Genomic DNA, 284,618 nt, shown 5'->3' on the forward strand with positions numbered 1-284,618 from the left:
TCTAAAAGGTCCCTATTGATATTTTCTCATGGTATTTTTCATTGAAGGGAAACTAATTACTTTTTTTCCTCATTGGAGAGCTCATCTGAGGACCATTTTGGTCAAAACATTCATGATGCCAACGCTAACCAAAACAAAAATTTTATTGTGCCCTTTATTTTGCAAATCCACTTGAAATGCAACAACAGAAGAGTAGAGCATTGAATAAAAGGTCAAGAAGTTTGCTTTATAAAACTATTTGCATATAACTTGTTCGGCAGACACGATGAGTTCTTTGCCAATAAATACTTCAGATTTCAAGCATAGAAAGAGCTTCAAACATTGAAAAAGAAAATATCAACCCATCCTGGTGTTTGTCTAAAGCGACCTGCTCTACAACAACAGCTCTACTCTTCTGTCCACCCAGAGAAAGGCATCTTGATGAGGCATTTTAAGACTGGTAATATTAGTCTCTGTCAGGTGATTTACCACAAAATGGAAAGAACAAATTAAACAGGCAAATGACAGAATTCTCTATAAATATCTGTTCCAAAGCCGCTGTTATATCAGGAGCACGCCGAGATGGAATGATAACGCACAGACGCCTAATCTTAGCAGGCTAATGCCATAAGCTGAAAATAACTCACCTAAGAATAGCTGACCCACAGAATAAGCAAGGAGCCCGTATTCAGGCGCTCACTATATCTGTTGTTTGGCTCACAAGCTGCTTAGAGAAAAGAACCAAGCCTGATCTAATTGTCTAATTGTCAAATAACTTACTCTATTGACAGACATGCTATGTGTCATCCCTTTTTCAACCTGCCCTCGCATTTCTACATCGTTTCATGTTCAGCCCACAGCCTGTGGATGTGTTCATTTTCTCATTTTGATAACCTGAAGTCAGACTTCAGGCATATTTTAAAATGTACTTAAGTGGTGGTTTTTTTTTCTTATCTTTGAAAATTAAAAACACTGAGTTGACCCACAATGCAAAATAGCCAAATGTACATGCAACAGTTTGATAAGGTGAGTCTCCATCCCATTGTTCCTAATTTGGGTTACGACTTAATCGAGTCAGCGTCATCAATGTGACCACATCGGATATGCTTTCAAGAAACTCACATCACAAAATAAGCAACGCTTCAACTTTCAGCTCATTTCTACTGAGTATTAATCAATAGCCTCGTGTTATAAAAGAACGAAAAAAGCAAACGAGGTGTGACTCATCTCGAGTCAATTCAGTGAATAGACGTTACTCATACTGATGTCAGCCGTGTACTCGTCAATTCTATTCTCAGGGCGAAAATAGAACAGCCAGTGTCTGTGGTAAATATCCAGAGAGAAACCTTTCAAAAGTCCCCTCAGTATTTCTGTAACAGCTCTTCCTGTTCCCTGAAAAGTGCACCATGACATGGAAGCTCGCAAAACACAACATCCCTGTCGTGTTCACAGTGACTCATTTCAGGGTACGGGGTTGAAACACTTCCTCATTTTAGCCGAGCTGGATAAAAAGATCTTCTCATGACGCTGGGTATGTCAACACAAAAGTAAATACCTTGATTCAGGAAGAAGTGCCTGGTCCTACCACGTCGCTGTGCAGACAGGATTTGAGTTCTCTTTTCACACAGAATGAGAGACCGGGTGAGCGCAAAGAGTTGAGAGTATGCAGGAGTGAGAGGGAGGAACAGAGTGAATGGGTGCACAGAGGCACAGAGGATGGAAGACAGATAGATAGATAGATAGATAGATAGATAGGGGTGAAGTAGCAGCGGATTTAGAGATAGAGGAGAGGCTCACTTTGGAATGCAGAGACAAAAATAGAAAAGTAAAAAATAAAAAGGGAGATTCCTCAGTGGGAGAAGAAACACAGGACTGTGTGATCACCTGAGTTGTTCACGTTGTGCATCTTGCTCTGGCCGGGGAGCTGCTGGTGTCCAACGCGCCCTTCTGTTGTGGAGAAACTTGACTCGCCCTCGTAAATCGTCTGCAGCATACTCCACTCAGCGCTCAGGTCTCATCGCAAGCCCTGCGTTTCCTGTCACCAAAGAGCCACCCCTCAGCCACTCAGGGAAGAGACCACGACAACAGGCAACTCTCTCCTTTCCTCTGAGAAACTACTCTCCCTCACAAACTGCACACACTCTCTGCAGGGCTGCTGCTCTCCAGGGTGTCCGGCTTCGGTCTGGTCCAAACACTAACGCGATGTTTGTTTGGACGAGATGGCAAATCCAGCTTCTTTTTCTTACTTGCTTCTCTCCTTTTCCGTCTCCAGCCTGTACTTTCTTTCTCCCCCACCCTCTTCTATCCTCCTCTGCACAGAGTCTGAGCAGCAACTGAGAGAAATGGAAAGCTGAGTTGCTACGAAAGCCGTGCGCTGTGTACTGAGCACCTCGCAGAGGCAGCAACGCAAGCCAGGGAGGGAGCAAGCTTCATTTGCATGTGAATCAACAACTGCGTGGCCCACAGGTGACAGAAATAGAACAATGGCCAGCCCTGGCTAAAAATAGGTCAGGCGAGGCGCAGGGATTGGAGCAGCATTGATGCGTTTAAAAATACCACACCAAACACAGCTGTCTTCTTCAGCTCCTGCCAGAAGGCATGTCTCCTGACTCCCTCTCTGCAGATGGAGGCTTGATTCCTCCCTCTCTCTCTCTCACTCTCTCTCTCTCTCTCTCTCTCCCCCTCTCTCTCTCTGTCTTAGTTTTGTTCTCCTATGTACACGGATACAACGTTCCATTTTAGTTCAGATACACATGAAAGACTCACACAAACATCACATTTTTAGTCCAGGTCAAAGGTTTTGTAAAGCAACTGCATGTCTTTTACATAACACAAAAATACTGTGAAGTATTCTCTCTCTCAAAAAAAAAACAGAGGAAAGATTGAAAAAATAGATTTTTCACAGGGATACATTTCCAGAACAACTAAACTCTGAGTGCAAAAAAGCATTTGGACATAATCTGCATGTGTGACAAAAACCCAACAGGATGTGTGAGGATAAGTGAGACACCAAATGGACACAGTGTCCACTTAAGATGCAGAGTGTAACCTCACTGCATTAGCTCAGTATATATATATGTGAGGTTCAGTGTGTATCCAGGCCAGTGCTGCTACTCAGGAAGCATGCTTTCAGCAAACCGAGGAAGCCAACTGTAAGATGCCATAACAGCATGATAGCAATTACATAAACCTCTCAAACTGTGTCAAGAACACTTCTCCAGGACTACAAACCCTGTTCTCTTAAAATATCTTTTGTACTGGAGAATTTAAGGAATGCCAAAATACAAAAAAAAATGCTATAGTTGTCATTAACAAATGTACCTTTTTGATCAAATTGAACATTTTCTCACCAAACACTAATAGTAGGATTTATCAAATCAAAATAACAAGACCAGGATCTGCTGTTCACATAATCAGACTGGAGCCTATAAAAGCAAAATCAAATGTTCTATCTGACCAATGATGCGGGGCTGGGTTTATAGACAAGCAGCCTGTGCCTTTAAATTTTTCATCTTCCTTCATAATTTGACCTGTCCCCCAGCCAGGGGCGTGGAGCCAGCAAGGCTATTTTTAGGTCCTGAGCTCTGACGACTGGGCTACAGAGACACAGAGAAGGAGTTTTACTGTGTTGTTTCAGCTGGACAAACATTTAACCCCTCAATCCTTTTATCACAGCACAGCCAAGGAGTCGAGAAAGAAATGCAGCGCTTATAGGCTCACCCCAAAGACAAGATGCAAACCATGCTAATGCATGACAAACTCCATGTTATGTAACTAGATCACTAACTTTTTTCTTTTTTTTTGCTACGATAACTGCAAGATTATAACAAGTCACACATTAAAGACATTTTTTTTTTAAACTTTTTTTTTAAATGTACTCCATCTATTTTTTTGAAGTGATAAAACATATAGGGGGAAAAAAACATGACAGGTTCGTTTAGAGGAGTGACAGATTACAGACTCTGTAGATTTAAGACCTTCTTGAATTAGTTTTGGCATCCATGTACTATAAGATGGTGTGAGTGATAACAAGCCTTCAAGTCCAAGGTAATGATGCTAAAGACTCAGAGTTCCATCTGTCACCGAACCTGTCAGACCAGGTGCTTTGACCCGGCAGTCTGGCCTATCAGAGCTTAATTGATCAAAAGAGAAAGTAAAGCCGTCACATGAGTAACATTTATTATAAAAAAAACTCAAAAGGGATTCTCTACTTCTTATAGCGTGATAATTGTTGTTTTTTCCAAATTGAAAAATTCTCAAATGAAAAAGGTACACGACGAAACTGTCATATCAAACTGTTACCAAGACAATTTATATTATGGTGCAAACTTGAAATGATGTTTGCATTTCAATGTTGATGATTCATAACTTATTTTGTCTTTTTTTTCTGGCTTATTTTGGATTATTTTATTGTTTACTTTCAAGTGTTTCGGTTGTGCATTCATTTGTGCCACGGTTTTACAGTAAGCATCAATTAGACAACATTATCGTCTAAATATAATTTGATTGGCTTGCCCTACTTTTACAAAAAATAGAGAGAGACGGAGATGCTTCAGCAGGACATGTTAGCGGCGATTAACCTACACTTTATTTATGACTAACTTCCTGAGGCTGATGAGAGATTGCGAGATTGGAAATAGCTCTGTCTAATAGGCAGGGTCCAGTAAACCTGCAATGTGGCAAGCCCATTATAGCTCCGACTGCGTCACTGGCGGCCTTTGTCTACTTTAGTCCTATTAAAGCATTTAAGTGTGAACGTCAGCGTCCCTGCTGGAGAGCCACTCCGCTCTGCTCTCCAGGGCCAGTGCTCGACTGTCTGTCACCTCCCGCACATCAAACACAAACTTGTGTGTCTCCCTATGTGTGTGTGTGTGTGTGTGTGTTTTGTCACCAGAGCTCAGACATGGAGTGGGGGGAATATTACAAATGAGGGAACAGAGAGCTAAACCAGCGGAGCGCCTTTAGCATTTTACAAAATCAAAGACTACTTTAGCTTGTTTTTAAAGCTGAAGAAAAATCTGACAAATCATCATGATGTTGTTTCAAACAGACTCCAACTGAATCAATTGAAAGTACCTATTGGGATTAGAGTGTCAACAAAGAAAAACTTGCTGCCATTGAGCTTCAGCTTCTTCTGCTCTATTTTGAGAAACCCTGGTCATAACCTGGGGATTGGGGTTTTTTGTTTTTTTTTCCCTTCCTGCCAAATGAGCCTACTCACATTACCACAATTACTGTACCAGGTCCAAATCAACTCCCAAAGTTCTCTGGCTTAATCACCATAACACTGCTGCCTTGTGACACACTGTGCATGATGAAACCCAGCAGGGAGTCAGACTGGAGACGGAAGAGAGAAGGACTTAAGTGTTGCAACAGATATGAGAGGTGGACCAGCGCCACTCCTCGGGACCAATTTGATCTGGATAGAAAATGTTTTGTTCCCCTTTAATAGTGGATGACCCGTGTGTGGGAGGGAGTGAGTCAGGGATGTTTTGTTGCTCAATGTTCTCTGAACTTCAAAGCCTGCGTCCATTTCAGAGGGGCACGGGAGGGGGGGGGTTAAATGGTAAAATATCATGATCACAGAATAAGTCTTCAAACCCTAATTGATAAGCTCGTTTAATAGCATGTGCTTTGACGCAATTCACTGAATCAACTGCTCTGCCGTCCTTCCCGCAATAATACATATTTCATCATTCCACCTCGGGAGGACTGAGGCGGATGTGTTCGTTGTCAGGTGCTGATTTTGCCCCTCAGAAGGGACGTTCCTCCCTTGGGTGGAGAAATACACTAACAGCAACTACGCATGTTACCATGCACCCCAATCACGCCATTTGCGTCCCCCGAGCTCCGTCTCTCCCTCTAGTGGCCGCCCCGCCACTCTGAGGGCAGCCCTGGCGCAGAAGGGAAATTACCTCTCCACACTGATTACCTCAGCGCCCACCACCTTTCTTACATCAGCCCCTGATGAGTCACCAGTGCCAACTGCTGAACCGATCCCGGTTCAATTTACAGAACCAAGCCAGTCTCTGCATGGTGAGTGCAGCGTACCGAGCTGGCAGCTAAGCACAGCCGTCCTCCCCGCTACACAACCGAAGTTTTGTCACTTCAAACGCTCCATTTTGTATTTTACCCGACGGCCAGTCTCATAAAAGCACTACAACTGTTGATTTGATAGTAAAATCCAATTAGGCCGTACATCTGGGTGAGCGACGCCAGCATGTTTCTCCACTAACGATTTGGGTGCTCTTGCTTTTATTGGGTTATTCTGTCTGGCATCCTGTGGAATTTCCTGTCGGACTCTCAGGGTGATATAGCTTTGCACTTAACAGGTTGGCTCACATAACATGAAAAGCATTAAAACATCGTCATGTTTTGCACTTAATCCCGAAGCAAGTTCTGCTCGCAAAGTTTTGCGTCGAGGCTTGGTGCAGACTTAGACACGGTTCACGCAGCACTTCATGTGATGGCACTATTCAAACAGAAAGATGAATACAACTTGGTCTGAAAAACATGAGCCTTCTATCTGAGATGTGAGAGGCAGGCTGAACAATGCCAGAGTTCGACTCAGGCAAAAACACAATTTCAAAGCATCCACTTACTGTGAGACGACCTTGAGGTCACTTTACTTTCTAACTTTGAATAGGTCCTTGATGCCATGCCTTCATCTGCTGCCATAGGCTTTCTAAAAATAGTTATGTGGCACAAAGGCACGCTGGAAACAGAGGACAGCTCTCAGTATTTTTACTGATCAATGTGCTCATCTCTGCTGGAAACCATTGATCCACTGCTTTTATCAGATTGACCATGTTGTTGTACAACGTCCACCCTACATTGACTCATGACAAGCCCACTTTATATTCTACTTTGTCCTTGTTGCTCAGCAGCTTCCCTCAAAGTAATACAAAGCATTGATCGTCGAACAATATTCTAACAGCAAAAGGCTAAGCATTGACTACAGCCTTTGAAAGATCCTTCTTGGAGTGTCACTGGCATTTAGTGAGCTAATAACCAAGGCACATGAGAATATAATGTTTTGCCTGAAACCACAGTGAGCACAGTCATTGCATCAGAGGCTCTGAGACATACATCATTGAAAAGCCTGCTGGAGTCAAATGTGGCATCCACATCATACAAACACATGGTCCAAGTAGTCACATGCAACTTAAATAGAATCTATCCAAGCTCAGTTGACCTTAGAAAATACCTCAGGGATTATTAAAAACAAAGGTTGCCTGTTCAGAGGCATCCTTCCAATCCACATCCGGCTAGTCAGACCAATTTATGAGTGGATTACCACAGTGTTGGGGGGGGGGGGGGGGGGGGGATGTTTTATCAGATTTGATTTCCATTTCAGGCACAGGAAAAAGTATAGTGCAGTTTTCACCCGGTTCCCAGACTTTAATGTCAAGGGACAAAACATTGAGCACACTCATCAAAGCAAAAACAAAAGGAAAACTGTTGTCGTTAAATAACAAGCTGCCCTCGACTGGATTTATCAATGACACTTTGCTATTCAAACAAAGCTTCATTCATAGGTTTTTCAAAGGCCCACCTCCGAAAAAGCAGCAGGAAATCGAATTTACAATGGGAAGGGTGTTCTGACGCTTATTGTCCGAGCCACTTCCACCTACGCCATCACTCCTTCGCTTGACCACAGAATAGTTGCACTGCTCTCCTCCTGTGGTGTCTCAAAGGTCTGAGACACAACAATACCTCAGAAAAATAGCTCTTCCTCTGATTATTAAGGTAGTGCTACGCATAGCAGGAAATGCCCCACTGTGCACCCGTCACCTCTCCTGCAATGTTAATGTCTGGGCCGCTCCATATGCATAAAGCTGAAGGGCTTCCAGATGTATTTTTAAACACATCGCCAGGGTGACCTTGGGTTTCTGTATCTTTTTATGGCTCCGTATTCATATACATATTTCCACCACATACAAATTCACACTTACAAGCTCATGTATTTTTATGCAGTTGAAGATACAGACGTATGTCCCAAACTGCAAAGGACACAGTATCTGTGTGCCATCTTGCAATATGAGAGTGCCTTTGGCATGACAGGCAAAGCGATAGTTCAGGGTTAATTTTACTTGTTCGCGAGAAAAACAACTGTGATAAAAACAATGTCTTAAATGTGCTCTCTTCTAATCCAATATATCTTGTTTATCTCATATTTTATAGCAGATTGTCACACATCTTACATAATGGAGACAGTAAAAACGTATTTAATTTGCCCCTACGATTAGCTCTGGTATTTGTAGGTTTCATAGGCCTATTTGTGAGTGGAAAATGTAAGGCAGCGGGACTTGTAATTGTGGGACACTGTCCAAGCATGGTAAATCCTCGGGTGGATCCTTCAACAACAGTGCACCCTGCAGGTAGGTAAAGAGCAGGAACTAGACATTTCAAAACTAAAAGGAAAAAAAAGAAACTGTTAAGAAGTTATAGAAGCGCCAACAAGAACAAAGTTCAGATGTTGCAAAACGACAAGACGCTTCTTCCACAAATGAATATTTATACATAAAACAACTGCCAACTATCACACATATACAAGGATACACACTTAGAAAGTTTCACAGAGCAATGCCATCCTGCTGGGAGGGACTGACCTCTGTCTTTCATCTCAGATCCAGTAACCAAACCGACTTTTCAACCCAGCCGCTCCAATAACATCGGGCCTAACAAGCCTTGGCTGCCTCTTATAGGAATCATGCAGAATCCACTACAAACGCAACAAAAAAAAATATTAATTTGTGACCTTGTTGGCACTGTGTGAAAACTCGAAAGCCACAAAGTTGTTGCAAAATGTGGATGTTTCCAGCTGAACTACAAAGTGGGAACATTTGTAGCACGAAAGGACAAAAACAGTCACAGAGAGAGAGAGAGAGAGAGAGAGAGAGAGAGAGAGAGAGAGAGAGAGAGAGAGCTTCCTGGCATCCAGCTTCATTCATTGTCTGATCTGCTTCATAACACAATATGCTTTTCATTGATGTTTTTTTTTCTTTTTCCCTGAGCCTCACAACACAGCTGAAGGATTCTCCATTTCTTTGTTGTAAATACAATTTAATGTTGCTTTTAAGCCTCCCCCTTTTAGAAGTCTTAAATTCTGTCAGCAGCTAAGATGTGATAATGCTCCTCAAAGCTAAAAGGGTAAATTTTAAAGTATGCTCCAAGGTTGTCAACCCAAAAGGAGGGGGAAAAAATATTGGCGTTCAAAACAGATGGGCTGGTAACCCTTTAACACCTATTGGGCCACCAAGACCTTTTTACCCAGGCTCTGCTCTTAGATATACGGCCACTGTGTCCAATCTCTGTGTAAATCCTGGATCCGTTTGTTCTGCATATTTCACGCCAAGTGGGGAGGAGTTTTGGCCATGACCTCCTGCAGTCCCATAACTCCCAGGATGGGTTGAGAGAAGAGGCAAGCACCCGAAGATGAAAGGCAACAACAAAGAGATGTTTAGCGTGACGCGTGACAGCGCAGTCTGGGTCCCGGAGGATGACGGGCTTGGCAAGGAGTGACAACTAATGGGCCTGTGAAGTCTGAGGTTCGTCTGTTTCTGCCATCAAGGTAAAAGGCCCCACCCTGTGACAAGCAAGTGACAATCCTTCCATCAGTCTGGGCAAACCAAGGACTCCGAAGTGCGTCTCATTTATCACTTTCACCGATTTCACCTCGCAGGTTTGACAGACCTGAAGCGAGTCGGGGCAAGGGCACTCTCCATGGCGCCTGTCAGCGGGCATATACTGCCAGACAGGCAAGCAGATGGGTGCAAGTAAACAAGCAAAACAACACACACACACACACACGCACACACGCACACACGCACACACACACACACGCACAAAATATAAACAGTGGAAGATGCAAAGCCTTAAAATTAATCTCTTGAACGATAAGATATAAGTGTATACCTCAGAAAAGCAGCACTTATTAATCTTGTTTAAAAACACGAAAACATTTAACAAGTCTCAACTCTCCCCATTTCTCATCTGCACAGGCGGCCTTTCAAACACATGAATGATTCATATCTCTGACTCCATTTGGACAGGAAGTGAAAATAAATGGAAGCGGGATCCTCCAGAGAGCCCGGGGGTCGACGTCGGGGCTGGATGAACAACACCGAGAACACCAGACGGAACCCAGCAAGCTCTGTGTCTTAGCTGCAACAGGAGCAAAGTCTCCCCCAGGGCCACAGCTCTCCTCTAAATATCTATAAAGAGAGGGGAATATTCCTCTCTCTCTCTCTCTCTCTCTCTCTCTCTCTCTCTCTCACAGACACACACACACACACCCCAGCAGCTATCACAATACCCACCAACAGTCAGTTTGCACGCAGACTTTTTTCACCACGCAGGAAAGCTGCAAGTTTGGCTCAACTCAGTAAGAATTTGTTATATACGAGACGTCGTCATGTTGACTTTTGGTTGATTCAGAGGGTTTCTGTGTGCGCAATGTTTCAACCACTGAACAGAGTTAGCGTGAAGAATAGAAACAACAAACACGCGGACTGTAAGTGGGGAAAAACATATTTCAGTTCGAATGGATTTGTGGCACCTGGACCAAATTCAGCTCTTCTGCACAATGTCTGCAGTGCAGCCACACGCTTGCCTCCAATGGAGCAATAGCCAAGAGCAGCAAAATAAATAAAGGTGTGAACAAGACTCTCCATTTCATTTTCATGACAACACATTGAGATAAAGTCCAGGGCTGCCTGCTGCACGATGCTGTTTAACCTCAAGACACTGAGCTCACTCTCACACACGAGAGGCTAATCAAAAACAGAATGTTGCTACATTGAAATGTACAATGCAATATTGTATAATGCTAAATATGCTCACATTGTCGAGAAAGGAATATCGCCTTGCTCCAAATATACAAATGACCATTCAGTTAAGATGCCTCAAGTAACCTAAGAAAACAAAAGCTCCTCAGCATGACCCATAAGAATGAAAAAATTTGAATTGAAATAATTCATCTGTTCTATCTAAATCAATAATTAGCAGTACATGACAGGCGAGGAAAATGAGATTGAATATTTGCACTAAATGTTTAAATAGGTGCTGTCATAATTTGACCGTTTAATTGGAAATCATAATAAAAAGGAAATGATTCAATAAAATCAGCATTTTTTCAGAGCTGAACACAATATTAAGAAGACAAAGACTAAATAAAAAGAATTAAATCAAGTAAAATACAAAATCACAAGTGAAACCGTTGTTGTTGCAGGTACCCACTTCATTTTTCAGAAAAGAGCCTTTAAATAACACATGTAAGCTTTTAAATGCTTTTATTCACTTAAGGATCCCAACAGCTATTGACAACAATTAGCCGCCATCTTTTATCTATGACGTAATGTAAACCTGAAGATAGAAAAGATCTAAATACCCCTCCTTCCCCATTACCTGGTTCTGCAGGAATAACAAAACATCTGCTGAAGAATGGCAGTCAAGTGGCTTTTGTTTGGTTTCATATGGTTGCTTTGACAGGTAAAATGTCCTCACTGACAACTACATCCTTGTCTAAAGCATTGTATGTTTGTCAGAATCTGAAAACACAAAGAAAGAATAGATGGTGAAAAACTCTTATTGCTACCTTATATGAATCCCGGCAACATTAATCTGTTGGCAAACAGTCACAACCACCTTTCTGTGCAATGAAAACCGAATTGCGTTTCAACAATGAGCCACTGCAGCACAGAAACCAGCACCTTCCTCTGGGCATCAACAACACCCCTCCTCCCTCAAAAACTCACTGACCCAAACCCATTTTTTCCAGTCTAAGAGAAATGTCAACTCCAGACCTAAAACTCGTCTCTTTGAAGGGAACATAGCAGCCAAATATAGCCTGGTAGCCTCTACGCCTCCTGACATATATCAGGCTCTCGGGTTCTGCTAACAGTGGGTAATTTTGGCCGCCTGCCATGCAGTCACTTACTATTAAACATCATAACTATACAAAGAAAATTATAAGCGAGCAGTGGAGTGTACACTGTTGCCTGGTAACCTAATGCCATGTTGGGGATTCATCTTGTTATGGAACAGAAAACACTTACAGCCAGAGCCAATAATAGATCCAGGACCAACACAGAAAATAGTTGAAGGGTGTCAACAAGCACAGCCAAAGTGAAGCTGAAAAACATAACATGGGAGATGTATGTTTAGGAAACAAGTCTCATTTCAAAGTGAGTGCCTTTCTGTGGAAGTGTTTCTTTAACACGGTTCAAATTATATAATTATTATTCATCTGTCATTATACAAGGGACATGATGGATCGACTGAGAGCTTATTTCGAAGTGTGAAATGCAGCTAAAGAAGACATTATACTGGCTGGCTCAGGCTGCTGCTGAGTGTTAATTACCAAATGCTGGCTTTAAGTCCTTTGGATCAGGGACAATAACAGAAATTGCGCTTCCTCCAGACTTGTGTCAATCAAGGCTGCAACATTTAATAAACAGATTTTTATATATGCGAGCATCTCATCGGGCTGCATCCTTCAGTGCTTCATGAACAGGGTTGCTTTTATTAAATAACTTCAGCATGAGAACATTAAACTAGGATATAAATCTTATCTTTACAGACTACAGCGCCGTACAGTATGAGCTGCTGTTGGGTTTTTTTTATTTGAAAAACAATATATGTACAGCTAGTGTAACTGCTCCATGCAATATATTTGGTTAAGTGTAGTCATTTCTGAGGTTGGAACTCATTTTACAGCCATCTATCATCTATTATGAATGATCTCCATTTTCGACATCGGCTCAAGGGAATTGTAGTAAATAAACAATAACATATGTGATAAGAAATATTTCTCTGTCTCCATCCAAAGACCGTCAGCCAAAAGAGACACAAAAGCACAATGTCCTCATAATATTTACTGCAATATTTAAAACAAATCATCTGAATAAAATGTTCTGTACAAAAATTAGTATCTGTTTGTTTTCATGCCTTGATATTTTAACAATTTATTTGTACACTTATTGATCTTATGATGCACATGGGGGTTGGTACTTTTCATAATTTACTGGTGATAATAACAATAAGGATTCTATTCTATTCTATTCTGTAGTGAGCGATCAGTGTCATAACTGCTGTTGTACCAAAAAAAGCCAGAAGTTTGTAAGAAAAGCAATAAGTTGGTTATTAGACAACTAGGTAGAAAGAGTTTTACTTATATTGTACTAAATTACAAGAAAAAGTAGTTCGTAAAAACTATTAAAGTATAAATTACATGTTAGGTTCTCAGAACATGTTAGGAATTACAAATGTAGATAAAATCAGTCTGTTAAAAGAGAAAAAGTTATTGGCTACAAAAAGCTGATCAAAAGGTTTGAATGTATGATCACATTTCAGTCACGCAAGAGAAACAAAGTCATTATTATTTATTCTGTTCTGCTATTTTTAATACTGTTTGTTGCTATTTCTAATGACTGTTAGTATGAATACTACAATTTTGCTGTATGCACTGTTTTACAATGAAAATAAAGGCTTTCAACTTCAATTTTCAACTTTCAACTGTCAAAGCAGAAAATATAAATTGTAATTCGATGTAAGAAAAATTACATACCTAGAAAAAAAAAAAATATATATAATGTACAAACATCCCACAAAAATACTTATATTGTATTGTACATCAATAAAAACTGTCTATACTAAACAGCATGAGCTGAAATAGAAACCATTATTGTTCATGGTTTTATGAAACAATTATGAACTAAACAGTTTTGTTTCGAGACAAGATCTTCTTACTTAAGGTTTTTGGAGATATTCCATCTTCACTCACTTTCGAAAGAACTTCCAGTGTCGAGCTTCTACATCGCTTTACATAACTTAGGGTCGAGGGTGTTTTGGAGCCGATCCCAGCCGGCTGTGACGAAGCGCAGAGTTCAACCTGGACAGTCCATCACTGAGCAAACACACACACACACACACAGTCACACATATTCACGCTTATGTGCAATGTAGAACCACCACTGAATCTCAAATTAATGTTTTCAGACAGTGGGAGGAAGGCGGATTGCTGGGCGAACATGTAAACTCCACACAGAAATATTCTTGAGCCTTGAACTGAACGAAGGTGATTAATCAAATCCTATCATGCATTAGGTAGCAAATATCCTAAACGTATTATACAGATGTTCTTCCTGTCATGCACTGAGGGTTTGACTGTGTTGTACCAGTGTGGCAGCATTCAGACACCTGAGTACACACACACACACACACACACACGCGCGCACACAGGCTTTGAAATGTTTTTCTCGACACACTCGCTTCCAATTGTGTTTTCCTACAATTCCTTTGTGCTCAATTGAGGCAGCAGATTGGCACAATCATTTTGTCATGTCATACTTTTTCGGCTCCCGGCACAAAACAGCACAGCGCTTCTCTTCCTCTCTATTGGAAACTGTGATTTCTGCTGCGCGACACGAAGGCTGCCTTCACACTGTCACGGTCAGTCAAGGATGGCACTCAAACACAGGAAATAAATCCGCAGTGACAAAGCGCAATTTCATCACTTTCGTCACTTTAGTTGTGAAAAAAGAGAGAGAAAAAAAACCTGGGGGGGGGGGAAAGAAAAAAGGAAAAAAGGCATTGTATTAATGCCACTTTGACAAACAGGCTTACTCCCACTTCGTGTGTCATCTCTGCTCGTAGATGACAGATTATTCTGTCGTGTACTCAGAATATTTTTACAGATACAAATCTTCCCGACGCCAACTTTAGGACAATAAAGATGATTCAGAATCCACTATATATCACATGAATTACACAGTAAGGATATCATGCAACACGCTGCTCATCCAAACACGTCTTGCCGGCTGAATAGCTGAACATGATAACTTATCAGGTCCGGTGAATAATTCACAGATGCCTGCCAAAATTTGTTCCATCGAAAAACATTTTGTCTCATTAACACATTCATTGGTACTATGAAATTATGTGTGAGGCTAAGTGTAAGGTGCTGTTGAAATGACTTTCTCTCTCTGACACTGCTCAGATGGTACCTGCCCCCTCAAGCCATCTGAGCAGTGTAGACATCTGTGAGCATTAACCTGCCAAGAACAAGGCTAATGTAAGAATATCATAAATATTCTGGAATGGAAAGACAGCTGAAGGGTCATTTGGGCAGGCTGTGAAAGGCCGTCATGTCAAGTCTGAGCAGTGTTTTTCTTGTGTCGGTGTCTAAAGTGAAAATGTTTGCTGTACACTGCAGGGTCTGTGGTTCTGGTGTTTTCCCATTACCTTACTGTGCAACGATTGAAATGCTTGTCACCGCGTGGCACCTGTTGGAAAGATCCCTGCTTTTACCAGAGCCGTTCGTATGAGGGCCACGTCAAGCGAAACAAACCGACGTTTCAATGTGACACTATGTGAAAACAGGTGTGCTGCCTATTTTTCATTTAGTTGTTTTCATCTAAAGTAAGCACCTTAGCTTTAAACTCGTGGCTTTATCCACAATTGTTCTGTTTCGATAAGTAGAAAAGAAGTTCTAGGAGATAGACTCAAAATTGCAGTTGTTACACATACAATTGACCAATAATATATCTGGGGAATGCTTATATCTACAGGTTTTGCTCATTTCCTATACATAACATTTGAGAAAACTACATTTTTCAGCCACACATATTCTATAAAAGTTCTCGTCGCAGGGCCTGATGCAGACCACAGCTTACTCAACGTAGAGTACGCCTCGCACAAGGATCGATCCCGTTGTAAACGTTGATACAGCCTCTGTCATATCATGTCACATGTTCACATATATGGCCAATTTATGGTCACTACCTTTTAAGACTGTGACAGGAAGCCAAATATACCTGGAAAAGCACACACAGGCTCCAAACTATTCATCATTTCTGCAACGTGACAGAGCCTCACTGGAAGTCCACTTACAACTGTGCTTATTTTCATGTAGTTATTGTGACTTCTATAAGAAATATTCACAACAAAATAAGCTTGTAACCTCAGGTTCAACACAGATACACTTGTGGCTTTATCAGCGTCTGTTCCAGTTTTAGTTCCTTGGTAATAAAACTTGGAAAAAAACAACAAAAGAAAAAAATGCAAGGTATTTCATCCAATCAGCCATGTATCTCAGTTCAGCAAAACACACATTTCAGAGGCGCTGATTCACTTAAGACAGGAATCTTTGAGATTCATGCTTATGTTAATCATGACAGGAAAATGGAATCTACTATACTGGGAGAAAATGTAACTATCACAGAAATGCACCAAAGCATTGCCACCATTTTCAGCCACCATTTTAAAATGAAACACTTTGGAACATTGCTTTTCACCTTTGTCACATCTTAGATACACTAAGGCTAAATGAGCTCAGTTATCACCAGTCATAATATTAAATTAACGTTTTTACATGAATGTATCACTTCATAAGCCAAGAGTATTCTTTAACAGTGGATATGATCATATCACGTCTAAATCACTACATATAATATACATCGTTGTAATACATCACCTGCTCACTATCGATGTAATGTAATGTAAAGTAGCCCTGAACTGCATGTAAATAGAGTTTGAGCAATTTGACAAGTCTTTATGGCTGTAATTTGCAGAGCCCCTATAGCCCACGGACAAGCTATAATTTACGAGCTATATTTAAATGTCAGGCCTTTTGAGTCATCGCTGTCTTGTTGTGACAGAGGGTGATGCAGCCGTGTTAATTGTCGACTCTTTTTTCCCCACTTTCAATAAGGACTTTCACACTCTAACCTCGTCTGATGACCTCATACAGTCGCAAGCAAATCTAAATATGGGCACTACAATACCCCACATCTTCAACAACCTAACAACCGTTTGTGAAGCCACTAATGATGAGGTCAGTACTTTAAAAAAAGAAAAAAGAAAAAAAGAAAAAAAAACATTACCAGGTTTGTGGTTGTGTGAGAGAAAGCCTGGAGAGAAGACCATTCCGTTTTCACCGGTGGAGTCACAAACGCAATTAAGAAACCAACCACCTGTGACCGCAGAACCTCAAATATTAATGCGCACGGCTTATTATCCTGAATCAAATCACAGCTTTAAGATGGAGAAAACAAAAAAGCTTTTAGTGGTTGAATAGTTTCAGAAAAGCATTTATATGATCTCAAATATACACTCAGTAAGATTACAAAAAAGAAAAAGAAAAAAAACAGCCTGACGAGGAGTGGTTCTGTGTACCTGGAGGGCAGGTTAGGTCTTTGACGCGCTGGATGTTATCTCTGCCTGTCGGCGGTATGAGGCTATAAATAGCATCACGGGTCAGGAAAAAAACCAAAAAACCCTGCGTAAGGTAGCGACAGAGAGTGGGCACTGTCTGTTCCCGGTGTCCTCTGATAATCGCTGTGACGGAGAGAGACGGGGGGAGACGGGGGGAGACGGGGGCAGCTCCGGCCGCTGACTGTCCTCAGCAGGTGCGCCTCCAAACTCCATCAATCATCCGCCCTCAGACTCTACAACATCACTTTGTACTACTTTCATCTTCTCATTTTCTCAGATTCAAATCACCACCACGTTCAGCATCATGACGTCACGTGAATGGGGTTGTAATAACAACCCTTGTTATTGTGAAGAACCTATTATTACTTTTTTTTCTTTCTTTGTTATTGCATAACCTGAAATTCCAAGTGTGAGTGTTTTGACAGCTGCGTACAGTTTCAGGGCGATGCACTGCCTAAAAATAGGTTCTGTACCTTCTGCAGGGCCACAAGTAATCATTAGAATGGAAGCAGCGCCATCTACTGGCTTTTGGAGTTGCTGGGCGCCAGAGATCACAGATCAGACCTGAAGATGACAGGATGAGATTTACACATGTCGAATAAGGAATAAATAAATAAATAAATAAAAATAAAAAAATAAAAATATATATATGTATATACAATTTTTAGATCCTAGAGTACACTCGGGGAACTACCCAATGGTTTGAGTTGTATATATTTGTGAGAATGGGAGTGTGGGTCAGTGGTTGACTGTAACGTTTTGGAATCAGCAGAGTGACTGGGTAGAAGGTTAGGAACTGCCGACTCATCAAACAACTGGGACTGAAACAAACTGCTCTGCAGTTAAAGGTCAAAGCTAACAATGGCCGAAGGCAGGTTGCACCCTGGACAGGTCACCGGTCCGTCACGGTGCAAACAGAGGCAGGAAAGGGCAAACTGACATTCTCACAATTAACCAGACTTGAATGGGGGTTTTTTTCTGTTCGCGTATTCTCGGCGAAAGCGCAGCTAAAACCTGTCAGGCAGTGTCATTTCATGGACTCAGTGCTAATGTAGATTGTATTCACCTTGGTACTACAAAAAGTGCAGCGCGCACCATATTTGACCGTAGAATTCACACTGAGTGACCATCCAATCATCAAAGACCAGGGCAGAAAGAAAAATGTATTTGAGGGTGTGATCAAGAGTGTTTGACCAATTCATTTTTATTTTTTTATCATATAATTTTTTTCAAAAGGTTGCTCAGGAAATGCTGTGATTTGCACTTCACCTCACGACCAGATCAGTCTCAGTTCAAGCTTGAGCTGAGGGAACTTTTGGTGTGTTGAGTTTGCACATTCTCTCTTTGCATAGGTTTGTTTATACAGCGGTTTCCTCCCACCAACCAAAGACATGCATTTTAATTTATTCAGTGTATCTAAATGGATGGTATTTCATATATTGGGGGTGGGCGCTCATAAGCTTCTTGCTTCAGCCCACTCCTTTTGAGCAGAATGTGTACTGCTCAAATAAATAAATAAATAAATATATAACCCTCCAAATGCATTACATCTAAAAGCTCAACACCAAAAGTCCAACCTCCAGAATTTATATTAAAAACTCATTTGTCGATTTGCGGAAAAAATTTACATGTTTGCTAAAGTCAGCAGTCGACAACTTTTACAATCAAAAGAGTCCCTCCATCTGAAGGAAAGTTATTTGGAGCCACAAAACATTAAAAATTCAACAAATAAGATAATACTGCATTTAAACTTTTTTATATATAATGTTAATGTAAAATCCAAAACTGAGGGTTAACATTGGATTTATGATTTTTTTTTTAGGGAACTACAACTGTTATAATATGATAAACTATTTGTGTTTTTAGTAGTTAAAAGACAAAATGCAAAGTTCACAAATCTTATATATCCGATTGTCAGACAGGATTTAAAATTCTTTGCTAAAAGGAAAATGGCCAATGTCTGTTCATGCACCAGTGCAGTTCAACATTAAGAAGGAACAATGGAGCCGTGAAGCTTCCACTTTCCCACTATCATTCTTACCCACTAAAAATGGGTGGTTTTTTTTGTTTTGTTTTTTTATGAAAACAGAGGAGAAGCTTTTGTTTCCCAACTGGGAGTAATGCCTGACTGATTATGTGATTAGCAGAATTGTTATGCAGATTTGTCAACGTTGTAAATCTACAGCTGTCCACGGACTCACATTTTTATTTGTCACTTCAAAGCATTCTTCTTGTTTTGCTGTCTGGAGCAGTGGACAAATGTCTTTCTCTTAAAAACAGGGTAAAAAAAAAGCACATATTACTTCTCACCTATCTCCTATATTGCTGCTCAGCAAGCTTTTCCTTACTCAAAATTATTTATTTAATTCAGGTTCATCTTTTTTTTTTTTTTTAGAGATTATTTCCCTTCTTTTTTTTTTTATCAATGAGTTTATACCACAGAAAGACCGTAATGCCTTCACAACTGGTGTGGTAACAGATATTTCTTTCTATTCCCATCTTGCCTCCGCAGCCCCACAGCTGCTGTGACTGACACAGTGGGTGACACCCGTTTTATCTGAGATTCCCGACTGTCCAGCTGTGTGCCATCTCTCATCCTGACATCTGGACAGACAGGGCCACAGCGAAACATCGGCGCATCCGAGGCGATGATCTGCATGCACATCACTCTGGCTGTCTCATCCTTTCCCAGGTGCACACAGCTGAGTTCTAGACACCAGGCTCCGTTCTCGGTAAAAAATCTGCAGTGACGAACGCAGAGGCTTTCGTCTTTACACATTTCTGACGTGTAGTAAGAAAAAAATCATTGTGTTGTAATGACGACTAATGTACAACAATCTTGAATCCATAATAGATGTGCGTGTTGATATTCTGTCCCGTCTTTGATTGATCTAATAATGAGTGTAAATCATTTATTTGCCTCTCTCTGACACACAAAAGGTCATGCAAACAAGAAAGCTGTAAACACAGGGTCAGGGTGCATTTTAAAGCGGAGTGGAAATTGTGGCGGTGTGTGTGTGTGTGTGTGTGTGTGTGTGTGTGTGTGTGTGTGTGTGTGTGTGTGTGTGTGTGTGTGTGTGTGTGTGTGTGTGTGTGTGTGTGTGTGTGTGTGTGTGTGTGTGTGAGGGAGCATCTGTTTTCTCCATTAATGTATGTGCTCTACTGTTTCTTCTCCTTTTAATTTGTGGGAACCCCGCTCCACCGCAGCCTCCCCAGTGAGAAAGTATTTTTGCTGGGGTTACTTTGGCCTTTATGGGGCTTTGGGACAGATCAAGGAGGATTTACCCCCCCAGCAAAGGTGACCAGTGCCCACAAGGCTTCCGCAGCTCTTTTCCCACTCCCTGCTCTTTCTGTCCACTGAAATGTGAGACCGCCTTGGAAAGTTGGTGAACATATAACCCACATTCTTTAGTAACTGCCCTGCTCTGTTGCTTTCCAGTGGCACACAGACGCCACTTTACTGCATGTGACTTGACTTTAACCGCTGGGATGATTTCCCTCCCCACCTCTGCACCCCGGGAAGGAGCCGGAAAATAGAAACCACTGATAGTGAGGCGTAATTAATATTTTACCGAACAGACAACCACTTTTTTGAAAAGGTTGAGAGGTATATTTTGCAGTTCTCAATATCACATTTCATTAACGGATAAAGTATTGAAAGTGAAGCTAATTATTTTTATTTTATTTCATTAAAGCATGACTTATTTTGTAATGTAATCAAAAGTCTCTACTCAGTACGAACACCATTTAAATGAACATCCACTTCTTTTAATCTGCCAGACAAACCAGCAAACTACATTTCCTGCTTTTGTTTCTATGTTTGTGTATGAAAATGAACTTCCTGTTGTGTGATTCTCATATGCTTTGTATGTGTACAAGCAAAGATATGTCATACTCGTGGAATTCATGACCTGATTTAAAATTACAATGAGTGCTCTTTTGAAGTAAATTTAAGTAGAGTAACAAGTTCTCTATGTTCTTTGTTCTGTCAGTGACTCATATATAATTAGTTTTAGTCATAATATCTTGTTTCAACAATTACAACTTAACAGGACTTGTAAATGCTGAATTGTCATTGTATTTTTACAACAGCACAATTACTTGTAATTCAGGTAGTGACACAAGAGTTGTTCTTGAGAACATATTGTCAGTACACAGTGCCAACACTCAACAATTCAGAAATCTAGAAACATCTATATGTGTTGGGCAAAAGGTCAGTATTGCATGTATAATAATCCTGCAAGTTTCTCTCAAGCAAAATTCTAAATGCATTTGGTTAAAATCTCCCCTGAATCTTGAACAGGCACTGCAGAACAGGAAAAAACATCCCATGTCAAGCCCATACCGTATTAGCTTTGCACTTGTTGAACTTTTGATTCTAAATGTATTAATCCCATGTCTGACAGGACTATTGAGTCACTGAAAACTCAGTTAACAGACAGCTTAGTGTCCAACACTTTTGGCACACTTCCATCATGTCATCCAGTCCAGTTTGTGGTATTTTCACAGTACAGAGGGCATCACTGTACACATCACCGTCTGCTGCTGAACTCGTAATTCTTCAGGAATGATTCATCTTTCCACAATAGATACCTTCATTTTCAGGATCATAAAGGCAAAAACTTCTCCGTTTGTGCAAGTTGTGGAATAAAATTTTAGATTTTTTTTGATGCTGCAATGCTGATCTGGCTTTGTTTTTCACAATATACATAATATTATCACATAAGATGCAAACAGTTACAAAACCATCAACTCACATGTTCTCCTAAATTCCCAAAGAATCTATACGTCGAAATAATATGGACTCACTCAATCCTAAAATCACGTGCAGTTAAAAAAAAAAAAAGGTTCGCCACTAGGAGGAGATGTTTTACCATATTGGCATCATGTTACAGGCTCAGTACTGCAAATCCACACATACAAGCAAAAAAATAAATAAATAATTAGATAATAATAATCAATTATTTTGAGATATATATATATATATATTTAAAAAAATTACAAAATAGTTCTGAGCTGTTAGAGTTATGTTCGGATTGTTTGAGTGAGTCACTGATCATCCAGCCTGTCCTCAGGAGGGAGCCTTTCTGCCATCAACACTTTAATCCTCATGGTACAATGAGAGTTTCGATCCTGACAAGTTCAAGATGAGTCACCGTGTTCAAATAGAAGAATAACCGGCTGCTACTAAACCCAACCATAAATCACCATGATTCCTATTTCATAGTTAAAAATGTTCAAGTGTATTGTTTTTGTGAACATGGAATAATGTAATATCAAATAACTTTTGTTGTTGGAGGTTTGCCTCCATCTATACAAAAACAATCCGATAGTGTAATCATTAGGATGTAAGAAACAATGTCCATATCAAACGTTTTCTGTTTTGGATTTTGGGAAAAGCTCTGTGTTTTGTTTTTGCAGATTTAAATTCGTTGCCATACACGTCACATTTAAAACAAAATATTTGCATAACATAATGAGAGTGAAATACAATAAGATGAAACTTTTAATTGTTTTAAATGTTATACATTTAAAACAATTAAATGTACCCTACAAAAGGGAAAATACAGAGCAAACAACAATTCTTACACAAGATGCTAGCAGCTCATGAAAACGGATATCTCTTTTAAAAAAGAGCAGTAAAGCATTGAATTAAACGATGACACACATAACAGTTGTTGAATATTTTACATTTTTGTAGAAAAGCAATGTTTACCTCGTCACTGCTGCCACGGGATCTTTTCGAAAGATGCATTAAACAACGTGGATGACATAAATACTTGATGTTCTCAATAGAAATTATCTACATGTGACATATATAGTTTAAAGCTGTTTGCAAAGGGCCATGACACCACGTTCAGCACAGTGCGTCTGTCACCCAGAGATGGTCTCAGCAGCCAATCATGAAGGCCGATACTAACGCGGTGCGTGCTGACAACCAATCAGGTTGCGGCTTTTGGCGAAGTGAAATATGGTGGCGGCAATGTTATGGAGTTTCCGCTGCTCGTCTGCTTCCATGCCATCAGGTTAGACAGCTGCTAGCAGAGCGAGCTAAGCGAGAGCCACGCCAGGCCTCCGGCAGACCAGCGCAGTGGGAGCTACTGACACGGACATCCTGTATGAATCTGCATGAGAACAGTTAAAATCCCAGAAATATGGTGGTTCTCAAAATTCGAGACCAGGTGAGTGATTATTGAGCCGAGAGTGGAGATGGAAGTTCGAGCAGTGCTAACGCTAAGCTAGCTGGCTAGCTCCGCCATCGGAATGTAATCCGAGTCTTTTTTGGCTACTTTCTGAAATCAACCCCTCTCTTTAGAGTGGAAAATAAACTGGCACCCACGGGTGGGAAAGGGGGGGGCGCTGGGTGAGGTGGCGCGGTTCGAGCCGCCTTTTGTACTCGCGTCGGGATAACGTTTACATGAAGACGCAGACTGAGTTGTGACCACGTTAGCTTCGCACTGTTTATCTCCAGCAATTAGCCGCAGCCTGCGTGACATGCTACGAGCTGCTCATCTGGGAAGTGATCTATTAGCACAAGGAGACAAGACGCCACTAAAACCGGGCTGAAGATCCGCTTACAGATCTAATAATTACCAATAAATCTGCGCAGTGTGGTGTGAAATGATTGCCACAGCGGCATTACGCGATCTGTTGATTTTAGTGAATGTGACACATCAATATGTTAGCACCCGTTACTGGGAGCGTTGGAGTCAGCTGTGAAACATGTGAACACAACCAGGAGTTTTTATTGTTAAAGATGTGCAGGACCGAAGTCGGGATCTGACAGAAGATCTGTGGTTTATTCTCATTGGGTTTTTTTTTTTTTTTTTATATATATAGATCTGTGGTTTGTGTGTCAATTTAAAACAGATTTCGGATGACTCAATGAATAAGTTATGTCCTTTGTGTGAGTCCTCGTTTATGAAGTCCAATTTTAACAGTTTTAAGTGCTAATCTAAAACGTAAATTTATCTTGGTGGTTGGCACCGATGCTAATGTTAAATGCATGAGACGACATTAGACACGTGTCTTTTATTTTAATTTGCTATATTGAACTCCTGACACCGACTTGTGGGAAACAAGAATAGCTCCCTGTTATCATTCAATGATTTTGTTTTGCACATGCCTGCTATTCTTGTCACATAAGTACGCGCATGTGTCGTTTATTGTCTGTGTGGCTGAATGATCGTGTGCCCTGGCTCCTGTGAGCTCCTGTGAGCCGCTGTCTCCATGGTGATTGTATTAACCAGCCTGGCTTGCATGAGGAGTGGAGAGTGGAGAGAGGAGAGGAGGTGCACAGTGGAGCCTCGCAAATCTCCTACAACACTCACACAACCCAAAAGCAAAAATGCACATTTGCCCTTCCCTTTTTATTCTAATGGGAGATGCAGACGGCGTCGGTACAAGCAGCACTAGTGATTCCTTGTGAATGCGTCGTCTATCCTTCATTGTACCCTGCAGACATTCATGGGCTCTATAACGGCTAAATGAGAGACTTGTCCATTGGGGTTTTTTCCGTTTGTTTGTTTTTCTCTGAAAAGCAACCGTTTGGCAGTGCTTTCTTGATGGCAATGGTACAGTTTGTCTTGCCGTTTATCATCGATCAGACTGCTGAATTGCCTCGTGTGACCTCATTACCTTGTTTTCAAGATTTTAACACTTCTTTACTCCAGTTGCTCTTCATGTTGCGTCATTGGTTTCAGCATTCGTCTTGAGTGTGTCTAATTTATTACTAGCAGCTATTGGAAAGTTTTGGGTTTCCCGTTAAATCTTTTTTCTTTTTTTTGTTTTGTTTTTTAATTTTCCATTTGGAGTTGTAATCCATAAAAGTAATTTTGAAAGTGGTGCATTAGGTTGCAAGAGGTTGATTCATAGCTGGTCTTGTCAGAAGAATGTGGCTCAACATATACCGTGTAAACTATTAATCGTTACTTGCAAAGCTGTTCAAACTGCACCCTGCATGCTGTGTCATCTGGCAACGAGTTACCTTTTAAACGTCAAAGATGTGGTCTGAAGGTGAAAACTTTTTGGCGTCTTTTTACTCCTCGCTAATTTTGTTAATAATAAATGTGTGCTGGGTTTTTTTTTTGTTGTTATTTTTTTTTCCAATCAGAAATTTATGGAAAACAGGGGCAATGCAGTGGTATGGTGGTTAGCACTCTCACCTCACAGTGATAAGATCCCCCGGTACGAGTCTGTTGGGCTTCGAGGCCTTTCTTGGTTGCGTATGCATCTTCTCCCTGTTTAAGTGGGTACTCTGGTTGTCCCCACAGCCTGAAAACATGCGTTCGAGTTTAATTGGTGAGTAGGACATTGCACATACGTGTGAATATAAGTGTAGCCTCTCTTCGCTGCTGGGATCAGCTCCAAGCCGCTTCCACCATGACCTGAATTAAGTAAATAATCTTCAACGCACTGCAGCTTTCATTCATGAGCAGGCAATTTTAAAACCTGTTGTCCTTTTGCACAGTGTGTAACCGGATCTTCCAGGTTCTTCATGTGATGCTTTGTTTTGGATACGCGGCTGCACGATGCTCATTCAGAGGGTTCGGTTGCTCTGTTGACATGAGTGCAACGTCGCAGCTCAACTCGCGACCCTATCGAAACGATTCACAGCCGCAACTCAGAAACTACTTTTGATTGTGGCTGCAACTGCAAGACCCCCTGAAAAAAAAAAAACTTGTCCAAAGTGAGGGAAGAGTTAAGTTTTGAGGAAAGCCAGGAATGTTCCATCTGGAAGGGATCCCCTCCACTCGCTGTTTTCCCCGGCCAAACCAGCCTCTCCCCACAGGCCGGTGGAAAACGGCCAGATCAAAGGCTCCATGCTGGTGTTGTGGTGTTGGATGAGGCAGGGGAGTGCAGCAGCCTTGAGCTTTCCAATGTGACACACGGAGGCCAGTTATTACTCTTAATTACACATTTCCTGGGTTTTTATAGGGAGATTGATCTCGGCACAGTTTCCACACGAAGTTGATGAGAGATACAAAAGTGGTGCAAAGGTTTGAAGAGAAGGGTTGTACAGTAAATTTAAAAAAAAAAAGGAGTTTGCATGTTTTCATACACTGGTCTTATAGTGGGGCTTCTTACCAGCACGATTAAGCTAGCAACGTTTTAGCTAGAATTTGCATTATTGCTGACAGCTATCTACTGTTCAGTTCTGTTTATAGCGTAGTGTTCCCTGTGCCAGTGACGCACCATAAAAACTACATTGTTTTCAGCATTTCTGCCATTTCAGTGTAAATGGGCAAAAAGGTCCTGGAAACGATGCTGAAACGATGCATTTTCACTTTGTTGTGAATTGTGTGAACGAGGCCCGAGTGTTTGAATCGAACAGCTCCCATCATCTGCTCTGCAGGGATGCGACGAGTGTTTCACGTCAAAAGGAAATTTATGCCAAGTTCTCCAGTATTGCAGTTTCAGTAAATCCAAGTTAACACGGTTTCAGTTCCATGTCCTGAAACCACAATTAGTCAGAGAATCTCAGCTAGTGATACCGCCATGCGCAGCCTGTTCGACACATCGGCTCATTTCACTGTTCTTGCACCCCAAAGGAGGGAGGGGCTAAATTTAACTGGTCTTGAAGAATCCCAGGCAGGATTGACATGAGTCAGACTTCACACGGGACGTCAACTGTTATCACTTTCACTTCGCTTTTATCTTGAAAGCGTTTTGTGGATTTGCTGGAGAAGCTGAAGGCATCTTTTCTCTCTGAAGATTCAAAGGAGCTCTAACTTGTTAAACTCTGCCTCAAGCCACAGAGAAGATGGGCAGCACCTGTTTAGATTGGAGGTCTCAGCCAGACTTGTGTTCATTTAAAGATGTAATATTTGGCTCTGTGTTTGAGATTGTTGCCAACAGACTGTTCAACCCAGAGCCATCATCACACTGTGACATGTGGCACAGGTCCATAGTTTCCTCAGACAAACCTTAAACTTGCAAGTTTGTGCTTTGTTTTTTTTATTTGTTTGTTTTTTTAATTATTTCATCAAAGAATATTTGATGTCTGAAGAAATGAGTCGTGTGTGTATTGTGGTACTTGATGATGAATATCCGGAAGTTTTTCCATCTCCACAGGTCTGAATGTTTTCTCTATTTTGACCTTATTATTTGCACTGAAACCATTTTGTCACATTGAAAATGATATGTAAACGTGGTAAATGTAAGCGTGAGATAGTCTCACTCACATCAGCCAGATACATACTGAATTGTACTTTTGTCTTTCTTTTTCTTTCCTTTCTTTCACAGCCTGCTTTGCTGAAAGCTATCTTCAATGTGGACCCGGATGAAGTACGCTCACTCATATTCAAAAAGGAGGACGTAAATGCACAGGTAAAACCAAACAGTTGTTCATCTTCATTTCTTTCCGCATACCGCTCATGCATAACCACAGAAAGTTAAATACCAGTGTCCTTGAAAGGCCCCGTGCAGCTCTTTCAGTTTGTAGATGCCGAGTACAAAACAGAGGCACATGGTTGGTTTTTACAGTTCCACTGCATGATCTGGCTCTGTTTATTTTATTGCATTCCACACTGTTACTGCTGTGGGGGGGGGGGGGGGGGGGGGTGAAGATAAGGCCGCTTTGTACTTGCGTAAATTTCACTGGAAGGCTTTACTGAGTTTGTTGTTTGACCCACTTTGTGTGGTGATTGTCGACACTGTGTCACTGTATACGTGGTAAAATTCAAAAGCCGGTATTTTCCTGTAAAACCTGGAGAACGAGTGGAAGATAAACAGAGCTATGCAAATGTTGGCCCGGAGGGGAAAAACTGCTTTAAAAATGGCATTTTTGCTGATCAATAATGTTAATTGCAAAGTGAATCAGGAAAGAAATCAACATTTTGTGTGACCGTCGTCGCCTCTTCTTGGCTGAGTATTTGAATGAACTTGCATGGAGAAGATATAAATGTCTTGTGGATGAAATGTGCTTCATCATGTGTAGATCGGGGCTCTGTGGGGGCCACACCATCACTTCCAGGACCCTTTAATTCTTCTTCCTGAAGCTTGTTCTTAGTAGACACTTGCTGGTGTTTTCGGTTGTTTTCCTCTTCTTCAGAGTAAGGTCTTATTGGCGCAACAACATTTTTAGGAGAAAATGGAAGACGGAGTGCTCAGAGCCATAGAAAATAGATGAGTGGCATTATGTTACACCAGCCCAAAACCTTTGTTAAGTACTGTAATTGCAAGCTGAGTCGTTTCTTTGCACAGCAATGTATGTTTGTGTTATTCCAGGACAATGAGAAGAGAACTCCATTACATGCTGCCGCCTATCTCGGGGATGCAGAAATCATCGAGCTGCTGATTCTTTCAGGTTGGATTTTTAAAAGATTTTTTTTTTTCCCCTGTTGAGAAATAAGACCCAACACCCAGACATCCGTCTGAAAGCAAAGTGCTTGAAGTTGCAAGCACTGGCTGCATTTTCCAGACGAGAAATGCTGAGTGTTTTCGTGCCACTGGAGAGCTTATGTGTGAAAGTTACTTGTTCATTTGTTCAGTCACATGAATGAGCATAAAATGATGTGGTTACTGTTTAGGGAAGTTCTTCATGATGTTCACATTGGTAATCGCCACTGGCAAAATGTTCCCCCTTTTCCTCAGTATTGAATGTCTGAAAGCATAACGACACCTTTGAAATCAATGAGTTGAAATGTCTCCAGACAGTCCACGTCTTTGTGTCCGCCCACAAAGTTACATGCACTCTTTTCTAAATGTTGGAATCTGTGACTTTCAATAGTCTTGACAGCCGGTGTCCTCTGTCTTGTAGGTGCAAGGGTAAACGCCAAAGATAACAAGTGGCTCACTCCTCTGCACCGGGCCGTGGCCTCATGCAGCGAGGTACGGTTCTCTGGTTGTTCCTCTCTCTCTCACACACACACACACACTTCCCCATACCGTTTTACACACCTGTGTGACGTGGAGCTTGAAATAACACGTTCCATTTTCTCTCAGGAGGCCGTCCAGGTGTTGCTGAAACACTCGGCTGACGTAAACGCCCGAGACAAGAACTGGCAGACGCCGCTCCATATCGCCGCAGCCAATAAGGCAGTCCGCTGTGCCGAAGCCCTGGTCCCGCTGCTTAGTAATGTGAACGTGTCGGACAGAGCCGGCCGGACCGCGCTGCACCACGCAGCCTTCAGTGGTCATTTGGAGGTACTTGGTTTATGTTTCCTCCACTTACAGGAGCAAATCCTTCGATGTGAGTTGTCTTCATGGAACATGTTTTTTTACTCAGAATGAGGATCTTCCCACCCAGACTGCACCACATGTATTGTTTTCATTAGCAGCTTCTCACGTTCGGCTCGAGCTTGTGCATTCCCGTTCAAATTCCTGTTCTTCTCTTACGAACAGGAAGTCCCAGCTTGCCTTGTAATAATGGCCATTGTTCCGTGTGCAACTGTTGCAACAATTGCATTTTTGCCCGTTTATGCATGAAGCCCGTGCTGACAGTGAATTACCTCAGAGTTCTGCTGAGAGGTTTCGTATCCGGGAATCCGGTCCTGGCCAAACATCAACAAAAATAGCCTTTGTTTATGTAATCTACACTGAGTATTTAAAAACGTCTTTTAATTTTACATCCATATTTCACTAACACTCAGTATGGTGTTGAGTCGAAGAGTCCAGAAGTGTTCATCTTACCTGTATTTGCTGAGTAATTACAGGAAATGAGCTGTATTATTTCTGTAATGGGCTTTAATCAAGCTTGGCACCATGACGTGTTCAGTCGGCAATCTTGCCCACTGGCTCCAGTATTGAGGCATTGAGCACAATGTTTACAGTGTATTGAAAGGCTGCAGGCTGACATCAATAGTGTTCAGTTTTTGAAATTCCCTTATTTTTTCTCTCATTCCTTTTTTTGCTTTCGTGCCAGATGGTGAGGCTCTTATTGTCCAGAGGAGCCAACATCAATGCTTTTGACAAGAAGGATCGCCGTGCGATCCACTGGGCAGCTTATATGGGTAAAGTTCCTCCTGTTTGTGGTCCACAAGCTACAAGAATTTAGATTAAAAAGGAGTTTAAATGTTGATAGTTGCATTGTGGCTGTGGCTGTAATGAAATCAATGTATTTCGGGTTTCAGGTCACATAGAGGTCGTGAAGCTTCTGGCTTCTCATGGAGCTGAGGTGGCCTGCAAAGATAAGAAATCGTACACTCCCCTTCATGCAGCCGCATCGAGTGGCATGATCAGTGTTGTCAAGTACCTCCTGGACTTGGGGGTGGATGTAAGTTACCCTCAAAACTTATCGTCTTTCCACACTACAAACTCTGCTCGCTCTTATGACCAGAGGTATTTAAAAAAGATCGCTCTGTATTGACTGTCGGTCGTCCTTTGTTTTGATCCCAATAGCTGTGTCATGGCCGCGTTGTTCCCTCTGCCGTTTAGATCAATGAGCCCAACGCTTATGGCAACACGCCTCTGCACGTGGCCTGCTACAACGGGCAGGACGTGGTCGTGAACGAGCTCATCGAGTGCGGCGCCAACGTCAACCAGGTCAACGAGAAGGGCTTCGCGCCGCTGCATTTCACTGCAGCGTCACGTCATGGAGCGCTGTGCCTGGAGCTGCTGGTGTGCAACGGGGCCGACGTCAACATCAAGGTCGGTTGAAAAGGAGTTGAGGAAATTCAGTTTCAGTTCAGGCACTCGCATATTTTCTCACTACTTGGATGTGAAAGGGCTTTTGTGTCATATTGTAGACCGTTGAAATAAAGATGCATGTTTGATGTTCATCATTTACCAGCAAACGTGAAAAATATAACTGATCTAGAATGTCTCATCTAAAATTGTAGGTCTGTTTACCAAAAATGTACTTTTTCCATCCGATTTTGTGGACGTCGGTTGATACACTGGAGATGTTGGCCTGCCGTGTTGAGATATCACTTAATTTCTTATGTCACTTCAGAGTAAAGATGGTAAGACTCCCCTCCACATGACGGCCATCCACGGGAGGTTTTCAAGATCCCAAGCAATCATTGAGAACGGTGAGCTCTTTATTAAAACACAAAAGCTGCCTCAGACTTTATTTGTCTTGCTGAACTGTAACGCCACACTGCTTTTTAGTGTAGCAGCAGCAGCAAAGGGCTTACTTCAGTTTTTTTGTTTGTCTCCCCCTCCCCACTCTGAAGGTGCTGAGATTGACTGTGAAGACAAAAACGGAAACACACCACTGCACATCGCAGCTCGATACGGACACGAGCTCCTCATCAACACCCTCATCACCAACAAAGCCGACACGGCAAAGTAAGTGAACCGTCCCGCTGGTGCCTTCCACGCCGTACGCCATGAAGCAAAAGGTATCGTCGGGTGATTGCTGTGCATGACGTCAAGCTGACCGGTGGTGTGTTTCAGGCGGGGGGTTCACGGCATGTTTCCACTGCATCTGGCTGCTCTCAGCGGATTCTCCGACTGCTGCCGCAAGCTCCTGTCTTCAGGTGAGGAAAAGCTCTCTTTCTTTAGGGAAATGGTTTGCAGCATTCCAGGCAAGTTGATGTTGCAAGCAGCATAACGACTATAAAATGATTACTGTGCGACTTGTCACTCGAATGGGTTGAAGTATATCAGGTCAAATTAAATTGCTGAAGACGTCCGTCAGTAAAAAGTTTTAGGGCTTTGATACGAAAGACGTTCACTGGCAAGTCTCGATGTAAAGTCGGTTTGAAAATCTCACAAAAAGGACCTATTGATCTTCAACCACTGGTCTTGATGAGCTGCTGATCAAATTAAATCAAGTGTGTTAATACATTTAAATTGGCTTAGAAATTGGAGATTGGAGATTAAAAATTTGTGGGACGATTTAAATCTTTTGAAATTTTCAATTCTCTTCTGACTAAACCCTGGAGCCAGCGTGAGGACGCTGGTTATGTGTGCATGAGAGGATTTGACCACTTCCTGACTAAAGTGCAGCAGTCTGAAGGAGAACATTACGATAAGAAAAGTGCGACAAAAACATCAAAATACGGTCACTGTGCGTTGAAAATACAACTTGGTGTCATTAACTCTATCTTAATATTAAACCTGGAAGACTTTTTTGACCTTCTGCTCTTCAATTCTCAAACAGCACAAACATTTCAAGTATCAAGAACAACTACAACTCTTTTATTATTTTTCAAACTGAATATACTCGCACAGCAACTCCCCAGTCTCTGATAATGTTTTCTGTTTTTAAGTCCAAAAGGTCGCAGTACATCAGTATTGTAAAATCTCACACACTATGAGGGCGTGCTCATGCTTGTCACATTTGCTCCAGTTGAAATGACATTTTTCTTCTGTTGTTGTTGTTGTTGACCACACAAGCGGATCAAGTCCACTTGATAAGTTCTTAATATGCTTGGCAGTGCATTCTAGTGCAGTTTGAAGCTGTAAGCGGACAAATCGTAGAACATGACAGAATGTTCGGAGCGCTGTTCTCTTGTGTATCTTAATTAAGTAGCATAACGTAGACTGTTTTTGGTTTTTTTTTACAATTTCTGAACAGTTTGAGTCCTCGGCTGGTGAGCAGCCAACTTTACCCCAAGTGTGAACACTACACAGTCATGTGTGCATTATTTTGCTGACATTCCTTTCCTCTGGGCAGGTTTTGATATTGACACTCCGGATGACTTTGGGAGGACGTGTTTACACGCTGCAGCGGCAGGAGGGTCAGTACAGGACAGATTCATGACATTACTGACATGGGTTGCGATGTAGATGCTGAGCCGGTTAATGATTTCTTTGCCGTAATAAATCCCCCGTCGCCTCCTCAGCAACCTGGAATGTCTCAATCTTCTCCTCAACACTGGGGCGGACTTCAACAGAAAGGACAGCTTTGGCAGGTTTGTACCATTTTAAAGCTTTAATTTGCATCAAGAGTGAAATTTGAACAAGGACCCAAGCCGTGTTTGCTTTTCCAGGACCCCGCTGCACTACGCTGCTGCCAATTGTAACTACCAGTGCCTGTTTGCTCTGGTGGGCTCGGGGGCCAGCGTCAACGACCTGGACGAGCGGGGCTGCACGCCTCTCCACTACGCCGCCGCCTCCGACACAGATGGAAAGTTAGTAGCCCGTTGAAATATCAAGTTTTCCTCAAGGGGGCGGTTGCTGTGGGGGTGTGGGCTGATGTTTTTGTGGATGAAAGATCATGAACGATCCGTTTTTTGCCGACTTAACGGGGAGCCAGCGTGTCGTTCCCTTGACAAGGTCTCGTTTGTTGTCGTCTTAAGGTGCCTGGAATATTTACTGAGAAACGATGCGCATCCAGGGATCCGGGACAGTCAGGGCTACAACGCAGTGCACTACGCCTCGGCGTACGGCCACCGCCTGTGTCTTGAGCTGGTGAGCGCTTCAGTCCCCAACATATGCCGTAGCAACATTCAGCTGCTTCTGTCCAAGTCACGTTTAACGCTTTGACCTTTCCCCCGCGTTCTGTCACAGATTGCAAGTGAAACCCCCCTGGATGTGGTGAGTGGATTCATACTGGATTTCACTGAACACGTTCGCACCAGCGCACGTATATTCATTATGGAGCGGTGTCAGAGTTATAGCATTTCCATATATATATATATATATATATATTGAAATTCCAGTAAAAGCGCTTACTTTAAGGGCTGTTTTCCCCAAATCTAATCGTATGCTGTTAGGATGTCTTGTGATCTGAACACAGCAGTGCAGTTGATGCAGTTAAGTTGCATGTCATCCATCTTAATGGATGAAGCATTACCAAAACGCCTGCGAGCGCGGGATGAGTCATTAAAAAATTTCACAAGGCTTAACAGGGAGAAAAATGTTCTTTATCTTTGATATGTTTTGTTTTACAGCTCATGGAAACCTCGGGGACGGACCTCTTGAATGACTCTGACGTCCGAGCGCCGGTCAGCCCCCTGCACCTCGCCGTGAGTAACGCCTCGCTCTCTTTACCCGCCTGCAAATACACGTGAGCGCCACTAATCTCGCCTTCCTCGCGGGGAATTCACCTTCTAGGCGTACCACGGTCACCATCAGGCGATGGAGGTCCTGGTGCAGTCTCTGCTGGATCTAGACGTGAGGAACGGCCAAGGACGTACGCCTCTGGACTTGGCTGCTTTCAAAGGTCACGTGGAGTGTGTGGACGTCCTGATCAACCAGGGAGCCTCCATACTAGTCAAAGATTTCTCCTTGAAGCGAACGCCTATTCACGCTGCAGGTGGAGGCTCATAAACATCAACATATCTGCAATTTATAATTCAAATGTAATACACAATGAGTAACACAGAGGGTCTGTTTCCTCCTGCAGCTACAAATGGTCATTCGGAATGTTTGCGTTTGCTTATTGGGAATGCTGATCTACAAAGTGCAGTAGATATTCAAGATGGAAATGGACAGTAAGTAAAAAGGAATGAGTTGGGGTTTTTTTTCCCCTCTGCTGTTCAACAGTAAATGCTGATGTTGTCACCTGTTGTCTTGTAGGACCCCTCTGATGCTGTCGGTCCTGAGTGGACACACAGATTGTGTGTATTCCCTGCTGAATAAAGGAGCCAGTGTTGAAGCCAAAGACAAGTGGGGCAGGACGGCCCTGCATAGAGGAGTAAGGAGACGCCACTATTCTCATGCACCAGATGTTTCTATTAGTTTTCTGCACCATTGATTTGATTTTGACCTCATTGAAATTCTTCACATTGATTTTGGATGTTTTAAATTAATCGTAAGTGGCTGGTGCAAATTACTGACTTTCACAATAGAGATTTCTGTTCATCTAAACCAAAAAGTATTTACTGCAAGTTGCAGCTAGCCTCCATCAAAATCCTTTTTAGTTTTTATTTTGGATGGCGTTCAACAGTTGCCAGTTGTACTTTTTTATCTGTCTTCAAACTTTCAACTTCATGAACTTAAAATCCTGTCACATTGAACAACCAATTTCAGATTCTGTGAGCTTTGCTTGTCTGGTTCCTCATCTGGAGGAAATAGTTCTGTAAAGAGGCGAACACTGCCACCTAGCAGCTGGAGGGTGAAGTGCTCCTCTAGTTACAGAGTACTGTGTGTGTGGTGGTATATATTTATTTTTTGAACAGATTCCTTCATCATACAAGTTCCTGAAAGATGAATTCATGTCCTTGCTTCCAGTTGTGTAATATATGCTGATGTAAAGAAAGTTTAAACCTTGTAATGTGGGTTATATCGCCTGCCTGGATCTGTGTCTACACAAGCTCTGAAAACAGGTTTTGTTTTTTTTTACTGGGGAGTCATCAGAAATGTAATGTGACCACACAGCATGTAATATGCAGCTGTTTGAGGATATATAGAAAACGGATGAAGTTGGGACAAAGATTTAACATCCGATTAATACGTAATGGCGTTTTCTTTTTTCCTATTTAATAGTCTCGGAGTTAATGCTTTTCACTTTGTCAAAGCCGGGCGTTTGCTTGGTGGTTTGGTCAGATTGGAGCCTTTTGCAGGGGCGATTTTTGGTCCATTCGCCTTTTGTTTGACACGATTTGGACTGAAGCGTTTTCTGTCCGCAGGCTGTGACCGGTCATGAAGAATGTGTGGAGGCCTTGCTTCAACACAACGCCAACTTCCTGGTGCGAGACTGTAAAGGGCGCACGCCAATCCACCTGGCGGCGGCGTTCGGACACTTAGGGGTACTGGGAGGCCTTCTGCATGCTGCCCAATCTGTGGAAACACTCCCCGTCTTAACAGACAACCAAGGCTACACCCCACTGCACTGGGCCTGCTACAATGGTACAGAGAAGAGCGTCAAACGCCTCTTAAGACAATCAATACTGTTACTGAAATGCATATTTTGTGTGTCGTCGTATATTGAGCATGATGCCATGAGTATGATGAGGCACTCAAGTAAACCTATTTAGAGTGGTCATGCACAATTATTTGGTTTTTATGTTTTTCTTTTCGCACCTTGATGGGAAATGATTAAATAATTTGATAAAATATGTTAATAGAGTTGAGATTTTTGACACCTTTTTTTCTTTCTTTCTTTCTCACCACAGGTCACGATACATGTGTGGAGGTTTTGCTGGAACAAGAGGTTTTTCACAAGGCCGAAGGCAATTCTTTCAGCCCCCTCCATTGTGCTGTGTAAGATCCTGAGCTGTCTTCTGTACCAATCGATGCATGCGAGGACGAAACCAGGAAGCAATTATACAACTTCTTCTCCCACCCCCCTCCTCCAGGATCCACGATAATGAAGGTGCTGCCGAGATGCTGATAGACACCCTCGGCCCCGCCATCGTCAGTGCGAAGGACGGCAAAAACAGGTGAGCACAGTCCTAAAACGACAAGCGCAACGAGTTCGGGCCTCTTGGCCTTTTGTAAAGGGTTATCATCTTCTCTCACGCAATTTCTTGAAGGACTCCCCTGCACGCCGCTGCGTTCACCGACCACGTGGAGTGCCTCCAGCTGCTGCTGAGCCACAACGCTCAGGTCAACTGTGTGGACGCCGCAGGGAAGACTCCGCTCATGATGGCCGCCGAGAACGGCCAGACCAACGCTGTGGGTGCGTACGCTCCTCCGCACGTCGACGAGGGACGCACTGATCAGTGTTTGCTCAAATAACCCGTGCTGGACTGAAATAATAGGTTCGTCTTTCCTGCGTTTGCCCGTCTCAGAGTTGCTGGTGAGCAGCGCTAAAGCAGATCTGACGCTACAGGATGCTGTGAAGAACACTGCGCTTCATCTGGCCTGCAGTAAGGTGGGTATCCAGGTGGTGGCACTGTTGCATACTTGCATTTGCTAATGATAAAACAATTTCATTATTCATCTGCAGTAACATCTAGTTTTATTGGGTCTTTTTAATGTTTTGCCTTTGTGTCAAAACTGAGGAAATACTTAGATATTTCTGATCCTATTTGGGTTCAACTTCAAGTGTGATCAGATGCTCCATTTCCTGCTGATTATACCATCAAATCTGCTCCAGAGTGTCATGATAATCACACATAATTCATCATTTCTTGCTTTAGAAATTTGCCAAAGGGCTTTACCTCGCTCCCACCCGGCATGTTATTCACAAACGAGAAATAAGAACCTCTGAACACAAGTTCCTAGACATATTGAGCGTTTGAAAATGGATCACGTTTCTTTATATTTTCTAGATGAATAAATCAATCAGGTCCACTTGCTGGGCCAACCACTGTGGAATCTATGCTATTGAAAGAAATGCAAAAATAACCCATATGTCATTAATTAGCAGAAAAAAAGAATTTCTGCCCATGTTCTCATATTTACTGGTTGGTTTAGAAAAATAAAAAACAGAGATGCACGAATTACAAAATACGGTCACTTGCTATACCAGCGTTTAACGTGACATGTTGTCAAAGTGATCATACTATTATTTTATTGACTAATCTACTCCATTCTTTAAGAAGCAGGTTCACAAAACTAAAGCATGGCAACCAATCGCATTAATTTTAAGTTATAAAATATTATTTATGTAAACCCATTATGTTCAAAACATGTTTTTGTAGGGTTGTGACTTGTTAATTTAGAAAATCACATCCTTAAAACAGGCTTCTGTGGTTGAACAATGTTAAATGACACCATATTTGTTTTCCAAAAGCATCATGCACATGTTTGTGACTCTGTTTCCTGCACTTTCTTCCTTCAGGGACATGAAACCAGTGCCTTGTTGATATTGGAGAAGATTACAGACAGAAACCTCATAAATGCCACAAACGCCGCCTTACAGACGTACGTATCACTCTTGTCACATTAGCGCCTCCCTGCTGCCGTTCGACTGATGGATCCGAGTGTCAGTGTTGTTGCATTAATGTGTAGATTTGCGTTACTGAAGAACGGGTCGACCTGTCGGCACATCTGAGATGCACCTTTCTTTTCAAGGCCTCTTCACGTGGCTGCGAGAAACGGCCTCACTGTGGTGGTACAAGAGCTGCTGGCCAAGGGAGCCAGCGTCCTCGCAGTTGACGAAAACGGTAAATTCTTGAGAGAGCACAAACCCACACCCACAGTTTTGGTCGTCTAAATTGGATCAACTTTGTCTTTTGAGAGTTTTCCCAGACCTGCAAATCTGACTTTAAACTCCACAGCATCAAAAGCTCCCGTAGCGACCAGTCGCGTAATCATTTTTGCTATTTTAAATGTAATAAAGCCGATTATTAAGAACCTGCCGAAAATGTAATAAAATGGTAAAAAAAAATGTACAATCATACAATGACAACTAACCCGCCCACAAACTGGACAAAATCAGCAAAAAAGATTTGATTTCCAAGAAATTAAGTTATTTTTACTACTACTTAAATCATGTGATGATTGCAGTATTCGCAAAGTGTTATTATGATAATGGATCAAATCTATTAGCTGGTTTTGTGTTATTGGTCATTATTAGACTTTTAGTTGTATATTCATGTTTAAAGTTGTAAAGAAAATGTTTCATTGTTTTTCAATATTGTTTGTTGCAGTGAGTGGTTATAATGAGATTTAAGAAGTAAAAGTTGATTTTTTTTTTTTATTATTAAGACATTGACAAATGTATCAGGCATTCAAAAGCTACTTCTACCTCTTCTTTGAACATTTGTTTGATATTTTTCAGTTTTCTGACTATTTATGTTTGAAGTAAAAGCTTTTATTTGATCAAATTCCAGTCCTACGTCTCTACAATTGAAGAGTTGCTTTGACGATCCTGAAGCTGTGCCCTTGGTCTCTGGTTGTATGTGACACTTAACGTGACGCCTCGTCCGCAGGTTACACGCCCGCCTTGGCTTGTGCCCCCAACAAAGACGTCGCCGACTGCCTCGCCCTCATCCTGGCCACCATGATGCCTGTGTCCCCCTGCACCCCGACGCCCCCCACCCTCCCGTTCAGTGCCATTAACCACTACACCGCCAGCCCCTCCAAGAGCGTCACCTTCGACAGCCTCCCGACGCTGCGCGGCGAGCACAGCTCCTACTGCAGCTTCAACAACATCAGCCACCACGACGGCTTCTACAAAGACGAGGAGCTCAATGACTCGGACTCGGAGACGTACTGAGACACAGGGAGGACGTGAACCAATGCAGAAATACACACACCCACACTGTGTCTTAAATGAAATCACCCACCGCAAGCTTGGGAGGGCAGAGTGAGACACGAGCCCCCACAGAAGCCTTAAGAGTTTCCCCCCCCCCCACCCCCTCGTCTTCCTCGTCTTCCTCATCTTCAGCGAGTGAGGGACGAGGTGCAGCAGGCTGGCCCACATTCATCCCGACCTCATCCAGCACTGCGTGTCCTCCAGCTCATCCGGGAAACCTCTGTAACCACTGCGTCACCCGACAGAGACTTCTTGAAACTTGTTGGGGAGACGAGGAAAAACCATGTTCGCAGCAATAACATGCTGAAGAGGGGCGGTCGCACTTTACGGAGAGCTGAGCCAGCAGGGACCAAAAACAAACAAACAAACAAAAAAAAAAAGACGACAACCATCTTGGGTTGCACTGACTCTCGCTGAGGTGTTTCAATTCATCAGTGAGTGGAGATTAAAGGGCGGGTGGTTCAGTTTTCATTGGCTGATACTCGCACACTCCATTCGTCAGAATGCACTTGTTCTTCAAGTCTGTCAGTCATACAGGGGCAAAAACATTTATTTTTTTAAATCTAAATTTTAATATACCCATTTACATGTCTTAAAAAAAAAGAAGAAGAAGAATAAAACCTGACTTACTGGCCTGAGTAAGTTCCAAACATTTGATATGTGCACCGGGTTATTTAGTCGATCCAGCCCACCTTTGTATATTGACCTGTCCATTGCGGTTTAGTCTTTGAAGAATAAATTATTTGTGTACTTTGGGTTTCCTTTTATGTGTTAATTTTGTGCCTTCATTAGTTACTGAGAAGACGCGGGTTTGTAGAGGCAGCTGTGAGAGTACAGTGATGCGCACTAGGTAAGTATTTAAACACTTGTGATAAGCACTGATCCAATCCTGAGGTCTCGTCGCTCAGCGTCGTGACGACAAACACTGTAAACCAATGAGAGGGCGGCGTTTTGATTTTCTTGGGTGTGAATATTTTTTGCTCTTCTGGTAGTCAAATGTACGTCGACAGGTTTTGATTGCTTTAATTTTGACAAGAAGAAACCACTCGATTAGACCTTAATTTAAAAATAAAAGAAATCCCACTTCTGTCTGTTGGAGAATCCTTTTAACTGGAAATATGTACAATACATTTGCTAGGTCCATTAGTGTGAAAAGGAGTTTTTTTTTCTTTCTTTTCCTTGCTTTTTCTCGAAGAATGAAACTAGCTTGTATATAGAAATTGACTGTGAATTCAAAGTTCCAATGAATTCTTTCAGTACTGAGATTGCTGTATATTTTATGAGTAATAAAGAAATGAGTTATTTAATATTGAATGTGAGTCTTTCATGGGGTTTTGTCTTGAATTAACTTCATGCACTTGGTGTAAGCCTCTTGGAAATGATTATTTTATATATATATATATATACACTACCGTTCTGAATGGAGCTTGCACGTTCTCCTTGTCAGTGAGGTTTTCCTCCCACAGTACAAAAACTTGCATGTGAGGTGAATTGGTGACTCCATTGCCCCTTGGTGTGAATGTGAGCGTGTGGTTTTCCTCTCGTGTTTTCCCTGTGATGGAACAGGATAAAGTGGAATAGAAGATGAATGGCTATTTCAACACACAATCTCTATTTTGTTATATGATGATGTAACTAAAATATATATATACATATATATTATTTTTTTTGTAAAACTACAACACAATAAACATCTAATACAATATTTAGCACAATTCCGTTTTGTATTAGGTGGCCGTCATTCTTACTTTCGTTAGTATTTGAAGGGAAACCTGAAAAAAGGAAAAAGTTATAAGTGCTGGGTTTCTTGTTTCACTGAGGCCAAGCGGCGCTCTGTGTTTGACGTCACGCAACTCCAACTCCTGTGATTGGCTTGTAACACGGAAGTGAATCGAAGAGGGGGCGGGTCCATGTGGACACAGCCACAACGTCACACTAGAAAACAAACTGCAGGTTTTTAAATATCCACCCATTTGTTTCTGCTTGTTCCGACTGAGCCATGGACGAAGTGACAGGAGCGCAGCTGATTGCTGAGTCACTGAAAGCTCAGGTGACACAATTTGTAAACATTTTACCTTGAAAAACGCGGACTTGTTTGTACTGAAATGTGTGTCAAAGTTCACGTGTTGCGTTACCGTGGATGATAAAAGTTCTGATGCGTATATTCTCAGTTTAACTTGGCACATTCTGCATAGGTTCAGTAAAACAATCGTGTGTCCCTGCAGAAAGTGGATTACATGTTTGGGATTGTGGGGGTCCCCGTCATCGAGGTGGCCATGGCCGCTCAGGCTGCTGGCATCAAGTATGTGGGAATGCGCAACGAACAAGCGGTAAAACATTAAACTTTGCTTCATTCCCACTGACCTCTGGGTCAATAAACACACACTGCTATACTCTGATCTGTTAAATTGTATCACTCCTCAGGCCTGCTATGCAGCCTCTGCCATTGGATATCTTACTGGGAGGTAAAACATCAAGTCACTCAATAGATTTGTCAGATAAATAGATATGGGTTTCATCAGTTATTTATTACGTCTTGTGATTTATCTGAATCCAGGCCGGGAGCCTGCCTGGTCGTGTCTGGACCAGGACTCATTCATGCTCTGGGTGGAATGGCCAATGCAAACGTGAACTGCTGGTATTACACTCTCATACTGTTGGATCATTCAGGTGGGCTCTGCTTATCTTATTTCTGAAGTGTGTTGATTTCTTTTGCAGGCCGGTGGTCGTCATCGGAGGGTCCTCGGACAGAAATCAGGAGACGGCAGGCGCTTTTCAGGAGTTCCCCCAAGTAATGCCTGTGTTCAGGGAGAGTTGTGCCTGAAATGATGTTCCATGACATTAACGCTATTGCTTTGCCAGGTGGAGGCGTGTCGACTGTATAGCAAGTTCTCTGCGAGGCCCAGCAGTCTGGAAGCCATTCCCACAGTGATCGAGAAGGTAACAAAACGTCTGGGCGATGTGTCCTACAGATTTGTGTTATATTACTCTATACAGACAAAAGTTTTGTTGCCAACAGGCTGTGAGGACAAGCATATATGGACGTCCAGGTGCTTGTTATGTGGATATCGCAGGGGACATGGTCAATGCTAAAGTGGACAGGAGCGAAGTCAGGTTTGTTGATATCCTTGCACCATTTTTCAAAATGGAAAAAATTATTTCTGATAAGATCACTTGTTTATATTTAAACTGTAAAGCCTTTCAAGGAAGTGTGTCTCTCCTCCAGGGAAGTGTCCTGCTGTCCTCCTCCACCAGTGGGCGTGGCTGACCACGATGCGGTCACAGCAGCCATGTCTGTGCTGAAAGCAGCAGAATCACCTCTGGTAATTGTTGGAAAAGGTAATATAACACAAGCGTCATTACACCTTAATAAGCGTTGGTTCACTGGCTGGCTCAGGACGACAGGATTGATGATGTTGCCCAACAGGAGCCGCCTACGGCAGAGCTGAGGCTGCGCTCAGAGAGTTTGTGGAGATGTCCGGCCTGCCGTTTCTGCCCACGCCCATGGGGAAAGGGGTGCTGCCAGATGACCATCCCAACTGTGTCGCGGCCGCCCGCTCCAGGTCTGCCCCCTCTTTCTGCCAAAGAATTGCTCCTATTTACAAATTCGACAATGTAATCTCTGATCATATCGGACCGAACGGTAACTCGTATATGAATGACTGTGAAGTTTTACACAGCAGTAATAAGGGTGTGCTGTTGCAGTACTTTATGTTGCTTTATTCTCAGCCGAGTATTTTGACATTCCTGGCGTTGTTATATTTGGTCCAAGAGCTCTCCTCCAGGCTGACGTGGTGCTTCTGCTCGGGGCCAGACTCAACTGGATTCTGCACTTTGGTCTGCCGCCGCGATTTAATCCAAATGTGAAGGTCATTCAGGTGTGTTTTATTTATTCCTGGGTTTTGCCTTTCAAATCTTCCTAAATATTGTGCAGATCCTCACGAACACAGCTATACTTATCGTTTTAGCTATGGGGTGAGCACTTTGTTTAAAATTCATTTGGCAAATTTAAGGCATTGCTTTGCTGTTCTGCCGCAAATGTTTGTTTAATTAAAAAAATAAAAAATGAAAAAAACCTCCTCTGTGCCTTGTTTGCAGGTCGACCTTTGTGCAGAGGAGATGGGCAACAATGTGAGGCCAGCCGTTTCTCTCCTGGGAGACGTCAACGCTATTGTCAACCAGGTACTTTATTTTCTCTTTTAATCCTTTTAGTTGCACTTTAACTGACCCCGTCCTGTTTGCGTTCTTTTTTTTTTTTTTTGTCATTGTTGCTTTTTAAGCCTGATCAACCTTCTTCAAAACGTTTTGTATCTTTTCAGCTCCTCAAATGTGCCCAAAAGGACGGCTGGCAGTATCCCTCCAACACAGAGTGGTGGAGCGCATTAAAGGAGAAGATTGTTTCCAATGCCAAGGCCTCAGAGGTTACACACAATGCTCTTACATGAAGTTTGTGCTACTTGCTCTCATGACTTCAATATAATGGCAGTGCATTTAGATGACATGTTGTGTTGAGTCTCTTGTTGTGTACTTGTCTTGAATCTAATTAAAATGAGCAGATAACAATTTAAAAAAAAGTTATTTCTGCACCTTTCATTCAAAATTGGCACTTGAATAGTTGTGAAACTTGTAAAATTGTGTTTTACAGATGAATGAAATGACCCATTTCAATGAATAAATGTGCTTTTGTCTCCTTTTTTTTTGTTTCAGGCTCTTGCTCTTGAGGTAAAAGTGCCAATGAACTACTACATGGTGTTTCATCACATTTCGCAGCTGCTGCCGCGGGACTGCGTCATCGTCAGTGAGGGCGCCAACACCATGGACATCGGGCGCACGATGCTGAACAACTACCTGCCTCGGCACAGGTGTGGCTGGGAGGAGGGCGTTAACACACAACTTTCAGCAGTGCCGTAATGTGAATGGAAAATGTGCTTTGGGGAATTTACATTGTTGGGTCACATTGGAAGGAATACCGACCTTAGGATTGGACATCGCCGAGTTTATCAACAGAAATGTGGAATAAGTGTGGTCCCGTTGACGAAGAGAAGCTTCAGATAATAATAATACAGGGTTATCAAATATATACGGCTCATGGGAAATGACAAAAGGACAAAACTGCAGTTTTTCTTTCAATGAAAGTTTCTTTTCAGAAATTGGCCCCTGTGGGTCGTAACTTTCTCGTTAGCTTCGCAGACACAACACAATACTGAGACCCATTGCAGCATCTGTAGCAATTAATCGAGCTTAGCTTTATGGTGGCTGGTATCTATTCCAGCCGTGTGTGGGTGAAGGCCATCCAAAGACAAACGGAGACGGTGACACTCGCACATCTAGAAAGACTGTCGGAGAAAATCCACACATGCTGGCAAAATGACGTGTGTATCAACTCCACGCAGTGACTTTGTGAACAGAAATGGTGCAGCATGTGAAGTAAAAGGCTTTTAGCTTGTTCCTAAAAGATTCAAAGTAATTTACTCTTCCTGAGGACCAAATAGCAACTGTCATTATTTACTGGTTAATATGCCTGCTTTTTAATAATAAGAGGTAAAACAGGCCTTTTTTTTTTACCCTTTATTGTGTGTGTCTGTATTTCTTAATAGTCATAAGGAGTAAAAGTCATTTTAGTTCAACTGAACTACAAGCTGCCAGGTTACTGATAAGAGCAAGTGGTCCACATAATGTTTTATCCCACTTGGGGACGTCTCTGTTACACATGTGAGGACCGTTGTGTTCAGATAGAACAACTCAGAGGATTCCCCTCAAAAGGAATTTGCTCAGGCCACGTCTCAAAGTGTGATGATCAGATTGCCGTTAACTGCTGCCGATACCGTGCAGGCTGGACGCGGGCACCTTTGGAACGATGGGAGTCGGCCTGGGGTTCGCGATCGCAGCCGCCGCGGTGGAACAGAGCGCAGACCGAGGTCGGCGGGTGGTCTGTGTGGAAGGAGACAGCGCTTTCGGATTTTCTGGCATGGAAGTGGAGACCATGTGCAGGTTTAGCCGAGTTTCTCTCTCTTCAGCTCAACTCCAGAATACGTCTTCATCTTACATGCTTTTTGGTTGTTTTTAAAAGGTATAAGCTTCCTGTCGTCATCATTGTGGTCAACAATAATGGAATTTACAGTGGAATGGATACTCAGACGTGGAAAGAAATGTCACAGATGGGAGATCTGACGGCAATGTGAGTTATACATCACTGGGTAGATCACTTTGATAGATTGGATTCATCGCGGTTGTTTGATTTGGTTCCTCTCAGAGCTCCCCCTGTGTCACTGCTACCGGAGGCCCGCTACGACCAGGTCATGACTGCGTTTGGAGGCCAGGGCTACCTGGTGAGGACGGTGGAGGAGCTGCGTGACGCCTTACAGCGCAGCCTGAGCGACTGGGACAAGCCGAGTCTACTCAATGTGCTTATTGATCCTTCATCAGACAGGAAACAGCAGGTAACTCCAACTTGTAGGAGTATATAACGGAATATTCAGGATTGTACGGGCCAGTGGGAAGTTGATGCTGCAAGACACCCATTACAAATTATGCGAAAATAGATCAAACTTCCTGAGTGATGAGCGACTTCTCAATCCGAACAAAACTTCCTTTCTCAGGTCAGTTCTAAGTTTGTGAACAACAAACGGCAAACGGTGTGAAGTTAGAGATTGTGTTCACTGCAAGAAATGGCAGCCCAAATATAAGATCCAAACACAACACTCGTTAAATTATCTGTCCAACTGTGAAATCAAGGACTAAAAATGAGTAAATAACTTTAAAAAAGCCAGCATTTCTATAATGTCCAAAAATAAGATTAAAGTTTTGGGAAAGTGCCAAAGAATGTGCAGTGTTGTCCTTGTCATGTGAGACATGCAGCAAAAAAACTGGACGTTCACAAAATCAGGCAGGTGTTCATAATGTTATAGCTGATTGGTATACGATTGGTTGTTTTTCATTCAGTTTTGATATTGATATTGAAAAGAATTATTGGTATGCTGATATCCCCCAACAAGGTTTGATTTTAGGTGTTAACCGCCCCGTGTCAGAATAGCTCATTTGGATTGGAGTTTTCTAATTTTCATAGAAAGAAACTGTAGAAAAGAAAAGGTCTCCATATTTACCTGCAGAAGATGATGACAGAAAGGATAAAAGTGAACACTTGTGGCACAGAACCTGACTGTGAATATTGAACATGAACTGAAGATACGGTTTCACTTAGAAAACCCCACCTGGTGGCGAGACAGTAAAACTACAACTCAATCCGCCACACGAGCACATCCTCATGTTCCAGATGTTTGTACCTTTTTTTTTTTTTTTTTACATTTATTGTGACTGCACATTGATGAAAGCTAGACAACCAAGGACTGGCATTATCCAACCATACATCTGTCCTCCATACAGAGTTATTCAATTCAGCACCCCGCCTGCTGTAGGTGAGAATGCTGGCCACAACATAAGTGTGCAGTATTACTCTTATTTCATATGTTCTAGGTTTCGTCTTGCAGCCTATTTTCTTTCTTTGTGACCCGGAGTAAATGGGAGAAGAATGTCAAACCTACCAATTTCCCCGAGGCTTTGGGTGTTTTCTTGCCTGACGTGTCACTGATGTGAGCTTGAAAGGGAACAATGTTGAATGTCACAGAGGAGAAGAGCAGCAAACGGCTCGTTTGTTTACTCGACTGGCGTCTGATCCTTGTGGTCGACTGACGCGCTCCACTGAGCTTTAATCCTTCCAGTCCAGGTGCGCCGCCGAACTTTTTGTATTCCAACTCACAATCCCTCCATCTCACACCAGGCCGACCTTTCTATTTCAGGGCTCCCATAATTAGAAAGCTTGGCCCTCTGTGTTTATGTTGAATGTATCCACGCAACCCTGCGCAGACATGCTTGAAGGTTGTATTGAGGACTGTATCCACAGCTGTAGAGCTCCGCGCCGGTGCAGTCCGCAGCAGAAATGCTCCTTAATCTGAATTGTTCTGGTGTTTTCCAAAAAAGTTGAAGCAGAACATTCTCACTCGAGGGCACATATGAGGGTAAATAGTTCTATCCTCTCCTCATACTGCATATAGGATCTAATCCAAAGCTGTGTTGTGTCTTTGCAGGAGTTTCCTTGGCTCACACGCTCCAACCTGTAGACTTCATCCACAACAACAGTGACGGTTTTCTTCTGGAAACTCCGAACATGAAGCTGCTTTTCAATTTATGTGCTTTATTTCCATGAAATAATTCCAACTAGACTGTGAAAAATTATTTTTTACACAATGTACTACAGATGTTAACAATATATATATAAATTGGGCTGCAGTTCTGAGCAGCTTGAGTAAATTTTTTTTTGTGATTGTTTGGTACAAATAATGTCAATAAATAGCCAATATATTTCAATACATTGTCTTGATTTGCTTTCAACAAATGAAAACACAGGACGAGATACTTCACAACAAGAAAAATAGAGAATTCCTGCATTTTGAGAGCCGAGAACCATAAACAATAACTGTTAACTGAAGAAAGATGCATGAAATACATAACTGATTATAATATAACTTTTCAAGTGTAAAGAATGGCAAAATGAAAACTTGGATTTTTTGATCAAATCATTACTGAGATGTAGCTTTTCTGGATTTTTCATTTTCAGAGCTTTTCATTCCATGTGCTCGTAGCTTTAAAGCATTAACACATGTAAAATGAGTTATAGTGTCTCCTGCAGACCTGAACCATGAGATTCTCTGTGTTAAATCTGTTTTACGTTTTACATCTAATGCGAGAAATGCAAATGTTTACTTTTAGTTGTGGGATATAACGTATATGAACCCATATTTATATATGTTAATAAAATTATCAGTTATTTTTTATACTTTTTCTATATCGCAAAAAATATATTTGTGGTCGTTCTGGATTGAAGTCAGGAAAAAATATCTGCGGTGTGTAAACTATCATCCAGGTCAATGTACATGTGATTCTTTTCAGTTATTGCCAAATTCCAGCTATTGAAAGAAAATGGGGAAGGTCTGATGAAACATCTTCACACCCTCAGAAGATTCTCGATTCCTTTCAGAACAAAATCATTTCATCTCGTGAATTTGAAAACTTTCAAGACTTACAAGCCAAAATGACTGTCTCTTAACATATTAGAAATATGACCAAAAAAAGGCTTGGGATATTTAGTTTCACTGGAAATAATACAATTTCTCTATTTGAAATAAAGTATATTAAAAGATAAAGTATTTCTTTCTCATGGGTTAGTTTCTAAGTAGTACAAAGATCATGGATCAAAACAATCTGATAAACCTAAAATCACCAAAGGATGCTCTTAAAAACCTCCGTGCGTGTCCTGCAGAGAATTGCTTTGTGAGTTTGTCTCTGATCGTTTTCCCCGGAGGAGTGAAAACAACAAAAGGCTCCCCCCCTACAGTAGTGGAGATCTAATATTGGCACCAGAGGCAGCTGGCGGGCTGTCTCCTGTAATTTTAGCGCACACTGATGCGGAGGAAAGATTTAATGGGTATTGGTCAGCGTACCCTCTTGTGAGGGCGTAAAGGAGACGGAGCGGAGGGAGGGGGAGCAGAGGGGAAAGACGGCGAGCAGAGAGGGAGAGCAACGGGCAGCGTGTCGAGGGGCTGCTGTGGCTCGGATTTAAAGTCGGCCAACTATCGGGGGAAGCACCATGAGTCTTCTAACACTTGGACTGTATCTGCCACTGTGGTTCTGCTACGGCCTGGCTCAGTCCTCCTTTCTGGACAGCTTTCTTCCATTCCCAGCAGGTGAGTGTGTTGATGGTCATTCTGAGCTTGCATGTGCCTGCAGGGTACTGTACATACAGTACTATGCAGAGACAGGTGTTGAGCGGGCTGGACTGTGGGGGGGGGGGGCATGGCTTCTGAATATCAAGCTTTGGGATGAAGCTCCTCTTAATATACGGTGTGCATGTTTATATTTTCTTGTTGCCCATGAGGTAGACTGGAAATGCCTCTATAAATAGCAGAGACCAGCTCCGGTGCTTCAGTCAGAGGCACAGGCACTTCATGATGTGTCCAGCTCGAGGAATCCTGCTGGACGGGTGTCACGGTTTGATATTTTGCACCTGTTTTTCCCTGTTGCCCGTGTCGCTCCCGCCGTCTTGCAATGTCGTCGTTTCGTCCCGGTTTTCATGGATGCGTTGGGAGTTTGTTTGCCCACACCGCTCCAGCATTGTTGACAATGAGGTCAGGGTTCCCTATTCAGCCGGTGCAAAAGTTCAAACAACACATGACCTCTCGCGTCTGTCTTTCTCCAACTTTGACTCCCGGTGTATTTTGTGACTGCACGCATGCCTTGCTCAGCTCCCAGGTCCCAGGAGCAGCACAAGAGATTCAACCCATGCTGTTTACTGAGTCCACCTCCGCCCCCGCTGTTTCCTCCGCCGCCTTCACTTTGGCGCCGCCACGCTCATGTGAGTTCAAGTCATGTGACTTTCTATTGTGGAATATCTGACTGTTGATGCGTCCTTGGGTTTTGTCCAAAGGACCTCTGATTCACACAAACCTTTGACCCCCAAAACCTGTTGGTGGAGACTGTGATCAGACCATGGAGCATTTGACGACAATCTTAAGATGTATACTCATCCATGGAACTATGTTTTTGATCGGAAACTATTAAGTCCTAATGCATGTGTTTATTTCCAGAGTGAAGGTATTACAGACGATGGGGGTGAATCTGCCAATCAGGACAAGGGTCCTTCATGTGTGCGGGGCCCTCTGGGGCCAGCTGGTCCCCCGGGTCCTCAGGTGAGAACCAAACCTCGTCTAAATCTCCACACAGTCGCCTCGGTTCCACTGCACAGAGTGGAACGATAAAGCAAAGCGTATACCCACACCCGGCTGTTGTGGGGATCGATGCTGAAGTTGCGACGGCGATACGGCCGATGAGATATTTCAATATTGCGAGCTTGTTGAGCGTGACATAAATCACTGACCAATCAGCCGATGGCTGCGTTTTGCTCCTTCCGTCCTGTAGTGCTGGTTAACGGAAGGGTGATGAAAAATGGTGAACAGCTGGGTTTGGCAGTGGAAACACACGAACACCCGTCCCGTGCCATAATGTCCCGTACCGGCTCATACTGTGCAGTGCATAACGGGGCTTTAGTCCTTATCTGTGATCTCACGTGACTCCACTCGGTAGTCTTCATCACTTTGGGTCTGTTTGGCCACAGTGTGGTTGTTGTAACTTTTCTTTTTAAAATTTTAAAACAAAACAGTCCCTCAACTGTATCTCAAACCGTTTGGCCTAAAACACAAAACAACAAAAACATGACGATTATCTCAAATACCATTATCATATGCTACAAATGATGGACGTTGTGCCGATACCATTCCGACCCGTCTCTCACCGCTCGGCCCTTCAGATTCCACTGCTTTCATGTTTACCGTCTCCGGCTTCAAGGTGTTGAGAATTAGTGCTCCGGCGACGTCTCCGTTCCAACCTGACAGTTCCTGCAGGGCAGGAGACGGGGAGTTCTCTTTCCCATGCAACCCCACAGTCCATTATCGCTCTACATTTAGCCGGGACGCAAATAGCCTTTTTCCACTGCCTGCCAGTGTGCCACACATCATTCTCAGAAACGGTTCGAAGAGCGGCGGTCCGCTTGGAAAGGCGTACTGTGTCGCGTAAATTCCAGGGATTACCGACGCATGCTTGTGCCCACGTGTTTGTATTCTCTGCTGATGGAAGACACAAAGACAATTTGTTTGTGTCGGACTAATGTTTTATCAGCAGAATCCACATCCACTGACTTACAAACAGTTCGACCGAAGCAGCCTTCAGTTCAGAGGCCCACCAGAGGCTTTCTCAATCAATAGCGTTTAGTTAATTGAAACTTCAGCGGCTGGCTTCAGCAGGAAAATGACTTTGTGTTGGGAGGTTATGAGCAGATAATTGAGATGATTATCTATGGGATTTATGAGCATATTGTAGATGTTTGTATTTCTCTTTATTAGGGCCCACCTGGATTACCTGGGATAGGAGGGCCTAAAGGAGAAAAGGTAAGTTGATTGAAGGTTTTTTTTGTGTTTTTATTTAAAAGCTCAAATTCAATTGACCGAATGAAAAAAACCCACAAACAACAAGTGTAATTAATTGACTCCTTCCTCCTCCGCATCTGTTGCCAGGGAGAAATCGGACGACCTGGGCAAAAGGTGAGAGTCCCCATTAATCACTCCTAACTGGATTTACTCAAAAACGAGATACAGTGGCTCCGCCCGCCCGCTGGCTGTAAGTCAGAGTGCTGCCGGGGCGAGTCGGCAGCATTGCCATCAAGAAATTGTGAACAAGCACAACCTTGACAGGAGACAGAGCAGAAGCAATGACAGGAAGCAAAGAGGCACAGGGCTGCTGAGAGGGGCTGTTTTTTTTTTTTTTTTTTTTTGTTCTGGACCAAGGACTTAACATGCTATTGGTCTCACTTCTCATATGAAGTAGGCACATTTCCCTCTCATCCCCATACCAGCATCAGACGTCCCTGTCACTGACCCTCACTCTCCACGATGTGCGCTGCCTACTGATGACTCAGGTTTTGATAAGCGCAGGTAGAATAGAGGAGACCTTGCGAGTGATCGGTCGCTGCGATGGAGCTGAGGAAGCGTCCCGGAGGGAGAGCTTCGCCGGCCGGCGGCCTGACTGAGCAGCTTTGCAGCACTGCAGTGCAATTTAGCTTAGTGCTTCAGCCAGGTCATTAATCATTTTATTTCCCACAAGCACAGACTCCTGTTCTATATACAGACCATCATTTAATTAAATAGAGCAAAGTGACAGGGCTCGTTAAGGCCATTTTTCCCCTACATGTGCGGCAGTGTGTGATATATATATATATATATATATACTGTAGTGAGCCGGCTGTCAGCTAATGCAGCAAATACCGTACTTAGTTTTCTCTTTTGTTATGTGCAAAGCAAGCAGGCACGAGGGACCTTGATCTTATAAAGAGCTCCCTGCTCCTTCAGCTGTTGCAGCAGTCGTTTTATTAGTCTTTTGTAAGGTATTTCTGGATGTCGGTGCCTGTTCAAACTGACGTCTCCCCTCAGGGTCGGACCGGGCCTCCCGGACTGCCCGGGAAGCCCGGACCAGCTGGATGGCCTGGACCAAGTGGGGCCAAAGTGAGTAAGTCAGATCTCATCATGTAGATCGTTTAAAACCTTCCGAGTTCAAATTCTCTTTGAGATATGTTCAAAACAAATAGTCAGTCTCATTAAACTTAACGTTACCGTTCTTCTCTGCTTCAGGGTGAAAAAGGTGACCCAGGCTTGATGGGTTTGCCTGGAGCCAGAGGACCAATTGGACCGAGGGTATGATCTGAGCTCCAAGCTTCACTCACGCACTGAATTATGTCAGTTTTTGAATTAGTTTGGTTTCACCTTTGTTTAATTTTTCAAATATTTGACTGCAGGGTTTACCCGGATACAAAGGGGAGAAGGTATGGAACTGTTCTGATCACTTTTAATGACAATTACCTTTTTTTGAGACTAAAGATTTGTGATTCTCCAGGGTTCTCGGGGTGACCGTGGAGAGAATGGAGGGAAAGGAGACAAGGTGGGCAGATGGAATCTGGAGTGTTGCACAAACACGATATGAAATTCGTGCTTAGTATTTTTATTTTGGGTTTTTTTTTACCTGCAGGGTGCAATGGGATTCCCAGGAATGCTTGGACAAAAAGTGAGTTTGTGCTTTCTGTGTTGTCTCTGAATAGTATTCCACAAGTTAATGCAATGTTTTTGATGACTGAAATGATTTGTTTTGTCCCGCAGGGTGAAATGGGTCCAAAAGGAGAACCTGGAACCTCAGGAAACAGGGGACCCACCGGCCGACCGGGGAAGAGAGGCAAGCAGGTGAGGAGCTGTAGTATTGGAGAGTTATACATAGTTTGACAACAGAAAAAAAAAAGAACAATAAAGCATGTTTTAAATGGCGATGCTTGCAAAGTATATGAAGAGGTTTCATGCATAAAGTAGTGAAACTCAAAGAAAGTTTCCTGCCTATATTAAGTGAAATTGTTTTAATCAGATACTATTTGGATTGCATTTCAGGGAGTAAAAGGGGATCCGGGACTCATCGGTCCAATGGGCCCAGCAGGACCACAGGGATCCCCAGGACACCCTGGACCACCGGGATCACCTGCCACAGGTCAAACCCCTGAACTCAAATCACATTTGTAGTTAAATAATGCATGTGAACATAGTGTGTGAGAAGCTTTGCAGCCAGTGAGCAGGAAGACAAACACCCAAGTCAGCAAAAGAAAGCACATTTTAAAGCAGTGTAAGTCCAGTCGTCTTATTTAGCCCCGGAGTAATTTAACCTCCCGGGCTGAAACAGGAAGCTCTCCTCATGACATAATGTGGATAAAAATGGACTCCCAGACGGCCTGCTTACCAACAAATATTACGTCACCACATCTTTAAAGGGTTAACTGTTGTTCTGATCACGTTTCTGTGTGACTGAAGCCGATTTTACCCTAACAACATTCTGTAACTTATGCATACTGAATCTTTCAATAAGAATGGTCATTTTTCCTCTGTGTGCATGTTTAGGGCTCTACATGGTTGGAACAAAAGGCGCTCGTGGTGCTCCAGGACTTCCTGGAAAGTGTAACTGCGGCTCTTTTGGTGGTTCTCAGTTTGATGACTATCAGTCTACAGGAAACTACCCCAAAGTACCAGCGGTGAGGGATTCTCAGCACGGCGGCAGTCACATTACAGAATACGTGACAGCAGTGATTTTCAGTGTGGGAGTATGAGCCGGAAGCCTACAGCATGTTACTGAAAAGTGTTTCTTTTAAAATCCATAAAAAAATTACTACTATGTGAAATTTAAACATCATCCAGATTTACATCTATTATGATTATTATCAATATTATTGTTGTTGTTGTTGTTAATATCATTGTTGTTTATTTTACTAATGTTAATCAAATAAATTTAGTTTTTTACAAATTGGCTGTGAAAACATAATGTTAGACCCTTTAGAGATTTGTAACTCATTTTGAAACATTTGCAAGTTATGAATCGTGCACAAATGTTATATTTTGGTCAGAAATGTCATATATTGGCATTTATTGTTATATAACTTCTCCTTATTGTTCTCTAAATTTCTCCTAACAGTGCAAATTCTAAATATCAGTAGTACTAGTTCAGGAACCTTTGTTTCATTGCATTTAAAGTTTTGAGAAAAGATTCTTCTTGCTGTGATATCAAATATTGATGTTCCGTTCCTCATATTTCTCCCTTCCATTCAGATCTTTGTGGTGAGCAATGAGGAGGAGCTGGAGCGTCTTCACACAGATAATGCTCTCGCATTCCGAAAAGACCAGAGGTCTCTCTACTTCAAAGACATCGACGGCTGGCTGCCAATCCAGGTATCACCTGCAAAAACCTTTGCTTTAAAAAAAAACAAACCAAAAAATCATTCACCGTTTTGCTTACGTCTTTCAAAACTTTGTTTCAGACATTCCCATTCCAGATGACTCCCTTCCAGTCCATGGAAAATGCGCCAGATGACGAGGGCTACTGTGGCGATGGGATTGTGCAGATCACCACGGGGGAAGAGTGCGACGACAGAAACAGAGTCGTCACAGACGGCTGCGTCAGTAAGTCACGTGTCTGTGTTGGATGTTTTTTTTTAAATAGATCCATAAGTTGTACTTTGCTGTGCACATAGAACATGACTCTCACACCACTGTGGGCTCATGTTCCCCCAGAGTGTAAACATGCCTACTGCGGAGATGGATACCGCTACGAGGGGGCCGAGGAGTGTGACGGCAAGGACTTTGGATATCAGACGTGCAATTCGTACCTTCCGGGGTAAGAAGTGTGAAATATCGATCACATGTGGAGACGAAAGATGGAGCGACGATTAAGGGAGTTTCTCTTCGCAGGTCATACGGTCGCCTCAAGTGCACGCCGTACTGCGTTATCGACTCTACAAATTGCAAGTACTTCACTTGAGGAGAAGACTTGAGGGGGAGTCTGGACGGTGCAGCAGGATCCGCTGCGTCTTGGTTGCTTGACACATAACAGGAATAATTTCATGCAAAAAAAAAAAAAAAGAGAGAGAACAAAAATGATCCAAGCAAGAGACTCTGAAAGGAAGAGGCAGAAAAAAATGAAGAAAACTTACACACACACACATATATATTTATATATACACATATGTAGAACTCGGGTATTGCCGCTGAGATGCCACACAGCTCCCTGGAGTTACAGAGTCAGGCGGTGAATGGGGGAAAATCCAAGCGTAGAAAATGCACAGAACAACTGCACTCCGTCTTAACGAGTGGATTTCCACTGGGCCGCCGACTGGACCGGAACCAGCCTCTGAATGCAGCAGCTGTGTGACAAACCATGCAGAGACTCGATCAGGTGCCAGTGTGAGAATTTCCGGAGGAGCAGCCGCTGGCACCGAGGGTAAATTAATCCCGACCCTGTTACCGTTGAGAAAGAGAGGCAGGAGGACATCCGGAGCCGTGGCCCCCAGGTACTGGACTGGAGGGTGAATGACAGCGTTTGCATGAGGCTGGGTTTTACTAAGACCACGACAGCGGCTGTCACTATCCACGCATGTAACCTATCAATCTACTTATTAATGTCACAACAACTGTTCTTACTCCGTTGACGCGGAGAAGTTCTACTGCTAAGAGGAAACCGAGTCCACAGTGAGCTCAACATGTACAGGCAGGGAGGCTCCAGAGGTGGTCACGGTGCATTACACATTTACACTACATATAGGGAGTGATGCACACCTGATCTCTGAGTAAGACTGTTAAACCTTGAAGCCAAACTTGAAGTCTCTTGTTGTAAAACATCAGTAGTTGATTTTTTTTAGCTGCTTTCTTTTTGTAGTGCTGGTACTGTACTTTGCAGGGACATTCAGTCCAGATAAATCCAAGAAAAATAAAAATAAACGTCTCAGGAACCAACAGGTTATGTAGCTCTACACAGCACCTTTCACATGTATCCTTTAACAATCTCTCTGTAGGTTAGGCGACAGTGACTTAACACTGAGGCACACAGGTAACACACACACACACACACACACACACAAAAAAAAGCTTTGAAAAGCATGGACAGTGGGGCATCCTCGAAGAATCAAGTTCCTTCCCTGTGCTTCAGTGAGAAATGAAATACACTATATGTGAAGGCTTGAAACTGTTACGTTCTTAATATCCTCACAGCACAGGAAAGGCTGGAGTGGTCTGTAGCTGCTAGACGTGGAGGGGAATGGAAATTCCAGGCTGTTCTATGGTCATTACTGTATTTACTCTAATACCTCTTTATCCAGTCTTTCTGTCTTGCACTATATACGGCAACAGAGACACTCAACAGTAAACTTAAAGAGCGTAGATGTAGTCCGCCAAAGCTGAACAATGACTGTGCCGACATAAGCTGACACTTTCCATAAGCTACTGTAAAAGTCGCCGTGCCAAGGGAGACCTTTTCTCAGCCACACTTTATGTAGTCAGGTAAGTATCTGTAGGTGATTCCTCGAAGCAATCAAAAGAGAAAGACTGTTAATATATCTTGTGTCCGCATGCTTGTGTAAATCTCCCAACGGGTGTGACTTTGTCAGACGTCGTTTTGTAAAACCGTCCTTGCATTCATCAGCGTAGCCGGTGTCTTAAGAAGTGTCTGTGTTGCTCTGCCCACTGCTGCAGAGTCCCGTACGCATGGCGAACAACATCAGTGTTGGACTGTGCCACGCACGGAGCAGCAATACGTTGAATGTCGTGTCTGTGATCTGTGCCGCCGTGTTGTCGCGCTCCATCCCGTACTGTGCACGCACAGCGATGCTGAAACGTGCATGTGGTAATGTACTGTAAGGCTTTGTGAAGTATGGTATGCACTGTGACTGGGATAGTACAAAAACGGTTTCATTTTTCTTTATCATGATTTTTACAGTAGCTGTGAACAATTTAAAAAAAAGAATGGCAAAATAAAGTCTGGAATATGAATCGTTTGCGCTTGTTTTACGACGTGTTTGCCTGTGGGGGGAGGGGGGCGAGCAAAGACAGTGATGGAAATGCTTATTGATGTTCTCTCACAGCGCTACCTGTAAAAAAACACGTGAATAAAAAGACTTGATGTCTATCAGGGGTTGAAAGATACTGTCAGCAGTTTCTGACAAAGTGCTGCATTAGACTAAATAGTAAACAGACCAGACGCTCGAGTTTTCCTCAGACCTCGCACTGGTTTTTGAAGCATTTCATTCTGTTTCCTCTGAGATGCAGATTGGAGACGGGCAACCGGCCAGTGTTGCGACCACAATGTCCAAGGCTGGATGTGGCCATGTAACTCTGTTAGTATGCCGTATCCCTTTTCCTAAATCACATCAGAACAATTTGTCTGCCAAGATGCCCAAGTAAAAGCCTACCTTAGCGTATTCCTCCCATCATGTGCATTCCCCTGACTAGGCCAATCAGATTTGTTGCACAAATGTCTCTGTATGGCACTTAATGTTTGCTGAAATGAACGGGGGTGAAGTAAAGTTTGGAATTCGTAAAACTTGGGACCGTCGAGCTCTTCTTCATCCACAGAACGTGTAGAGTTCACACGTTATCGTTTCTTAGCACTTCTCTCAGGGACAACCTACGCTTTGTATAATTAACATACCAACTTTCAAACACCACATAGTTTTCTTCTATTCTAAAGCTCAAATCAAAAACTTTTTCCAACAAAAGGGGTTATTTCGGTGCACGTCGGCCGGTGTAGCATTTCAGCTTTGGAACAAGGGGTGATGCAAAGGAAGCCACCGGGGCACAGGAAGCAGGCCGGGACCCAACAGTTGGTCTTAGCCAAGTGAAAATCCTTGACCTATAGGCTGGAATTACTGGCATGCAGCGTGCTGTGGTGCTGGCAGGGGCCACGCTGCTGCTGCTGCTGCTGCTGCTGCTGCACATGCAGAACAGCCTTTTTAATGCAGACACCAGGTGTTATTAAAGCTCCGTGCCAACGTTGTTCACACAAACCATAACGCCTGTGCACCGTTTACAACCTGTTGCTTGTTTATCAAGAGAGAGCTCAAGGTGTGACGCATGCAGAGGCAAGGTCCGTGCAGGCTCTGGGGGAGGGGGCGGGACTTACTCCATCCTAACCAATCACATGGATGCATTCCTTCAGGTAGCTCAGAAGAGTCAAATACAAACAGATATTCTCACTTTAATAATCAGATAAACTAATATGGAAGTACAATAACATAGGATCAAATTGACTACTGGGTTAAATCTATAAAAATGCACATCCCCGTGAATCATTTGGAATTTTTTTCTGTTTTAAAAATCACACCGTTTTGTTTAAACATTACAAATTGAGTTGAACTGAACATGGAAATGGTTTGAACTTATTGTGGATCAGTACTCTGACCTCATTTTAATCATCTGTTTTGATAATCAGGTGATTTCATGCAGGACGCTGCTGGTGCAGCAACTCTTACACTGGTTTGCCTCAAGTTCAAGCTTGAACTTGATAAATATCAAGTTCTCAATAGTATTTCAGTTCAGGAGGAGACGTGCTTGCAATGCAAAGTAAACACAAGAGGACTTAATTGTATTGATTATGTAAAAAATCAAATAGCATCTTATATACAATCATAGAAAAAAAAAAACATTTCACTCAGTAATACTATTTCAATAACATGTTTTCAACACTGACACTTAACTACAACAGGAAATCAGCCTGATGTACATCTACTGACAACTACTCATTTACTAAACATTTTCACTGTATGGGTTGAGAAAAAAAAAGTTTAACGCTTAAAAAATACTATGTGGCAAGATCTATTAAAAAAAAAAGAAAAAGAGAGAAAGAAAAAGAAAGAAAGCCCTGTGTGGATGTTATCATTTGGTTCGATGGCTCAGAGAATCAATGGCCAAACCTTTGACCTGGCCTTAAAGTGGAGTATTGTAGCTCACTTTCATTGCTGAATTGACATCATAATAGATTAAGAACATCTGTGTAACATAGACACGGATCGGATGGGGGGAAATAAGAGAAAGTGTATTGAGATGTGTTAGCAGGCCAGAGCTGAGGGAGGCTGCTCCTTCTCAGTACAAATGTATTCTAAATAACAGTAACTTGGATAAATTAAAGCCCTTGGCCTATATTCAGTTTGCACTGGCACCTATGTCACTAAACACGTACAACATGCAGTCTACAAACATGCTCAAAGATCCACAGTCACACGACAGATCCTCAAGTCATTACTGTCAACTTTATAACTTAAGACTTAATAAATAGACACTGTGGAAATGCATACTATGCATAGATTTGTGCAGAGGACGTCCACATGGAGAGCGGTTCGTCAGTGCTTCGGCGGCTGGGCTGGATCATTTCGTTGTTGTGTTCCGTTACTGGAGGCAGCAGAGGCTAAAGCCATTCACAATTCCTTTTTGGTCCCATAGGAAAAGACACTGGAGCAGTAACGTGTGATGAAAACGTGTTCAAACACAACAAGACATTGTCATACTGCAGGATTTAAAATACATTTTCAGGGGGGAGGAGAATATAAAGTCATACTTATTGTTCCTTCTCCACGTTTTACATGTAAAAGTGAGCCGGTTGTGCAATTCTGATCACACTTGTGGCATATGCTGGGCGCTTCAGAACATCATTTTGTCAAGAGTGCTTTGTGCTGGTTCTGTCCTGTCAAAACCCAAAATGAGGGAAGTTACTGGCTTTGGGATCCCTTGTGGTTATGTAGCTGAAAATACGTCGCGTACATAGAAAGCCACAATATAATAACAAATTGTGAACCAGAAACTGGTGACACTATGAATCATTCTGCATGAAAGGATTTGAGATTCTCACTCCTCTTTGCTCAAACCATTAGCGTCTTGTTACTGCGAGCTCTCGGCAGACTTCATTCGCTTCCTCGGGTCTGGATGTTCAACTGTTTGACAGTTTAAAAAATAAAAAAATCCACCTCAAATTATTTGCAGCGAGATGCGGTCGATGCATCCAGTATCGTCCCGTCGAGCTGTCGGCTTCCGCTCCACCGGTTCGGACAGGCACCACCACCCCCCCCTCCCTCTCTGGCTCCAGGAGTCACACCACTTCATCGGACTCCAGGTTGTATTCTTCATATAATGCGTCCAGGATGGCCAGCTGTCGCTCCATGGCGGGCAGGTACACTCCCAGGTCCTTGTGCATCCCGCTGGTGAAGCTGCTCTGCAGCTCGTCGCCCTCTCGCGTCACTAAGGCAGCGGTGAAACTTTGATAGGACGGAGCCGCTCTGAGAGCCAACTGGATGGGGGAGGGGGGGGGGGGGGAAATAATGAAGGAGGCGTCACAGATCAGAAGTAAGGAAGAGAGTGCAAAAAAAAATACAAAAATACCTACAGCAAAAACACCTCGCACAACCCATCCGTGGTACTGGCGGAGAGTCTTTCCGTAGGCGTTATCTGAGTGAAGGAGCAGGAGGACGCTTGAGCTCCACATTCACCAAGTTCAACGTGAGCTGGCTTGCAAACATTCAGACTCACTGAGTGCTCCCTGGATGTTGTGTTCGCCAGCGTTGACCTCCGACAGGAACTCCTTGAGGAACTTGAGGCCTCGCCGGAGCCACAGCAGAGCCTCGGTTGCGGAGTTGCGAACCCGAGCGACGTCCGCGTGGAACTCGTGGAGGACGATGGACTGAAGCGTGGGGAAGCTCTCCGGGTCGGACATCAGCTTCTGGTGGATTTTCTACAGGACGACCGTGGATATTTCATGTGCCGTCTTGAGTTATTTCCAAAATTACAATCGTGTGATAAATTATGCATCGAAACAAAAATCATTCCTATCTGTGGGAGAAAAATCAACAGAACTGTTAAAAAGACAACTTCAAAGACACACCAGGAGGGGGCACAAAAGAAAAGTCCGTATGGGAGACCCCACTTCTATTGATTTAACTTCATCACATCATCATTGGATCTCCCTTTACAGCCATTCACTTGGTTGAAGAGTATTTAGAAGAGACATGAACACTCACCTTGATATTTCCAACAAAATCCATTTTAACTGGTGCAAACACTGTGGAGCCAAGTTTGTCTGAGAAGAGAGAATCTACTATAAATTCTTTTTTGTCGCTAAAGGGGGAAAGAAAATGTTAATTCAGTGCAGAGCTTTTCGGAGAAAGTGAAAGCTTTTAGCAGTCAGTGACGAATCCTCTCAAACTCACTGGAGATGTAAAGGTGAACCAAAGACGACTGTCCGTTTAAAATAAGTGTTGCAGAAAAAGCCAATAACGTCTGGATGTGTCGAATTTAAATGAGTTTTAGCCGATGAGTTTTTTTTAATAAAATATACAACAGATGTTTCATTAGTTATATCAACTCATTTGACCTCTAAATGACAGTTTACAATCTATGTTTGATCGTAGTATTATCTAAAATAGAGCAGTGGGAGCTATAAAAACTAAATATTGACACAAACGTCAGGTATATTACTCTGGCAGTGAATGAAAATCTTTCATGTGCGTGTACATTTGCGTTGGACAGAGAAACCAATCCCCAGCACAGCCAGAGGAACGTGCACGAGCTAATCTGCCTGAGAAAGCGGCTGCAAAGTGACAATTGAAGTCAATGACGGACAAACAAGTGCAGAAGGAAAAAAAAAAAAAAAAAACCCAACGATGGCGATAAAGTAAAAAGATGAATTAGAATCCCAGACAGAAGCCCAACATGATTAATATCAGACAGGAGGAACGACGGGGCGAGCATCAATAACAGGAAAACAAGCAGAAGGGAGGGGGGAGGGGGGGGTTACTCCGTCAGTTACAATACATGAAATGATCAGAAGATGGGAAAAAAAAAAAAGAAGAGGAGGAGCAAAGCAGATTGAGATAAGGAGAGACTGAAAGTAACCGGCCTACCTAATACAGGCACTATTGCATAGCATGAGTCCAAAAACTCTTGTGTAGGGATACCATTGTCGTCATCCAGTGATATATCACTAAATCTAAAAAACAAAACAAAGGTAGAACAGATTCAAACAGGAGAATATATTAGACGAGAAAATCCCATTTCATTTTCTTTTTTTATTTGAGCAAGTGATTCAAAAAGGGGACAAAAAAACTAAACAAACAAACAGGAAGGGTACAAACGAAGCCAGAGAAATGATTCACACAGGGTGTCATGCAACTCTAGGCCTGTAAAATACCTGAGACTACTTCACAGCTGCTAAAACAAGGACGGCAGCTTTAAAACGTTTCTTACCGTCGGCCTGGTGTTTCTATCGTGAATACAGATTTAGTGGGACGCTGACTGATTCTATCATAATGCCTCATGACTGCTCATAAGTCTCACACCGAGTCAGCTGCACGGTTAAAAGTTGCTGAGAGAACGTAAAATAAGTCTTGAGGGACAGAATTAACAAAAAAGAAGATTTACAAACCCAAATATCAGATGAGGGCCTCTCTGTGCCGTGTGAGCGAGAGAGAACACACCCATGTAAACACTTTGTTTTATCATTATATTCAAACAAGAGGACTGTACAGTTTAGTTCAAATGTTAAAAGTTGTGCAGTATCTCAACGACAAAAATACTGAAAGAAAAATATACTACATGTCACTTTTGTTTGACTTAATACTGAAATCTAACAGACGGCCGTCTTAACGGGTTCATCTAAAACGGTTTACGGGATGTGACCCTCCTGAGTAGCATTTTCATACCTGTGACTCATTGTGCTGAAGAAAGTTTCCACCTGCTCTGTGTCCTCAGACTCGGCTGAACCTTTTGCATCTTCTTCTTCTTCTTCTTCTTCTTCTTCATCGTCGTTCTTCTCGGTCTCTGCCTGGCCTGAGTGGACCTCCTCTTGGTGCTGGGCACAAACGCCACTCCCCTCTCCGTTGTTGTTCTCAACATCTTGATTTTGGTCGGCATTGAGCTCCCGCTCTTGTTCAGTCTGCGTTTGATCCTCAGCTTTTTCTTCCTCCTCCTCCCCCTCCTCCTCCTCCTCCTCTTCCTCATCTCCTTCCGGTGGTTGGTCGTAGTGTTCATTGTCAGAGGTATCTTGGATAGTGTGTGAAGGAGAGTCGGAATGCTCCACCTGAGCCGAGCCGCTTGCTGTCGCAACGTCTGCGTGACACAACAGATGAACAGCAGACGTGTGCAAAATGTAGAATTAAAAGCTAACAGGAACTTAGAATGGGTTAATGCTTTTTAATACAACAAAAAGCAAGAGTCAGTATTTCATCAGTTAACAAATGACAAAAACAGTCATATGCATAGGCTTAGGCTTGTGCAAGAATTACAGAGAAACACACCCAATGCTCATCCTTCAGATTAGTATAGTCTTACTGGTAACGCCGCAGTGTGGCGTCATCCTGGTCCTTATCGACACTAAACACTCAATACAATTCATCAGATACAGCTACAATCAACTGCACCACCATTGACACAAACCAACATTTTTTATTCCTGTCTATACATTGATGGCCTGTTTCTACATTGATTTTTATTGGCTGATTGAGTCTCATGATGTACGAACCTTCATGGCCCCCCTGATCGTCTGGCTCCTCGCTCTCAGCTGCTCCTTGAAAGTAGAATAATAAAAACACTGTCAGGCTTCACACTCCAATCTGTTGAAATAACCTTCAACAAGGTTCTGGGTCAGGCTGACAATAAAAAGTGGATAACGTTTTTAAATCTAAATTTAATCTCAACCTTCCAATCTGGAATTTTCAACACTTCGTAACATGAAATCTTAGAATTGCCGACATCTTCCTCTGTTTACTTTATCTTATAGTCTTTACAAAGGTTTTTACTTTGATTTTAGCTGTACTTTTTTTTGTTAATCTGGATATTTGTTTGTGTTATTTCCGTTGGCGAATATTTTTCCTTTTTATACGTTTTGTGAATAGTTCGTGAAGGACTTCATTAACAGAATGACAAAACAGAGTTCTGGCTTGTGTTGCCCCTTAATAAAATCAAGTGTTTCCACCGTTCATTTCCTGTAATGACAGCCTGACTTGTGCCGCGAGTACCGAGGGTAGCGATGGGAAACTTTGATCATTGCGAGAGCCACAGAAATTTGACCCTCATCACCAGAGGGACAAATTGTCACCGAGTATTTCTGTAAGCAAGACATATGACAATAATGACCACTAATTTAATTGAAAACTAACCATGTGTCTCCTAATTACGCTTATTAAATCAACATGCAAGCACTTGCCATCTTTCATTTCAAATCCATTTATAAATAAAGTAATCGGGGGGATTTCTCATGATTTCAGGTTAAGAGGACATCCGTCATGCCGTTTAGTCCATGAACAAATGATTTATTGATTTTGGGAAAGGACTCTGCCATAACTGACAGTCCAGCTCCAGCATCAATCGAAGCGGTTGACGGCCTAACAGGAGGGGAGGGAGCTGTGGCTTCTGCCGTGAAATACAAGCATCTGCTCACGCGCAGGTGATATTCTATTCGCTTCAGTCCACATAGCGTACAAACAACCAGAACCTTTTGTTCCGTCCTTTGAGAACGAAGGAAACCCTGAAGCGCGTAAAGCGAGTCGTCCGGGAATCTCGACTTACCTGATGGGAAACGATGGTGCTCAAGTTTATCTGGTTCATCTGGTCCCTCGGCTCCAGAGTCGAGGCTCTGGTTGTCATGTGCAACTGCTTCTCCTGAGGTTTCAGACAGATTTTGAAACCTGCAATCAATTTCGGGACATTGTGTTAATCCAGTTCTGCTTGAGAGTTTTGGTTCGACATTCCTGAATTCACAGAACTGTAGAATGAAGTAGAGTACGACAATATGAAAATACAGAAAACTGGAGGAAAGAGAAACCTACTTTTCGCCAAGGTTTTGGTTCAAATGATTGACAGGTTTGATCTGTTGAGGAAAGACATTTTCGGTAAGAATGTGACAATATACAAAACTTGTTTTAATGATGATTCAGTATCACTGAGAGGACAATACCTTTTGAGGTTTAATAGCTGCTACTGGAGGAGTTCCCGGTGGACTCTGAGTTGCCATGTCTGTATTAAAAGTACGATTTGCGATCTGCATACATTCCTCCAGAGTCTTAAGGAAAGTAGTGCACGTAGACTTTACCATGTTTCCAGTGTCTATGCCCGTCTGAAAAGGTCACGTGCAAATGCGTATTGTCAACGACTTAAAACACCTTTGTAGGAAAGTATGCAGTTATGCAGCTCTACCGGTAAGCAGAACCACACAGCAACATTTAGTTCGGCAAATTACAAATAGGATACTCTGTAGTGCAGACACAGACAAACAACAGCATCTCGTATTTCAGTGGCTCGTCCAAAACTTTGCCTTACCTCAGCCGATTCCCCCTCATCATCCTCCTTGATCTTGTTTACTTGCTGAAGCAGAAGGTCACAGTACAATCTGAGTTCTGACATTTTAGTTTTCAACGCCTCTGTGTTCTCCTGAAGCTCTGTAATCGTAACACAACCACGGAAAGTAATAAGACAAAGCTTTTGGGAGCTTTTACCGATGTTTGATGTGCAAAAAACTTGAAAGTTCTCTGCTTCCCGTTACCTTTTTCTCTCTTGGTTCGGTTGTCGGTAAGGCAAGCTTTGGCAGTCCCCAGCGCCACCAGCCACTTCTGCCTCTCTGCTGCATTGATGGCCCTGAGGTAAAAATACTGCTCTCCTGGGATCGTCAGGTCAACTCGAGTAGAGTCAGAGGAATGAACTAAAACACACACAGGCAGAGAAGATGGCACACGTGTCAGCACCGAGGAAAAGCTGTGTACAGAGCGGGCGAAAAACAGAGATTACACCGACCTTGGATTTCACAAACTGAAATCTTAATGCTGCCCTTGCAGCCTTTCCAGGCATCTTCTTGAGAGTCATAGTAAGACAAAGTTCCTCCATCGAGCACAAACCAACGAGGCTGCCAACCTGGGGAAGTCGGTGAAATTGTAAATCAGGATAACTGTGATGTTTTGTGGCTTAATCGGCGTAAAATCCATGATAAGAAAAAAAAAATCAGCACTGTCTTGCTCTTATACTCTTAAACTTGAATACGAGTCGCCGCTTACTTACGTTATTTTAGCCACAACTAATCAGTTAAGTCAGATTATAATGGCAGATGGTGGAAACTGACTAAAGCGCTCACGGGTGACACTGTTTTGTGCGGTTAACATCTAATGTGCTGAACCTATATTCGCAAAGACGACATTCAGGAATAAATACATCATTTGAATTAAGAGTACGCTCCACAAGCTGAAGGCTAACGTTAGCGTGCCAGCATCAGCGTCATCACAAACTCGCTGTCATGCTAGCTAGCTGCGTTAAGACGAAGCCCGTAAACAGTAAACACGCAATTACTGCACCGCAAACTCACCACTTATGTAATTGGTCCACTTATGCAGCATCCCCTCCATTGTTTTAATATGTGTCTTTCCCGTTCATTACTTGCTTGTCATATCGAGATATGACGCTCAGCTGATTGCAGCAACTCCATCGGGCCCCGAGTGTGACTTGCGGAGTAGCGACACCGGCTGTCTATTTCAACTCCGCACATAAAAGTGCGGAAACTATTTCGTGAATAGCACATCGACCTATCATTAGGCGAGCCTTCTACGTTACTCCAACATGCATACGTCAGAGGGATTTTAGGAGATGGGCGGAGATTACTGATGAATGACGTGGCAATTCACCAATAAGATAAAGGAAATTGTTAAAAAGGCGGACCTTTTGGAAGACCTTGTCCAATCAGTGGCAGAGGAAGGCGGGCTATCACGGACGGGATACATTTGATGAAGTTGGCTGCCACGTATGGCATTTTTTACTTTAAGTTTTTTATTTTATGACATTTATCTGTAGGGTTTTGGGTTTTTTTGTGGGTGGGGGGAGATAAGTGTAAGTTCTGTAAAAATGATTATTTTTAATTTTTGCTCGCTTTTGCCTTCATTGTTTATGTTTGTGGCTGGGGGGAAACTGCCCGAGCCCGAAGTGAAAGTTGAAGTGATACACAAACCCTTCATGTGTTACCGCAAGTCAAAGTATGGAGACATGCTTCTGGTTCACTACGATGGATTTCTGGAGAGTAACGGCACGAGGTTTCATTCCAGGTAACGCACCTTAGATTCCACGCATTGCTGCACAAAGCCTGTGCTGGACTTTAATGGATCAGTGTTTGTTCTTTGCAGTCGCAACCAGGGGGATAAGAATCCAGTGTGGTTCACTCTGGGGTTGAAGGAGGTGATCAGAGGCTGGGATAAAGGTCTGCAGGACATGTGCACAGGGGAACGCAGGAAACTGACAGTCCCTCCATCACTGGCATATGGAAAAGAAGGACAAGGTAACACAAAGGTTTATTTGAGGTGACAAGACTCTTTTTCTTTCTGTGTATTTGTTTCTATGTCTGTGTGTTCACAGGGAAGATTCCTCCAAGCAGCACCCTCATTTTTGACATCGAACTCATGGAAATCCGCAATGGTCCCAGATCACATGAGTCTTTCCGGGACATGGATATCAATGATGACTGGAAACTCTCCAAACAGGAGGTGTGGATTATTATTACTTTTTATTATTATTAAACACCAGACTGTATAAAACTACTCAATTGTTGTGACACTAATATTTTTGAGTCTGTCCAGGTGAAAGAATATTTGAAGAAGGAGTTTGAGAAGCATGGCTACTCTCCTAATGACACACATCATGAAGTCATGGTGGATGACATCTTCAAAAATGAGGACGAAGATGAAGATGGATTTATCTCCGTAAGAGAGTTCACTTCTCTGCATGACGAACTCTGATGGACTCATTTACTTATTTAGGTTTTTCAAATGACTGATGGATTTACCTCAAGACAATGGCAAAAAACCGAGCATTTGTGGATTTGTTACTGTGTTTGTTTTTTTTCAGTTTCCACTTTCTACATTTGTTTAACACAGACTCAGTTGTGTGTTGTTTAATTTAAACTGACACAGTATTATCATTTCAATGAGACATGCAGTATTTGATTTGTACGTTGTCTTCACAAAAGATGTTTTTGGAATAAAAAGCAGTGTGAATGAATATTTGTTGGCTAACATATTGATTTCACATAAGCGTTAATGTAACTTAACAGTGACTTAAATTGACCGTTTATGATTTTAGATTCAAAGTCTAAAAATGTTCAATATATGAGAATATTAAATAAGATTTGATGTTTAATGACTTTTTTTTTTACATGCAGCGTTTTTAAAATGCTTTAATCTTCATATGTTATAAATCTAGAAATAAAAGGTGAAGTTATTGAGATTATATATTCTAAATTAATTTAATGCAGTGAACCTTGACGTGATTCTACAAAAAGGGTCTTTTTTGTACCTTTCTGTATTTTAACCACTAGAGGGAACTCTCGTCCTTAAGGGCTGTAATGTTTAATTAATTTTGACAAACAAGTATGATTGGAGTCAATGCAGTGTAAATCAAAAATATACCCACAGAGTCTTTTTTGCAGTATTGGTTAGAAATATTGACGTATATTGAAAAGTTGGGAACATTTTCAATTCTTAGAATACAAATGTATGATTTCAATAGAGACATCTGTGCTGTCAAATACCAGAGCCACCCCTCAAGTCTGACCCAACACAAGCTGAATGTGCTTTGGTATCTGAATTGAAACTGCAGAATAAGACACAACTCATTGATTCACATTAATAAAAAAACAGAAAGAGAGAGAGGGGGGCTCAGTTTTATTATCACCCCCACCAGTAGCGGCTGGTCAATAGAGGGCAGTGAGTCACTGATTATTAACTCTCTGTCACCTCTTCTAATTTACACTTTAAAAGGAGACATTTGGCTCAAAAGCTGCAGGTCAAGTTCAACTTTCTCCATCATAGTTATCTTAAAATGCACACAAACAGAAATGTGTTCAGAATTTTGAAAATGTTTCCGGGTTTGTTTAATGTTTATAAATGTTTAGATATGCCCATATTCATCAATGACTGAAAAATCGAAGAGCTTAACAAAACTGTCATTTCAAGTAATCCAGCCTCAAAACACATTCAATTTTCTAAAAGCGTCTGTGTGTGTTTGTTTACAAGTTTGTAAATAAAAAGAAGAACCTGAACCCTGAAGTGTTTCAGTAATAAAAGAGAAAGTTTGTGTGGGAGCCACAATGTTGGTTGGGTTTCACCTGCACGAGCTGCCTGCTGTCGCAGACAAGGGGGCGGAGTCACGATATCTGAGCACGTGCACGGTGCGCCCCTGTTGAGTTTGCGCCCTGGGCAGCTGCCCACTTTGCCCATAGCAAAATCCGCCACTGGCCATAGCAGTGTCTCAAAGATATTGTTTTCTGCTCCTTTGGAAATCATATTGACGTGCAAAATACTTTCCAAAGTAGGAGATACCTTTTTATTTTAACAATGCATAAACAGAAGTATCAATGGACTTCATTTGATATTATGGTGAGACATTTCATGGTTGTAGTTTTATCAAAAATTATTTTGTTACAGCTAAATTAATTTAATAGTGAGTATGATTGTTGTTTGGGAAGGCAAACAACAATGTTATACATGCAATGTTATACAAGCAGTGGCAAGATATATTGGTAGTCCAAATAAAGGATATAAGTCACCGTTATAGAACATTGTTTTCATCATATGGCCTTAGCGGGTGTTTAAGCTGAATTTAACCTACAGATAGTTCAAAATTTCCTATGACTGCCCCACAACAGCAACGTCTTCTGAATGAATGGAGAAGAGAACATATAAGTTGGATACAAAGCTGCTAATATTGTCTCCAGTCTCTGTCTATTGTATATAGAAAATCTAGATAGCTATAATGGACTCTAATTATCAATGGTGTTTATCCTGTTAGTTTTTCAGGTTGAGTTGATTCTAGAAGTCATCTGAAGATGCTGTAAATTAGTCTTTTTCCTCTTGACAAATCTAAAACTAAACTCAAGAGTTGTACAAGTAGCACCATGCAGAGATACAAGACCATGACTCTTTATTAACTCACATTCTGAATAAACCCTCTGTTGGCCACCCACCAAAGTACTTCTCGGAGTGTATTTAAATGTTATTTGAATATGTTTAAAGTGTGGATACACCCTTTTATGTTCCATTTACAAATACACATCCGTTATGTAATACCACTGTCCCACTACTTTATATAATGTCAAATATTTGCAAAAAAAACCAAACCCTTAAAATGACTCCCTCGAAACAATGAGAGTACTGTGTGTTTGAAAAATTACACTTGCAGTAGTTTCAGGAGTCCCACCATTTTTCTTTCTACAATATTTTCAATGAAATGCCTCAAGAGCACCGACGAAGGAAGTCATGCACAACACCAAACAGCAGCACCAATGCAATAACGCATCCTATTTGCCATGTACTTAGAATTGTTAATGCTGAAGACACAGACACAATTCAAACTTTAGTAATTATAGCCACTTGGCTAATAAAGGGTTAATCTTTTCGATACAGAGGTATGGGGGGGGGGGCTGTCATTGTTCCACTGCGCTTTCTTGCTGAACAAACACGGAGACTCAGGCTGACATGTTACACTGCTGATATTTTCAGGATCAGCAAACACACTTCAGAGAGAGGGGGGGGGGGGGGGGAGTACGATACCGTAAGCAGCAAGGCATGACGTGAAGTTTGTGATACAACAATGTCCCCTTTCACAAAAAAGTAGCACTGATATTAAAATGACCTTTATCACCACTGCAGTTGCGGTAAAATTCCATCCTACCAATAAACCTGGACCGGCAGGAGACAAAATGTGTGGCACCGGGGGCGTTTGTATATTAGATAAGACACTCCAGGTAAAGCAACATTTTAAAAATAGGGCCATGAGAATGACATACTTGTGAGTTAATGTGCTGAAGAGAATCGAGGGGGGCGTTAATGAGCTGCAGGCATTGTCCCAGTACCTCTGAAACAGAATACAGTCTGATATGACAAAAGTACAACAGGTCACACGGTGATTCAAACACAAGTTTGACATCTTTTAATAAATCATTTCATAAATTACATTTTTGGAATTGCAACCGTCACAAAAATACATTTTGATAGATGGATTTGTAGAAAGGACTCAGTTAATCACATTAAACCAAGAGTGAGAGGAACTTGCTTGGTGCAGCTCTCATAGCACAATTAACTTTTATGGCATTTGTGTAATGAATGGAAACTCCTGCTGCACCAAGCACTGATACTGGCGTGAAAGAGACGACGGGGGCGAAATAAGGGACCATAATGTTAATTCCTCTTGAGAATATTCCCAAGCACAGCAAATACAAGTGGCCAAGTGGCCAGTGTCAAGACGAGCTTTGTTCATGAGTTACATGAATTAAGAGATGTTGTATAACCAGTCCGCATATTTGTCACAAAAAGACCAAATAAATGTAAAATGAAAATGGTAGATCGACAATCTGTTGCTCTTCTTACTCTTTTTTCCTCTTTTGCATACAATTTGTGTAACTCAAGACATCAATTCAACAAATATTACTCTCAACAGCATATATTAATGTGACGAAAGAACAACGCAGAATAAAAGACAAAAATAAACATCTTTACAAAATAATTCTTTACACTTGCTGCAAAAAAGTGCTTGATGAGCGCCAAATTGTCTCATTTCTCGTCTTTTAGTACACACGGTAAAATAGTGATCATTGCATGATCCAATTTTATCTACAAGGAGAGAACCGCAGTGTTTTATATATATATTCTTTTTTTTTTTTTTTTTTTAAACAAGTGATCCCACACATCTCTGAGTATGCACACATGATGGAGGAACATTAAGTTGGCTGATCTGTGAGGCTGCCAGGCCCTCACTGATCCACAATCTGCTCAGCACAGATTTTACCATCGGGACTGAAACTACACCAGGTAGCGACAAGTCTTCAAATTACAGTGCAGCGAACAGCGTTGCAGGTACTTTAAAACACAGGAAACCTTTCCGATTATAAAAAAGAAAAAAATGATGGTCTTGGCCAAGTATGGAAACCCAAAACTTACAGTAACAAGACAATGTCAACACTAAACCAACTCCAACTAAAAGTTTCATGCGAGAGAGAAGCGTTGCAACGCAAACTAGTCTCTGAATCTTCATTAAAGTCAAGGTGGCTCGAGTTTTTCCTCTTTGACAGAATAAATAATTGTCCTTCTCGTCTGTTTCCCCCTCCCGATGCCTCAGTCCTCAGAATAAGACATCTTCATGCTCGATTAAAAGCTGCACCACCACTTTCTGTTGCCTCATGTCGTTCAGGGTTGTCAAAGCGTTTAGCTCCGGTGGCTGCATAAGGGTCGGCCCGAATACGATTCCCAGGTTCTCAGCATTCATCAAATTGTCCTTTTCGAACATCGTCACCCTGTAAAATATGACATAAAGAGTCTGTGATCAGAGTGCAATGAAGACATATTCTTAAATCCTTCTCAACAACTTAATGCTGAAGAGTCCCCCGACAAAGATTAAATTCAAGGGTAATACTGGCATTGTTCTATAATTCTCTCATTTCAACAGATTGCATGAAATGAGTAAAAGCCATAATATTTTAATCTATCTCTTTGTCACGCATTCAGCCCAGTTTTCTTTATCAGTGTAGTGATGTTAATAGCACTAATAGACTCGCTATGAGCTCTATGACAAAGAGACTAATGTCATCGTTTTCTTTTTTTTATGCACATAGCAATCAATGCATGAACAGGTTTGTATTTATACCAGTAATCATCGGTCCCCTCCAATCAAATCGCACCCTGATAATACAAATAGAGCGATAAACTGTATATCTAACCTCTTGAGGTGAGCCATCAGGTAGCGTAAAGTCTCATAGTGTGCTGGCGGGAGCTGCAGCAGCCCCTCGTGGATCGCCTCCAGTCTGGATTCAGAGTTTGGCATTTCTAAGTCACATAAGTTAAAAAAAAAAAAAAAAAGATTAAAATCAGAGCATAGAGGCAGAATTGGTATGGAGATGCCCGGAGAGGAGCTCTTACTTGCAGCTTGAATAAATTTGGAGTACAAGTCAAATGTAATGACTGGAATGGGGAGATCTCTCAAATACAGCTTCAAAGCACCGGCAATTATGTTGATGTCTGCATAGGAAGTGGCACTGATGTCAGCCTTTTCACCGTCTGGTAACATGAAAAACACAACAAAATGTTTCACAGATCAAAAGTTCTCACGTAAGCGGAGGAATGACGAGTACTATTTTGTGCAGTAGCACAGCTCAAACAGTGTTCTTATTTAAAGTTAGGATCGTGTGAACTGAAAATAAAAGAAAACAACCAAAAACCTCAGGAACATTAATCCTCAGGCAACAGAGATATGTCGTCAACAAACCTCGGTCGAAGGAGAGACGCACATCCTCAATGTGCTCTGAAAAACCAGAAACTCTGTAGAGCCCTTCAGACGTCATGCCTGCAAAAAGAATTATTATGTTTTTGAAATTTGCACAAAAAAAAGAAAAAGATATCGGAACAAAAAAATCAGTCACATTTCTAAAACTTCTAATGTTGGAATTCAGATTCAAAAGTAAGCATTTACAAAGTAAACAAACAACAACAACAAAAAACTAAAAGGGGTTTAACGTGTCAGCTGATAAAACGTGGTTTCTACCTCTCAGTTCTATCTCCCGAATGCACATGTCCACCACCATCGGCCGCGTGGTGTTGTGAGCCTTGACGAGCGTGGTGAGGTCACAGCTAAACACTTTCTTTATCCGTCGCAGGTCCGGCTGGCAGTCGCTGGGAACCAGCTTGGAGCACTGTTTGTGTACATTCAGCCCACAATCTAGCAAACAGAAGAGCGAGATAAACAGAGGGAGGTTGAGGGGGAGATTAACCCCACACTAACGATAACACAATCGTCGCTGCAGGATTCACACAGCATTTTGGGAAGGTTTCCCAGAGTCCGTGATAAACTGCACTGTCAGGCAGCCACAGCTGCAAGCAAAGCTGTCTTGGTGCGCCACGCCATAAAGGTAGATAACAGCGTACGCGGCGGCGTGGGCAGCAGCTCTTGTAGTTTTCATTACAGAGTGTGTGTTGGACAGCTGGTAGGAGTAGAGTGCGTGCGGGAGGCACGCTGGCCTGAGTGGCGGCGCCGCTCGGAGGGAAGGTTTTGAAGAAGAGCCACTTGTAGACGAGGGCGTTCTTCAGGGGTCGTTCATCACAAAGACATTTTTACTGCCGAGCGATGTTATAGTGCAGGTCCGCCGATTGGGGGGGGTCCTCGTTCACAATCGGTGAACAAGGAGTGGAGCAGGTGATAAGAAGAAAATAGGAGACAGACACAAAGTGGGAGAAAACAAAGAAGTGTCTCCTGTTTCGCTGAGCACATGAGGTGTCTGATGATACCAGAGCTTGCCTCCGGCTTATCAGCATGGCCAATGCCTAAACAACAAACACTCTGTTTGAGGAGGGAACATCACCAGCGTGCACTTCAGCTTCAGGACTGTGTGTGTGTGTGTGTGTGTGTGTGTGTGTGTGTGTGTGTGTGTGTGTGTGTGTGTGTGTGTGTGTGTGTGTGTGTGTGTGTGTGTGCTGTAATATGTGATTTAGTTCTGCTGCTATTTTAGTCTGACATGCATTTGGCCTGTATTTTGTCTTAAGTTAAAAATTAAAAACAAACATTTTTCATTTTAGCTCCTTCATGCAAACCATTGGTCCGTGAGGGATAATTCTGAAGGGTTTGCTAAATATGTTACGAGACAGTTGCTTTCTTTACGAGGTCACTGTGATGAAGTACTGTTGAGGGGACGGTCGTACAAAGAGAGCGATAGTCACAGTTTCATACTGGGAAAATGCCTGTGCATCACTGGGAATGAATGTGCTTTGCTGACTCACTGACGGGGGGGATTTCTACATATTTGTCACAGATTTAACAGAAAACCCCCCCAAGAAAATGCAACATATCCCAAACAAGGCCTTTAGTAACTACTGTTTGCGTGGTAAGAATTTCATGGATTACATATGTGATCTCAGACTTATATGACATAATTATTTAATGGAATCCACAATAATCAGGTTGGATATTTGAGAATATAGTTACCTGAGCAGCGGACGCCTTGAGCAATGAGGCCCCACATAAAGTTGGCACAATACTCGCACCAGTGTGGCCCTCGGAAGGTGTGTACCTGGGAATTTAGATAACATGTTAATTCAAACCCTAAAAAAAAAAAAAAAAAAGGAACAAAGGCAATTTTTCAATTGAGTGTCTATAGATCAAAGAGGAAAAACCTCCCGGATGTGCAGGACCGTGATTACACTGTGACTCCTACTATATGAGATGGGACCCTTCAGCAAATGAGAGCATTTGTATATACAAGGCAGATTAAAGGATTTGCTACAGTGTGTCTGGCATCTGCTTCTGGGCAATCGGATACATGCAGGCCGGCACAGAGAGGCAAAATAACAGATGTACACCCACTGAGCACTGAGAAACACAGATAAGATGACAAATGGAGGCATAATTGTGTGCACATGTACACACACCTTCAGTGGTACTTTGAATAGGTAGCGCTGGACTAATGGGTGAGGAGGCAGCAGGTGGTGAGTGGATGGTTTTTGTTCATTTTCAAAGAGGAAGAAGACAAAAAGCTTTGGGAGGTTCTTACAACCCGCCTGCTAACTGAAACCAAAGATACAAAAGCAAGAATGTTGAGGTGCCCAGAGGCAAAATAGCCCCCGAACTCTCCCCATATATAATGAAATTAGTTTTATTTTCCACAGCACTCCCCTGCAAAATGATCACGCTTTAATAATAAAAAAAAATAATCAAAGGCCTGACACAAAAATGGACCCGAGTGCTTAGAAATCAATGCTAATCAATGTGCCCTGCTGTTAATGGGTTGTGGTATAGTGTAACAATTAGTTCCCCCCAGTGCATATGGATGACAGCTGCATGTGTTTTCATCAAAACAGCTGAATAGACCACAGTTTATCATGGAACTGAGACAGGCTAAATGCATTTCTAACCATCGCAAGAAGAAGGCTTGCAGAAATGATTTCTTTTAGGTATATTATCAAAAATCTAAATGGATTTAATACAAAACAGCCTCTCTGAAACGCCATGCTTTTCTATTGACTCTTCCTCGATCCTTTGCGGTAAACAAACATCTCCATACCTTGAAGTTGTGGATCTTTTCGTAGGAACACTGCTTTTCGGAGGTGTCTTTCAAGGCGCTCCGTCGCACCAAAGGTGAGGAGATCTGTGGACAAGAAGCCAACAGTTTAATTGGCTTCCACAGGAGAGTCCCCTTGGTTCCAAGCTTGACTCCCAGGGCTAAAGCAAGCAGCTCCTGACGCTTCCTCTCCTGTCTTTTGGCCTTGTGTGTCATCAGCTCTGCTCCCAAACCCCCCCGGTTCTCTTCAGCCTCCATGCTTGACTGGTCGGGCTCCCAAAGACTCTCCAACTCCTCTGGGCAAAGCTGTAGAGTGGAGACGTGGGTGCTGTGCAGCAGGCGCCGCCGACAACAGCCCAGGGCAGAGGCGGCAACGGCACTCCACTCCCCTCTGACCTGGGAGGGCAACTGGTGATGGCAACCAGCACGGGGCCGACTCTGCATCTGGTGCGGATCCAGTGGCAGTAGTGAGCAAGAAGAGCAGGGGAACCAGGACTGGTAGTGGGCGGCCTGAGGGTAGGAGTGTGCCTCTAACAATGGTCCTCTTTCACACGCCCAGAGAGAGAGAGAGAGCGAGAGCGAGAGAGAGAGAGAGAGAGAGCGGGGGTCCTAAATGGGCAGGGGCCTGGAGGTTGCGAGTGAGTGCAGTCGGGAGCTGTCAGGATCGGTTCACACAGCTCAACAGCTCTCTAAAGCAGGATCAATAGTGCAGACGCCCCCTTCATAGCACAGTGCACACTCCCATTAGTGCGCTGCCTTCCGGACACACTCCACTTCACTTAACTGGGTATAATACTCCACTGCCGGTAGCTCTCCCAGCGTTGGGCTGTTCAAACAGGTCACTTGCCTGCTCAGAGACAGACCTAAGATTGTCCGGGCTGACAGAGCCCAGGCTGTGTTGTCGTAATTCAAATAGGATCTTGACCTCCAGTTATGCCAGTCGGCCGGTGGAATTCCCCACAGCGTCCTCCAGACAGTCTGACTGCAGACTACTTCTGCCCATCACATCAGCTGTCTTGAAGGACCAACAGCGCCAGACCAATAACTGGGATTGGGGAGGATTACCACAATAATCCCTACACAGGGAATAATCCAAGTGCCCAAATCCAAGTAAAATCCCATCAGAAGGTCTGCGGTCATGTTGTTTTAGTTTTGTTTTGTTGGGGTTTTTATTCTGTGCAAGTGGGGGGTTGTTCGTGCCAAATTTGTCCCAATTAGCTCTGCTTGTAAACAACCAGCGAAACACTGGATGTTCTTGTGATCATGAAAAAGCTCCAAAATACACAACACTGACAAACCAAAACTACACACCATATGACATGACACAACCAAGATTCTAAGCCGAGACTGTATGTTGGAAAGGCCACACACCCTAAAAAAAAAAAAAAAAAAGTTGAGCTGATTTATTAACATGGGAGGAAAAGGTCATAAAGCCAGTAGCCATTGGATTTGGGATGATAAAGTACTGGAGCAAAAACTGGAGTGGTGAGGCTCACGGCAAAAAGACCCAAAGGGCAACTGCAAAGCCGAGATAAAATGAAGGGATTGGCAGCTTACGGGGTGACAGACACAGAAGGACGGCAGAAATAGTGCTGTGTACCAGACATTTCATGTGTATGAAGCAAACCAGCTCATTTCTGAAAGAGTGACAGGACAGGTGAAAATATTTGTCAAAGAGGCCGGCATTCTTTGAAAAGACCTACACATGCCACGCTAAACAATTCAGCACAGCGAGCGAAGTCTGTGGGGACGGATGAGGAATAGACCACTTGGAGATATTTTAGCCCTGCGAGGAGGGAGGGAGGCCGGGGCCGTGCCTCTTTGTCTGCGGGCAGATGGCTTCTTGTCTCTTAAAGAAGGGCTCGGAAGAAAGGACACAAAAGGTGGTCGCACAACAAACTCAGCTTTCTTTTCAGTAGCCTGGCTCTTTTATTCCCGGCAAAAGGCTTTGTGAGAACACAGCTGAGTGGACTCCGTTGTGAGCGGAATCATGAGAAAACGGCACAGTGTGCGCTGACACGGTGAGACAAGAGGACGCAACTACCCACATCCCCAAACAAAACGGCTCCAACAACATCTCGAACAAATAGAAAAATAGGCGTACTGTATTGCAGTCAAAGATATTGAAAATAGAGGAAATTCACACTTTTGTCTGCACTGGCACACTGAAAATATATCCATTATGTTTGTTGTGGATGGGAAGAAAAAAAAGTAATATATTGAAGGCCGTGGAAAGATTTCTGAATTGGTCTTCTACATAAATAAGTTCTTTTATCACTTTCAGAGAATGAAACCTAGAGGTCATGATCCTAACAAATAACTTGATATTTTCATTGAAAAGCTCTCCACAGCATGCAAGTTTCACTCAGAAAAAAAAGCAGTGTGGTGAGAATCAGCAGCACCATAGCAGAGATTCTATCCACAGAGCAAATTCCTGCACACGAGAAAAAAAAAAAAAAAAAAAAAAAAAAAAATCCTGAGGAGGTTGATTTAGTTCAAGTCAAGTGCCCTCCTTCACTTTCCGGCTGCAATTTAATTACACAAGCATTCTCAGTGACGGTATTATATAGGTATCAACCCGACACTGAGTAAATACACATGAATTTCAACCGGACAGTCAGACGACTGTGCCAGCAAGGTCTCGGGGTGTGGCTGGTAAACATCAAGTTCAAAAAGGGACCAGGGATTGGAGCCAACAGGTACGTCTCCATTTATCACGCGGACGACGTGCCTTTCTTTTTGCCTGATAAGGCCGTCGGCATCACATCTGTGACTTCATCACTCCTTGTGTCCACAAAAGCACTGTGGTAACTGACAATATGACATTTAGCTCACGACATGTTGTAGGTTTAATTGCCTGCGGGGAGGTTACTGGAGAATGCAGACCGTGACATGTCGAACATGGAGTGGGGCTGCATATCAAGCTGAGTGGACGACTGCTTGACACTGTTCAATAAAGCACATTAAGCAAACATGGCTTAGTGTGTTTATCTTAACAGTTCTCTGCTCCCAGAACCTTCTGGGGGTTGGCACTGGCGTCTGGCGTCCAAAGTTTAATTAAAAAAGGGAATTAGCAGTAAGTAGACCACCAACTGAATGCTGGCATTAATGTCTCGTGTCTCCAGCCACAAACTGAAGACGGACGATATAAACACTTGCAGATGAGGCTCCCACTGACAGGACCGACTGACGAGCAGTGCACTGACATGCTGAAAGATAAATAATCCCTGATGCTGTGAATCAAAGTAGAGTGATAAATCACAAATGTGACAGAAACACCATGAGAGGGCACATGTATCTGATGGAAGAAGGAGCCTGCGACAGACTTAAGTCATCGTCACTCAAAGCAGACAGAAGGAAGCAAGTTGAGATCGCCACCTAGTGGATGAAGATTTTTCTTTTTTCCCCCTCAAAGAAAAAAAGAAAAACGCTTCCTCATTGATAAATCATTCATTAAATGTGACAACATCTCGTGAGTGCCAGTGAAAACAATGTGCAATGTGTCTCGCCCATGATAAGTGTGTCTGATACGGATGGCGGGACGAGCAAAGTCCCAGTCCCCCTGGTTATCATTACCTTTCAGAGGAAGCAACCAAGCATGGCAGCAGTGAACACACCCAGGAGCTACGCGCTGGATGTACGTCTTACTCACAGCACAAAGTGTCCTCTCAGCCAGTGCTCTCAATCTACTGTAAATCCAGTGGAAACACTAAGCAATGCAGAAGAAGCTCCAAATCAGTTTGTTTATTAATAATGCAGCGGGGACTGTAACTCGTACGTTTTTCCTCAGTGACTTATATTCAGAAGCTGATGTTGTGGCAAGATTGTGGGGGAACTAAAGACTTTGCATCTCCAAATTCAACACACTTGATATTACGTATGATGTCTTTAAGATGGAAAGACGAACATTTGCCGTAAGACTGCAAACAAAATGTGTTCTTGAAAAGATGGATCAGGTCTGTTAAACCAGTGAGGCCATCTTTTGTATAACGTTAAAGGGTATGGCTCTGTTTTCAGGTTCTTGCCAGGTTTACTACTTCATGTTTAAAGTTTTCTTTTTTAATTTCACAATGGTGCACCCTTGTTTCCCTGTTCTTAGGAGTGTAGTTATTTAGTTGTAAGGTTTTAGTAAGAGTGTGTATTATAATATGGTGGAAGGACCAATCATTCATTTCAACTATTTATATAGGTTTTGTGGCGATTCAACTGTAATATACAGGTGAATGTATAATGCAAAATGTTATGTTGAGGATTGTGTGAATCATGGAAAACATCAATCAAAAAAAAGTTCATTTAATAAAAGTAAACTCATCTGGTGTGATTAGTCTTTGCCAAACCCAGAACCCGTTCTCCAATATTAACATGTGGGAAGACTTGCTTCATTTCCTGAGTACATAAAACCAGCCTGCTCTTTCTTCTGACTCTGCGGTGTTGAGATGAGAGATCAGGAGATACCGACAGATGCCGAACTACTCATTCAGCTTGTTACTTAATTTTTTTTTTTTATGGCTGCCTCTGTGTTTATGGTTGTTGTCATGCATTTCTGCAGCATGTATCTTAGACTCTGGACATGTCATGTCATAATTGAGGTTGTAAACATCAGTGTGACCAGTATGTGGCTGTGGCCCGAGCTAAAACTCACCTTTTCGTCCCTCTGGAAGGTAACTCTGCGCGGTTCTGTGCGTCCCCGACTCAGCCTGTGCACCATTTTGTCCTTGAGCAGCGACGTGTAACCAAGATGCTCATAGATGGGATTAGTGGTCATTTTGGCGATGTACTCCGCTGCCTTGGTCTCGATGTAAAGGATGATGAGAGCATCCGTCACAAGGTCATGGACCGACTCGAACCTTTTCTCCCCAACAAAGTGCTTCCCATCATAAAACAGTCTGTAGTTGAAGGTCTGGTGCCCGAACCTGGACAGAGATCCATGGATGATGACGAGTTTGAAGAGGGATAAAGAAGGGGTGGGGGGGGTCAAAAAACAGAGTTTGAGGAGGTTGAGTGGCCACGCAGAATGAGCGACGGTGGGCCGCTGATGCTTTCAGAGAATCTGTGCTGCATGTTGATCACCTTAAGGCCAAGGTGTGTGACCCTGGCTGTCTTTGGCTCTCTCTGATGAGGTAAGCACCCTCCGCTCCCGACAGCAGCTCGTCTGCATATTCCCGAGAGATCATGCCATGAAATCTGTGGGGAAAAATATTTATAACAATAAAAATGACATTGGGAAAAAAATCTAATTATCATCGTTAATAATAATGCAGATATGAGTCATTTAGTCTTTATATGCACAAACATACAAATTGATGTCAGACTCGGTCTTACTCTCAGCACTCTGCCAAAGCATAGAGGCACACATTCACAGAAAAATAAATATCCACCCACTCAAAGTCTAAACATCATTGATGCCAGGCAATAATCATGAATAAAACCAGTCTCTCCACAGTAATATTGAGGGGCAAAAAAAACAACCCACAAAAATGATGACAATAATTAAGTTACACTCACTCTCTGCCATAGAATTTGGGCCTGCTCTCCATCTGCAAAAACCAGAACAAACATTGGCTGCTGTGATATGATATGAAAGCTCGATTAAATAGCTTCGCAAATTGTTCTTGCAGCTCGTGTGAAAGATAAAGGGCTCTACCCCACAAGACAGATTATCTCCATCTGTGCCCCTGTGTCTATTCGCAGCTACCAAACCATAAAGCCAAATCACAGAGTGTGGAGATGAATTAGAGGCAGTGCAGTAAAACAGCTGGTAATGGATGGCCAGCTGCAAAAAATTAAGAGGAAGCGTGTTAGTGTGTTACACCAGTGTGTGTGTGTAGTGCCAACTTAGAAATCCTGAAAAAAATATGTCAGAAGCTAATTTTACTGTGAATATAAATTAAAACAACAGACATCACCATAAAGTTTTTAAAGTAGTGATATGAAAAGAGTTGATATTTTTACAGCACTGTCACTGTGAATCAATCCAAAGGGAGGAAGAATGAATTATGTCACTTAAAAAAAAATAAAAAATTATGCAGACACTTATTCAGATGATAGCATTGGACGTCTCTTATAATTCACAGTTATGACCATAATGGATTTAGCAATGTGTCAAACACAATTTTGCATTGAAATAGTGGAGGACCACTAATCTCACATAACCAGCCCACGGCTTTCACTTTGCTCATCAAAGTGTGGCGGGACTCAAAATAGGATGAGACATGATTGGGTTGTATAATAGAAGATTGACAGTACTTTTCAGTGAGGGCAGGGACAAGTGTACTGACTTGTTCCATCAGCTTTATTAACATAGCAGAGTGAATAAAAGCATTACTGTCCATCATTATGAGGAGTCCTCTCACTTTGTCTCTGCGACTGAAATACTTGTGACTCTCCTTGGTGTATAATCAATCAACCATAACATTACGGCTGGTACGGATACCTGGCAGCCCCCAACACAATAAACCGTGATGCACTGTGTGTCCAGACACGTTTCCATCAGCGTCTATCAGTTTGAGCTACAGTCGCTTGTATGTTTGCACACGGAGGTGATTTCAACTGGCCATAATTGAGTTTTGATTGCGACTTCTGGTGTGTTTTGACCACTACACACCAGGAATGCTCCCCGAGAGTTTCACTATACGAGTTCCTCTGATCAATTCTTCAAGCGATCTCTCCTTTGCAAAACTTGCTCAAATCATGAAACTTGCTCATTTAATCACTTTGAGGTCAAGTACATGCGTGGGCTGCAAGGTATTATAGTAGTTCGTCCTCTTGTCACACTGAGAATATCCCCAACCAGACTTCATATTTTAGGATGTTTCCGTGTGTCGTTTGCCTGAGTTTTCTCTGGGTACTCCCAATTTCCTTGCACAGTCGAAAAACATGCTCATAACGTGAACTATCATCTATACACTAAGCGTAGGAGTGACAAAGTGTTTGGTCTGTGTGGATGTACCTGTAGCACGCTGGGATTAGTTCCAGCTCTAATAAGTAGGCGCATTAATAAAGACTTAATGTTATTGAATTGACCCGTCAGTGGTCATAATGTTCTGGCTGATCAGTTTAGATTTTAAAAGTGTTATAGTTACACGACATGTTCTGGCAGTCCATCGCAGGCGTCACTAACCTTTCCTTCGACTGACAAGAGGATGCAACAAACCACCTGTCAGGCCGTCACTTAAACTTGCTTCAAGAGTAAAAGTCATATTGAGCAGTGAAAAACGTAATCGCATTTCTCCAAAACCCGATTCTCCAAAATCAATTCCTACAACATTTAGGAAGAAAATAAATCATCCAGTTAGCGGATGACACCTAATTCATTAAGACGAACCTACTGAAGATTTAAACAGCTACTCAAGACGGCCGGGAGTTTTACGAAGCAGCGAGTCACTCCCCAGAGGTAACTGATTGGTCTGGCTTCCAGCTGCCAGACTCACTCATATCTCACTGAATATTTTCCCTCCTAAAACCTGAGGGTAAAAAAAAAAAAAAAAAAAAAAAGAAGTTTGTAAGGTGAAGGTTGGCTGTATAATCATGAATGGATTATTTGGATGTTTGCAAAAGCCCCTGGCTCAGCTTTCCTGCAGAACATTTATAGTTTAGTGCATTACAACTTTATGTGATCGTGTCATTTTCAGACTCGACAAGGTTGTCATGCTGCCAGAATTAGTGGATTAATCAAATAGTGAATTACTTAGCTGCAGCTTATTTAATATAGGGAATACGGGGATGCCAACTAAAACCACCCGAGTCTCTGGTATTGTCAGATATTTGCCAACAATATGAAAACTGGAAGATTATACAGGAAGGATCGTGCCAAAGTAATAAAGTGATTAAATTACGCTCAATATTCAACATCTGCAATGAGCAATTACAATAAAAGAAGGCACATAATCTGCGAGGATGAACTACATTACTTTGATATTGTGTGGAAAAAAAAGCATAATAATCCCATGGGGGTTTTCCAGTTGACACTGCTATCAGCCGTTATTTTTTCCTTTCTTTTACGATCCAAGCTGTTGAATAAACAAAGACTATACCATCCTTTAGCCCTGTAATGCAACCCCCGCTATAAATATACACAGATGTACTGACCTCCTGAGGACATGTGATCCTCTTTGGCCTTGGGGCTTCCTGCTGTAGCTGGTATACTGTTAGAAAAACATGCATGTTAATGAAGGTGGTGTGCCATTCCATGCACATCAACAATAAACACGGTTAATAGAGAGAAGAAAAGCAATTCCGATGTAAGACACTGCATGTGAAACAACACCTCCGCCATATGAGGCTCGGGCCCAGCTCTTGAACGCTGCTCTGAATGCAGCGGAAACAAGGTTAAAAAAACACACACACACACACAAAAAAACAGGATCCATTAGCTTATCTATGCAAAGCTAAACAGTGAGTGTCTTACAGCAGTGGTTCCCAACCTTTTTTGACCAGTGTACCCCTTGAGCTGGTTTCCATGTGAAAAGTACCCCCTCTCTCGTGTGTGATTATTCGCCTTAATGTGTACTTATATTTAACCCTTTGTCTTTCTATCTATCCAACTGCTCATTTAAATAAAACAATTATTGTGAGTGTAAAAACATACCTTTTAATGAGACACTTGCGCTTGCTTGTCTTTCATAAGTCTTTCATAATTCCTTTTTTCACTGGGCTCCCCTGTGCCTGCGTCGTAGCAGTAGCGGTAGCTGGACGTTGACTCCTGCCTAGCCATGCATCCATGTTTACAGTCGGTATGCAGCTAGAGTTAGCTAGCTTCGCGAATCGTGCGCGCCCGCAGCAAGAACGTGAACCTTTTTTTTTTTTTTTTTTTAAAGCGCGCCACTTTATAGTCTTTTCATATTATGTGCATTGTAGTGTTACAATCACTGTGGACGAACTGCTACTCATGGAAAATAAACGTATGGCCTTACTAAAATTCATGATATAATACAATATAATATAGTATAATTTTTTTTTTTGTGTGTGTGGATACTGTAGGCTAATTTATAATCTTTCTGCGTACCCCCTGCAATACCCTCGCGTACCCCTAGGGGTCCGTGTACCCCCGGTTGGGAATCACTGTCTTACAGGACAGGGGCTGCATATCTAAAAGCCACTTCAGCCTTCTTATCCATTTAGCTAAAGTGTGCTGTAACTAAATACATTCCTTGTAACTTCAAAAACAAAATGTACCTTGAGTTACACGCACGCACGCACACGCACACACACACACACACACACACACACACACACACACACACACACACACACACACACACACACACACACACACACACACACACACACACACACACACACACACACACACACACACAGGGTGTAAGTTCATGCCTTTATGTATTAGATGTAGTTCAAATTTGAGGCAGGAAAAGTAATCACCACAAACCTCCGAGGAATTTTGAAGAATTAGGACATTTTCTTTTCTGATTTAAAAATGAGAGGCCAATAGTTGCTGCTGTTTCATTTTTCTTTTTCCAACGACTGGACGTCTTTCGATGAGGGTATATTTCCACAATAGAAGAATCAGGACATGGTTTCTCTCTTTGTGTCTATAATGCGCCCACAACAGCACTTTCTATTTCATTTGATCAGCTGGCACAAACACCACTGTGACAATAACAGAAAAAAACACTCTTCCCTGTTTACACCGTTAAGCCACTCACTCCAGTGTCTGGCAGCCTTGTGAGATGTGAATGAGGACAGAAGATTTAAAAAAAAATAATAATAAAAAAAAATAAATAAAAAACTGTGTCCTTATTACAAACGACTGGTGTGGGAGCAAAGAAATTGCTGCATGAGGCTGAGCCCAGGCGCCTCCGCACAGACAAAGGAGGAGTCCTGACGGTGAATTTTCATGTTTTGTCAGGTTGTCTTAAGCCGACCAGTAAGACCTGGACTCACTCCACTCCCGTGACACACAGACCTCAAACAATACGTCAGCAGAGGACAGAAGGAGTCTGATGGGAGACTTCCTGATTGTAAAAATATTTAGATAAGACCTGCAATCACAGGAATACTTGTTTAAAAAAATAATAATAATACAATTGCAATAAAATAAACAGACAGTGTTCCGTCTGGAATGATTTCCTTCAGTAAATACGTTACATATTCTCAGAAGAGGGGAGCCAATTCCTCCCACATGGCAAAAATAAAAAAACATTGTATAATGAGGTGGGTCCTTATTTTAGCCGAGCCCCTATGCAGGTAGAAAATCTTATTTTCCTGGGCGCTGGTAACCTATTTTACAAAAGAGATTGGGGGAATGAGCTGCTCCGCATTTGTGCATGTGTGAAAGTGTTCTGTGGGCGGGTTGTGTGCTTTATGAACATGTCTATGCAGCCTTTGGAATTCTGCAGAACATCTGACTTGACCGTGTATCGGCCCTTTTCAAGCCACAAATGAAAGGGCAGGAATTCTTTTTTTTTTTTTTTTTAAAGTAGACGAAAGGCCAAAGTTAATCAGTGTATGAAATGAATGAGTTACTCACAGTAGGACTTCCATATGGGCGGCTGGTAATCCTCCGGGTCTGCAGATAAGAGAAAAATAAGGCAGGTTTCTATGATGAACTCACAGTAGTTTTAATAGACTCCCCTGTTTTCCCCTCATTAAAAACTCAATTTTGGATCCGTTTCCCAGTGGACTGAGCATAAGCCCTTCCATAGTTATGTCACTGTTGTTTATCTCTCAGTTATAATTATGCATTTGGCTTCACGCTGCGCAGCTGCCTCTCGAGATGTGCCATTGAATGCACTCGCAATCAGCCCCTCCGCTTCAAGGACGACCGATACAAACGCGAGCTCGCTTTTGGTGAACACTGCGCAGACAACACACCTGATCTCATAAGCATGACATGACATCCCCACTCTGAGATACGATTATGCCGACAAGCCCACCGCAATCAACACAAGTAAATAAGAGCTTGAACTTCGCCACCCACAGCTTGAGCTCCTCTAGGAAACGTGTCGGCTGAGTTATGATTGTGTGAACGTTCACTCTGGATGATATGATGGAGTGCGCTGTTCCATTAGCTTGGAGAAAGAGTACGAGGTGAGAGCAAATGCCCTGAAGCAAGCCATAATTTAACGCAACGGAGACTGTGTAAAGTAATGACTTGTAATAGTCTTGGAACGTGACACTAAATTGGTCAAAAGGAAAATGCTGCAATATAGGCTAAAAAAAGAAGAAGTTATATACAGTATGTAACGTACTATCCGGCACTTAGAACCATGTGGTATTGTTATGCATTACATCTTAATGCTGACACAAGTCACTCGACAACACGTCCCACTTTGTTTGGGACTTTTTCGTTTTTATAAATAGGATGTGAAAACAGGATGTTCAAACTATTTAAAGAAATACATTTCAATTAGGAACCGTCGTATGTTTTAATGGTGCTGAAAGTTATTAGAATTTTTCTTTTTAAGGTTGCAGGTTCAATTCCCCCATCTACCCGGTTCACATTATTTTAAAAAAGTGCTTTTGAACAAGACACGTTTCGAAATTCTCTGACTCATTCTGGTGCATTCAAATGCTAAAGCAAAGAGGAGAATTTTCCTTTCCAAGACGCTGAGGAATTATACCTCCAGAATCACAGGTTGTATTAATTATATGGACTTATCATCCATCTATTTTTTTTCACTTCCAAAATGAAATGAGAAAAGGAAATATATTACTCTTAAGAAGCAAAACTTCCTTTTTTTGACACCTATCATTTTTGGATGGACACCTAAAACACCAATTTCTGCCTAAAACCATGAAGTGAAGTCCATTTAATAAGAAATATTTTATTGCATACTCAGAGTCTTCTGCGTGACCATCGACATCAGTATATCATAGTGACCAGAGTCCATTTTAAACAGCCCCAGCCATTATCAAGAATAATGTACCTACATCTCAATGATACTGTGTGATTCTATACACGAGATAAAAAGTTATGAGGAGCACCTTCACCTTCTTTTTTCTGTACGTGGCCCTTTAGAAAGAACTTGAGCATTTAATAGAGTGTTACAGTAAACTGCTGGTGCCTTTGACCCTGAAAGATTCGCCAGTATGTGCGAACAACAAACACTATTGGTCCAGAAGATACACGTCGTTCATGTTTGTACTCATCAGCAGATCAGTAGCACCACACCTCCGGCCCGAGGGGAACTAATCAAACACGCCTCAGAAGTGACAGGACCAAAACCAGTGAGTACTTGTTGGATATGTGCACCGAGGAGCAGGCGACGGCCAATCTGTCAGCAATAACGCATTAGATTTGCATTAATGTAAGAAAAAGAAAAAAATCTCTAAGATCTGTTTTAACCAATGGCACGGCAGCTTGTAAATCAGAGTATTTTAATCATGTCATATCAGCTGCAGCAGGCGTCTGGCTGGAGGCTGGAAAGCAACGTTATCCAAAAAAGATAAAAAATCCTTATCGTCGCATCTTGTCAAAGCTGCTGTTGAAAGAGCTGGCTTCATCACAAAGACAAGACAGGTACATAGAATTAAAAGCCAAATAATCATGTAGACGATGAAAAGGCAAATCATAAGACCAAGACGTGGCTGTTTTAAAGAGATGTTGCAGCTCAAGTATTCCACGTAACATCAGCTCTCAGGTACGACTGAACAACCTTCAGGCTTTGTGTGCTGGTGTGTGGCTGAGCTGCCTTGGAAAATGCATTGTGTCCTAAAGTCGAAGCTTTGTCACTGTGTACTGCACTGGCAACAGTCTGAAAGATTTATTCCACTGCGGCTTATTTAAAAGAATGTGATTTTGTCTGGTGAGCTGCCAAATATCCTTCTTTTTTCTCCCCCCCCCCCCCGCCTGCACATTCTAATTCGTATTAATGACGAATGGCTTCAGTCTGGAATTCTGCAGCAGCTTGAGCACCAAAAAACAGGGAGCTCTTCATGATTCAGATGCAAACATCAGCACACGCTTGCTCAAACATACATATTTGTGCAAACGCAAAGGGCTGCACAGTACCTACCCACACTCATGTATACGCAAGCGCATGCACGCATAGAATAAACACACAAACGCGGGGAACATCAAAAAGAATCCCTAAGTAGCTCCGGGTTGGTGTGGCGTCTGATGATCGGGGCGAATTTTAAATTCTGGAGCAGCCAGGGGGCTCTCGCCCCCCCGAAGAAACAGCTATTAATTGTGTTGCCCTCCATTACTCACCAGTCAGAAGCATTCAATAAAATAATTACCGGCGGGTGTTTGCTTCGGTGACAAAGAGAATACGTGATGAATAAAGATCAAGCTCAGACTTTCATCCCTGGAGATAAAGTCTGCTCTACAGTCTGGGCACATGCAAAAAAAAAAAAAAAAGAAAGAAAGAAGTATTCTGCCCATGAAATAGTGACTTGCAGTCGGGGTTATTGAGTACAAGGCTGACAAGATCTCAACAAGTTTTGAGCTTTGTATGAACTATGCAGAGCCCACACTTCTGGAAAGGAACCGTGGAAAGTTAAAAGACTGCATGAATGATCACGTTGATAATTGTGATTTGTGCCACTTTCTTTCAAAACTGCAAACACCGGTATCGACGATTTGAGTGGTTGAAAAGTTGATCAACAGTGTTTCGAGTGATTGTTTTAGGGTGCGTTCACTGGGAAAGCGACACAGTTTAATGTTGTTCTGAATGCTCATATAGGTGAGAATTAATCATACATTCCTGGCAAAGAGAAGTATCACACACACACACACACACACACACGCGCACGCAAACACACACGTGCGCGCACACAGTCATGTCAGTGGGATGCAGCAGTGATGCAGCAGGGAGACCATCTGCGTATTGCAGTGATCCAAAACAAGAATTTGAAAAACTGCCTCAGAGCTGACCAGATAGTATGTGACAGGTATGAAGGGTGCATCTCTGGAGTGTGTATGCGCCCGTGTTTTAGTGTGTGTGCGTGTGTGATGCTGCAGGGCTGGACACCCGCAGGGAAAGGGTGCCGTTACCAAGAACAGTAGGTATGTTTAAGGGAAAAGTGTAATTCTGTAACCTGATTCTCACATTTCCCGGTGTGTGCAGCAGACAGTGTCTCCTGTTGGTTAAGACACTGCCTGGGTTTACTGTGAATTTTACAAGTACTTAGAAATAGGGCCATCTCACCTTCATATCGGTGCACATGACACAAATCCAGTTCAACGTAAAGAGGACAAGAAACACAAGTAATGGAAAGAATTTGTAAGGCAGCTGCAGCATTTATCAAAGAACATGGCAGGATTGTGTCGAACAGGCAGCCGCTTTGTATTACGTGGTTGTAATTCTGCCTCCCTCACCAATTTTGTCATTTATGGCTGGAGCTGAAGACATACCTTCATGCTCGCTCCCTCAATTTATTTTCAAAGCTAGATTTTTTTTTTTTACCCGGACCAAGTCAGGCAAATGGTGTGCTGCTGGTACAGTACATGCTTCAATGCCCACCCATGCCAGGATCGTGGAGGAATCTCCCCGATCCAGACTCAGAGCCAGGAAATATCTTTCCAGGGGATGGATGAGATTGCAACATATATGCTTGCAACCATGTCGCAATCTTTTCGGCTGGTCAGGAAATGTTGTATATCTGGGTTAAATCTGCTTTTGTATTAATAATACACATGTATATAATGCATTGCTTACACTATGTTGGTTCACATTGTTCAATCATTTAAAAAACAAACAAACAAGGAAAAAAATTGATATTTACTACTATTATGCCACAGCTGCCATACATCATCACAGAAAGCTGCCGTCACTTTTCACTCAAACAATATTGGAAGAACTTCTTTTCATCAGCTCCCCAAAGAGATTATGAGATGTGGTTTTCATTAAAAGGAGCATGAACAGCTACACCACAAGCACTTCTGAGCAGAAATTGTATAAAAATTATTTTTTTCTTTTCTTTTTAGTCACATGCCTCATGGACAAGATTATTCAAATGTTGTGTCTGGCTGCCAAAGACCTCGGCATGAAAATAATAATACCCCTGTGACAACCACTCTATCCCTGGCAGCAGCGCAGCTTGTAACCCCTGATAATTATATTGAGAGCCCAAAAGTAATGACAACCCTCCGATGCCACAGAAAGAAAAGACTTTCCTCTTAAAGCAGCAGCGGTCAAACAGTAAATTCTCTGCTTTCTGAAACACACACTCGTGCGTGCACACACACACATACACACATGAGATAATGCTTTGTGAAGCATGTTATTCCCGCAGGCTGTATCAGCTTGGACAGGACTTGCCCGTCCCTCCCACTGGGCAGTACCTTGGTGAAATGTGACGTTGCAGTGTGGTGTGGCTGGGATGCACAGACGGTAAGAAAGCAAAATAAACACAGCGGAATGTCCTGCTGCTGTAACGAACCCATTAAACAAAGTGCCTGACGTGCAGTATACACAATCTGATCTTTACAGGTGTTGTACAGGAATGTTTTCTAGATTGGGGATTTTACTTTTCTTCTCCAAAAGAAGAAACAGAAAGTGGTGAGATTTAGGATATAAAGTCCCCCTTTGACACACCACAGCCTCCGGTTGTTGGTGGGGCTTCCACATCAAACGGTGCAGTGACAGAGGAGTTTGTACTTTATCCCCTGACAAACATGCGCACGGCACTTTTATCAACACAGACAGGGATATGTGCGAGCGTGGTGCTGTTCTTTCATTCAAGGTTTATTTGAACAGCTGCTAACCCACGTTCTCTTCTCATTGCTGTGAAATACGAGCACAGAAAACAGCCTTTTACCCAAAATACAGTAGGTGTTAATCCCCCCCCCCCCCACTCCTTCTATGCTGAATGGATGTGAATAGAATCGGAGCAATTTGAACAGTATTACGCCACTGAACCATGTTAGATTCTCACTATGTCAGAAAACATCTCATCCCGGTGCTGCGTTTTTGGAAAAGTGGTCGTGTATAAAGGCCAAAAATTAATCCTTAACGCCAGCCAAGTGGAAAGTAGGGTAAGGGAATTATTGAGATGATTGGCAATCTAATGACAACATCCAAAACCAGCCTGCTTCTCACAACCTTCTAATCCTTGTGCACATGGGAGGCTTCCTCTCTCTCTCTCCCTTTCATATTTCCACTGCTGCCTCCAGTTATGGCAGATGGCAATGCTTTTCTGTTGCCATTCAACCTCAAATCGCAGCAAGCCTCCACAATATTACCTGAAAGAAAAGAAGCATGAAAACACAGGAAAATTCCACATGTCTCTCTCTTTCTTTCTTCTTTTTTTTGCATTATAATTATATGTGGGATAGTATTGTAAGAAAAAGTTTGACTTGATCCAAATGAATGATATATCAGTAGAAATGCAAACTTGTAAAACAGTCGTGTCAAAATATTATTATTATTATTATTATTACAGTCATACCACATAAAACGTGGGTTCCTGCTCCATGAAAGCGAGGTGAACCTTACCAGAGGACAGAGATGAACCAGAGAGGCTTGAGTTACTGGATGCTGCCATCCCAGCCACTTTCCGGACTCGGTTACTCCCGTTTGGCCGAGCGAGGCGCGCAGCAGCTCGTCCCCGGCGCTGCCTCCATCCTTCTCACGTGCTTTTCCCCCCCTTCACGCGCTGATTTTGGATTATTTCATGCCTGCTGTTATCCGGTGCCCAGCATCGATCCGTCAAGACTGTTCTGATCGCCCCTCTTTCTCTACCTCTCTCTCTCTCTGTCTCTCTCTCTCTCTCTCTCTCTCCCTCTGGGCTCGTGCGCCCTGGCGCGCCGCTCACGCTGCCGCAATACACCGACAGCGCAGCCGCCTCCAGTCCTCAAAATACACACTGATTTACACAATCCTGCTCCGATCTCTTCCTCCAAGGAAAAACAACAACAAAAAAGGCTTTTCCCTCTCACGGCACTGAATGCGAAGGTATAAATCCGCGTTCCGTGCAGAAAGCAGCGACGGTCTCCATGTGCCACTTTAAGATTTGTAACAAAACACACCACACCGCAGCGCAGACGCGCCTTCTTAAAGTGAAAGTTTTGGATCGACGTTACCAGATGGAAGCGAGACCACCACACCACCGGCTGAAGGCCTGTCAGCAAAATCCACCACAGATATGACGTTTTTCCAAGAAATGCACAAGCACACAATTCAGCCAAATGGTTGTCGTCCAGCTTTGACGCTGCATATTTTCACCTCGTTACGTTCAAAGAGCCACAAGAATTTCAGGGTTTTTTTGCGCCATCTGTCGGGCTTTCCTAAACACTGACTAATGAAAAAACACGTTGGAAATTGGTGGAAATTGATTCAAGGAATTGTGTTATTTCAATAATTTGATTGCTTTTCGTGTCCACTTGCCCTCCTGTGTTTTTTTTTATTTTTTTGATTAATTCATTGATTGATGTGGAAAAGCTGAATACTAATTTCCAAATTTGGAATAAGTTCAGTGATTGGAATTAATGTGGACACAAATATGTATCATATTTACACACACACATTTTTAAAAAATCGAAAAAAGTTATTGTAAGTTGCTTTGGTTTAGTTTTGGGAAACGCTGTATCATCCATCCTTTAATTACTATGCTGTGGACTTGAACTGAACTCATGATGCTTTACAGCTGTTTGGTTCTAAACACATTCCATTTACATTATAAGAAGTCATCAGAACACTTCATTGTGAATAATTAAAACAACGTCATATTAAATCTGTATCAGAACAACTTTTTTCCTCAATCTAATTTATTGAAGAAACAAAAAAGCTAATCCTAGGCAAGGCAGGCCCTCTCTTTGACCCTCCCACAATTTGTCAGCTCTGCTCTGGCACATGGCACCACAAGTACTTCCTCCTCTTCCTAAAACGGGCATGAATGGGAGGAGCCAGTCTGTGTCGCACAGACACAGCAGATTCTGAATGCAGCTCATATGATCCAATGTTCTAATGGCTGAAAATCAAGAAAAAGCTGGATTTGGGGCAATAAACATAAATAAACAACTTTCAATACAACGTTTTTGAACCAACCGAGGCCCACGTGAAAGTGTTGAAAAGCTGTATGATGTGACACCTTTAAGTCCCTGAGCTGCCTCACAATGTTGTTTCATTGGCTTGATGAAACTGCAAGAATAAAACGAATGGAAGAATGAAGAAAAAAAGTGGAAAATCATCAAAAGAACAAATAAATAAATAAATAATCACTGCAAGATATGAGCTGCTGATTTGGGAACAGAATACACTTTACCGCTCATACAACCAGAAGACGCTCACAAACAGAAACCACGTGGTCCGGTGAGTCACGTGACATGCACAGTGCGGATCATGTGACTGAGTTGGCGGAGCTGACGGTGTCCACACACACACACACACACACACACACACTGTCTCACCGGCTCCTGTGCTCGGATCTGCCCGGTCAGCTGGAGTTCGTGTCGTCGCTTCAGCAGCAGCAGTGAACATGAGGTGAGTTCACGTCAGGAAAACAACAACAACAACAAAAAGCTCGCGCGAGCCACGGGGGCTTGTTGTTGACGACTGCAGGCTGAGGTCTGTCCTCCAAAACCTCCGCAGGCTGCTGATGGACTCTCTGGGGTTCCTCTTGCTGGTGACGAGTCTCCAGTCCGCGGTGACGAAGCCCTGCGGCTCGTCGTTCTTCTGCCGGAAAGCTCTCGTGGTGAGCGGCCTGCAGGGAGTCGATCCCGGGGCTCCGCTGTTTCTCACTCCGTATGTGGAGAAAGGAGCCATCGATGAAGGTAACTGGTTTATTTCACTCTGTTCTATCTACTGTAACATTGCTGAGAATGTACTCGATTACAAATAAAACTCTTTCTGTGCAGTAAGAGTTCAGTGTTATTAAGCATGTTGTTGTTTACCTTTTTACCACTGGAGTGATCCAGGTTGATTTACTTGTTTGAAATATTTTCAGTCGGATTACATCTTAGACTATTAACTAAATTCTGTATTATAAAAATAGATCGGTGCCTGTACAAAAAAACCCAACATAAAAATCTACAACAATAACAATTCCATTCATTTAATTCAGTATATTTAATCAAAAACCTAAAACTAGAGGCAAGGGAAGTGGGCTTGGGATCCGCATTTTGCAGGTTCTATTCCCTCAGGTCACAGCTGTGGATCCCTGAGCATGACCTTTTGACCTCTATCAGTACAGTAAACCCACAGGGAGTACATGGAAACTCCACACAGAGAGGCACCGGCAGGTATTTGAACCCGTGAGAGAGCGAACTGCTGCATCTGTGTGGCCGGAGTCCAAAATTAAATTCTAAAATAGAGTAAAGCATTAAGAAAAAAAAATGTCCTTCAACTGTCACCCCAACCTTTTTTTTAACTGCTCTATGAATTTTTGTAATTTTATGAAAATCACGTGAAACTTTCACATCCTCATAGTGTTTCACTTTGTGTTAATGTTAAATAAAACCAATGATCTCTTAGCTTTAGTCTTATTGTTAAATGTCACCTACTGTAAAGATAACAGCGAGATTAGATTACCTAAAATAAATAAATCAGGAAGCAACACTTCGTTTCATTGGTAATTTAAGCTACGGTCCTCTTTGTATTGTTCAGTTCATGAAAGGTCTTCCTGAGTTCAACCTCTGGACTGTATGTTTGACACAACTGCAAAAAAATAAATCAACATGTCTTTAGTTTTGTGAATAAATTGTGAGATGTATCAGGAACGAGCTACAAATAAGCAGATTGAATAGATATTTCAAACATTAAAGCAGTGAAGTAGATTACAGTCCATTTAAAAGTCCCTTTAATGTCAGTGTTTGTCATTTGTTTCTTCCAACCTTGCGAGTCACTTAATATAGTAAAATCAGCTTTACCTGAAAGTGTCCTTCTTGCTCAGCCGCTCACCTGTATATGTGTTGTGTGTGTGTGTGTGTGTGTGTGTGTGTGTGTTGTGTTGTTGCAGCCAGGAAACTCAGCTTGGTGGGGAAGCTGCCAGGAGCCGATGTCAAGAGCCACGCCGGATACCTCACAGTCAACAAGAAGTACAACAGTAACCTCTTCTTCTGGTTCTTCCCGGCTCTCACGGTGGGCGCCGCTGCTTCTTGGCTTCACGTTTCGGTCGCTGTGCAAACGTTCTGCTTGTGGGTTTTTTACTGTTTGACATCACACACTGCAGTTATATTCAAACATAGAACGAGGAAGTTGTATAGTGTGCGTCCGTATCAGTTCAAACCAACTGCACCAGTGTTTGTTCTGTTCACACTTGGTAATCGGATGCCTTATTGTTCTTGGGCTCTTGTTTACCGTTTCACACTTTGTTCTACTTCCAGGTCACAGTTTGGTTTGTATCACCTTGTTTCAGCCAGTCCAGTCTGTATAAAGATCGACTTTCAGTTGCATTATCTGGGTGTTGGTCCAGTTTTAGTCACACAATCGAGGTTTTAGAAACATCAGACCGTTCACCTTGACATTCACACAAATGCTGCTCGGTTCCCAGCAGATAAGGCTTTTGCAGGGAAAGGGAGAGAAAGGGAAGGTTTGCTAGTTTAAAGCCAGGGGATACAGAAAAGCATGTTCTGTGATAATAGAGTATAATACAGCTTTCATAAGGCTGCTTGTTTCAGTGATTCTCAGAGAGCATCACATCTATTATAACAGAGTAGAAGCACATCTAACAAAATACATTTTTACAATGACACAAGCTTAAAAACGTCATTATTTTAAGTGTCATGCAAACTGTCGCCGTATCTCATAACTGTCAGCATATTTCAAACTGTTTAAAATACTACTCTTTAGACAGATATGAAAGTTCTGGTCAGAACCGTCTGAAGCTGTTGCATTTCCTTTGTAAATACAGTTTAGTAATATTGTAACTATTTACCATCCTATTTTCAGCTTTTGATCACCAGTGTTGTTTTTCCAAGTGCTTTGAATGTCTTAAGTGGAGCTGTGAGGTAAACCCGTCCTGCCTTGTGATGGGCGTGTGCTGCCTGCGTTTGGTCAGCTGCTGTTTGAAGGCCTCCTGCGATTGTATAATTAGCAGTGTAATGTACTGCGCAAGCTTTTTTTTGGGAAGTGAAGCTTTTTATAGCTGTAAATGTATTACTGACACGGGAGCTTTTACTGTTGCACAACACAAAGGTGTCACATGGCACAGAGGTTTCTTGATCCCTCAGTTTTCTTTTTCGAGGTGTAAATGTATTCGCTTCTTTTCATTTGATATAAGATTTTGCGAGTCGGGAGAGATAAAGTCTCTGTCCTGTCAACATGTCTGCCTTTATGTTCATCACAAGGGAAACATGCAATTTAGTTCCCTCTCATTGTGATTAATACTACTGTCGGCGCAGACCAGATGAAAAGCATTAAATTCATTTGTAATCGAGATAAAGCAGAGCTGTCACTTCTTTAATGTCAAGTGAACCTCAAATATGAACTCGCATAAAGTTTACCCCTAGTAGTGGAAGGAAACATTTGTTTCCACCAGAAGGTTCCATTAAGATTAACTGTATGTTGAGATTTTAGCTATCTCCGGTTGTAATGGTTATTTTTTTGTTTTTGTTTGTTTGGTTATTTAAAATGTTCTTCACACATACGTTGCACCACAACAAAGTACTTTTAAAGTTCATATTCAAAGGTTATGATGAAACTATTGTCACCGGTCCGGCCCACTTGAGATGAAATCTTCTGGTTCACCTTACAAATTGCATATTTTCCCCTGCAAAAGTGCTTCAGGACTGCTTAAGTATTGTTTTTGGCGGCGGGGAGGATGACGACGTCTTAAGATTGTCGTGTTTGTCACACACACATTCACACCAAATAACCACAAGTGTCCTGATAAAAGAGCAGAAGCTCCACGCCGTTGATCAAATGAAGTGACCAGCAGGTGGCGCCGACATCTTAACTTCCTCTCCGCTCCTCTGGACCAACAGGGGGACCTGAAAGCTCCGGTCCTGCTCTGGCTGCAGGGTGGACCTGGTGGCACGTCCATGTTCGGGCTCTTCGTGGAACATGGACCTTATGTGGTTTACCAGAACCTGACGGGTCAGAGCTGATTCACTCACACAGCTGCAGTCACGGACAAGATTGTTGTGTTTGTGCTCAATCCCTCACTTTTCTGTCTCCACAGTTGGTTTGAGGGACTTTGCCTGGACAAGCAGATATTCAGTTCTGTACATTGATAATCCGGTGAGTATACGTCTAACCTCGGATTGTAAAGGACAAAAACTGGCCTTTCTCTGAGTGCACTCAAAAAGGTTTGTTTTTGTTTCTTCCAGGTTGGGACTGGATTCAGCTTCACGGATGACGACAAAGGTTTCGCACAGAACCAGGATGATGTTGGCAGGGATCTGTACAGGTGAATCACCTCACATATAGTTTGTTATTGTTGCTCTTTGAACTGGTTTGGTTTGTTCTAACTCTCGTTTTTCTTTTCCAGTGCTTTGACACAGTTCTTCCAGATCTTTCCTGAGTATCAAGCTAATGAATTTTATGCAACTGGAGAGGTATGTTTGTTTTTTTTGGCCTTTGTCTATTGATTAATATGTATTATATTATACATATATCATCAGGATTATGTGGTGTCACATACATGCTCATAAAAGAAAGTATCTGATGCAGTATTTTTGCCAAATTCAATGACTTTTGAACATTTAAAGTGTAAATTATTGTGAATTTGTCTTCATGCAGTCATATGCTGGGAAGTACGTCCCTGCCATTTCTTACTACATCCATAAGAACAACCCCACAGCCAAAGTGAAAATCAACTTTAAGGGAATGGCGATTGGCGATGGACTCTGTGATCCAGAAGTGGTGATTATCCGACAGCGTTTTTTTGTTTTTTTTAAACACCTGATCTGTTAATCTTCACACCGTTATGACTGTTCGACCGCTGGACCGGAGGGAGTGTCACGTCCTTCTTGGTGCTCTTGTTTGTCATCAGTATGAGGATGTCGGATGAACACAGTGACATTTCGCCGTCTTTCCCTCCAGATGCTGGGTGGCTATGGCGAGTTTCTGTACCAAACGGGAATGATCGACGATCTCCAGAAACAATACGTCAACAAGCAGACGGACCTCGGTGTTCAGCTCATCCAGCAGCAGAAGTGGCTGGAGGCCTTCAAGGTTTGGGGATTTGTGTATTTGTCCTCTAGATTTAAGCTTTCGTGACCAGTGAGCATTTATTCATCCACAAACTGCTTCTTTGCTTTTAGGTGTTTGACCATTTGCTGAATGGAGACGTGGATCCGTATCCGTCCTTCTTTCAAAACGCTACCGGCTGCACCAATTACTACAACTACCTGTTGTGTCGGGTACTCAGAGCTTCTTGAATTTAAAAAAAAAATATTGTGGAAAATGTATTGAACAGGTTTAATGACATTTTAATGAATAAAGCTCACAGACACAAACATTAGGTGAATTGAAATGTTGACGTTGTAAAAGAAAGAAATACATCATTTCTGTCTGTTGGTGCATCAGATTAAATTATTAGCTTGATTTTAGATCCAGGCTCTAGCATGAGGTGTAAAATCTACGGTGGGATTTTTATTAAAATGGTAAAACACAGGACTATTTCAAAGAGGTTTTAAGATCAATCCATCTTCTATCCAGCTTTATTCTTTTCATGGTCACAGCTAATCCCAGCTACAGGTGTAGGCATGGTACATTCAGGACAGGTTGCCAGTCTAATAGTAATAAAATACATGTTGAATTAAATTAAAACACATTTTCTGCAGCTTTTTAAGATTATAAACCGGAGGAAGCAGGTTGGACAGCTGCAGTGCTCGACAGATAAATAAATAAACCTTATCTGCAACGTTACCAGGAACACATGGGACAAATAACTCCACTTTGGCTGGATTTTGTTTGAATTGTTGCTGCCGAGTTCAATAGAGTTAATTCAAGTTTCCGCTCTAACAACCTGCTGTGTTTTGTTTGTGCAGGAGCCTGAAGACCAGGAGTACTTCTCCCAGTTCGTTACCCTGCCGTCGGTGCGTCGGGCGATCCACGTGGGCAACCTGACGTTCCACGACGGCTCCGAGGTGGAGAAGCACCTCGTGGAGGACGTGATGAAGAGCATCAAACCGTGGCTGGGCGTGCTGATGGACAACTACAGGGTGAGTGGGGTGGGGGGTGGGGGGGGGTGGAAACGCTCTTTGTCAAGCCGGATTCATCCCACCACGGGATCATGAACCAACCCGAATCCCATCTGCGACGTGTAGGTGTTGATGTACAGCGGCCAGCTGGACGTAATCGTAGCCGCGCCGCTGACCGAGAGGTTCCTGCTCACCGTCAACTGGACCGGAGCGGCCGAGTACAAAACGGCCCCCCGCTTCCACTGGAAGGTCCAGCCCGACGACACGGAGGTGGCGGGTTACGTCAGGCAAGTGGGAGAGTTTTACCAGGTGAGCAAATACAGGGGACGGCCGGCAGGAAGTCAAATTAAATGTTCAAATCTGTCAGGATATCAAGTTTTCCGTGTTTGTCTTTTCTCCCGCCGTGCAGGTTATTATACGAGGAGGAGGCCACATCCTGCCGTACGACCAACCAGCCAGGTCCTTCGATATGATCGACCGGTTCTTGTCCACGCAGGGCTGGATGTGAAAAAAAAAACTAACAAACTGATCAAGCACGTTGATTCATGAACTGATTTTAAAAGACTGTCGATTGATACCATGAATCAGTTTTTATTTTTCTAGACATTTTGAAGTCTTTTTTTTTTTTCCCCCCCCCTGCTTCAATCCCATGTGGGATTTATCTGCACCGGAGCCGTTTAATCCCAAACGCAGTGCAAATAAATTCTTCATTTTAGATGAATTTGGCCTGAATCCAGATCAAGCACATGTTGGTTTGGTGTTGCTTCATTTCCATTAACTGAACATTAACGGTGCATTTTGTTACGAAGATGTTTTGTATTTGCATTTTCTTTTCCCGGGATCATTTATAATTATGCTGTGCTTCGTACAGGCATGAAGAAACGCAAACATACGACACTGCGGGTGTGTGATCCCTGATTTTAACTTTGTTTTGATGTGCTGGCCTGTCTCTCGTATCGAACAAGTCTTATTCACTAATAACATGAATGTTATCCAGAGGATGTTGTGAAGCATTTCAGCTGTCGGGATGTTGCTTCTATTGGAGCCTTGGCTGGCGTCTTTTAAGATGAAGGAACCCTGCAGCTTTACACTCAATTCTCAGAGAGCTCCGTGGATTTCTCTGTCGATAACCTTTCCTCTCCTGCGACGGGAAGACTTTCTGGAGGATCAGTCTTCACCAAAATGGTTTGCAGATGTCCGTATTGGCAGCGGCCCTGCGGTTGCCGTGTTTAGTGCTTCATGTTTTTGGAGCTCACCTTGTTGCCATATTGTTTGTGGATTTCACTCGGGCTTTGGCCATTTCAGGGAAATGATGCACTCATTGTTTTGTTTTGTTTTTAATGACACAATGAGGGCGGCGCGGTGACATAGCGGTTAGTGACGTTGCCTGGTTTGAAACGGCCGGGCCGATTCTGCACTGAGTTTTTTTCGCCTCCCTCAGTCTAAAGTCCCTGTACATGCTTTGTAGGTTAGTGTTTCTTCAGAGGAGTGTAAATGCGTGTGTGTTTGGTAAACTTTTCTTCTGATCGACTGGAGTCTTCAGGCTCCAGGTTTAAGCTGTGCAGAGAAGATGAGTGTGAAATATTAGCCACTGGGGTCCAAACCAGTCCGCCAGTGGATTCACTATGGAAATGGAGAATATTAACGGCTCCAATTACTCCTGCGTGGGCTACTCTTGTATAGATCAGGGTTGCCCAACACGATGCCCCAAAACTGGCCTGCAAGAGGCTCCAATTCGATCCACCAAGCCACAGAGCAAATGATAAAAGTTTCAAAGAAAACGTTGACTTTTTAACACATTTTTAAAAGTGTAGCAGGCACAACACAACACTGAGACCCGAGCTGAGACATCAGTGATGCTGCCATTAATGATAACAAACTAGCATTAAAGCCATGCTGTCAGGGTCAGTTTGTAAAAACGTGAATAATGCGACAGTTCTTTGGGACGTTTCACAATATTTTGCACCTGAAGGTTTCATTAAAATTGGCTTCATGTTGAGATTGTTGTCCTTCTTTTTGTCAGAGTTGTTTGGTTATGTGAAATCATAGACATTCCCATCACGCATCACAACAAAGAAAGTTTAGTTAAAAGGTATTATGGCACAATTTTAAAGGTCTGGCCCTCGTATGGTGGAATTCGTCTGTTTGTGGCCCCTGAACTAAATCCTTACCATTGACTGATTAAAAGGCATCAGGTCAAGTTTTGTCCTTTTAAGTTTATGTTTACTTTGTACTATTACAGGTTGAAGTCCGACAAAGGGGACGGCCAAAGACACATAGATCACTTTATTGAAGCGCAGTACTACAAAAAGAAAGGAACTAAATGAAATATATTGTCAGAAGGAGTTTGCATGCATGCAAAACAAAGGTAAACGTACTAATAAGTTTAAATCTATGTTCCGTTTGAGATCCAATGGGACTGTCTGTGGCATTCCTCTTCAATATTGTTTTAATCGACAGACACCAGGGGTCACTGTCATCTAAAGTTTCAGTGTTGTACCAACATAAAAATAGGATCCTATTCTTTTTAACTCCTAAACAGTCATTGTGTAGATTAAAAGAACATTCGATCTTTCATAATTTTAATATAAGCCTTTGAAAAAATATGCATACACCTTGTTTATTGTGTTGCATTGTGTTTCAACAGTAGCAGTGATAAATTAATTTCTTCCAAAATGAAGTTGGGTTTTTTTTATTGCTTGTTTGTTTCGTTGTTGTGGCGAAGATTTAATTGGCGCTCTGCATCCATCGATCTGAGGGGAATCTGGCATTTTGACAGGTTTCCACAAAGATGTTTGTATACTGAAGTTAACTGCCATGTTATTTCATCAGGCATCCATCAAGCTGTCTAGACGGCTCAATAATTAATGAGTATTCTAAACCTTTAAAGCATCTAACTATTTAATGAGCAGTTATTTTTCAAGGACAAGCATTGGGCACCGCTGTCGATTGTTTGACTGAAACATCACTTTCCTCTCGTGGATCAGTGCCTGACAGGCCGTGACACTGTCGCCGGATTTCAACACCGGTGGCTTGAAGTCACATTGAGTTACCTGTGTGTTTACAGAACAAGTGCTTTATTTTCATACCGTAATGGAACTGCTGTGATACTTTTTAACATCTGTACAAATTACAAAATAAAATGGGGACAATGTAATTACAGACACGCACACACACAAACTGAAATGTACAAAGTTATGCAGGCAAGAAAGGATCCATCAGTTCATTACATATCGACATGTATTTGACATATGTATTTAAGCGCTGACATGAGCCTTGACATACAACAGAAGGCAACAAGTGCTATGCAAACATTATGTACAAACGTACCACACATTTATACTCCCTTCAAAAAGAAAGGTGGTTGCAATACATGTACAGGATTATAGAAATTAAGGATATTATGTACAATATTTATAGTTTTACATTTAAAATAATACAATTAGAACATTGTTAATACGTAGGAAATGTTCTCTCCACCTCGCGCACGCATTCACACAGACACGTTCACACTGTCCTTTCTGTCTGCCTTTGAAAAATGAAACCCTTAAGTTCTCCTAATTATTCCAGTTGAAAGTATTTTGAGGTCTTCAACATGGATTTGGAATGAGCAAGTCCAGGAGTTGTTTGGAGTATGAGCTCCAACCACATTGTGCCCCCCTCAGCTTTCACAACACTCGCTTTGTAACACAAGCAGTAATTTTTTGGTTGAATGCCAGACTCCCTAATGTGTTTCACAGATGCTGGGATCAATAGTCAATAAATATCAGAACTTTTCTAGTGCTACAACTTGTTGTTTTAATATACGTATATATAGCCTAAAACCGTCCCACTGGTAGTCGACCAAAGCGTCTCCAAGAGACTTCAGTTCTTAAAATGTGTTGCAATGAGATAATTGAGTGTCCCCTCCAGTTTTAATTGTAATTTCTCTCCCATGCACAAAGGCATGACCCACTGATCTGATCCAAATGTGGTAAAAAAAAAAAAAAGAAAAACAAAGAAGGCAAGCTCCAGTTTCAGAGGGTTGGTACAACAAAGCCCTTTTCAACAGTTTTTCTGACTCATCATCACACACACTGACCTGCACACTCAAGATTCCAACGTTAAGAAATTACATAAACACTTCAGATGCCTCCACAAAACACAAGATGTGATTTCTTTCGTCCAGTCACATCTCGGGGTTCTCACCGTCGACAACATTTTGTTTGTCATTAACTGGACTGAAAAAAATGTTTAAGAAAAAGAGCGCACATTAAATGGCGCAATACAAGCATGTGATGCAGAGCCAGGCAAAATCTACGACATTAAAGCCAGTTACGTTTTCTCGCTGGTGTGTTAAAATGGGGGGTGGTGGGGGGGGGGGGGGGGGTGTTCACAGAGAGGATTACTCTGAATTTAATATGGCTATTCTGTCCTTCTGGCACAGCAGAGGACAAAGTGCATAGACAGCTCTGCAATCGCTCCACCTCGCAGTGGGATGTATTTCATCCATCCCACTGGAAAACACAGTGCATTGTGGTCATCATGCTAATTCATTGACATTCCTGGTCACTGGGATGAGGAAACAAAGAGGAGTCGCGGTCGACGTGAGGAAAGTAATATTTTGCAAGGCTGGTAGTAAGAAAGTAAAGGTCAGGTCTGTAACCACTGCCAACCAGGAACGGAGAGGAGCGTCAGCCTGACATGCAACATTAAAAACAATAAAGCATTGATAAATATGTTGTCTATAGTAAACCGACAAACATTTCAGGAACGATTCAGGCACATTGTGACATCTTGGAAAGTACAGACATGAACTGCTCCTCTTTAAATGAGATGCCATTCGAAAATGTTCAGAAATCCTCACTTTTTTTCTTTCTTAAAACTCCTGCCGAACTTAGTTCTGCAAGGAAAAGAAGAGGGGAAAAAAATGAATATACAGTATTCACATGCAGACACAAATGGAAGTCCAGATCCACACTGTGGATCCAAATGCACGATATACACACACACATAAAAAATAGAGGCCTCAGAGATTAAAGCTTCAGTTGGTCCTGGAGAGCGGAGGAGTCCTTCTCGGCTCCTGAGCTGCCTCACCGGTATCACAGTGTACAGTTCTGTAGCTGTAACAGCATCGCATGTCCTTGAGACATCCTATATCCTTGGCCATTCTGATCATAATGTGGGCACACAGTACAGGGGGATGATCAATACTGTGATGTATTGCTTCCATTTGATCACATGGTATTTCCTCTGTCGCGCAGTATATCATGAAGCTCTTCCAGAATACTGCTGACAGGGACAATGTTAACAGTCTTTTTTCTTTTTTTTTCTTTTTTGTTTCTAGGGAAGAAAAAGGGATCACTCACGCTTGCTTGCATACTCTTGTCTTCAAGACTCAGTCCATGAAACAACTTAAAAGCAGCAACATATCAGTCACATATTGAGAGTTTTGTGTATGTTTGACATGCTGCAAATGCTTGGCATACTGTCAACAACATATGTGACAAGGATTGTGATGTTTACTCGTTCAGTCCATTCGGCATAGAGAGATGTTGGATCTGTTTACGGAGATGACAGTCTGAGACTTGAGTCTCTTTCCTCTCAGTTTTGTAGCATCGCACAACGGAAACGGCGCTGAGTGTGAGGGTTTGCAAAACTCCCTTTGTTCTAAGCAAGTCAAAATAAAAATTGAAGAAGCTAAAAACAAAATCATATAACATGTATGCATTAACTGGGTTCGTCTATAAAAATAGATACTGTAGCTACTGTATAAAGAGCGGCCTCTCAGGCCCTTGAGGTTTTTTTTTGTGATGGAGGGATGAAGGCAGCAAATCAGCTGGTGACCCTCTGAAAGCAAAGGGTGGGGGTGGTGGTGGTGGTGGTGGTGGTGGTGGTGGAGGGGTTCCCGGCCGCAGCCGAGGTTACAGTCTGTCTTGTCATTAATGAATGGGGTTAATATCTGTGCGGTGGTTGGCCTGCCCGTGCACGCTGCTGCCCCCTACGGTTGTGGTGGAGGTGGTGATGGTGTTGTGCTGGATGACCTGCTGCTGGGAGCACGCCGGGGATGGACTTCCTGCCGGACTGCTGTCTGGACCTGAAGAGACAACAGAGACCCGATTTAAGGAAAAGCGTTGAGTTTGTATGAGGGCCAATTTAAATATAAGTTTGAAGAGAGAACAAGAGGATAACGTGTCAAAATAAACACAGACCAAATTCCATTACTGTTAAAAATAAGACAGTTTTATTAGCATTAAGACATATATGCATACACATGACATAGTCCAGTCACACCCGGCTTCTCATCTGTCATCCCAGAATAGACCAGAATGGATAACATGAACACGGAAAACTGAATCACTCAACTGCGCAAACACAGCTGATGTATTTTGGACCCATTGAAGGTGACATCTGTACACAAGCTAGACCCATCGATGAAGCTGGTCCAGCCCCGTCTGGGAGTTGCTTTTCTCCCGTATAAAAGCTCCATTCAGCCAGACGGGATGTGAGCCTGATTTTCCTGTGCAAAACCGCACAGGGAGGTTCCCCATCCCAATTACACCGAAATGTCACTCCAAACCGTATCACAGGGTGGGACTCTGATGTAACGTGCGTCTGAGTTGAGGCACTGTCCAAAAATCAGCGCGATTCCAGGGCAACCGTGACAGTTTGGATGCCAGTGCGCACCCCGTCGCGTCTTTCTCACGTTGAGCCTGGGCAGCCGCTGTGTGCAACGGATGCCGTCAGACGGAAAGATGAGTCTCAGGGATTCATAATCCCAACTCCCAGTCCAAGTCGGCTACCAGAGTGCAACGGCCAGACGTCAAAGGAGGAGCTCTGCAGTGAGCGTGGGAACTGGGCACCGGCACAGTTTGGCGAAGAGCTTTGGTCGTCACTTTGCGTCCATCAGACTCGTGTCTGGCGGGTTTATGCGTTTCCGACACACAGGTGACGGTGTCTCTTTGGTCAGATTCTCAAGTGTATGCGTGTCTGTGTTGAGTTACTCACTGAGGTAACCTTGGGACTCTTTCTGCATAGTGGTGATGGGGCAGTCCTTGTGTGTGAGGAGAAGCTGCTTTAGTTGGGTCACCTCATTCTTTAGCATGGTCACCTCATTCTGAAAAAGAGAAAAACCCACATGAAAAACTACTTTAGTGATTTCAGCAAGTCCTTATTCAGATCTATTATAACTAACATGGACGATTTTCAAGGCTAGGGCCCCTTTGTGGGGCAACAAAGGGCTTTGTGGGGGTGCAGTTACACAATGCGGTTAAAGAACTCATCCTAACACACTTTGAAACTTAGCCTGTGTTGCATTTCATTTCACTCCAACATAATGTCATCACATCTGTCTCAGAAGATTTGGAGGAATTGTCTTGGATTTAGAAGCTCTGGGACTCATTAGTTCCGTGTGTACCTGAAGCTGCATGTTGGTCTGTGTGAGCTCCTCTGCTTTCTTCTCTAACGACATCACCCACACTTTCCTCTTCTGCCTGCATCTGGTCGCAGCCGCTCGGTTTCGCTCCAGGAACTTCCGCCGGCGCTCGTCCGGGTCCTCGTCCACCACTCGCCTGCGCCGCCCGCCGCTGGGAGGCGGAGACTGCATGGTCTGCGTGGGCTGCATATGCTGGGTTGCAGGTGACATCTGAAATGCACGGGGGCGAAGCGTCAGCAACAGTGCTGCTCTTCGTCATCGTCATGCAAACTTTGATGTACTCTTCAAGAACGCAGCTGCGAAACAATCCACAGTTCCAGTCACCTGGCTGCTGTCACCACTCCCGCCTCTTCTAAACCTGATGTCCGTAAATCAGCATCGATACCTTCTACCCCCTGCAGCTATCTCACGTCTGCTTGTTTCCCCGAAAAACAACATCTGGTTGCAGCACGTGTCTGTGAACTGGGCGTTAGGACTGAATGAGTGAGTGACTGGGCTGATTCACTAGCCTGCCCACCTTGTTAAAGAGGTGTCAGGAGGCAGTTTTCCGACGCCCACTTCCACTCAGACGAAACACCGCCAGACACAGTCAAAAGGCCCACTTCTATGCACTGACAGATCTTGACATATACTTGGCAAGGTCAAGTGTTTTCAGCCTTTAGATCATTACCATTTTTATGTGAACCATGGAAAATACAAGTTGCTTTAATGGCTGCTGTGCATACATCGTGTGTTGTTTTAATGCCTTAATGGTACATTTGGAACATGCAGTGAATTGCATTTCTTGATGTCGAACTGTCCTTCAAGAAATAAATAAAATGCCTGGCATTGCAAAGAGGCGTTTGACAATGCAAGGACAAAGTGTTCCGCATAACATTAGTCGTAATGCTGCGAGCAATACTTTCAATTAAAATCAAACCAAATGTATTCACAGCTAAGATGTTCCAAGACTATCAGCCAAGTCACCACCAATGACCAGAATTTATAAAAACCTCTTCTGTACCTGGACCACGCCGTGTCCACATAATTGCAACTTTGCAGGAGGGTGTGGGGCAAAGTTTCCAAAAGACAGCCACGAGCATCTTCTATAATTGCCACGTTATGACCTCTTTATGACCCCTTCCCTCTATGGCAGACATCCAAAGCTGACCTGTAGCCGACCAACCGCAAAGAAAAACATACCTTTGAGGCACATGCCAGGAAACTGCTTGGCATAATGACGACAGCCGGGGAAAATGAGTTTGCCCGTTTACTTACTGTGTATTGTAAGCATAATTTAAGCGATGCTTCTACGCTAAACCACTAATAGCTGACTTCAAAACTACTCAAAGTCCTGCTAAAGCGCTGCCTCATCTTCGTCATGGTACAAACAAAGAGACATTTTAATGTACAGCGTAGTTAATGTGTTATTGAATTTGTGGCTTCAGACCGTCTAAAAGCATGGGGTCTCGGGGGGGGCGTGCATTGTTTACCTGTGACGCGGAGTGCATCGGCGGGTGCGGCGAGGTCTGATGCGGATGCCCGGGATGGAGGTGGTGGTTGTGAGAGTTGTGATGGTGATTGTGTCCCTGCGGGTGGTGGTGTCCTCCGCCCTGGCCGTGGCCCTGGTTGTGGTGGTGGTGCCCGTGGTGCTGGTACGAGTGCGGGGGGGCCTGCAGGTGCTGGTGCGGATGCGAGTGCATGTGATGGTGAGCGCCTTGCTCCTGCCGCGACGACATCATCTCCATCATGTGGCCCATGGAGTTCATGTTGCCGTTGGCGATGCCGCCGGGGTGGTGTGAAAGTGCGGCCTTCAACCTCTGAGGGAACAGGCGAGAAAACTCAACATTCAGCATCATCCTCTGTGAGCGATTCCTCTTACTGTTTGTGCATGCTCGCCGCTGTTGTGGCGGCGATTAGGAGTTACAGAGCGGATCCGTGTGCTGACTATGAGATGAAAAATGACTCCATAAATCCACATGTCAGGCGAACAAATCAAAGCCACTTAGGCTGTCCTCTGTCTCTCCTTCAAACCTGTCACTCCTGCTCTTTACCTTTCATGACTGCCATCCCACCCGTCCTCTCTCTTCATATTCCTAATAGCCTCTCTGATTTCTAAGCATGCATGTGTGTGTCTGTGCATGTGTCTGGGTGTCTGGTGAAGAGAGGATCTTAAGGGGTCAGGTGTAAATCGTAGACGGCTCCCTCACTGTTGACCCAGCAGCAGGTTTGTTTGTTTTTTAACTGTGTGGTCTACTCAGGACATGACTGTAACACCTCTCCAAGCAGTCTGGGAAGGAGACCAGAGAGAGGCTGTTTAAAGGTGCGCTTATGTTGCTTGTGTTGACTAAATGCGCGTCTCTTCGCAGGTCTGCTTTTCTGGGCGCGAGTTATAACGCAACCTCGGGATCAGACACCGAGCACAAACCCAGACATAAACAAAAAGATGCATCACATATTTTCATTTCATCAGCTTCTAATAGGCTTCGAGACTTTCTAGACACGCACATTTTAAATTTACATAAATCTAAAATGTACGTGTTGCTGTTACAAATTACTTAAAAGCCTACTGAAGAAAGTGTTTATCAAGAATGTATTTTCTTAACCACATGTACAAAGAGTCAACCAGCAAAAAAAAGAAAAATGAAACAAAAGACATTCATACCACAGCTACTGTTGTGAATTCCACAAAGTTTTCTATTCTCTTTCCCAGTGTACTCTTTTCTCCTACACTTCCCTTCCCCCTTCTCCCAGCTGCTGTCAGTAAGTCCACACTGAGTCCAAGGCTCCATATCTTTTAACAACCTTCACATTCATGATTCCCATAGGGAATGGCATCCAGCTGGTCGGGATCACAATGCTGGGACATGACCAGAGCAAAACATCGGCCCCGCGCTCCTCTCTCTCACACACTGTCTGCGAGTGGAACGCTTTTTACAAGCAGGGAGGAGGCACACTCAAATCAATCATTTTGGAAGATGGGGAAGTCAGAAAGGAGTAGAAACTCTACTGGGATACTAGACTGCTGGTTGTCTTCGCAGCTGTGCATGAAACCAGCAGCGTGAAATTATGACCTTGCTCAGCCAGTTTTGGTTGAGCTTCAGTTTCTGTTTGTCATACCAAGAAACGCCTGACATTCTGACACAGGTACATTTCTGTTGCTTTGTGAGTGCTATTTTGAAGCAGAATTTCCTGGATGGTACATGTTAATGCTGTCTGAACACAGTCTTAACCTTCCCCCTGCGGAGCGCCTTCACAACAACTTCTCTCGACTGGTCCTCGTTGTGACCAGGGGTTAAAATACCACAGGGTCTTCAACACTAACACACAGTGGGTGTCCCCAGGCCTGCAGCTGTCTGCAGCATTGCAATCATTCACAGACTTACCGATGGCAATATGCAGTGAAGAGAAGCATCTGACTTCAAAAGAAACTGTTACTATAATCTATACAAGCCACAGTCTGCATATGCTTTAAGTTGTTGTTGCACAGGATAGCTGGCACCGTGAAAAAAAGAAAAAAAAACATTGCACAAATCACAATCAGACCAATGACATGCAACTGGAAGATTAAACAAGAATGCATTTTAAAAGCCAACAGATCAATCATAGTCACCAGGGTTGACAGGGGCATCCTCTGTGTATCACTGAATAAACTCTGAGTGGGACAGTACTCACTAAACACCTTCCCTCCAGCCGTCAGCTTGTCAGTATGCACCACAGAGGTGGGGTCCAGCTCTCTTGCGAAAGAGGAAACCAATCAGGGTTTGACAAGCTCCTGCCACTCACATAGCAATCACCTGAATGAACGGATGCCAGAGAAGTCTGTTGGCTGCATGTATGCCTTCATACTTTCTGTCTGTCTTGCTTAAGAAAGGCTGCGTGCTCCGTTGGTTGTTCCCTGCAAGCCAAGGGCCAGGGACAAAGGAGAAAGAAGGCAAGGAAAGAGGTGAATGAGGGCATTGAGAGAAAGAGACCAGAGGTGGGGAGAGATTAGATGAGTTCTTGTGTCTCTCTGCCACACACCATAAGCCCGGGACCGCAATTGCTCGTTTATCAGTGTCTTGGAGAGCTCTCCAGCTGGCAGCGCAGCACTATCTGTTTGCTAATTGAATTAGCCTGCATCCAAAGAGGCCAGCGAGTGTCAAAGCACAGAGGCAGGTCAAAGAGATGAGGGGGTCGCTCCACAAAGCGGAGAGGAGATAACTGTAAGCAGGACAGAGACGCAGCTGACAAGTAACCAAAAAGAAAACGTGACATAGGTTCATTTTTATACAGTTGATGGAAAACACTTTGTCTCGCGCATAAAACAAGCCGATACGAAAATGCAGCATCTAACAAATGACACAACTCACAATTAGCAGTCATGAACACACTGAAACTAGGCCAAGGTCAAACTATCAATGGAAGAGCCCAGGACTGCAAATTCATAACTTAATTGCATTAACAAAGAGACTTTTTCCTTCTCCAGTTCTACGATTGCCTTTTGGAGTGTTTAACCTGTTAATGTTTTGCAATCCTCAACATTTTAAAGCTGAACACACAAAAGAGCATGGAGAGTCTGAAAACAATTGTTTGTAATTGATCAAGATATCACACATAAACACTCGAGTATAAAGAAGAAGCCAGGCCCGTAAAAGAGAAAACCCTTACCGGGAGCGATAAGCCCAGTCCTGCAGCTATCTCAGTTTTTGCTTCTGCTCCATCTGGAGTGTGGACACAGACCTAGTTAAACCCAGCTCAGCCAAAACTTAAGTCTTTGTATCCAGAACCACAGTGACGCAACTGAGGGACGTTAGCAGAGTGATGATGAGCAGGCTGTGATTCGCAAACACCTTCATCAGCTCACTAATGATTCCCTAACACACGGTTGTATTTCCCCAGACAGTGCTGAGCAAAAGAACTTAACCGCTATGTGTATTTAACTCTAATAACACACACATACGTATACATTTCTCCTGCAGAAACATGGCTGCCACAGAAAACAGTCATTAAATTGATGCAGGTGTTGGCCTGTGGCACTACAGAGCGCTCGCGGAGGGGATGGCACTGAGCCTATCCCGCCACTGTCTGCCTGTTGTTAGGAATTGGAAGGGGAAAAAAAAAACACACAGTGTGGACAATAAGACCGAGGGGTCTCGGTGACACCATAAATTCTGTCAAAAGCAGCACAAAAACATGCTTTTCACGCTACATTTCATGCATTCTGACAGTGCTCAGAAAGTAGTGCTGTTATTGATTTTTCTGTGTTAAAGCACCTTTCCTGATTCAGCAGTCTTTTTGCCCAGAGGGGTGATATCTTCTCTCAGACCTTTGGCCTCTGACCTCTCCACTCCTACTCCTTTTTTCTCCTTTTTAGGTCCTCTCTCATTTATGTGGTTTCACAGATACAGGGTGATTGTCCATTAATGATATTTATTAATGGTCGCTTCCTCTCTGACACAAGGTGCTTTGAGTGATGTCCCTGAGAGTGCTCCGGGCACATCCTGAGAACACACTCAGGTTTCTCTTCGCCAGATGACTTCATATCTATTAACCCTGGGAGGAGAAAGCAAGAGCATGGAGCAGGTACAAAAGCAGGAGACCACGCCTGCCTAAGGATGGGTAAATCAAATTCAGTGAGGTCAGGGTGAGCACTTTTATTCCCCTTAAAAGTGGAGCAGTGTACTGTCAGGGGACCTGTGGCCCGATGGCGCCTTACAGCGGGTTTCAAAACATATAACCAGTCTGTGGAGTCACAGTTTAACTGCAAAAAGATCAAAGTTTCAAATGGAGATCTTCCGCTCCCCATTAAGGAGTCCACAGAGAAACAATAAAGCTTCTGTCTGTCTTTGTCAGCTTTTTCCTCACACAAAACTTGCTCGGCGACCGAGTGTTAAGCGCGCGGCGTTCCAGTTCTATAATATATCGTAGCTGTAACTTTCCTGGCAGTGTGAGCTCTGGCTTTCTTAATTCACACTCTAAACCCGACATGGGTTCACCATCTGCAGTTAAAAGCCCGAGCTTGCCTCTGCTGCTGTGCCAAGCACTCAGAGGATCCTGTTCCATCCTCTTCAACCCCACCACCATCATTACCCACCAGTGCCTGCCTGCAAAACCCACTCCCTGTCCCCTAAACCTCCACTCCCCCATTAGCTCCATTTTATTAGATTTCCCTCTCGCCCAGAGAGGCTGTAACATCCCCCTTCGCTCTCTCTCTCTCTCTCGCTCTCTCTCTCTCTCTCTCTCTCTCTCTCTCTCTCTCTCTCTCTCTGACACACACACACACACACACACACACACACACACACACACACACACACACACACACACACACACACACACACACACACACACACACACACACACACACACACACACACACACACACACACACACTCCCTCTCCAGTGCACACACCTCTTCCATGTTCCTCCACCCCCTCGCCCTTTGCCTGCCAAGAGCTGGGGACTGTTAAACTGATTTCCTCGGGGAATGGTGAAGCAGACAGTCTGATGGGAGCGCTAGGCTGTAATGTCGCCCCCTCTCTCTCTCTCCTCCCTCAGGTTCTGGGCCAAGCCGATCAGAGCTGAGCAGAACAGAGCTCGCCTGTGGTTCCAGACGTAGACGGGGGAGATGGACATAGACTGGCTGTTCTGCCAGGGCCAGACGCTCCGGTGGTGCTCGGAGGAACCGCGGCGGTATGGGCGCAGCAAGACGCACGCCCACCGAGGAGCATGCTCCAAAGCATGCGCTCATACCCTTGGCAGCTTCTGCACCCTGTCAAGTTAATGGATGGGCTTCTGACTCCAGTCTGCATATCCCCACTGTTCCCTCACTTGTAAAGCCTGTTCAAGTGCTGCCTACATGGTTATCATGATACCCACTGTCACAATCCTGAATGCAGAGAATGTCCCAGAGTCAGTTTAAATGCAATGATGCACTCAGAAGTTTAGACATCAAAGGGATTATAAAAAAAACAATATATTGCAAAGATATTAAATCTAACTGTAAAAGGTTCTTATTTAAATAGACATAACTTTGAGATTTGAAAAATCACATATTCAAAGCTTCCCGAGCATTAACTGTTTACCTGTAATCTGTTACAAGGGGATCTTTTAGTGTCCTGTGATATTAAATACTGTTTTTTTTCCGCCCACTGTGATCAAGTTAATTCTATAAGCATTCGGATTCAACTGCCAGATTGTTCAGATGCCCACAGGCATGAGATGCCTCAAGTGTTCCAACATGTCAAAACATCTAAGACTTGATTCATTTTGTCCTCAAAGTGAAAACAAAAAAATAGCTCCAACCTGTGAGCATGCATTTGTTTTCAAGATGAGGCTGTCACCTCAAAGGGCCACATCAAATACACTCTATCAGCCTGACAATCAACAGGCGCGTTCTAATCACTCCTGCAGTGTTTCAGGGGTTCTTTTTTTTCCTTCTGAAGAGTTTGTTTATTGGCTCCAGGAGGAAGGCTCACGGTGGCACGGCCAGTCTGGCCCGTGTGGTGATGGCAGCTGGTTTACCCAAGCTTGGCTTCTGTTAAACTCCAGTCCCATTCACAGTCCCTGAACCATGACCAAATGGCCTGCACACACACACACACACACACACACACACACACACACACACACACACACACACACACACACACACACACACACACACACACACACACACACACACCCGTCAGCAGACTTAAATCCAAACAAAAACAACCCCAAAAAAAAGAAGAATAAAAAAAGCCAGATGCAATACTCTGTGAAACAACTGTCACCACCCTGTTCCTGTAACCAAGCACAACACACACGCACATGACTACTTCACTATAAAAACATAAAATTCAATTGTTTGGTTTTTTTAAAATTCGCAATAGAAATAGAAATTAAATACAATTCATATTTCCATCAACTCGTGGTCTGACTGGTGTTATGGCCCAAAAATATCATGTAAATTCACTGCCTGCTTGTTCTTTCTGGGATGAATCCAGAGCATTTTAATAGAGGTACCAAGAATTAAATCTGGGGGCACAAAACCGATAAAAAAGGAAAATTTTTGAGTGTTCAGGAGCGCTGCCCTCGTTCTTTCCTTCAGTCGAACCAACATATGCATATGGTTCATAATAATATACTTTTACTGATGTTTACAAATAATTGTATACTTTAGCAGTTAAATGTGAGAGCAGTGTAAAATAAACTACAGGATGAGAAGTTCAAAAATAAAATAATGCATTTTATGCATTCTGTCATAAAAACTGATTAAACACCTTTCAAGAAAAGTGCAATATCTTAAAGGCTCTGCACGATATTTATGTTGTAATATATCCAAAAGGGTTTGACATTGACAACACAAACATATTGACACATTGATCCACTGGTGAATAATAATAATAATCATGCAGAACATTTAAAATACATTTTTCAATGTGGTAATATGTGAAACAACTGCAGCTTTGTAAAGCTCACAATTCTACGCATCATAGACTCTTTTTTAACTATTTTGAAACATATAGTTTTGTCCACTTATGCTGTTTTGGCAGCTACTTTTTAAATACAAGAATAAGACAAAATAGGACAATTTGCATTTTATTTTTGCATCTTGTCACTCTAGAAATGGGACTGTACACTAACATGATGATAATCCTAAATACTCATCCTTTATGGTATGTTCAGTATATGATATGCAACCTTTCAATGCCTATTAAATGAGTCTGCAGGAAAGAGACTTTTAAAGATGTGTAAATATTGAAAAAGCCTCTTTAAAATAAGATCTTTGGTACACATTTCAGTCATTTTAATCGTTTGTTTCGAAATCCAAATCCAATCCAAACCTTACCACAAAAATGTGCCATATCAGCTCAAAAATTATTTTAAATTCACTTTTTTTTTTAATGCACAAAGCTGTTATTGCATTAAAAAAAAAATTATTATGAGAATTGTCTCAATATCTGCTCATCATGTGTTAAACTGCAGCCTTGACACCTGACACTATCGCAGTGAGTCGTATCTATATTTGACGGCGGTACTTTACTAACCACACGTATGCGTGTCCCTGATCGGAATCAAAAATCACGTGCAAAACTCCAGCAATTGTGGTTTGTTTCAGTCCACTTTGGCTCCAGATGTGTTTTGACTCCAAGGACAATGAGTACCAAAGAGATTGCCATTGCACTGACGAGGAGCTGTTTTGCGCACACACAATCAGGAGCGCGCACACGAACGTATACAGTGGACGCACACATGTTGTGAAGCGGTCTGCACATTCAGCTGTGCTCTTAGCTCACCGTCGCTGCTCAGTGACATCATGCCCCGACAATGCCACCATTCATGCAGATGTTGCTCACAAAACCTGGAGTTGGACGCCTATTGTGCGCGCTGCTCCTCCTCACAACAAGACGTGTAGCCAGAGGTGCTTCCCTACTACGGTGTGAGCGAACGAATGGGACACGTAATAGGGTTACCATGTAAACTAATGGTTTAAACTGCTGACAAATGACTTCATACTGAGCTAATCTCTCAATCAATCACCAGGTAGCGGAGAAGAAAGCTGGCACATCTGCGGCGGCTTCACAACTTTGTCTTTACTGGCATTTGTGAATAAAATACACATGTTGCTCTTTGTTACTTGTTCGCTGTTTTGAGGAAAAAAACTTGATCTATGAGTCCTGAATTCAAAACTGTACTGAAACACGAGATCAGGGGGGGCTTGTGTAAAAGACACATAAAAAGCAACATTCATGCAGCAGAAATACTTTGATTATTGGCCCCCCTGTGTGCAATGAAAAGTGTTTCTTTAAGAGACGCACAACCCCCCCCCCCCCCCCCCCCCCCCCTCTCTCTTTTCAAGTAAAAAGAAGCATATTTAGGGCATGCCAGGAATTATGTCATCCACCAATCCAGTGCCAGCTCCACAGCCGAGCGGCCCACAATGAAAGAACATATAGTATTGTTTACCTCATAAAAATCTCAGCACCTAGACTGATGCTTAGTGACAAATTTATTGTCCTTAGTAACAATGTAAACAATAGATAATTGGGAGATAACATATAACACATTTTCGTGCACAAGCGCCCGACTGTTTTCGAGGCCCCTCTGTCTGAAATTAGCAAGCAAGCAGGATGTGTGCAGAGCAAAAGAGGCAACAAAAAAAACAAAAAAACAATGCCAACATGCACCGCTATGAAAAACGTTCTACTGACAGGAGCTGAGTTAAATGCCATATTTGGCATTCACTGATATTTGTTGTGCAATAAACTTGAACGGGTTTCGAGGGATTTTCTTTTTGCAGACGAAAAATTTGAGGAAATACTTTTTGCCACACCAATAAAGATATGAGGAAATTTGAGCATAAGAGGAGGGCTTTAGAGGAAAATACACTGCAGGTGTTTGTGGGTGTTGCATGAAGTTTGTGCATCTCCCAATATTCTGTGCCTGTGTCTTATTGACCACTTGAGGACTGCAGCATCACTGTGTTTGTGTATGATTATGTGTCGCTGCACATGGAGGATGACACGAAGCTCGAGCAGATTGTGTGTGTGTGTCTGAGTCTGTGTGTGTGTGTGTGTGTAGTTGTTTGCAAGGCCCTGTGGAGAGCTGGCTCGGAGCGGTGACGTAATGCTTTGGCCGGCGTGCTGTGGAACTTGGCCTCCTCTCTGCTGTGTTTCCTCCGCGCTACGAGGGTCAACTATCCCACAACCTCCAGCGCACAACACGCACCATTCAATTCCCCAGACCACAACAGAGCAGAACTCAACCACACCCGTCACCGTGAGCACCCAGTCCTTTACAAGAGGAGGGGAAAAAAAAGAAAGAAAAAAAAAAACACACACTCAGACCAAAGCTAATAACACATTCCACTCCCGGCAACACTCCCATACAACAAACCAGAGGCATTAAGGAAAAACATACATTCCAATTATTTCACCATCAGGCTCTGCTGTACCACTTAAACCATGGCACTTAAGGAGAAAATCAGGGGAACAAAGATGGGCACTGATGCAGATACAGTCTTTGGCCCAGAGAGCACAAACAGAGAGCTTAGAGCGAGATATGAGTCCCCAAGGGGCCACAGCAGTCCTTTGGCTCATTAACTATTTACACCAGAGACAGGCCTCCCTACTGCTCTGGCCCACCACAAAATCAATTAGGCTTCATTAGCGCGGGCTCTGGGCATGCTTTCTCTAACAGGGGAGGGATAATCCTGCTACCGATGCCCCCAGTTACCACCAAATATCAAACTCTCCCAAGCACGCTGGTCTGGGCGTTACTGAATGCTTGCACGGAGCAGGATAAAAGAAACGATGCCAAGTTTTCAGGAAGGATTCTCACAGTTTCTCGCTTTCACTCATGACATCAATACGATCGCTCTCCTTTCAACTCCCAAGCTCATTCTGCCTGTCTATCTATTTCCTCGGTGTCTATCAAAGTCCCACTCAATCCCCTTGTCTGGACTCGCAATGTAAACGTGGAGCAGAAAGAGTGCATCCAGGTCCGTTCCACAGAGGTGTGGGGTTACAGTGCGGAGATTTCCCATTGGCGGAAAGTCAACATGGTTGGGGTAATGCGATTAGAGCCGGATTGAGAACGTCGCAGGGGACACATGGGCCTGATCATGGTCCAGTTATCCGATAGCAAGGCCGTATTTATCGACCTGGCCCGGGCGAGGATATTACAGACATTAGAGACCCCGTCTATGCTTATGAAACCTGTGCTGGAAGATCGCACCCGGATAACACAATTAGCCTCTCACTTTCTGTCCACAATCATGGAATTCCATCAGTTGCATTCAGACATCAGGGAGCAGAATCTCAATTGATCCCCATTTGGTTGCTGTGCCTCGTGCCTGAATGGCCAACTAACCAGAAAGTTGCATGGTTAAGGGGCCTGTAGCCATTTAGTGACTGCATATGTTTATGGGAGGCCTAACAGAGCATTTACAATTCAATTACACAGATAGGAGGGGAGGGGGGAGAAAGTAAGATGTGTCTGGATGACAGCCAGAGGAGAGATAAGCCTAATACACTAATATTGTGTTACCCCAGTGTGTTACCATAGGAACAGTTGAAGAGAGATTCAAAAGACTACAAAGACGATCAATCTTGGGAGAGCAGGAGGAAGAGGGAGAATTAAATGCCCTGGGACTGCTCCTGCTCTCCTCTATCAGAGCAATAACTCTTCTAATGACCTCTGCTACCTCCTCTCTCTCTCTCTCTCTCTCTCTCTCTCTCTCGCTCTCTCTCTCTCTCTCTCGACAAGATGTTACTGTCCAGTAAACTTAGCTATCTATGGGCCTTTCCAAACACAAAGAGCAGCCAGAGCTTTTCATTATGGCTTGTGATTCTTTTGATATCCAAGTCGTGATACTCATACTTATTTATTTTGAAAACAAAGGTTGGCGGTTGCTACAGTATTAATCAATCCATATCACCTTGAGTGCAACGCTTCAGCCTTTTTCTCCATTAATCAGAAGTGCGCCGTCAGTCGCCGGCATCAGTGTTGCAGCGGTGCGAGTACACAACGTCACGAGCGGAGTGGAAGGTTTCTTCGTACGAAGCCTTTTCCTCTGCCAGTCCTTCCTCAGTATTCCTTAAACTTTTTGGTTTTTCCTCCCCGCTCCGCTCAGCCTCATTCCCACCGCTATAACTGCCAGCTTTGTGAAGGATGAGGTCATTTGATTTTTTTCCCCGCTGTGTTAAACTAGTGCTAACAAGTTGCAGGACCTACAGAACATGTTCTGTACATTAAGATATACATCAGGCAGTCGGTGGGCAGCCGAGCCACGACCACATAAAGGGCCCATTATTCCAGCCAGGGTCTCCAGTGTTGCACTGGCAGGTTCAGACACAGCTTTGATTACACACCAAATGATGAAATCCACACAGGCCTAGGAGTGCAGCGTTGCTGGCACGGGCCAGTGGAAAAGAAAGTTGCAACACTTTGAGCTTGTGCGTGTGCATTTGCGCAAGTGTGCGCATGAATGTGTACGTATCCATGCAAGTGCTTGAATGTACTCACCAATTTGGCCTCTGAGTGCATGGAGGGAATGTGAGTGGAGGCGCAGGAGCTGCTGTGGGCCGGGCTCTGCATGCCCATCATATTGGAGCCCATGGACATTTGTCGCTCCATCTGAGGATCACAGATACGTGACAGTGAAGAGTAAACACATTATTCCAACGCTGCAATCACTTCTTGAAAAAGTTAGTTAATGTGTGAGCCTCATCCTCGCACCCGGCCGGTGAAGGTGGTGGGGTGGGGCGTGAGACGAGAGAGCACGAGAGCCTGATTTCACATGACAGGCTGCCCTATGCACGGCTCCGTGTGATGATAACTGGAGCTGACCCAAAACAGGAAGCCAGCATGAGGGGACTTAACACAGGAAGCCAGTGCAACGAGGGTGTGCGCATTTCTGATAATAGTGCAGCGAGCGCCTTTCAGACTTAACACGTCAAACCTCAGTCGGTGTCGCCGGAAGTTGGAAAACTGAATGAAATGTGAATTAGTCACGGATGCATCATTTGAACTTGGTTTTTCGTGCGTTAGGTGGTCGCTGCCGTGAGTCTGACTGACCCTGGTCAGCGTGGTCATGTGTCACAGCTGAGACCTGAATGTGAGGAAATCAGCTGGATAAGCTGACTGGGGTGAGAGGTCACCTGCACCGGGCGATAATGTGAGTAGTGTTTGCTGTGCAGTGTATGCAGGAAAGAAGAAACCTTTGTTTGAGTGTCTCCGTGCCTGTGTGTGCATGTGTGTGTGTGTGTGCACGTGTGAACTGCGTTGGCCTCCCAGCTGCTGAACTCTGGGTGGTGTGGTGGCCTCCATGGGGAATGGCCCCTCTCCAGCCCCCCTCTCTCTCTCTCTCTCTCTCTCTCTCTCTGACCCCCCCTCCCTGGTCCACAGAGACTCAGGCCGAGAACCTGACACACAGCCTTAATTGCAGTAAGTGTGTTTTGTGTAAAAATATCACCCAAACCTGCACCCCTTTCCTGAACCGTCAATCTTCCCCAAAATCGCTTAGCTCTTAATTTAATAAACATGGGAGGGACTTTTTCCTCACCATAAACATAGGCTGTCTTGTGTTACAATGAGAACATATGTTAAATCATTACAAGCCTGATAGGAGGAGTCTTTCTCTGCTCTTATCATTTCCAGCTAAGGGTCTTCTAAATCCCCTCGACTTAATCACGATACAGTTTACCGTCGAAACCCACAGGAAGCGTCATTCATTTCCACAGCAGACCACTCTGTTCATACACCGTGGTTAGTCATTTTAATGGTGATAGGAAACATCCAGATCTGCGAGCCTACATAGTTTATATGCAGTTGCAAAGTAAAGCAGTCTGTCATCACATGAGTGAGTGATTTCGTCTCTCCATGTGTGAGTGCGCTCGTAAGTGAATGTGCTCTGCAATCCGTTGTTGTACTCACAGGCATGAGCACGGCGGAGGAGCCGGGCATGGTTGGGTCTGGCAGGGTTCCAGGCATGGAGGCTGGCAGAGGCTGTCTCTGTCTGTTTCGTAGGTGCAGTAGTGAGGACAGCGAGCCGGGGACAGGCCTGAGAGCACACACAAACACACACGCGTGCCAACAGTTACATGTTTATTGCTTGTTTGGACAAATGACAGCATAAAACCAACCACCAGCAAGAAGAAAACTACAAAACAAGCATAAGAATAAACCTGTTGATGGACTAAAACCGCTCTGATAATCTGAAAAAAACAACAACAATACAGCACATATAAAGGCAGATTAATGCCTTCACGTTATATCTAGACACAAAGGGTTTTAATACTGAACCTCATGAGGTGAATGTGTGAAAAAATAATCAATTAAGTGTATATCTCAGAAATCTACAGAAATTCTCAGGTTTTATTAAATAAAGATGATGTACACTACTTTTATTTGAAATATGTTATGTTCAAATTAAATACAAAGCTCATTGATTGACAGATTATAAAATCATATTCAACTGCATTATTCTATCTCATTACAAATTAGTTCCAGAAGCGTCAAAAAAGAAAAAAATATTAAATGAAAATATTTGTGGTTCCTCAACCTCAGTTGTTTTTGTACATTAGTGGTTAATCAATTTTCCCAAATGATTTCCTTCAGATTTCAATGATATTAATACAACAAACAATAACTGCAAACCTTTAAGTTAGTACTGTTTTCTTTATTTTCTTAGACATGTGTTTAAGCCATTTAGTTCAATTTTTGAATGATTGAATTTCTATAAACCACTAATCATATATGTAGGTGGATATTTTCTCGTATTTTCATTTGAAGCGCAAAATAAAAACTTTATAAAGGTCCACAAATATTTGAAGATTCTTTTTCAAAGCCCAAAACATGTAACTTTAGTAATCAAACTCCACAGCTGAGCGGTATTCGGCAGATATCAGACACTATTTTCAGTTGCAGATGAGGCGTGTTAGTATTTACAGCAGTTGAGGGGTTCGACTGCACTACTCTGGTGTGTTTTTAAATAGATTTTCAAAGAAAAGTGTGGTCTATGACACAATGGAATGAGTTACAACAGGCTTAAGAGTAAAAAAAGAGAGAATGGCACCAAACTGAAAATGACCAACACTGTCACAAGTTGACTGAAATAAGTTTAAAAGGAAAAAAATGGCTTCAACACAATCAAACACGACTCAAACAATCAACTTAAAATCCAGTAGATGATGCCAAAAAGGAGTTTCCTGGTAATCATTTTCTAAAGTAAAAGTGTATTTTTTTTGTCCTTGTAGCACCGGAGGAGAAGCTCAAACAAAACACTGAAATGAACTACTGTAAATCTTCAACGTGTGTTGGTTAAATAAAACTCGTCTTACAGCATCACACAAATTGAGCGGAATTGCTAATCTGTCATTTCGAATCATCCAACCCAACTTGTTTTGTTTACATTTTCTTTAAACCTCGGCAGCCACAAACGCAGAACAGATCAGTGTGTGCGTGTGTGTGTGTGTGTGTGTGTGTGTGTGTGTGTGTGTGTGTGTGTGTGTGTGTGTGTGTGTGTGTGTGTGTGTGTGTGTGTGTGTGTGTGTGTGTGTGTGTGTGTGTGTGTGTGTGTGTGTGTGTGTGTGTGTCTGCCACACTTCAAGAAGTTCAGGCATCCCTGAAGTTCTAGAATGCACTCTACAAAGCCATATGTTATGAAGTACAATGGATGAATAATGATACTGGCGATGAATGAATAATATTTGTCACAATAACCACATGAGATGTAGATGATGAGGATCACATTTAGAAACTGTTACAGCTTTTGTGAGCCTGGTGGGGAAAAATCTCCTCCACTGACCGCAAAACCCATGTCGCCCAACAGGCCTATCCACACTCAGGGCCACATCAATAAATCACATGTGGGTCCAGGAAAAGCTTACTCTATAGACAGTACTCCCGTCTCAGTCACTAGCTTGGGGCCGGAGGCATCTAAGACTACTACATCTACACACGGTGACATCATTTATACAACTGCCACCAAACCCCTGCTCGTAACAACGCCGATTCCCATTCGCAGGGTGCAGCGACGCCCAAACTGACTATTGACTCCCTTTAGCCGGAGGTGCAGAGTACTAGACACTGGTACTCAAGTACAACTACTCTTACATTTCATTATAGTATTCAATTGCAATAAAAAATATGGTGGCCTGAAAACATGCCTTCTTCTTTCAAAATCTATTCAACGTATTCATGACACAATGAAGTGTATAACCATGACACAATGGCTATTTGTTTTGGGACCAAAAGCAGCTTTAAAGCAGGAATTTAAAATAATAACGTGATTGGCTAAAGGAATGCAGATAAATAAGGATTAAACATGGATTTAAATCAGTGAAATCATTGTAAAGTTCAATCTTGATCTTTGCCGTATGCCTCTTTACATTGATTATACAACGACATACTAAATAGTAAACATTATTATCAATATTATTGAAAAGTCTGTCAAATTGCTTTTAAAGAAATAAATAGTAACCCTATTGAAGTATTTGTGTTTTCGCAAATTGTCCAAAATGTAATGTGAGTTACAGTCATTCCTCACTTCCACTGACTGCAGCCTGAAACAACAGCGTTCACTACATGATTCTCCAATAACCTTCACCAGAAAAATCAATAAATCTCCAGTTATCAGTACCATCAGGATGAATGCTGCCACTCACGGGTCAATAAAGATCCATTTCCTTCAGCATTTAGAAATTAGGTCAAACAAGACCCATTTTGGCTTTCTGTGTTCAACGGGTTAATGTGATCAACTGACCACATCATAGCCTGGATTACCGTAATAGTGAGCAGTGAAGGAGTGACGGCCAAGTGAAGGGGTCTACCAGAGCAAGCGGTCCCCCACCTGAATAAATACCTGTATTTTCCCAAGACCTAAATATGTGCATTTATGCTCCAGACATTTTAGATTGCTCCGCATACACACGGGGCCATTACCGTCCTGACTGCATGTCACGCCTGTCTAACATCCCAATTTATCACAATCACACTCATTTAACAGCGTGTATGACATCTGAGCAACATGGCGAATCCAAACATTTCCACATGGGAAAAGTCGTGATACTACAATGAGGTATGCGGTGAAGCTGAACACTACATCAACAGTTTCCCTCCTGCCAGCGAAGAGAGGACGAAATAATGGTCACATGGCAGTGACATGCTGTTGATTTTGTAGATAAAGACACGTTTTCTCCAGTAAGACAGCTGCCCGGTTGTGTTTTACTGGCGTTTAGGTTTTTTTTGTAACCGAAACTCATCACAAATGAGATTTTAATAAGAGAAAAGCATTGTATTTTGTTCTAAGTGTCATAGTTAACACATAACTGGCACAACGGTGTTGCCCTCCTCGAAATCAGACACTGTATACGATTCATACAGTTACACGATGTTTTAAAATGTTCCTTTTTGATCAAATTATTATTAGTTTGAGCTTCTTATTATACTTTCTTGTCAAAAATGAAAATAAACAACTCCCAACTCAGCCTCCTCCCCGATCCCCGACAGTGCACACATTTAAAAATCTCCTCTCTACATAGTATCTAACTTTATAATTGATGCACCAGGACATGCTGGGTTCTCACTTTGGAGAGAATAAAGGCTCCTTTGAAGGCGGCACAGGTTTCACGTCTGCACCTGTCTGCTGGCGACGTGAACAGAACGACCACTGCTTACTGCAAAACACAACCTGCCTGTCCAGCGCGAGGAGAAACAACACAAACATCTGACAGCACTTCCTCTGGGGGATTAACTCAGCTTTCTGCTTACTGTGCTAATAACTGAAATCCGTCCAGACTGAATGCATGCATGGATACATGCATGCATGCAAAAAAAACAACAACAACTCTCTGCTGGAGGATATGGAAGTTTAGAAACAAGAACAAATAATCCACAATGACATAGAAATAAAAAATATATATGTTTGATTTGCATAAGAGCTTCAGGATATGTTACACCACATATGGAAAACAATTCTTCTAAAAAAAATTGCCAGATAATAAGCTGGTCTCCAGACTCTCCAAACTCTTCCTGCTTCTTATAAAGTTGGAACATGTCACAATAGGAGTTTGGCACTTTTTGTCCTCTAACATTTTATAGACCAAATTAGTTTCTATTTTTTTCTCCGGCCCTGATAAAACCCATGTGGTCTTAAAACTCGCTTGTGCATTTAAATTATTATGCCCCGATGAACAATGTGTATTTAATTTTGGCTTACTGGTATCCATTATGAATAAAATGCTGATTGTGGGATCACAATGTTCATCAGCTGCCTGTGTTCACCAGATATATACAGTGTGTGCTACGCTCAGTCTTTCTGTGTGAAGAAAAAAAAAAAAAAGAAGTGTGAATCGTGAGTGCGTGTGTGTATATATGTATGTATGCGAGTGAATAATGACAGGTTGTGGCTCCACTGAGGGGATTGATAATAGCCCGGGCTGCAGGCCCCGGGGGACGGCAGGTAGACACTCTGCAGTCCTGACCCTGCACTCTCACATTACTGAGTGCCTTGCTTTCAGCTTTCCTCCACAATCCCCGCCCAAGAACCACCAACGCTCCCCCACCAACGCTCCCCCACCACCACCACCACCACCACCTACGCCCCACCATGACATCATCAGGAGATCGCTTCCCTCCCTAAATCCCTCTTTAACTTTATTTTTTATTTGGTTTCTTTTTTTTTTTTTCATGTTCCACATTCTATGTTTGTACTTTTTTTTTTTTTTTCTTTTTCCCCCCCGCCTATAAAGCAGAGCGAACAATTGTTCATTGTTCACTTAATCGCCTCTAGCTCTCTTTTGGACCCCTCAGGGTGCCCGCACCTCAACTCAAGCCTCTAGACTTACCTGCTCTAACCTACAAATCCTTGAGTCTGCGCACACATACTAGGCTTTACTGTCCCAATCCCCCTCAGTCCCAACTCCGACTCGAGTGCCGGGGACTAAAAGCACAAGGGGCTTGGCTGACGTCCAAGAGAAGAGAGCGAGAGAGCGAGAGAGCGAGAGAGAGAGAGAGAGAGAGAGAGAGAGAGAGAGAGAGAGAGAGAGAGAGAGAGAGAGAGAGAGAGAGAGAGTCAGTCCACTGACTCATATCCTTCCCTTTCTGACTCCGCTCCAGAAATGATGTAATGCTCTTGGCTTTTCGCCCTCCCCCCACCCTGTGCCTGCCTACCCCCAGATTTCGTCCCTCCCTCTTCTCGTCCTCTCACTTTTCCCTCTCTTTCCCTCCTCAACTCTTCCAACACCGCCGCTTTCGCTCCTCGCCGGGTGAAGTCACTGCGAGCTCCGGGTAGACACAGCAGCTAAAAACTTTCGAACGTAACCAAAACAGCCCAGGGCCAAGTTCCAGACATTTGGGAGATGGTGGTGCAGTCGCCATGGGAACGGAGGTAAACACAGGGAGAAACAAGGGCCTCAAACAGCTTGCAGCTGCCTGGCTCTCTGAGTAAACACTACACAGGACCTGCCCCTGATTTACTGCCTTTAATCACTGGTGGGAGGAGAGTGCCATGGGGTTTGGACTGAGGAAATAATACGAATCTGATCAAATAAATCAGCCGTAATGGGTTACGACACAGGCTGACTTTTATTAGCGGGCTAGAGAGGGGATGGATGCTGGGAGGGTGCTTCGGTGGAATGGATCTGGGATGGGGTGTCCTCACATCGGGGTGCCTGTAGCCGAGTAAAGCCGTGCCAAAGCACAGCTGAGGGATGGTGGCGAACGATACTCTGGAGCAAATTAGCGCGAGGCTTGCGGTATTTATTCACCAAATGTGATCTTGTTTTGATTCCGCGAGATGCCGTTGGGTGCAGACCGCAGAGGTGGCTTGTCGATCACTGACACTTACCACGAAAGCATGTCAATACACACATATCAGCAGTGAATCAGGAAACACTCTCCGCCAACGACTGTGTCATCCCGTGATGGGCCTACCTGTCATCTATCAGCAGCACCACATGACTGCTGCCGTAACATTTGGCTTGTGCCACGTCTTTCACTTTCAATGACACCCCATCCTCCTCCTTTTTTAATCTACTAAAACCCGACTATTTATTAGCATGTTTGACCCTCTCCTCCCCCTCGTGATTTTCATCCTCCACCGTCAGCCTCTCGTTCAACTTTCCATCCCCACTTTCCTTTCGTAATCTCAGCACATTTTTTCCCACACCTTCATTCTTCTGATGCCATTAGTCCACGCTTCCACCCAAACATGATCTATCTTTTCCTCTCCTTGCACAGACAAGTCGACGAGCCACCATCCTGGTACAAACGCACATCTTCCACGTCTGTCCTCCTCTCCTCTACCCCAACTGATCCTTCATTTCCTCTCCTCCATCCACCTCCTAATACCCTCTTCCTCTCCTCCATCCACCTCTGATCCCATTTTTCCTCTCCTCTGTCCACCTCTGATCCCCCTTTTCCACACTTCCCCAAGTTGTGATCCCTGCGCTCCCCAGAGCTGTGAGGCATGTCCCTGTGTGTGAGTTGCTTGTGCAGGAGCCTGCATGTGTGGTGGCCTCGGGGCAGGGATGACACAGACCCGCTGGAATGAGAAGGAACAGAGTCTGGGCGTTCCTCTACAAACGCACTATTAAACCCACTGCAGTACACAATGAGCTCATCTTAATTCAGCTCAGATGTACATCCTGCTTTCTTTCTTTTTTCACTCTTTTTTTTTTTTTTTTTTTTAATTGATTACAACACGCACCTTTGTTTTTCGGTATCTTTTGTTTACGTCTGTCTACCTACCGCCTCTCTGCACCTATTGCCCGACAATTAAAAAAAAAACAACAACAAAAAAAACCAAACAACAATTGTCAATGCGCTCGCAACTGTGCAGAAGAAGGTTTATCAAGCTGAAACATGTGGGCATTTTCCTGGAGGTCCCACACTGTGGCACGCCTCGGGACACACCTCCCTCCTTATCTCAACTTTGTGAATGCAATGTAATCATAAACAATAATAAAACGTGTTTTTTTCTGTTCAGTTTTGAAGTTCACAAGGCCAGATGTTGTTTACAGTATGCCCTTAACACTCGGTCATTGTCAGCCTGTACACCGGTACAATGGACACATACTGTATATTTAAGGCTGCACGGTGATGTAGTGATTAGCACTTTAACTTCAAGGTCGAGTCCTGGCTGGGTTATTGGGTGAACTCGCCATGTTTTCCCTGTGCATATATGGCTTTTTTTTTTTTTTTTTTGAGTTAGTCAGATTTCCTTCTCCAAAAAAATCCATTTGAAGCTACAGTGAATGCAGGATGTAAGCAGGTCAAGTCTGGATCAGCTCCAGGTCCTTATGAAACTCGTTTTGGATAAAGCAATATAGAACATAAATATAAACACATTTGTGAATCATGTTGAGATTCTCAGCAAATGTTGAGCTGGATTATATTACTTTCCTCCTAATAAACAACACACATCCATATTCATGTGTGAATTCCACCAATCAGCAGATAGACTCAGTGATAGCAGATGTGGTTGTAAATAACGTTTTTGTTTAAAACAATCATTGAAGTTACTGTGAAATCAGAATAAAAGTGCAAATGCAAGCATAAAAAAGGAATGTAGTTGGAATGTACTTAATTTTTATCAACTTTAAAATCCTTGTTTGAGGAGCTTTAGTGCCTACATAGGATATATACACGTCTACGTGAACCTGCTTTTTTGTTTGTTTGTTTTTTTAACTTTCAGTGAGTATACTAGACATTTACAAATAAATTTACTACACAAAAATTCAAACAAAAGCTTAAGCTGACCCTATAGAGGTTTTTTCATCAAAAAAAAAATCTGATTAACAGAACACTGTAGCAGCTGCAGGAATTTCCCAATGAGGAAAGCTCAATGGATTGTCTTGTTTCAAGTTGTTTTAATATGCAAACGCTAGCTTCATAGTTAGAAAAAAAAAAGGCAATCTGTTCAATCTGATGAACTTATCAAGCAATAATTGCTGATAAACATGAAACAGAAAAAAATTAAAGCATAAAATTACATGTTTTTGAATGTCGTCTGCAAATTGTTATGCAACAACTATAAAAATCAATCAATAAAACATCAAACTTCCTTAAAAAAAAACACAATCAGCTCACAAAAATATCTATATCACGCTATACTTTACAGGAAACACTGCTTTTCAGAAGGCACAAACGTCAACAGCTATTTATGTTACTTCCCTTAACAGGTAAAGACAAGGACCACAAGAAGCTGGGGGCCCGAGGTGTGAAGATAAAGTGCATTTAAAGCAGGAAACAAAACCCGAAATTTACTTCCTTCAAAGGAAGTAACACAATATATAAGTGATCTTGTGTGAACATGTGAAGATGCACACAGTCTTCCCAGGGTGGTAGATCAACAATATAGATGTTTAAAGATGAATAAACAATGTCAGTTACTCTCTGTGGATACAAAATTTACTGCAAAGGGATACGGAGGACTGCTCTCAGTAAGATAAAATGTGATGTGACATTTGTACAAGAACAGAGGGATATCATTTCTCTTTCTGAAATGGACCATAAAGTCCAGGAAAATCTGACAAAAGCTGTCTTGGTTAAGTGATCACCAACCAACGCTGACATCAACAACTGTGGTTTTGAGGATTGCACCTTTTAGGCACATAGAGAATTTAACACTTTTATACACAGAAAGTGTAGTAAAAACACCTGTTTTCATACACGGCCAAAAAAAAAAACTGAGAGCGGCGCTTAAACCCCCACATCGTAATAAACTGACGATGCAATATTTTTACCACATCTGTACTGTAATCGCCCCGTACTCAACCCAGCTGCATTCGGCTCGATCAAACTGTGTAATGGAAACAACTGACTGAACTCTCCTAACGAGCCACAATACGAGACTGTCACTTCTAATGTACTGTGATCTACGCCCATCTCTCTTCAGATCACTTACAACACGCACACAAAAAAGTAGATTTTTCCTCAAAATGTTGCATCTCGCATGGTTGACTACTAACGTCCGATGCGTTTAACTCTGACACAACTCAGCACCAGATGTTTATAATTGAAAAGCAGAGAGTGTCCAACTGTTGGACAATAGCTCCTCTTTTTACGATAATGAGAGACGTGACATTCAGATCTGCTGGCTGCTTCTTATACCTGGTTTTTAACACTGGTTTGTGTCAGTGCTCGTCCCCAAACAGAGAGAGAGAGAGCGAGAGAGAGAGAGAGAGAGAGAGAAAGAGCGAGAGAGAGAGAGAGAGGTCCTCAGGTTTCACAGCTGCAGGGCGAGCACAGTCCTAAAGTAAATGGACTTGAGGAAAGCCAATCCTAATTGATTCCAAGCCTCAAAGCTCTTTAGTAAACATTGTGGAGCAATGAAAATGACTTGTTATCCTAATTCATTGGACGCTCACGCTGCGCTCTCGGAAGAGCAGAGGAGCCGATCGAGGAAGCAGATGGAAGTTGAGATTAAACTGATTTTGTTTGGTGATTTTGTCTCATTTAGAGACATATTCGCCACAGAGCTCCATAAAGGGTGTCGAGATTAAAAGATTTATGAGCCCGCAGTGATCACATACACAAACCGTACCAGTTCTGACCAGGATAACTGGTTTTTAAGTGTCTCTTTGATTATTATGGCTGAAATTGAAGACAAACATTTCCACAGCGAGAACCTGTGCTGCTTGTTTTACGTGATAGTCGCGTGTTCAAGAGCACACTGTGAATCAAAGACAATGAAGATTATTTTGGTGATTTAACAAGATAACAAGGCGATTAAAACACATGTCACAATACGGAGCCACTGGTGTGACCTTCAGAAGCCTCGCTCTCAGGTCGGTGCAGATCCCGCCTGTGAAGTGTTCGACATGTTTTCCGTATAGGAAGTTCCTGTGGAGAGACCCTGCGCTCGGAGACTCCGGTAAGCCCTGATGGCTTCCTGTGGAAGCGCTGCTTTTCAGTGGAGGGGTTTCCTCAGCCCGCTTTCCTGCTGATACGAACGTTTCCAGATCAGTTTTCTCTCCTGTGAGTGAGAAAGGTTTCCACCGTTCTCAACAAGTGACACACGCCTCTGTGCTTTGCGCTCAGAGGACACTTCAAATTAAGACTTGATGGATAACGTAAGCTTGGTTGCCAGTTTTGGCCGCCGATCAGTCACCATTCGCGCTGCACAGTGGCTCCAGAGTTCATGTGGTGTGATTTTATGGAGGCGAACCGTGACACCACGGCTCTCGCGACGAATCAGTGAAGGCTTTGCGGTCGTAAAGGGTTGTGAAGTGAAGTGGCGAGCCGGTGCTTCAGAGAGGTACGGAGTTTACAATGACAGGTAAACTTAGGTGAAGCAGGCTCAGCAAAGTCTCTGTTACTGGCAGTGATTGCTGCTCCTCCAAGGGGATGAAATTCCATCCCTGCCCTCGACAAAGAACCCGACGGCGTGTCAGTCAGGCTTAGTGATGAGGCCTCCCATCCAATATTCACTAGCTCTTCAAGCTGTAAATCTACACAGGACAACCTCGACACAGTGGCTGGCCCAGCACTGAGCCATCTCAATGTCGAACCAGCTCGCCACAGGCCTGGTTTACAGTAACAAAGCCTTGGCACAAGTCTGACGTTAAGGCAGAGAGGAAACATTCAGGTCAGCGGAGTATCTCCTTTAAGGTCTATGAAAATACAGTAAATATTTGTGTATGGTAAATAATTACTGGCATATCGAGATTAAAGCTGAAAAGAGGGAAAATGTGACACTCAAAGAGTTGATAGCAGCACAACAGTTGACAGATGTTCTAGAGTTAATATCTTATTTAGGCCTCATTATGTATAATATGCAAAAGTGGCTCATCAACACAGGGTCCGATGATTTCAATCTGAATCTGAAGGAAACGAGTAAGAAACGACACTACACGGATTGGTATTCAATTATGCTCTTTTTCTGCAAAGAGAGAATCCAAACCGTAAGGTGTCTGACATTCCCATAGTATGAAAAGAACTATTTTAGAGCATGAAACGTTAAACCGCTGTAAAGCCAGTCACGACTGAGGCTTCAGCGGTGACCTCATCTTGTCCTCTGGGACCCTCTTCTGCGTGCTCTGCTATGGGACAATACTGAATGAACAGCAAAACATGGATCGCCAGCCCTCCGCACACTGCTCCAAATGTAACCAAACCTGACATTACCTCAGAGACTATGGAGAGATGACAGCCGGCACGGACACAAAGGGTCCATGTGGAGCTTGAGGCTGTCACTATACTGGAGGTGAGAAGACACACTCTGTTCACTGCACTCGTCGCAGCAGCTACTTTAACCCAAACGAGGTGAAACAACCATGGAAGCATATTGTTTGGAAAAAAAAAAAAAAAAGTGTATTCCATGTACTTGCGACAAGACTTGCATAAGTTTTTTGCTGGATTTTCCATCTTAAGTTTCCCACTCACCCAATCTGTCTGTTGGTGGATGGAGCCTGAGTGATGACGGAGCTGGATTGAGGCGAGGGCAGGGCCTGCTGGATCACTATGCTGGTATCATGATTTCCCATGCGTGAGTGGGTCTGCTGGTGCTGGGCTTGGCCTCCTTGGCCATGCAATGCAATGTTCTGCACAGAGGAAGACAAAGGACAGCAAACAGAGTATGTAAGGTTACTGAATATGTTGAGCGTCTGACATTCCCTGTGACAAGCACTTTTTTTTTTTTCAGTACATCTCAAACATTACAACTGTTTGGCCTTGGGCTACAAATGCTGAGCTTTAACGGCTGATAAAGAACTATGTAAACTATGTTCAGGCTTTTTTTGTGTTGCTTTAGGGGAAACATTGATACTTTTTTAGGTATCCAGAAGAATACTCTCATGATTTACGTAAAAACACAACTAAACTGCTTGAAGACACTCCAACTAATGCCTAGAAGAAGGCATAAAGCCACAAGGGAGGTTAGTTGCATTAAGTCAAATACATAAGAACCTTTACAGTGATGATGAAGCAAATAATGTATTGATAACAAATGAGAAACCACAATAAGGCTTCTAATTATGCTTAAGTTACCTGTAATACATGAAAATATGACAATTTCATATCCGTACTGGCTGATTGCTGTCACTTCTTATCTCTGCCCATTGTGCTCTACACTCCCGGAGTCTTGCTCCGACTTGCTTCCTGCTGACTGAGCAGAGCCTCCCATCATAAACCGCACAGGCTGGGCCGGCTAGACATGGCTGACCTGAGCGCAGACGAGCTCCAGAGCCAAACCGCCCAGACACCAGCTTAGCTACAGCGTGCACTGCACATCTTCCCAGACATTAGATAAGCAGTCTGTCTTGTGGTGATTTGACGAGTACCCGTGCTTCAGGTGAAGGTGCCCAAGGGCAGATCTATAATGCATAAATGATCACGTCCTTTGTCAAATGTCAGAGCTCAGTGACTCCGCTCACATGCTCGACAAACAGGCCGAGGCTTTTACCGCTGCCAAGGAGTTGTCTCAGGGGTCTGTCTATATTTCTGGCATGAAACGGGACTCCCTCGCTAAAAGATGGCTGTTTGAAGTTACAGGTGGAAAACCTGATCTCCGTTCCCCTCACCTGCGGTGGGTGACAAATCTCCGCCTGCTCGTCCGTCTGTCAGTGCCGACATGACAGATGAGCATCACGGGGCACCGTGTCTGGGGCACAAGTGCAAAACATGAGCGTACTTTGAAACAAAAGAGGAAAATGTGCCCGAAATATCCCAAGGCCCTATGAGCACTTGTGGCTATCAGCTGTGGTTGCATGAGGTCTACGTGTGTGAAAGCTATTAAAAGTGCCTTATCGCCTCACGGTGGGCGGGCAGCTATTAGTGACATGACTGACGGTCGCACCGGATCATCGCCACTCCACCTAACGTCTGTCAGTGGCCGGGGCTTTGTGTTCCTCTGATGTATTATTTTCTTTACAAAGCCGAGGCTTTGCCCTCTGCTCCGTTGTACCTGTTTACTGTCCTCTTCCTGGGCTTTGCAGAACTCCTGCTCGATGGAGCAGTCCAGCTCGCTGAACAATCCCACCTCCTCGCAGTTCTTCAAGAATCGTGTTGGCGTGGGTGTCTGGTCTGGAAATGAAACATAGAGTATTGATTATCCCTGGGTGATTCTATTTTATATGTGTGTGTGTGTGTGTGTGTGTTGTTTAACCCTGTGCTAGACGAGCAACCTGTCCAACATGTACCCTGCCATTAGCTCAGTGTGAGGTGGGACATGCTCCAGCTCCAAATGTGACTAAAGCCATTAAAGACCCTATGTGGATGTAGACCCTATTATTCACACATTCATGTTAAAATATGTGAAGCCACAATGACAAAATACCCCCCAAAACACTAAAAGCATACATTGAAATTACACTCCAAACAGATCTTATTGTTTACGTTGTCATTTTGAGATTAACTTTCCATCCTCACTGATTCTGCACAAAGTCAAATTGCTTCATTATCATCGAGTCGTCTTCGTCACACTGGGAGCGAGCTAATGGAGAGCCACCTTTAAGAATAACAAAAATGTTCCCTGCCACATTGTGTTTTCTCAGGAAAGCATTACTTCCATTTACTTAGTGAGCGAGAGATACTGACCCCGACAGCCCCATTTTAGCTGACAAAGTACAGATCCCACCTACCAAGAGGGGGTCTCATTTGCGGCGCTCAGTTAAGCTGCGGTATTCAACTTGACATGGTGGGGGGCTGCACGGGGATCAGGTTTCAGACAGTTGAAGGTGATTTTAGGATCACGATTGTTTCAGAGGCTAAAAGCATACTTCGTGGACTGTTTATTCGTTCTGGCTAGACTGGGGATCGACTCAAACCTCCATCATGACCCGTATAACAAAAATACACTTTATTCCAAAAACACCCTTTCAAAATTTACAGGCTGACACAATATGATTTATTTAAAATATTTTTTTAATTTCTTTTTTTATGTGAGTGATTTAAGCGCTTAGTGAAGGATATGAGTCAAAGAATGGCAAAAATAAGCGTAGGGGGAATTCTGGATCATCAGTCATTGTAGTAAAAGTTAAGAGGTTCTGGTGACCGTGGTGTAATGTGTGGTTGATCTGCAGTGCACACTTACAACTACTGACCGTTTTATCCTCGGTTCAAGGTCTTTATAAGAGAAGTGGTCAGAGTTGTAACTCAGGCAGCAGGACGATAAAGACACCTGGCCTAGAAAATCTGATCCGGCCGTCCACTGAGTGTAAATAATGAAGAAGACACAATCTCAGTTGGCTTGGCAGGAGCCGTGATCACTAGACAATGTGAGCAGGGCGGGGAGGGGCATTCCTAGGAATGGAGGCCCACACTTATAGATTGGCCTTGAGCTGATATCGCCAGCACACAATCTCTGATTTGGTGTTTCTGTGAACTCTAGATAAATGTGACGCACGTCATCTGTTGGTCTGACACCCCGGCATTCTCCACACCCCCTCCCACTGTATTCACAACAGAACTGTAGAAGCTCATTTGGGTCATCAGGCACGCATGAAGATTGAATCAAACACAAAGTAAGTAACGCCATCCATGAAATAAATACAAAACTTTAAGGCATTAAAGCCTTAAAACATGAACACAAAAAAAGTGACATCTGTCCACATTGAATGAGTTTCTACTTGCTTCACCGCGGACTCTCCGTCAGTTTATTTACATGTGTTTTTGTGAAAGCTAAAAGGAGCTCCTACAGAGAGGGCTGAAGTGGTTGCAGACCCTTGGACGAATGACAGCCCTGAACGACAGGGGGGAAAAAAGCTCAAGGGAAACGCAATTTTACATAACGTGTCACTTTGTTCTGTTATATGTCAGCGTCTCCGCTTCCTGCTGAAGTATGCACAAGTGGTATGCACTGAATGGGGCTCAACTCTGAGGTAACGCGCGTCATATCATTTACATTATTGTAAACAACTTGTATAGACACGCGGTAAAAAAAAAAGTTGTCTGATGACAGATAAGTGTGTCTGTGTGTGAGTCACTGAGGGCACACACCTGCAAACAAACAGCGAGTTCCCTGTGATCCCTGCTCAAGCAGCGAGTGAGGCCGTATTGATGCAGACGCAACTCACCTGATAACATGTTGTCGTTCTTTATTGAAGGGAACTTAAGGGTCATCTCATGTTTGTGTCGATGTATCATCAGATGGTCCTCTGTGGGGAATCGCTGTTGAGAAAGGAGAACTGTAAGGAACCAACAAGTACGGATATGCGCGCCGCATTTGACAAAATGAATTACGTTCACTGGTTTGCAGTCGACGGCGGCTTCCATGTCGAGCATCCGACGCTGGCGCAGATGTCAAGACTTCACACGTGCGGCGTTATTTACAGTTTGTTTCACTCACGGCCATGCTATTCTGTTTCTCCCCCGTGTGTGAGGCAGAAACTTACCCCTCAGACCTCCTCAATGCATTCCTCTTCACATTACAGGGAGACATGCATGCAGATGTTCGCATTAAGTTCTTCTGCGTCGACGTCCTCACCTGAGAACAGCCAGGAGCGTTGCACACATACGGCCTTTCCTGGTCTGAGTTCATCACTCTGGCCAACTTCTCATAAAACTATAAAGAAAGAAGGGAAAAAAAAAAATGAGCGCGGGGAGGGGAAATGAATGACTTGAGTTTCCTTGCCAGCACCCAAAAGGAAAAATACACTCCTTGTGTCATGCTAGACATTAAATTGCCACCACACCTGCACTAGTTTTCTCACACTCCAGTAACCTGGGAGCCATTAAAGGGATATTCACACTAAAGTTGTGGAAACAGACGATTCAAACACTTTGATCCGGAGGAAAAAATTCCAAATAGTTCAACATGCTTACATGGACTGAGTTCTTTATGTTGATGCCATTAGCTTATATAGCTAGTTAAACCAGCTATTCATAAATTAAAATAAGGAATTTAATAAAATGCATGAATGTAGTCTCTAAAACAATAAATGCCTAATTAATCTTGCATCTATGTTTACACAGCATGTTTATAGAAGTGCATCCATATGCCTGCAGAAAGAACATTAATGAGATTAGGAACAATTACATTATTAAAAGATCATTAGCAATTTCTAATCAAATATCTGGATTGGAAGCACTCTTTCCACAAAACTCTGATACGAACACATATGCAACTTCCATTCCATGATGTAAAAATGTATTTTTCAGTAATGCAACTTTGCGGTGGTTTAAGATGAATTTAAGTATATATTAAGTTTATATATCCAGTCACACAGCTACATGAATTCAGGTTTCACTCATACGGCCTTCATATAAAGGATCCATTCTTCTTCTTCTTCTTCTTTCTCAGTCAGAGTACATCATTTCGTGAGAGGAAGAAGAAAAGAAAGTGGTTTGAGAGAAGCGTATAATAGCAGTTATTCAATGCATACAAGTTTCAAGACTGCAAATAGGAGCTCAACATAATTGTTCACCTGCATCTGCTGCCAAAAGTGTACTTCAGAATTAATTGCTCAGTACACTGGAGTCATCACCGTGTATTATGTCAAAAGTCTGTGGTCTCAGCTATCATTTCAGCTTTAATGGTTCAAAGTGAAACTGAGTTTTCCCAGAAAAGAAGTGCACTTCATACCTGGGCTCTGTCTAAAATACAACTATAGAAGTGGAGGAAATGCAACAAATTCATAATTATCATCCTATGTTTCTTATTTCTTGCAAGACTAAATTAGGTACTTCAAACACAGACATTTTTATTTGTATTTTTTATGTCTACTATATATTCTTTGCAGGATGCTAAATAAAATAGGTGGATTTTATTCACTTTATAGCTTAAACAAAGCCAACAATTGATTCAAAGACTTTGATATGCCCTTCAATCTATCATTACATTTAATGAAGTTTTGATGCATCTGATACTTTTATATGCTTAAACCATATTCTTGTAAAACAACATAGCTTCCATGAATATTCCTGCCAGGTTTATACATTAATAAGACAAAAAGATAACTTGTTTTTTTGTTGAAAGCCTTTTTTGTCCAAAGACAATTCAAACAAGTCAAATTATTTTTGATTACAATCCCACACTGTGTCAAGCATTAAAAGACACAATTTAATAAGAAATTGACTTTTCTTCTGATTTATTCCTTAAAATAAGTGTTTCATCGATTGAATGAGAAAAGGTAAAGTCATTGTTTTAAACTACTTTTTTTTTCTCATTAATAAAATAGGTCAGAGCATTCTAATTCCAGGAAAACATCAGCACAAAATATTATCTGGATCTTCTTTGTACATCACATCAGTACTTAGCACTTACACACGGCTTTGTCTTTTCTGCAGTCAACCACAACAATGTAAACAAACATTAAAGAACAATCTCCAGTCAAGCAATAGATCTGCTGCACCTTCAGACACATGTCATTCCAGATGTTAAATTAGTATTACTAATCCAGACCTCAGAGCAACACAGTACCCAACAAGTGTTTGCAGCTTTGAGCCTGTGTTGTGATACGTCTTTTTGGTTCTGCAACTTCAAAAAACCACAAAGAAAAGCCACAATCTGTCAATGTGGAGTCTGAATTCAAAGCCCGCCGACCACACGAGCACTTGGGCTCCACATGTTACAGGACACTCATTCTGCACTTAAGCTCAATAAGCCTTTTAAAACATACCGGAACAATTTCTGTTGACGAAGATGACACATTGGATATTTTGACTAAAATGTTTAGGTTAAAAAAAACCCAAAAAGAATTACATGTAATGTAATTTCATCCCCACCAAAACAAGTTCTTCCATGTGTGGTGGTGACAGACAGATAATTAAATAATTAGCATTAGATGCCTGGTTTATTTATCATCTGTGCTCTTGATGATGATTAAAACTTTGAAACACTGAAGTATTTACAGCTGTGACACTGCATCATTAATTCTCCTTTTATTACACACCACATGCACATTTATTACTTTAATTATTATCCCCCCCCCCCCCTTCTAACAAGTACTGCAGAGCATCTGTAACCCAAGCCAGTGCCACATGTCAAGTGTTGAGCATGAATACCTTCATACACTGTGTACATGTGTGTTGTTTTCATGCGGACAGACTATTTCCTTAAGCACAGTCAAAACAGTCAAATATTGTGTTATGCTAAGCAGGGCTGTTTTCCTAACAAGCTGTACTTCATAAGCAAGCCTGCAGAACAGGGTCTGGACAGGGTCTCTCTGTCAGAGAGCAATGAGCCCTGGCCTCTCTTTCTGTCACCAGTCCACTCTCTCGCTCTCTCTCTCTCTCTCTCTCTCTCTCTCTCTCTCTCTCTCTCTCTCTCTCTCTCTCTCTCTCTCTCTCTCTCTCTCTCAGGCCTTGAAAGCTCACCTGGTCGCTTTTTACACGCATAAATAAAAAAATCTAACCAACACTGGTTCTAAAACTTCAAGCCAAAGATGAAAGCCAAAACCAGAATCAGTGGAAATTCTGCCAATCGTGCACGATTTGATTTTAGCGTAGATTTTTAACTCAAGTTTACTTCATCAGTTTGCACAAAGCTTCTTTGGGGATTTCTTCTCAATTGGCTCTATGAACAACATCAACAAAAGCTTCCGTGTCACATTTAGCAACTGAAAGTGATCCTCCAAGAAAGCTTTAATAAACGAACAACAGAAAATTGTTTCCATGACGGTTATTTTTTTTTTTTTCTAAATTATACATTCACCTTCCTGTTCCAGTTTCTAAAATGGGACTTCATCATTTCATTACATTCACCAGTTAATTCAAACCACATGATGCCTAAAAACTTTCAAGCATTAATTCTCCGAATGCCTCTGTGAGTTATCCAACAGCTTTCACACTTCAAATTATCAGTACTCAACGCCCTTTGCTTGGAAAGGGCACTTGGCTCTCATTTAACATAGATGTTTTAGTTTAGCAGAGGAAATTTGGTTACACTTTACATTAACTGTATCCTGATGTGAGCGAGGGGAAGGATTAGGGTCCAGCATTCAATTTCAAGAGGAACTGGGGAGGAATTCAGCAGGTAGACCGCATTTTAGAATTTAAACAATATGGCGGGTGGGGGGTGGGGCAGGGGGTGTTGGGGGTGCAGAGGCATATGGGGTTAAAGCAGGCACAAACACGCACAGCAATTCACATCTCCAGGTCCCTGTAGCCTGCATGGGCTTTTGACAGTCTAAGTTCAAGGCAGGATTACAGCGAGCCCTGAGGCAGGGAACTTGGCCCTCTCCGACAATAGCTGCCCTGAACTTTGGCTATTGAACCCAATGCTTGACGGAAAGTCAGCACTGATGTAAAACTCAATAACTTTCCATTATCGAGCTGCGCCGCAAAATGTAAACTCATGGTAAATAGAGAAATACCCTGTTAGAGGTATACCACTAACACGACTCAGGTTACTCCTGTTGTACTTCGTGTGTACGCAAGAAAGATGTGTCCCGGTATGAAAAATGACAGTGAAATATAAAAATCATTTAATCCTTGCCTACATGTAGTACAGACAAATGACGGTTGTATTTTACTGCTGCAACTTAAAGTTAACATTGTGTGACATATAAATACATCTGGAAAACACAAGTCGGTTCAAATTTAAAACGCCGTCTCTTCAGTCTTTGCTACTTTGCTTGTATTGAATAATTATTATTGCAGTTGCTGTGAGCAATATGTATGTTCCTTGAATATCTCAGCCAATTACACAAAGTGACATTTTAATTAAAATTCTAATGTGGTTTATTAATATGTCACCAGTTGTTTGGGATGGGTGTTTGTATATGGCTCCCATCTGCCTTGGCAGATAATTGAAAACACATTTAGGTTAAGTTCTTTGCAACTATAGAAAACCTTTTTTTTTTTTATCTGTTACATGTGGAAAACATCCTAATTTATTCTGTTAATGTACAAATACAGTGCTGTTGGGGTTCCTAAAAGCTTTTCCAAACACAAATCTGAATAAACTAATAGATCTAATAGTGTGTAAACAGTTACTGTTAACACAGCTAATGAAAAGAGACGCCTCACTGCAGGGGTGATTGAGAGCATGCATGGGAAACAAGTGGTTATTGACAGCGCTGTCACACAGTCTAAACATAATGACAGCGGCCTGAGAGGCAATCAAATAATTAAAACATCTTTCTTCCTTCTTTTTTTCCCTCTTCCCGAGCGCGCCTCGTCAGCACAACCTTAAAGTAAAAAAAAAAAAAAAAAAACCTCCACATCTCAGCAGCTTAATCAAATATCGACGAGCCTGCAGAATGACGTAATGTTGCTCACGTCGCTGTTAAGGAGCAAAAAGGAAGAAAAGAAAAGAGATTTGTTTTGGGGTTTTTTTTTTCTTTTTAAATGCAAACAGACGCATCAAATGTTTCTTTTGAGGCGTTATGACAGCGGGTCATTTTCCCCAAACGATCATTGGTGGACCGCAGAGTCCGGGACAAGACCACCGGCTCCGGATCCCGACATGGGACAGGCGTGACAATGATGCGGGGGTTCCAGAAACGAAAACAAAAAACAAAAACGAAAAACAAAACAACAACTTTGAAGAGCCGGATTACTGTAAAATCCAATGAAAGGCATCCTTATTTTTTTGTGTGTGTATAGCGTGTGGATTCCTGCAGACTGGTCTCTGACAGACCGACCGAGCTGCAGCGGCACTTGACTTCAACTTCAACAGTCAACAGCGCAAACAGGCCAAACAAAACTCACATGGCACCGGATCGAGAGCAGAGGTGCAAACGCGAACCAGCCCGGCGCGAGAGCGAAATGATGGGGTTGGAAATGTCAAAAATAATAATAAATAAATAAATAAAATAGGTCTGCTGAAGCGAAGGAGAAAACAAGCTGTTGCATGAAGAAGAAGAAGAAGAAGAAAAAGGAGGGGGTTAAAAAAAAAAAGTGAGAAGAAACGCTCTTTAAAAACCAACACAACGAACCTGCAGAGGCGCGTGCACGGTCCTCTGCATGGCGGCGAGGCTTTTCAACTTACCAAACAAGTGTAGAAAATGTGAAGCAGTCTCTGAGAAGAAACCACGTTGGACTGAGGAAAGATTACAATACGATCTATTTAGAGAAGCATAACGTCACCCCCCGGGTGACGTCACGTGGGATTCCTGAACTTCTAAATCATTGCGGTCCGCTCGTGGGGCGGCGCGAGCGGGGCGGAGTCTGCCGCGAGACGCGCACGCCCCCGCAGGCGTGGACCGACCCGGAGTGGGTGTGGTGCGGCACCGGTCCGGAACCCCGGTACCGGGAGAAACGCAAGAGCAGTCGACACCAAGACCGCAGCTTTGTGGGAGAAGAGGGGATGTTGTTCCCTCTAAAAGTATTATTTATTTGCACTTGAAATACATTTATGCAGCAATTTGTGCAAACGAATCAATTTTCTAATAAACTAAACTAATCACACTTTATTAATCCCCTTGGATAAACTCTTTAATCGATGGAAAGGCAGCCATGCAAGGAGCTCAGCCCATCCCGAGGGGGCAGTTCGGGGGCTCACTGTCTTGATCGAGGACACTTCAGCATGTGGATAGGAGGAGGCGGGGAATCAAACCCGCAACTTCCAATTGAGTGAGAGACTACCACTCGACTGCCTCTGCAGCACTCGACCCAGTCCAGTCACAGGACTGAAGGCAGTGTGTCACAGGGCAATCGCAGACCAGCAGACACTGACATTTAAACCGACAGACAATTTCTGATCATCAATTAACCTCAAAACTTGACAGTAGGAGTAATATATATATATATATATATATATGGTATAGAGATGAAGTTTGCCATTGAAATCTGTCTTTAATATTAAGTTTTTAATTTAATATTAAGCGTAAAATTGTTCTAATCGTGTTCTTTTTTTCTTTTGGCAAACTTCTTTTTTCTTTGTGAAGTGGGCACTTGTGACTTTTTTCATTTCCACTGTCGACATCAATATTGGGTTGGACTTGTCTCTTTGCTGCATTGTTCTCTTTAACATCTGGTTCTTTAACGCTGTTAGTAAGCTGTTCAACAGAATCCCGAGCTGCTCAAGTCATGCAGAAGAAGAAACAGCACTATTTTAGCATTATTACAGTGTGTCGGCTCTTTTACAAAGAAAAGTCACTATAGACTTTAAATGAAATCAAGTGTATATGTTCTGCTTCTGTTTCCATTTTCTATTTTTTTTCTAAATTGCCACGGCTGAAATGCAATCTAATGAAGCATTGGTTCATATTACACTTTGACATAATGGACAATGTGAGATGGAGGTTGAACAAACAATCTTGTGATTGGAAGACGACCGAGCCAAGACATTTCCATGAATTGTTTTTCACAATAACCTTTTCAAACCTATTGGTAAAATACTGGTAGAGCTGTATGTACGAGTCATTGTATAAATCACAAACCCTCCAAGTGCTGTAAAACAAGAATAAAACAATGTTTATGCTAACAAGTCTCATTGCGTGCATCCATATTGAAAATTGAAGTCCTGCTCTACAAAGATGACCCCAAATGTACTCTTGGGAACCCAACCCTAAGGTCTTCTCGTATTTTACATCATTTTCTTCTGCAACACTCAAAACAACTCAGATTCCTGAGCTCCAAGGCAACGAGGAATCAACACAAGTTCAACTAAAGTTACATCAGTTAACTGAAAGGAGATGCTCTTTAATCTGCATGTTAGTGTTTATTAAAAAAAAAAAAAAAAAGAGTTACTTAGGAAATACACCAATGGGACATTGTTACAAATATCATGTTAGTTACCAAGTTACTGTTACTAACTTGTTGCTGCCAAAAGTGGTGGCATTGAAGTAATGCTTTCCCTGTGTTGTAATTTTGTGTATCAACAGAAGTCAGAGTTTAAGAAAAACATCAGTTTAAAGTTTCTTTTGTTTGTACGTCCCTTTGGTTCTTGCTCGAAGGGCATTTTTGGTTGCATCATTTCTCATATGAAAGTTGTTGCATGAGTGACATGGAGGTAAACTAAGCACAAGAAACTGAAACTAAGCATTTTTATGATGCAATATAGCCTAATGCAAGACCTGCTGTGTGGTAATTTAATCAATCAGAAAGTAATCTAGAAATGCGACGCCTGTGAGCACAAACTGAAATGCCGAATCCCAACCCAGAGTTTTAACAGACGAAAAGCCGACCGTTATGTCTCATGAATTGCAATTATTATTAGAACGTGTATTCATTCATCCATCCTCTGTACCGCCTCATCTTTTTCTTCACCGCTTTGTTAACCGTTAATGCACAAAGTACATAACTTTTCGATCGTTTATTTACTAAACCGTGTGCTTTACAGCACACGAGGTGAGATTGGGACTGTGTTGTGACCTGCTGGTGCCAACTGGCTGTGATTTCTGGGGCCACAGACGCTGGTAGTGAAGCCATCTCCCACTCCAGGGATTAATGACTCCTCGCACATTGAGAAATGTTTACCACTCGCCTGCGACCACTCCACGAGACACGCTAAGAGCTCTGTCACTGAAACAATAACGCAGTCTGAAAAGCCCCCATAACTCAGAGCCTCTCCGCCTCTGTCTTTTAACCGGAGCTTTAATCAACGTTTATGACATCCTTTTGTCTCTTTATTGCCAATATATTTCCCAACCAATCCAAACATTATGCTCCCAGAGGAGCAGACTATTAAGGTTGGAAAAAGCCGATACAGTTTGGGTCAGTGACCTACACTAAAGCAGATTTGATCTATATTATACTAAACCTTTTATTATTATGCCTTTGTGCAAGGTTTTTGGGTAAGATCACCTTGAAGGGATAAAAACTGGTGAGGATGCTTTGTCGCAGCAGGTGTAAAGGGTGAAGGAGACGAAATAATGCCGGTGTGATTCAGGTTTTGTCAACAAGCTATAAGATATCTTGATAGATACTTACTTTATGCAACATATGAATGTATAATCTGTTTCGTTTACTAACAGTGGACTTTTACTAGTTCTGTTTTCCAGTTTTGTTTTTTAACAAATTGCACGTGGAAGTGCGCGATACGGTAAAAAAAAAAAAAGTTGTGATACAACCTTTTCTCCTGTGCTGTCTTTCTATTGTTTGACTAAAAACTGCATGTATTTAATTCTTCACCCTCCTTGTCATCAGTAATGTCAAAAACAGGATTTCGGTATCATGGAGGAGAGCTTCAAGAGAGGAAGATTGAACTTTAGCAATGAACAAAGGTTATGGCATTGCCTCATGGATGGATGGATGGATGGATGGATGGATGGATTTGCTTTGTCCAGAAATAAGCTAAAATGCAGTTATATTATATATCTTTACAGGCTCAAGAGGCCAGATTCGTGTCTTAAAGGGGTCATATTATGCAAAATTCACTTTATAATGGTTTTCCAACAGTAATATGCATCTCCATACCTGGAATGACTCCCCAGAAATGAAGAAAATGTGTCATCGCTCTCTCTGGCTTTTTCAATTTTTAAAAAGGGTGTTGCTCTAACGAGCCAATCAGAAATCAAACCATATATAGTGTCATCGGGGGTTTAGCTAATCCCAATTAAAGTAGGCCCTCCCTTTGACTCCTCCCACAATTAGGCAGCTCTGCTCCGGCACATGGCACCACGAGAGGAAGTACTTCCTCCTCTTCCCAAGATGGACATGAATGGGCGGAGCCAGTGCAGCTCACACAGACACAGCAGATTCTGAATGCAGCTCCTATGATCCAATATGAAAATCAAGGAGAAGCTGGATTTGGGGCAATAAACTTTGAATACAATGTTTTTGGACCCACAAGACCCACATGGAATTGTTAAAAAGTTTTACAACATGACACCTTTAAAAGGAAGACTTAATTTATGAAGCATAGCGAAGGCTGCTGGGTTGTGAGTCAAAACTTAAAACTTTTGTAGAGTACTAAAGTGCACATTGTAGTTGGTTTAACTAAAATGTGTTTCTCTTTGTAAACAAATAATGTGTACATTATCACAGAAAATACAAAAAAAATAATCTAAAATATCACTAAAAATAAACATTTCTGTATATGCACTTGCTTTTGTACATCCCCTTTTCATCTAGAAAGAGCAAAGACATGGCGCAGTGACTCTGAAACACTCTGCGGTGGAAATATGGCCAGCCACTATCACCACAGAGCCGTCGCAAACACCCGAGTGGCTGATTCAACGTAACATATGTGCGGGGAGGTTTCCAGCAGATAACCTCAGTGATGGCTTCACACTTAAACACTCAACCTTTACAATAGGTGGCTACATGTCAGATAGATTTATAACAATGTGAGATTATCTTCTCTGTGCTCTGCATTCATGTACGAGTAATCTATCTTTTTTTTTAATGAGATCTGTCCAATAATATAACTGATCTGGACTTAAAATAGATTATCAAGAACATTTTAGATCTTCTTTTTTTTCCCTAATGATTGTTCTCTAGGTTTAAAAGGTAACATAGGAAGCAATGATAATGTAAATAAGCTTCCATTTTAGATGTTTTTTTTTATTATATGATTTTGCATTTTATAAAAAAAAAAATCAAACATCAAAGAAAAAACTAGGACGTAACTGGGGAAACAAAGAAATGCCTAGACAACAAGCAGAGAAAAAGAAAAGGAAAGATAAGAGAAGGAAACCTTTAAGAAAAGTGAAAAAAACTGAATCAGAATTAAATAAAGAGACATTAAACTAAGATAGATGCAAGAGAACTCAATTGCACAAAAAAAAACACAAACCAAAGGAACATTGGGAAACGGTGAAACAAATGGCAGATAAAGAAGTGTAGAAGGGGAAAAAACTGATATTTCAACATTGCATGTAAGAAATGCTGCTTTTTTAAAAAAATGACACATTAATGATTCAAACTTGAATTCCATTCAAGTGGGGTTAATTTTCATTTCACTGTAATTCAGTAAGCTGAAATAAGTGTCCACTCCTTGAGAATGTGCCTGTGCCAGAGTAATTTGGGTTCTCTTCTTTACTGTAATATGTGGGAGTAGGAAAATTATTATGCTATTGGTTTGCTCCAACCTGAAGGGTTTGGTCTCTTACCAGCAGCTGTTAAACGCAACTTAGCCTGTGCATGTGTTTCCATGCAGAACCTAAACAACCTCTCCTACTGCAGACCGAGAAAATCACAAACACATCGATTACCTCATCTACGTTTATGTGCTGTAACAAATCGAAAGAGTAAATAATTAGCTAAAACTACATCCATCAAGCAAAACCATCGACAAATTAAAAAAAAAAAAAAAAAGAAAGAGGAAAAGGCACTGCCAGGATTTTAACAGAACAACCATCAGTGCCCTCAAACAAGAGGCTGTATGTGATGTAATGTTTTCAAAGTAATGTCCCACAGTGTTCTCAGGCATTACTGGAAAGATTGTTTAATAATCACTATGGTGCCTGGTGTAAATTAAGCTGCACCCACTGGTGACCCATTACACCATGATCAGACAGAGTAGAGGTTTCTGAACAGTTAATGCAAAGAAGGGAGGAAATACTCAAAGTTAAAGTTGGGTGATTAGAAATAGAATGCAAATGTGAAGATCTGAACAAAAAAAAAAAAGTTCCTTCATTTAAACTGACATTAACCCTTAATGCCAGCACGCCAGTGATATGTTTTCTCACTGTGTAGCCGAGTTATTGTAAAAACGTCTTGCAAGAGATTACATCACTCCTGCTCGACTGAAAACAAACCAAAAGAAGAAAATTGTCAGATTCAATATTTCATGTAAAACTTTCTCAGACTTGCTGTTGTTATTTACAGGCTGTGACCCTGGAAACTGACCATCTGAGTTATGACATGGAAAGAAGTTTGGTTTGTCTCTAAGTAAAACATATCCATGAATACTATTACTGTAACTTTTGGGCGTGTTAAATACTGTGAACAATAAAAACATATCACATCATTATGGACATAAACTTTATTCAGAAGTGCTCGTTTTGAGCTCCTATTCTCTTTATGCGAGCTCTACCACCTTGGCTCAGGATGGAGAAATGCAGAGGGAACCTTACTCTGAACAGGACTCATATTCATCTCCTGACCAACACTGCCTCTCTGTGGCCACAAGATGCTTTAAAACCCCAAAGCTGATCCGGGATGGATGCTGTTTAAAAAAAATAAGTAAATAATTTCTATTTGCACTATATTATTGATAAAAAGAAAACAGCATGATACATTTATGGGTGCAATTGAATTTAAGATGCTTTTGCTTTTATTGAAACGCCTGCAACCTTCTGAGACTACAGGAGTAATAAACTACAAAGTCAGTTAGAATCCATGGAGAAAATGTAAAAAAAAAAAACATAAAAAAAAAAAAAAATCAGCAAATACGTTAAAAAGCTGATTCAGATGAGTCTCTCAGCTTTTCTTCCTGCGTCCTGACATCTGTTACGTGCATTAAGTTGGACAGAATGAAAGAAAGAACAACTTCCTCTCAAATATTTTACAAGTAAAACTTAGGGGGGAAAAAATTCTTACTTTATGAAGCTGTGTTCATTGTCGGTGAAGTAACATTACATTGTTCCAAAACTTGTGAATGCGTCTAAAATAAGCATTAGGCCCTTGTTGTTACACGGTCTATTCGAAGATGGAAATCTTTGATTATTTAAAGAAAATGGCATATTCGCAGTGTAACTTTTTTACATTAACCAAAAAATCTCAACTTAGAAAGTAACCAGAAAAATATAGATTGCATTTTCTAATACGTTACCATTTGCAAGTGTCTTCATTACCTCAAGTGTTTTCTGTCTTTGATTCAAACTGAGAAATTAGTGGCGCTGCAGCATCAAAGCTAAACTGTGCAGATGAATTTGTGAAGACATACATGCTCAAGGCTGCAGAAATCATCCATCTTCTATACCACTTTATCCTGTGCAATGACAGCGTACTATGGGCGAGGCGGGTCACACCATGTATAGGTCAGCAGAATATCACAGGTCACACACCGAGACAGACAACTACACACACATTCACATCAAGAATGTCATCAGTTCAACTCATATGCATGTTTTTGGACTGTGGTTAGGGTTAGGGTTAGGAAACCAACAAACACAAAGAGAGAACATGCAAACTCCACACATAAAGGCCCGGCCAGTATTTGAACCCATGAACTTCTCGTTGTGAGGCCAGAGTGCAATATCAGAAGAAGAATTCCAAGAGGAAATAAAATGTGCACAGTTTAACTTTCATCGTGATATTGCATAAAACAGTGTTGAAACTTCAGCAAGTTCCAATTTTGTAAAAAGATATTTTAAGAAAACCTTGTGAATTACGTATATTTGGAATGAATATAAAATTCCAGATGACATTTTGTGTGTTTGCCTCTCCTATGATCCCCTCCATGAGGTACCTCTCCCAATCCACTTTTTATGGGACATGTTTTTCCTATATTTTTTTGTGTGTATTCCGAAACGTTTGGCCGAATCGTGAACAAAAGTCGATATTCCCGAACGTTCTGCACACTTTTGTGCGCTTCTTGTGTCAGTGCTCTCAACAGGATGAGGAACTCGCAGGAAAAGTGGCGGAAAAATAATAATATTATTATTAATATTAATCAATTTAAACTGCGGACAATGATAGCATTCTTTGCGCCTTACCACGAGGACAGGCCGAAGAATTATATAATTTCCCTGATCAGATGATATCAGCTTGGTGGATTAAAATAACTTTTAAACGCCAGTTTTCTGCTGAAAGTCACACCTCCTCGCTTCCGCCCTCCTCGTGCCTCTTCGGCTGACCTGACGCAGCTCGGAGGAGTCCTCGCGCCGCTCCAGCTGTTCCCCCAGCTGTTCCCCCTGCTGCGCCCCCCCCCCTCCCCTCCCCACCCCCCTCCTCCGCTGCTGCTGCTACCCCCCGCCGCCGCTCGCCGCCTGTCCGCCTGCCCTCGTTTTCTAATGCGGCAGCGACCATGACAGGCATCGCCGCCGCTTCCTTCTTCTCCAACGCCTGCAGGTTCGGAGGCTGCGGGCTTCACTTCGACTCCCTGTCCGAGCTCATCGTGCACATCGAGGATAACCACATCGGTAAGAGCCGCCTCGCCTCGCGCCGCGCCGTGGGCCGGGCGCCGCCGCGGCTAGCCGCCGGGGCTAACTAGCCGAGCTCGCGAGTTATTTCCTGCGTCCTGGCAACCCTGTTGCTAGGTGTGGTGGCGGCGGGCGGCCGTGGATGGTGGGGTAGTCGCTCCTCGTGAGCGCGTCCGAGCCGCAGAGCTGCTTCCGCGGTGCAGACTGGGGCTCGTTGCACACACGGGGGCGGAGGAGGCAGCTTATTGTTGTTGTTATTATTATTATTGAGCTCCGCAGGGAGCGGCGTTGTTTTTATTGTGGCTGAAAGGGCCGCGCGCACCGAGCGTCATGTGTGAACGTGTCTGCGGGAGTCCTGCACGCCTCGCTGCGCGTGCACCGCTGGTTGTCACGTGCCGGCAGGTTTCCTGATCGTCGTGCATCACGTCCAGGTGCGTTGGAGCGACGAGGTCTGTGGTCCTTCACCTCTCGTCTGCTTTTTGCTTCATGTCACATAAACAGAAGTCAAGGTGGACTATATTATATTATAATATTTTTGTTATTTTGTTTGTTTGGGTTTTTTTTTATTTTGGTAAGGTTTGCAGTTGTCCTAACTGTTCAACTTTTGGGCAAGGTGAGCTTCACCTTCACTGAATTAGGTTTATATGCTGTCAGTATTAAATAAGCGTTTTACCTTCCACGTGTGTTCACTTGTGATTTCATCTCACTTGTGAAATTAAAACTCAGCAACAATAATCTTGGTTCAAATCTGGGCTTGGGGTCATTTTCTGTGCAGAGATTGCATGTTCTCCCGGCTTTATCATGGATGCTCAGTCTCCAAACATGGTTCTGAGGTGAATTAGTGACTAAAATGAAGCATTGTGAGGATGTGACAGTCTGTCTCCCTGTGTGTCTTTGGAGCAGCAGAAACAACGTTGTTTGGTAGGCTGTGGCCAGAGTGCAGGGACCGTCTGCAAATTACAAACCACTGCAAAAGCAAAGACAAATGCCACAAAAAATACCTAATAACGTGACTGGTATACAGTACAGGGTCACCAGAATCACTGCAGCCTTTTTTGATCACACTACAACGCTTGATTTGATACTGATATATAGTTTCTGGTCTTCACTGTTGTAGTGGTTTTGCATTTGCACTTGTGAACCTATTCAGTGACCCCTTCATTTATAGGGGCATTATCGTCCTGAGAGACGGCTCCCATCATTGTGATCGTTTGGGATGACTCCTCCCACAATAACTCAACGCTACAATGTGAAAGAGCCACCAGATCAAGGTCAAGGTCAAGCTGTTCTGCTTTCCTGTTACTTAGTTTGTATATAATTTTCATTTTCCTCTGCCAAGCTGACAGAAGTGGAAAATAGAACCCGTGGTCCAGTCCAGGGGTGGACAATTAATTTTCTGGAACAAGCCACATGGAAAAAAAAAAAAAGTACTGTAGGTCTGCTGTGTGGAGAGGCCATCGCTAAGGCCATCGCTTCATCTCAGAGTTCTATTTCTTTGCAGGTTTCGTCTGTGATTCAAAATCTAACTAGGTGTATATTGGCAAAGATATCAAGCATGCATTATTACACTGAGAAAATAAAGCTTCCTCCCAAAAATCAAAGCAGATTAAGTTGTTATGCATGCATTATGCACACACATTCAGTTGGAGTCATGGTTTCTCGTAGACCCTTCACAGTATAATGGTCCCATAAATTACTGAAACAAGTGACATTCAAATGGGCCAGTGTTTGATTTTTATAAACTAGTGTATTTAACCAGATCTTCCTCCACAGCTTAAACACTACAAAGCTATAACTGTCTAAATGCACTAAAAGCAACTTGTTACGAGCCATTCCTAAAACAATGTATGCAGCATGATAGATGCTCCGATCTGATAATGCGATCAAATAAAAGTGCTTTGGAAAAACTTGTGACAATCAGTCCTGACTTCTCTTTTTAGACCAGCGGTGTCTCCCACCACTATGTCTCCACTTACCTTTTGATTCAAGCCAAATGGAGCCGGTCAGTAAAAGCTACTCGGTGTTATCACATTTAGATATGTATTACATTTGAACCATATGCAGACCTCAGTGTGCGAGCAGCTCATTACTGCAGCGCCTCAGCTCATGATGACTGTCCTCGCTCGGCCGACAGCGCCTCCTCTCGTTCACGCATGGTGAGACAATAACAGTCAGGGTTTTACAGCTTCAGATGGTGTTGACTGAAGTAATGATAAGTCCACAGTCAATCACCGTCTCCTGTCTGTGTTATCCTTCCCTGAACGGAGTTATTATTTTCTAGTTATTACTGATGGGATTGCTCCCGAGCTGATGTGAAGTCCACAGTAATAGTTACAGTTCACTTGTGTTTAACCCCTTTTTACTGCTCTCCTGTCACCACTGGCGAGATTTATAACGCGTCATTCTCATAACTGTGACTCTTTGGCCGTCTGTCGTATCTAGAAAATGCAAATTCCAACAGAAAGTAGATAAATGTAGCTTTGTGTCCATAAAGTGATCATTGCTGAGCCTCTCGGCACTTCCTCATTACCGTGGGATTCTTGCCAACAGCACACCGTAAAATTAGAAAGTTATGCTTCACTCACTCATTGCACATTTCTGGATAACCCTACAGACCTAAAATCTAATTAAATTCAACCCGTTTCATAGTGAAAGAGTTAAAGATGTCGTTTTTAAAACTATTTGCTTCGCTTACCTCAAGGATAGAAATAGAAAACATCACATTATTTTATACTCTTGCTGAAAACAATTCAGATGGTTTTAAGTAACTTTAATTACATTACACATCTTTAATAAAGCTGCGACTCAACAAGCCAGTTTGTTTTTAACCCTAGACTTTAATCATTCTATTCAATTTAAGTATTTTTTTAATTTGTTGAAGGCTTTAAGTCGAGCCTTGATGGTAAATCTCTTTCTGTTGCTACGTGGAACATTTCAGACTGAGATTATTGAAGTTGACACTCTTCAGCCGTCTCTGTTGTTCTTGTTTGTTGCCTGGATGGTTTTAATATCCTGCACTTTCTCATTGTGTGCCGTGCATGTGTCCGAGGTGTGAGCCTTAAGAAAGAAAAAGAAAAGAGGGGGGGGGGAGGAAAAAAAACACACTTCCAAATGACTTATTGGGGAATAATGAAGCAATTAGTTGGCTCAAAGTGGAAAAACTCTGCTGCCCTGCCCCTCCTCCCTCTTTTGTCTGCTGGCCTGTGCTCACTCTGAAAAGTGCGAAATCTTGCGCGTTGTGCCAAGTGCCTGTGAAGCATAATTACAGAGAGAGTGCTTGATTTGGCATGTCTTCCTCCTCATCTGGTGGCCTGCTGCTTAAAGCACATTCTCCTTTATAATTAGGCGCCTGGAAAACAAGCACACATTCTTTGTCCCCGAGTCCCCCTCCACAGGCTGCTGGTCGGCTCCGTCGCCAAGAGGTGGCGCTGCTCTGCTGCTGGTTAACAAACACACATACACACCCCCTCTCTCTTTTTCTTCTCTAAAAGATCTGGATAGCAAAAACCAATGGTGGATGTATGGTGCCAAAATGTATTTCCACAATTATTTTAGGCACGTGTATGTAGTTGGCGGAGTAACCACATCAGGGAGCGCAGAGCTGCACAGACATGAAATGTCATTTATTGATAGGAATGTTTTGCAATCAGATGAGCTTCAATGGCTGAATGCAGCTTATGTACAATACATTATTTGTTCAGGTTTACAGTAAATAAGGAGGGAAATTACAATAAAATTTCACTGAAAATGAGGCAGAATTCATCGTGGTTCAGATCAAGAAAACCTAATTATATTTTAATTCCAACTAACGTCAAGAATGAACTCAAATGTGGTTTAATCTTCATTCAGAGAATTAAATCAATTTAGTTTGCCTGTAAAAAAAAACATTTAATTGAGTTTGTGATATGCTGCATGCATATAAAATCTGTTGACCACTGTTCTATAAGCCGAAACTGGAAATTTCATATAAGAAATGGCGATGCAGAGAAACGTTGACGTCCTTTTTGTTTATTCTCCTCCCTGAGAGCAATGTGAAGTGGATGATACCAACGCTGGGTGGTCTGCCTTAGACCTTAGTGAACAAATTCATTGAACTTCAAGAGAACGCATGCTAACGAGGCCCAGAAAGCAGCAGCATCAGACCCAGAGGAAAGTTTTAACACGAGTTGTTAAGCCTAAAAGTGCTCCTCAATGGCCGCGCACTCTTGTGTGGCATAAAGGCAGCACACCCTGAAATGTTTCCTTTGTGACTGAAACGACCAGAAGCAAACGGCGATGGTGTCGTTTGGACCGGTGAGTCTGCTTGTTGCCAATCCTCACTGGAGCCTCATTTAGCCCTTTTTTTTTTTTTTTTTTTTTTGCCTTGCACCCCCAAAATCTGTACGGAAGTAATAAATTTGGGGAAACGGTAACTAGTTCCCTGATCTGTGCACCTGGTGGGCCTAATTACATTTCCCCATCCCCCCCGACACTGCGGCTCCTGTTCCTGTGTGGGGACTGAGGCCTGAGCGGTTCCCATGGTGGAGCACCAACAAGAGATAGTGCTCTGACGTTCTACAGAAAACACCCCTGGTCAGACATTTTACTTCTTTCTCCTGTTAAGTTTGATTCATTTTCTGTTTTGTTCAGGGTGACGTGTCGTCTCCAATCAGACAGCTGAGAGTTCTCTCTTTCTCACACTGTTATTTATATATATGTATGTGTGTATATTTGTATGTGTGTGTATATATATATATATATATATATGTATATCTACTCACCATCATCTCATGAGCCACACTACTACAATCAGTTTTTCCTTAATGTAATTTGACAGTGATTATGCTTATCGTAGATTTTTCTAAATGATGAAATAAACCAGTATACCCAAACTGGCCAATTGAAGAAGAGATTATTTAACGGAAATCCACTTGATTAAGAGCAACAATCAAATTGATTAAAACAGATCAAATCAGTCTGGTTTTGGTCAAACTCATAACATACTGCTCTGCCATACTTTTTAAGATTATAAACTCATTTTTGGATGCAGAGGTGATCATTTGCCAATATGCTCGTTCTCCAGGTTGCACAGCTAGTTTGAAATAGTGGCAAGTGTTTCTAATATTTAGTCAATAACTGATCAATACATGGAAATCCTCGACACTGGACGGTCCAACCCACAACCGCAGCGCATCAGATATGACATAAAATTAAATTTAAACCTCGTGATCTCAAGCAAAACGTTAAATTTCTGAAGAGCTGTTTTAATGATTTAGTAGTTATTTTTCAGTTGTTGTTTTGCAAATGGGGATCGACGTCTGACTGAATCTGTGTGAAGTCTTTGGTCTTACAAAAGAGTCACTGCAGTTTGAACATGAACGAATCCAATTTGAAGATGGCATTCTGTTTTGCTATCATCAGAATATAATTTGTTCTGATGAGCTGACAGTGCAAGATGAACTCTTCCAAAGTCTTTGTGTTCATTTGCACTCATTTGTCTCACAAGACAAGCAATTTGACGAAAAAACACAAATGTTTTTGCGCAATTATTGCAGCTCATTGTTTGGAGTAATTCCCCCATAAAAGCATTGATTATTCAGCCGATTAATAAGCAGATGAATCGAAGTGGTTGAAATGAATGTGAGCCTTTGTGTGCTTCCCTGCGCGCTCGGTTTGCAAACAGGCCCCGCGCGGTTTCAGCCGCTGTCTGTGCTAACCCTATTTATAATGGGTCACTTTAACCTCGTGTTGTTTCAGTAACCCGCAAAGGCCGCTTACACATGGAGCTTGACTCTGTTTCATTTCCTCCTCAGAGGTCACATTGTAATGAATTACCTGCGCCACCACTCCTGGTAATGTCCCCCGCTGCTCAGAGCCACCATAAACATGTCACCATAATGCTCACCACTCCGCTCTACCCCACAGTGCATTTGGCCACGAGGGCGGAGAGCCAGACGCTGGTGGAAATGAGAGAGGGACTTGTGCGTCTGGTGTGTGTGTGTGTGTGTGTGTGTGTGTGTGTGTGTGTGTGTGTGTGTGTGTGTGTGTGTGTGTGTGTGTGTGTACGAGAGGGTAGCAGGCGTCACTTCCCGCCGTAGCCTCAGGAAGGCGGGTTGTGTGACCGTCCCTCAGCTTCCTGCTGCAGACTGTGGTCGGGCCCCGATCTGGACTTTGTTACGGCGTCGTTCACGGCACACAGTGGAACAAGCCTCGAGTCATTGGACACAAAGCGTCATAAGCTCAGTGGTTCTTGTCGTTCATCTGCTCCGGCTGTATGAAGGCCAAACAGATCAATGGAAACAAGTTCAAGATGATTGGAAAAATCCACTTCCAAATAGAGGGTAGTGGGATATCCTGAGACTGGAAGGCTTGTGTGGAGATGAAACCTTCTCAGATGCTCAAAATAAGCAAAATTAGGCTTTGCTACTGATCCTCTCTCTTCCACACCTGAGTCCACGCCACTGCAGCTTGTTTAAAGTGACCGTTTACATCTGGAACGTAAGATTCTTGATAAATGCCCTTCTTCTTTTAAATGTTGTTGTTTCCCAGAAGGCTTCTTAAGAGTCGGCCACCATGGTGGACCACCTGTGTAGTTTGATTAGAGGGGTTCTCATCTCCAGTCGAGGCGCCTTCATCCTGATCCGTGACTGCCGGTGGCCCCAACAGAGTATCGGGGGCTGTGGGGAAGCGGCCCCCGCAGGCCTCCTCCCCAGTCCCCACCTGAGGTGTGTGAGATTTACGGCGTGTGGGAGCAGACTGATCCACTGCTGTTCCAGCAGTCCATGAGCAGGCAGCCACTCCGCTCCACTCCCCGACACTCATTAGGGATGTTGGGAGGGAGTTCTGCTACACACACACACACACACATATATATATATATATATATATATATATATATATATATATATACCATATATACCACGTTTACCATTACCGTGCCTTTGGTTTTTGGCGGGGGGAACCATGTCGTAATGAACGTGTCTCTCCTGCCCTTGTGTTTCCGTGACTTTGCCTGCAGAGCAAAGCGAGGTGTGCTGTCCCTCTCGCTCGGGATAAATCCACCGTTAATGAAACACTTGCTTACGACTGGGGCATTAAGAGAAACCTCCTGGGCCTCAGGCGCTGAGCTTTCGAGCGGCTCTATCTGCCAGTATCATAACACTCTGCCACTATTTCATCCAAGTGAACCACGGGGTTTGGCTCTTGGCCGCTCAATCGACAGCGCGGTCCCTCCTTTTGACACCCACCGCTATTTAAAGCACTGCCGACATAGCGTTGTTGACTTTTAATTTCTCGTGGATCTCCACCATGTGGGCCTTCTCACGGATGCTCCAATGTGCCGCAGATGAGGTTCAGTGGTCCGTTACAACTTCATGACAGACTCGAGCTCGGGGTTGACGTTGGTGTTTATAATACGGTGGATACGGCAATGAAAAGGGAAAGTGCGGTGCCTTCCATTCCTTTAGGTTTTGGTAGCTACTGGGCTTCAGCTGTATTTTACATTAATCTCTTTTAAACGCAGAGTTTCCAATGTTAAACTTTAAAAAAAAAAAAAAAGTCACCCAAAAATAAGTGTCTAATAGGAAACACCTGTGTAAAAGAAACCTTATCTGGCTTCTAATGTTTGGAAATCGGTCCATGGAAATCAGTTTATTGTTTTTCCTTTTTTTTTTTTTTTTTGTACCATAAAGGCAAAGAAACAAATAGCAAACAGGAGTAAAAGCCTGAAGCCGTGGAGTCAATAATGAGTGTGACTCAAGGTTTTTTATTACAGGCTAACTAAGGTGTTGCTTGCTCCTTCGGCAAGAACTTTAATTATATATTTTCCGTGTATTTTTGTGTCATCGCCGCAGCCTTGTTTTTTTTTATCATTTCAACTGGAACCAGATTTTAATGATTATCATCAGTATTAATAGTAACCTTATTGATATGGTTGTTTCCTACCGAATAAGTAGAAGTTGTTAAAGTAGAAAATCAGCGTGCGAATGGAAAGACGCGGTCGTTCCAACCACATGGCGGCGGCGGGCTCTCATAGGTAGGCCGGGCGGGCGGCTCAGCTGGGAAGTGGCAGAAACTGTCGTTTTATGGGCGATCGCTCTTCTCCCACATGGACGGCGGCGCGACGGGAAGAGCGTTTGAAGTGGGTCCCGCTTCACCCCCGGGGTGCGGAGATTGGCTATTGTTGTGCATCTCGCACCGCTGAGCAAAGATGAATGTCTGGAGCCCCGCGTGCAAAACGCAGTATGTGTCATGTGTGAGCAATGTGGTGTTCACTTAGCAGCTTAACAAAGAAAAGAGGGGGGGGGAATTAAAAAGAGACTGGGTCTTAAGATGCCACTGTCTGTACTTTTAACTGGTGGTTTTCAAAGTGGGAGGTAGAGCCAGGAAAAATGAAATAGGTGGAGGGTAAAACGTTGATTATGGTACTGAAATAAACAGTTTTGGAAGTGATTTTATTCTAAGGGGAATGGGGATAAATTAGCAAAACAGCTATAACAGTTGCAGGCTATATATAGAACGTCTTCTCAGATATTTCACATTAAGGACAAGTCCTGCTTATTAATTTCCTTTAGATCATTAGTGTCAGACGCATTTTAGGTCACAAGCAATCCAATTTCATTGTGATATTATTTCTTTTTAAGCAACAATTAGTAGGGAAAGATTGTTTTTACCCGACATGTTTCAACAGTGTGTTTGTCAACGCCTTGTTTGGCGCCATTCTGACAGATCAGATCTGTCAGAATCTGTCAGGCCGACCAGTGAAACATGTCCAGTAAAAAACATCTTTCCCTTCCGATTGTCGCAAGCGCGAGTGGGTAGTGTCTCAGTCGGAGATTGCAGGTTCAAATTCCCTATCTGTCCACATGTTGAAGTGTCCTTGAGCAAGACACTGAACCACCCAAACTGCTCCCAATAGGTGACTCGGTGCTTTGCATGGCAGTGACCTCCATTGGTGTGTGAATGGGTGAATGTGATTAACATTGTAAGATTTTCCACCTGCTGACACAGTGGAAAGGCGCGATATTGAAATCCATTGACCTTCTGCTGCAAAATGCTGTGAAAATAATAAAAAAACAAGACAAGGCTCTGAGTCTAGTACTAGTTTGCTATGTCACATGGTGTTATCACAGATATCTCAGTTCGGGTCTCGGTTTTGTGTTTGCTACTCTTAAGAAATGTATTAAAATCTGTGTTTTCTTTGAGACAATTCACTTGCTTGCTGACCTTCTGTTTGACACCCAAGGTCACTTTATAGAGAATAAAAGCATGAAAGATCAAGACATGAACGATTCAGTTTTTTCACAGCCGTTTTAGTTTTGATCACACATTCATAAAGTGTTTGTTACTCGGGGTCTAGAATTAGGTTATGTAAGGACAATGTATGGCATGTTCTGTATTATTATGAAGCACATCAGCCCAGATCACTGGTGATCGTTGGTCCTTGCTATCATTTTGTGTGGTTTGACTCACATGTTCTGGCCTTTTGGTGCTTCTACATGTATTTGTGTGGAGTAGAGCTACCTGAAAACCTTGCACTGATTATTTATAGTTAAGTCAGCACAATATACCATCTGGTTGCACCTTTCCTCTGTTCCTGCCAGAAACACTTAACCACAAAGGATTTACCAGATTGGCCAGCAGCACCACTTCCAGCCTGACCAGGCACTTTCCTGAAAGCAGCCCGCCGGTGGCGAAGCACTCAGGCATTGTCGTCACTGTACAAGTCATTTCTGGTGGGTTTATGCGCTGGTTGAGGGAGTGGGTGGATCTGGCACAATGGAGCAGGCCTCTTGTTTTTAATCCCAGGGGAACGGAGACTGTTCTGCAGGGAGGTCTGAATATCTTAAATGTCCCACAACAACCGCCTCTGCTAAATGAGATGCTTTTCCTCACCCACAACTGAGTTACTCTTTTTGGAGAGTGATATACAACTTAAAATCCATTGGAGAGACACTCTTCTTTTTTTTTCATATTTATACACTCAATACGCACAGTGATTAAACACAGTAACACAAGTATTTTGCAAAAGTACATAAAACATAACATTACATGTATGCCAGTATTGAAAGTGGTTCAATGACATTTATCAACTTATCAAGTGGTTGTAGAAGTTCTTTCTTCCCTATTTTTTACGAAATTACTCGATTAACTGTAACTCTGTAACCGCTGAGCTCTTTTGCTTTTGACCGATTTCCCTCAGTTATGAAGCTCATCGTCACCGTTGCCGATGCTGAAGTGCGAAACGCCGCAGGATTACGCTGTTTTGTTGATCGTGAATCTCGATCAACGTGTCTTCTTCTCTTCTCTGTCGCTCCTCAGATACGGACCCTTGTCTTCTGGAGAAGCAGGAGCAGCAGCAGCCCACATACGTCGCCCTCAGCTACATCAACAGGTGAAAACTACATTCCCTCATTAAGCTAAAAAAGAATAAATCGAGCCAAACGCATTTCTCCAAATTCAAACATCGTCATAACCTTAATGCCATGATGCTGTAAAAACTTATCTCCCAAAGTCTTCCACATCACTGAGTATTACTACAGTATCTTATGAAGTGTGAGGTTCTGTAATGTCATCTGGTGGATTACTTACATAAATTTCTGCAGCGGTTGGCAGTTGTTTTTTTGTTTTTTTACTGCGCCGGGTTCATCCCAGTTGTCTTTGATATGGTGCTTTTAAAAGCCTTATGCAACAAGCCAGTGAACAAGAAGGTCTGCCACTGTCTCCCGGCCTTCACACACACATCTTGATGTGGCTCTCACTTAATTTGTTAATTCCACTTTTGCTTTAACAATGTCTATGTTAACATTTCATTTTTATGATACACATTTAGCCAAGACTTTACTATCCGTCATAAACCCCGCGAGGTTTTCTTTGATGGGAACGGAGCCAGCCTTTTTTTTTTTTTTTCTCCAAGCATGTGCTCGACAGTAGCAAATGAGTCTGAGTAACCAGGAGCGGCAAGATGTTCACCATAAACTCAACGAGATGAGCGTGTTTTCCTAAACGCTTTCTGCTCCGCCGGTGGCCAGGTTCATGACGGACGCCGCGAGGCGCGAGCACGACACGCTGAAGAAGAAGGCACAGCCCAAGCTGTCGCTGCCGCTGACGGGCGGCCTGTCCCGCGGCGGCGTCTCCACGCCGCAGCGCCACACCAGCGGCAACCTCACACCTCCCGTCACGCCACCCATCACGCCGTCCTCCTCGTTCCGCAGCAGCACACCCACAGGTAACCACCAAAACCCACCACCCACCCCCCTCGTATTCAGGTAACCATATAGATTTATTTATTTTTTGTCATATGAGCATAAATTCAGAGAGGCAGAGAAGCACGTGGGAGGTGGGCTTAGTTATTTTCTTGCACAAATAAAAACTCAAAAAATCCCGGATCTGCAAAACTTTATTCACTTTTGAGGGGTTCCGTTTCCACTCTGGGCCTACAGGTCTATATTATACATGTTGGTGATTTGCTAACCAGTAAAATCATGTGAACGACTTCAATAAAGATTAGCCTGAAATTCAAAGCTGGCCCGTTTTCTCAAACTAATGGCTCTGGGTAAAAGTGAAGCACAGGTTGAATGGTCTCTGAAGTTTTTAACTGTGTTTCACTTGATTCTACTCAACTGGTTCGGTGTGTTTTTCATATATTAACCGTTGTAGAAGAGGCTTCATGAGGAAAACAAGCTGATGTCAAGGCAGGAAAGTCCATCAGTTCAGTGCCAAAAGACAGAAATGTTGTCGGGTCAACATTGAGGAGGCACATAAAAAAAAAAAAAGGAGGGAGGCAAAACATTTGGGTACGGTGGAGCAGCAGAAGCGAAGAGGGTTTTCACAGAGGAGGAAGGAGCAGACCATGTGACCGATCAGACGTCTTTCCCACGGAGTGAAGTGCTGGAGAAGCCACCTCATCCTCAAACAATTTCTATTCTTCCTGCAACAAGTCATTATTTAAAACAGCTTTGTCAGAGATGCATTCTGATCATTTCATTTGATAGCAGACATCCTGCAATAATGGTAAAGGTCATGTTTCCTTACCTCCAGGACAACATCAGTAAAACAAAAGTGGCTCATCTTACACCCACTCGCCCCTATATAGTTTAATTTATGTTTTAATAACCTCTATATTGAATGATCCGGCAAATGGAGCTTCTTTTCAATTGCTCTCTTCCTCACAAACTTCAACTGCTGACGAGAATATGAAAACCTGTCAAATTCTGTTCATGGATTTCCAAAATGGAGAAATGTGTGTTTCCAGATGTCTTCGTGTCTCATTTAATATTGGGGTTTTCTATTTTGCTGGGAAAAATGTTTCCTTTCAATTGGTTTTGATTTCTACACTGCAATATTTCACTAATTTATACTATCAAACATATTATCGATCAAATAGTCCATTTCAATCTGTTTCTTCTTTTTCCAGCTGTCTTGAGTGAGTTATTCTGTAAGTAAATGTTTTTGACCTGCAGCTGGAGAAAACTCGCCGTCTTGCCAAGGGAACTTAAGGACAGCTCCATTTCCAGCTAACTAGTTGAATTCACCACAGTGAACGTTACATAAGTGGGGTTTTTTTTGTATCTTATTCCCATGTACTTTTGTCCCCTTTTTCTTTCTTCAAGTATGCACCCTTCTGGCAAAACATCTTTAATTAATTGGTTGAACAACAGCAGCTTCTTGCCCCCAGACCTCAGCGAAAATGCAGAAATTCTTTTCCCACGATTGGCACACTTCAGTCCCGTTTGGAAAACTCTGTCGCACACGAGGATTATGGGAACTCTGCCCAAGGAGCCGTGAGCGGCCGGTGTTCACCGGCCCGGAGGCCCCGGTGGGCCCACATCCCCTTTTTGGAAGGCAATTTATCGAACGGTTAACATTGGTCTGTGCGTCTGTCTGCCCTGCGGCAGGTAGCGAGTGCGACGACGAGGACGTGGACTTCGAGGAGTCGGACAGCGACGAGTCGTGGACCACCGAGAGCGCCATCAGCTCCGAGTCCATCCTCAGCTCCATGTGCATGAACGGAGGAGACGAGAAGCCTTTCGCCTGCCCTGTTCCGGGCTGCAAGAAGAGATACAAGGTAAATCCTCGTCACATTTTGGACTTTTGAATTCATGCGGCTGCACCTCCACAGCCTGGAACTATGACGAGTCGACGCGGAAGAAAGGGAAAAATTCCCCCACGGGGATAATCAAAGTATGATTAGCTGAGTTAGTTTAGTTCAGATTTGCTGCCGTTGACAATGGAAAACGGTTCTTTGTGGAGCATTACAGCAGCATAAATGCATACGTCTCATCCGCTGCAGTGATGTGGGGCTTTTATGGGATTTTCCGTCCACATCTGGTGCGTGTGGTTGGAATAAATTACATGCAGCCTGAGAAAATTACATTGCTGACGTGAATGACAGGGTTGTAGGCGCGGGCTCACTGTGAGGTAGCGGGGCAGCATTTAGTCGCTCCCTCTGCAGCGCGATTTCCACCGGGCACCTTTGTTTTCTGCTCAGGAGACCCCGCAGACATCCACCGACCTGTTTTGATTTCTTGCAGAATGTGAACGGCATCAAGTACCACGCCAAGAACGGCCACCGGACCCAGATAAGGGTCCGCAAGCCCTTCAAGTGCCGGTGTGGGAAGAGCTACAAAACGTCTCAGGGCCTCCGCCACCACACCATCAACTTCCACCCTCCCATCTCCACCGACATCATCCGCAAGATGCAGCAGTAGAGTCCCGGCGGGCAGGCGGGCCACGTCACCAACCGCCTCTCATTCCTCCCACTTTTCTTCAATGTGACACTATTTCTTATTGCATGACATATGCTGTGTTATTTTGACTCCACCTTAAGTTCATTTCAGAGTGTTGAAGCTTTATATTGTTCACAGTTTTGTATTTTGCACATTTAAGCGTTCATTTTATCAATCTTACTTTGTTGTTTTTGTTTTTTCTCACACATGGTGCTCACTGTTAAGGGCAGTGGTTCCTAACTTGGGAGTTCAAGATGGGCGAGCGAAGCTCGTTGAAAAAGTAAAAAAAAAAAAGGATTTGCACATGTGAAAGAAACAAGAACTAGACTTTAGAATCTGGAGGAGTCCTGAGAAACGTCTCATTACTTTCCATTAAAGTTGGTTGAGCGTTCAGTGTTTGGCCTCACTGTAATGTTTATTAGTTGGTCGCCATGTTGGGAACCACTGGTTTGGGGCACGTTGCGGACTCCATTAAGGCCGGGTCACAAGCAGCCTTGTATGTACATGAGGGCTCCTCTGTTGTAAAGGGAAACTTTAAGAAAGTTTTTTTTTGTTAGTTTTTTTAAATGAAGGCAACACGAGTTTGCCGCAGTCACATTATCCCACAATCTGACAGAAGCAAATTTAAAAAAAAAAAAAAAAAACTTAGTGTGTTCAGGCATGAAAAACATTTGTATATTTTTCATTGTCCCATCAGATATATATTAATAATCCCTCGTTGGACTGGCTGATATTACTTTTCCTTTCATATCACAGGAATTCCAAATCTTTTCTTGATGTACTGCGAATGTGTGTATTTGTGTGAGTGTGAGTGTGTGTGAGCACGAAACGATTATCTCAGGTGATTTCTGCAAAGCATTTCAGCGCCACAGTCCTGCCCAAGTGTTCTGGTCGGGTTTTTTTTTTTCCTGCTGGGATCCTGGAAACGTCTGCGTCTCACCAATGTTCCTCTGAAGCAAGTTCTCTTTTGCCAAATTTAACAAGGAACTGATGCACTTTTTTTTTTTTTTTGTGTAAAAGTTGCCAAAACAAATCTGCATCCTTTCTTTTTATTTTTTTTTTTAAGGCCAATATCTTATATATTGGCGCACGATCGCCGGCAGTCCTCAAAAACGTTTTCAGTATTGTGAGATTTCTGTACCAACAGCTGTTGCCTTGAATTGTGAACCATTCCAAAGTGCAGTGAATCTTTCGTTCATACGAACTCCAAGCTGGACGGCGGGCGTTCAATCCAGACTGTTTGCTGCTGGGCGGGGGATCAACCCCCCCAAAGCCGCTCTTTCTTTGTGCCATAACATAAACGTCAAGTCATCTGTGAAGACCTGATTATAGTGAAGATTTTACAATTCTACAAATTTTATCACTGAGAATATTCACAGCATGGATGTTAATCTCGACTGCAGCTCTCCTGAGAGAACTGTGGTGGTATTGTACTGCCAGTGCAGAGAAAAGTATTTGATATTGTGTACAGTGAATGTATCGTCACGTGTTTAAGAGCTTTATATTTTCATATGTTTGAGGTTTAAAAAAAAAAAAAAAAGATGTATGAAAATGTGTGTTTTAAGAGATGAAACCAGAGGTGGTGAGATACTGTATTCCGTCAAAAAAAAAAAAAAAAAAATGCTGCTTCATGTCAACTTTGGTTACATTCAGAATAAAGGCTCCTCTTTCCCTCGAGACTGCTGAAGTCATTCACCGTCACAACTCGGTTTTAAACAGACTTTATTAGTTCTTTGTTTTGTTTTTAGATACATGAAACTCACTGAACTAATGAGACATTGGTTTGAATGAAATAACTTAATCCTGTTAAAGAGGAGAACTAAAAAGAGGGAAATCAGAACAGAAGCTCAGCATGCACTGATCAGCTAACCATATGAAAGTACTGAAGGATTAAAATGTCAACAAAAGGAAACTTAACAAAAAAAGAACCAAAACAAATCTATAATATCATACACAAAGTATCAAGGCGGTCACAATATTGTTGGCTTTAATTATTCTAAAATAGATGATCTGATGATATACTGTATAATCATGTGTGGATATAATCAGTGAAGATTCTCCCTGACTGCATATAGTGCACCAAGGCTGCTTTCTAGAAAGAATGACCCAATGACTTGTACAGTGATGTTGAAGGCGACGGGAGTGGAGGAGGGGGGGGGGGGGGGTTTGTTTGCATGTTTTAAAACAGAAGTTTGGTAAACACTTATCTCTTTCCCTGATTCATTACATCCTGCAGTTTAACACATCTGTGAGTCAATTTCGATGCACAACAGTCTTTTTTTTCCCCCCCGGTTTTTTTGTTTTTTTTGTTGTTTTTTTCAAATCCGAATGGAAGGAAATTTAACCTTTTGGTTCGCAAATTAATTCAGTAGCCCTGCGATAAAACACTGAATTAGAAGGTCATTTCAAAATGTCACATTACCTCTAAGTTGTTTAAGAAAGCGAAAGTCAGTATAGTCCTAGAGAGAGGATCTTTCACACCGTTACATGCAGAGAAGAGTGCGGAGAGACTTGATTTCAGTGAGCCGCCGGGCCGTCGGCAGACTTGAGTCGAGACGCGGCGAGTTTCCTGCTCCTCGCTACTCGAAGTTGAGCGGGTGGCCGTCGAAGTGCGTGAGCACGTGGTTCTCGAACACCTTCTGGTCGCAGTCCAGCGGGAACTGCTCGCTGCACATGGGGCAGATCTTCCAGTGGCTCTCCACGTGCTCCTCGAACTTGCTCTGGTCGTAGTTGGGCGGGAAGATGACCTCGCAGAGTGGACATCGCTTCATGTCCATGCTGCAGAGACGGAGGACCAGGGTTAATCGGCAGTGGAGCACTGATGTGGGGGAAAGACTAATAGAGAGCATCTGTCTATGGCGACGAGTGGTTTCAACTTAAACCGACGAGGAGGAGGTCGAGCAGAAAAACACTTTGAGCACCGCGACACCGTCCCGGACGAAAGACTCTCAATAGACACTTTCTCTTGTTCCGCTACATCCGGTTGGACATGTTCAATGTGGAAACACCGGGCTCAACGAAACTCGACGTCATGTCTAAATGCACCGTCAGTGATCGCTCTGAAGCGGCTCTCGACGCCGGGATGTGCACGCTAATCTGAAGGCTAACAACTTTAGCTTTGGACTGAATATGATCATGTGTTGCAGCCGGCTGGAGTGTGTGTGTCAGACGAGATTACACCAACTAACATTCTGTAGATTTACCGTCTGGGCTGCTATGTGGCCCACCAGCTACGATTCCCCCCACCCCTCCATTGAGGGACCCAGCATGGAGGAGCAGGTCTGTGACAACGCAGCCGTCGGCTGATTGGTAGTGACCATCGTCACTCCCAACTTGCCCGCGATAATTAAATATTTCATCTGCCGTAAACCCTCGCACTGTTTACATGCGCCGCTTCGCGCTGATGAGTCATTTTATTAACTGGGTTTATTGAAACATCGGCGCAACACAACATGGCCGCCTTCCGACGAGGAGCGGACGCTCCTCTCAGTAAGAGGAGGAGATTCAGCAGGAGCTGGACGTGGCTCAAGCTTTACTCGCGTCGTTCACAACCCCAACCTAAATTTTAACCACGGCTCCCATGGGGGACGTTGTTACCTGGGATCAAAGCAGAAGGCTGTTTGTCCATCGTTTACAAAGGGACTGTGGGTTTCGATTGCCGCGGTCTGTTCATTGGCATTTCCCTGAGAAAGAGAGACGCACATATTCAAGAACTACACCAAATATGAAAAAGGTGTAAATCCACAATGAAGTTGACTCACGTTGTTGTTTTGCTTCTCCTCTGACTCCTCGTGGCCTTCTGGCCGGCTGCGAGTGGGCTGGATGCACACCACGTTGCTGTCCCAGGAGGGCGGGCCGACGGGGGGCAGTCTGAGCGGCTGCTCGTCGGAGAATTCCTCGTCGGCTTCATCTGCGGGGAGCGACGTGACAAATGTGGCCACCGTAAATAAAAGTCCCTGCTGGACGGGAGCAAATGTTTGCGCTCGGGTCTGGTTCGCTTCACGCCGCGCAGCAAAACATGTAAACACGCTGCCGTGAGCCACGTTCGGTTACGTTCAGGAGACTGCTGTGTACACACACCACCACGCACGGCGGATTTTGTTTGCTCAGTTTTGGGGGGGGGGGGGGGGTTTGGTCCACGCTGCAGAATTAAAACTCAGCAGAGACTCTGAAAGGAGCACCGACCTTTAGAGTCGGTGACGGCGTACGGGTTCCCAAACTGCAGCTTGCTGGGGCTCTGAGAAACCAGGAGAGGGGTGGGGGCGTCCTGGGCGTAGGGGACCGGGTACTGCAGGAATATAGGCACACTGGACTGGAGGTTCTCCAAACTGCTTTTCTCACTGCCGCCCGTCTCGCCCTTCTTGCCGCCTTTCTGGAGGTCCTGGAGGAGAGAGGTGAAATAACTCTTATCTCACCAACCACCTATCATTTATACACAATTTATCCAGACCCGTATTGTGAATTCGATATGTAACCTGGATTAGCTTCTGATCTTCACTATCGTTATTTTAATCCAACGTTTGGAAAGACAAACCAAATATAGTCAGATAAAGGCTTAAGTTCAGAGGTTTATCATTGCACCTACTTTGTATTTTAGATGTTATAATGCACCTGTGCTTTGGAAGTGACTAATGTGTTTCTGAATTCTTTGTATAAAAAAAAAAAAAAAAAAAGAAGCAGATAGCTTCGAATTTGAATCGTTTTTTTCCCGTTTTTTCCAGGAATGTTCCACAAGAACAGCTCCACCACTCTTTTCCATAAAGGTCCCATGTTGCTCTCGCCGCTGCAGCAGCAGCCGCTCAGACAACATGGTTTGCTTTAATAACCTTTAAACCACCACAGAGTCGTATCTGATTTCAGCCGTCTGTGCCTCCCTGTCTGATAACGCCGGCCGTACATCACCGCTCGCGGAGCTGAGAACTCGGGTTTCGTCTCGCTCACACAACCAGTTTAATTAGCACCCTAATTAAAAACAAAAAGAAAAAAAAAAGAAACCGCTCTCTTTTTCAAAGGGAACGAGACTGTGTTTTACTGACGCTGCTGGCAGACGCCAAGTTAATTTACAGTCTAAACCTCAAATTGGGTCATTCTACTCCTCTTAACTAACTCCATTACCTCCGAGCAATATTTTAGGCCAGCGAGGACCACGACTATGGCCCCACAGTACTGCAATGGAAAATAAAAACTCATTTACTTTGCGTCTACAATTAAAGGCATATTAAATCACACACCGGCTTGGGATGGAGAAAATGCCACATTTCAGGGACTTTTCAGGGGCTAAAGTCTATAAAGGAGAAAATGAGAGCCGTCACTAACCCCCTCCAGCTTGTCCTTCTCCTTCAGGACAAGAGTGAGCGTGTCCTTCACTTCCTTCAGCTCGCGCCCCTTCTCAGCTACCTGGCTCTAACAGAAACACAACACAGGTAACCATTACCAAACCTCCACGCCCTGCTGATTGAAGGAAAATGCATCGATGACATACAGTCAGAGCCTTTTAATTGATCCGAGCCATAAAAGGCATTTTTTTGCCTTTGCGGCGCCCTGATTTATGTACGATTCTGCTCAAAAGCAAAACAACCTGTTTGAATCCCTCCGAGACATTAAGCAAATATCCGCCTGACCCGAGCCAAGCACGGCATTAGCCAGGCAACCAGAGATGACTCCCGAGAGCGCAGCTCCGCTCGTCTCCAGAGCCCGACATAAACAGCAGTAAAACGTTCGTCTCGCAGATAGGCCCGCTCGTAAACAACTATGTCAGAGCAACTGTTTTTGAGGGGAGAGATAGCATCAAAGGCTCGGTGCTTGAGCTAGACCAGCCACACACAAGAGGTAAAAGGAAAAAAGAAAAAAGCAGCACGGGAGAGTCTACAGACTTTGCTCAAGGTCCGCCACACACCGTCTATACTAACCTTATAACGGTCTTCCTCTGCTGCCAACTGCAGCTTCAGGCTCTCATTGGTCTTCAGTTGTTCCTTAAATTTTACCTCCATCTTGGCCAGTTCATCGGCAAACATGCAGCTACGCTCTTTCTCTTCCTGAAGAGCAACAGATAGTGAACCGGGCCGCTTTTCATCACACCAGATCATTTTGAGTTTTAGATCCACGGAGAGAGCGCGCGTGAGGAAATAAATGTCTCACCATCAGCATCTGCTTGCACTTCCTGTACTTGTCGTTCCTGTCAGACGCATCCCTGCTGATGCCTTTCAGCTTCTCCTGGATGATGGCCTCCAACATCGGATCAGCAGAACCTGGACTTCCTGCAAAGTTAGTCGGTTGGTTTTTCTTTTCACCCCATCATCACTTTTTCATATTTATCTTTGCAAAACAACAAAAACCTAAGAAATAAGACGTCTGAATGCAGCAGTTTACTTCTTAACATACAATTAGGAATAATGGTTTCCAAAGTACCTGGCACTGAAGTGTCCGGACTCACTGATGCAGGGATAGCTGCGGCCTCTTGTGTTGAGCTTCTCTTCACATCCTGCAGGAAATATAGAGAAATAAAACAAAATCAAAGAAAGTATAAAAAAAAAAAAAAACTAAACACTAATTTAAATAAAAATGACAGATGAAGAATTTCATAAACAACCTAGATTCACACGCGGACGTGTAGGCTACAAATATTAACATAAAACTAGGTTAGTGAACACAATTTGAGAAAAATAACAAATTCATACATTTGCTTTAAGGGAAAAAAAAAAACATGTTATACACACAAAGTTAAAGCAAAAACACATATATTAGGGTTTTATGTTGTGATTTCAAATAAGAAATCCCCAGCAGGTAATAACAGGGGCAAAACAATCGCTAGTGTTTGATTGAAAGTAGAGAAACTGTTTCAGAAATCGAATATGTCCAATCAGGGTGCAGTTTGTCATCAAACAGAATCATGCTGCAGAGCGAATACGTTACGTAAAAAGTGTTTTTATCAAAATGCATTAATAGAAACTAGGATGGAAATGTAAGAATAATTCAAATCACACGACTCGCATATCTAATGGTTAAAAGGCTTCATATTGAGAGAAATCTGACTGGAGCAGGTTTCCTGCAGCTTCTTTGGATCCAGTCGGACATTCTGCTTTAAGACTGTTATTTTGAGTTGCCGCAGAAGAAGCTTTAATAATTCTGAAGAAGAGATGAACTGCATCCTTCCCCTGTTTGAATAATTTAGCAGGAGTGTGGCCACGTGGAGCATGGGGGACATATATACCACCCCCCTTGCGTCTAATACTGTTTCTTCCCTTCCATCTGGCGGCACCTACCCCTTGCTGTTCAGACAGTTTCAGCACTTGTTTCTGCAGTCGCTGACATTCCTTGTATTTCTCCTTGTAGTGTTCGGCGGCCATGTGCAACCGCAGCTTCAAGTCGTCCACCTCTCTCTGCAGCTCCGCCACGGCGGCAGGATCCGCGGCCGCTTCCTCCTCCGCTTTGGCCTGCGGATGTGAAATGTTCCAACGCAACACATCAGACACAGACGACATTAATGAGCCCAGAGCAAATACCACTACAACACTGCAGACAGAACAGGAACTAAAGAGTTCCATGCGTTTGGAAAAGAATATTAGAATTAAGGCCTCTGCATCAAAAAGAAAAAAATCTTATCCATTGTGTGTTTCATTTGTATAGCTCAGATTTTATGCACACACAAAAAAAAACACAAAAAGCCTGAAAAATGTCAAATGATGTGTGATAAATGTAGAATATATGCAGGTTTCACTGTTTAAATCAAAGGAAAATTCAAATTCTTTGAGAAACGCTTCTAGAAAAACCAAGACGGCCCCTTTATCGCTATACAATAAATACAATACAATAAATGAGGTGTTTTGACTGAAATGAAACAGGAAGTACTGCCAGGTTGTGTGGTCTGCACCCTTACAGCGTCCTGCTCGGCCTCCGTCTTCATCTGCTCCACAAGGCACTCCAGGTGGACGCACTGGGCCTGGGCTTCGGCCTTGGCCTGGCGAAGGGCATCGACCTCCACCTTCACGTGGTACAGTTCTGACATGGTGCGGTCACGGGCGCTGGACGCGTCTCGCAACTCGGCGGCCAACAACTGCGACTGCTGCTGGTTGGCCTGGAGCTGCTCCTCCTTCTGTCGCAACTGCTCTTTAAGGGCTTTCATTTCTCCCTGGCAGACACAAACACGCCAAGGATGACTTTCAATGCATCAACGTGCAGGATTTAAATGTCAATCGTGTCACAAAACATGGTCAAGAGTGTCGTTTTGTTTCCTAATCTGCCCAACTATCAGTTTGGAGGTCTGTAAACGGAATTGTTTATACCAGGGGAGAAACTTTGGCCAGGATCTCTTTGTACTGCTTCTCCTTCTCGGTGAGGCACGTCTGCAGTCGCCCCACTTCCTCTTTAAACTGTGCAATGGTGTTTTCTTTGTTGACATCCACAGACTTCAGCATCTGCAGCTCCGCGCTCAGCTTGGTGTTTTCCAGCTCCCGGTTTTTCAGGTGAATCTGAAGCGCACAGGCAGACACAGAATATATACGACAGACGACGAGGAGGTTGACACGAGACCAATCGCAATTCAATTAGAAATCGTATATAATAAAAAAGGACCATTAAGTCAATTCAGCAAGGCCTCGATTTCAAAACAGACACTGAAGATTGTCAAATAAAGCTATCGTCGCGCGAACAAGCCCCCACGTGATCGCGAGGGTTAAATTAGGTATGGCTCTTTGACTACATTTCTGTGGCGACCGTGCAGTGTGTGGCGCTCCCAGTTCCTGTGCAGCGCTCGCCACAACAGACGCACACAAACACCAGACGGACCAGAAGACGGAATAAGGCACTCCCTGTTTAGACTTAAACGTTGGGCAAGGGTATGCAAAATAATCCCTGAAGTGAAAAACAGGAAAGAAAGAGATTTTTCTTTTCTTTTTTAATTACAGAGTGTAAAGCTGTCACTAACTTAGCAGCCTGCTGCACCAGACACGATGAAAGTGTGACTGGAAATGATTTCGCTGCTTCCTGTTTGGACCTCCAAGTCTGTATTTTGGATTGATCTTTAAATGACAGCGACATGTTTTGTTTTTTCCCCACACGGATTACCACAGAACTAAATATTTATTAAAAGTTTCCATCTTTAGAGAGCAAGTATTAGAACACTTGACAGTGAATTACCTTGTACAGTTCCTTCTCATCTTTTTCATTCTTCAGATGGGATTCGAGTGACTCCTTCTCTGCGGTGAACTTCTTTAATCTGTCCTTCAGGCTGGACGCAGAAAAAAGATAATCAAGTGAAGATCATTTTACCTCTCACGGTGTCTTGGTGCAAAGTTGTGAAAAATGCTCACATTACTTCCGTAAAGTAAAACCACAGATACATGAGGGGAATGTACAGGTTGGGAATACGACAGTGACAAGTGAAAATGACCTAATTGTTATTTAATGACACTCAATGCCTTTTTAAAGCATCGTGAGCCTTTTTCAGCAGTGGCGTTAGGGGAATGTCACAGGATGTCTTGGCACTGAATATTATTGAGAGCTTGATTTAAATCAAATTCTGCAGCATCAGTATAAATAACTACTACCTTCAGCTACTTTAATTCCTTCACTGGAACTTTAAATCTTCATCTCTGGATGTTAAAAGAGTGTAATGGGCCAATTTTAAGGATTTAAAGAGGAGAGATTACTGCCACTGAGTTATTAAAAGATCTATCTAGAAAGATAAATACTAAAGAACTTGACTATTGACTGATGTGCAGAAACAAAGTTGTATACTTTTCTTTAGTTGCCACCTCTTCGAAATAGTGACCAAAACCAGCGATTCAGAGAATCTGCAACGACCTCGTCGCTGAGAACTCACCTGTCCAGTTCGGTTTCCTTCTGAAGGCCCTTCTGTGTGACGCCAATTAAATCCTCCTCCAGCTGTACAACTCTGGCTGTGGCCTCCTCTAATCTCGTCTTGATCTCGTCTTTCTCCTCCAGCAGGGCCTGGGAAGAGTGCTGCACATCCTGAGGAAAAGACGACACTCTGTGATCAATAAGCTGCGTAACACACGCCAAGACCGGCATGAATTCGGCTAAAACTCTTCCGTGACAAAATAATATATGAATAAAACGTGCGTGTCCCTCTCCGATTCCAAGTTCATGCAAAATTAGCACAGAGCATTGAAAGGTTGTTCCTGAAAATCAACATGGAAGTTCACATCCAAAAAAAGAGAAAATCTAAACTGTTTATAGTCTGAATTTTGGAATCTTTATTTTCACAGCACATTAAAAAAAAAAAAAAAAAAATCACGTAAAACTATAGTCATAAAATTAACAACCAGAAAATCTGTAATCATGTTTTCATCTGAAAGTCGTTTTTAAAACTCGCAGATTTACTGCGGAGGACGACAACGTGAATTATTACCGACTACGCTTTTAAGGACCTAATGTTATGCTATAAAAAAGTGGAATTACAACTCTGATAATACAGACATTCATATCTGTCAGAGGGTGATTTATTCTCTCAGTGCATCTCAGTGCTTGGGCTCCTTCACTAGGGGGTGCTAAGAGACTGCTCAGCCAATTAAAAAAAAAAAAAGGCACTTGCAAGAAGAAGACTATCACTCATATGTTCATGCGCTCCGCAGCAATATTAAAGTTTAAAGAGGGTGTTCTTGGCTGATTTTAAGAGTGCCGTTGGACAGGAACACAGCCAGCTCACTTGATTCTCTCTCCTCAGCTGGGCGCACGTCTCTTTCTCCTGCTCAAACTCCTTCTGCAGACTCTCCTTCTCGGCTTCCAGCTGCTCCTTCTCCTGCTGCACCAGGGACAGCTTTTTAAGCAGCTCATCTTTCTCCCTCTGGGCTTCCTCCACCTTTTGCTGCGAAAGGAAAAGTAAAAACAAGGACAGCAAGAGAAAAGTCAAACCTTATTCAAATGGCATTGAAGTACAGCTTCTTCTTTCTTTGCGGGTCGAGCTTCAGAACATGACTGAAAAGTTAATGGTTCCTTCTTTTCTTCCTCGTTGGGGTGATAGTTTGGTTTCCCTTCACGGTCCAAAAACATGCACTTAATGTCAAACTGTGACTCGAAATTGCGATAAGAGTGAATGTGATTGTCTCTGATGGGATTCATACAATTTGATTGTGTCTACAATCATTAGCTAAAATGTTTATAGCATTTTATTTACACATTTCAACTGATAGAATTAAGACCTGTCGTCAAAACGAAAGGGGAAACATCTGACCTCACGCTAGTTTTGATTTTGACCACTAAAATGATAAAGAATTTACACTTTAAAAAAGGATCTAATCATCTCAGTTTTAGTATTACATCTAAAACCTATGGAAGTTGTACTATTTGAATGTTAGGGGAAAAACCTTTCCTACTTTTTTCCTCTAAATCTGACTGAAGCTGCCAGAGCTGGATGTGAAAGTAAAAGAAAACCCCATCGACACTTCCGTATTGTGTGCCCGACGCTCAGGTGTACGGTACCTCCAGGAAGCCGGCCTTCGTGGTCACCACCAGGATGTCGGAGTTACATTCGTCCTCCACAGTGAGCAGCTCGTCCTCCGACGGGCTGCTGGCGCGGAACTGGAACGGCGTGCTTGCCCCCCGGATCTCCCCTTTGTGGGTCACGTAACAAAACTGGTAGAACTCGCCATCGTCATTGGGCACATAATATCCTGATGAAGAGTCACACACGCACGCACACACACACACAGTCAGCGGATTCAACGCACATGATAGGGAAGCAAAACTAAAAGGTTACGCTAACACCCTGCACCAAGAACTTTTATCTCAAAACAAGCAGAAGACGCTGCGATGTGGAAGCCAAGTCATCTGGAGCACACATTGCACATTTGTGAAGCTGTTGATTGGAACCTGAAAACAAATCAGACGCGCCTTTTCTTTCCTTTATATCAGTTTCCATGACTTTATAAGAGTGGTATAAAAGATTTTTTTTTTTTAAAGCACATAAAATTCAGTGTTGTTAACACCAGAAATAAAATCTCCGATTTGCGGTCATCAAAAGGTGTCAAAGTTATAGAAAACTATGCAATGATCTTACCCTGAAAGACCACTGTTCTGTTGACTGCGGTGCCTTCCACATAGTTCTCAGGAAGAGGCGACCACAAGAATGTGTAATAGTCCCTCGCTGTGCTCCAGCCAACCTGTGAGACATGGAGGGGAATCCATTCAAGCAGACACTCTCACCACATCAGTGTGAGAAAACAACAATGAAGAAGCAAACTGGGAAACTTCCCCGAAATCCACCGAGTGTCACTTCCAAATATCTCCTCCCGGTTTATTACATGTAATCGGGAGGTTTTTTGATCGATGTCAGGAAGATAGTGCAAGTATACGCCCACTGAGATGTTTGAAGAGGAATTATCACGTGGAAACCACTCCTGGTCACCACGTGGCCGGGGCCTTGTGATGAACGTGCCCTGATGTGGACGTGCAGCGACAACTCACTCCGAACAGGAAGAGGGGAAATAGGTGAAAATTTTATACATAGGCGACTTGAAAATGAAAACCAAAATGTAATTATACGCATTTTATGTGTTGTTAACTGATGGCTGATGAGGGGGAAGTGCAGAAAATACATCCATAACTTCAGACTGCTGCCATAAAACTGTCAAGCAAAATCAGTGTCACATCCAGCTGGCTGGTTTTTGGTGAGCACATGCAGGCACACACATGCATCCACAACAAGCCCAGTAAAACTCGCCTATTACACCAGACCCCGCCACAAAACATCCTCAAGTGTCCTCAAGACTTGCACATTATTTTTTTAAAAAATTACAATCCAAAAAATAGCCATTCGAGCAGACCACTTACGCATCTTTTGCGCTTTTTACAACATGTATTGTGTTTCCCAAATGACTACAGCCTACACCTACAAATACCGCAAGTGTTCCATCAGAGCCAGAGATAGAAGGCAGTGGTGCTCCAAAACCCCCAATTGTTCCCACTGCAGCTCCAGCCTCCAGCAGTAAAAGAACAGGAAGCAATTAAAACTTGCACCTAGTTAGTGAGTGTCGTTACTGAAAGCGAGCCCTCGCCAGTCCACTCATTAGAGTTGCAGAGGTGGTGGGTGAATGCTCTGAGAGGAGTTCACCACCGCCTGGTCTGCAATGTGTATAAATAGAAGGAGAGGACATGGAGACAGTGTCGGGCTACCATTTAAAATAAATAAATATCTAGACTGGTTGACTAAAGTGAGAACATGAACAACATTCATTATATTTACATAACACCCAAAAGAACAATTTGTGATACTTAAAAAGAACATGTAAACACAATTGAGTTGATCAACTCCTTTATGTATACAGAGCAGTCATACTAGAACGGGGCGAGGCGATCTGCATACGTGATAAAAGCTCTGCGGACAAATCCTGTCCAACAGCATATAAAAAGACAAACAAAAGGACAAACAGATGAAGCCTGGTGGAGAGGCACACTTCAGTCTGTTATACCAATGAGCTCAAAGGGTGCATGTCACCACCTGTCATCGAGGAGGCAAAACGTTTCCTTCCTATAAATCTATAACGAACATAGACGTTAATTCAGTTAAAAAGCTCCAACCGTAACTTTACCAAGCTGCGCGTGTTAAACAAAGTCACCGATAGAACGAATGCTCTCGTTTTCACTTGACTTTTCCTCAACATTCCAACGGAGTCATACTTGTGCAAGAAAGGCTGAAAGAGCCTGTGGTGATATGGCTGCAGGAGGTAATGTATTGTCCGCGTGCCAGTCAGCTTGTTTGAATTCAGGAGTGACTTGTTCATGAATCATGCAGAGGCAGTGCCTCAAAGACAGGTTAATTATAAAGCTGGGTTTGCGTTCTCTTAGGCCACGCCGACAACCTGTCCCAACAGCATTCCTGCAGGAAGGCAAGCTCACAGCTTCAAATGTTCCAACACTACAAGGTCAAAGGCTGCGTTTGTGCACACAACCAACAAAAATCTGTGCGTGTCGATGAGTCTTCGATAGTACAATTTGTTTGAGTACTTTATTGGACATTGTACTGCTGTGTAGGAAGGCCACATTTCAACCCACCAAACCGTTTTTAAAGTCGGCAGCAAGATATCCCTGAGCTAGTCAGACCTGAAATGTGCAAAATAATACAAAAGAGATTATAATCTACATTTCGAACAATAGATTATTTTTCCTTTAGATGGATCCAAAAGCAGCATACGACTGACTCATGGATCAAACACTGATGCATTACCTGTCCAGGTATTTCTCTGCATACAAATAAAAAAAAAAAGCTTGGCAGCAAACGTCTGATCTGTCAACACTGTCAGGAACATTTACAAGATTTATTATCGAGGTGCTCAGCCTCTTCCAGTCAAGCTCTGTAGTTTGGAAACTCAAGAAATTAGTGATTTAAAGATCTATACTGCCAGTTGGTGTCCACCCTGAGGCTAATCACCATGCGATGTGGTATCCAGTTACAAAAGTATCTGAAAAGCCTGGAGAAAATACCTGATCCACCTTCTGTATCCTAACCTGACCTCAATTCTTACTGAGCTCTCGGGAAAACCCTGCGCTCTAAAAACAATCACCAACAACAGACACATGAATCATCGGCGCAAAACTTTCCAGATGCAGGAGACATAGACGATTTCACAGCACACAATTAAAAGTAAACCATGAAACTGGTATAAGCCGACCTCCACTCAACGTGAAGACCTTCTAAACTAAATAATTTCAGACCAGGCTTCTCCTCTTCGAGATATGTGATCACTAGAAGTTTGTGTCACGCTTATTCCTGCCTCAGAGGACCAAAACAAAAGGCCCAAGTTTGCATACGCAGTACTTGATAGACCAGTTTATTAAGCACACGTGCACAAGCCAGAGTAAACCAATACATCAATCACAGAGCAGTGTTGAACTGTTATCAGAACGAGTGGGCGTAATGTTTGAAAGAGAAACACCACACGCTTTAACCTCCTGTTTACAGGCCTGGTCTGACCAGCAGACACCTGTTCCTGAAATGAGGGGGACGTTTTGACCCTTGCATAGCTGACATTATTAGACTTTTCTGTTGTCGGTGCGATCAGATATGCTTTAGCTGGAACAAATGTTAAAATGTACTGCTAGAGTAAAGCTGTCGATATTTTCTTACATTCAATAGTCAATTCAAGAAAAGCCCAAAGCCAGAATGTGTTGAACACAGAGAAAGAAATGGGCATTGATATGGTTTTTTTGATCTGTTGTGATTTAATCACAACTTTCCATCTCATCCCCGGTGGATGGACGAGGGCGTGTTTTTCTAAAACAGCCTGAAACCATTCACAATTCATTGCAGATGAGGCAAAAATATATCGCTGCCATTGCGCCGGATTTAACATGCTCCAATAACAAGATCCATCTGGGACACTCCGGCTTGTTGCAGAGGTCAAAATGTTCCACTCCTTTTGCCAAGCCCATTTTTCAAACATGATATTGACTAACTCAAGCCCTCTCAGTTTGTCTTAAAACTATATTAACACTTTGATCAAGATTTCTTTTTGGTGTGTGAAATTATCTCATCTCTTCTCAACCAAAATGAAAAGTGGAGGTGTCATATGTTGGAGCAGGTTTACAAATTTCACATCAGAGTTAAATAAGTAGGGTGTCGTGGCTCTGAAGTATGAATCGGATATGAGACAGCAAATTCACCATTCATGACGTCACACTCAAGTCATAAGAGCACACACTCAATTATTTCTGCACCACCTACCACAATCTATTTTTGTGCCTTGTTCAAAACCTTCTGTAATGCAACGAGAGGGTTTCCCACCTTGAATATGCCAACCCAGTCCTTTGGATGTGGCTTGATGAACTGCGTCAGCGTATAGTGACACTCCAGGGCCGCGTGGGGCAAATAGCTCTTCCCCACATTCTGAAAAATCACGTGGGCAAAGTTTGATGTGTCCATGTTGTTGCCGTTGGAAGTCCCGTCCAGGAACACTGTCGTAAATCACTCAGTAGTGGCTGCACAAAGAAGAGACAACAATGGAGACATTTGAATTTAAGATTTGGACATAGTCAAATGAGCGTACCAGAATTTGCTATTGCAGCCTGCTGTTGTGTCCGGTTTGCCTCTCGAAATGAACAGGTTGATGAGACTTTGGAAAATCCACGCAAGTCACAGGATGTGCAAGTTTTCAATTACATCACAATACATCAGTTTGATCACATAATGCAGTGTATCAAATAAGGTTGTAATCTGCAATTCGTCCACCACATCAATGATTTTTTTTATTTTAAATGATTTTTAGCATATTACATGTTCACGATTTTCTTTTTATCCAAGGTATTGGGAAGTTTAACTGGTATAACAACATTATAACAGCACTATTACAGTACTTTATCATTAACTCCTGCACAATCTTTTTTTGTTTGAAAAAGGAGCTTTGATTCAGCACACTCTGTACTCTTAATCTTGTTTGTGTTATCCAATAATAAATATTGATCCTCAATCATTTTTGTCATTTCAACTATGATTAAGTCATGAAGGATTCGATTGTTTACGTGTTGACAGGGGATGTGCAAAGATTGTTGTAACACAGTGTAGTCCTTACTCGACTGATGAAGTCTTGCTACAACTATAACGCTGCATCATAAAATTAACTTTATCTTAATATTACCTTTCTAAATACTATCAGCAATATATGTTTTGCTAATACCATGACAGTAACTCTGGAGCTGTAATTGTATTATAGGAGATGAAGTAGTCTGGCTGTGTCAAGAATACTACTTGTTTTGCTGTAAGTTGACAATCCTTTTATAGGATTTAGCCATCAGATGTGACTTCTTTATGTTAGAACGGTGCTTTATAAGGTTCGACTGCCAATTTACAATACAAAGATGGTAAAAAATTAATACTAGTAACAACATGGCAATATGACGTCACACTGAACCCAAATAAATATCAACCATGACGACACAGAAGATTATATACAGGTAAAATAGTTATCAAATATGCATATAAAAACTCATCATCCAACAACAGACATTTTTGTAAATCATAACTGAGAAATGAGATCAAACGGAAGGTCGGCGTCAGGTGAGATTTTCCATTTGGGCCTCAACTGATTTAGCTCGACGTAATTAGGCCTGCAACAATCAAAACACTACCGAAGATCTTTTAACAGAACTGTAAACGACAACAATAACAGACCATCTCTACCTGATGCTGAACAGGGACGGACATTTGGGTCAAAGTCTGGCTGTGGCTCAAACTGTCAGATAATGAGCTTCGAGGCCTGAAATAAAAACTGCGATCCTATCAGGCTAACTTAGCTCTGCGGTTAGCTCGCTAACGCTAGCTCCGTAGTTCGATGGCACGGTGATAACAGGGCTAACGAGGCGGAGAAATTATTAACCTCCGAGTGACATATTCACTTCAGATTTCAAAATACGCGACGTTTCGGCTGGCGGCGTCACGACGCCCTGAACCGAGGCGGAGCAGCCCGCTTGAGTCGGGCGCTAACAGCTGGAGGAAGACAAGGTTACAGCTAACGTAAACATTCCGCACGATGAAGCTCCGAAGCACATGTCAAGCGGCCGGGACGCTCGTTTCTTCAAATCGCATTAACCTTGATTTACATGGACAGCGAACCTACCTGGTTGACATGCCGTACCGCAGCTAAAACTCCAATGTAGCATAGAAACAATTGTTGACGCAGTTCAGTACTTTCCCGTGTCCTCTTCCTGGAATAATAACAACACACGTCACTTCCGGGAGAGCGCCTGCTTCAGAAGCACTGGAACGAGGTAATAAACCCAAAAATAGGCTGTTACTAAGAATAACATACAACGACAAGCTAAATACACATCATGGAGTGAATGTTTAAAAAATATATTTTAAAACGTTTCTTTATTATTTCTATGGATTTAACCTATCACGGTCACGGGCGGATGATGAAAGAAGCCGGCCTCTGACGTATACAAATTGAGACCGATGCGTATGGAAAACGGTTTTAGGTGATAGCCCCGAGCTACCGATTGCGCTGTGCAAATAATGCATCCTAAAATTGATATTTTGGTATGTCTATGTTTTGTTACATATGAAGATGTTGTTTGTAGATTATTGTTTGGGAATTTAAAAAAAAAGAAAAAATAATATTCATGGTTTCATAATTAGAGCACATAATGGATGATTGCACAAGCAGTAGTCGATTGTGAAAAGCAAAGTGTTTGGTTCACATTCAGGGTTAAGGTTAGGATTAGGGCTTAAGTATTGGTCAATGTACGGCACTAAGGATTGGGGTTACAGTAAGGATTAGGGTGCAATCATAATAATCAGAATCATAATAATGAATCCTTACATTGCCCACATATTGGCTGATCACATAAGCTAAGGTCAATCGTGCAGCCCTAAAAGGTTATGGTTAGGGTTAGAGCACAAGCATTGGTCAATTACACAGTGCAAAGGGATACAGTTAGGGTTAGGGTAATGGTTAGGCAACGCAAATAGTAGGTCTTTGCTCAAATGACAGATCCATTATTTGTGCAGCGGAATCAGTAGCAGGTGCTTTACACAGATAATGTACCACCAAGGCACCGTGCAGCCATGGTTAGATTACATAATAAGAATATTCTAATACTTCTGAATACAGCTGCTAATATCTATTCACTTGAATGCAGTTTTTAATTGAACTTTCATGACTTGCATGCTACCTAAATCACACAGAGAAGCTTAATCTCTGTTTGCTGTCACAGAACATAGGTGTTAAGATAAGGTAAGATAAGATTATGTGGAACTAGATCCCAGTATCAGTTAGGGAAGCTGACACAGTCTCTACTTTTAAGGCTCGACTCAAGACTTTTATATTTACTAAAACTTACAGTTAGGGCTGTCTCAAGATTATCTTGTCCTATTTTATACTGTTTTATGACTTAATAGTATTTACGAATAATATGTATTTTCTCAAATAATGTTATCTATCTATCTATCTATCTATCTATCTATCTATCTATCTATCTATCTATCTATCTATCTATCTATCTATCTATCTATCTATCTATCTATCTATTCTATTCTATTCTATTCTATTTCTGTCACTATACCTGCAGTCACTTCAAATTGTAATTTTGCGTGTAGCAAGAACAGTTTAATTTCCAGTTTGTCCCCTCATCCATTGTAACATCCAGCTATTGTTTGGACGTACAGTAGCGTAAATGATCTGTGGACCCTCCCCCCTATCTGATTGGATGAAACTGGCTAAAAGTGGGCGGGCGCACTGCGCATCTCTCTATCCTGGTTGGAGGAAGCGGCCGTCATGAACGCACGCGTGGTGACGTCAGGCGTCGGGTCAAGAGGAAAGAAGCATGGCCGCTGTGTTGAGAGGGTCTCGGTTCCTGGTGGGAAGCTGCAGCAAATATGTTGACTTTGCACTTGGTAAGCAGAGTAAACTGACACCGTGGCCACCTTATACCACTCTCTGCGCCTTCTTTAGAGAGCCGAGTTGGTCTTTGAAGACTCTTTGACTCCACGATAGGCTAAAGTGTTGTGAGATAACTTTATGTCACTTTTCGGTCCGTGTGTGTGTTTGTACTGTCTGCGGCTCGTCTGACTTCACTGTACAATATGCTTCTTGTTTGGTCGATCGCTTGATCGTGCACGTCGTCCAAAATGTCTTAAAAACGTGTGAAAAATGATCCCCACATGATCTCCAGTCCGGTCTTTTCCATTGTGACATGTTATGTAATGAGTGTCACCTCCACTTTGCACAAGCGGTGAGACATATGGGGAATATTAGAGGAGCCTTTCTGGGGAAATTAGGAAAATAACATCAGTTTATTTGCAAATTTGAGGCTGGTTGTATCTTTTTAGATCGAGGACAAATCGTGATGGTGTAGTGGTGAGCACTCGCCTCACAGATTCTGAGCTCGTGCTTGAAGTTTGCATGACCTTCCTGTGCACATGTGGATTTCTGTCATTCCAAAAACAGGTGCTTGGGCTGTTGGTAGTGGACTCTAATTTGCCCCTCGCTGTGTGTGTGTGTGTGTGTGTGTGTGTGTGTGTGTGTGTGTGTGTGTGTGTGTGTGTGTGTGTGTGTGTGTGTGTGTGTGTGTGTGTGTGTGTGTGTGTGTGTGTGTGTGTGTGTGTGTGTGTGTGTGTGTGTGTGTGTGTGTGTGTGTGTGTGTGTGTGTGTGTGTTCTGTCAGTGACCTGTCGAAAGTTTTTTATCCTGTAAGTATCCATCAATAAACTGATGTTGGAGCTAAAACTGAAATCTTTGATGCAAATGGATTATTTCACAAGGCCAAATACATGTGAATATAAAGTGTTTCTCTTACCTGTGGGAAGAAGGCAAATCTGTGCGTTATTTTCCAACGATTAGAATTTTCTCACACTGTTCTCTTCTAGGGTGTCAAAGCAGATTCATGTTTTAGTTTAGTGGATTTTAAAGTGTGAAACCCCACACCCATCCATTCTCTACATTTTCTATACTGCTTTTTTTGCTCCCTTAAGGTCACAGAAGGCTCGATCTCATTTACTTATTTAAGGAGTATGAGGAGAGAAAAAATAACATCATAAAATAAGTTAAGTCCGTTGGAGACTATGAAGTCTTACCAGCCATTTGAAAATAGTGTCTCGGATTAAACGAGTAAGGCATTTAATTGCTTAAGGATTCCAGCAGCGATGGACAGTAATATATCATGATGTGGGGGGGGGAAACTAAATACTGTTCTGTCAACAGACAAAGCTTGTCCAATGAGAAAGTTTGAGGTCTGGAGGTTACCTTGTTGAGGGAGCTGGCCTGGTATAATAATGCTGTATTTACCTTTAAATTTAAACGGGGCCTTATGTTTGACCCTCCGTCTTTAAATCGAGCACTTCAATTTGGTCTAAACATCATTTTAGTGTATTTCAGGTTTACAGCTGTGTTTTCTGTGTAATTCTCCAGGTTATTGGGTCTAATTCGTTTGGTGTTTATCTTCTAGTCTCCAGAAGATCGATGGCTTCAAAAACACAGGTGGGCTTTGTTGGTCTTGGAAATATGGGAAACCCAATGGCAAAAAACCTGCTGAAGCACGGATACCCAGTCATTGCTACAGATGTGTTTCCAGAGTCCTGCAAAGAGTTGCAAGAGCTGGGCGCTCAGGTACTGCGAGCTGAACGCCTGCACTTCTTTCTGCACACAAAGTTCCTCCTCGCTGTTCCCTTGTTAACGCGGGGATGATTCCGTTTCTCAGATTGTGGATAATCCTGCCGAGGTCGCAGACAAGGCCGACCGCATCATCACCATGCTTCCCTCGAGTCCCAATGTCATCGACGTCTACACTGGACCCAATGGCGTCCTCAAGTATGCGTCGCTCTCCGGTTATGGCAGTGACGATGGGCGGAACCGTCTCCAAAATTCACCCAAGCTGTGTTTCTTCTCCACAGGAAGGTAAAGAAAGGCTCCCTGCTTATTGACTCCAGCACCATCGATCCCTCTGTGTCCAAAGAAATGGCTGCAGCTGCAGAGAAGACGGGGGCAGTTTTTATGGATGCGCCTGTATCAGGAGGTGATTTTTTTTTTTTTTAATTAATTTAATAATCATCCATTTCTGCAACCACAAAAGTAATTAGATATGTGTCCTTGGAAGAAGCAATCTATTTTTGCAAGTTTTGTCTGACAAAGCTCATTTAAGGTGAAATGTAGAAACACAGCTATTGGTTCCCAACAACTCACGTACATAACTTTATTTGTTTGTTTTTGATTTCACTAAATAGATTTATAAATGTCGTTTCTTTCTTAAAACCTCTACAGTAGTGTTTATTCGGCGGCTCATTGTTGTTGCCTCTGCTTGCACATTCAGTACAGATAAGTGTTCAAAGTTGGTGCAAAAACGGTGGCACTGCAGGTCGAATGCACATAATTTTTAACCCGCCTCATGACTTATTGACGTCCAGCAGCCGTTTTTCGATGGCCAAAGAGCTGCACTTATATTATACAACAAAAACTGTATGTTAAACTTTGAGTTTCTGAGGCGGAGCGCTTAATTTCTTTCTTTCTGCTTTATTACCATGTTGCAACGCAGCCACTGATAAATTGGCAACGGTTGCTGTTGTTTGATTACACATGGATCCTACTATTTCTTGGAGAAGTACATTAAAATCTTAGTTTCTTTGTTCGCAAGCACTCTTGAACAACAACACATCCCTGCATGGGTCTGAAAGCTCGACATCAATGATAAACATGCAAATAAATGAAATGCGAGGAGGCCTAACAAAACAAATCTGTGACACATTTAATTTCAAAACAACTAAAATGAAGCAGAGTTATTAGGTTTTTGCCCCCATTCATTAAAACCCTGAGTCACAAACCACTGCAGCATCGAGCTGCTGGTAACTTTCTCTATTATTTTTTTTTAAACAAATATGGGAACAATTGATGTCAAACAAATTTTAGTTTTATGTGCTACTGGCAGCATTTCTGTGTTTGGTTAAGTTTTATTTTTTATTTTTTGCTGTGTGTTTATTCAAGTTTTTCCATGTGTAGCACTTTTCTTTTACTGGCTGTTTCTCTTGTTTTTGCAGCTCGTTTTTTTTTTTGCATTTGCTTGTGTCACTCAGTTCTTATCGTTACATTTGCAGCATCTTCTTCCTTTCAATATCACACCAGTAAAATATAGATTCAACGACATCTTGATTAATTTTTTTCTTTTTTTACCGCAATTTGGATGTTTCTACACATCAGCATGTTTCAAGTTTTTTATTGGGTAAAGTAAAGTGTTACAGTGTGCGAAAGTGTTTGCTTAATAGAAAGCATCAGCAGCATCCAGTAGCAAAGAAGGAAGAGGCTCGTCCAGTTGTAGTGCAGGTTGTGGTTTGTTTGAACTTGGCCTCGTCAATGTCAAGACGGCCACTCTCTTTGAGTTGAAGTCGCTCTTTTCTTCTTTTTTTTTTTTTTTTTTTTAAATAGTCTGGCTCTAAAGCTTACTAATGATTTACACACTTCCGTCCCATGGAAGTGCACACGGATTAGACTTGCGCCGCTCTCTTGAACCCCCGTGTGCGGCGGCGGCAGCACTTTAACCGGCACAAAAAACCCGAATACGTGTCATACTTTGATAGCGCACGTCAGTCAGCGCCCCCACACCCCCCCCCCCCCCCCCCCGAAATGAAACTGCCTGAACATCTCCGGTCGTCCCACTGGAGTGGAAAGAAGTGGCAGTGTGGTCGAAGCGGGAAAAACAACTTGAAAGCACACGCGGAGAAGACGACCTAATTGAGACAACATGTGTGTTAAAGTCGTTTTCTTAGGTTGGTGCAGTTGACAGGATGGCCAATTTTACCCCGGAGGAAAACTACTGGATTTACTTACAGCGAGGGTAGAAGATGGTGATAATCAAACAAGAAGAGATGAGAAATTGGATTAGTTGTATTTATTGCGTGCAATCTGAGGAGGAGGGTTCAGTTTGAAACTTCAGGTAAAAGCTTCTCGACTACAAAAGTCTGTTTAAAAAAATAAATAAAATTAATCTCAATAAATAAAAACAATAACTTTTTTTGCTTGAGGAGGTTAATTGTCTTGTGCTTTTCTTGTAGTAAATTTCTCTAAGATAGAAACGACTATTTTCAGTTTTTATAACCGAGTCTTTTCAATGAATGGCAGAAAACTTACAGCTCGGCTTTGAAATATTAACCCAATTGTTCAAATTTGACAGTTTTTACAACTCTGGATTTTTCCCCTTTTTTCTTTTTCTTTTTTGATTACAGCACTTCAAGATGCCTGTCGAATCCCTTACTCAGGCCTTTCTTATACCTCATCCTGTCATAACTTCCAGCTCCGTCTGTGTCGATTCCCGTTTAATTCAAAATGCTTCAGGCAGACCGCTCAGGAGGATTAAGGGAGGGGAAACGTATTATACACCCATCTTGGCCCCTCCGCGTTGACTTCCTGTAAAGTTTTGCATTAATTATAAGATTCCGCTGGTTAATTTCTTGGCAACCTTGTCGCTTCCACCTGGTTATTGAGTATTGCTGAGCTTTTTACCCCACGTGAACCTGAACGCCTCGTCAGATGGACAGAAAAATGCAGGCACAGCTGTTTCTAAATTCAGGAAGGCATGACTGAACCTTTTTTTTTTTTTTTTAAAGCAAAGTGAGATCATATGATCGAGTTTCATCTGGTTTTATTTATTTAGTATTTGTTACTATTTTCAATTAGTTTTTGCTTTTTGTTTTTAACTTTGCAACAAAAAAATATACCTTTTGTTTATTTTAATGATTTTGGCTGTAGGTCTAATGTGTTTTTACTATATAGACACTCGAAATGAAAGCTAATTCATCTTAAAGTGAAGACACTTTTTTTAATGTTTGTCTTTGTTTTGGGTCATTTTATAGAATACATGATGTGGAAATGGGAGGTGACGTGCAACAAAGACATGAATTTATTATGTCCATATTGTTATTGTTGAGAGTAAAACCAGTTGCAGAACAAACTGTCTTTCATCGTTAAGATTTAAAGGTAGTAAGCACACTTTGATTCCTAAAGTTTGGCTTTTCATGTTGCAAGAATCTACAATTTTCAGCAACTAGAAAGTAAATAAAAACCTGGCCGGCGAAGGCACATTTACAAAAATTATTAAAATGATGCACAAATCTACTCACTTTAGAAAATCATTTTTGGTGAACACTATTTATTTGCTTAAAGAATTTGTGTATTTGACTTGAACTTGTGTATTGCGTCCCACCCCCACCCCCACCCCCACCCCCACCCCCACCCCCACCCCCACCCCCACAGGTGTCGGTGCTGCCAGCTCGGGGAAACTGACTTTCATGGTCGGAGGAGCAGAGGAGGAATTTACTGCTGCCAAAGAGCTGCTCAGCTGCATGGGGGCGAATGTGGTCTACTGTGGTCAAGTTGGAACCGGACAGGTGTGAGCAGAAACCCATGTTGGCCGGGAAACCGTCCGAACGGGTTTCTAATTCACATTGACTGCGCGGTTATAATGTTTGAGTTACAATCCGTGGTCTCCCGTTCGCAGGCTGCTAAAATCTGCAACAACATGCTTTTAGCTATCGGAATGATTGGGACTTCCGAAACGATGAACTTGGGAATCAGGTGATGTGGCCAAGCTTCTTTTGAGTTGAATGGATGAGCAAGCGTCGCGACGTGAAGCTAAATCCGATTTTCATTCACAGACTTGGTCTCGATCCAAAACTTCTGGCCCAAATCCTGAACATGAGTTCCGGCCGATGTTGGTCCAGTGACACTTACAACCCGGTGCCAGGAGTGATGGAGGGCGTCCCCTCGGGAAACAACTACCAGGGAGGCTTCGGCACTCAGCTCATGGCAAAGGTCAGTTTTTAAATCTTGGCGGCAACCGATATGATTTTTGCGGTTGTAAAACTTGTAGTTTCCTCTTCCAGTTTTTACAGTTGAAGTTATTTTTGGACCAGACAAGATAGGAAATGTAATAATTTAGCATATAATAACCCTTTTCTCTTTCATACATATTCATGTCTGTGCATGTCATTTACTGTAAGTCGCTCTCGGGCTCGCTTCTGTCTCATATATTGTGTATTTAATAGTTATTTCATTGACAGCGTTGCAATAAAGAGCTTCCATGTCGGCCATAATACTTAAAATAATCCGGTGAGCTATTCAGCAGTCGTTTACATGCCTTTTGAAAGGGATCAGGCCTGTATTATTACAACATAGAGAAAAGCCCTTTGGTGTGTGTGTGTGTGGACTTGTGGTTTTGGTTTTTTCCAGAATTTAATTTTCAGTCGAGGCGGCTTGTCTGAAACGTCTGTTTGCCTTTCTCTATCAGGACCTGGGCCTCGCGCAGAACACAGCCACCAACACAAAGACTCCTGTCCCGCTGGGCTCCCTGGCCCATCAGATCTACCGTATGATGTGTGCGCGCGGTTACGCTAGTAAAGATTTCTCCTCCGTATTCCAGTTCCTGCGTGAAGAGGAGGGCCAGTGAAGTCCGCCTGCAGCCCGTCCACAGCCTTTTACCGTGCACAGGACTAACGTAGCATAGTGAGGGGGGGGCTTTATTTTTTTTTTATTACTTTTCCCCTGGGGTTTGTGAAAGAAGTGAAGGCCGGAGAGCTCCTAAACAGCGGGACAGATAACGACGACCTCCTCTCGTGAGATTTCAAGGGTCTATTGTCACATACATTTGTAGGGAAAAAGGAAGAAATCACGAAACACTCCGATTGTCAGGTATTAGGAATTGATTGGTAAACTCCCCGCTCACTATCTGTACAGGCTAAACCACGACATGAATACGGTTCAGTCTCCACATATTTATCATTTGTTTGTGGTCATTTCTTTATGCTGTTTTGTTGTTTTTTTTGTTTTCTGTTTTTGTTTTTCTCTGGTCATCGGGGGAATGGTGTTGGAATTTGTTACTCTGTGTCATGTCATTACGAATTAATAAATAAGGAAAAAAAAAATCCCAGATTTGTCTTCATTGTTGACGATTCACATTTTTTTATGAACATTTTCACATTTCATTCATGTCCTAATTTTCGTGTTGACATTAAGTGTTTACATATACACAAACAGCTGATGCAACCTCATGTATTCAATAGTTTTTGTTTATTTGTCGGCTGATATAAGAAGGTCTTGGATAAGCTTTTTTGGAAATCCCTGAGCAATTGCAGATTACAAGCGTCCATTCCAATGAAGCCAGACCACAGACAGACTTTCTGTTTGAAACAATCGCAATTTAAATTGTAAATGAGGTCGGTTCAGCTTCTTGCTGCACAATGTCTGCTCCAAGAGTCTGACAGTCAGCCAGGTGAATGGGTTTACTTTAATTTCCCCAAACTGACACAAAGCTGAAGCCAGTAATGGAGCTCTCTTGGGATAATGTTCCTCTCAATTTACCTCCAAAGCTTCGCCTGCTTCCTTCGCGTAGAGCAGCCGTCTCATTATTTGGGGATCTGTCCTTCTTTTCTATCCCCAACATCAGAGAAGGAGGGCGGCATGTTTCTGATCTGTAGTTCCCCAAGACCCACTGAGGGGCCAAGGTGCCACAGGTCAGCCGATCACAAGACAAACCCATAAAAAGTCCATTAAGCGCTGTTGGCTGAGAGCCGCGTTGTCATCCAGTTGATAGGCGCTGCAAACAGAGCAGCACTTTGGTCTGAGGCCTCCTGCACACACACACACACACACACACATACACACACACACAGCAAGTTACAACATCTTCACTTTGTTCCATCCACGAGCCTGATCGTGTTTCATGTTTTGTATGGAAATGTAAACGGGAGCTGAAAATTGATACAGATCTGTGCAGAAATGTTGATTAGAGTGTTTCTGGGAGGAAGAAAGTCAAGGAATGGATTTTCTGTTAATGTAGATTATGATTATGAAGATTTTTATACGTTTATAGATGGACATTTCTTAATTTTGAATTCTGAAAGCGAAAATTGTCCAATTCTGCAGGATGTCTGAATTTTATAAATATTTCCTGTAAAATAATGTCAGATGACGTTGATTTGTTTATCTAATAAAAGAAAACCTGATTACGTTTAGCTATCTGGTCATCGAATTATTCGACGAGTCTAACGCGCATTTAGTTTATTGCAACGTGATGAAATGTGTTTTTTTAATAGTGGTGTATCTAGTATTTATCTTTTCAAATAGATTACACCATTAACAATGAAATCATTAACAATGAATGACTTTGATTGACTTAATAGCAGATCACATGTGTTGTCTGTGCCTCCTTAACAATAATTTAGAATGATTTAGTAGTCATTTCAAAATGTTAAGTGTGTGTGTGTGTGTGTGTGTGTGTGTGTGTGCGCGCGCGTGTGTGTGTGTGTGGGTGTGTGTGGCCATTGAACGCGTCCAGTTTTGGGGGGATTGATAAGCTTTATTTGGATGAATTGAATGAAGTGCGCACACTTTGCGCCACGTGCGCGCCGCGTTGCATCCAGAAAGCTCAACGCCCTCAGACGTGTGAACATCGTGGCTCCCTCTCAACCAGCTCTCCCTCATTTTTTTGTTCTCAGCCGCTTTTTAAAACCAAACTTACCCTTTTGTTCACGACGCTGTGCAGTGTTAAATAAAAAGCAGGTTTCAGCTCGTTCACCAAGACAATGCAATAAAAAACAACAACAAAAAATTAAACTTGGCAACATGCACTGACCAAAAAAGAAGAAGAAGAATTTTTTTTTTTTTTTAAACACGATGCTTTTTTCTTGTGGGTGCAGACTGGACTACTCACTCTTGCCTACGAGCTATGAACTTGGGCCATAAAGATTTACAGCCTCAAAAGGTGGGAAAACTCTATTAAAAATAAAAAGGTGCTCAAATTTAGTTGGGTACACATTCGTCTGCATATGTGGTCTCAACTTAAAATACTGATGTGGGGGGAAAAATGAATATCTGAATGGTAAAACAGCTTGTTCGTCACTCAGGTCTATATTGGCCACACAGTGCTCCCGCGCAGCTGCAAGAAGAAAAAAAAAACTGAGAAAGAATTTGTTTTGATGTAAACGCATTTTTAGTTTTAATGTAAAAAAACTAAGGGAGGTTGTTTTTTTTTTTGTTGTTCTGAGTAAAACAAGAGTTCAACCGAAATAACTTCTGGCATGACATTAATCCCCAAAGTCTCTTTTTACTCCGAAATATTTCTTCTTAAATTTGCATTTGTCGTGCCACTGGATTTTCCTCTGGGGCCTACTTATTTGCAAAGTCTACTGACTGACAAAAAAAGAGCAGAAATAAAGTTGCTTGTCATAAAAAAAATAAAATAAATCGACAGTCGACTTAGACTCAGTCGTGCGTTTTGCTACTTTCTCTTAGTAAAAGTGGCTGTTTGGCACGGCTGCAACATTCAACTTGACCTTGGCCTCCAGACGCGTCCAACTCGCCTGAGAAAGAGCTTAACAAAATGTGGACATGTTTTTGGGAACGATATACTTCTATTTGCATCGGCTCGTCGTTGTGCAAAATATCTGGGGACGAGCTGTCGACGAAATGTCACAGTGCGCGTTCGAAATGATTAAAACGCAGGTAAACGTCTGTGCGTAATGGCTGCGCGTAAAGTCACAACTTAATGGTAAACTGTGAACAAAAATTCAATACGTCAAATGAAGTGCAGTTGAAATCCGTAGCCTTGATTGAAGTGCAAGGAAGTAAAACTGTTTTAATGTGAAACTAAAAACAACTTGAATTGGAAACTCTTTTTTTTTTACCCGTCATCCTCGAAGATACAGATTGGCACATTCCACTGCACATCAGCGTGAAAATACATATAATATATTTCTACTTTATTTCTCAGGTTATCTATTACCAAATTGTTAAAAAAAAAAAAAAAACAGCAACTAAAAAAAACTGATTTGTTTTGCAGCACCATGTGACACACATTCATGTCACAGATCCACTCAAAATTCCACATCTCAATATATTTTAAAATCCTAACCCTCTCCTGTTCTGACTGCTTTAAAACAAACACCGATGTTCAGTATCTCCACGAACACGCAGCCTGATCTGCATTATCTGATGTCTAGACGTTTATCGTCTCCTTTGCATATCACGTGCTTGGCCCTGGCCAATAACCTCGCGATCTTTATGTACTCAGGCGTGTTGGTATCGTTACTCCGCCGGAGTCCCTGTCTCTGCTCAGTCGAGGGGGTTTTGAAAAAGAGTTGGTCGTCTCAATGTAGGGCATGCTATGACCGCCTCATTGCTCCTCCACTCGCACTGGATTGACCCGGTGATGTTCCTCTACGACAACGGCTTGGATGAGAGAAGCAAGAACATGGAGGGATTTACCGGAGGCAATTTCGCTGCGAACCAGTGCAGGAATTTGTTAGCGCATCCGACCTCGCTGGCTCCCAGCACCACCTACACTGCGAGCGAGGTGCCAGTCTCTGGCATGGGGGAGCCTGGCAAACAATGCAGCCCCTGTTCCGCCACGCAGAGCTCGCCCAACGCATCTCTGCCCTATGGATATTTTGGCAGCAGCTATTACCCGTGCAGGATGTCGCACAGCGGCGTCAAGGCGTGCGCGCAGCCCTCCGCGTATGGCGACAAGTACATGGACTCGTCGGTCTCCGGCGAGGAGTTCTCCAGCAGAGCCAAAGAATTTGCATTTTACCAGGGTTATTCCTCAGGCCCGTACCAGCCCAGCTACTTGGACGTGCCCGTCGTACCTGCGCTCAGCGCGCCGTCTGAGCCCAGGCACGAGTCCCTGCTGCCCATGGAGCCTTACCAACCGTGGACCATCACCAACGGATGGAGTGGTCAAGTTTACTGCACCAAGGAGCAACCACAGTCAAACCCCCTGTGGAAATCCTCACTACAAGGTATTTTGGGCTGTTTTTCATCAAGCGTAAAATATGCAAGAATAACTGCAAAAACATGTGCATGCAGTGAGAGTGAAATCTTTTGGAAGAAGAAACTTGAAGTCAAATGAATCCACAGATGCAGGCGTGTGTGTGTGTTTATTTATTTTTGCCATTACTGCCCAGTCAGGTGTCGATCTAACGTTGCATTTCTCTCCACAGACTCTATTTCTGGGGGCGACAGCTCGATCCGCCGTGGGAGAAAAAAGCGTGTGCCATACACAAAGGTGCAGCTCAAAGAACTGGAAAGAGAGTATGCCACCAATAAGTTCATCACCAAGGACAAACGGAGGCGGATTTCCGCGCAGACGAACCTGACAGAGAGACAAGTGACAATCTGGTTCCAGAACCGGCGCGTAAAGGAGAAAAAAGTCGTCAATAAATTCAAGGGCTCCAGTTAGCTCTGGAGATACTGTAACCGGAAGTGAAAAGCGCACATGGATGTCCTTTTCATCCAAAAAAAATATCTAAACTCTGCTATAATTTATTACCTTATGAACTGTTTCGTTGCCAGCAGAGCAGCTGTTTTTTTTGTTGTTTTTTTGTTTTGTTTTTTGTTTTGTTTTTGATCCTCACATTTCCTTCCTCACTTATTAATTGGAACCAGTCGATGGGGCCTGTTTGACAGAAGATCGGAAATGCGTTGGATCGTGCTGATCGTTAAGGTGTCTCGACGTGAGACGCGTTCATTTCCACTGAACAATAAGATATTCAACTTGTAAACATGAGACCCTCCGACGAGGATTCGTTTTTCGAGGTGATATCACTGTAAACACGAACGTGTCTCCTCTGTGATTACTGAAGCACAAAAAGGCCCGGCTAAAACATATGTATTTAAAAAAAAAAAAACTGAATTAATTTAATAATTTCATCTGAAAGATTTAAACTTCCAAATAAACTGAGTTTGGAAGCTTGAAATTTAAAGAGTTCGTCATTCCATGAAAAAAAAAGAGCCTTTATACCTTCATATCATCAAACTAAAATCTCTCTGACATGAGATTATTTCTGCATATTGATCCACACGTTATTTCTTTTTGAATACAGGGTTTTTATATTTGTTCTCGCTCAGACTAACTTCGCCTGCCTTTGCATTTTCTGCCTCTCACTGAAGAAAGATTTTACAGAATAGCGCTGAAGCTTATATTTAAACGTGTAAATACTATGATTGCATTTATCTATCCTCCAGTTTTTGATTGCAAATAGCCAAAGTTTTTTTTCAACAATAAATCTTTGAGAGACGCAGTGTGAGCTTGTCTTTTTCATTCCTTATTTTTCGTTCGAAATTGAACAAAAAAAAAAATCGATCGATCCAAAACAGATTTAATATCAGCCTCAAATGGAAATGTCTTGTAAACTTGTAAATTGTGCATGTTTTACTTTTAACGTGAAAATTGTGTTTGTGCGGATGTGGGCCTGCAGAGAGGAGTGCTGCAGTCTGCAGCCGTCAGGAGTGGGTCGCCATCTAGTGGCGAGACTATGGCAGTGCAGTAGTGCATAACTGCGTGTGTGTGTGTGTGTGAGAGAGAGAGAGAGAGAGAGAGAGAGAGAGATATTTAATCGCCTTTTGTTCACTTTGGAAATTATATCTGCCTTTATTAATGTTAAATTATAACGACATTAACAGGTGTTTTTCACCCCCTCTTCTTTTTGTTCTTCTTCTACTTCTTCTTCTCCTTCTTGTTCTACTTCTTCTTGTCGTTGTCCTTGTTCTTCGTCTTCGTCTTCTTCTTCATCATCTTCTTCTTCTTCTTCATTCTTTACTAATTCCTCTCAGTACAAGAATCAAAATGCATTTATCCTTCTTTTTAACTCTAGTTTCTTGCTTAAACCAAGCAAAAATAGATTTAACGAGTTACAAAGAGTGAATGCAATCGCAAAAACGTTTTTTAATGTTATTGAAGCGCTTTTCCAAATGTACACACCACTAGTTCTAATTAATAACTAACTTTTAAATGTAGCTTGTATATTTTAGGATATATTAACACTCAATCGAAAGCTTGAAATTTGTACAAATAAATGAATAAAATAAAATAAGTAGGCAACTTGAAAAAACATAAAGCTTAAAAGAAGACAATATTCCTTTTTATTTCACCTTCGATTAGTTTAGGTTTATAGCTGCAGTATTTTCTTTTCTTTTGTTATTTTGGACACAACCTGAAACGTTAAGATAACTTGTTCCAAGCGCGTGTGTGCGCCACCATGGAGCGGCGTGTCTATTTTTACGCACAGACCTTTGGCTCATGATTCGCAGTTGAATTTAGTTCACCCCGCTCACTCGTCTTACTTAGACATTTAGAATACTTAGAAATTAGTAATTTCGTGCGTTATTTGGCCCTCGTCTGTGTCTTGTACCAAATAAATCATGTAATCCTGCTCCAGGCCAAGAACAAAACGTGCCAGTGTAAAAATAACCGCGTCCGTGTGGTTACTGTGCTCCGGGCTGAGTTTGAAGGATGAAGCAGGGCCATTAAAGACGAGCATATTTTCACAGTAACCAGGCAGCACCCTCTGCTGAGCGTCACCCTCTCAGCTCAGGCACAATGTTCAAGCCACCGGACAAACAAACGCAGACAAGTTTATCGTCTCGCTCAAGGCCAGGCTGCTCTGGATGGAGTGGCCTTCTGCGTGGTGTCATTCAGGGAGCGTCGCGTGGTTTTATCAGGCGTTTCATCTGCTTTCACTGCGGTTGTTTTTTTGGCTCTGAATGGAGTGTTTTCCGGAGTAAATATTATTTTATCTTGACATGAAGTCAGAAAGCTCTTCATGAATGGGGACCCCTCTCGTTTTGTGTTATTGCTCCACCTAACAGTCACACTGAAAACTGCATCTTTACTGTCAAAATCCATCCTGCAAGCTGCTGCTGGCCTCAGCAGCAGCGTGGCATCAGCTATTATAATGAAAGCATATTAACGCTTCATAAAAGTTTATTCTCGGGAATCAACATTTATACTGTTGTTGGATTTAAATACAAATAGAGTGAGTGAAACCTGCGAAATAACTCCCCCAAAAAGTCTAAAAACAGAAACCAAACCACTCAAATTGAGATAAATACATGAATAGGAATAATAAGTCAATATATCTATAAATATTTTACTGTGTATTCATGACAGGTTGACGTGTTTTTCTGTTGTTCAAATTGTAAATGAACTTCGATGAACTTCAGGCAAGAATAAAAGTGTTTATTGCAGGTGGAGATATTAGATATCAGAGTGCACCCACAAATAAACTCACGCAAACAAACAAATAATTCAGAGTATTTAAAAGAAGACATGTTTACCCGAAAGCTGACAATTAACTTTTTTGTCTTTTAAATATTGACGTGTTAATTCCCCCTCCTGCAAACTGCTCGTTTCAATAAACAACAGAAACACATATGAACTCAGTGAGGACAGTCTCTGTTCTACTCCATTAAATTGACTTCTGCTTTTATGACACACTCGACTCGGCCTATACCTTCATGGATAAATCAGTGAATCAGTGGATTTTTTTTATTTATTTTTTTTTAACGCTTCTCGTTTGGTGATTTTTTACAGCGTGCAGCGTCATCTGTGACCCCCCACCTCCTAAAAAGTGCCCCGTTTCCGGCTCAGGCCCCCCAGAGGTTGTCAGACTCCTCCAGTCTGATCACAACGAAGCTGCGGTTTGATTTCAGGAGATCTTATTGGTTTTTTTGTTTTGTTTTCTTTGTTATACTTTGTTTTTTGAGGTTTTTGTTGTTGTTTTTGTTTTAGATTGAAGCATGAAAACGAAATGAGATAAAAAGGTGAATTATTCATACAAAATTCAGATTTTTGCTGACTCCTATTTATTTAAATAATTTAAAGATTTTTCAAAAGGGAGAACATTATGAGACAAGTGTGTTTTTCCTTTTTCTAACTATTTTATTAAATGAAAACTATTCAGCTTAGTTAACACATTTTTTAAAACACTGAGTCAAAAAAAGGAAATATTATGAACAAAGCAATATAATAAAAACAGATTTCTTTATTCTAGTTATTTGAACCACAACAGATTTGTCCTAAATTTAAAGAACCCCCCCCCCCCCCCCCCCCCCCCCCACACACACACACACACACACACACACAATTTCTGCATCATTTCTGGATTTACTATAGCTTCACACATTTGGGGGATTTTCACAGACGCATTTTTTATTTATTTATTTTTTGCACAAACATTAGAAAGAGCTCCGTTGTGGAACAAACCCCGGGAGCCAGGAAAAGCAGGAGCTGCAGGCACATTCCTCCCGAAGTGTCGGCCCTAAGTTCTGGGGAACCAAAGAAAACTATATTTTCAAAAGGTTCCCCTCACACTGACCACCAGTGTGTTTTGCGAAAATGTGCAAATAATCAGCTTTAAGAAGCGTCTGATAATGTAATTAATAGTTTATCAATCGTTGAAGAGTTTCAATGTCATTTGATCAACAGCTTTAATGTGTCCTAATATATATATATATATATATATATATATATATATATATATATATATATATATATATATATATTTTTTAAACTGTAGGCTCCATCTGATTATTATCCAAGGCAATAAAGCGATTTACATGATTTAGGCCACGTGCATTTGAAAAAATATACATATATCCAACTGTTTTCAGTTAAAATTGCGTTTTTAGGCAGCCTATAGTTTATTCATATAGATAAACATTTACATAAGCCGAGAGAGAGATTAGTCGTTCCTTTGTGTTGCTCGCATGCCTATGGTTCACTCCTCCTACAGCAGACGTGGGTGACTGGCGGCCCGCGGGCCACACGTGGCCTCCATCTACATTATATGTGGGCCATGAGCCAATTTAGAAAAAAATCTATCATATATTGGTTTCATGGATTATGGGAGTAGAGACGTCGTTTTCACAACACTTCGAACTGATCCTCTGAAATTAAAACATCCAAAATAAATCAATCAAACGTTATTATAGTGTTTATAAATATAAATATCCTGTCACTGTTTTTAATCCTCTACTGAGGATTATAGTGTGGTTCTCACAATCAGCGAAATGGTCCATTTCTTTCCTAGAAAAGTACATTTCTGGGCTTCATAAGCTTTGAATCTATTTTGTGTAGGTGCAATTCTTCAAAAACTGCAAGTTAAAAATAAATAAATACATGTAATAACCGGGTGCGCGCATGCTGCTTACATATCGCCATTCACTACTACTTTCGTCAATAAAAGAATAGTACTTTCACAGTAATAACCCACACAATGAGTGAAGGTCACTCCCTTGAAGTCAAGCAGCCAAGCACTTGGCCAGAGTGAAATATTACAGTCTCCTAATGCTTCCCTGCAGATGACAAATTCCCGGGCTTTGATGTGCAAAACGTGAATTTCGACTAAATTCCAAAATTGGCTGCATAACAGGATTAGTGATATGTGACACATGTGCCCACTTATACTCGACGGTGATGACAAATGAAAATGGATTGGGCTGTGGGAAATAGCCCGTGTCCAAAGGTTTATATTGGGCGTTGCAAAGAGAGAACAGGCGACACAAAGACATGGAGCCCCTTCGGCAAATACTTCTATTTTTCATAGCTCGTGAACAGGCACATTTACGTCTCCATTAATGCCTGTTTCACCAAGAAACCATCGGCGGATTATCCTCGCGTGAACTTCAACGACAGTGCTCCTGACCTTCTTCTAATTTTACACCGAAACTTTATTTCTGTGCACAGGGAATCCTGCTGAACGCAGCGTCTGAGCGTCATTACGCACAAGTTCACACCTTCAAAACAGAAGCTTTCTTTGCGTAAAAAAAAAACACACAGGTTGGCACGCATGTGATCATATACATATATATATATATAAGAGTAATGCAACAGCCTCGACTTGGCATGATTGAGTGATCCCCACAATCCCGATGGAAACAAATGCACAGCAACAATGAGGAGGGGATAAACGAGCCTCACTTTACAATCTATTGTCTTTTTGTTTCTCGGTACGAACCGAGACTGGTGCCTGACAAAAGTGCAGTATGACTCACTTCGCTCCACCACTTGTGCACTTAGATTGCTCTAAATATAACCCAGTAACTATATTAAATGGTCTTGGTCACATGGCGGATTCATAACGTTTGTGTGGCCGGGCAATTAAAACAATTCTAAGTCAAATATCTCGCAAATAAAAGTTTTGCCTGTGTATTATGGTGAAGTCTCAAGTTTGACAACGGTTCTGCTCTGGTCGTCATCTGAGCCACAAAGTCTGAAACTTGAATGAAAAGCAAAGTCGTTGCTTTCATGGTGGGGAAGAAAAGTGTTATTAATCTTTAAAAGTGGTCAGATGTTGTCCGCGGAGGTTAAGGTGAGGGTTAAGTTTGAGGGTTAGGTCTAAAAAAAAAAAAACGTATCAGCATAAATTCCAGGTTAAGCAGCTTGGAGTGAAATTGAATACACTTCTCAGCCCTTTTCCCACCGTGTAATATGATAATTTTAACAACAACAGTCACAGACATGGACAGACAGGAAGATCCCGAGAGAAAATCCACATTCAAAGCTGCTTCAAAAACTCTTGAAAACGTTCCTGAGCAAAAGTTGCCTTTCAGTATCCCTGTATGCGGGCAAAGGTCTACTTTATAAACTCTTTGACTCGAGCCTACACGTCGAGACGTAGGCTATCTGTCATTTTGTGCCAGTGGTCACATGGCTTTGGCCCTCAGGAATGGATAGAGATGGATCCCCACGTCAGCTTGTACGTCTAAGGATTTCTGCTCCAGCAGTCTGCCTCAAAGTGACTGGGGCGCAGCGTCGCGGAGGAACTATGCGAGGATTATTACAGTAGGTTCTCGCAGCAGAATATGGATTTTGATGAGCGGATTTCTGGCTCCAACATGTATTTACCGAGCTGCACTTACTACGTCTCCGGAGCGGACTTCCCGGGTCTCCCTCACTATTTAACCCAGAGCCAGTCCTCTTGCCCCATGACCTACTCCTACCAGTCCTCCGCGCTGCCACAGGTCCCGTCCGTCAGAGATGTGGCTTTCAGAGACTATGGCATTGATACTTCAAGTAAATGGCACCACAGCAGGGGGAGCCTATCGCATTGCTACGCTGAGGACATCGTGCACAGGGACAGCTGGACGAGCCCGACCTCTCGCGGGGGAGAGATCCTGGTGAAAAGCGGCTCCGGCGCCAGCGGCTCCTCCAACCCGACGCACGGCTTCTACGGCACCGTGGGCAGGAACGGGGTCCTTCCGCAGGCGTTCGACCAGTTCTTCGACACGGCGTACGGGAGCGCGGAGAACAGCGGCGCGGCAACACCCACGGCACAACCGGCGGCCGAGACGGACAGACACGCCAAGGCGAGCCCCGCTGCCGCGCACCCGGGCTCCGACACGGCGGAGAGCTGCAGCCCCAAGTCTTCCTCCGGACACAGCGAGGAGAAGCAGAGCAAGAGCAGCAGTGAGTCGACCTGCTTAATGCACGCAGCAAAAAAAAAAAAAAAAATCTCTTAAATCCTTTTATATGCACTTTTATAAGCACGTAAGGTTTATGGAGGGCCTGCAGATTTACCCTATAACAAAACTATGTTATAAACTGCAAGATCACGTGCTTGGGATTGAAATTGGCCGTGAAGACTTTGGCGTTAAGCTTGTCTTGAAGATTTCAAACAGGATCTACACTTTAATCTTCATCTGTCTGCCTGTATGATGACCCTGCTATTGTATTTGTTTTTACTTAAATGTCAGTAAAATGACAATGTAAACATTTCCCTCTCAGCCATGCGCCACATTTATGTCTGTGTGAATTCGTTCATCACGTCTAATGTGTTTAGTTTTGTTTTTTGTTGGGTTTTTTTCATTTAGCTTTTGATTTATTCATGCTGGAGCATTTCCTCCAAAGATTTCAGTTTTAACCCAGCTTCCTAAGATAAATATTTACACATTCACTGGATTTGCAGGGATTTAATCCAACAACTGTTTTTCCGTGACGGAATTTGCTCCACTAAGACTAAAACAACATCTCTTACATCCCGGGTGAAATAAAAAACGGACACTCAAAGCGTATCAGATACATGATCCCCCATGTTTGGGTTAGGCCCACGCCCAAACTCTTAAACCCCAAGTATGGTTTTACAGATTTCTTTTTTTTTTTTTACTAAGTTTTCACAACTTCCGACACGCCATCCCTCATGCCCAACATGTTCCACCATCAAGCCCAGTCTTTGTTTACAAATGTGGGTCCTGTAGGGCCTGAGAGGAGAGGGGGGACACTTGAACTCCAAAGACCACCACCACTGCTTCAAAGCGACAAATGATTTCATGCTACCATACAACGTGTGCGTGTTTATAATATGTGAACTTTGTTTTGCAGACGGGCAGAGGACGCGCAAGAAGAGATGTCCATACTCCAAGTATCAGATCAGGGAACTGGAGAGGGAATTCTTTTTCAGCGTTTACATCAACAAGGAGAAGCGCCTGCAGCTCTCACGGATGCTCAATCTGACAGACCGCCAGGTCAAAATTTGGTTTCAGAACAGGAGGATGAAGGAGAAGAAACTGAACAGAGACCGTTTACAGTACTACACCACGAACCCCCTCCTATAAAAAACAAAACAAAACAAAAACTGAACAAAGACTGCAGCTCATTGAGACGCATCCACACCATTATCATTACCTGGACGAGATGACAGGTTTTAATGTGCCAATCCATTATTATTATTATTATTATTATTATTATTATTATTATTATTATTATTATTATTATTATTATTATTATTATACTCTACCCTACATTATTCTACCTGACAGCTATTTTCCACATTTTAAAATGTGTTGTATGTATGTTGTGTTTACGCAGAAAACCAGACGTGTCTTTGAATTTTCTTTATATTATTTAATAACACACAGAAACGTGTGTACTGCCTTCTCAAAAAAAAAAAAAAAACAACCCACGACTTTCCCACAAAATTAAACTTTACTTCCCAGTTTTGCGCACTTACACGCTTTTCTGGTATTTTTTTTTTTATGTATGTCCAACATCTAATGACACTTTCTTTCTCCAGTTTATGCACGCACATGTATCTTTTCAAAAAAGAAATTTGAACATGAAATGTACGATTGGAAATGTATTTCCTTTGTCATTGCGCAAATACATCTTCGATGACCCTTTTTTGCGTAATTTGGAGACTCGTCATGATGCTGCAGCCTCGACAATACTGGTCAGAACCGCATGGTTATGAAATGAGTTAAGTTATAATCCCACACAGAGACAGTTCGCTCTTCTCTTGCATTTATATGTAAGACTGTGATATTTAACATCTGTGTCTCGCCCCCAACACAAGCGCTTTGTTGAGATCTTCGCCGTAAAGTTGGATTATTCCCCAACTTCATCCAAAGGGCAAACCGCTGGTAAAAGAACCAAATCCCCAAATGAAACATAATCCCATATTCTGTTTTATATGCCAGCACGTGGACTGTATCAGATGCGTGAGATCTATGTCTGATGCGTTTTATTCCTTAATGGCTGGAAATAGGATCTGCTGAAGCTATTTTTTTGATATCCATTACAAAGGGTTGATTCATTTCTTGAGGGGGTTGTAGTGTGCGTTGGCTGATTTTTCTTTTTAAACTTAACACGACTGTTGGAGTTTTTACACGCGTTTGCATCCAACACACTCGTCTTCTCAAACTAGGTGAATCTGAATGATATGCGCTCCCATGAAAGTTGAATCTTGACCCACTGAGATGAATAAAGACAAATGCAGAGCCTTCCATCATTAACTCAGCCACCACAAACCCATCATTTATTCATCATCTAAAGAGGTTTAATGCAAACAAACAAAAAAAAACCTTACACCAATCTTATGAGCAAAGCAATAAAGTCACTTTATGAAGAAGCGTGTTAACTTGCAAATGAAGGAAACGGGAGATAAAAAAAAAAATGTAAAAGTTGGTTTCAGGTGGCTTTATATCCACCGCCAGGCTCTTGAGAAGAGCTTGAATGGCCTGTCATAAGCTAATAGGGGTCCTTGTGCCTTCCTTATACTGTGCATCCTGTGAGGCTCCCAGGAATTCCGCTTTGATTGCTGCACATCCTCCCAGTTGCTCCAGTAACTTGGCCATAAAACGCGGATTCGTCTGGAGCATTTGGAGTGTAGTGCAATAAAGCGTCTGAGACCAAGGTTATTAACTGTGACTAAGGGGCTGCAAAACAACGGCTGGAAGCATTGAAAGTTGTGTTCACGGACCCTTCCTGCGTCATTTCTTTCAGCATCTTACAGTGGCAGGAATATTCTTGCCCTGTGTTGTGTTTGCAGGCGTTTGTCTACCACCTGTGGCCACTGGGTGGCGCTCCTCAGATCAATGTCAATGCCGTGAATTGAGATATAAAAGAAGTTTGACTCGCCGTTCAAGCCGCTTTAAAATATATCACCATCTCGGGAATTCACAAAGGTAGGCACAGCAATATTGTCGTGTGCAGAATTTCTTTTTTTTTTTTTTTATTTTTTTATTTGACTTCATAAGACTTTTCTTTGTTTTTGTTGTTTATTTTTAAATCTCTCAATGTCCCGGATCATTTCCATCTGTAAGTCACTAATCTGTAGGTTGCTGTTTCTCATTGTGCACAATGAATCATGAGAGGATTGCTGGAAAATTGCCAGAACAAAACGAGGCAGTTGTTTGCTTCGGACTTCAGATTTAGTTGTGGATTCTCGGGTTGTGCAACTAACTCGGAGACATAGACTGAGAAATAAACTTTGCATTAAGTCTGCATATCTCAGGTATTTTACAGCCCAATATTTGTTATAGTCATCCAACCGTTTCAAAGGTAGGTTATGCATCATTTATGTAGTCTAATTTTGATTTACGTGGCATGGCCGGGCTGAGGAAAACCTAAACATTAAAAATGGAAAGTTGAATTCATCCTCGTGTGTGTGTGTGTGTGTGTGTGTGTGTGTGTGTGTGTGTGTGTGTGTGTGTGTGTGTGTGTGTGTGTGTGTGTGTGTGTGTGACCTTGTGTGTTATTGTGTGTACTCGCTGGTGAACACACACGTAAAACATTGGATGAAACTGTGAGGATTTAAATTCAAATCATGCGTCTTTGGAATAAAATCAAATGTGCAACACTCGATTTATATGATTAATAATGTAATGTGAGAATATTGTTAGGGGCCTGATAATTAAAGGACATCTGACCCATAGCAAACAATGAAACATGACAGGAAATAATCCGGTGGGGTTAATGGTTATTCTGATTCATTGCAGCGAGACTGCTGCAGGTTTGACGCCATATTAAATGGCTGTACATAAACTGCAGCACTGATTTCTAGACTTTATGGCTCCAGACTTAAAGTGAAGATGGACGTAACCGATGTTGTATTTTAGTGCAAACCCCACCTTCAGACACGTTTTAGGCTGACCTAAATCTGTAGGCCTGTGTTGGCTGTAATCCTCTAGCCCTGGTCGTATTTAAAAGAGGCCTGTGTTCGTATATTTCTTGTTTTTAAATGCTGCTCTGCAGGTCAGTGATTTGTGTTTGTCTCTTCGATTAAAAAAAAGAAAAGAAAAAGATATTGTCATGTTTGTATTTATTACTTGTAAGGCGTAGTTGTGTGCAAAATTGAACATAGAAATGGAATAATTTTGCGTAAAATAAAGTATCATTACAAATGGATTTGGATAAATATAGTTTTGCATTTTCATAAAAACAAAGCACCTAATGAAGTTAAATAAAATACATTATGAAAATACACACTACAATAGGATAAAGGGGAATGTTTTTTCTAATACCATTATTTTTTATTAAATTAATTTAAGATTTCAACTCAATTCAAGATGACGTAAACTCTCGGCATGCAGCCTCTTAAAGGGTGTGTGGTGTCGGGAGAGAGAGAAAAAAATGCGTAAAGCAAATGCGTAATATAGGAATCTCTTTCTGTCCATTGCGGTTCTTCGAGGACAATATAGCAAAATTAACCAGTCCTAATGTAATCTAATCAGAAACGAGCTAGTTTCTGTGCAGTCTTGCCAAAAAATTAGACGATCATTAAGAAAATGTAGCTCCAGGGTATTCAGCCGCGGCGCTTCACTGTGCCTGCGTGTCACCTTTATACTTTCGCTATAAAAGTTGTCTGGACGCAATCGTGGCTTTTTGCGCCCACAATATCCACGCCGCAATTAGATAAGCTCGATGGCTCTGAGAGAAGTGACTTTGTATTGGCAGGGAGCAGCAATGCGACAAGATGAAATATCGTCGACTCTGCTGTTGGACAGTCCAGGAGGAATTTTAAAAGTATAGAGGCCAATAATAATCATTAGAGCAGCACGGGAAAGGTTAGCAGTCCCTCGGCAAGAGAGTCACTCAGGACATTCTGGATCTTTTGATACGCCTCGAGTTTCTCTCAGGCTCCTCCAGAACCCTTCATTTTTACAGTGTTGTAAAACTGGCCATAAAGCTATGCATTGTACATAATTGTAAAAGACAGCTTTCAACAACTGGCGTTGTCGAATTGGGGTTGTTGTTGTTGTTGTGGTGAACATTTACATGTGGAGCAGCAGACCTGCAGATGGCCGATGGAGAAATATCAAAAGGAGATTTAAATATTTGACTTGAAGACCCTCTGATGCGCCACTTTACCCTCACAGTTTTCTCTTTACTTAGCCTAAAACAAAATATACGGCAGAGTGGAGTATGCCTGCTTGGACTGGGAGGAGTCTGTAGTCGCCTGGTGTTTTAATTGGCTACAGGCTACAGTGAGAAGCGTGAGTATCAGTAATTATTCAGCAATGTTTTGCACAAGAAATGTCAGCCAGAAAGGGCTATCTTCATCCTCCGTCAAATTATACCACAACGATGACATGCCCCAACAACCAGGCTGGAAACTCGTTTTTCGTGGACTCTTTAATCAACGTGAGAACCGACAGTGGTTCTTATTACCAAAGTAACAGCGTGTATCTGCCACCGGCGTCGGAATATTCATATGGACTCTCCGGAGGCGCCTGTTTCCCGGGGATCGGTAAACGCAACGAGCCGTCCACCCAAAGCGTGATCCCGTCTTCTGCTCCGTATGTGCAAGGGATGGAAACGTGGCTGGAGACGTCGAGATCGTGCCGGGTGGACCAGCAGGGCGCCCAGCATATGGCTCAGTGTTCCTTCTCGCCGAGCATAAAGGAGGAGAGCGCATATTGCCTCTATGAGTCTGACAAATGTTCCAAAGGAGCCACGGTAGATGACATATCCTACTCGGCTGCGTCGTGCCCCGTCACCGGCAGCACCGTGCCGGTCCCCGGCTACTTCCGTCTGTCTCAGACGTACGCGTCCTCCCGGCTCTATCATGACGTCCAGCCAAACATGAATCACTTCAGTCTGCAGCGACCCGCCCGCCTGGACAGCCAGCCGTCGCAGCCACCGTCCTCCGCCGCCGCGGAGCCGGAGCGCGCGGAGAGCCACGAGGAGGCGCCTGTCTCTGCGCCCTGCGCCCCGGCCAGGGACGAGGACAGCCGCCTCTCCTCGGAGGGCTCGTCCTCCCCCGAGCCAGCCGAGACATGCGGTGCGGAGTGTCCAGAAAAGCCCGTTAAAGGTGAAGAGCTCACGGTAGAAAATGTGGTGCGAAGCTGCATTTTCATGCGTCTATTGTTCTGCAAGTAGTGATTTCCAACTGTACAATCATGCTTAGGGAACGCTCAAGGCTGGGGCTTTTTTTTCCTTTTTCTTTTTAAGCTCAGCATTTATTCACACTTCTGTGCCTGTCTGGTATTTACCGGTTTACCGGACACGAGGCGAAATTGAATGTGATTGAACCAATCAGAGGCGAGGATGCGTGCTATAGTGTTGACACGGTTGTTTCTATATAAGCAAAGCGCACCATTTATTCAAAATAGAAACAATACATTTGACACAGGATAACTAAAAATTATCACACGTCCAAAAAAAACCCAAATAGCTATAACGGTTTGGTTTTTTTTTGTATTTTGTATTTTGTATTTTGTATCAGCAAGGCCGATGTAAGGCCAATCTGTCTATACTTGTGTTGTGGACGGCTCTGATTTCACGTGTCCAACCATCAAAGGCAGGCCTTGTTACAAGCTACTTTCAGCAAACTATGCAGCTGTGTTTTATGTCTTAATAAAGGTGCAGTTGGCTACAGGCAGCTGCAGTTAACGCAACTTAACGGGGCAAAATCAGTTTCTGGTAAAATGCTGATTTGCCGCAATATAGAGTAGTCACTTGTGTATTTGCTTGTGCATGAAATATAATTTAGGATGGAGTAGGACACAAATAGTTTACAATCTACTAGCCTTTTTAGTCTGGCTGGTGTCACCTTCAACATTTGCCGCAAATGTAAATCCCTGGATTATAGTTCATTTAGATTTGGTTGTTATAAGTTTTATGATTTAATGGGGTTTGAGCGTGTTTAGCGTTGACTTCCACACAAAGCCTGATTTTATGGTGTTTGCCACACCTGTTGTCGAATAACCTGCTCCATTTATATTTATGTTTTTTGTTTTTTTTTCATTTGTAGGAGATGGAAAAATGGAAAGTACGGCCAACTGGCTCACAGCAAAGAGTGGTCGAAAGAAGCGCTGCCCCTACACCAAGCACCAGACTCTGGAGCTGGAGAAGGAGTTTCTCTTCAACATGTACTTGACTAGAGAGCGTCGCCTTGAGATCAGCCGCAGTGTGCACCTCACTGACAGGCAAGTCAAAATCTGGTTCCAGAACAGGAGGATGAAACTGAAAAAAATGAGTCGAGAGAACAGGATCCGGGAGCTCTCCAGCAACTTCAGTTTCTCATGAGACTGTCTGTGTTCTTGGCGCCCTCCTCCATCCATGGCAAGGACGCCTGTGCAGAGCCCCCCTCCACCCACCCCACTCACCCACCACAACTGTGAGAATGTCCATGGAAAATAGGACCCTACTGCTATAACTTATTGATTGTTGTTCCTTCGAAAAATGATTTGTTTTTCATGTCGGATTCTTCTTCTTTTTTTTTTATTTTTTTGTTGTTGTCGTGGATTTGTATTTATAAATAGTTACATTTGTAACGTTGATCCATTTAAATAATGTTCAGAATGTGACCACAATGTTTCATAGCGTCAGGCTTTGTACATATTGTATATTCAACCTGAGTGAACCATTGGAATTTGCATGCTGGACGAAACCCCTTGGTATACTTGTGTTACAGTTCCATGTTAAGGCCTTCACGTGACAGCTAAAGAACCCAAGAGGTCTCATGAATATTTGCACATTTTTCTTTGCTGGTCAAATTAATAAAACGATCCCTGCGACTGCAGACTTCTTATTTCATTCACTCAGACAGACTTAAGAGCTGCGTGGTGTTTAAATCCTGAAGCTGGCACAAGTACAGTGCAAATGTCTTTGAGTTTGGACCGGGTCCGCTCTGCGCACAGTAAATATTGTTGCAGCAGTACAGTGGATTATGTCCTCGATAGTTTCGGGGCACTAATAGATTTGCGGCTGCTGTGCACTCGAAGCTCCTGTTTGTCCTTGACATCCGACGTTAATGTAGGACGCAGACAAAAAAAAAAAATGGTGCAGAGTTTTAATTCGCTCTACTTTCATCTAAATATGGTTATATTGTGCCTTGTTGGACAAATCTATAGGGAACACTGGTTAGACTTTTTAAATGTTAAAATGGATTATTTGAATGGCAATTTTTTTTTTATATTTGTCAAAAAACCTTATAGAAATTACTGCGCATGAAAAGGATTGCAGTTTTTTTTAGCCTTATAAATGTCGACTCACTGTCTCCTGCGCCTTTTGCTATAATGGTTTCTATAAAAAAAATTTGCACCGATTAACGATATAATTTGTATTCCAACAAAACACCTTAAAAAAAACAAACAACAACAACCCTGAAGAGGAGATCGGGCTGTTGAGTGGTTTAGGTAGTCTCATGTTGTTGGGCTATATTATTTCTCCCACAACACGAAACTGCCTTGATTACCTCAGTAAAACTCGTCGCGTCATGAAAAGTGAATCACTCTTAATTACTGATTGCATTTATTAATAATTAGACTCAGGCTCCTTCAAGCACATAAAAATAAGTATTCCAAAAAGTGCCATAACCTTTTATTGACGTGCGTAAAAAGAATGCTTCTGAGAATTTTTATTTTTTTTTGTATTTATTTCTAAGTATTTGTTTTAAATTATCAAATGAAGTCATAGCACTCTCTGGAATTTTTTTTTTTTTTTTTTTTGCTGAGATACAACGAGTTCATGTTGTTCTTAATTCAAGATTTGGGACGCGTGTGTGATCCCAACAGCAGGAAGTGAGAACGCAGGCTGGGAAATGAAGGGATTAAGACTTGTCCAGGAGGAGAGAGGGGAGAGAGAGAGAGAGAGAGAGAGAGAGAGAGAGCGAGAGAGAGAGAGAGAAGGGCAGACAAGGCCTCGGTTATGATCATTGCAGTCTGCCAGTTGCCTCGAAATGCCGGATGCGTCTGCTTGCGCCAGAGAAAAGACACAAAGGCTGAGCTTTATTGGTGATATTTAGCTTAGACAGCCAGGTTGTAACCTTAAGAAAAACAACCCAATTGCCCGTGATAAAAACGGACTGTTATATAGCACCCAAATAACCTCACCCCACTTTCCGTTAAGGGTTGCCTTCAAAGTGGACCCAGGAATCTGTCCCCAGATATTCAGATTGTGTAAAATAAAAATAAAAAGGAAATCCACAATTCAATGACATCTTCGCTACATAAAAGAATAGAAGGTCTTGATATATTTTTTAATATCAGTCACCAGATTTTTTTTTTCCCAAAGAAAAGAGTTTTATAATTATAGGTCGTTAAATTATTACAAGCCTTTTTATTTTGGAGGATTAATAACACCCATTAGGGTTTTATGTAGATACACTTTTAAAGGGAAGATACTGTGTGATGATTTCACAAATGGACGAGTTAAAGTAATATACCCTCCATCCACCCCCCCCCCCCCCCCCCCCCTCCCAGCCTCCGAGTCTCAACCGTGTTCGATTGCACTCACATAAGATCGCCTGACAAAAATCATAACGTTTATTGCTTATAAAAACACAAATATTTCCCAATAAAGGCGCGGGGATTTGCTATTAAAATATGGTGGGGAAAATGGTGGCCGTTTAGCTGAGGAGTCGGCTGATTTATTATTTATTGTTCTGTCCCACGGTCACGTGTTTGGGGCGCCCTATCCAGTCTTGGGCAAGGTTCAACTTACTGGACGCATTGAGCTCCTTGCTGGTGAACGAAAGCAGCACCTTATCATGCAATGAAGACGGCTTTTCCAAACACCGCAGGACAGTGACGCATTGTGGTTTTTTTGTTGTTGTTTTTTTTTTTTTTAAACCTTTGCTTTTTTTTTTTCTTTGCAATGTCGACGTTGGGAACCAGTTATTACGTTGACTCGCGCATTCTTCCCGAGCAGGAAGATATGGCACCGAGGTACTCATCAGCTGCAGGGGTGGAGCAGGCTGTGGTCACCGAATATGGCGGACAGGAGTCTTGCCCTTTGCAGGCGAAATCGTCTATATTTGGTGGATCGTGGAGTACCATCCCTTCCCACCCGCCAAACACCACAGCCCCGACTTACATTCATCACCATTATACAAGCGGGGACAGCGATGGCATGTTTACGCGCTCCTGGGCGTTGGACCCGGTCTCTGCGTCCCTGTGTTTGACGGGATTACCATCGACAGCCATGCATTATGAGATCAAACCTGAGCCTCTGATTGGGAGTGCCGAATGTACGACTTTGGATACACACACACCTCTTTTGTCTGACATTGAAAACGGAGCGTCCCTTCCGGAGATTCCCTGCGAAAGCTCAGCCACGAAAGCCACTGACGAAAACGCAGCAGGAGAGGAGAAGAGGGAGAATCATGCAAGTAGGTTATGAAGTGTTATTGCATTATGCCCGTGTTTTGGACTGATTCGTGTGGCGTAAGCAGCATGTAATTGCTTGAGGATGAGGTGAAATGGTCTTAAAAGTGCGTAATTGGTGTTTTTGGCTTTAGTATAATTATCATGGCATTACACATTTGGGTTGGAGAGAGTGTAGAACCTCTCAACACAATTTGCCATAATAAAATGTGAACATTCTCCATTACGAATGCTGCAATGCACTGTGGGAGAAAAAAAAACATGTTTAGCGTGACTAGTTTCCCCTAATAGCCACATTCCTTAGTGCAGACTAAAATCCCCCCCCCCCCCCCCCCCCCCCCTCAAAAGAAAATGCTTTGTTTTCAATTTCTAATCTACTCTGAGGACATTAACTCTCCTGTCTCAACATTTTTGATCCCCTGTCTCCAGATAACCCGTCATCCAACTGGCTTCACGCAAAACCCTCCAGAAAAAAGCGCTGTCCATACACTAAACACCAGATCCTCGAACTGGAAAAGGAGTTTCTGTTTAACATGTACCTCCCCCGGGACCGTAGATACGAGATAGCCAGAGTCCTGAATTTGACCGAGAGACAAGTGAAAATCTGGTTTCAGAACCGCAGGATGAAGATGAAGAAAGAAAACAAAGACCGGAGGAGAGACAGTTAACTCGGTTTGGACGGATGGTGGATAAGAGAGTAGGGGGAGGAGGGGAGGAGGAGGAGGAGGGGGGGGGGGGGTCTCCTTAATATTCCTAACCTGTTACACATGTTGTTGTAAAGTTAATGTTGTTAAAGCGATGCTGGATGTTTGTTTTTTTTCCTTCATACTATTGTGTGTAATGTTTGTGAGAGGACAAAAAAAGATAAAGAAAATGTCTGGTCAGAATATTAGATGTTGTACTTAGCGCGCACAGATAGTCCAACTTAGGCCATTTGTTATTTGCATGAAATGATCCTTGACTACCTGAATGTCCTTCTGCTACCTATTTGCATTGTTTAAATTATTGTTTTTTGCAACTTTAAATGTTTTCTAACTGTTAGATTGTTTTGATGCATTTGTGGGGGGGAAACCACTGCGCACACGTTAATACCTCGTATACTTCTTAATTTCAAGTAACAATAAAGTGTAGTTTGTATTGCACAGAAAGACAGTGACCGTGTGTTTTCAGTGTTATTTTTTTTTTCCTAAGCTGCAACAATAAAATGTGTCGTTTTATGAGAAAACAAAATGCTATGATTTTGTTTTTCAACATTTTGTTTATTCTTAAATATCCCATACATTTGTCTCAAAAAGGGATAGCTGAATTGTTATTTAAATTAATTATCTGTTTGTATTATACGCTTAATTATAGAAAAAATCTGAGAAATTTAAAATGGACAACAACGAAACACTTCCACTACATGTTCTGCTTTGCAGCCATTGAGTTTTATGACACAAACAATTAAACCCCCCACATCCCGCAGCTTTGAAAGCATTTGTAAAAGCCTTTAAGTCTTTACATTTCATAATTTATCATATATTTGCTTGTTTATTTAAAAAAAAAAATCTTAATTACTGTTTGACAACGTTCTCAAGGTGAAGTGCGACCAATTTCATTTTGTTTTGTTTTTAAATTTTCCAATAGACTGGTGTATGGACGGGTATGTGGATTCAGCTAAAAAATAATCCTGAAATTTTTTGGGGTGGAAAAAAAACTATCAACAATTACATCTCATATCCTCAATTTGAACTAAAGCTTTCCCAGACAATGAAAACCGCAGTGTCCGTTAAAAAACAACACCCGAACGATGTTACATTTTATGGGCAGAGTCGTAAAAAAGTGAGAGCAAACGGAGGCAGAAGCAGAACACGTTGGAGGGTTTATACATAATTTTGTTTTAATTGTTGAACTCACCGCATCTGTATATTTACAGATATTTATGGGAGGTGTTCGGCCTTTGATCGCCCAGTAACCAGACTGGATGCCCTCTGCAATGAACCACAAACACGGCCTCAGCTGTTTATAAGGTGCGAAAGCTGAAAAGCATGTAGAGGTTCTGTGACAGCAGTTAAAGCAGCATTTCTGATGAGGCTCCGGCAAACAGTTAAATATGTGATATTACTTGGAGGACACGCCCGAGGCGCGGGGGCGACGCCACAAGCACATGTGCGCGCCGGGTTAGGGGGGGGGGGGGGGGTGCGGAGGATTTGGCATGAGCGCAAATGGGTCTGTCCTAAAAAACGTCTAATTACTTTACAACCGTCTAGCAACAATTAAATTGTCTCGGTGCGGAAACATCCGCTTGTTTTGAGCGAGCAGCTCATGGGGGACAACAGCACAGACGGTCCACAATGGCTTCACTTCCAGACGCAGAGTGGGAATGGACAGCTAAAAAAAAAAAACCCAAAAAAACAATCCTAAACATACACCTGGTTGATATACATTGTGAGATTGAGACGTTTCTCTTGAAGAAGTGAGAATGTGGTGGTGTCCAAGCTGTGCGCCCCGCTGTTGCGGCTGCTGCGGTCTGGCCGCCAGCAGGTGGAAGCAGCAGCAAGGAAAACTGCCGTGACGCGTTCACTGGCACACTGAGACCACGCCCCCCCCCCCCCCCCCCCTCGCCCACAGCAGGACCTTCAACCACTTTTTGTGTGGTTTTCACCAATATAGCCCACTAATATCACTGCCTGTTGTGTTCAATCTGCGCTTTATTCCACACCCAGTCGTTTAATGGGAATTCGAGTGTTTAATTCCGCTATTTTAGAGTCCACTTAATTAAAGCGAGGCTATGAGCTAGTCAAGTCTAAAAAGGCATGTAGAGGTTCTGTGAGGGTTTTTTGTCATAGTCAAGTTAGAAAGATTGTTCCTAGCATCTTGAGAATAGAATAAAATAGAATAAAACAGAATAGAAACCATTTATTAACACCAGTGGGAAATGATTTCCATGCGTTTTTATTTTCATCTAATACACTTGAAGACTTAAAAACAGAGAAAACCTCCCATCCTTCCTCACACCCACTTGCTCTCCTTTTCACCTCACCCCTTCCCCTCCTCCCCCCCTCACAGAAAGGTCACCCACATGTAGGTCATTAAGTCTCCTATTCCTTTGTGGGTAAAAAAAAAACAAACCCGAAAGGATATTTCAAGAACAACCAATATTCCCTCTGACCCTCAAACATAAACAGTGATATTATACCATCAGTGAGTTGGCTCATGGGCACTGCGTTTATTGCGTCTGTGCCCAACATCTTCCGTGCAAACAGAGGGGGGAAAAATACAGAAAGTTGCCAGGTTTGTTGTGACCCTTCATGACCTCCATACTTCAAACCTCATGACGTCACCATCGTGGCAGAAGAGGCCCCGAGTCAGATGTTCAGGTCATGAGCGCCTGTTTCATCCACTTATCCTCTCTGCAAACACTGTTGTGTTGGATGAATCCCAGAGCGCATGTGGAAAGTGAGGTTAAACTCCGTAATGTGCGGCTGTGGTCGCAGATACTCAAATATTATTGACCTCTGAAGCACGAGAGGCCGCAACGGATTCGTGCGCAATTATATTTCTGGGGAAATAAATTACTTTAAAAAGAAAACTCTCAATTTTCACTTACCTGTTCATATTATTGTCCGTGTATTCCTTAGTTGTCGAAATTACGCAAACGTCTGATGGATGAGCAATAACGGTGTAAATGTAATCTGTGAAGGTGATCGCTCAGACACGTGCGCTGTCTTCAGAATCAGTTTTTTCACCATTTTATTACGAACATAGTGTTTTGTCGTTAATGCTATGTATTCTTCTGCAGACCTTACGCAAATTGTGCTAGTAGTTATTTGAAGAAAAAACAACCCAAAAAACCAAAAAGTACTCTATGGACTAGTTAATACAATACTTATATATAAATCCAGTTGCAACAATGTTTTTTTTTTAGTATCTGTCAAATCGTCCAATGAATCCATGTGGCTCTATAAATAAAACCATAATGTAAAAATTATGTCCTTTGTTCCCCAAACACACACACACACACACACACACACACACACACACACACACACACACACACACACACACACACACACACACACACACACACACACACACACACACACACACACACACACACACACACAAATGTGTTTTCCAGACAAAATTCGTTGCAGTTTTGTTATAACTGCATTTTATTTCCAGTGTCGTATCTCAGGGAGGAAACTACAATAACACTGTATTTATGATATGGAGCATAATAATGTAACAGAAGCAATAAACACATTAGTTGTTCCTTTAAATATTGCTAATTAAAAATGCATCAACTCCATTATACCATACATAATATTATAAATACAATCTATAAAATACAAATATATGTGAGTAGATTTGAAAATGATAATTTTCCCCCCATTAAAAAATAAAAACAAATACACACACTGATTTGTTCAATTCTTTTTATTATTATTATTATTGTTGTTGTTGATTCCGGTTAAGTATTTGCATTGAACTCACCATATAATAAGACATGTTTGCGCTGGCAGAGGGACTGAAACGTTTTCTCTTGTGGTCGTAGGTTTGGCCTGCTTGTTTCCCAGATGTCTCCTGTCGGTGCGCAACAGACGGGAAACGAGGCTCTGGTGTTCACAGCTCATCCAGACACCGTCTTCTTGTCTGCTTTGGCGCGCATCGAGCAGCAAAAAGTGGCTTCCTGTCAACACCGAGGAGCATAAATCAAAATTCGTTGCAATGTGTAAAGTGAAATATGCTCAACTCCCAGCATGCAGTGCAATATATCAAGCGTTTTCCACTTTTTAGAACAAGGTCTAGTAAAACCATTTCCTTTGTTTCCATCTTGTAACAACCGGAATCCCCAGCGCTCAGAGACGTATATATTGTTTGAATATAGACAATTCTTCAATGAATTGTAACGAAACGAAATGCGTGAAAATGACAGGATTAAAGACGAAATTACAAAAAGAGCAATAACAGGTTATATTCCGTTAATTTAATGTGAATAGTATGAATGATAATAATATATCCTCTTTAATGCATACGATAAAAGAGAATTATCCATTTGCGAGACCTGCTTCATGAGCAGGGCGCATCTTCAACAACACACAACAACGTTTTATGAGCACACATCAAATGTTATGGACTGTGTATTAAAGATAAATATTTTTAGGATCCAAGGATGTCAAAGATTTCCTCTGCGGGGTGTCTGACCGAGGAGAAAGGTATATATAGACAATGAGACTGAGGAGCTGAATGCCAACACCCACTCACCTCAACCAAACAATTGATGCTCTGAAAATAATCCCCTCCATTCGTTTTCTACACAAAAACAGCTCCAGCCTTCTCTTCTTTCAGTTTGCTTTGCATCATAGTCCATTTTGCAATCGAAAAAAAAAGCCAAATCAGGCTTGTTGTTAATTTATATTTCAAAATATGTGCAATTTTTTTTAAAATGGTATTGTGTCTTTGATTTGCGCTCCTGAGGAAATCCAGACATTTCTTAATTAAAAAAAATAAAATAAAACGCACCCTACAGCCCAACAGAGTGACTGTCCTCTTCCTGGCCATATATGATCTAAGGGAGTGTTGGATGGTTTAAACGTGTTCTTAGGGCAGGGAGCTGTCAGACCTTTTGGCGAGAAAGATTGATCACACCCAGGCTACCAGGGCTCTTTGTTTAGAGCCGGAGCAATAAACAGCCATCAGTTCCCACCTTTCCTAAGCTTCACACTGCAGTGGCAAATCATTGCCGCTCGCCTATATAATATAGCCAATAATGCTGAAGCGTAACGGTGAATGGTGGCTCAGGTCAACGTTATCCCTTTAGGTGGGAGCAAATAAAGGAAATTTGATGTCTAGCATGGGGCTGTAAATAGTCAAATAGTGACAAATGCACACTAAATATCCCAGCTGTTTTCCTAGGTTGACGCAAAAAACAATGCCCTTCCTCCAGATTTCTCACAAACACTTCACCTGCAACGTTATCCATGCAGACGCGTTTTACGAGATAATTTAAATAATTAGAGATCAAGCAGTGCCAAAATTTGACGCAAGCCCGTTAAAGATATACTCCCTCTGTCTGGGAGAATGTGTTGGGGGAGGGGTGGACATGGAGCTGGATGTGTCTGGCGCAGATTTCCCATCCAAGCAAAAACCTCCAAGAAGCTTTCGAGATCAACGCCTCGGCTACTGAGAACGGCTCCGGGCGTCGACGTATTTTGAGGCACACAACGTGCCTCTGCAGAGATGATTTGTGGAGGAACTGAACGCACGCTGGAAACAGGCGCGCGCACTGGCGCGTCAATCGTACGCGCGCAAAAAGAAGGCACTACTTTGGGGGGGCTTTCACCGGGGAGGGTGGGGTTCATATGGGGAGTTTGTGGTGTTGGGTGGGTGGGTGGGGGGGGGGGGGGGGGGTAAGGCAGTAAACAAACTTCACCCCCCCACCCCCCCCCCCCCCCCCCCCCAAAAAAAAAGTGAGGAAAAAAAGTGTAAATAAAGCAGCTCCTGCCCCCGGAATGAGGCGTTACCTCTCAGACATTCTCGATCAATCACGGGGGACAGTGGCTTCTTTTGATAAAAGCCCCAAATTGTCATTGGGCAGATGCAATCATGTGACAAGCCACACAGTCTAATTCCGACCATGTCCTCATGAAAGCAATGGTTTATGGCACAGAGGTCTCCCTCCGACTATAACCCCTTAAGTAGTTTCTGAAAGTAAACTGCTTATTAATTTTTTTTATGATTTCTGGCCCCTCTGCATTAACTGAGAATCGGTGGTTCGTTCCGAGACCAAGGAGGAGGAGATGAATTACGAATTTGGGCGAGAAAGTGGTTTTATCAACAGCCAGCCGTCGCTCGCCGAGTGCCTGACTTCCTTCACTAACCCTGTCGGTGATGCGTTTCAAAGTTCATCAATCAAGCGCTCGACACTGATTCCTCCTCCTTTTGAGCAGACCGTCACCGGCCTGAATCCCGGCGTCCACCCACGCCACAGCCGCTGCAAACAGGCACTGAAAGGCTGCAGCCCGCTGCAGGCTGCGTCCCCCCCGGAGTACCCGTGGATGAAGGAGAAGAAAAGCATCAAGAAGACCCCGGCTGCTGCTTCTTCTTCCTCCTCCTCCTACTCTTCCTCCTCCGCCGCTGCTCCTGCAACGACGGCCGACTCCTCGCCACTCTACTTCTCCCCCCAAGGCAAGACATGATGATTTATAACCTCCATGTTAAAAAAAAAAAAAAAAGGGGGCTTCTCATTGTGTGAGGATTCCCCCTCTGCGTGCATGCATGGAGCTGCATCCCGGGCCTCGCGCAACGTGGGCGTCCCCTTATAAACCAGTATAGGATTTTGATTTAAGCATGCGTAATCTCATCAAGTAACGCACTGACTTGTGGTGCAGTGTAAGAGTGTTAATGTTTGACAGTAATGGAGAGTGATAGATTATTCTTACACGGGCCAGCAGCTGGCGTGTTCATTAATCTTCACCCCGCGTCCTGTCCTGTCCACGCAGACCCATCATATTCTGCCTGGGCGCCATAAATCTCTCCGTCCCGGTGCGCGGCGGCCACAGGTTCCGGCGCCCCACACACACACACACACACACAACCGTGTTATGACGGAAAGCAATGTCGTGATTGAAACATTTCTTGTTTTGTAGGTTCACCCGAAGGAGCAGAGGGTGTCGTTGGTGGCGGCGTGGGGGTCTCCAGGAGGCTGAGGACCGCGTACACGAACACTCAACTTCTGGAGCTGGAGAAGGAGTTCCACTTCAACAAGTACCTGTGCAGACCCCGGCGGGTGGAGATAGCGGCGCTGTTGGATTTAACGGAGAAGCAGGTGAAGGTGTGGTTCCAGAACCGGCGGATGAAGCACAAGAGGCAGACGCACAGCAAGGAGAACCGGGACAGCGAGGGGAAGTACGCGTGTCCCGAGGACGAGTTGGGGCCGGAGGCGGCGGACGGAGACGCGGGGGCCGGGACGCTGCTGGAGAGGGAGAGGGAGAAGGAGAGGGAGAGAGAGAGGGAGAGGGAGAGGTATTTCCACCAGAATACCTTGACTTCACAGCATTGTCACAACGGGCACAATGCGGGGAACCAAAGCCCGACTGTCGCTCCTTTGAGCAGCAATGAGAAAAATCTGAAACATTTTGCAAACCCGCCACTCACCCATCCAATGTGCGTGGCAACAATAGGCCCGGACAATGATTCCTCCCCGGGCCTGGACGTCTCTTTGCAGGATTTCCACGTTTTCTCATCCCCGTCGTCTTTTTCGCCCAGTTTGTCAGATACAACACAAAGTCCCCTTCCTCTCTCGTCCGAAACTTTTGACCTTTTCTCAGAAACACTCACAACAATCGACCTGCGAAATCTAAGTTACTGAAATGTTTATTACTGACTCGTGTTAGACGCCATGTAATAATCTTTTATTATTATTATTTTCATTAACGCGGGGGCAAAATTATAAGCTAGATCTCAGAAATAAGGTAAGTTAAAAAAAATAGAAAAAAGCTGCCGGAGGACATTGCATTTATTTCTATATGGATTTCAACTATAACTGAGCACAATATTTTTCTTGAAATAAAACTTTACATTGATTGTATTCAGCTGCACTGTCTTATTTCACAAGATTCTAAAGCTTATCGATTTTCTTTTTATCTATGAACACATAAAATATATGCTTTAGAATATCAGTTGTAAAATTAGAAAAAAAAAAACCAAAAAACAATCCATTAAAGCCAAACGTTTAATATTCAGGACAGCTTTATTGAGATTTCCCTAAAATCATCCAATGAAAGGCAAAGCAAATACAAGTAGAAATAAATGTTTACATCATTTTTCTCTTTTCATAGCTGAGAGATTTTTCCAATTGCAGTGTTTCTGTCTCTCTCTCTCTCTCTCTCTCTCTCTCTCTGGACAATAAAACGAGAACACGGAAAGAGACAAAGAGAGAGATTCATTGCTTCTGCATGTTTAAACCCAGAAAAAGAAAATTTGCCGTGAGAATTGCTTGCTCGGAGTCCCAGGCCAAAAGCTACGACTTTTCTTGGCTTTCTAATTAAATTTTATTGCCTATAAAACTCACAGGACCGAGGGTGCTTGTTTATAGCCTGATCCGCAATGTTATACAATCTCTTAGAATTAAGAATCTCACCCCGCCCCATGGTGGTTCTCTCAGCTTTTTAAAAAATAATTTAAAATCATCTTAAGGCTCATTCAAAACTATGGGTGTGAAATATTATTAATATCGTCTTTTTTTTTTTATCCCAATTTGACACAAAACATAAATCTATTTAAACTACAATACAACCAATCTTCATTCAAACAAGTCAATGCTCATATTTATTGGTCCCATTCATTTTAAGAATATGGAAATAAAATTGACATAAATGTAATTTGGGTCATGACAACTTCATGCATTGTCTTTAGATGCATTTTCACAAGGACCAGTTGATCCTTGGCTCGCCACAGAGATGTGATAAGCAGCAGTGCAACAACCACTGATTGTGTGAGACAATATGGGATGATTAAAAAAAAAAAAAAAAAGGATTAAGACCACACTTTTTAATTATTCAGCTGCGGGTGCAGATATCAGCCACACTGTCAGGACTACACTGCTGGGCTTAAACATTAATGGCATTAATTTAATTGTTATGTTTGGTTATAAAATAGTTTCTAAAGAGCTTGGCTTTCTGGTTGACGATTTACTGTGCATTCCTTTAAAATAGGGTGAAAGTATTCAAAGGCTCCAAGAAACCCAAAGAAAACAGATTAAGTACTCAATCACATGGTATCCCTTGAACTTTGTCGGCATCACAGGGTAAACTAACAATAGATATCTGTTTTTTAGGTTAAATAAAGTTAGTTTATGTCTTTCTGTACAGTTCAACTATTTAAAAAAGAAAAATGAGTTTAATCCAAAATCTCTTTGTATGGTGCTCCTCTCTGTGTGAGACTCACTTCTCTGGTTTGACCTCATGACAAGTAGATGGAGCTTCAGAAGAAACTAGATCCAGCTCTGTCACAAGATCCCTCCCTCCACACAAGCACACCCAGAGGTCAGAGGTCAAGCTGGCTCTCCTTGCCTCTCCACACTGGGAGGAACTACTGCCAGGTCAGGAGGGGGTCAGTTTTTCAGTGACCAGTGGAGCTGGAGCGAAAGAGGAGTCCAATGGCTGCACAGCTAAAAGGAAGTGACATCAAATTGTTTTCAGAAACGTTAGCATGTTAGGTTGAGATCAAGATTCAGTTGTATCATGGAGCAAAGTACTAAAGCATACTCAAGTACTGATCACTGCTAAGTTGAAATGTGATTTCTAATAAAAACATGACAAGTCATTGTTTAGAAAGGACTGAAAATAAAACATCCTTTGGTTTAACCTTAAACCTCGTACTTTTTAGCCACATGGAGCTCTTCAGCCTCTGTAGTGGCTCCTTGATATATATATAAATAGTATTTAAATTTTTTGTTTAATTTTCAGTTCTTTTACATGCAAACAATAATTCAAAATGACTTTTTTTTTGTTTAATATGTAAAATGTGGTATTCAAAGCAATGTTTCAGCACACACCTTATAACGAGACCAGCAAAAAACCTTTTCTGCAGGTGATAAATGTGGAGTTTCTAAATCCAACCATGAAAAAAAAAGAAATCCTAAAAACCAAGAGCATTGAAAGAAAAATAGTAAATTCATTTCAAAGTGGGCAGACAAAAGATGCATATGTTCAATATGTGGAGGAAAATGATTCGACAAAAAATAATGTTGCAGTGCAAAACAACTAAAAACAGTGTTAAAATGTCAGTGTGGTTCTTAACTTGAGCTCTTTTGTTACATGGATGCAAGATAAACAGTGTTGTTATTCATGGTTGGTTTAATTCCTTGCTCATATAAGATAGTGTAAAAATGTGCCACTTAAATCTAATAGAATGGTTTGAGAAGCATTACATTTAACAAGATTCCCAAATTGTATAGAGCCGAACAAAAAAAAAAACCCAAAACAAATTTGGATACTTTTTTTTTTATATCAGATTTCAGTAAAACATTGGCTGAACAGATTAAGAACCAGACTGTGTGTTGTATTGTAATATTTTGAGCACCATCATTTCAAATGAACCATATGAATCAGGTGCTCTCACAGGGAAAGAAAAGATGCGTTCCCAAAGCAAGATATAAACAAAACAGTGTTTAGCACGGCTATGTAATCATGTACAATCATCTTTGATGCACAATTCACAGTGCAGGTTTTGGAAGAAATTGAAAGAAATCTAGAAATGTGGTCACAACTTGTCCGATAAATGTTGAAAATCTGTTATCGTCAAACTCATATGTCTTTGCAGAAGGCAGCATGGTGACGTAGGGGTTAGCAGTGTTGCGTCAGTGCTGAGTTTACATGTTCACCCTGTGGGTGTGTGTGGGTTGTACTATGGCTCCCTCATACAGTCCAAAACATGTGTTTGAGGTTAGTTGGCAAATTGCCTAAGGTGTTAGTGTGTGTAGTTGTTTCTCTGTGTTCGCCCTGTGATGGAGTCACAGTCTACTGGGATCCATCCAGCAACCTTAAGTTGACTAAAATGCAATACAAGATGGATGTTTGACTCCTTTGAGTTATGTTGTAGTTATTTCTTCCATTACTTTGAATACAATAATATAAGAAATAATAAAAATCAACATCCCTGTTGTACTTCCAGGCGTACACTGAACCGCTGCAACACACACTCCACATCCTTTGTGTGTATCAGGTGTGGACAACACCTGCAGCTCCAGTCAAAATGTGAAACTCTACACAAAGGCCTGTCAGCGTTGCTCTGACAATCTCTGTCTCACTCCTCCACAATAACAGGCTATTCTCTTCAAAGGCTCAGTCTTTTAAACGGGATTGGGTGATACTGCCTGTCAAAAGATAATTAATAAATGACTGACATCTTTATAAACAATGTCACAAATGTGTTTTTCTCCCTTGAAAACACCCGGAGGTTGAAGCTCCCCCTGATGTCAGGAGGGAGGCTTCTGGTTGCCAGCCGGGCTGCAATAAATGAGGTGTAAATTGTGTTTGTCAAATGAATTCAAACGTGCCAAAAAAAAAACCAAAACAATAACAACAACTGAAAATGTGATGTAGGAGTAAACCAGAGCATCAGAAGATGAAGCACAGACTCTGCTTGACATCTTGACAGTAAAGACTATCAGAAAGCTGGCAGAGAAACAGCCAACACAGTATTATATAATTGACTTTTCACCTATTAACGATCCTTGTTTGGATTTAGTGTTGACATATCCATAAACTCCAACTGCTTGCAACAATACATAAAAAGTCTCTAGTGTGTGGAGTGAGTCACTCACAGCGGTGCCAAAGAAATATGATGTGAAATCAATCAAAGATATGATCATGGCGATATGCTTGGACTTTAATATTGCGTAAAAGCGCCATTAAAGCGTCAATAAACTGCCTCCAGTGGCAGTCAAAAGAAGAACAAGGACCAATAAACGTCAGTGAGTGTGCAAAGCGGGTTCCTGGAGCTGTGTTGATGCAGATAAATAATTAGCAGAGCAACTTCCGTGTGTGTGTGTGTGTGTGTGTGTGTGTGTGTGTGTGTGTGTGTGTGTGTGTGTGTGTGTGTGTGTGTGTGTGTGTGTGTGTGTGTGTGTGTGTGTGTGTGTGTGTGTGTGTGTGTGTGTGTGTGTGTGTGTGTGTGTGTGTGTGCTCTGGAGCTGCTTCCGTATCAGGCGGACCAGAGTCTCCCTGCTGGCCGCGCGCAACGACGCTCCGGCCGGTCAACTCTGCTCGACCATGCGCGCCGTTCCCGACGAGGTAACCACGCTCATCTCAGGTAAAAAAAACAAAAACAAAAACTCCAAACAAATAACAACACAATACAATCGGTTTTGTATATATCCGTGCACGCGTGGTGGTTTTGTTACCGGATAGTTTCAAAGTTCAGGTTCAGCTGAGACAGAAGCGTTTTGTAAAAGAGGAAGCACAGTCCCTCGTCCCTCTCGTCCTCCTCAGCTGTGCTGACTGTTGACACAGAAACGTTCACACACCTGCAGATATATGTTCAACAACTGCAGTCACACGGGCCTTTTTGCACAGGATTTAGACTGAAAATTTACAAGACTTGCGTTCAAAAAGTGTATTTTTGCCTCGCAGTGCAGATTACAAAGTCAGTCAGCAGGACAGAAACCAGTATTTTATCAGTTCCAAGCTCACTTGCACTCACATTATTTTGAAGGAGCTTCCATCGGGTTTGTTTTGAGTCATCTTCAGACTTCATTATGTTAAGATCATGAAAGCCAATCCATCAATTCCACGCCTTATGGTTCTTGTGAAACACTATCTGTATGTTTGGGGTTATTTCCCTCTGCTGCAGAATCAATTTCAAGCCAGCCAGACACCTTCCGGTTGTTATTGGATAAATGTCATCATACATCTTCCCAATACTTCATCACAGTACTTTATGGGAAGTGTTGTACTTCCAAATGTACAAAAGTATAATGGGCCATTTGGCCTACACACGTGTGAATGTTTAATGTGATGTTTTTGTTTTAGAGCTTGAAAATTTCCTCTCCGATGGCTTGAAGGGAGAAAATCTAAGCAAGAAGGCAAAAGAGAAGAGGGAAACCTTCATCAGAAGAATAAAAGATGTCAAGCTGAGGTATTTCCGTCAGCACAGGTCATTTCTTCTCTTCAGTCACTTGACCATAAAAATATCTTTCTTTCTTCCCAACAGTTTCCCGCAAGATTTCAAGGACAAAAGTGAGTTTTTTTTCTTTGTTGAATCATCCTAAACTTCAGAGTTTAAAGACGTCGCCCCATTGGCATGGAATGCTCCAGAAAAGAATACAACTGAAATGTGTTATTAACCCCAGAGGTAGTCTTTATATTGTTGCTCCAAACAGCAGACATTTACTGTTAATAGAATAAAATAATAGGTAAATGATAGAACTATAAATAAATACAGTACATACCACAGTGAAGAGCTTGATTGTAAAAAAACCCAAAACAAAACAGTATTTACAAGAAGAGTCATAAAGTTTGATGGCCACAGGAAGGATGGATCTCCTGTGGCGCTCTGCAGTATAAAAAAACAAAGGCAGCCACTAACGTCTATCATCAATAACTAGACTGCTCAGTGGAAATTGACATTCAATTGTACATTTTAGTGTGTTTGGGTTTTCATCTTCCTTTCCTTGGCTTAAGGGAAGTTGATGTATATGACCTCTTAATCTCTGTCAATGTTAATGTTATGTTCAGTTCAACGTCTGCTTCTTCAGCGCACTTCATTCATTCAGCATTCAGTTGTCGTGCAGCGAAATTAATATTCAACCAGGAACATAAAAAAGTCTTCTCCTACAAGGTCTGTTCACTTTACTCTCAGCTTCGAGTTGCAATGATGGTTGAGAAATTTTACAAAGTGATTGACATCACTTGAAACCAATGACTATTGCAGATGGGGGTGGGGAGGTTGTGTGTGTGTGGGTGGGTGGGGGGGGAGACCCCCTCCCCCTTCACTCCTCACCAACACCACCACCATTGAGGCTCCACCTCTGGCCTGTGTATCCAAACTTGAGGGTCAGGACCCAAATGAGAGGTCATGACAAAAGTGTAAGAGGCAACAAGGTGATTACTATTGTACTAAACAGAAATCATTCAGACTGTTTGCATGCATTCCTTGTAAAGTACCAAATATCTTTTGCTGTTCAGGCCATCACAACTTACCAACCCATGTATAGTGGGGAAAAAAAATAAAAATATATATATTCCAATAAACCACTCTTACAACATGCACGTTGGAAACCATTGCGTCTCAGCATTGCTCCACTTCTCCTTTCCCCAGCCGGTGGAGACGACTCGGATTATGAGGAAGACGTCGACAGCAACAATGATGGCGGGTCGCTGCAGTCGGAGCGCACAGACAAGGATGAGGAGACGTGTGACGGTGAGCCAAGATCACAATTAGCGGCCGTCCAGAACCGAGCTGCTGACTGCAGAGCTGTTGTCGTAGTGAAAACCCAGCCTTGGCATGAAAACGTACAAATCGTTTTTGCGTGTGCTCCTGGGAGAAAGTGACTTTGAGTGGCACAATGAAGGAGGAATTCCAACTGTATCTTGGCAACATACTTGAGAAGCAATTTGGGGGCACAACTGCTACTCCCACCGCCTCCGTCGCCCCAGCTCTTTGACAGCTCGAGCATGCTTTATTGCTCTCGGCCAGTCTGGAGAATGAAAATTACTGCCGTGGCTGTAGTTTGGAGGGGGGAAAAAAGAACAACAACAAAAAAAAAAAAACTCCTTTCCCTTGAATACAGTAGCTGTAATCCTGTGCACTCTATCAGAAGAACGTATGCAAGACTTTGTGTTTACTTTTTCAAATGGAGTATCAAGGAAATCCTTGTGAAATGGAGATTAGGGGACGGGGGTTTATGGGCTGTAAGCAGCTGCCAGTTTTATGGCTGCTCTTTCACACAAAGCAACTTTGCCACAGCATTTGAACATTTGCATTGAATTTGCACGGTGCAAGGGAAAGCCTCCTCCAGAGAGAAGAAAAACAGTGCTCAGTAAAGTTTCCGTGGCTTTTGACCCTGATTTTTAATGTCCACATTGAAATATATGATCACAAATGTGCAAAAAAAACCCACATGGACTTTTTATTTTTTTTAATGTTTGCATATTAAAACATTGTGAAATAATTGGTCTACAGTGATAATGAATTCTGAGAGATGAGTCTGCCTTCAGTATTATTAATTTGCTTTGGCTTTCCTCAAACTCTTTTTTTCCAGGTGCCCAGCAGTCCCCACCTGTGGCGGCTCAGGACCTTACATCCGTCTTTAAAGCAGGATATCTGGAAAAACGCAGAAAGGGTTGGTCTTTCACTAATTAAATGCACTCAAGACGGCTCTCCCCTTTTTGGGAGACGGGGAGCTTTAATTTAAAACGAGAAGTTGCCTGAGGAGTGAAATATGCAAGCCCTCCAAAAACATTTATTGATGCACTGTTTAGCCTCACAAGGTCTCTTTCAGTTGTGAATTAACCCGAGGCTACTTAATATCCAGAAGAAAATTACAGCTGCATGGGGGGGGGGGGTGCAGATTATGTAAAATAAGTTGAAGAACTCGCAGAAGCATTAGTCCAATCGGGACATGCTTTTTTTTTTTTTTTGCAATACACAGCTCCAACACCCTTCAACGCACAACTTAATTTGTCTTTTAGATTGTTGATTGTGTCTCTCCCGTCACAGATCACAGCTTTTTTGGCACAGAGTGGCAGAAGAGGTGGTGTGCCCTGAGCCATCACACCTTCTACTATTATGGCAGTGAGAAGGGTACGGCAAAATATTTTCCTAGTTTATTCAGTCCGGCGCTGTCCGACAAGGCTGGATTGGTTATTTCCCAGTCTTTGACAAGTGTCGTGTCTGAACCAGTTCGGCATGATGATTTACATTTTTCCTGTAACCAGACAAGCAACAGAAGGGAGAGTTCAGTATCGACGGCTACACAGTCAAAATCAACACCACCTTACGGAAGGACTCCAAGAAAGACTGTTGCTTTGAGATTTCCGCTCCGGACAAGAGGGTCTATCAGGTACGCGCGTCTCTTTATGGCGTCTCCGGCGCTCCTCAGGAGCTACTGCACTCGATGTACTCTCTAATTGAAAAACAAACGTGGGCTTGAAACATGCCATGTTGAAAAGTTGGCGCAGCGTGTGTGTACATGCACTTAAATGAATCATTATTTCATCCTTTTTTGACACTGCTGCCTTTGCGATGGCTCACTCCGACGCGCATATTTAATGAGTCTAAATGAGAGTGCCTAACATTCAGGCTCCTCCATGTGGAACATTTTACTATGCATAAATGCAGTATTATTTGTTTATGTTAATTAATATATGTTGGACCACTTATTGCACTGACTGCAGTTTTCACTTCTTTCCTCTCTCATCGCAGTTTTGTGCGTCATCGGTCAAAGAGGCGGAGGAATGGGTGAAACAGATAGACTTTGTCTTGAGAGGTTTGAATGTTTGAAATCATTAAATCAGGTTGTTATGCTTCCTAATATCAACAGCACACATTTTTCTTTCTTAATCATTGTAAAGCCAAATATCAACGAATATTTCCCAGTGAATTTCAATGGGAAGAAACAGATGAGTCCGTCCGTTTACCTGTGAAAGCAAAGTTATTATTCTGCTTGTAGACATGTCGGGAATCATCCCAGAAGACGACGATGAAACGGAGATGTACGATGACGTTGGACAAATCGCTGATTCACCCGGGCTGATCGATGAAGACATCTATGAAGAAGTCCCCGGTTCAATCGAAGATTCTCATATGAGTCAGGCCACAGATCATGAACAAATAGCACACATCTCTCTGGTTTCATTTTGTTTACATATGCATCTGTCCTCTAATTGGGAGGAGCTCTGTCTGCACTCGTAACCATTTGTCTCTCGACACTCTTCCCTGTTCAGATGAAGAACCTGCGACAGTAAAACCTCCTCCTAGGGTCGATCCATCGAGCAAACCCTCTCCTGCTCCTGCTCCAGGTACGCGGCAGACAGTTTCTTGAAAGAGATTTAGACTTTGATGCACTAAAACATCTCTGTTCTCATTCTTGGTTTTTGTGTTGTCATTGCAAATGCATTAAAAAGTCGAAATGGCAATGAGGAAGATGAAGTGACAGAGGAAGTTTTTGCAACTGAAACTTTGCCCAATACTGGAAATAAACTTAAGAATGTCAACTTCCTTTTTACCAGAAGCAGCATGTTGGAGTTACAAAAGTGCAAAAATACTGTCACCAGAATGTGTCTCTGCGAGTTGTGCATTTCTGATGATCAAATATCACAGAGAGCCATCGGAGCCACTTCCTCTGATCAACATCTTCCCATCACAAGAGAAATACTAAAGGACTCGCATTGTTCTAATTAAGTAGTATTTTTTGGGACAGGTGTTGGTAGTTTCACTCATACTTGAAGACAGTTACTAGTCTATTCTGCGACTATTAAAAGCAAAGTGCTCTACTCAGTTCGCCAACAAATTTAAGTTGATATTCAATCCTCTTGACCTGCAGTTTTGTAGACAAAAACTTGAGAATTTTCCCGATTTATATCTACATTTATTTACATGTCATGTTTTCCAATATACTTTGTTTGTGAGAAATGTAACTTGATTAAGGGGACATATTATTATAAAGAGGACTTGATTTAAATTGCTATCTATGCCGCTTTTGACAATGCAGTAAAAAATTATGATTAAACAAGGAACACATCTTGTATTATTACTGCAGTATTTTTTAACAATGGTAACATTCAAGCAATCTAACAGTAGTTGTACATGAGGACTACTTTTCAGTATCCCTACATGCGACATTGTGATGTTTCTATCATGCCGTCGAACACAATGTTTATTTTTTCCCCCGGTCTTTCTTTGAGGTGTTTTACTACTTAATTCTATTTACCTATGGGAGCATTTATTTATTCTCAGGTTATCAGTTGTTTGGCACGTTGCACTCAAAACCTGCTTCAAACTATTGTTAAGTGAGAAACTGAGGCTATCAAACATCAGTCTACTTTAGGCTCTCTGTTGCCTCCTGTTGGTTTTGCACCATTACTAACAACTCTGCATCACAAGCATGGACAAGCACATTCATGTGTCATCACCTTATCACCTGTTTTCTCCATTCAGTCGATAAGAGCACCGACTACCAGAACTACTACCAGGGCTTATGGGATTGCGCGGCGGACCAACCAGACGAGCTCTCTTTCAAACGTGGAGATGCCATCTACATCCTAAGCAAGGTACGGGTGAGGGAACCCCCGGCTGTCAGTGGGAAGATGTCCATGTGTTTCTCGGTTGTTTTTATCCTTGAGGCCATTGTTGGGTCAGAGTAAACTCGACCGTAATGCAAAAGTTTGCGATGTGGTTGTGCTGCTCTCAGACCACCTGACGCGAGTCCTTTCTCAGGCCTCAGAGGAGCTGATTATTCCGATCCTTTACTGGCAGCATCTGGCTCACCGCCTAGAGGTGTGCGGCTGATGGTAGGAGTTCTCGGCTCTCTCTGACGGGGGATTGGTTGTGTCACAACGGAAACGGTTTTAGTGCCGCGGGCGAAGGCTGGGCTCCGCTGGCACACGGAGCCGTTCCATCACTTCCATCTGGACAGTTTCAGCGCGCTGTCGCTGCCGCCGTGCCAAGGCGGCGAGCAGCCCCCAGGCCACACACCTCTCAGACGTCTCTCTCACCTCGCCAAATAGGAATGCGTGTTCTCAGGAAGCCCGGGCTTAGTCCGCCACTCTGTTCCGAGCAGGTGAGGACGTGTAGTGGACGCACAATTTCCGAGGCTTGTCAGGAGGCCTGGGTGGGAGAACTGAGGAGCCGTTCTTCACCTTAATCCTGCAACTGAACAGGAGTCCCTTTGTGTTTACCTGCTTCCCATGAAGACAGAGTTGGATTTTGTTCTGCATTTTCTTTAAGTCAATTGACACAAAATTTGAAAGGTGATTTTTTTTTTTTTACTTGTCCAGGCTCATGTCAAAATCTGTGGTTTCAGTGAAAATCGCACATGAGAAGGAACATGAAATGCTCCCCATCCAGTTTCCTGTCTGGTTATAGAGCACAGCATCAAATGCACTGTGCTGCAGTCAATGGGTCTTTTTCAAATTCAAGTCTGCCATCTAGTGGTGCTTAACTGTAAAACATAAATAGTGTTTGTTGAAAGTTTCTGTTTATGTGTTTTATATTGTTACTAATTACAGCATGAAAACTAACTTCTCTAAATATCCTGAGGTATTTGCAATGGAATAAAACTTTAAAATCCTTTTTGGTTTGCGAGAGTCCGTATCCAATGAAGTCTTTATCTTTTCTACTCTTTACAGTGTAAGACAAAAGGAGGGAAATTTTCAGTTTCAAGGATCTGAAGACCTTTAATCCCTTAACCATTTTGTTTTAGGAATCAAAAAAAGTGATTTAATACATGATCAGAATGGTTGAAGTCTTTTGTGACCAATCAATTGATTGTCCCTTCGGCCTTAATGGAAGGACGCAAATGCACAAAGCAGACAGACCTCTCAATGCTCATTGACCAAATGCCTGTTTATTACTCCTTCTCGGTGTGTGGAAAAGGACCAAGAATCAAGTTGCCCTTTCACTTAGACTGGGAGTGCCATTAGCTGAAACCTTGGTGTTGGGGGTTGTGGCCTGCTGCGAGGGCAATGACCATAAAACCTGTCTGGACTGCAGCAGCCAGCTGCAGCTAAAGGGACAGCCGACTCCTTCCTCCTCCTACCCCCCCCCCCCCCCCCCCCCCTCCACCACCACCATCACCACTCCCTCCTTCACCATTCTCCTTTCTCCCTCTTCCGTGCATCCCTCCCCCAATTCCCCAGCCCAGAAATAGCTGTAGTATTATAGCTGCAGGACCCCCCAGTCAGAACCTGTGTGCTGATCATCAGACCTGAGCGAGGGGGAGTGTTGTGTTCAGACTTTCTGTGCAACCCTCACCCCCCCCCCCCCCCCCCCCCCCCACTATACTCACACACCTGTCTTCTCTATATGTGCAACTCTAATAGAGAGACTGAAGGTGGTGCATAATATATACATAATAAATTGTTATATTGTAACAATGTATTATTGTACATTGTTACATTGTAGTATATACATAATATGTTGTTTCTCCTTAAAGAATTTCTGCAAGAACGATGCACCAGGAGCCACTTCAATGTCAGAAGCAATACAGTTACATGACAGTGGGTTTAGTGTGTGTGTGTGTGTGTGTGTGTGTGTGTGTGTGTGTGTGTGTGTGTGTGTGTGTGTGTGTGTGTGTGTGTGTGTGTGTGTGTGTGTGTGTGTGTGTGTGTGTGTGTGTGTGTGTGTGTGTGTGTGTGTGTGTGTGTGTGTGTGTGTGTGTGTGTGTGGTCATTAGTCATCCACAGCTCCATATATGTGCTCTCGTGTTGTGTCCAGCACGCGCTCAAGCATGACTTATTTGTCATCCAGCCGACTGCACAATGAGGTGTTGCTGTTTTCAAAGGCTTATGGCTGACAGTCATAATGTACACACACGCATACACACCCCTCTTGTCAGTGTGGTATATTATCCTCAGGGGCACTGTGATGAAATGTCATTTTCATCATGTGACATATTGATAAAATTGATGTGACACTTACTGTTTGCCTCTTGTAGTTATGTACACGTTATAATGCCTAATCTGTGCTTAATAATTCAGATGATTAAATGACGCGGCTCCATTCAAATCATCTGACTGTGGAGTTATGACAGTCGAGTACCTCTTTATCCGACGTGATGAATGACCCATCACCAGACAACTGTCGGTGTTTTTGCCCCGTGCCATTGTTATTGTAATCTTCCCGTGTCCGATGTGACCACACGATCACTTACATCCATAACTGTGTCCTGAGAGTAACTGGACACAGATGTGGCCCCTCGTTGTCCCCGGGACTGAAACGTTGCGCAGGTTCGTCTTTTCTCAGCCACGCCAGAACGTGATCTCCAGTGTTGATTCATGACCCGGGAGGACTTTGATGTGAGGTCAAGCCCTCGTCCGGGAGAGGGAGAGAGAGAGGGAGCAGAGAGCAGAGAGAGAGCGAGAGAAAGGGGTTGTTCTCTTGTCTCAGATCTCTCCTCAGTGTCTTCCTCACATCTCAGCATGCTGACAGCCATTTGCAGCCATTACTCGTCGTGCTGTGACAGATTTATGCGTGATGAGCGCTTTGCACACTGAGGGTTTTTTTTTTCTTTTTTTTCCCCCTGTGTGGAGTTTCAGGGTGTGTGTGCAATCTCAAAATTGACACCAGGTCGAAAAGCATGAGAAACAAACTGTGTCAAGACAAACTAGATGGGACAGTGCAGAAAATAGCTGAAAACTGAGGTAACCTGTTAAAATGGCAAGTGGAGTGCTGAGGGTAATTTGTTCTGCTCGTTACCAGTGCTAATCTTGGCTGCGAATTTGCTGATTACCAGAGGAGAGCGAGAACTCAGCCTTGTTATTTCCTTGTTTTTAACTCTGTTGTTTCCAGGAGTACCAGAGCTTCGGCTGGTGGGTTGGAGAGAAGAATGGAGCAATCGGTATTGTTCCCAAAGAATATCTGATGGAGCTGTACGCCCTGTAAATACATCTTATGTGCAATGTTTAGACCTCATGACCGCAAGTCTTAAGGTGCAACTAGAACATTGAAATATTTAAAGAGTTGTCGTCATTGAAAGAAACTAATCATCTCATTTTGATTGAAACGCACCTGAGTATTTTACTTAACTGCACATTCTACTGTCTGCTTTTATTTATATTCTGTACAAATTTCATTTTGACACCCTTTCCTTCAGCATTTCACGTTTTGACAATTTTGATGTTTGGAAATGGTGAAATTAATAAATATTTCAACATAGATGTGGTGGTACTTGACCATGTTTTGTTTTTTTTGTTTAAGTTCTTGTAAAACCACAAGGTGGCAATAGAGTCTCTTCAAAGGTCATAGTTGATTTCTGTGACGCTGCATGCAGACTTCATCATTTGGCCGTTTAAATAAAACCAACATCATTTTGTATTTCTGCTCAAGGCAACTTTATTTATAACAGAATCATTCAACCTGAATCTATTCAAAGTACTTTGCATTCACTTTATATTTATACAGAGTAATGTGAAATGGCTAAAAGGTAAATGGAAAATAAGACAAAAGCATCATTTTTAACAGACTTTACTAAAAGATTTAAAGTCATTATTTATTGAAATGCTCGAATAATTAGAATAACTGTTATGAGCTTTCCAGCATTGCTTCGTGAGGACAGAAAGCAGATGTCATCCAGAAGACATCAGAGACCGAGATGATTCATAAGACAACAGAGGATCACAAGTGCATTTTGGGCATAAACCTCACAGAACTCGGTGGACCAATAGTAATCCTTTGTAAGTTGTAATTGAAATTTTAGGGCTTTAAACGTCTCATGAGGCGAAGAGACCCAAATGAACTGCATTCAACATGAAACTGAAGAAAGATTATCAGCAGGAAGGGATTCACAAACATGCGTGATGGAGATTTGGCGAATCGTCTCGCGAGAGGAACAAAGCTTTCAAGGTGCCTCAACATCCATTTATCTTCTCCGCTGCTTTAACCAACTTGGCTGATCCCACTTGACTGAGAGCATCCTGCACAGGGCATCACAGAGAGTCGCACAATTTCACACATTTATATTACAAACTATGGGTAATATTAGTCACCAGTTAACATCAACTGCATGTTTCTGTACCAGAGTGTTCAGGGTGGTTATTGTCAAAGGCAGCAAACCAAATATATATATACATAATATTTTCATGTAATGGCAAAACAATGTATTTATAATGATGCATATATTTTTAAAAAAAAAAGAAAGAATTTATTCTTTATTTTTTTGTGACTGGCTTCAAAAGGGACACGTTTATGACACCTGGGAGAGTTTGCTGGGCAAAGGAGTGCAGCATGGCAGATGGTTGGCTTCGCTGCATGCCTGAGGTTCACTAATAAGACAGCCACCCACACAGATAGCACGGTTGCTTATTGCCCTCTGAGGGGCTGTTTGACAGCAGGCGAGGTGGCGTGAGCCCGGCATATTCCGCCGAGGTTACACACATACTGTACATATCTTTTTACAGTCTCCTTACTGAAATATCAAAGTTGTACCACAATTTTTTTTTTTTTTATATCTCGCCGTAATACGCTCATTTTCGGTTGGATAAAGACAAAGTGGCCTTGTCAAGGTTTTTCAAGGTTGTGAGAAAATGGGAAGGAAAATGCATTCATTAACCAATAACTCACTTTATCTTTCTCTCCGTCTTCCCTCCATTTTTTTTTTTTTTTTTTTTGCTCCTGTCTCTCTGTTTTGTTCCCGTTGAGTGATGAGCTGGTCCTCTGTCCTCTGGGTGACATTCAAAGCCAACATAAATCCTGCTCTTTATGGTATAGTGCAGCGATAAAGCTTCTCTACTAATTGGAGATGTAATGAATTACCATAATTAGTTATTGAATATACTACGCTGCATATAGAGAAGAAAGTAGGGAGGATATGTTTACAGTAACAATGCTGATATCCAGGGGTGATGACAGTGAATCTGAATTTGTGCAATCCATTTAGGTGAGAACTAAAGTTGCATGTTTCTGACTGTAGACTTTCACGCATAAATCTAAATATTTCTTTAATGCTGACGTCGTCTGATATTTCCCCCCTTGGAGCCCTCCTTTTAATGTTTGGCAATGGGTTAGGTTGCCAAAGGCAACTAAGGCTAAATATTGCCTCTCATTTTTATGTGCCAATAAAGGATTTCCTTAATGGATGTCAACTTCACCCCCGTCTCCTGTTAGATTTGGACAGCCATATTCCCAGAATATACAGGTTTCTTTTTTTTCTTTTTTTATTGCAATTTAACATCAAGATATAATGTTTCAAAGATAAATGCCACCGTGCCATTAATCTCCCGAGCACTAAATTACACTAATGATACACGGATATCACTAATTAATACTTTCAACCATAAAGACATGCTTTTATCAGCCAAATATATATAGATTGAGCTGCTGAGGAATAATAAATAAAAAAATGGACTTGCTGATGAAGATGATCGAAGTATAAAACTAATTTCCCTTCAGGACAAAACACATTTGTCGTCACTTTCTTGCTGATATATTGGGATCTCAAATGAATTATTTCAATAGCAGGCTGCCAACCATAGCGCGTGTTAGTCCCCTTAAATTTCCGCATTGATGAACAACTCTGGGGACAATATGAGCACACAATCGCTGCTGATGGTGTCCCATCACCATCATCCTTGGGCTTGATGGGAAGGCTAACGGCTTGATCTATACCACTTAAAGGGGGTAATCTTGATCAAGCTGTCAGCTGTTTCTCCTGCTCTTTAACCAGGTCACTCTGCAATACATCACGCCGCGGCATCATAGAGAGTTTCTGTCAGGAATAACACGGCTTTATTTATGTGGTTTCCCCTGGCATTTTGCTGGAAATGTATTACCTCTCCACCTGGCCCTATGTCAGCATTCCATTAAAGCCTCTTCGCCTCGGTCTAAATCTTTAAATCTGAAATAGACACGTTTTAAATGTAAGTCACTCTTAATTGAGGTCAGTTTCTGTTAACATAACTCAGAGCTGATGACAAATTAAGGTTCCCTCATCTGGCTTTGTGACTTTGCGAGAAGACGTGGAGAAATTTTAGCTGAAGGCGAACAACAATGACAGGCCGCTCTGGAAATTCATATTTTTTGGGGGAGGGGGGGATTTCAGGATTACAATTTATGTTCAATTTGGTGATTTTACTATAATGTGCAATATTATGAGCTGCAGACCGAGGTTTGTGGCAGGCCAGTAAATACAGGTCCAGACGGGTCATTTATTACGAGCACCACGCCCACTTCTCTCACATGTTATCAGCGTCTGCTCTCTCTTCTTGTTAATAGCCTTCTGAGAGCTGCAGACAGTGATGTCGAAGGAGGGCCTGTATATCTCCGGAGAAGGAGTCACAAGTGGCTTCGGGGTCCAAAGGTCAAGTATTCTGGCCGCAGAAACAGCACCATCAGCCACCTCACTGCCTTAAGCACCACTGCACCGCGTCCGTGCTGATATTTCCAGCTAATGAAGCCGTTATTGCCGCGGAGAAGCTTGTCATCCCGCTCAGACGCCGTCGCCCATTCACTGCCGCCGCAAACGGGGCTCGTGTTTCTGCGTGCGAGCTTTGGCAGTCTCGGCTGTCAGAGAGGGTAGAGCTATGTGCTGGCATGTCACTCAAGATAAATCAGGCTTATTGAAGTGACAGGTGTTTGTCCACCTGCTATAAACATCTCCCACACCTCACTCCCACTCCATCTCTTTTGCAGATTATTTATAAGGCTGCAGCCTCTGTAACCCGGCCCTGTTTACTCTCTCGCCGTGGCTCTAATATCAGGTCAGGGCTCCGGAGTGGATTTACTACACTAGTTAGCGAGGTGAGTAATGTCCCCGGGATGGTTTGGGTGGATAGTTTGTAATCACGGGAGGTCAGAGATGCGAGTCATGCTCTAACTGTAATTACAGCTCCCTGTACCCACTTTCCTCAGCAGCCGACTCCCTGCCAGTCCTGTGAAAGCCGACCGGCCGTATCTCAGCTCCGCTTTCCCCCGACATGCCGGTAGTCGTATTGACCCTCACATTCAGGCCATGTTCAGTCCATCTCAATGTCAAACTCTTTATTTAGCCGCTTTTTTGTAAGACGGCCCCCTATCAGAGGAAATATCGGTATGAGTTACAGGAGCTTTGCTGACCTAACTGAGCTACTGGATGGCAGATTGTTGCCATCACTCCCGTTTAGTGTCAGCCGTGGTATGTGTCCAAGCAGAGGTCCTGCCAAGCTAACCTGATCTAATTTAGAGGCTCCACAAGGAGCGTCTTCTCACGTTGACATGGCCACGCCATTAGGTTCGTGGTGAACAAGCACAGAATCCTCATTTGGCCCGATTCTCACATTTATTGCTTCATGAAGCGCATTATTACGTGAAGGACGCATCTAGAATAAGCTCTGTTGTAGACTCGGTGTGGTCAACACTCTCACATTATAGCAAGAAGATCTCAGATGTTTTGGATTTGGAGCTTTTGAGTGGGAAGTTTGCATGTTCTCCTTCTGCGTGTGTGGGTTCTTCTCTGTTTCCTATCACTGTGCAAAAACATGCATTTGAGGTTAATTCACTGTGAAACTGCCCATAGGGGAGAAAGTGTGACTGTCTCTCTGTGTGTTTGCCCCCCTCTTACAGTCAGCTGGTATCAGCTCTTGTGACCCCAAAAATGGATAAAGTAGTTGAGAAGAAAGAGCGATTGGTAGAATTATAAAATCTAAAGATAATTAATAAAATAGTAAGACAAATACTTTTTTTTTAAGGTAAGTTGGATTCAAACATGGAAATTTGAATTGGGGGACCTCAAAGAGCCAGAAACGTTCCTGCGGTTTATTGGATAAAGCAAAGCATCCTTCTCCTGTCTGCTTCTTCGTTCTCGAGGCGGAGAGGTTCTCGGTATGTTCCGGACTCTTGCACACAGATGTATTTATACCACCATAAATTGAAACATGCAGACAAGTCTCCAATTATTCCCCTGCAAGTACACGACTTCTATAACCAATAGGCTGCACCAGTGATAATTCAAACATGTTAAATACTTTGATTCGTCCTTTTGGTTTCGTTTTTTTTTTTCCCATCATCAGTATCAAAAAGTTGCTTCTATATTTTGATTTGGTGAATGTTCACAATACATGCAGAATATAAACTAAGATAATATGTGATATAAACAACAAATTATTTTCACTTCTAATCCACAAAATAACTGTTTTTTTGTTTTTTTACAGTAAAGAGCGTCCATACTGAGGATCTGCAATCAGACCTGAACTGATCCAGTTTGCAGAAGACAGCAGAAGTTCTGATCCCACAGAAATATTGAGGAGCTCACGCGATACTTTAAGTTTAATACCAAGAGTTTAAACGTGTAGGACAAATTTCTGTGTCGGACTTCAAGCACAATAACCCGAAACTGCAGAATTTCACACTCCTAGTTTAGCCCACATCATTTTACGTGCATATTAATGAATTTTAGATAGCCCTATTAATGCACCATGAATAATAATTATGTGAATTCAGGATACTCATTACATATGTATTACATGAGTAGCAGGTGGGGTAATTTGAGTAATTTGTGGCTATATGCAGACATTGGGATGATGGACGGTGTCTGGAGAAGACAAGCTGAGCCGGTCAGTGGATCTACTGCAGAGTAAGGAGATTTAGACTCATCATAAAAGATTTCTCCTTGCCTCTTATTTCACTCGGACATTTTTATGTTTTTTTTATTTTCTACCTCATTGCAGCCGTGAGCTGCCTGCTGATTTACACACACTGGCAGTGAAGCTCAGAGGCCCCAAGAGATGGTGCCCTCTACCCCTCCATTCTCCCCCTTCTCTCCTTGTTTCTCCACCCTCTGTTGTCTTCTCGTGGCGACCACCTTGCTGAAGTGGGTCCCACCAAAAAGCTCCCCTTCCACTCATTCCTCATCGCTAACAAGACATTCATCTGAAGCGTGACACTAGATAGATAGATCCATAGATACATAGAAGAAGGTTCGTACTTTATTAATCCCCTTGGGGAAATTTCTTCGCTGAATTGACCCATCGGTAGGCAGCCACACAGCGTGGGGGGGGCACGTTTTTTGTTTTTTTGGGGGGGGGACTGTGAGGGAAACTGGAGTACCTGGAAGAAACACACACACACGCACACACACACACACACACTCACACACACACACACACACACACACACGAGGAAAACATGCAAACTCCACACAGAAAGGCCCTGGGCTGTATTTGAACCCACGACCTTTACCAGACAGCTCTATCTATCTATCTATCTATCTATCTATCTATCTATCTATCTATCTATCTATCTATCTATCTATCTATCTATCTATCTATCTATCTATCTATCTATCTATCTATCTATCTATCTATCTATCTATCTATCTATCTATCTATCTATCTATCTATCTATCTATCTATCTATCTATCTATCTATCTATAGGCCCTCCCATGTGCTTTTGGCTGCACATGCCAACGGAAGCATACCTGATTTTGCACACCATATTATTTCTGGAAATTTCGAAGTAGTAATCTCAACTTCCTTCTTGCCCCCTCAAACCCCCCCCCCCCCCCCCCCCCCCCCCCCCCACACACACACACACACACACACACACACACACACACACACACCCGCCCCCCCGGGGCCATGTGTTGAAGAGAGAAGAGCCAGTTTCATGCTGATCAGCTCTGATTCCAGGAGATGTGAAGCTGTTGCTCGCCTTGGTACAGCGATCATGTGCATTACCAGTGTTTGCTACATCCACAAACCAAAAGGAGAGAACATGTGGATGTGGTGGTGGTGGTGGTGGGGGTGGGGGTGGCGGCAGTAGCAGCAGATATAGCTGTGCAACACCGTGGCAGGGGGACGCTGCTAAGTCTGATAAATGATGGATAGCTCTCATGGCAGCTCATTTCAATCCTTAACGTTTGAGCGACAAAGAAAAATGTGTCAGTCTTGTGGAAAACTACTTCTTCACCAGATGGAGTTGGGTATTGATAAGGATTGGATTTTCAGCACGTGCACATACAAGACAGACACTCGCAGCTACAAGGACACATGTACAAAATATAAAAAATAACCCTGTTGTATTTGTCATGTATTTTTGTGGCCGTCAATAAATCAGGGCTCTGCCTTGGCAAGAAATATGTAGGACCTTGAAACCTGTTCAAAAATCAGAGTTTCATTTATGGACACAGTTAATGTCTCGCTCATTCATCTGCCTTGGGTGAATGTAGTTGTTTTCCTGCGTGACAAGCTGCACGCCAGTACTACCAGCTTGTGTCATTATGACAGCACCAGTGTTGGCATACAATACTGGCATCATTTCTTCGGGTCTCATCCACGATCTACTGGCAGCGCAGGTTCCTCTGATATCGACTCATCCTGGTTCCACAAAGTTGCAGCCACAAAGATTTAATATCTCAAGTGGTGCTGAGCTCCTATTGCTACTAATGGATTCTGTATAATGTGGCACTTAAAATGCATGAGCAGCCTCTGATTTATCTGTAATTGGCCTTCACTAGAGCATGTCCCCCTCAATACTTCCATTCGGTTTCAAAGCTCTGTATGGGATCTTGATTGGGATTTCATATTGTTACATGTTTAACAATTTGGATCATTTCCAACGCATAAAACAGGAGTTTGTGTGTGTGTGTGTGTGTGTGTGTGTGTGTGTGTGTGTGTGTGTGTGTGTGTGTGTGTGTGTGTGTGTGTGTGTGTGTGTGTGTGTGTGTGTGTGTGTGTGTGTGTGTGTGTGTGTGTGTGTGTGCGCGCGCGTGTTTTATTTAGCTTTTCAGGATTCTGTGGTAATCACACAACAGAGAGAAGAGTAAGTGGAGCATGAGAGCACAGGAACGAGTTGAGGTTTATTTGAGCTGTTGTGGCAGAAAGACGTGCTGACTTGGTCCGAGGCAGATGGGCATCTCCCAAAGGGACCATTTCCCTTTCTCTGATCTTCCACTGTTTTATGTGTCAAACAATAAGCATACTAATTAGATTAAAACGACCTAAAGCGTTTGAGGAAATACTTGAAAGCATCATTTCAACCTGTGCTTTTTCTGAGTATCCAGCTATAACCTGGATGGATTCGTTTTATGTTTTCCCTTCATCTGACCTCTTTGGAGGGTGGGGGGTGGGGGTGGGGGTGGGGGGGTCACGCAACATGCAGTAGGATGCTCTTCGCAATTGATCCTGTGGGTTTCAGTGTGTCGTCGTTGTCATGGCAGCAGAGTCCTATTGACAAACCAGGCCTCAGCAGCTCAAGGTTAACAGCCAGCGGGCCGGAGTCACAGACCACTGAGAGAGACGAGTCGATACTGGAGGACAGGCCAGATTAAAACCAACAGTGTAAATGTTTCAATCTGCACGGCTGTGAGCAACAACCGCAGCTTCAAAAAAAGACCTGTTAGCGATTGCTAGTATGTTTTTGGTGATCTAAATGACAAATGGGATTTGCTTAACGTCAATGACGAGCATTATTGGTCTCAGAGCCTGACAAGATTACTGCCTTGCTTGTTCATTTTCCGCAGGTTTAACAACCTCTCACATTTGCTTCCCTGGGGTTGTAATATTGCCAGGATTTTTATTAGTCTTCCAAACACACCCCTCATCACTGTCATAAATGTTTGAACAGAAACCAAAGGTGTCCAAAGTGCTTTAATTACTTGAAATTTATGAATTTTATTAATTCATTAAACTGTTCATGTGCTGTAAATTTTACATAAATTTCTCAAGGAGGGATGATAGATGCGTTTGTCTTTATTTAATAATTTATCCATTCTGTCGGAGGATCAAATTTAATCACACCGTGTAAAATAAGCACATTGTTTGCAGTTTAATTTGAAGCATAAAGAAAACTTTTTGACGCTACCACAGAAAGACAACACAGTCAACTAACCCAGACAGATGTGTGTCTGTGGGATTCATGTCTGTCTGTCTATCACACATTGGTTTTTGATTACGGAACAATGTTTTTGAGTGTCTTCTTTGATTACAAATCACTTGAACTGTACTCAACGACTTATAGAAGTACTGTTGGTTGAAGAAAATACTCAAGTAGAAGTACTCTTCTCAAACTATTTCCTTAAAGTGAAAATTTTTTATTCTGATAAAATTATAAACACCTGGCAAAACATCTTTAAAAAAAGCTATTATCTCTTTATTGCACATTTCTGTATTAGGTTTGCATTTCAAACTACCAAATGTAAATTGATGATAATGGAATGGCTACATGAGTAAACAGTTTAGTTAAAACATTGAGGAAGGCATTTTAGGAATTATAAAATTTTTTATTCAAGCTATGGTGAAATATAAATGTTTTGGGGGCATTCTAATAGGTTTCAACATATTTTATCATGTGTAAATGATCCCGACATCAGAGTATTAAAATCTATTTCGATAACATTCTGGCTGGGTGGTATTTAAGTGAATACAGGATTATTCTCCTGGTGAGGTAGACGCCTGCAGCACCGAAGGCCTCAGCACTAACGTTTGAAGGTGCAGGAGGAGGCTGACCCTCCCTACAAGCACTGACACATAATGACAAATGCACACACTGCATTACGATATGTAGATGGACAGGAAGACACCTGCAAGACATGTCACCGCCAGTTTGAGCGTTTTGCCATCCAGAAGGTTGAGCTGCTGAGAGCGGGAGTGGAGGTAACGACACCTCCCTGTAACATCAGTCTATTATGTGCTCCTGTCCTGAATTTATAATGAATCTCAGTGCTGCTGCAGAGACAATCAGCTCATCTAATTAGCTGTGCAGGATCCTTGGGATCTGTTTAGTGGTCATTACCTCTGCATAAGTGTGCTGGTGCTCACTGTGGGAGCGCGTCGTCTCCGGGACACAAAAGACACACTGAGAGATGTGACTGCGAGGAAACGAGCTCCTACAAACACAAAGCGAAGGATGAAAAGGTGGCCTGTCACTGCAGCTGGCATTTTGCTCAGCGGGGAGCAATGTAGCCTGTCTACCCGGAAGCCCTCTCAGACAGGAGCAAGTCCACTGGGATCCCACAGGAACGCCTACTGGGACCACACCTGACAGGGAGGGGGTGTGGGGGGGGTGCCTCAAAACTCTGCAGAGACCCTATTATATATGTCAGACTGCTAAGCACTGCAGTGGCCACCATGACAAGCTCCCCTACACTTTATTAGAGGAGGCTCTCACACAGAAAGAGACATCAAGATGAGTTCAGGTTTTGCTTTTATATTTTCAAAACTATCTACTCACAGTTTCAATATAAATAATACGAACCGGTGAAGCATTGTTAAAGTTTGTTTATGAACTCAATATGTGGAATACATTCATGAAGAAAGCTCACGTACAAACGTACAGGTGTGCCAACACTGCCATCTTCAGGCAAATCACAACTACGTTTCTGTGAAATCAAGGCATATTCACTATATATACAAACGAAACATGCCATTAATGATTATTGAATACATTTCAAAGGAAATTATATCATTGACTTGAAAAAACAACCGCGTAGCTCAAAGTGCTAAAAATGTCTCCTTGGTCAAGGTGACGTTTTCATGTGGCTCCAGATGAGCAGCTCAGCATTTCCTCCTGGCAGATTCCCATGAGACCAAGTGAAGGTGAGCTCTTTGTTTTGTTTATCGCCAAACCTTTCGTCCTGGGGTGTGGATCTCTGCAGTCTGAGCTGGAAAGACAGAGACAAGAGCAGAGCATGAAAACAAATACAGCAGTGGGGTAGAGAGCAGGTGAAAGGCCGAACCTCCACATTAAAAAAAAAAAAAAAAAAGATATTGTTAATGGCTGTTTTAGTTTAAAACATCTGTTAAGTCTTTATATATGAATAGTTGTAACTGTTATGAAAATCAATTCTCATCATTTCAAATAATTCCAATAACACTTACACAGAAATTAATTCCTAAAATTGTGTATTTTCATAAAATGTTCATGGTGTGACTCATTTCTTAGCACCATAATTCCTTCCCACGTATCAAAATGGAAGAAAAAAGCTGCTGAGAAAAGGCGTCAGTCTGATTTCCAGATGTTTTCTCCTCTTACAGGGATGAGTGAAGTGTAATAGTACTGTACCTATCCGAGTCCAAGTCCAAGTCCGAGCTGAGCTCCTTCTGTAGGTCCTCCACTGAGTGGAACCTCCTCAGGCCGCAGCAGTGGACGGCCTGGGCCACAGAGTAGTGGGTCCTCCCTGCAGCACAGGCCTCCATCTTGGACACGCTGAGCTGCGACTGCAGGAAAAGATGCAGGCAGCTGTCGGACAGCAGCAGGGGGCTCTGAAGGATTCTGGAAAATGGGGACATTAAACACATTAAAGCGACTGCGAGCAGCGTACACGGGTGAGAAATAAGCAGTCCCCATGTCCAGTAGGAAGTCACTGTGTGTTTCACTTTTGTTACATTCACATCATGTCAAAGGTCAGAAATGTATTGATCTTACTTTTCCAGAAACATCTGGAGTCCCTTCATCCGCTCGGTGATTTGTTTTGCATTATTCAGACTGAAGAAAGGGTTTTTCGGGGGCAGCTCTGGTAACTGTACCCTGCATAAACAAGAATAAAATGACACGAAATGATTTGATAAGCAGAATAATACTTTTTTCTTAGCGTGAAAACAAGGTGACCAGTTCCCATTCAGGTGACAGTAAATACTTACATAAGTAGTGAATTTGCTTGTAGTTTCTGTCTGAGCCACACAAACTCACTGTATCTCCTCCTCACACTTGAGGTCTTCTTGGTGAAACACACACTGTCTGTCTATAACAACACACACACACACAACAGTTACACATTGAGCTGCTCTCAGTAACTACAGATTAAGAGCGACTCTGAATTTACTCACGTGTAAACAGATTTCATAGTCTATGTAGGCATGCCAGAAGTCATGCCGTCGTATCCTCGGATCCCGCACCCACACACTGATGACCTGCTGCATGGAGAAGACAGGAGAGACACTAAAAGCCTGGACTGAATGCAGTGTTAAGAAAAAGGGGAAGATTTTTTATTCGTAAGTAGAAGAGGAAGTACAGAAACTACAACATGAATCAGGGAAGGAAAATCCCACATGTATCCTGTTTCCTTCAGCGTGTGGGTTCTGAACTGAGTAAGACTGGTTAAAGGTTGTTATTTCTCTTAATTCCGCAGATTAACAGCTCAACTTCAGTCCTACCTGATCCTCGGTGTTTTCACTTTCCTCTCCCATTATCCGCAATGTCAGTGTGTCAGTCATCCAACGTCAGACAGGTGAAATGGCACCAAGCATTGTTACTGTACCGTTTCTTTCCCATTTTTTTTTATTGCCAAAGGGCAAAGGTTTCAAAATGTCACAAGACTTAGATAAGAACCTCGCGTGAGCTCTGGTAAGACGACAAGCAACAACATGACTACCGGTACACTACAGCAGAAATGCAAAATCAATGTTTTTTTTTCTTTCTTCTGAAACCATCCGTAACACAATCAACACACTTTCCCCTCAGTAACATTCCCACCTCATGACGTGAACACAATGAATCAAGAGGAAGAGTCACAAAATGTTTCTTTTATTCAGACTTCACAGATTCATGGTCAACAGGTACAGTAGTTCGGGAGCAGGTGGGTTTTAAGAGGTTTAAGGTTCAGCTGAGTGTCCCATCACAGTCATGGGAGATATGTTGAGTTATGACAGTGCCACCAGGATACAAGTCAAGTACATATAAACCTGCGTAGATCCACAGGCTCACATCTAAAGTGCTACATTGAACAATCATCTCACCTGCAGAAGGTGGAAATCTAATTTAAGAGATATGACGTTTAGAGAAATTCTACCAGGTCTTCATTTGAGGGGGGGCAGAAAAAAAAAAATCACCAAATCATTCAGTATTTTTACAGTTACGATTCAAAGAGAAGAGTGTCTGGTGCATAAGTGATTGGAAATATGGGGGACTTTGAGTTGGCCAACATTTCTGTCACACTTCACATCAAACACAAGATTTCTTTTTCTTTTTTTTACAGAAATACAGTGAAACACAGAAAAAAAAAAGCTCAGTTTATATACTCCTCACATCATTTGAACTTCAAAAAACAGGCCTACGAGTCTCAGTTCTAACCAAAAACTACAAGAACCAGGACAGCAGGAAGTTCCCTCTGACATACGGGATATAAAGCTCACACTAAAGCGACCCCCCTTTCCCAGTGAAAGACACTTGTAGTTAAACAGGGCGAGAAATACGAAATTACTTGTGTGACAACATCTTAAAAACAAAACACATCCACAGTGATTGAGTCTGCTACATGATGACACAAGAAAAAAAAAAAAAAAAAAAAAAAAACCCCAAACAAGCCAGTTCGTCTGACATTGAAATCAAGCGCTCGACATAAAGGTTAGTTGTTGTCTCCATCGCGGTCTCCTCAAAGGCACAGTGACCTTACCGAGCACCACAGGGCCAAGAAAAACAAACAACAAACAAAACAAACCCCAACAACAACCCATCTCCGCTGAGAATCTCACACCTGCCAGAGTTTGAAACTCGGCCTGCAGTGGGACGGGATTTCACACAGAGCGCCTCTAATGTCAGCTGAAGGGAGGATACGCTTGATGGAGGCTAAACTAAGCTTCAGGTGGGAGCGCAGCTGTTTATCAGTTCTCCTCGGCGCACACACACACACACACACACACACACACACACACACACACACACACACACACACACACACACACACACACACACACACACACACACACACACACACACACACACACACACACACACACACACACACACACACACACACACACACACACACACACACACACACACGTTTTACTGCTCCTCCTCCTCCTCTTCCTCCTCCTCCTCCTTGTCTCTGCAGTGCCAGGTCAGCTTCTGCTCGTAGAAGTCGATGACCACCTGGGGACATCTGGCGCTGGCTTCATGGGCCGGCAGCAGAGCCACGTCGCCGGAGTTCTTCCTGCGGGGGAAAGACAGAACAATGAACCTCCTTCCATCCAACCGTCAACAGAAGCAGACATCCCAGTTTGTTTTCGAGCAGGTTGTCATAAAGGAGGGAAGACTAAAGGGACTTTGTTAAACGTCACTCTGATCGCTGTGGCAACAAAATATCTATTAAATATCATTTTTATAGCTGCAGTGCAGCTGTTTATTATTGCATTTCCCTAAAGTTGTGGGGAAACTCCGGCGATATTAAAGAGCGCTTCCAGACTGCTGGACTATTCTCTAAAGCAAGTGGCTTTAGCTTTCCCACAACGTAACTAATTGCTTTTTTTTTTATACATTAGTGGGGATTCAGAACAAAAACAACTTTGTATTGAAAATAAAGAAAATGACCGTGTTGTTTGCCTAGAGCAGGGGATGAAACCCCCCCCCAACCACTCAAAATACTCTAAAGTATTCTTTTGAGATACTTTGAAATATTTGGTAAGCTATTATGCTTTGCAGTCTGCAACTGTCAACGAAAACATCGTTTTAAATGGATAAAATACTTAAATATTACCTGCCACTTATTTCTAGAAGAACGAGAACAAACTACTATGCTGGTAAAAAGCATTTCTTTGACCATCAAGACAGGGAAAAGCCCATCCCACACTCTGAAAACCGTTTGGCTTAGATTATTCATGAGTAATAGATCACCTCCCTTAAAGAAGCAGCACTTTGCTGTGGCTAAAGTTCAGGCAGATTAAATATTTTTCCCGGACAACATTGTGTTTAGTTTTGTTTTAACTGTGGCTCTCTGTGGTAATGCCCCATAGAGTCAATGCAAATTCCTGAGTGCTGTTGGCTGTTAAAACACCCCCCCTCCCAACTTTGTATGTAATATGACTGAATCCTTTGATTTCCAAACTGATTTTTGTGTTTGAAAATTAAAGCAACAGCAAGAAAAACAAAACAAAAGTCTTTTCAGACCTAACAAAGCTGCTTAGAGGCATGGAAGACTTTAACCAACTGTTTTCACAGACTGCAGTAATCCCCACAACAAATAAAGACAGCCTTTATGTGAAAACTCAGCAAAAGTTCCCTTTTAAAGCTGCCACTGGTCATTTATCAAGGAGCTCTGATGAATATGTGATTACACACGGCTTCTTTATTAGGAACTTTTAGTATCTAATGCTGTCCAACACAACTCTGGACACCAAGGCATATGTGCTGTGATTAAATTAGGATCCCCATGATCCGTTAATCACTCGGTGCCACAGCCACCAAACTTCACCCCAATGGGATTTTCTGGATTTGACACGAACATGAGGGCAAATGCCGGAATTCATTCGGGAGTGGAGTTACCATTTGACTAGGAACATGAGCTCTCCCTTTCTGTCCGTGGAGCCGATGATGCATTCAGGCTCCAGGTAGCTGCTGAGGTCCGCCGGGGCGTCTGAGTGCTCGTCGCCCGGCTGCAGGACGCCGCCGTCACTCTGCATCGTCTGGTCCTGGCACTGCGGCTGCAGACAGGACTGCAAAGGAGGAACGGCACCGGCGTTACCGAAAGAGCAGTCACGCTTGAGGAGAAGTCTCGTATTGTTTTTTGTGAAGACGCAAAAAAAAAAAAAGAAGAAGAAGACGAAGAAAATACACATTTCACTTTCGGGTGCGTTGAAAAAAAAAAAAAAAAGTAACCACCCTTCACACACCATTGGGTTTCAGGTCAACATCAAACCCCACAAAAAAAGAGGAAGAAAACAATGAAATGGTTTTTGCTCTAACTCAGTACACATCGGTCAGTAATACAAATTCCAGAAAGGTTGGTACACCGTGTAATTGGTCGATAAAAACAGGATGAAATGATTTGCAAGCTTCATAAAGGCAACAGATCAGATGTTATAGATGAGGCAGTTGATCATTCATTAAAAATATGACCTCATTTAAAATGTTATAGTACAAGCACGCGTTAAAAGAAAATCGGGATGATGGCAGCACAAGGCTGGGAAGGTAAATGGCACTAATGCAAGAAGAGGGAAGAGGAGGAGATGTTAGCAGTTTATGAACAACACTGACTGGATGCATTAATAATATAGAGGCACAGTGAGGATGAGCAGAGGTTCATCCGTCTGGAAAAACTGTGGAAAACCTTGTTTATCAGCTTAAAATTGTCTTTGAAGATGGTTTGATAGATAAAAATGCTACATTGCAAATAAGCCTCTGGAGATTAAAAGATTAAATAAAATACAACGGACGAGACTGGCAGTGAATCGTGAATGCTCACGATGTTCCAGCATTCAGGCTGCATTCTAAACATGCAGCTTTGTGAACAGGAAGCTCAGGAACACTGACCGAAATCACAGTTCACGGTGTAATCCACAAATATTGTTCTTTATTGGATAAAGACGCGAGTGCCGCTATCTTTTCATATAAAACTGTTCTGTGAATGGATTAATAGATTAGATTAGATTAAACTTTATTGTCATTACAAATGCAACAAAATGCAGTTTAGCATCTAACCAGAATGATAAACTGGTTAGAAATACTACATAAACAACAAGTATTGTGTTGTTCACAGTGTTCGGTCAAACATTTTTTTTTTTTTTAAATTAATATGAAACTTCTCAGACAATAAAATTCAACTATCTTGTCTTTTAATGGTGAACAAATACTTTCAGGGTTGTGTTTCATCACATGTAAACCTACATCCTGTTTTTGTGTTTCCATTTTGCACATCGGCTCAACATTTGGAGAACTGAGCTTACACCAACAGAACAACTTCCTTTATTTTCTGGGTGCTGCTTGTCTGCATTAAGAAGAATATTCTAAAAATGCTCGTTTCTTTTTTTCTTATCTTTTTTTTTTCTTTCCCTCTTCCTGATTTAGGTGCAGACGCTTGTGTGAATAACGTGGAAACAACGTGCGGCCCGAGACCACCGCCAGCCACAAACATACTCACAATTTCCGTCTCCTGCTCGGTCATTTCTTCTTTGAGGGTGAACCCTGCCCGCTCCTCCTCGTCCTCCTCCGGGAAGTGGGCGTTTCTCAGGAACTCCTCGATGAGCTCCGGGCAGTCCAGGTTGTCCTCAGGTTCCCACGTGTTTTCTGCACTGCGACCGTATCAAACCGGGGGAGTGTTACAACTTCACTGTATGGGTTTGACAACATTGTTCGCAAAACAAAACAAACACACGCGCCAGGAAGTGAGCCGTGATCCGGCGAACTCACTCTGTGAAGCCTTTCCACTTGAGGAAGTACTCCACTCTCCCGTTAAAGACCCGGCGGCGGATGATCTGGTCCACCGCGAACTCCTGAACGATTGTCGTCTCCTCGGTCTTCCTCTGTTTGGCAGTCTGCTTCTTTCTCATCCTGCCATGACAAAACAACACGAGAGTGATCGAACCGAAAGAAAAACAAAAAACACTTTGAGGGGATGTTGGCACAACAACATGGCAGGAGGTACCTGCCATGTACCGACTGTGTCCTTCAGACAACGAGCCGATCACTTATTCTAGCGCTCCACCTGCCGTTTCTTTCAGGAGCACGCGACTCGCGCGTGAGCACCGGGGAAAAAAACCCAACCCAAAACAAAACAAGGATATTGTTCACTTTACAAAACGAGCGACTGTGGAGGCTGTGTTTGTGTGCAAAGAGACAAGAAAGGAAAACACGGAACTGGACGTGATGCACGTCTTTGACAAAACAATATGCACGTACGCTCGTGTCGGCGTTGAGCTTTATTCTCTGCGGTGCTGCGCTGCGCGTGTCTCCGTGCGCCCACGGGGGAAACTACACGCACACGGCGGCGGCGGCGTCCCGGTGGCTCCGCGCGCGAACGTGGCGGCTCTCAAAAAGCGGCGAAGACAACTTTTTCATCAATGACTTAAAATTAAAGATGGCCGTTGATGCTCGGAGGAAGTGGTTGCCAAGGGAAAAGGTCATGCCAGGAAAATCGGGAGGAGGCGACGGGGACGCGCACAGGCGGCGACCAATCAGAGCGCAGTCCGCTCGTCCGTCCCCGTCCAGTGGCCCGGAACAGCCCCGCCACCCACGGGCGTCAGCGGGGTATGACAGGGCAGGAGGACCGGGGACCTGGATCACACGCTGTAGTAGTAATAGTAATAATAATAATAATAATGTGATCATTTTTTAAGTCGATGCACATAATAGAATATTATTTATGCATATAGAATAGAAGATTATTACACACCAACACTAATTCATAAGAAATAAACGCAATTCATTACTATTTATAATATCTACATCTATCTATCTATCTATCTATCTATCTATCTATCTATCTATCTATCTATCTATCTATCTATCTATCTAAGCTTACAGATAAAGCAAGTTTTTCTTTTTCTATAATAAAAAGAATAACCTTCCCCCTTTTTTTCCACTCAAAGAAAATATTACCTTTGAGAGCAGTGACACTTTAAAAATAGCAAAAACACCCCAATTACAAAATGTCCACCAAAATAGACTTTATTAGGAAATACTACAATTTAAATGTCATGAAGCTTACTTTCTCCAAATTTAGAAGAAATAAATATATACATAATAAAAAATCATTTGGAGAAATGTTGCCACATTTTAGGAATCGGTCACTTTGATGATATTTTGTTGCTCCTTGACACACGTGTTGTCCTCCGAGGAGCTCTGTTCTCCTCAAACTCTAAGACCACACTGTTTGGTTCTCAGGAAAAAATACCCAGTGGGGGATTTGAGTGACAGCTTCCTTTTAGCCAATGGGAAATCCCAGAGCTGCTGATTGGGCATATAAGCACCAGTAGGAGCTCTTTCCACTTCACCAATTTTGCCTTTTTTTTTTTTTTCCAGCACTCGTTCGAATATTGTTTCATAACACACCGCTGGGGGACGCTACCGACCTCTTCTGGACTGCTACGAGGGCAAAAACCGTCAGTGCTGCTGGCCCTCACCACACTGATGGGACTGGAACACACACACCAGGACAAACACTTGCTTTCACTGGAGCTGGATCCACACTGGAACTTTATTTATACTGATGCTGTTTCTTCCTCAAGGCAGAATTATGTAGCACCGAGTGCATTTTTTTTTTCATTACGCACACACTTATGCAAAGAGTACAAAACCAATCAAAGTTAATAACCCATGGACAAGAAGACAATACTGGAATTAATTCTATAGCTTCATTTCCAATGGAAGTCCACTGGGACGACCCTTGGGACATGATTATAACGATGGTTTCAGTTTTGAAGTTGCAGTGAAGGGCTGGCAGACGCTCGCATGAAAGATGAATGTGGATGTATAGTTTCCAGAAAAAGATTTCATTGATTAGAGTCTCGGGAGGACAGGAAACAGGTCTTATGAACACGGCAAATCAATTTCTAAGTTCGCAAACTGTATCACGTTTAACTCCCATGTGCAGGAGGAACTTCACGCTGGTTGATAAGATGCTCAGAAATTGCAGCATCTGTATTGATGAAACCAAATCTCAGAGGTGTACGTTTCCATGCGTAATTAATTATTGAGACTTTGGTAGAGATGCTCTAAAGAGCAGAACACAGTTTTCTTTCTCTTTTCACACAACTCATCGGTCACTTACTTTTTCTCATTATCTTCTCGACTCTGTTGGTGTGCACTCGCTTCATTTCCACACACCAGCAAGAACTCAAGGTTTATTTGTGCCATTCTTCACCAAGGGCTGATATTGGGTTGCTCATGTCTTTATCGGTTTTTATTTAGTGACGTCGGTTGGCACCATTCAAGCCGGTTAAGATAATTCAAAGTGCTTTACCGATGATTAGGTGTTTGTGAGTTAATACAAAGACAAACCAAGTCAGGATGGAGGAAGAAATAGTAAGAAAGTTAAATAAAGTCATTAAATGACAATAATAACTGATGCATCAACTTGAAGTAAATACCAATTCATTAAAATTCCCTTTCAATAACAAATAAACAGGATACACTATTTAAATGGTCAAATCAAGGATGACATAATTTGTATGATAGAAAACAAATATACTAAAATATGAGATAAGACCAGCACAATGAAATAGGTAAATAACTGAGAAAAAAATTGTAAACGAGATGGAAATGTAGCATATATTATCGACAGACACACATTTCATCAACCTTATAGTACATTTCCCTGCGTGGACCTGCAGGTATGAGTCAAGCCAGAAACAAAGACATGTGTTGGTTATAAGCCGTATGACCCGCTGTTGCCCTCTGACCTCTCCCTGTCTGCTCTTTTGGGTTTTTTAGTACTTGTTGCCATAGTAACTGAGCAGCTAATAGGGCTGAGCTGTCGCTGCAGGCGCAAGAATGGCAGTAATTCATTCAGTGAGGTCCCGTCTGGATTTACTGCTACAGTATGGATCATTTTGGGTTCTTCTCTCTAACAAAATACGCAAAAGATTTTAGACTCACGAGATATCAGAAATACGGGATAAAAAGTTGTGAAATAAACGGCCTTTTTGTCTTTGCTGAACTGTATGTGATAGTGAACATGAAGATTGAGAAACTGATCTTTACGAATACATAGTTTTATGTTTTGGGGCTTCTGTGTATGCACAAACACGCACGCGCACACACACACACACACACACACACACACACACACACACACACACACACACACACACACACGTGCACACCAAGAGAAATCATCTGTTTCCAACTACTGAGGCACATTTGAAACTCTAATGATGCCTGTGTTTCAGGACTAAGACATAGGGGATCAGGGAAAGAGCTGCAATGTTTTATGAACATAATTCATGTCTTGCATGTATTTGTAACCTAAATAACTTAACAACAGGCAATAATTAAATGATTTGAGGCCTTTCTGGTGCCTAAAGCCAAACTGACTGAACCCAAGATTGACCAGGGCACTAAAAATGAAATACAGATGTTGATGAAACGACATGCTCCAGCGTACGGGGTGAAAAGATATATCGCGCTATGCCGTCATCCCTTAAATCTACCGCGTTCCCTCCCAAACAGGCACATTCCTCACACCCACTGTGAACGAAGCCCGAATACAGATGGGCCTTGAGAGCCACCCTGTCAGAGCAGAAATGCGTCCAGATGGCCGGGTCCTGCTGTGAGGGTCTGTGGACGGAGTGAGTAGTGGTCTGTGGGGCTCAGGCTGAGCCTGACTGGAAGCTTTTCAAACGCCGGGCCCCCGGCGTTCCCTCAGTCCCGCTCCGAGGCTCTCGGGTTACAGCCAGGGCGAGATTATTCACGTCGGCCCTCTTATTTTTTTTATCGAGCCATAATCTAAACGTACGAAGGGCCAGCATCCAGAGGAACGTTACTGAAGACTAATTTGGTCCGACAGAGATTTACAAAGGTAACTTGTGGCCGCTTGATTGACTGCATGCTTTGGCAGTAACTTCTTGGAGCTCATTCCCACACAGCCGAACAAATTTGGAGTGACTGCAGCTCTGTGAGAGCTCGGATGCTTTGCTGTCACCAACTCGGCCACTAATGCAGGAGCCCTCAGCACCTTCATTAGTTTGAAAGGCTGTCTTCAGAACACAGAGTCACATGGCAAATCACCAACTCTCGACAGTTTCTGTTGTCTTTGTCAGTCAGGAAAGGGACTTTTCATGAAGGACGTGGGACGGCAGACCACCTGAACGTCCTTGCAAACCTCCGTCTCTTGTTTCAGAACATCGTGCTATTGTATTACGCCATCCTCGGCATTACATTCCTGGAGGCATACTACTCATTGTGTGTGTGTGTGTGTGTATGTGGAGGTACTGGAAATAATTACAGCAGGAATGTATACGGGAGGTTCATAATATTGTAGGTTTCAATAAGTTCCCATCATAACAATAAAAAAAAAAACAACAAAACAAAACATGATCACATGCAATGATCTGAAATTGTTCTATCTGTTTAGTTAAACTGGACGTCTCCTGGGGAGCACAGTGGTCCACTGATTAGCATTATTAGCTCAGTTTGCAAGTGTTTGTTTTTCCCTCGATGCCAGCCACAATCGAAATACATGTTTGCTATGCTAACTCTTAAGCTGGAAAACTTCAGTGATTATGTGCCTCTTTGCTTATGAACTTGTGACCTATACATTTGCTTCTTTGTTCATGTTTGTCAGACTGAGGCTGCAGCCCGGTGGAAGAGAGAACGAAAGGTCTTGTGTCTTCTTATGTCGACAAACACTGAAATTTCCACAGACGAAACAATTCTATAAACAGACATACCTGTTAACATGAAAAACCTCAATTACATTTTTACATTTGTTGTTTAGTAAACCAGAAATAATGAAAATATGGCCGTACAGTGGGACGATAGTGATCTGGCTCAATTCCAGGCCTTGGAGGCCTTTCTGTGTTTACATTTCTCTCTGTGCATGTGTGGGTTTTCTCAGGGTATTCTAGTTTCCTGCAGTCCAAAAAAAAAAAAAAAAAAAAAAAAAAATGCCTTGGAGGTTAATTAGTGTGGTGTGGGCTCTTTGTGTTTGCTCTGTGATGGACTGCTGATCTGTATAGGACGTATGTTGCTTTCGCCCACAGTTAGCATGGATCAACTCTCCATCAGCAGCGGAAGAAATTCCCAGTTTGCATTATGCAAACCAAAAAAACAACAACAACAAAAAAACAAACACCGGAATCAGTTGTAGACATTTTGACTTTTAATTGCTACTTGAAATATGAAGCCACTAATTTCTATGGAATGGAGTTTATTCCTGCCTCAGTGCATTTACAAGCTAGAGAAAAAAATTTTTTATAAGAATGTATTGCTGATCGAAGTAAAACAGAACAATTCCTCATACAAACCAGACGGGATTTTTAGGATTTATACCGACATGTCTTACCTGCAAGCCTACAAATGATCAGCTAACCAAAGGAGAAGGAGATTAACACAGTGTAGTTTTGTTACCGACATTCACAGGAGCAGAGTTCATCATCTCTGCCTCTTGGCTGTGGATTACTCTCCAAAATGCCCATTGGATAATTTAAAGGTCTGATAGGCGAATACCACCAGTGGTAAGTAACTCTCAGTCCCTCAGGGGCCAATGTGCTACAGAGAAAATATATGGGGGGGGGGGGGGGGGGATTTCCCTCTTTCTCCCATTTGTGCCTTTCGGCGGGCTGTTGTCCTTACGTTCCTTAAGTTTAGTGTCAGATGGAGCTGATTGGTTTGAACACAGACCCAAGCATTTCTCTTATGTCTACATGTTAAAGTTTAGGAAAATAAGTCATTATTGTTCACAACACTTATGTGAAAATCTAAATACCTTAGTTGGTTTTTACAAACGCGTATGCGTTTTTTTGGTTTTTTAATATTGCATTTTAAGAGAAGATTCTTTCAAATGGAGCTTTTTTTTTTCTTTAAATGATTAAAGCTCACATTGTCTGAAACGTTTGATCAAAGAGATATTCGAAGTTATTACTTTTTATGAGCTAAGTCAGGACAAAGTCAAAGTAAGTAATTAAGTTGCTTGCTGGCTCGTGATGGATAGGTCTGCTCTGGCCATTTGCAAAGCCGTGGCTCCCGCTGTCTGCTGTGAGATTGTTTGCTTTGTTGTGGCATGCCTTTGTCAAAAGTTTCTTTCCATTTCAGTGTTAAGTATTTCCTTTCGCAGCTGCCCATCGACACCCCGTGACGCCACATGGAGACCTTGGTCCTCCCTTTATGGGCAGCAGGAGATTGAAACATCGAAGAAATGCAGGAATGGTTTGGCACAACTCGATGATCCGGCTAAAGTCGAAACAGATGATGCTTTATTTCAACCCCTACTGTTAGCGGACAGAGCAATTACTGACGTCTCCATTAAGCCAGCACGAGACGGTGTTTCTGATTATATTGTTGAAATGCTTTTCTCAGAAATGCATCTCAAACTATTATAGCAGCAGATGTTTTTTGGAGTGCACACATTTTCTTTTTTCTTTATCGTTTCATCACGCAAATAAGCACCATGGGTGGACTTCTCCTGCATTTTTCGACAGGTGGACGGCTGAGAAGTATCTCAGCCAATGTGATCTTGAGTAGTGTTGCCTTCGTCAATGCGGTGGCCACTGTGCAGCTGCTGACTGTCTGTTCACATTGAGTGCAGCTACACAAACCGCCGAATCCAGTCTGTTGACCTTTCACTCCCTCTCTGTCTCTCACAGCTCCATGCTTTGAACTTTCGGATCTGCTCCACATCCAATCAGGTTTTAGCCCCTTAATACCCCCCACGGCCGCAGGAAATTGCCCATCTGAAATTTAACTCCATGCTTACTCCACACTTCTCTGGTCGAGAGGCAAATGGCGCTAGCTCGAGGAAAGCTTTTTTTTTTCTCTCTCTCTCTTTGCCAGCCAAAAGCCATTGAATATTTTAGCTTAGTCAGACCTTCAAGCAGCTCCATGCCATCTGAAGTGATGCTGTATAAGCTCCAGATAGAGCACATGGTGGGACCTTCAGTGTTGCCTGCTTGCCATCTGGAAAATTGCAGCTCTAAGCAGGTCCTGCCAGTAATTACCCTGCAAACTGTGAATAAAGGCAGAAAACACACACTGTGGTGAAATGTGGATAACTGATGGAGACAGAACACAGCAAGTGACCGTCTGTTCCCAGCAATGAAACGTCTAACTTTGGCTTTAGATGCTTCAGACAGTCATGAGAACTGTTTTTGTTTGTTTTTGATGAGGTACAACAGAGGAGTCTGTCCAAAACCTTTGTTTTTGATTGTTATTTTGTTTGTGAAAGTGATTTCTGGACACGTGGCTACATGTGAACCTCACCATTTCTGATTAAAAGGTGCAAATACAGCATGGTTTTGACATGCATATAAAAGAAAATGTATTCAGAGTCGGGAAAAAATTATGAAAAACAATAAAAATTTCACATGGTTCTGCAGTGGCGAGCACTATTACCTCACAACCAGACTATATCATGTTAAAACCTGGAGGCAAATTGCTATTTCTGTATGTCCTTTACATTAAGTCCCCATGCTTGAGTGGGTTTTCCCCCAGGTAATCTGGCTTCCCCTCAAAATGTAAAGTTTAATTGGTAACTCTAAATTGGAGTGTGAATGTGTGTGTGTGTGGTGGATGGATGGATGGATGGATGGATGGAAGCATGGATTAGGGTCAATGTGTTTTGACAATGATCACATCTGGCCTGTCAAGCATAGACACCTGGATCCAACACTTCCACACATTGTGGTTTGATGCCTCCTTCCAGTGGCCTCTTGTGTTTGATAACACAGCCTTAGCTTGTAGACTTCACACATAAATGTAAAACTCCAACCTTAGGTTTTTGAAATCATGCAGACTTTTTTTTTTTAACATTAAAGTCATGTCAAGTCTTGTATATTCCAGTTGTTGCTGTTGGAAGGAAAGACTGGTTTCCATCAAGAGGAAGGCTCTGTACTTAATGTGAACGACACCCGGAGTGTGAAAGTTTGCTTCTACGGCTTGTTTGTGTACGCCGCTGAAAAACCACAGCGATTTCTTTTGGTCTAAACCACTGCCAGTGCCTGACAAAACATGAAGCTGATTTACATTGTTCCCTCCTCCAAAATGTCCCTTTCAATTTGGATCCTATCAGGAGGCTAATCTGGAAACTATTACTCAGTGAGTCTTGAACATAAATTGTTTGCAGCTGAGGGTCCGGAGTGGTGGAGGAGAGTGGGGGGGGGGGGGGGGGGGGGGGGTTGTGGAGGAACGAGGGAACAAGAGGCAAAGTCCTTCTTGTGAAATACCATGTTTAGGCTGATGCACAGGAAACAAGCGCTTACCAGCCAGGAAATGAAGTGGCAAGCACAGGCCGGCTTGTATTTCCTCTCCCACTTTCAGATGAGTCTTGTTAGTGGGGAGACGCCAGGGCTCCAGCTTTTGTTCACACAGAGCCGATGGTAAACAACACTGCAGCGTTTTTAAGATGTTAAGTGCTCATGATGGCTGAGTGGTATGTTGCCACAAGGTCTTGAGTTTCTCAGACTTCAAGATCCCCCCACCCCCCACCCCTCCCAATCCACCATCCCCCATCCTCCACTCGCACCCCCTCTGTCTCTGGGGTTGTGTGGAGTCAATGTTTTGACTCTGAAAGAGCTGGAAGAATTTATGTGCATGTCAGGAGCAAGAGTTCTCCCATTTGTTCGAATGATGAGGCTTGTGATTTAATAATGATTTGAATAATTTGTGGTGTTTATTTCGTTTAATTTGGCAGCTTAGATACAGATTTTTTTTTCGAGTGACTCGCACCGCTACACCAAACAGAAACACACTGGAATCTTCACACGCCGGGACAATTTCAATTCTGGTAGATACACTGCAAAACCCATGAGCATGCAGAGCCGGAGAAAAACAAAAATAAGCCAGGAGTTATGCACATACTTCACAAAGACCTCCAGGATGAATACTGGTGTTACAAACCAGGACCCTGATGGTGTGTTTCATGTTTCACCTTCAAGCAAAGAATGAAAGTGTCACAGCTGCCGGAAATGAGAGCCCACACACACACTCTCACACACACACACACACACACACACACACACACACACACACACACACACACACACACACACACACACACACACACACACACACACACACACACACACACACACACACACACACACACACAAGAGAAAATCAGTTTCTATAAAAACTGTTTTTGTTAAAGGCTGAACCATAATTCTGGAGCGGTCTGAAATACTGATTTCAGATCGAACCAAAAAAAAAAGCAATTTGAAGTTTTCTTTCCATCACTCAAAAACTTGCTTGTTTCTTTGAATCATGTCCCAGCACAGAATGCCTGCTCACTGCCGAACATAAAATAATTCATACAACTCCTTAAAATTTAATTATTCCATTATTCCAACTGAAACTGGAAATGTAAAAGTTCACGTAAACACATTAGCATGGCTGAAATGTAGATGATCAAAGTTGGACACCTCGATAATATAATTGAATGTCGCTCTATTCCTGTACGTATTCAGTAGAGTTGAATTGGAACAAGATGAGGTGCTCTGCCTCTGCCCTGGAACTCTGCACCAAATCTTGACCTGGAAGTCAAACAGTGTGAAAAACCAGTGAGGAAGCCCAAATAGAAGGAACCGTAAACATTGCAACAGCGGTTGGAGCTTGTTCTTGATCATTTGCATCATTTCAACCAGAAATAACCAAATACTGACAGACTTAGACTTCATAAATCACCATTTATCATAGCAGAGTTGATATGATTTCACTTTAAATCAATTACACTCTTGTGCATGTGAACAAAGACAATATAGTCCAATCAGGTTGGCTGTGTAAAGGCAATGACTGAGGCTGGAGAGGGAAATCTGGATTACTCTAACTTTGTGTACATTAAAACCTGATTTAGTTCCACCACGATTGGTTTGGAAGCTGCTCAGCGATTAAAATCACTTTACCAGCTTTACTCTGCTTTACTCAATATATATTATAGAAATATTATTAGTTTGAAGTTAAACCCTATTCTTTGCATAAATATAGAGCCCCATTTTAGAGTAATGGATAAAGGGAATTTGCAAGGCAAACATTATTTAGTACTTAAACAAAAGGAAGGTCCAACTAGACTTGCAATAACTTTATAAAGACGAATTCACTCTTTCCATCATGCAGAAATAACAGAAAACAAGTTGTCAGTGTTAAAACTTTAGTTTGGGGATATTGCCATTAAAGGAGTCATGATGCAACTAATGTGAAAACTATGCAATAAGATGATTTCTTTTCCTCAGCTGGATTATATTTCATACAAAGGATTTTTTTTAAAGGGGGCTCAAACTAAAGCCATTGTTCATTCAATAGCATTGAAATTATGTTAAAGGTATTTTTTTCCCCAATGTTTGTGCACATACATTAATAATTTGCATCCAAACTTTCACATGGGTAATGGCTATAGGTCTCTGCTGTTTTGTGAAGATATTAAATACACCTCATCCGATTCACACACAGGATTGTATCAGCAGAGAAGCAAGCCTTTATTCAGAGGGAAGAGAGGAGGACAGGTGACTGAGGTTCTTGCACACACAGATTTTGTGTTTGCGTTCACATGTTCCGAGGTCAGAGCTGGCTGGATGCCCACACAAACCCTGCGCTGCTTCTCCCCGATGAAAAGGACCACCTCAGTGTGAAGGTCCGCCACAATGCTGGTGAGCAGTGATTCATGGCAGGGAGCTCAGGGCTAAGTTGAAGTCAGTATAAACAATTACAGTTTCGCTGATGTATTCAGTGTGTGTGTGTGTGTGTGTGTGTGAATATGTGTGTGTGCGTGAGTCAGAGAACGATGAAGAGACATGGGAGAGAAATACTGCTCACTGGCTGAGCTGGGATTTGAGCTCCGCGTATATGTTTGAGGCGTTTATCATTTCTTTCTCTCAGGAAAACGGCGATGATTTGGCTTTGGGAGGGTCTGTGCTGCTATACTGGAGCGGCCATGTAGGGCCAGTCATGGTACACATAATGATCGTGGAGCGTTAAGGCGTTGCAGTTCATGTAATTCTGGCAACAAAAAAACAAAAAACCCACCACATTAAAGATTTCATCTTTCAGGTAAAATTCGACTCTATCTGCAAAAACCTTCAGAGAAACTGTGTTTTCAGTCAGAATATAAAGATTGCAAGGCAAAAAAATTTTTTTTTATCTCTGTGGCCTTGCTGAATAATCTAGCTTTCAAGAGATTCAGCACAAGTAACTCCACCTCTTATAAAGTTATTACGCTTTGAACTCATTCTTGATTTCATTCCGCAGCGCTTGATCTCTTAAGTTTAAGTTATGTTTATCACTAGCAGTGTTTTTGGAATGTTTTAATTAACATGCCCAGAACTGATTACAATTAAGAAATCAGTGACCTCATTAAAATCACAAAGTGTTTATTTGTAACAATGACAATGAACCCCAAACCGCACCCAGTGGATGCCTTGCATTGGGTGTGAACATGTTTGTGAATGGATGAATGTGATTAACAGTGTAAAGTGCGTTGAAGACTCCATTCGTTCCTTCCTTCGTCTGCACGGTGGTTCTTCAAGCTTCTTCAATAGTTCAAAATGATTTTTCCTTCAAGAACAGGTGTTATGTTAACTTGTGCATGGTTTGTATCGCCTTTGCAGAAGTGCAGTACTTTTTTTTATTTATTTACTGACCAGCACACATTTAATTGGCGATTCCCCATAGATGTGAATGAGTGACTGTCTCTGTCTCGCTTTGTTTGCCAGTTATAAACTGCTGATGTCTGACATAGGCACCTTGCTTTCACCCACAGTCATCTGGGCTCGGCTCCGGCCTCCAGTGACCCCGAGTTGGACGTAACGGTCTAGAAGACAGACAAATATAATGCCTGTGCACGAACAGTTTGAGCTCAAAGGGTGAATTAGACTGTCAGAGCTAGTCTGTCCCAGAAACACAGCGTTAATAGCGTTAATAGTGTTATTCATGCAACTAAAGGTGATGCACAAACTAGCTGTCCAAGTAAGAAGTAATAGCTTCCCCAACATTGTGGTTTATACCTGATCCGTAGTACTTTGCTTCGATAGATGACTTTGGATCACTTCTACCCTCCTTCATTTCATCTTCTGGTTGCTTCCATCTGCTCGGACGGAGGTTATAAGTTGACTGGCAGAGGTCCCGCTCTCTGCTCGCTGGACGGGGCTTGTTCCTCTCAGGGGTGAAACAGCCGCCCGTCCATCACTCTGACAGAGCTGACAGCCATTCAGCCAAACCGGAGGAGTTCCTGCCAACAATCAAAGGGCTTTTCATTGAAGGAATCCAGCTCGGGGCCTGTCATCACCGAGGAGGCGTTCCCAGCTGTCAGCAGGACAGAGCTGATGCCCTCAAACCCCTCCTGTCTCGGGTCAAATCCATGGCATTGGCCAAGAGCGTATGCTCCACCCTCTCTCTCTCTCTCTCTCTCTCTCTCTCTCTCTCTCTCTCTCTCTCTCTCTGTCAATTAATAGTCAGTTTAAGGTCGCCATTGCAATTTGTCTGTTTCTCGATGTGTTTAATTAGTTTAAGTTACGTGAAGCCTCAGTCTCTTGTCGAGCTTCGCCTTGAGAGTAGTCCTCTGTGACTGCAGTGCTCTTGCCTTCCACTAGAGAGAAGCAAAGCTAAAGATAAAGGAAAGCATCGCCACCATTGCAGTAAACAATTGATGTAAAATGTTGTCTTCACATACTTCAGATAGGACTCCATGCTGTATAATTAACCATACGTTAAGTTACTTTTGATCCCACAAAAACCCCGGAAACCATAAACATTTCTATTTGCTGCTGATTTGTATTTGAAACTTTGCATTTTTCTCATGGAAAGATTGAAAACTTTGAAATGTTTAGGCTGCAGACTTTATGGACATTCACTATCAGATATACTTGCCAATTCTGTTAAGTTTAGTATATCAATTCCAACATCAGATTATCACCTCCACATCATGACATGTGACCTGTGGCTTACAAGTATGTGTCTGTACTTTTGCTTTTATTCATAAGCACTGCCTCATGCCCCCTCTCAATTTAAAGAGCAAGTTCTCTCAGGAATCAGGCTCCATTTAATCCTAGTAAGCAGTTTCACGAGCATGGGTATTCTGTAAGTTTAAATACCCACTGAGCAAACGTCAACAAGCTGTTGAAACATTTCTATCTGTACTTGCAGCATGATTCCAGGCTCCTGCACAGCCTGACGCTTCACTGGGTCTACGATTACATAACCAGTTAGCTGCCTGCATGAATCAATTATTTATCTCTGTGTCATAACACCGAGGATGCTTTGATTGTGACAGGCAGCCAGACAAGGCTGTGCTGAAAATGGCAAAGAGAGAACACGCACCGATCTCCACTGAGGGATAACTGCGTCACATGACTGACGAGGAAGAAAACCTTCAGATATGATCTGTGTCTCCACTGAATGCAACGACCAGAGTGCTTTTTCATAAAAAAAATAACCCTCAGCGCTTGGAACCAGCACAAGCGAGGGTCTGTAAGTCTTTCCACACTGGGTCTGCATTCGACTGGAGAGGAGGGAACATATACATTCTGTTTTATAGCCCTCATCAAAGCAGATGGTGTTGACTGAATTGTAGCTGGTTCAGAGGTGAAGCAGCTTGCTTTATCTCCAGCGATAATCAGCCTTTAGCATCTGCTCTGAAGAACTTATCTAGCCTAAAAGTAAGAGGAAGAGTTAAATAACGGCGGCCCATAAAGGTTCAAAGCCTCAACGTAGTGTCTGTACTCCAAAATGAAGAACGGCTCCGGGTCACATCTGCACTAAAGTATGAGCTTAAAACTCATCTTAATTCAAATGTGTCCTTCATCTCTTCTGTGCTTTTTTTCTTCTTCTTTTGTTTCAGCTCTGCAAGCCTCCATCTGGGTTGCAGTGATAGTATAATGCTTAATTCCTCTGTCACTTGAGCAGTGATTCATGCTCTATGCTTATTATATACCTTCTCTACGTTAACATTACACACCCACACACTTTAATCTCGTAATGGACAATTTATAGTTCAATAACAGGACATTTGATGTATAGAACGACCTCATTTGGCTAAACGTATGTCCTCCATTAAACCATTCGTTTTGAATAAATAAAATCATATGCTGTTTGATGGCAGACCCATTTCAGTTGCATTGTTACAACTATTGTGTTATCAGATCATTCTCATGTCGCCCTGGTTATACCATCACCTCGTAAAACCATCTTCACTGGATAAAGAGATCTTTCCTTTCTTATAAATGTCTCGACTTTCCTCCTATGAAGTGATCAAATTAAATATTCTACTATAAAATGCTTTTTTTCACGTGATTTTGGCGACGGCTTCTCCCAAAGCCAAGCCTCTCTCTAACAATACATGACAAATAGGATAAAAAAAAAAAAATCTGATTTTGAAGGATAGGTAAAGCCAGCATTTTGTGAATTATTTCACTTTTACAGATGTTAATAGGGATGTCACAAAAAAAGAGAATTTATAGTCATTCTAATGTGCATGTGACATTCCCTGTGCTTCTGACTATGTGACCACGAGGCCATCGAGCTGATACATGCCAGTGTTAATCAATTGACAAGAGCTTCAATGTCATTTGATAAAAAATACATGCGCATAATAAAAATATGTAATCGTGAGGCGAACAAAGCCACTCTGCTCCATTACCATGCATATTAAGAGCGTATTAATATTCATAGTGTACATTTGTATGGTAATCTAGTTTTCTAAAAATGGATGTAGGACATTTCCTCTAGATTTATAAAGCAGCAGGAAAGAGATGTGTCATTCCAGTGATTGTGTTTTAACACACTGATTTAAAACTTCGGTGCAACTCATTTTGGAGGTTATTGCAGAGAGAGAGAGAGAGAGAGAGAGAGAGAGAGAGAGAGAGAGAGAGAGAGAGAGAGAGAGAGAGAGAGAGAGAGAGAGAGAGAGAGAGAGAGAGAGAGAGAGAGAGATCAAAGACTATGGTAGAGCTCGGCCCTGTATCAAAGATGAGGTTGGAAGGCTCTCCCGACTCCCGCCATCCGGTTTTCTCCTGCTTATCGACACTGAGGAGAATAAACTCAATCATGTTAAATTATAGATTAAGGCCCAGCCCTGGCTGTGGCTCGGCAGCTGGCGGCTGCGAGCGCGTCGAGCTCCACTGAGTTTTACCCACTCCTTCAGCTCCGAATGTTGCCTCACCTCGTCGCCTTATTAAAAATCAACATCAAACACTCCACAGATGAATATCCGGTTTCAAAAGAGACTGCATGAATACAGAACGAATCTCTCCACAACGTGCAGGCAGTGCGAGGCTGAGGTCTTGCTTTGTCGCCTCATGGAGGATTTCACCTTCAGTGGGTTTCAGTTCACAAGTTGCTTTTTTTTACCCGCTGGTGGGCTTTTGACGCTTCGTTACACTCCTTTAGCTCTGTAATGGCGTGACCTGAAAACTTTAAGTCAACATTTTTACAGCTATTGTCAGATATCAATGACAAGAAGAGTTATTTTGCAATGCAGGCTGTTTTCATCTATTCCGAGCGGATGGTTCAATCACAGGACTGCTGAGCATCAGAAATGCAAATATTGTCTATTTTAGTCACAAAACTCTATTAATAATCCCAAGAAAAAAAAACAGTTTTGACAAAGATGAGTCAACTTTGCTTCATTTTTATTTTCTCCTGAACTCAATATTATGTAGGTTTATTAGTACAATTACTCGCATGTCGCTGTTGATAACAGCTTTTGACCGCGACGTGTATTGTTGCCAAGACAGGGTCACACGTTTATTTCCTATTTCTGAAGAGCAATTGGCGGCAACTCTTTCATCATCAATGAAATGCAAAAAAAAAAAAAATCTGCTCCAACAGTGAGCTTCAGTGAAAGAGTCCTTGAGCTTCATCTGTGGGGCTCAAACACGCAATCAGCAGTGTTGTGCTTCACTACAGTAACTGATTAATTTATTTTTTAATTTAGTGAAGATACTGTACGAGTTACTTAATGTGGTTTACTTGTTTGCATGCAGATGTTTTGCTGTGCAACATTAGCTGAGCTGACTTAACGTTCTGGACTTTTTCAGCCAGTGATTTCTGTTCAACATTAATTAGTTTGCCGTCAAATAACCACGCACACATTATTTTGTCTGTTCTAGTTACTGTAATTTCAACTGTATATACATATCCTTGTGGATGCAGTTTTCGCCATAACACCTGCTCTTAAAAGAAACAGACCGACGAACTGACATAGAACGAGGAGAAGCAGCAGCAAACCAGCTGAGATGTGATGGAAACATTCTCAGTAAGCAGTTGGAAATAATACACATTATATAAACAAGAAACATTTTTAATGGCGAAGCATTTTATTCACACAACCAAACGGAGACAGAGTCAAAACTCTTTCATCTGATACCAAACACTTATGTTTCTTGGCTGATTGGGTGGGTTTTTTTTAGGGGACATTTAGAAAAATACTGAATGTATAAATTTGGTGATCGAAAATAGAAATCTTTCCACGTCGATAATAGCGCAGTACCTGTATTCTTAGGTTACAACACTAAAGTACGTTCATTACTTTCTACTGCAAAGCAAATCTCATCGGGCAGTCGAAGGCATCGACACATTGCTCTGTGTCACTGTGAGACATGCAACATGATCAACATGCATCTGCAAACACATGGATGCAAACACATTACACATCTTATGAAAACATTTTTTTTTTTTTTAACATACAGTAGATTATGTTACAAAGAAGCTTGGAGGCATAGGTCAGTTTTCTGATCTACTTATTAACCAGTGCATACACAGCCTGGGTGTTGCCTACCAGCGTTAATCTTATGTGTACATGTAAAGAGAAAATAAATATTGAGGTGAGTCGTAAGGAAACACATTGACTTGCAAAAAGAATAAAAACAACATGAACCCAGTCCCTGCATATTCATACATAAAATTATTTTCTCTGTCATCATTTTCTCAGCAGTGAGACACACACACACACACACACACACACACACACACACACACACACACGCACACACACGCACACGACCAACCTCTGGAGTTTAGATATTTCATCTGCAATCTTACTTATTTAATCTATACAACACAAAGCGTCGTTCTCATTAAAATGTGTTAATGCATATCGCTGATATATACTGATTTATGCATGCACTTCACAAAGCAAGTTGACGCCCAAGCAGCTCTGATTACTGTAATCTACAAACATAAGAAAAATGCCATGCAAGGCAAAAGATTTGCAAATGAGGTAAGACAGTCTGTCAGTAAGTAACATTCAGGAACACGGTCATGCTCCAGTTTACATTCAAAGTGGCAAAATTTACAACATGTCACAGTGATTCCTCTCTGTTTTGTGAAGGCTTGCGATTTTGTAGCAGCTCCAAATAAAAACAAAACAAAACAATAAAGTAATCAGTTGGCCCTCTTTGGTTTAGATAGTCTCTTGCTTTTTTTTTTTTTCTTACACCAGTGATGGAACGCTTTCCTACATATTTAAGTATAAATTGGGAAACGGCCCTTCAAATAGAGTTGTTTTTTTTAGCAATGGGAGTTGATCCCACACCTGAGTTTAACACAGTGATGCTTTTGGGAAACAGTATGTCCAGCAGATTAACACCACATCTCATTTATCCAGATAAAAGTAAAGTAGTGCATGTGTTAGAAAATCACAGCTTATTACATAAGTCCCATGCCTGCCATCCAGTGTGTAAAACTAACAATCAGCTAAACCTCCCATCAGCTCAGGGCTCGTCAGCATCACTCCTCAGTCCAGGACTGGACTTTGATCCAAACTTTGTACTTTCATCTGGATCCCCGTGCTCTTCGGATTCTGGGCGTGTTTCTGCATCTTCACAGCCCTCGGTAATCTGACCTGGTTCAGAGCTCAGGCTGCACTTGGAGGCTTGGTGTGTCTGCTGGTAGGACGAGCAGAGGTGCTCCCACTTCCTCCGATTTGCATCGATCTCGTCGACCATTGGCTGCAGCTTCCTGTTGAGCTTCAGCAGCGACTGCAGCAGACAAATAATTTCCAACACCAACCGTACAGATGTTATCGACGCTGTTTTTTTTGTTTTGCTAAATACCATCATTAAATCTTAGTACCTGATAAAGAGGTTTACAGATCCCATCTATCCATTCTATCTGTAAGACGGGCAGCTCATCCTTGCGATTGCGATCAAAGATGGCCTACAGAGATATAATGAGATTCTGTCATTCATGACGAGAGGTGAATATAAAACACATTTAAAAACATCACAGTTATATTGAATAAATAGTTTGGGTGTAATCCAGCAGTAATACACAATAACATTGTTTGATTTACCGCTGGGATTAGCTTCAGCTCAGACCTCTCCCTGTCTCCTTGTTCAAAGAATTCACTCGTCACCAGCTCTGCAACCTTGGAAAATTGATAGAAACTGTGTTTACATGTCACTTATGTTTTTCTCTTCTACTGTTTCAATTGTGCTCCTGTAAATACTGTGAATGTTTGTTCACAAGCAGTCTTGTGCAGTAGCCCTCCTTTGAGCTTTCTGAATAAACTTGAATAATGTGAACAAAACACAGTGGATGCAGAAAAACAAGGAAGTAGGTGGATTAGAAAGTTGACTGGGATTCATTGGGTGTCTTTCTGGCAAACCTAAACCATATCCATCCAATGTATCCCTCACTGCCTTCTATATAACTTTTGGGTTACAATAATTATCCAATCTATTAGTGATTCTTCTTCTTCTATGTATGTTCCTTTTCACTCTTTTTGATCGCTGAAAACTTCGACCAAAACCACAACTTCAGAGATATACTCATGTATATCTCTGATACTTTTACTGAGATTTACAAAATAAATAATCAAAATAAATCCTCTCTTCTAAACCTTCCAAAAGCTCCAACTCTTGCAAGTTTCTAGGGGAAATATCTTTCAAGACTTATTTTAATACTGCATCTTCTCACATATACAGCAAAAAAACAACAACAAGACTTCCACTTGTTTGCTTCGGAGACGTTTTACTTATCGCAGTCACAATAACTTGTACTGTAGCCTCAGCGATATAAAAAAATCTGCCAGTGAAACAATTATCTTTTTTTAATTCAAGATGAATACTTTGAAAAACAAGATATATATTTCATATTTGAAGATTTTGTGGCTTTTCTGTCACATCGTGCTTTGGACATATTATGACAACGCTTGTTTAAATACTTTTACAGTTAAGTAACACAATTTTCATCACAGGGACTCAAACCTGTTTTGATATCTTCCAAGGACGAGTGACGGCACCCAGATCGCACGCCGTCATCAGCATGGACCTGTTGATGAAGATTAAAATTCTAATTTTGTTGCTCCTTATTCAGGCATTGCAGAGTCAAGGAGAAATTCCTATTTATTTTTTTTATTACTGCAATGTAAAGACCTGACAACTTCTCTGTGTCCTTCATTTGTCCAGCTGAATTGACCCGACAGAACACACTCAAAGAACTTGGTCCTTCGTCTTGCAATACAAAGAGACAGTCAAGGATGTGTGCGAGATAAAAGAAGAAAAAAAGACAGAAAAGAAGAAAATATTACAGTTGAAGACCGCACAGGCACTCTGCAGTCAAACACAAGCTAAAAAAGACTTCAGATTATTAGCAAAATATGTATGTCAAACATATTTCTTTACCTCTTAAATTAAACATCTCTAGGTCACTGGGCAATTGAAAACTAAGTTGCTTACTCAAAGTGCAAAGTCAGATCTGTGGAGAGAATAGCCTGCTTCAGTAGCTGCATCATGTTGCTGTACTCCTTAGAGCAGAGATTTGCAAAGATATTGTGACCCTGTGAATAAGAAAAAAAATGCATCAGTTCACAGGGGGCACACACACACACACACACTCACACACACACACACACACACACACACACACACACACACACTGGGAGGTTGACTAATAGTGGCTCCCTAAATGCAGTGCATCAGTAGAGTCATCGCTCACTGTCAAATGAAGCTCCCATTAGCAATGGTAATTATCAGTGTGTATGGACTTTCTCTGTCCTGTTAACAGAAATCAATGATGAACACAGTTCCTCGTGCACTGCACTCGAGACACAGCAGCACTTGGATGTCATTAGTGTCTGTGCACAGCTCTACCTGCACTCTGCAGCGCGGCGGTCGCAGCAGCAATTAAAAACACTTTGAGAAAGGAATAATAAATGCAGCTGTTCTGTAGAATGTTTTTTTTTTTTAACTCAATTTTCTGCCTGCATTTGGGTTTTTATGTAGTTGTCTTCCGCTAACAGTAATAATACAGTAAAACAAACAAGTATATAAGCACTGTAACGTAGGAGAGCTGCTGGCCTGACCTCACTCTGTAGGATCATGACTGCATGGTTGAAGTGGTGATGCTCCAGAGTGGCTGACGTCCCGTAAAGCAGTGCCAGAGCAGATCCCGTCCTGCAGCCACAAAAATACCCAGAATATTTTACAACTTTTAGGTCCCGTTTGAGCAAGAAATCGGTCTCTCAGACCTCAGGCCTGTGCCACATACTTGGCTTGGAATGCGTTGTTGGTGCCTCGGTGGTCCAAGTCGTGGCACAAACAACCGACCATCAGCGCCAGTATCTCTGCCTCTGACAGGACATCCTGGAAACTCGCCGTCTGTGTCGAGGAAACTATATTGTCACTAATGATATGATTACATTGCCTTCATATTTTCATTTCTACTAATTATTATTAGTTTCTCGTCAATGGGTTTATATAGGCTTATATTGGATTTTCTTCAAGTTTGTGTGTTTATGCAAAGCAACACTCAGATGTAAGACACATACATAACTGCTCTTTCCAGAAACGTACTGTGATCATTATGAACATGCACTGCGACACATTGAAGGCGTGCCTCCAGTTATGGTACGCCACAGTGCGATAGTTCTTCCTCACGGTCAGAAGCCACCGACACAGAACCTTCAAGAGAACAGATATATAGATGCGGTGGAGCTCCATAGATATTATTGTTGGACTGATAAACATGCATGTTACCGGACGCATTGGCCTGACCTCATAGTCAATTTTAAACTTTTGGACAACTCCAAGTTCCAGAAACATCCTGAGCGAAGCTGTGATCATGGCGTCGTTGTCCAAAGAGAAGTCGTTGAAGTGAAACTCGTCGATGCCGAGCTCGCTGCTCAGGGGAATCTTGGCAGCCTTCAGGGAGAGACGGCAGGGGTGTCAGTCAAACAGCCACAAAACATTTACAGACTGGCGATTGATTATAAACCTTAAAGCATTTATTGAAGTATTACCTTAAGTCTGTCAACTTCCACCTTGGAGCAGGTAGCATGGTAGGACAGCATCTGGAGCAGTGGCAGATTGTTGGAAGGTGAAATCATTTTGATAAAACACGCAGAACTAAAGTCATTGTGAGTAATACAGCAGAAATCCACAGTCGTATCTTATAATGTGAAAAACAGTAGGAAAGCCAACATTCAAGCAGAAATGGCAGCATGCGACATAGCATGTGCAGCATGAGAGGTTGGGGGTTTAGCCCCTCCTCACTGTAAAAACCCCTGAGATCAGTGAAAGCCTGTGTGAAAGAGAGTCAACACTACTAAAGATTATCAATATACCATTTGCTTTTACACTTGTTTCCTATACGGTTCCTCTGTTTCATCTTACGTGATGAGACTTAGTGGGGGGGGGAGTGCGTCTCTGCTTTTGTCACATTCTGAATTTCCTAACAGTAAGAAAAGTAGCAGCAAAGATTACGTGACAGAAATCCAGCAGTGTGCTTCGCTTTGATGAGAGGTGAGAAGACCGACACTTTGTATTTATCATGAATTATTGAGAGCAGATAAAATATTTATGGGTGAGAAGCAGAACCATGTTTTCTGAGGATAATGTGACTGCACGGGTTAGACACCGGGCAGTGGAGCACAACACGGAGCTTCTGCTGAGATTAACTGTAGTAAGCTCCAATATATTGTAGAACTGCTCATATGTGTGTAAAATTAAACATTTTGACTCATTTCAACTTGTACAATTAAAGTATGGATCTATTTAGAATATATTCTATAAAAATATAATGTATTTTTTTAGTATCAGTTGAGTATATGGCATTGTTGTTTTCTTCATGGTGAATTTCCATTGAGGAAACTTGATCTGGTATAAATGTGTGTTACTTGACAAAAGGCTAACATGCTTGTATGATAAAATCAGTAAATCTATGAGAAGCATTCAACTTTCTTATTTCTCTTCTATTTATAATAGTAGTTATTGTAGTGGAATCAGTTGCAGTGGTAGTGGAAATGGCAATCGTTTAAATAACTAGCAGTTGTAATTGAAGCAGCGGTAATTGTATTAGTACTTGATATAGCACAAGCATTAGTAGTAATGACAGTATAATTAGAGTAGTAGTTGTAATGTGGCAGTAGCAGTTATAATAGAATTAGTTATAATAATAGAATTAGTTATAATAATAGAATGTTATAATAACAGTATTTGTGATAATGTTCATGTAGTTATAGTAGTAATAACAGCACTTAACTAGCAGCAGTAATGGCTGTCCTAGTATTTAGTAGTCATTACAGTAGTAGGAGAAGTAGTTATAATAGAGGGGGTGGCTAGCAGTTTTCATTTAGCAGTACATTTTAACAGCCACACGGTGGAGCAGTGAGTTTCTCTCTATTATGGGTCATGGGTTCAAATATTGTGTAGAGTTTCCTCCGGTTTCCTCCCACAGTCTAAAAACATGCTTATGGAGTTGATTGGTGACATTAAATTGTGAGTGTTTGTGGTTGTTTGTCTCTTTGTGTTTGTTCTGGGATATACTGGCAACCGTTCCAGGATGTATCCTGTCTTGTAGACGTTGTGTTTGCAGTTAAATCTGTACTATATACCAGCAAGTTTGATCGGTAAATAACATGCTTACATCCAGAGCTACAGACTGTTTGGCCCATGTCTTCTTAACTTGGTTGTACATCATGGTGTTGTTGATTCCAAGACCGCAGAATATCACAAAAGCCTGCAGACAGAGGATATGTTAGATTTACAATAGTGTGTATCGGGTGCAATAGTGGATAGATATGCAGCCTTTTGGCCCGACAGCATTTCATTCAGTTCACCTCAAATAGTCTCTGATCTGCATCGTTGAACGTCTTCCTATCCAGGCGGTTCAAGATTTGAGCAACCCCTATACACAAAATACAGTTAAATCACTGACTGTAACATAAAAACTGCCGACCAAACAAGAGGAAACTGATTACATTTCTGGCAACTTACCAATTATCTGATGAGTTCGATTCCAGATGGGGACACATAACACTGATCTGATGTGAAACCCTGAAGCCTGATCTGCCTGGAAGGAGAGAAAACACAATCTGATCTGCTTGTTTGAGCGAGAACTTCATTTAAAGATTGAAAAAAAATGTTCTCGTGTCTATGTACAGGTTCTTTATATGAAGGTTTTATAGCAGCTGTACTGAGTCTGAAAAAGACTTTCTTGTGTGTTCACCTCAGCATCGAAGCGTGGGTCCTGACACACATCGCTGATGTTAACAGGCAGTCCTGTGGAAGCCACCAGCTCAGCAATGCTGTTATTGATCAGCCAGTCGGAACAGGATAACTTCTCCATGCTGGCGTGGCCAATAGTCCAAAGAGGAAACAATTTCCAAGAATTTACATGTAATAAACGACCATAATACACACTGTGAGTACAGAGTGTGTGAAATCCAGCATGACATGTTTTTCATGATCATAACCATGTGAGGGTATTCGTGCTTTATATTTCCGTGATAGTACAATGAGAGAATGAAGAAACATGAGCATTTATCCACAAAGTGTCTTTCACCTGATGTCGCGGTCCAAGTTGCACAAAGGAGACATGAGCTCAAATGTTTTGGAGAACTTCACCACCTAAAGAAGAAAAAAACAAACAAAACACGCATAACCACAAGTTGCACCTACATTATTGAGCCACAGTTGAAGTCATTCAAAGTTCACTGAAGGACCAACAATGTCTCACAGGTGAGTCGATGTCCTCCAGGAGAAGCACAGAGCAGCGTTCACACTGCAGGAGGGTCAGCGCTCGCTGCATAATCTTCCTGACAATCTTCTCCAGGTCAGTCTGCTCCTCAAACAGGTCGTTCACCACCTCTAGCAAAGCCTGCAGAAACAACCAACACCATCATCCATATTTACCAACACAGCGTTTTTCTATTATTGATGGACAATCATACTTCTATGCATGCCATTGCAGTTTAAAATACCTAATAAGCCTTTATCTAAAACTCTTACATCTAGGGTTTTGCATTAACGCTTATTTAATCATTTTTCAATGCATCTCTGTTTCACTTGCAATAACTCTAATTCTAAATGTTATTTCCTGTTTTGCTTACCACTTATTTATGCCCTCAAGCTCCCTGACAGGCCCACAGATTGAAAACAACTCCATTAAACTCCACAGAGTTCCGTATATGTAATATCAAAACATATATTGATGGCAGTTCTCCAATTTTCAAGTCTTTGCAAAAGGAGATTCTCACCCTGCTCCTTTCATATTCTTTACGAGACTCCGAAAACAACTTGGCATTGGAAATTGATATTCCACAGAATGGTAGATACATCTGCAGCACCTGAGTATAAAGAACAAAACAAGTGATGAAATGTACATGAAAACCACAAATGTTGGCTATTTGATGTTCTATTACCAGAAGACAGAAGAGACGGAGTGAATGCGTGTGTGCAAATTTGTCTCTGATAAATGTATTAATGATAAACCATTGACATAAAGGAAGCGATCTCACATCGTATCTGGAGCATTAAGCTGGCACATCAAGTGTTTTTCTATTTGCAGTGCTACTGATGCTGCAAAATAGCATGGAAGGAGAAATAAATAGCTCAGCTCTTGCTAAATTTAGTGTCTTATTTTAGATTCATAACAAAATCAGATAAACGGCTCAAAACTTGATGCCTTTGAAGCTGATGTGAGACAAGCTATGTGAACTCACAACACCCTTTCCACAACTTTATTCTGCCACCTAGTGGATAAACGCTGGCTACTCTATGTTCTGGTATATTTCTGCAGAGGCAGGCAAAATCTGCTTGTTACTAATAAACACACATATAAGCACCTTTGTGTATTCTATTTCTTTAATTTGGTTTTCTGTTTCCCAATGAATAATTTTCGTGTTTTATTGCTACACTGCTTACACAATCTACAGGGCTTTTTTATTTTTTACTTGCTCATCGACAAACAAAGCTGTATTAATAAACTGCAGAGCCATAAGTAAAAGGGTGATACGTGCATAAATCTATTTCAATTGTATATATCACATGTAGTGGCAAATATAGCTACATAAACGCGTGAGGGATTATCACACAGCCAGACATTATTTACTGTAATGACCCACACTGGTGTAAACGTTTTTCTTATTATTATATATTTGCCAGTGTTTTGCTTCCAAGGGAACAATTCCCCCTTTCCCTGGCCATTAAAAAGCTTCAGAGAACTTCCAGCTCAATTTTAACTCCATATCTAAAATGCCTTTTATTGTGCAAACAGCCACAGAGGAACTAAGGATGATGAATTATCCAGAATGTTTTGTTTGTGAACGTGAAACACTGTAATAGCATGAATGACGGTTTGTTTTTTTGTTTTTTGTTTTTCAATATATATATCCAAAGGCAATATGCCTCACCTTCTCATCATCTTCGGTGAAGGGTGTTCCCACAGGATTTTTGTTAATTGCTTGGACAACACCGATGACTTCACCATCACTGTTGCAGATGGCCATACAGAGGATGGACTGCGTCTTGTAGCCGGTTAACTTGTCTATCTCGTCACTGAAGCGATGGTCCTGGCAATGAAAACAAAACAAAACACCACAAACACATACAGTTCATTGCAATCGTTCAAATTGGCCTGGTGCGTGCCCACTGTTCAGCTTTACGCGCATGTGCCATGCACAGTAAATCATCCCTGACGCAACTGCTGGATGTGATCCTTGGTCATCCAAACTTGCGGTTCTGCATGATGCAATTGTTTTTATTAAATGCTGAGATAGACCCCATTGCTGACATATAACTGTCTATACTATTGCAGTAATAGACCGCAGGGGGATGCACGTCATGGCGCTGCTGTATAGCTTCCCGAGCAGCCCAGGGCCGTGATTTAATGATGTGGTGCGCAACTCGTGAGGTCTGGCTTGTGGGAACTGTGAGAATTATAACGTTTTCCTTCCTTCACTTTCTGTTGGGCTACTATAGGAGGATGCGTTTTAATCTGACACGAATGAACTAATTAACCACAGTCCTCTGTTTGTTGTTATGTACTGCGGCATGCAAGAACTTTCAGCTCCGAGAAGTGGGGCAACGTTGCATTTCACTGTCAGGTTTAATCTGCCAGACGCAAATTGACGGCAAAATGTGTTTTGAAGTATTTACGCACGGGGAAATGCGGCTTAAGTAAACAACCTGAAGTTTGTTGTATTAATTCATATTTGTTTAACAAGTACATACGACCGACCGATTCCCATAAGTTTGAATTTGGATGCCACATTGACTGCAAGGACTTATTTGGCTTTGCATAAAAATCGTAAATGTTGTGGTCCTTATACCTCATATGCGTTGGAGATGTTAACAGTCTCTCCGTGCTCTGCCACATAGCCGATGATGCCCTTTCCCCACGGCACTTGCACTTCATTGGAGTTGAGAGTGCTGGATGATGGTCGAACTGTGGTGCCCGAGTGCACATCAAAAAACTTGGACACCAGCGTGCGCTTGTGAGCGGGTCCTTCCACGAGGAAGAGCGAGCACCTGTCTGCGTCCACCAGGATACAGACATTGATCAGTATCTTATAGCTCAGGTTTGTCAGATCCAGATCATTGGAGATATCTTTCACTAACTCCAAGAAGAATTCCCTCTCGTTGGTTTCTTTCAGTCTGTATTTGTAGTCGATGGCGCTGGATGCGTACTGGGGCACGCTGACCCTGGACTCCAGCAACGCGCTCAGGATGTGCGCCGTGGTCGGAGGCAGCGAGCTGGCTTTACGCAGGAGTGCGCGGCGCCTCATGCTGGACTGGGACTCGTGCTCGCTGAGGCTCACATGCTCGTCGTACGTCCGGTGTGCGGTGGTGGCTTTGGACCGGGCGAAGTTCCGTCGCAGCTCCATGTGGGACGATCTGCGCCGGAGCGCGTCGGTGCCGGCGGGCCAGAGCGGCTCCACCGCCGCGCCGCGCTTCTCCTCGGCTGCGGTTCCTCTGGTTGGCTGATGCTCCCTCAACCACCTGCTCACCTGATCGCATCTCGCTTTCCGAACCAGATATTCCTCGAAGAGATCCGGGTGGCAGTCTAAAAACGCCTCTATGTCCGAGAAGTCATACGCTGTCATGGTGAAAAGATGCACAGAGGAGCAAAATCAGACTCTCGAATGGAGTAGACCAAAGAGTGAGATTGCGGAGTGAGGCGACTACAGCCGAGCTTCTCCAAGAAGTGATGTTGTCAGAACATGTGCATGAAATCCCTCCAAGATCCAGTCCATAGTAGAGGCACTCCACAATGAAATACTGAGCGCAGAAGTATCCAAACAGATCCACTCTGACGTGCAACTGATGAGCTGGGAGACGATCTACAGCTGTCAGTCAAAAGCTGGATTGAGTTGTGCCTCCGGGGATTTCAGTGGAATAGCCTACTATGCAGAGGTGTAGAAAAACACGGCGCCTATATACTCCCTAGAATTGGAAGAGAACAAACAAGAAAACTGCAGGGCAGGCTGTTCACTTGCTCGCTTTATTCCACACCACCAGAGACACTGTGCAGAGCTCCTATTAAAATCCAGTATACCAATTTGATGATTCATTTACATTTAAAAACATCAGCAAAAGCCTTTTTTTATGGAAGGTGTAGGAAGAATGAGTCTGCATGTAGACCAACAAACAATTCAAATCAACATAAAGTGGGAATAAATATGTGATATTACAGTGGAATAAGATGTCAGATTAGAAATACAATTTAGACAGGACAATTAAACAATAACAATGTTAGTAATGCAGCATTGTTGTTTCTCAACAGACGATAGATAGATAGATAGATAGATAGATAGATAGATAGATAGATAGATAGATAGATAGATAGATAGATAGATAGATAGATAGATAGATAGATAGATAGATAGATAGATGGATAGATAGATAGATAGATAGATAGATAGATAGATAGATAGATAGATAGATAGATAGATAGATAGATAGATAGATAGATAGATAGATAGATAGATAGATAGATAGATAGATAGAGTGGCTGTAAAAGAATAAAAGCAGCACTGACAATCTTGCTTTGAATACCTCAAGGGCACTTGGCTTCCAGCTAACAGAGTGTGACTGAATAGCTGGAGACCGAAAATGAAAACAGTCAAAAGGAAATGCTGTATTCTGCCACAATCTTTGCCCAGAGTTGCACGGAACTGAAAAAAAAGCCCCAAAACAAAACACTCCAGTCATAGGTGGCATTCGCATCAGAATTTTCCTATTGCAGAAACAAACACACATTTGTCTCACACACACATACACACACACACACACTGGCGCCCACACATCGACTGGCTGTACCTCCGTGGTTGTAAAATGTGTGTTTTGTTTTTTTTTCAACATGAAATTAATGAAATATTCTGCAGAGCAGTGAGCTTTTGAAGTGCAAGTTCACAGGTTCATCTTTTATTCTTTCATCCTCGGCTCACAGGGAAGAAACATCACGAATGTGTCCATAAATTCTTTCAGGGAGCTTGTAGTCCAACTTACAAGGGAAAACTGGATTATACCAACCGGACAATGCAGAAAGCCGCCTCAGGCTCTCAGTCCATCAAAGGTATATGAGGATGAATGGTTTTATATATGATGTGGACTGCTACACGTCCACCTGTCCAAGGAGTTCTCTGTCTTGTGCCCAGGTGGAATTGCCTCCAGCCTCCAAGAACCCAATTTTGGATGAGCATGGCTGAACTATTATATGAATGCATTTGATAATAGATAGTACAGCTCGTTCATTGTAGAAAACCCCAACAATGAGTGTTGATAGCTGTCAAACATTGGTCTAAATGGTGTATTGGTTAATGTTCTTTCCACTTTTTCCGCATTTTAACAGACTTGAGTCTGGTTGGTTGGGGAGACGTTTCCATGTGAAGTTTGCATGTTTTCCAAGTAAACATGTTTCTCCCCAAAAGCATGCGTTTGGGGTTAATTGACGACACTAAATTGCACCTGTGAGTGAATTTGAAGCGTTTGTCTTTGCATACAGTGAGCTGGGATTGGATCCAGTCCTTTGCGATGCTACATTAGATAGAAATGTAATGAAGATAAAGACCTAAAGCAGATGCAATGTTTGACCCAAGTGGAATTCCAGTGCATGGTGGAGCAGCGGTTTCCTGCGAGAAGCCTTCACGCAGTGAGGTAGAAAAAAATGACCTGTGTTTGTGATGGTCCTTGACTCATGTAGGGAGACTTGAACACTTGAAATCCCACATTCCCCAAAGCAATAAGTGTGATGTGTGACTCATATAAGAGCACAAGGTGAGAATTCAGTTCAATCTAAAACGTGTGTTTTTACGTAACCTGACAAGAACTGTTAGTTTAGTTGAATTGTCTCTAAATTGTCCATTTGTGAGACACCCCCAGACCCTGAATAGGTTCATGCAGGTATGGGAGGTGGATTGCTGGTCGTCGACACCCTCTGCATTTTATTGACTAAAGCGGTTATGTTGGAAAGTGACTCTGATCCAGGAGAGTATAAACCATCAATCTTCCCTGCTTTTCCTCAACAAGAAGGGGTATTATTTATTTCCCCACACTGTTTCAAAGGATACCAAAGCTTGAGACATAAAGATTAAGTTGAATCCCTGCTTGGTGTCTAAAACACTTTAACCGTCCGCATGCATCCATAAAACAAGATGAAATTGGAGGAATAAGTGCAGGTCATAGCGCATTTGTAATGCAGCAGCAGGAAATGTAATCCAAAGAGCTGCCGCTCTGCTGGGGCAGAACAGGGTAATTGGTTACTGGACTTAGCTTAGGCTGCTTGATAGGACATGGGTGTTTTACTAAGACTTTGGACAAGGTCTCTTGAGGATCCCAATTAAAACAGGCATAAGCAGAGTATGAGTTTTGTGAACTAACAAACAAGGCAAGGTTTCCTCCCTGGAAAGGGTCCATGCATTGTCCAGGCAGACACATTTGCACTATGTGCGCTGATTGAAAACTACTGTTCAAGTGCAGTACAAACGTTTGTAAAGAGAATTAAGTCCATCAGGTATGTTGTCCTATTTAGAGCACACAAAAAAAGCTTCTTTTTCTGTCAACTTCTTACAGTCTAGAATTTGAGCCTTTTTCAGTGCTCATCCCTCTGGTTTCAAAAGGATCGTGCACAAATAGGGAGTAAATACAGTGTCATGTCTTGTAGTGCAATTCTACATTTGAAACAGAATTCACCTACCTGATCAAAAAAATACAATCAGATCAACATCACCTTCGGAAAAGGTTTAGTTTTTGAATTTGACTGTGTTGATTTACTTTTGTAACAAGACAAACAATTTAGGATTTTTTATTAAAAATGTGTAAATAAGAACGACACCTTTCTTTTGCATTTCTAGACAAACTAACAGCCGAGATTGTCGGAGGATTTATGCTTAACCAGATGTTTCAAGGTGTAGCTTAAACCAACTCTTATTTGTCTCACAATGAGTAGTTTTGGTTTGTTTGATGCAGATCTTCCTAATGTTTTCATATAATTGGATTACATTGTTAATAGCTGTTGCAATTCAGAGGAAAAAGGTTTAAATACTTTTTATATAAAACATTCTGCAGAATCTTCTGCTGTCACAGCTGTTTCCTCTCAGTTCAGGTCTGAAAATGTCTCTTTTAATGAAAGGTGATTTACAGGACTTTCTTATGCCACTGAGGCACACATACTGGATCTCTGTTGCTCTTTTACAATGCATGGACGTGCACACAATGCAACATGACTCCTGTAACCAAACACTACTGGCTCACAGCTTGTATCTGGTGTCAGCTAGATTTTCATCCCTCCTCATCGTCGGTTGTATGAGTTCATCAAACTGTGAACATGTGATATCATCACATCCACATTCATTGATCGTAAGCAGTGATTGCCTGCTGCTGGAGAAGAAAAGGTATAAAATGGAAGATCAGTGTATTTTTTTAATGACTGCAAAGTGTGGTTTTCTTTCATTTGAGGTGGCAGTGGATAGTTAAAGGAAATACTTTGGGCTCAGAGAGGCTTTTAAAATGACACTTCAACTGCACAGTCTGCGCACTCTCGCCTGGATTGGATGTCACTCATTCGGATCCCATTGTTTATTGTAACAGCGTCGGTCTGGCTGCCCGAGGGATTTAACCCACCTCACTGGTTACAAGAACACAGGAGGGAGCAGCAGTGAAAATCTTCATTTCCTCTCCTGAACTAAAAGACTGAAAGAAGCTACACTCGCGCCACAATCCAGGTAAGTTACGATGAAAACATGTTTGTGGCTTGTTGTGTTTGCATCTCTTTCATAGCAAATTATCAAATGACATACAAGTGACAGAGAGAAACAGGGCATGTCATTTGATCTGCCATATAACTAAATGTCTATACCCTAGTGTGTAATTTATTCCATGAACTTCAGTGAGATTATTCACTTGGTATCAATTTCCGACCATCATAAACTTTCACACTGGATAAAAACAACAAGATGGATCAGCTACACTGATGAGATAGCTTGTATTGTCCTTTCCTTTAAAGAAGTGGCTGGACTCCTTGTAAGTTTGTTTTTTTCCCCTCTGCAACATCACCTCCCCAGGGCTGCACCCGCTCTTCATTATGAGTCAGGTTTCAAACAGCCACATTGAGCAAATGTCTTCTCTAACCCGTGGCGTCCTGCGTGATACAACGATGAATCATCCCTGGGGTTACGGAGGAACAATACCTGAGTGAGTGTCTGTATTAAAACTACAGAATGGCTTAATCCATCAAAGTAGTATTGTTGTTTGCTTATTTTTGTTTGTACCTTTACAGGCATTTTACAGACGAGCAATATTTCAGTGATACTGGCAGAAAGAAAAGCAACAACCGTCTTAATGATCAACTGTAAGTATTTATTTATGGTTAAGATCGGCTGAAACCCATTGAAATATTATGATATGATGATATCACATGTATCTGGTGTTTTCCTAGGATCCCAAAACCAACTGACATTAATGTAGGGTGAGTACTTCTTCATATATGTGGTTAATACTCTCATTCAACCTCCGACATCAGCTTCATTAAGAAGGTCGTCATTTTTCCCAGGGAGAATATGATAAAGATTGCCACCCCAAAAGAGCATCCCTATTCATCCCATATCTCTCGGTTTGCAATGTTCCCGTCTTTCCACTCCCCGGATGACCCTGAAACGGGAGTCAGAGCCGCCTCTCGACCTTTCTTCAACCGTCACATCCCAAACGGAGCACCAGAGGTCACACTGCAGAGCAAAACT

At 42.4% G+C, this 284,618-nt stretch overlaps 22 protein-coding genes across 26 annotated transcripts in view; 14 read left to right on the forward strand and 8 right to left on the reverse strand.

The window, feature by feature from the left end:
- Positions 1–2,326, reverse strand: part of hdac9b (histone deacetylase 9b) — a 22,823-nt gene extending 20,497 nt beyond the window's left edge. The window contains exon 1 of the mRNA XM_080500347.1: positions 1,864–2,326. Within this exon, the coding sequence (XP_080356473.1) occupies positions 1,864–1,972 (109 nt within the window). The 5' untranslated portion in view covers positions 1,973–2,326. The remainder of the gene's footprint in view (positions 1–1,863) is intronic.
- A 20,908-nt stretch (positions 2,327–23,234) lies between these two features.
- On the forward strand, positions 23,235–40,485 carry ankrd28b (ankyrin repeat domain 28b). Its single transcript, XM_080500797.1, has 28 exons — positions 23,235–23,378; positions 27,442–27,525; positions 28,426–28,504; positions 28,958–29,028; positions 29,143–29,343; positions 30,062–30,149; positions 30,270–30,412; positions 30,574–30,786; positions 31,091–31,169; positions 31,314–31,428; positions 31,537–31,619; positions 32,762–32,825; positions 32,931–32,999; positions 33,078–33,218; positions 33,387–33,498; positions 33,598–33,624; positions 33,981–34,055; positions 34,144–34,345; positions 34,436–34,523; positions 34,609–34,726; positions 35,661–35,880; positions 36,147–36,234; positions 36,330–36,413; positions 36,507–36,652; positions 36,765–36,847; positions 37,760–37,842; positions 37,993–38,084; positions 38,853–40,485. Exons 1-28 carry the CDS (start codon positions 23,352–23,354, stop codon positions 39,137–39,139), a joined length of 3,162 nt encoding a protein of 1,053 aa, XP_080356923.1. The 5' UTR covers positions 23,235–23,351; the 3' UTR covers positions 39,140–40,485.
- A 610-nt stretch (positions 40,486–41,095) lies between these two features.
- hacl1 (2-hydroxyacyl-CoA lyase 1) lies at positions 41,096–47,449 on the forward strand. Its single transcript, XM_080500221.1, has 17 exons — positions 41,096–41,228; positions 41,404–41,508; positions 41,603–41,643; positions 41,736–41,816; positions 41,897–41,969; positions 42,041–42,118; positions 42,198–42,292; positions 42,405–42,517; positions 42,606–42,741; positions 42,951–43,056; positions 43,277–43,360; positions 43,498–43,599; positions 43,886–44,040; positions 45,011–45,169; positions 45,249–45,356; positions 45,432–45,618; positions 47,263–47,449. Exons 1-17 carry the CDS (start codon positions 41,178–41,180, stop codon positions 47,293–47,295), a joined length of 1,707 nt encoding a protein of 568 aa, XP_080356347.1. The 5' UTR covers positions 41,096–41,177; the 3' UTR covers positions 47,296–47,449.
- A 1,283-nt stretch (positions 47,450–48,732) lies between these two features.
- colq (collagen-like tail subunit (single strand of homotrimer) of asymmetric acetylcholinesterase) lies at positions 48,733–57,099 on the forward strand. The gene is made up of 17 exons (XM_080501247.1): positions 48,733–48,918; positions 49,477–49,586; positions 49,819–49,920; positions 51,130–51,174; positions 51,301–51,327; positions 52,213–52,284; positions 52,411–52,473; positions 52,575–52,601; positions 52,673–52,717; positions 52,805–52,840; positions 52,933–53,013; positions 53,212–53,308; positions 53,713–53,843; positions 54,415–54,534; positions 54,624–54,765; positions 54,877–54,979; positions 55,054–57,099. The coding sequence occupies exons 1-17, from the start codon at positions 48,822–48,824 to the stop codon at positions 55,121–55,123; spliced, it is 1,368 nt and encodes a 455-aa protein (XP_080357373.1). The 5' UTR covers positions 48,733–48,821; the 3' UTR covers positions 55,124–57,099.
- Positions 57,100–58,355: 1,256 nt separating this feature from the next.
- plekha8 (pleckstrin homology domain containing, family A (phosphoinositide binding specific) member 8) lies at positions 58,356–66,595 on the reverse strand. Its single transcript, XM_080501464.1, has 14 exons — positions 66,467–66,595; positions 65,905–66,021; positions 65,657–65,812; positions 65,434–65,552; positions 65,072–65,230; positions 64,944–64,984; positions 64,684–64,802; positions 63,638–63,682; positions 62,820–63,225; positions 62,022–62,107; positions 61,140–61,198; positions 60,652–60,853; positions 60,509–60,570; positions 58,356–60,412 (listed from the first exon to the last, which is right to left on the reverse strand). The coding sequence occupies exons 1-14, from the start codon at positions 66,504–66,506 to the stop codon at positions 60,215–60,217; spliced, it is 1,809 nt and encodes a 602-aa protein (XP_080357590.1). The 5' UTR covers positions 66,507–66,595; the 3' UTR covers positions 58,356–60,214.
- A 361-nt stretch (positions 66,596–66,956) lies between these two features.
- Positions 66,957–68,145, forward strand: fkbp14 (FKBP prolyl isomerase 14). The gene is made up of 4 exons (XM_080500318.1): positions 66,957–67,196; positions 67,275–67,426; positions 67,504–67,631; positions 67,725–68,145. Exons 1-4 carry the CDS (start codon positions 67,000–67,002, stop codon positions 67,881–67,883), a joined length of 636 nt encoding a protein of 211 aa, XP_080356444.1. The 5' UTR covers positions 66,957–66,999; the 3' UTR covers positions 67,884–68,145.
- Positions 68,146–71,156: 3,011 nt separating this feature from the next.
- Positions 71,157–92,660, reverse strand: chn2 (chimerin 2). Its single transcript, XM_080501522.1, has 13 exons — positions 92,587–92,660; positions 86,673–86,711; positions 84,272–84,327; positions 81,689–81,720; positions 81,254–81,367; positions 80,826–81,096; positions 76,187–76,270; positions 75,112–75,196; positions 73,678–73,851; positions 73,402–73,479; positions 73,056–73,193; positions 72,857–72,962; positions 71,157–72,433 (listed from the first exon to the last, which is right to left on the reverse strand). The coding sequence occupies exons 1-13, from the start codon at positions 92,633–92,635 to the stop codon at positions 72,262–72,264; spliced, it is 1,398 nt and encodes a 465-aa protein (XP_080357648.1). The 5' UTR covers positions 92,636–92,660; the 3' UTR covers positions 71,157–72,261.
- Positions 92,661–94,452: 1,792 nt separating this feature from the next.
- cpvl (carboxypeptidase vitellogenic like) lies at positions 94,453–102,159 on the forward strand. Its single transcript, XM_080500933.1, has 13 exons — positions 94,453–94,572; positions 94,681–94,862; positions 96,047–96,168; positions 98,013–98,124; positions 98,210–98,268; positions 98,358–98,437; positions 98,519–98,585; positions 98,770–98,892; positions 99,073–99,204; positions 99,294–99,392; positions 100,023–100,196; positions 100,302–100,484; positions 100,585–102,159. The coding sequence occupies exons 1-13, from the start codon at positions 94,568–94,570 to the stop codon at positions 100,681–100,683; spliced, it is 1,437 nt and encodes a 478-aa protein (XP_080357059.1). The 5' UTR covers positions 94,453–94,567; the 3' UTR covers positions 100,684–102,159.
- A 1,076-nt stretch (positions 102,160–103,235) lies between these two features.
- On the reverse strand, positions 103,236–142,949 carry creb5b (cAMP responsive element binding protein 5b). Of its 2 annotated transcripts, none has more exons than XM_080501448.1 (11): positions 142,914–142,949; positions 137,466–137,543; positions 137,056–137,149; positions 134,946–135,064; positions 133,427–133,584; positions 121,973–122,099; positions 120,563–120,673; positions 109,062–109,388; positions 107,572–107,799; positions 107,163–107,271; positions 103,236–106,251 (listed from the first exon to the last, which is right to left on the reverse strand). In XM_080501448.1, the coding sequence occupies exons 2-11, from the start codon at positions 137,517–137,519 to the stop codon at positions 106,097–106,099; spliced, it is 1,482 nt and encodes a 493-aa protein (XP_080357574.1). In that variant the 5' UTR covers positions 137,520–137,543; positions 142,914–142,949; the 3' UTR covers positions 103,236–106,096. The 2 variants fall into 2 exon arrangements, with proteins under 2 accessions (XP_080357574.1, XP_080357573.1); XM_080501447.1 differs by having other exon boundaries at positions 142,861–142,939.
- Positions 142,950–150,747: 7,798 nt separating this feature from the next.
- On the forward strand, positions 150,748–164,996 carry jazf1b (JAZF zinc finger 1b). Its single transcript, XM_080501626.1, has 5 exons — positions 150,748–150,897; positions 161,197–161,269; positions 161,907–162,103; positions 163,773–163,942; positions 164,409–164,996. The coding sequence occupies exons 1-5, from the start codon at positions 150,783–150,785 to the stop codon at positions 164,583–164,585; spliced, it is 732 nt and encodes a 243-aa protein (XP_080357752.1). The 5' UTR covers positions 150,748–150,782; the 3' UTR covers positions 164,586–164,996.
- A 1,312-nt stretch (positions 164,997–166,308) lies between these two features.
- Positions 166,309–182,288, reverse strand: tax1bp1b (Tax1 (human T-cell leukemia virus type I) binding protein 1b). Of its 4 annotated transcripts, XM_080501622.1 has the most exons (18): positions 182,171–182,288; positions 180,343–180,536; positions 176,620–176,722; positions 176,043–176,233; positions 175,270–175,428; positions 174,424–174,572; positions 173,739–173,829; positions 172,886–173,071; positions 172,480–172,731; positions 171,866–172,036; positions 171,012–171,084; positions 170,742–170,860; positions 170,513–170,638; positions 169,920–170,006; positions 168,789–168,984; positions 168,365–168,513; positions 168,201–168,286; positions 166,309–167,381 (listed from the first exon to the last, which is right to left on the reverse strand). In XM_080501622.1, the coding sequence occupies exons 2-18, from the start codon at positions 180,478–180,480 to the stop codon at positions 167,183–167,185; spliced, it is 2,475 nt and encodes an 824-aa protein (XP_080357748.1). In that variant the 5' UTR covers positions 180,481–180,536; positions 182,171–182,288; the 3' UTR covers positions 166,309–167,182. The 4 variants fall into 4 exon arrangements, with proteins under 4 accessions (XP_080357748.1, XP_080357750.1, XP_080357749.1 ...); XM_080501624.1 differs by lacking the exon at positions 170,513–170,638; XM_080501623.1 differs by lacking the exon at positions 169,920–170,006.
- Positions 182,289–183,791: 1,503 nt separating this feature from the next.
- Positions 183,792–190,939, forward strand: hibadhb (3-hydroxyisobutyrate dehydrogenase b). Its single transcript, XM_080501264.1, has 8 exons — positions 183,792–183,948; positions 185,498–185,658; positions 185,750–185,859; positions 185,943–186,064; positions 189,289–189,422; positions 189,533–189,609; positions 189,690–189,846; positions 190,322–190,939. Exons 1-8 carry the CDS (start codon positions 183,879–183,881, stop codon positions 190,478–190,480), a joined length of 990 nt encoding a protein of 329 aa, XP_080357390.1. The 5' UTR covers positions 183,792–183,878; the 3' UTR covers positions 190,481–190,939.
- A 3,219-nt stretch (positions 190,940–194,158) lies between these two features.
- Positions 194,159–196,106, forward strand: hoxa13b (homeobox A13b). Its single transcript, XM_080500235.1, has 2 exons — positions 194,159–194,828; positions 195,030–196,106. Exons 1-2 carry the CDS (start codon positions 194,195–194,197, stop codon positions 195,266–195,268), a joined length of 873 nt encoding a protein of 290 aa, XP_080356361.1. The 5' UTR covers positions 194,159–194,194; the 3' UTR covers positions 195,269–196,106.
- Positions 196,107–201,536: 5,430 nt separating this feature from the next.
- On the forward strand, positions 201,537–203,985 carry hoxa11b (homeobox A11b; the record flags this gene model as incomplete). Its single annotated transcript, XM_080501224.1, is given in 4 exon segments — positions 201,537–201,549; positions 201,552–201,650; positions 201,653–202,276; positions 203,189–203,985. Coding segments are annotated over 4 exon segments (969 nt in total). The 3' UTR covers positions 203,422–203,985.
- Positions 203,986–207,619: 3,634 nt separating this feature from the next.
- Positions 207,620–210,105, forward strand: hoxa10b (homeobox A10b; the record flags this gene model as incomplete). Its single annotated transcript, XM_080501223.1, has 2 exons — positions 207,620–208,397; positions 209,340–210,105. The coding sequence occupies 2 exons, from the start codon at positions 207,620–207,622 to the stop codon at positions 209,612–209,614; spliced, it is 1,053 nt and encodes a 350-aa protein (XP_080357349.1). The 3' UTR covers positions 209,615–210,105.
- A 1,830-nt stretch (positions 210,106–211,935) lies between these two features.
- On the forward strand, positions 211,936–213,377 carry hoxa9b (homeobox A9b). Its single transcript, XM_080500444.1, has 2 exons — positions 211,936–212,699; positions 213,124–213,377. Exons 1-2 carry the CDS (start codon positions 212,186–212,188, stop codon positions 213,360–213,362), a joined length of 753 nt encoding a protein of 250 aa, XP_080356570.1. The 5' UTR covers positions 211,936–212,185; the 3' UTR covers positions 213,363–213,377.
- Positions 213,378–219,461: 6,084 nt separating this feature from the next.
- On the forward strand, positions 219,462–221,176 carry hoxa2b (homeobox A2b). Its single transcript, XM_080500432.1, has 2 exons — positions 219,462–219,864; positions 220,326–221,176. Exons 1-2 carry the CDS (start codon positions 219,477–219,479, stop codon positions 221,045–221,047), a joined length of 1,110 nt encoding a protein of 369 aa, XP_080356558.1. The 5' UTR covers positions 219,462–219,476; the 3' UTR covers positions 221,048–221,176.
- Positions 221,177–225,372: 4,196 nt separating this feature from the next.
- On the forward strand, positions 225,373–235,037 carry skap2 (src kinase associated phosphoprotein 2). Its single transcript, XM_080500285.1, has 12 exons — positions 225,373–225,492; positions 226,212–226,317; positions 226,393–226,418; positions 227,500–227,601; positions 228,443–228,523; positions 228,901–228,984; positions 229,119–229,243; positions 229,606–229,669; positions 229,853–229,990; positions 230,127–230,201; positions 231,340–231,452; positions 234,691–235,037. The coding sequence occupies exons 1-12, from the start codon at positions 225,453–225,455 to the stop codon at positions 234,781–234,783; spliced, it is 1,047 nt and encodes a 348-aa protein (XP_080356411.1). The 5' UTR covers positions 225,373–225,452; the 3' UTR covers positions 234,784–235,037.
- Positions 235,038–245,341: 10,304 nt separating this feature from the next.
- On the reverse strand, positions 245,342–246,749 carry snx10b (sorting nexin 10b; the record flags this gene model as incomplete). The annotated part of the gene is made up of 5 exons (XM_080501319.1): positions 246,637–246,749; positions 246,451–246,551; positions 246,236–246,337; positions 245,873–246,082; positions 245,342–245,471 (listed from the first exon to the last, which is right to left on the reverse strand). The coding sequence occupies exons 1-5, from the start codon at positions 246,727–246,729 to the stop codon at positions 245,342–245,344; spliced, it is 636 nt and encodes a 211-aa protein (XP_080357445.1). The 5' UTR covers positions 246,730–246,749.
- Positions 246,750–247,317: 568 nt separating this feature from the next.
- Positions 247,318–252,550, reverse strand: cbx3b (chromobox homolog 3b). The gene is made up of 5 exons (XM_080500337.1): positions 252,422–252,550; positions 251,933–252,073; positions 251,664–251,814; positions 250,070–250,239; positions 247,318–248,741 (listed from the first exon to the last, which is right to left on the reverse strand). The coding sequence occupies exons 2-5, from the start codon at positions 252,070–252,072 to the stop codon at positions 248,594–248,596; spliced, it is 609 nt and encodes a 202-aa protein (XP_080356463.1). The 5' UTR covers position 252,073; positions 252,422–252,550; the 3' UTR covers positions 247,318–248,593.
- A 17,321-nt stretch (positions 252,551–269,871) lies between these two features.
- Positions 269,872–279,485, reverse strand: pde11al (phosphodiesterase 11a, like; the record flags this gene model as incomplete). The annotated part of the gene is made up of 20 exons (XM_080501320.1): positions 269,872–270,138; positions 270,233–270,316; positions 270,453–270,527; positions 271,369–271,432; positions 271,537–271,614; positions 271,840–271,940; positions 272,466–272,556; positions 272,651–272,760; positions 272,956–273,063; positions 273,157–273,303; positions 273,402–273,452; positions 275,027–275,119; positions 275,220–275,287; positions 275,377–275,452; positions 275,609–275,729; positions 275,945–276,009; positions 276,119–276,259; positions 276,639–276,728; positions 277,794–277,952; positions 278,712–279,485. 20 exons carry the CDS (start codon positions 279,483–279,485, stop codon positions 269,872–269,874), a joined length of 2,763 nt encoding a protein of 920 aa, XP_080357446.1.
- A 4,550-nt stretch (positions 279,486–284,035) lies between these two features.
- The window catches only part of spmip4 (sperm microtubule inner protein 4), a gene marked incomplete at both ends in the record, with an annotated part of 2,189 nt that continues 1,606 nt past the window's right edge, over positions 284,036–284,618 (forward strand). The window contains 4 exons of the mRNA XM_080501321.1: positions 284,036–284,073; positions 284,159–284,230; positions 284,318–284,347; positions 284,432–284,618. The exon at positions 284,432–284,618 is cut by the window's right edge and continues 4 nt beyond it. Coding sequence (XP_080357447.1) covers positions 284,036–284,073; positions 284,159–284,230; positions 284,318–284,347; positions 284,432–284,618 — 327 coding nt within the window. The remainder of the gene's footprint in view (positions 284,074–284,158; positions 284,231–284,317; positions 284,348–284,431) is intronic.

This window comes from Blennius ocellaris, assembly GCF_963422515.1.
Source record: "Blennius ocellaris genome assembly, chromosome: 8".
NCBI classification, from domain to species: domain Eukaryota; kingdom Metazoa; phylum Chordata; class Actinopteri; order Blenniiformes; family Blenniidae; genus Blennius; species Blennius ocellaris.

Bases quoted from the DNA above. Each gene is read 5' to 3' on its own strand.
- ankrd28b (XM_080500797.1), top strand. From the start codon at position 23,352: ATGGTGGTTCTCAAAATTCGAGACCAG. The intron at 31,429-31,536 runs GTAAGTGAACCG...GGTGTGTTTCAG, and splicing joins AACAAAGCCGACACGGCAAA to GCGGGGGGTTCACGGCATGT. The intron at 34,346-34,435 runs GTGGAGGCTCAT...TTCCTCCTGCAG, and splicing joins AACGCCTATTCACGCTGCAG to CTACAAATGGTCATTCGGAA.
- hacl1 (XM_080500221.1), top strand. From the start codon at position 41,178: ATGGACGAAGTGACAGGAGCGCAGCTGATTGCTGAGTCACTGAAAGCT. The intron at 41,229-41,403 runs GTGACACAATTT...GTGTCCCTGCAG, and splicing joins CTGAGTCACTGAAAGCTCAG to AAAGTGGATTACATGTTTGG. The intron at 45,170-45,248 runs GTTTAGCCGAGT...TGTTTTTAAAAG, and splicing joins GAAGTGGAGACCATGTGCAG to GTATAAGCTTCCTGTCGTCA.
- colq (XM_080501247.1), top strand. From the start codon at position 48,822: ATGAGTCTTCTAACACTTGGACTGTATCTGCCACTGTGGTTCTGCTAC. The intron at 48,919-49,476 runs GTGAGTGTGTTG...TGCCTTGCTCAG, and splicing joins CTTTCTTCCATTCCCAGCAG to CTCCCAGGTCCCAGGAGCAG. The intron at 49,921-51,129 runs GTGAGAACCAAA...TCTCTTTATTAG, and splicing joins CTGGTCCCCCGGGTCCTCAG to GGCCCACCTGGATTACCTGG.
- plekha8 (XM_080501464.1), bottom strand. From the start codon at position 66,506: ATGGAGGGGATGCTGCATAAGTGGACCAATTACATAAGTG. The intron at 63,683-64,683 runs GTAAGTCGAGAT...TCTACTTTCAAG, and splicing joins GCACCATCGTTTCCCATCAG to GAGCAGCTGAGAGCGAGGAG. The intron at 61,199-62,021 runs GTAGGCCGGTTA...CTCTCTTCTCAG, and splicing joins TGCAATAGTGCCTGTATTAG to ACAAACTTGGCTCCACAGTG.
- fkbp14 (XM_080500318.1), top strand. From the start codon at position 67,000: ATGATTATTTTTAATTTTTGCTCGCTTTTGCCTTCATTGTTTATGTTT. The intron at 67,197-67,274 runs GTAACGCACCTT...TGTTCTTTGCAG, and splicing joins GGCACGAGGTTTCATTCCAG to TCGCAACCAGGGGGATAAGA. The intron at 67,427-67,503 runs GTAACACAAAGG...GTGTGTTCACAG, and splicing joins ATATGGAAAAGAAGGACAAG to GGAAGATTCCTCCAAGCAGC.
- chn2 (XM_080501522.1), bottom strand. From the start codon at position 92,635: ATGGCAGCATCCAGTAACTCAAGCCTCTCTGGTTCATCTCTGTCCTCT. The intron at 81,368-81,688 runs GTGAGTGTAACT...TTTTCCCCACAG, and splicing joins CCCAAATTCTATGGCAGAGA to ATTTCATGGCATGATCTCTC. The intron at 81,097-81,253 runs GTGATCAACATG...ATCTCTGTCCAG, and splicing joins TCACACACCTTGGCCTTAAG to GTTCGGGCACCAGACCTTCA.
- cpvl (XM_080500933.1), top strand. The intron at 94,863-96,046 runs GTAACTGGTTTA...GTGTTGTTGCAG, and splicing joins GAAAGGAGCCATCGATGAAG to CCAGGAAACTCAGCTTGGTG. The intron at 100,485-100,584 runs GTGAGCAAATAC...CCCGCCGTGCAG, and splicing joins AAGTGGGAGAGTTTTACCAG to GTTATTATACGAGGAGGAGG.
- creb5b (XM_080501447.1), bottom strand. From the start codon at position 142,890: ATGCAGAGGACCGTGCACGCGCCTCTGCAG. The intron at 137,150-137,465 runs GTGAGGACGTCG...CTTTCTCAACAG, and splicing joins ACGCTCCTGGCTGTTCTCAG to CGATTCCCCACAGAGGACCA. The intron at 135,065-137,055 runs GTGAGTTGCGTC...TTTCATTTCCAG, and splicing joins GAACGACAACATGTTATCAG to ACCAGACACCCACGCCAACA.
- jazf1b (XM_080501626.1), top strand. From the start codon at position 150,783: ATGACAGGCATCGCCGCCGCTTCCTTCTTCTCCAACGCCTGCAGGTTC. The intron at 161,270-161,906 runs GTGAAAACTACA...GCCGGTGGCCAG, and splicing joins GCCCTCAGCTACATCAACAG to GTTCATGACGGACGCCGCGA. The intron at 162,104-163,772 runs GTAACCACCAAA...GCCCTGCGGCAG, and splicing joins CCGCAGCAGCACACCCACAG to GTAGCGAGTGCGACGACGAG.
- tax1bp1b (XM_080501622.1), bottom strand. From the start codon at position 180,480: ATGGACACATCAAACTTTGCCCACGTGATTTTTCAGAATGTGGGGAAG. The intron at 171,085-171,865 runs GTAGGTGCCGCC...TATTTCCTGCAG, and splicing joins AACTGTCTGAACAGCAAGGG to GATGTGAAGAGAAGCTCAAC. The intron at 168,287-168,364 runs GTGAGTCAACTT...TCTCTTTCTCAG, and splicing joins AGGAGAAGCAAAACAACAAC to GGAAATGCCAATGAACAGAC.
- hibadhb (XM_080501264.1), top strand. From the start codon at position 183,879: ATGGCCGCTGTGTTGAGAGGGTCTCGGTTCCTGGTGGGAAGCTGCAGC. The intron at 185,659-185,749 runs GTACTGCGAGCT...TCCGTTTCTCAG, and splicing joins TGCAAGAGCTGGGCGCTCAG to ATTGTGGATAATCCTGCCGA. The intron at 185,860-185,942 runs GTATGCGTCGCT...TCTTCTCCACAG, and splicing joins GGACCCAATGGCGTCCTCAA to GAAGGTAAAGAAAGGCTCCC.
- hoxa13b (XM_080500235.1), top strand. From the start codon at position 194,195: ATGACCGCCTCATTGCTCCTCCACTCGCACTGGATTGACCCGGTGATG. The intron at 194,829-195,029 runs GTATTTTGGGCT...TTCTCTCCACAG, and splicing joins GTGGAAATCCTCACTACAAG to ACTCTATTTCTGGGGGCGAC.
- hoxa9b (XM_080500444.1), top strand. From the start codon at position 212,186: ATGTCGACGTTGGGAACCAGTTATTACGTTGACTCGCGCATTCTTCCC. The intron at 212,700-213,123 runs GTAGGTTATGAA...CCCTGTCTCCAG, and splicing joins GAAGAGGGAGAATCATGCAA to ATAACCCGTCATCCAACTGG.
- hoxa2b (XM_080500432.1), top strand. From the start codon at position 219,477: ATGAATTACGAATTTGGGCGAGAAAGTGGTTTTATCAACAGCCAGCCG. The intron at 219,865-220,325 runs GCAAGACATGAT...CTTGTTTTGTAG, and splicing joins ACTCTACTTCTCCCCCCAAG to GTTCACCCGAAGGAGCAGAG.
- skap2 (XM_080500285.1), top strand. From the start codon at position 225,453: ATGCGCGCCGTTCCCGACGAGGTAACCACGCTCATCTCAG. The intron at 227,602-228,442 runs GTGAGCCAAGAT...CTTTTTTTCCAG, and splicing joins GGATGAGGAGACGTGTGACG to GTGCCCAGCAGTCCCCACCT. The intron at 229,244-229,605 runs GTACGCGCGTCT...CTCTCATCGCAG, and splicing joins CGGACAAGAGGGTCTATCAG to TTTTGTGCGTCATCGGTCAA.
- cbx3b (XM_080500337.1), bottom strand. From the start codon at position 252,072: ATGAGAAAGAAGCAGACTGCCAAACAGAGGAAGACCGAGGAGACGACA. The intron at 250,240-251,663 runs GTGAGTATGTTT...CCTCCTTTGCAG, and splicing joins CCGAGCAGGAGACGGAAATT to TCCTGTCTGCAGCCGCAGTG. The intron at 248,742-250,069 runs GTAACTCCACTC...TTTCCCCCGCAG, and splicing joins CTCATGTTCCTAGTCAAATG to GAAGAACTCCGGCGACGTGG.